General features: G+C 35.8%; 6 protein-coding genes across 13 annotated transcripts in view; 4 read left to right on the top strand and 2 right to left on the bottom strand.

Moving 5' to 3' along the window:
- LOC121371479 (E3 ubiquitin-protein ligase FANCL-like) overlaps positions 1–36,409 on the bottom strand; it is a 55,935-nt gene extending 19,526 nt beyond the window's left edge. The window contains exons 1-7 of one of the 5 annotated variants that reach the window (XM_041497404.1): positions 36,376–36,409; positions 30,449–30,524; positions 22,678–22,779; positions 20,799–20,918; positions 19,693–19,749; positions 15,942–16,036; positions 13,874–13,970 (exon numbers count right to left, since the gene is read on the bottom strand). In XM_041497404.1, coding sequence (XP_041353338.1) covers positions 13,874–13,970; positions 15,942–16,036; positions 19,693–19,749; positions 20,799–20,918; positions 22,678–22,776 — 468 coding nt within the window. In that variant the 5' untranslated portion in view covers positions 22,777–22,779; positions 30,449–30,524; positions 36,376–36,409. Of the gene's footprint in view, positions 1–13,873; positions 13,971–15,941; positions 16,037–19,692; positions 19,750–20,798; positions 20,919–22,677; positions 22,780–28,127; positions 29,277–30,448; positions 30,525–36,375 lie in introns of those variants that run through there. The other 4 variants (XM_041497401.1, XM_041497403.1, XM_041497402.1 and 1 more) reach the window with 4 other exon arrangements.
- Positions 36,410–41,762: 5,353 nt separating this feature from the next.
- LOC121371478 (GTP cyclohydrolase 1-like) lies at positions 41,763–80,746 on the top strand. 2 transcript variants are annotated; one of them, XM_041497400.1, is made up of 6 exons: positions 41,763–42,547; positions 58,980–59,089; positions 59,810–59,865; positions 64,791–64,822; positions 65,761–65,845; positions 79,286–80,746. In XM_041497400.1, the coding sequence occupies exons 1-6, from the start codon at positions 42,184–42,186 to the stop codon at positions 79,416–79,418; spliced, it is 780 nt and encodes a 259-aa protein (XP_041353334.1). In that variant the 5' UTR covers positions 41,763–42,183; the 3' UTR covers positions 79,419–80,746. The 2 variants fall into 2 exon arrangements, with proteins under 2 accessions (XP_041353334.1, XP_041353332.1); XM_041497398.1 differs by having other exon boundaries at positions 65,749–65,845.
- Positions 80,747–96,120: 15,374 nt separating this feature from the next.
- LOC121371477 (protein Smaug homolog 1-like) lies at positions 96,121–173,073 on the top strand. Of its 2 annotated transcripts, none has more exons than XM_041497397.1 (13): positions 96,121–96,215; positions 108,540–108,928; positions 125,108–125,722; positions 144,594–144,863; positions 152,327–152,436; positions 158,809–158,895; positions 159,880–160,072; positions 160,728–160,813; positions 162,810–162,913; positions 163,382–163,574; positions 167,321–167,390; positions 168,082–168,165; positions 169,249–173,073. In XM_041497397.1, the coding sequence occupies exons 2-13, from the start codon at positions 108,721–108,723 to the stop codon at positions 169,251–169,253; spliced, it is 2,025 nt and encodes a 674-aa protein (XP_041353331.1). In that variant the 5' UTR covers positions 96,121–96,215; positions 108,540–108,720; the 3' UTR covers positions 169,254–173,073. The 2 variants fall into 2 exon arrangements, with proteins under 2 accessions (XP_041353331.1, XP_041353330.1); XM_041497396.1 differs by having other exon boundaries at positions 167,318–167,390.
- Positions 173,074–184,948: 11,875 nt separating this feature from the next.
- LOC121372390 (28S ribosomal protein S12, mitochondrial-like) lies at positions 184,949–190,266 on the bottom strand. The gene is made up of 3 exons (XM_041498693.1): positions 190,149–190,266; positions 187,186–187,288; positions 184,949–185,822 (listed from the first exon to the last, which is right to left on the bottom strand). Exons 2-3 carry the CDS (start codon positions 187,268–187,270, stop codon positions 185,440–185,442), a joined length of 468 nt encoding a protein of 155 aa, XP_041354627.1. The 5' UTR covers positions 187,271–187,288; positions 190,149–190,266; the 3' UTR covers positions 184,949–185,439.
- A 170-nt stretch (positions 190,267–190,436) lies between these two features.
- LOC121371474 (mitochondrial 2-oxodicarboxylate carrier-like) lies at positions 190,437–207,849 on the top strand. 2 transcript variants are annotated; one of them, XM_041497394.1, is made up of 8 exons: positions 190,437–190,561; positions 196,588–196,720; positions 197,118–197,247; positions 198,557–198,664; positions 201,096–201,260; positions 204,201–204,382; positions 205,100–205,152; positions 205,455–207,849. In XM_041497394.1, exons 1-8 carry the CDS (start codon positions 190,486–190,488, stop codon positions 205,514–205,516), a joined length of 909 nt encoding a protein of 302 aa, XP_041353328.1. In that variant the 5' UTR covers positions 190,437–190,485; the 3' UTR covers positions 205,517–207,849. The 2 variants fall into 2 exon arrangements, with proteins under 2 accessions (XP_041353328.1, XP_041353327.1); XM_041497393.1 differs by lacking the exons at positions 205,100–205,152; positions 205,455–207,849 and adding an exon at positions 204,840–205,020.
- LOC121371476 lies at positions 193,384–194,516 on the top strand. The gene is made up of 2 exons (XM_041497395.1): positions 193,384–193,917; positions 194,027–194,516. Exons 1-2 carry the CDS (start codon positions 193,728–193,730, stop codon positions 194,206–194,208), a joined length of 372 nt encoding a protein of 123 aa, XP_041353329.1. The 5' UTR covers positions 193,384–193,727; the 3' UTR covers positions 194,209–194,516.
- Positions 207,850–266,139: the final 58,290 nt, after the last annotated feature.

Below are 266,139 nucleotides of genomic sequence, written 5' to 3'. Positions count from 1 at the left end.
CCATCGTTTGTGCTATCCTGTCTGTGGGAAGCGCAAATAAAAGATCCCTTATTGCCTATCGTAAAAAAGAGAGTAGCCTATGTGGCGCCAGCAAGTTTCCTCTAAAAAAATAAAATAGTGTCAGAATGGCCATATGTTTGACGTCCAATAGCCGATAAGATAAAACAATCAATGTGCTCTAGTGGCGTCGTTAAATAAAACAAACAAACTTTATAAATATTATGTTGTAACACGAAAATAACTGCGATTTGGCTTAGATGATAAAATGTTCTCAATTTCATGTCGGCTTTTTCTTTGACCTACAAGCCCAAATCAAAACTAAAACAATGTCTATTTCTCAAGCAGCTCGTGCGTCTTGTATCAGGGACAATAGATTGTCTGGGTCACCATAATGGATTAAGTACTAGCCAGTGAGCTGTTTGGCGATTAGTCTTCGCAATAATTATTATCTTTTGGATATAAATTAATAAATTAATACTAACTACATTTTTAGGGGTGATTTTAAAAAGTCAATGCAATAATTTGAATAAACAAAATCATGGGCTCCGTTTGTTTTGATGTTTGATCTTCTCGAGCAGTATGGTCTAATTGTGTGTGTGTGTGTGTTTGTGATCAGATGACGTCACACTGTTGCAGCATGCCACCTTCATTGTATGTGACAATCGGTTGAATCGACCGTTCCCAAGTATGCAAATCGGGCCAGTTGTTCAAAAATTAATCACTGTGTAACCATTAATTAAGAGAAATGATTAAAACCAAATATTAAATGACTTCAAAGAACAATTGAAAAATATATTAAAATTTGACTTAGAACAGCATAATAACAAATATATTAGGTAGGCCCCTGCAAAGCTTCATATATTCGATTCGATTTGAAATCATCGCGAAGCTTCGATTCGATTCAATTCGATTTTTGTGTATTCGGAATTTCGAATATTGCAGTGTACGGACAACAGACCTCTTTCACATTCCCATTGCGCATGTGCGCGAAGAGTACCATCCCTTGCCGAATTGGACGGTATCAAGGCTATATACAAATTGGGGGGCATGATCGACAGTTGTCATGAGCGTCATGAGTAGCTTCGTAGGAGCTGTGAATCTCTAGCCACTAACGTACATATTTCGTATAAGATGTTAAAATGGCTGCGAAAAACGGTCTACTTAAAGTTTACATCGGAATGGTTTAAGACCAAAAGCAGTGAAACATTAACTTAGACGAAGTCTCTGGAGCCGTCTGTCAAGGGTATTTTAACAGCACAAAATAAAAAGATTCATACAATAAAATTAACTTTAGTGGAATGTGTTTGCTACTTTTGACAATTAGAATTATAGTTAAATATTCACGCGGATTTACCACAATCTGATTAAAATTAGCTCTACTGGTCTCACCAGTAGACCTAACAGCACTGTAATACTGAACTACCGGTTGTAATGTTTGCCCAATTAATTCACTATTATCACATAACCATTCCACACAGCTAATATACCGTACAATTTTGGCAATTGTAAATTCTTATTAGAGTTCCCCTACTTTGTTTTTAAGAGTATATATGGAACTTAGCACATGTTGATAACAATGTTTACAATGTAATTAGAGAAAGGATAACTGCCACATTCAAGCAACAATGTTACAGTAGAATAATGATAATTCCAAAGGGAAGTCTATACAAACAGTTGTTAAATAATTTACAAGATTATTTTAGAAAATCATTGGACGTTCGTCATTTAAAAGAAATAACTACAATCAAAATATGTGCACATACATTAAATATAGAATTTGGCAGGTATAGAAATATTGAAATATCACAGAGAAAATGTACACTGTGACAAAAATGAAATAGAAGACAAGTATCATTTTATCCTCCAGTGCCCACGATGTAATGATTTAAGAATGAAATTTATTAAAACATATTACCACAGACGTCCAAGCGTTTTCAAACTTACCCAGCTATTAGCGTCTGACAATGCTAAAGACTTTTGTTTTGATGTTTTTACAATCTGATTAAAATTAGCTCTACTGGTCTCACCAGTAGATCTAACAGCATTGCATGGACTCCCATGTCCAGGTGACATTTCATCTATAAATAACAATTTAAATATCGACCAATTACACTTCGCCTTTTATAACATTATTCGGGAGCATACAAATTCTAAAAATATCGGTCGAGACTATTTATGCAATAGGCAAACTTGTTGGTCTATTTCAACCTTAAAAAAACAGGGGGAAAAGTGCAGTAATAAACTCTGGATTGTATACTAGCATAAACAGATTTTATGTCTATACCATCACGTTTTGTGTTTGTTTTTTCGTCTTCAAACGAATTTTATATAAAATTTTACATTGAAATTAGTTTCCGGCATACTTCGTAATTCACCCGAATCATTTCGTATACCCTCGGCATAATCTCGAATGTTTTCAAATTCTTTTCAAGTCAATGGCATGATTTTGCAAGTAAGGTTTTGATTGGTCGAATGAAAAGTCAACTGGACATGAGCTCCAACACGCTGCTGTTAGATCCACATGTAATAGTGGAGCTAATTTTAATTAGATTGGTTTTACCAGTGATGTTTAATTCTCCACATGTATCAGTATTTAAAATTTAATAAAATATGCCTCTCCTTCCTCCTAAAAAAACCCCAACAAAATCCCTAACTCACATAGACCTTGATCACAGCTCCATTTTCCCCTTATTGTTTCATTAAAGGGACATTCTTGAGGTTGCTGCAAGTTTTAACATAGACTTTTTAACGAGTGTAATTACATATCGAATATATTTTTCTGCATATAAAATATTAGTGGCTGTATATTAAATGTGTTTCTGATCGTTCTAATATTTGTACTAGGTTAAATTTCACTTTATTTCCTAAAACGTATTTTTTCGTACGTACGAAATTATTTAAAGACGAAATTCAGTTTGGGCTTTTTACAAATATTAAGACGATCAGAAACACATTGAATATACAGACACTGATATTCTAAACAAGAAAATATATTTAATATGAAAGTTTAATCGTAGAAATATTTTGTTAGAAACATCTTACAATGCAGCAAACTCGGGAATTCCCTTTAAAAAAAAGACAGTCGTACAACTACTAATCAATGTTACATGTCTGTCCACGAATTATTTATTTATGTATTTATTTATTTACTGATTTATTTATCTTATTTTATTTATTATTTTATTTTCACTATCATTTATATCAGATACATACAACTTCACTTGAAATAATAGCTGATATTTACGAAGTTTTAAAACATATATGAGCTGTCAAACCTACAACTTAGCATGACGTTAGAAACCGAGTAAATGCGGCTGTTTGCGTTGTTTGTTTTGGAGAATTTAGAAGATGACATCTTCTTCTTTACATGAAGATCAGCTTGAAGTAAACATATATCTGTATGTACAGTAGTGTTTGGTTACTACTTTGTATTTTGTACCTGAGAACATTGGTCGAGATCGTTAGCGATACCATCAGTACTTTGATACACATTTACAAGCATAGGGAGAAGTCCTATATATATCGATATGGTATGCAAGTATCACACGATTTTATAACGTGCATGATTATACATAACAAAGTTCAGCAACTTTTACAAAGTGGTAGACCCATGCAACCCGATACGATCCTAATTTGATCTTTGGTCTAACTTATGAATATTGTATATAACTTCAGGCCCATAGCCAGCATGATTAATGATTAGTGGGGTGGGGGGATCGAAATTTCATGTAAACGGAACTCATCAAACGCGAGCCGTAGGGGGGGGGGGGGGGGGGATGTATATATATGTGCATGTATATATAACCCCTTGCCAAACAATGAGATGACGCCGGTTATACACGAATACACAAACTTTTGTTGCGAAATATACGTTAACAAGTTACATTAAGTTGTGGTATGCATGTAAAATGGACTGGTCACAGAGCCACGACAAGAAACCGTTTGTTTTCAGTCGTACCAATGTATTTATAATAAAAGATACATGGCATACTTCTGACATCCCACAAACAGGATAGCATACACGACGTCCTTTGATGGAATCCTTGGTTGGGACGAGAAATAATCAAACGGGCCCACTGAGGAGGATCGAACCTTCAGCAAATGGAACCTCAGACAGACGTTCTTGCTACGTTATCCCGGTCATTTGGGGACAAGGACTTTTATATGTAAAATCCGAAGAAAAAAAAATCATTTGAGCGGAACTCTCAATCCTGCGTGGGGGGATTGTCCGATACCCCAATCCCCCCCTGGCTACGGGCCTGACATGGAACTTAATATGTTTGCTTCAAACATTCAAACGAAGTATCTTATGACTGGTACCTTATGACTGCGCATAATAAACCCTCATGAGTTTATAATAAAGAGACCATCCTGAGTTTGTAGCTATATTATCAAGCTGTCGGCTAGTCTAATATGTTATAGGCTAAATAAAACTTACATCTTTCTTAGGTTAAATAATCTTGCTTCGAATTTAAATAGCTGTATATGCAATACAGTTACATTTCTGACCATTCTTAGGTCAGTAGCAACCGAGACGTCGGAGGGGGGACTATAGCCCCACTTTTATAAACCCGGTTTAAAATATGGCTTTTGCCCCCCCCCCCCCCCCCTTACAGATTGTGCTCACTCCCCTTCCCCAACTCCAGATATCGTTCCTATGGGCCTGATTCTAATGTTTTATATACCATAGCTCAAATTTCATATGTATCGTTTAATTTTATTCCAAATACCGAACAAAATTTTAAATAACTTGGTAACAAGAAATCCCGACAAGAATCCTGAATGTAATCTGTATAATGCTTTATAAATATTTAAATCATGTTAAATGCAATAAATATCTGCATACATACACGCGCGCACAGATTAATATTATTTCAGCCTATATCCGATATTTATTGCGTATGAATCCGAACCGATGGTTTGTCAGGTGTTAACAACCAAATATTTTTTATTTCGTGATAAGCAATAATTCACAAATGTCTCCAATAAGTCTTGTTGGATGTCGACAGAATGTTCGGGTTCCCTACTGATAGAATAATTAATCATGGAGATATTCACATTCCTATTGTGTGGCCTTCCCATTGTCTATGCCCCCCACACCCCAACTTTTTGCGAGTACTCGCGGTTTGCGTCCTCAAGTTACCCCGCAACGGGCACATGCGCAGTGGAATGTGAAAGAGGTCTATTGGAAAATGAGGGACAAACTATATGGCCAACTGTTAACATTAATAAACAATAAACAAAGTGGAAGACAAAGCAGGGTCACGTGAAGTCTTTCCCACTCCTGGCTACAGTCGCGAGAGACACACTCGGCATTCAAGCTACTAACTTCTCTTCAGAAAGGGTGAATTCCACAGGCACAAACGTTATAACCGACAAACGACACTCTCTGTCTTGCCAAAATGCAGAGCACTTATATGGGATATAAAAACGCTGACCGTATCCTATCCACACTGAATCGATAATTAAGTCGGTCAATAAACATTGCTTGACTTAACGAGTATATTTCTTTTTTAATTTTTAGGATTCAGTTTTTGTATGTGCGAAGAATATCCACTGGTATTTAGTTTTGATCTCTGATTGGTGATGAGAGTTAATTTTCACTTGAATTATTTTGTGATCTAATTAAAAGCCAATAAATGATCACTTCCAAGATATTATCTTGTGTTGGTTCAACTGTTCAACCTATGTACACATTAGTACTGGTTTTCTATTTAGGGCGCTTTATTATTTAAACTTCAACCTTGTGTATTCATGTTAATCACCGTATGTACCCCCAGTGCAGTGGATATTTATATTGTCTTTCTAATTTCCTTCACTGAGCTGAATATTCCTTCATGAACTGCATCTGATACACTTGATTATTCTCCAAGGTATTCGAGATTCGAAATTCGATTCGATTCTAACATTTTTGAATATTCGATTCGAACGGAAAATTGAGATTCGCAGGGCCCTAATATTAGGCTAACCCAGCAGTAGCATAGGAAGCTGCCAAAAGGGCGGGGGGAGCACACACACCTATATATATATATTTAGAGAATAACTAAAGAGCTACGACTGTAGCCAGGAGTAGGTTATTCTCCTTAATGCCCATTGTCAATTTTAAATGATTTTTAATGTAAAAATATTCCTCTGCAGTCTATAACAAAGCCATCAGCCATTACGTCATATAATCTTACGCGCATTACATGACGTAATGTAAGTGACGTTATAGCATAACGGCGTTCTTGTTACAGCCAAATGTTTACAGTACAAAATAATAAAAATGTATTTGCATTTGAAAATAATTACTTTTATTTATTACTAAAGCCGCTGCTTATTAAACTATACCATTTCATGTTTACGAAACAAATGAGTCTATTTGTTTTTGTAAATCTTTGTAGATCGTATAACGTATGTGTAATCTGACTCATGAATGGAAACATTATATGAATGAAAGTGAAGTTCCGGCCATGCCAAGCAACCAACCAAACGTCGTGATTTTTAAGCCAGCCAATCAGTGGCTGTAGAAGCAATCTGCACACTGTGCAGAGATCGAAAAAATATTACCCTGTATATTTGACCCCATATAGGTAATAAATAATATATATATATATATATATATATATATATATATATATATATATATATATATATATATATATATATATATATCATATAATATCTTACATTTTCAGTGCAATCAAAGTATGTGATATTTTTCAGATCACATACTTTAAGAATTTCATAACTTTGCAAATTAGATGTAAATTAGTCGAGGTCTCGGCACTAGGTTTATAGACATTTAAGCAAACGTACTTGGGTGACACTCCATGATTGACGTATGCATTCATAGTCATCAAATTGAAACATTTCAATGGCAATTTGACACTGAAAGCTGTCCAGCGTTCAGAAAACAAAAAATGTTAGGCATAACTTTATTTTGATGTAAGGACATCCAAAATGACGTCATTCGGGTTTGACGTCATTTCCATTCAAAAATACACCACGCCACATATTCTTACGTCATTTTAATATCTAGTAATGGCGGAACGGAATTAAAGTTGCGTGTACAGTTTACAAAAACACGTTGTATTATGCTTGAGCTTATATGAGGCTCGCATAATACAATTTGTATTCCTAATATATGATATTGACGATACCGAAAAACACTGGTAATAACCTCTGCCTCTCTCCCTCTCCCTCCCTCCCTCGCTCTCTCCCTCCCTCCCTCTCTCTCTCTCTCTCTCTCTCTCTATATATATATATATATATATATATATATATATATATACACAGTGAAACCCCTCAACACCGGACCCCCTCTAAACCGGAATCCCCTCAAAACCGGACGTTTTCCGCGGTCCCGTGATTTACACATCTTTTAACACTATATTTTACCCCTCTAAACCGGAAACCCCTCTAAACTGAACACCGGACAAACAATTCGGTCCCAATGTGTCAACTTAGTGTAAATCCTACCCCTGAAAACCGGACGATCAAACCGATACCAATCAATATGGCGCCCATCTGTCTGTGAACACCGATGGCTAGTGCAATATGCGCATGCTCGAGATCGCTGCTATCAGTGTAATCACCGCTGCATATAGTACAGGTACCGCTCAGCAGGCAAGATTAGCAACTTGACAATAAACAATTAAAAGGACTGATCGCAAGCTTTGGTATGGAGTTAACTACTGTAAACACATTGATTGTGTTGTAATTATGGTTAACATTAGCGGAGTTCGGGTTTGGGTTAGATGTCTTTATTAAGTTACGAGTGTGTTTTAAGGTCTTAAATGTGATCCTTCACAAACATGTCTCATGATTTGCTTCAAAGATTGACAAAAATAACAGGGAATTTAATTTGCTGCCTTCCTATTGTGTGAATGTGTTGGGTTTTTTTTAAATGTTTCTTTAGCGAAATAAAGAGTAAGCAAAAGTATATGTTGGCTTTGAGTAGTCGAATAGATGTTAGTAGTGTTTCATTTTCATGTCGATTTTCAACATGACAGAACGTCCAGCTAAACGTCGCCGTGTTGAACTCTCGCTCGATGATAAACTCAAAATAATTAAAAGTTTCGAAAGTGTACCTAAACCAACGTTAAGATCTTTGAGTGAAAAGTTTAGTATTGGCAAATCAACAGTTGGAGATATCATCAAAAAACGAGAGGTTTATAAGGCAGAGTTTGAAAAGAATATTAGCGGGAATAAACGGCGGTTTAATAACGCATGTAAATTTGATAAGCTCAATGAACTGGTATGGCAGTGGTTCTGTCAAGCTCGCGCTAAAAACATCCCGATTTCTGGTCCCATCATCCAAGAGAAGGCCAGTGAATTTGCCAAGGAACTTGCAGTTGCAGATTTCAAGGGCTCGAATGGCTGGCTGGACAGGTGGAAGTGCAGGTATTCTGTGAAATGTTTCCAGGTCAGTGGTGAGAGTGCTGGAGTGGACGTGGCAGTGGTGGAAGACTACAAAGCCAGAATCCCGGATGTTGTTAGCGGCTACGCACCAAAAGACGTGTTTAACTGTGATGAAACAGGCCTGTATTTCCGCGCTCTACCCACCAAAACCCTCTCGGTGAAGGGCGAATCGTCTAAAGGATGCAAGTCGTCGAAAGAACGCGTGACTGTTATGTTTGCTTGTAGTGCAATGGGAGAGAAATTGAAGGCGCTGGTTATTGGAAAATCACAGAAACCTCGATGCTTCAAGAATGTAAATGTAGATACATTACCTGTTACCTATGTTGCCAACAAAAAGGCATGGATGACCATCGCATTATTCACGGCATGGATAACAAGTGTTAATAAAATCATGAGACAACAGAAACGGAAAATAATCATACTGTTAGACAATGCGACATCACATGGGCCAAACCTTTAACTTAGCAATGTTACTTTGAAATATCTACCCGCGAACACAACTTCACACCTTCAGCCTCTTGACCAGGGGATTATTCGCGCCTTTAAAGCCAGGTACCGCCGACACATGCTCCGCTATCTTGTGACGAGGATTGACGTTGTCGGGAATGCATCTGACCTGTGTAAACAGCTGACACTTCACGGGCTTGGAACGAAACGAAGCCGAGTACGATCAGCAAGTGTTTCTCCGTCGCTGGTTTCTCGCCGACCGACGAATCGGTGCTTGAAGACGATGACAACGACGACATTCCGTTATCACGACTAGCACGCGAACTCGTCACTGCCGATGTGGACACTGACAACTTGACCAGCTTCGACGATGACGTGCCGATTGAAGACTGCACAAACGAGTGGGAGAGAGAACTAGTGGCCAACTTCCGTGGGGATGAAATACCCAATGACGGAAGCGACAACGAATCCAAACAAGATGTATCTGTTCCGGTAAACGATCTCAGCTATCCTGACGTGTTGAACATGCTTCAGATTTTAAAGGACTTTGCAATACAGAAAGATGAACGTTTCCTATTGCATGTACAGGAATTAGAAAGTTTAACGCAGGCAACCATTGTTAAACACAGATGTGAAAGACAACAGACATCGATGGATACGTTTCTCAACGTAGGTTGATTTATGGATTGATTGACAATTTGTGGACTTTTTAATGTATTTTTTTATTCAATATTACTCCCATGGATGTTTTTATTTTTCTTTATGGAGAACGGAAGGTATTTCCGTCCAGGCAGACCCCTGAAAACTGGACACCTCTGAAAACCGGACATTTTACTTGGTCCCATGGATGTCCGGTATTGAGGGGTTTCACTGTATATATATATGCATATGCATATGCATGAATCATCAAAGGGGAGAAACAGTAACTTGGATTCTGTTCCAAGTTTCGTGCAGGTCCGTATTATCTACGCTGAAGCCTAGGAGCCCGTCAATTTTAATTTATTTCTTCTTTTTTTGTTTTTAATTAATTTAATTATTTACTTTTCTTCTTCTTCTTTTTTTTTTTTTGCTGAGGCACTATAATGGGGTGAAAGACTGAAGTACCCTAAAGTCCCCTCCTCCGATTACATGCCATATAAATGATGTTTAGACTTTGTTCTCTCTTTTTCTGTTAATTCAAGATGTCTGTGGGTGCATTCTGGGATATTTAATTTCATTATTGGGGTGTGGTTAAATTTTTTAACCATTAAATGCGTTTTTGGTTAATATATCTTGATAATTTTATTTTATTCTACAAATGCATAAAATATATCAGACACTACTATAACGGTCTTTCTTCTTTGTCTTCTTATTATTTGGCTTTGAACTTACTGTATTAAATACCTGAAAAAGATAAAGAAATCTAAAGACGGTCCAAATATCATAAATTAAAAACAAAGTAAATTAAGTGTGGATGAAACCAAACTTCGTCATTTCATTTATTTTTTACTTTATTGATTGATTGATTGATTGACTGACTGACTGATTTTTCTAGGAAGATAGGACAATTTACTGTCATCACTGCTGATAGATCGCAACAATAAATAACATCCAGGTGCGAATATAAGTATATATTTTTTTCTTTTCTTTTTATTAAGGGGATAGGGGCAATCTAAATCTGTGCCTAGACTTTATGAAAGCAGAGTATACATCTAAAATTTCAGGTGCTATATGTAGTACCGTAGCGTCATCTTCCATGTATATATTTACCTTCGGTTGATACCGTGCGCATATGGTGTCGATTTTTTTTTTTTTTTTTTTTAGATAACGTTATTCTTATCGAGTCTTATCCATTGTTGGTCCCAGCACGAGGAATTCACACCTCTAAACACCCCCCCCCCCCCCCCCCCGAGAAATATTTTGCATAGTTCGGATTGTGGTTAGGTTGTGGGGAGCATGATTGTATATAATAATTATTAATTTTGCTTTTCAAGCCTGTAACACATTTGGGTAAACAAGTTCCTTGTTCGATGATGGGGACCTAGGGACTATGCCTGCACAGTTTTAATTCAGTGTGTGAGTAGATGAATTCTAGGATATTTGATTTCATTATTCATAAATACAGTCTGATAAAATGGCCTTACAACGCGTCGTTTTAGACTGGGTTGAGGGTTATATTGCATGTTACCTAATATATCTTTTGATAATTATATTTTATTTGAACTTACTGTATTAAACACCTTGGAGGGGGAGGGGGGAGGTGAGGGTCCAGAAAGTGAAAATATAAAACAAATATAGCGTGGATGAATCCAGTCTTCAGACTGCTGTTGTTTCTCCACTCCCGCTGCACTGTGAATTTTGTGTGCTTAAAAACAAAATTTTAATAAAAATGTTGTGTGTTTTTGTTTTTGTTTGTTTTTGTGTGTTTTTTTAATCGTCACAATATTATAAATACTAAACAAAGTCAAAACTGATATATTTGAAGAAAATGACCCTAATAAAAATATAATAAAAGTAAATAACCCCAGACCCCCCCCCCCCCCCACGCATACACACAGATAGAGGGGGAGGGGGGACGACGCACACACCAGACAAACCTGCACCCAACTTCCTTTCGTAAATCGGGTTGGTAAACGCACAATTATGCATGTACGGTTATTGGAGAGAAATGGCATATTTTATGATTACACGTTTTTCCAAATTAAAATCAAATGAACATGTAAATGACAGCCCTATATAAAACCCGCACTCGATCCTTTTTTAATTGCTGACACGTTTTCAGTTATTAAAAAAAGCTCCTAGACAAAATAACATAGGACCGTTGGTAAAAAAGATAAACTAGTAAGCATACTGGTACAGGTATTGGAACACAGGTAAATGAGGCATATATATATATAATATACCCGCAACATTAACAGTTCCAGATAAATCAGGTACCCAAGTTTCATTTGGAAATCACGCCAGCTCACAATAACTATTAACAAAGGAGTTATGAAACGAAATAACAGGTGATCGTTGGTCAAATCAGCGGTAAACATATTTGTACAGCAAGTGGAGAAAGGGTAAATGGTGACTAGAGAGAATACACTAGTAACAACAACAACCCCAGATAAAACCTGTACCAAAGTTCCTTTTTGAAATTACGCCAGCTCATATATTAACAAAGCAGCACACAAACGATCGGCGATCGTTGATGAAATCGGCGGTAAACAAGTATACAATGTTACTGATACAGCTAGTAGAGAAAATGTAATTGGGGGCTAGATATAATATACCGGGCCCATAACAACAGCACCAGATAAAACCTGTATCCAAGATCCTTTAGGAAACTCACATTAATTAAACAAAACAGCTCGCAGACGAAACGATGGTTCGGATCGTTGGACAAATCGGCCTTAAAGATGATATTGGTACAGCTAGAGGACAAAGGGTAAATGGTGGCTAGAGAGAATATTCTTGCAACAACAACAACAGCCCCAGATACAACCTCTACCGAAGTTCCTTTTTGAAATCACGCCAACTCTCATATTGACAAATCAGCACACAAACAACCGGCGATTGTTGGGATCGTTGGTCAAATCGACGGTAAACAGAATGATATTGGTACAGCTAGTGAAAAGGTAAATAGGGTTAGATATAACGTATTTGCAGCAACAACATCCCAGTGTTCGAGATTAACAGTATCCCGGGGATACCAGAATTTAATTTTGGATACAAGACTTCAAGTGAAACGGTGAAAGTCATCATTTATTGGTGAAGTTAAGTAACAGTATTTTTTAGCTCTTACGCAGTCTAATGCTATGCCATAACAATATCTCCCCCAACTCGTACCCAGTCTAATGCTGGGAACCGCTAAGTAGCTGTTGGATGTTTCCTCCCTTCAAATTTTATTTGAGATATTTATTCCACATCTGCAGAAAATTTGATACAGGTAGGTTTATCATTAGTAATGTTAGAAACACTGAATTACTGCTAAGTATTAATTTATGTCAGTATTACGCAAAAATAGATGCAGCAAATCGTTTTGCCAATTTTGCCAAACTTATTTATGAATTTCATTTAAGTGGGATACTAAATTGTCAGGTGGGATACCAGATTTTGAATTATTAGTATCCAACTGGTATCCTGCTCAAATTTTTTAATCTCGAACACTGCATCCCCATATAAAACCTCTTCCAGGCACGTGTAGCACACACCCCTCCCACTTGTGGACGAATATGTACGGGTTTCCCCCCCCCCCCCATATTTAAATAAAGATTTTTTTTAATTGGCTTGTGTCCCCTCCCCCACTAGAGACTGAGCCCCCTCCATTAGAGATTGTGCTCCAAACCCCCACACCCGGATATTGTTACCACGTGCCTGCGTACCCAAGTTCCTATCGAAAATCACTCCCAACGCATTTTTATATTAACAAGGCAGTTCGCAGACAAAACGACTAACGATCATTTGTCAAATCGGCGGTAAACATAAATGTATAATGATATTGGTACAGATAGTGAAGAAAATGTAAATGGGGCCCAGAGGGAATATATCCACAATAAAAACAGCCTAAAATAAAACCGGTATTCAAGTTCCTTTTGGAAATCTATTAACAAAGCAACTTGTAGACCCGCGATCATTTGGGCCGTTGGTAAATTCAGCCACAAAAATAATGATATTGCAGGCGCGTGTGCACAGGGGTGTGCTTCAGGGCCTACCCTCCTCCCCCTTCCCGAATTTTCTTTTTAAAAAAATATTTTTTTTGCGAAGCATGACCCGACATTCCCTAAAAACATCTCTCACCAGTCTAGACACCCGTACTCAATTTTCTGCACATGTGCCTTTGTATGTTGTTTTGTAACCCCCACCCCCCATAAACTTTTTTTTTTAAACAATTGGTGTTTCACTTTTATGACTTGAAGCTGTTAATAATAATAATTTTTTTAAACATTTTTTTTTTTATGACCGCCGAAACCGCCGATATTGCCACTTTGGTTGGTTCGCGTACTGTAGGTTACATCCAGCCCCTCATGACCGATTGTCCTGCTCATAATGTTTATGTTACCTTGGAACTAAGACGGATCTTGATGATATGACTTCTCTCAGCTTTGTCTCGTAGCTGTAGAGATATATTCTGAAAAGTTGAATCCACTGATAACAATCTGCAATGAGAAAACAAAATACTTGAAATTGTTTCTATACACAGGTCTGGTTGGATTGTAGGACTTGATAGCAATGGGTATTTAATTAAGTGAGCTTGCTCGATGTGTGGTCGGTCTGGGATTGATCCCTGTGGTTGGCCCATTGGGCCATTTCTCGCTCCAGCCAGTGCACCATGACTGGTACATTAAAGGTTGTGTTATGTGCTCTCCTGTCTATGGGATGATGCATATAAAAGATCCCTTGCTGCTAATTGAAAAGAGTAGCCCATGAAGTGGCGACAGTGGGTTTCCTCCCTCAATATCTGTGTGAGCCTTAACCATATGTCTGATGCCATATAATCGTAAATACAATGTGTTGAGTGTGTCGTTAAATAAAACATTTCCTTCCTTCCTCAATTCAGTGAGTTAATACAACAAATTATTATCCATATGGTTAAAAATATCTTGGTACATATCAAAGTGTTATGTCCGACTAGAACGGGAAGTGGGACGTAACACCCCGACATCATACGATGATGTCATCAGCATTAAAGCTTGTGACAATTGAAAATTATTTCTCTTGGGACATAAACATGATATGAAATGGAAGCTCATTTTATATACTATAAATGTCAAAAAGGGTTATGATATGAACATTATGGGCAAGTTGTAGGATAAAAATAAAAATTCAGTGTGGCCCGTAGTCAGTGAGGATCGGGGGATCGTCCAATCCCCTGCAGGATTGAGAGTTCTGCTCAAATGAAAAAATAATAATCAGATTTTACACATAAAAGTGCTTGTCCCCAAATGACTGGGATAACATATCCGGGTTTGTTACCTGTCAGACTCCTCAATCACCAAATCAGTTAGAGCGGCATGGTTAAATATTAACAATGTAATATATACGGTTCAAAAAAAAAGAAATGCATAGTTAGATTAAAAGTGCATTTTATTACAAGATGTCTTCAGAAATTCAAGTCTAAACTGATAACATATCACATAGCAATATTAATGAGTTTACAAATTAGAGTGGAAGCATAGATTAACTGCAGTTATTTGTTCTTTTTTGGTCGGCCACTAATGCATGTTAAAGATTCAAACTATGCATTTCTTTCTTTGAGGAGTATATAAACAATGTAATTCAGCGAAGGTCACACGATGTGATGAGAACAATTTTGTGCAGTTGATTTCAATTTTGTCGAGTGCAAAACATTCGATTTTCCTCAGTGGGCCAGTTTTATCTTTTCACATCCTAACTAGTGATCCATAACTGGTCTATCAAAGGACGTCGTGTGTGCTATGCTGTTTGTGGGATATGGGAAGTGCACATAAAGATTCCTTGCTGTTATTTAGAAAGAGCAGCCATGTGGCGACAGCGTTTGACATCCAATAACTGCTGATTAGTAGTCAATGTGTTCCAGTAGGCTTAAATTTGTTACAATTTTTGCCATGTATCATTTATTATAAATACATTGATAAGACTGAAAACAAATGGTTTCTTGTCATGGCTTTGTCACCAGACCATTTTACATGCATACCACAACTTAATGCAACTTGTTAATGTATATTTCGCAACAAAAGTCAGTGTATTATTCTCGAGTTAAACCGGCGTCATCACATTTTTTAGCAAAGGGTGTTATATATATATATATATATACACTAAAAAATCTGGGGACATCGCGTTTGATGAGTTCCGTCTACATGAAATTTCGATTCCTCTCCCCCATCCCACTAAACTAGTTCACCACGGTAAAACATCTACGGTCCGTTTTTTAACATTTTGACATTTTTTGTTATAGCACAGCAATAAACATCACAATAATAAATATCGTGCCGGAGACGTTTATCTTGATGAACTACCGCTAAACATGCTGGCTCCGGGCCTGGGCAGGCACATGTACATGTAATATGTTGGAGTTTTATATAAATATTTACTGATGTTTAGTGGCTGTCGGTTATTACTTACTTTGTTTATATCATAAAAACACTCACTTGTCCCATCCAATATTTTCTATCTCTGAGATGAGCTGACTGCAAACAACTGAAGTCTCAGTTTGAAGTTGTGCATTCTGATGGGGCTGTTGATCCTAAAAAAAAAAAAGAAAAAAAAAAGAGAGAAACATTTCCACTGAAAATTCTCACAATTTTGGTTAAAATCATTTCAATAAAATCAAAATAATATTAACAACTGAACTTACTGGTATAGAGATCCAAAGTTTCTACATGCTAAAAAAAATAATTTGAAATTCATAATATGAAACAAAATAAACCACTAGCTCATTTTTATTTTTATGGACTTATCAAATAAGATTTTCTTCATTTCATTTCAACTACTACCAATACATGCACTAATTTATTAGTTTTTTGTTTAACACCACCACTAGAGTACACTCATTTATTAATCATCGGCTATTGGATGTCAAACATTTGCTAATTTTTGAAACATAGTTTCAGAGGAAACCCACTAATATTTTCCATTAGCAGCAAGAGATCTTTCATATGTACTTTCCACAGACAGGACAGCACATACCATGACCTTTGAGATAACAATTGTGGTTCATTGGTTGAGATGGGGGGTAAAATCCAATCAGGATCCACTGAGTTGATTCAACACTATGATATAAACATCTCACAGGCACATGTGCAGTAATTTATGCAGGGTGTGTGTGTTATAGACTGTAGGAAGCAAATTTTATAATTAGGGAAGGGGGTAGAGTCATTCTCACCCACCCTAAAAATATATTAAAAAACACAAAAAAACTGCTTGAGCAGGGAAATGGGAATTTGATTCCCGAAACCCACTGCACAAAGAAAGAAAGAACGTTTTATTTAACGACGCACTCAACACAATTTATTTACGGTTATATGGCGTCAGACATATGGTTAAGAACCACACAGATATTGAGAGAGGAAACCCGCTGTTGTCACTTCATGCAGTGTTCAAGATTAACGGTATCCCGATATCCCGGGGATACCAGAATTTAATTTTGGATACCAGACTTCAAGAACCCAGTATCCCACCGGGATACCATATAATACTAAATTCTCAGGTGGGATACCAGATTTTGAAATGTTAGTATCCAACTGGGATACTGCCCCAAAATTTTAATCTTCATGGGCTATTCTTTTTGATTAGCAGCAAGGGATCCTTTATATGCACCATCCCACAGACAGGGTAGTACATACCATGGCCTTTGATATACCAGTCGTGGTGCACTGGCTTGAATGAGAAATAGCCCAACACAAGTGCCTGATTTGAGGCCAGCGCTCTACCAACTAAGCTAGATTCCGCCCACTTCACAAACTGGAGACAGTGAATAAAGTGGAATACAATTACATTATGGAAAATATCAATTCTGACTTCAGTCATAGCAATATAATGAATATCACCAATGATGGTGTGACCATACCAAAACAATGTCTCAGAGTGCTAAATGAGTGGGCGGTTTCGGTCTCACCGTGACGACATCGTCATTATATCTCTATTAGTCAAGGTAAACACAGAAAATGGTGCAGCTAATGGACCTCAGATCAATATTAGGGATGGATTTCCAAAGTTTTGTTTGAAACACACACAATATTGATTCAGTAATTAGAATCAATCTGAGTGCTTTTCTTCTTCAAGGAGTGTGTGCAAATGAGTAATAAAATTCTAAATACAGTTAATAAATTTAATTAATGTGTACATATTATGATGTATGCATGGAACCATCAACATATGTAATACATTTCAGGGCTTTAGATTGCATCAAAGTCGAGGAGATGAACGTTGTGTCAAAATAATCACACCCAAAGTAAGTGTACAAATATGCTGACATCAAAATAATCACACCCAAAGTAAGTGTACAAATATGCTGACATCAAAATAATCACACCCAAAGTAAGTGTACAAATATGCTGACATCAAAATAATCACACCCAAAGTAAGTGTACAAATATGCTGACATCAAAATAATCACACCCAAAGTAAGTGTACAAATATGCTGACATCAAAATAATCACACCCAAAGTAAGTGTACAAATATGCTGACATCAAAATAATCACACCCAAAGTAAGTGTACAAATATGCTGACATCAAAATAATCACACCCAAAGTAAGTGTACAAATATGCTGACATCAAAATAATCACACCCAAAGTAAGTGTACAAATATGCTGACATCAAAATAATCACACCCAAAGTAAGTGTACAAATATGCTGACATCAAAATAATTCACGTCAAAACCACTGAAATGTTAAGTTTAATTACATTAAAATAAGTTGAAATGCATTTGTGAATACTGACAACTCTACATCAGCTGTTAATGACAGTACTGAACTAAAACAACCTTCCTGCGCTCAGAAAGACAAAAATTCCTGTTGTACCTAAATTAGTGACATCTACAGCCCTGAATTTTTTTTTTTTTTTTCATTAAGTCTTAGTTAAAAATCTGTTGACTTTTGGTGGTCGTTTTAATTAAGAATCATAAGCATATATTAACTTCAGAACCATATTTCCATTGCTACCTCCAACATGCTTTAATTACTATACCAAGGTGTCCATTATCAATATTGACTATTAAAAATCGAGAACCAAGTAACAGGAAATCATTGTTGTTAATGGATAGGAACACATTAGTAGAAAGGTGCATCTAGATTTGTTTTATGTGGGCTGACACATCTTTTGGGACTGTTTTCTTCAGACAAATATTTCAACATGATTGTATAAATGCAATTATATAAAAATAGAAAGTGCACACAGGAAAAACATGGTTAAAGCACAAAACAAGACAGAAAAGAATGTTTTGTTTAACTATGCACTCAACACATTTTTGTTACGGTTATGTCGCGACAGACATATGGTTAATGATCATGTAGATAATTATTAAAGTTTGTTTTAACAACACCACTAGAACACATTGATATATTAATCATCGGCTACACAGATAATGAGGGAGAAAACACATTGCTGCCATGCAATTGGCTACTCTTTTCAATTAGCAGCAAGGGATCTTTTATATGCAGTATCCCACAGACAGGATAGTACATACCACAGCCTTTGTTACACCAGTTGTGGGGCACTGGCTGTGTGTGAAACAGCCCAATGGGTGTTCAGGTCATAACTAGTCTAAATTAAGTGAGGTGGCAGTACAAAATAAGCTGGGAACAGTACTTAATAGAATACATTTTCCATGTGAACAAAAAGTGCACTTAGAAATAAAAGAGGCACTTTTTCAATTCTTTCTGGGGAAGGAAGGAAAGGAAAATGTTTTATTTAACAACGCACTCAACACATTTTATTGACGGTTATATGGCATCAGACATATGGTTAAGGACCACACAGATACTGAGAGAGGAAACCCGCTGTTGCCACTTCATGGGCTACTCTTTTCGATAAGCAGCAAGGGATCTTTTATATGCACCATCCCACAGGTAGGGTAGCACATACCACGGCCTTTGATATACCAGTCGTAGTGCACTGTCTGGAACGAGAAATAGCCCAATGGGCTCACCGACGGGGATCAATCCCACACCAACCATGCATCGAGCGAGCGCTTTACCACTGGGCTACATACCGCCCCCATCTTTCTGGGGATGCTAGTGTACTAATTTTAAATGAATATTTTAGTACCACATGTAATTAGAATCTAAAATGTTAGAGTATTTGCTTTCAAATTATGAGACATCCAATATACATTTCAGTAAAATAAAACCTTACAAAAATATCTGTTACATGGTTTTAAGTAAAATACCTGTACTTACCAGCAAATTTTTTAGATCTTGTAGAAATGAAGGCAAATCGGCAGCTTGTGATAATCTCTGAAATCAACAGCGGACAATATTTCAAAATCTTAGGTAATCAGAACTCAGTTCACCTAGGTAACTGATTGTTTGGTTACATGTAATGCATTTACATGAATAGCAAATAAAGTTCTGATGATCCTGAAATTTCTTTTAGAATGTCAAGGTTAATTACTATGTAACCAATTCATGTGAATTCAAAGCTACATGTGGACTAGGATTGGTGGGCCAATTGGGCTATTTCTCGTTCCAGCCAGTGCACCACGAGTGGTATATCAAAGGTTGTGTAATGTGTTATCCTGTCTGTGGGATGGTGTATATAATAGATCCCTTGCTACTAATGGAAAAATGTAGCAGGTTTCCTCTCTAAGACTATATGTCAAAATTACCAAAAATCTGACATCCAATAGACGATGATTAATAAATCAATGTGCTCTAGTGTTGTTATTAAACAAAACAAACTTTAACTCTAAAACTATATGTCAGAATTACCAAATATGTTTGACATCCAACAGACGATGATTAATAAATCAATGTGTTCTAGTGGTGTCGTTAAACAAAACAAACTTTAACTCTAAAACTATATGTCAGAATTACCAAATATGTTTGACATCCAACAGCCGATGATTAATAAATCAATGTGTTCTAGTGGTGTCGTTAAACAAAACAAACTTTAACTCTAAAACTATATGTCAGAATTACCAAATATGTTTGACATCCAACAGCCGATGATTAATAAATCAATGTGTTCTAGTGGTGTCGTTAAACAAAACAAACTTTAACTTTTCAAAGCTAAGTAACTGACATGTGAATAAAACAACAGTTCGCTTGAAATACTGTTCTAAAACAACATGCTTCAATCAACTACATTCAACTTTCTTAAACACATATCATATTATGTATACACATGTACAGGATACAAATAATGACAGGAATGTGATCAGGAGAAACCAATCCCTTTATCCTATCGCACCAAAATTCTGCAAAACTGTCCCAACACTGTCATGACAAGTTAATGGCAGTAACCAGCATTTTGTTACCAATCATAACAAATAGATAGGACCTACCTGTTTTAAGATGGCTGAATGTCGTGAAAGAATTTGAGCTAGTCTCCATTCACATTTCACTGTTGCATCTGACAGGTTTCCTGAAGACGGAAGACATATACATAGTCTCAAATCCTTACCCTGAAACAAAAATACGCATCTTTAGAACAAAGGTACATGTAACACAAACTAAACCAGGCACGGCTGAAGCAAGTAGACATTGGGGGAGCTGACTGAGATCGAGGGTGCAAAGCAAAGTTTTTAGGGGGTTCGGGGGTATGCATTTTGAAAACTAGACATCCTGAAATGCAATTCCCTGCATTCTATAAGTAAAATTAATCTCTGTCTTAAAATTTACTATCAATAGTATTTTTTATTCAGAATTATTGGAGAGGCCAGAGCTCTCCCCCCCCCCCCCCCCCCCCCAACCACAACCTCCTGCTCCGCAAATGTGCACATTAGTGGGCTTCTAGTTTAAAAGTATGACATCATCGCCTGTCAGGGCTAGCTTTGGAAGAAAATTTCACCAAATTATTTCTTAAGCTTAAAAAATTTAAAGTTATTTTCTAGAAATTACTACATGAAATTATTTCACCAAATTAAAATAAAATGCCAGAGCTAGCCCTGCCTGTGTATATTTCTCTGCTTGAAGCAAGAGTATGTTGTCTTGAACATTATATTTCAAAGTCTCAGAATGAATGAAAAATGGAGTGCCTAAATTTCCTTTGAATTTCCATGTCGGAGATCTGGCAAAGATTTCGACTACAATACCATTACATGGCAGCGAGCAGAATCTGAAAAATATTTTATAAAGTTAAAGACATGACCTTATTGTATGTTTCAGGTAATACCCCCTCCCCACCCTTGACTGTACCAATAAACAAACTATAAAGCAACATTAACAGAATTGCAGTATGTGGTTTATAATATGTACAGACTCTGGGGTAAAATCCAAACATTGACAGAAGATATAAACACTTAGTGTTTTTGTTTTGTTTTTAATATTCCTCCAGAATGTACATGTATATCCTTGATAGAAAGCTGTCCTATTAACAAGAAAAAGCTACTGTGCATGCTCATTGCAGTCATCTGATGCATTTGTCATTGTTAGTTACTTTTCTTACTTTAATTGTGGTTTCTGATGTCAAAATAATATGCTGTAACCTATGATTGTTAATTTGTAACCTACCTAAAAATCATCCCATATATGTTATCTCAAAATTTTTATTTTTTTAAAATAAATAGAAAGAAGTGATTGTAATTAGTTATATTTTAGAAAGTGTATATTTTCAGTTTTGCTTAACATAGCATCGTAGTGCAAAAAAAATCGAGTAAAAAACTAAATTCTGCCCCACCCCCACTTCCCCTGCACTTTGTTCATTACTTGTTGATTGAGGCTTGCTTTGTTTTGTTATGATGTAACTAAATATTGTTCTTACAGGGTTTTCAATGGGGAACTGTTTTCAATATAGGATAGTCTATGTTATATTTCTGGATTCTATCTCATTATCTTGTGAGGGGCAGGACGAAGCTCAGTGGTAAAGCGTTCGCTTGATGCACGGTCGGTCTAGGCATTGGGCTATTTCTCGTTCGAGCCAGTGCTCCGCAACTGGTGTAACAAAGGCCGTGGTATGTACTATCCTGTCTGTGGGATGGTGCATATAAAAGATTCCTTGCTGCTAATCGAAAAGAGTAGCCCATGAAGTGGTGACAGTGGGTTTCCTCTCTCCATATCTGTGTGGTCCTTAACCATATGTCTGATGCCATATAATCATAATTAAAATGTGTTCAGTGCATCGTTAAATAAAACATTTCTCTGCAATTAAGGAATACTGCTACATGTAACTTCACAGCCTGACATACAGGCATATAGAGACTGTAGTTAAAAGCAAACACTTACTCCAGTGTGAACGAAGCCATCATAAACCAGTCTCTCATTATCTTGAGGAATCAACAAGGGGAAGATTTCAAGACAGCTGAGCTCATCTTGCTTATTCATCTTCTGAAAAAGTATAATACATTACTTTCATTTGTGCCACGCTTAGGTGGTTTTTCCATTCATAAAGTGTGCAATAAATATGTATAACTGTACACGTTTCAAACCCCACCCCTTACTGAGCAAAAACGTCTTTATATCGCATCATGCAATGTCACTTTACCGCATAAACATAAGAGTGGTTATTTGCATTTTCGATCAGGACAATCAGCTGTCGATCAAAATACTGATGGTGTGCATGATAACCATACATACCATTTGTACATTTATGCAGCACCAGGATGAAACTCAAGTTCAATTTTATTAATATATTCCATAAACAGATCCCATAATCAGAGAATAATCACGAGTTCTGAGCCTTTAGCACAATGCTTATGGTTTGAAAATCGATGGTGAGCAAGAAACTGCTCTCCTAAAATTATGTTTAATTTCCAGTCATGATTATCCCATTGTGGAGTTGATACCAGCTATAAGTATGAAAATACATAGGCAGAAATGTTAATTAATTAAAATATAATAATAATAAAATTTTAAAAAGTAAAAATCATCACTGGTAATATATCCTTGCAGATAGAATGTGCTAAAAACTGAAGCATTTTGCATAACTGCAACATTTTACAGTTAAAGTTTGTTTTGTTTAACAACACCATTAGAGCACATTGATTTATTAATCAATTAATTTATTTATTTATTTTTCCTAATGCAGCAAGGGATCTTTTACCATGATGCACTTTCCCACAGACAGAAAACCATAAACCACATCCTTCGACCAGTTTTGTTGCACTGGGTGGAACGAGAAAAAACAGTCAGAGGAAACCCGCTACATTTTCCATTATTTTATTTCATTTCAACTTATTTTCGTACTTATATCCAATTAAGGTTCAAGCACGCTGTCCTGGACAAACCTGAGCTATCTGGACTGTCTGTCCAGGGCAGTGGGTTAGTTGTTAGTGGTTAGTGAGAGAAAAAGAGAGTTGTGGTCTTACTCCTACCCACTGAATTGTTAAAACTCACTCTGGGTGGGAGCCGATACTGGGCTGCGAACCCTTTATCTACCAGCCTTATGTCCGATGGCTTAAACACTCCCTGCCTGGCAAGATGTTCCAAATATCTGGCTTTAATCATCGATTCTGGTTCATGAGTTATCGGACTCGTAACAAAATCACCACCAGATGTCTGCCATGTAGGTTTATGTTGTCTTCTGGTTGATCTTCTCGGATTAACAGCAGGTTCATTAACAGATGCCACAGTGGGTTCATCGGCAGATGCCACAGTGGGTTCACTAGCAGCTGCCACAGTGGGTTCATCGGCAGCTGCCACAGTTGGTTCATCAGCAGCTGCCACAGTTGGTTCATCAGCAGATGCAGGGGACAATATTTCGAAATCTGAGGTAACCGGAAGTCAGTTCACGTGGTTTTTACCTAGGTAACCAATTGTTCGGTTACGTGAATTATATTTGCTTAACCCGTGGGTTACCTGATTGGTTACTCCAAATTTACGTTGAAATTATATTTTAAATACATTGTATTTAGCTCAAACATAAAGTAAAAACAAATACAAAATAAAACATTTTACCAAAACAAATTTCTTTAATGCTTGCTAAAGTTAACAATATTATAAAAGAACTGAATATCAGCCCCAGTATTGAAACAAAATACAGGGACGTAACCAGACATTTTTGTTTAGTATTACGCACACCAAAGACGTGCTCGAGCCGGGGGATTCAGGAGGCCTCCCCCTGTGAAAATTTTGAAACTCGCTGTAGATGCATTCTGAGCCTTTTCGGAGGCATTTTTTTCTAGCTTTTTTCGAGTCAATTTTAAGAGGATATTTTATAGAACAATTACACAGCCTCGACCTATTCCCAAATTATGTTTTTGCATTACGCACATGCGTACTCTGTGTAATGGGCACTACACATTTGAAATAGATACATAATCATTTGGAGGGATTCTATTTTTTTTTCATTTTGCAGTGGCTATGCTACTTTCACTTTATCGATGGTACTTCTATACTACAGTGACATTCTAAATGTTTGTTTTTTAAAGCTCATTATGCAATATTTGAAACTACATGAGAACAACATCTTGCATATGTACAGACAAATTTGGATTCCTGTTTACGTTAAAACTGTTTTTAACATATGCAAAATTATAGCCAATCCAATATTATGTCTACATATATTCCTTTAGCGATAAAATAGTAGCAGATAATTTAGCCGTCCCAAGCAGTCCGAGCACATTTCTTTAGAACTTTTTTAAAAGTTTAGACTGGTCGCAAGTTACAATTGTTGCAATATAACGTTGTTACTGGTTTGCTGCGCATCAAGTATTTAAAAATCAGTCTAAAACATTTGTCGGAATACTAGGAGTACGTCTGCGTGAATAAACGTCCTGTAATCGTGAAGTTTGCAAGTTTTAATTTATGAACGTTTACAGGTCATGACGTAACCAATTTTCGGTTCGCATAAATTTAATTTTGCGTAACCGACACGCGAACAGAACGGCGGTTCGTGTGAAATATTGTGCCCTGCAGATGCCACAGTTGGTTCAGCAGCAGCTGCCACAGCGGGTTCATCAGCAGATGCCACAGTGGGTTCACTAGCAGATGCCACAGCAGGTTTACTAGCAGATGCCACAGCAGGTTTACTAGCAGATGCCACAGCGGGTTTACTAGCAGTTTACTAGCAGATGCCACCACGGGTTTACTAGCAGATGCCACAGCGGGTTCATCAGCAGATGCCACAGCGGGTTCATTGGCAGATGCCACAGTGGGTTCATTGGCAGATACCACAGCAAGTTCATCAGCAGATGCCACAGCGGGTTCATTGGCAGATGCCACAGTGGGTTCATTGGCAGATACCACAGCAGGTTCATCAGCAGATGCCAGTGTGTTCACTAGCAGATGCTACAGCAGGTTCATCAACAGATGCCCACAGTGGGTTCATCAGCAGATGCCACAGCAAGTTCATTGGCAGATGCCACAGTGGGTTTATTGGCAGATGCCACAGTGGGTTCATCAGCAGATGCCCACAGCAGGTTCATCAGCAGATGCCACAGTAGGTTCATCAGCAGATGCCACAGCAGGTTCATTGGCAGATGCCACAGTGGGTTTATTGGCAGATGCCACAGTGGGTTCACTAGCAGATGCTACAGCAGGTTCATCAGCAGATGCCACAGTGGGTTCACTAGCAGATGCTACAGCAAGTTCATCAGCAGATGCCACAGCAGGTTCATTGGCAGATGCCACAGTGGGTTTATTAGCAGATGCCACAGTGGGTTCGTTGGCAGATGCCACAGTGGGTTCATTGGCAGATGCCACAGTGGGTTCATCAGCAGATGCCACAGCGGGTTCATTAGCAGACACTACAACAGATTCATCAGCAGATGCCACAGCGGGTTCATTAGCAGATACTACAACAGATTCATCAGCAGATGCCACAGCGGGTTCATTGGCAGATGCCACAGTGGGTTCATCAGCAGATGCCACAGTGTTTTCACTAGCAGATGCCACAGTGGGTTCACTAGCAGATGCCACAGCAGGTTCATCAGCAGATGCCACAATGGATTCACTGGCAGATGCCACAGTGGGTTCATTGGCAGATGCCACAGTGGGTTCATCAGCAGATGCCACAGTGGGTTCATTGGCAGATGCCACAGTGGGTTCATCAGCAGATGCCACAGCGGGTTCATTAGCAGATACTACAACAGATTCATCAGCAGATGCCACAGCGGGTTCATTGGCAGATGCCACAGTGGGTTCATCAGCAGATGCCACAGTGTTTTCACTAGCAGATGCCACAGTGGGTTCACTAGCAGATGCCACAGTGGGTTCATCGGCAGATGCCACAGCGGGTTCATTCGCAGATCCATCAGTAGATTCCTGAGTAGGTTCCTCAGCATAATCTCTGTTATCAGTGATATTGCCTTCATCATCAGTCTGATTTGAAGTACTGAACTGGCAAATCCACACCAACAGTTTTTACTGCAGAATCCACTCCAGCTACTTCTTTCCTAGAAGTGTGATCATCATCACCGGAGAAAGACTCATCTGCTACCACAGACTCATGATCGTCACCACTCAACTGGGTAGCAGTGTCATCATCACCTGCAAGTGATTACTGATGTTGTTATCAATAACAGAACTTGCATCAATCTGTGGATTATCTGCCTGAAAAAGAAAGATATCATCTTCTTCTTCCGACTTTTCTGTCCGAGATATGGTGATAGGATTTGGTACCTGCTGCTGTCTGTGTGGCTTTGTTCTTGGAACTGGATTTTCAATGTTATGAAAATTCAATGGCAAAACTTTGATCGGAAGAACATTTCTATGTAAAGTCCGCTTTCATCCCTCACCACTCTCCTTCTGCATCACAAAAACTGGTATCTGTGGATTTGATTGTTGCAGGACTACATAAGGTTCATTCTCCCATCCGTCAGCTAATTTATGTTTGCCCTCAAGTACTCTGTCTTCAGGCTCAATGATGGCACCCTTAACCCTGGAGTCATATCCTTACTTCTGCTTAGCTTGATTTTGTTTGAGGGCCAAGGTAGCAAGCTTGTATGCCTCCTTTGGATTATTGCATAGTCTAGTTCAAACAGTTACCCAATTCAGGGCTAGTTCTGTCACTCGTCAATTGCCAATTTTAGGAACAATTGACAAATTTTATTTTTATTTGGTGAAACCAATTCGTGTAACAATTGTTATTTTGTTGGAAAATTGCTGGTTTCGCATTTTTCAGATAATTTGGCAACATTTCATGATCAACCAGAGTTAGCGCTGCAATTTATGATGATGATGAATAATATTGATTTATTCTGATATGCATTTGAATGTATATTTTAAGTATATTGTCTCATTTACATAGTCCTGTGCGCGTGCTGTAACCTGACCGTGGTGCAGGGGTGTAACATTTTCTTTGAGAATGGCCAATACAGCACAAAATTGCAGTTTTGAGTAAAATTCAGTATCCGTAAAATTCTGTGATATTTGTGTTTTTGCAGTTCTTTACACTGTTTTTGTTTAAACCTTGAATTTTTATATTGATGTTGATCCTCACTTTATTTATTTGCATTACCATAGTTTGACACTCAATAGCCGATGTATTTTTCGTGCTGAGGTATTGTTAAACATTCATTCATTCATTCATTTACATAGTATTTATTATTGTTATGTTTTATATTTTAGGGTTTATAGCATTAGCTTCTTACTTTTAATATTGTTTGCTTGCTACTTAGTTCATCAAGATAAACGTCTTCAGCACAATATTTATTATTGTGATGTTTATTGCCGTATCGGAGGTCCAATAAATGTCAAAATGTAAAAAAAACCAGACCGTAGATGTTTAACTTTACCTTGGTGAACTACTTCAAGTACTTGCTACTGTGTTGCTGGAATAAATCAAGCATCATTTGAATGGTAACCAGTCAATTCGTACCATAGTCATTTCGTACCCAATTTTACCATTTTGTACCCAAGTTATTTTGTACCCTGGTCATTTCGTACCATAGTTATTTTGTCATTTTGTACCCAAGTCATTTCGTAACATGGTTATTTTGTACCATTTCCATTCAGTCATTTCGTACCTTGGTCATTTCATACCGTAATCATTTATTGTGCAGTTTAGTTGAATGATAGATAGTAAACTGTTGATTTCAAAAGTGTCTTAATTGTAGCTTGAGTATAGTGCTGTGTTTTATTATGAAATTGTGAAATAAAGTTATAATTATTTCAAGATCGTATATATTTTGTTATGCTTAATCATAGACTAGACCACACAGTGATATTCTACATCGATACTGATGTGACTGTTGATTATAACGATTGTTTATCAAAAAGCAATAAGGCAGGCATAGGCAGAGAATCTGTCGACAGTGGGCCAAGGACGTAGGCCTATATAAGATGCGTTACTAGTCAGTTCGTCTTAAAAATAGACTATCACCTTCATGTGGCAATATACATATGTTCAGAAAAGTGAATTCAATAGAGTTAATTGCCACTGAAACACATTTCATCGTTAATTTACTTCTCTTATTCATTTAAACCTTTGCTCACTTTACAAGGTATTTTTACATGTCAACGTTTATTTGTCAACAATAAAATTAAGAAGTGACATACCATGACAAAAATAAGATATCGAGTACGAAATCACTATGGACGTATGGTACGAAATGACCAAACATTATAGTACATGATGGTAAAAAGTAGATACGAAATGACTGTGGTACGAAATGACCAATGCACTATGGTACGAAATTAAAATAAACTAGTCCGACTCTATGGAGTACGGTTACGAAATGGATAGTACGAAATGACTGGTACGAATTGACTAGTAACCATTTAAACCGGCGTTTGTGTCTTCTTAAACAACACAAAAACCACCTGCTACACTAATAACTAAACAAAAAAAATCCACTGTCGAGATGTGACATATGTTCTTAAGTGTCATTTAATCACAGTAGTTGGGTTTTTTTTTTTTGGTGTATCACTTATTTTTGTCCCAATTGAAATTCCCTCCATTGTATTGGAGCACTCCGTCTTTGGAGTGTTCGTACCCCTGACCTAAAGGTCAAAACACCTGGGAAAGCGGAATGTTATGAGTTGTCAGGGTCACTACGTCTATAACTTTTTCTGAATATGGGTCATTATCAGATAAAATCCCATTTTGATGTCGCCAGCCATTAGGAGCTTTTTTTTTTTTTACAATAATACTCACAAGATTATCATGATTTGTAACTAAATAGTAACTCACAATATTAAGTCATTATTCTACACAATATATTGTTTCTCAAGTTCGCTGATTATGAACTCTTTTTTTCATGCTAATGCTATCATGTGTCAGCAAAATCAGCATGTCGCCAGAATATATTGTCAGGGCTATCATCAATATGGGTGAATAAATAACAAATAAATAGGTTTTTGATATTATTAAAAGTGTAGTTTTTTTTTAATATTACAGCATGTAAACATCAATTTCATTTACTAAATAGATTTTGGAGACAAATGTTACTCTCTCGCCAAGTTTCATGTCAGTACCGGAACGCGACGTTAACAGAAGCAACACATTAATATAACCTAATGTTGATTTAAATAAAGTTATTGTGTGATCATTTGAAAGTTGTTATTATCACTATTTTACGAGCACCGCAGACAAAATCGCTTGTGTGATTACAAAGTTTTTGTCAATTTTCTACTATTGGAATTGGTATGTTTATTCAACGTCAGTACCGTACCGCAGATTCGCAATGTATTCTGTGAGTTTGGCAGTTAAATGACCATACAACTATGTAAAAAGGAATGGCGTGTTGGCTATGGCACTATGAAACATTGCACACAGCTATGCATTTTAAGTAAATAGTGCCATTTCTGTAAAAGGTTGTCAGTACCGTAACATATCTATTCGTTACGGTACTGACAGTGATACTGTACTGACACATTATTACATAATGACTGACATAATAGGTACCATAAAGTGCAAAATAGATATTAATATTGGTAATTTTATATATATAATAGTATACTAAATTAGACAGAAATAACTTAAAACTACGAAATAAAGTACTAGTATGCGTACCGTTTTACATATTAAATCGAACTTCTCAAAATCTTAAATACAGTATATGTTTCTGAAAGGCAGGAAACTTTGTATAGTAAGTTTATAGCTACTTAACCATACCAGATTTGCTGGTGTGGATCCTGTCCTAGAGGAGGATGTTGGAAATCTTGAATCCGTCAAATGAAGATGATTTGTCCTTTATAAAAAAAAAAATAATAATAATAAAATAATAATAATAATAATAATAATAATAAAATGGCGTTTCATATTGTTTGTGTAAGCCTCATACCCAAATATAATTCTATCGCAAAAATATTGGGCACTCTGGGAAACAAAAATCTTGAGTTGTTCTGGGTCTTTGATTAGTACGTCTAAAGCATTGATGTTTACCGCACGTGACCTGTCATTACATCGTTTCTGTTCAGGTTACCGATATAACGTAGCCTACTATAGTGTATCAACTGATTGTGCTTAAGTAACTATGGTAATTGCCATCGTTTAAATTCATGGTTTTGAAATTAATTTGCCTGCGAGGGCCAATAAAATCTATGGCAGTAGTAAGGGGGCCTGTATAGCCTCATGACCTACTTTCCGTGACCTTGACCTTGATGACGTCACGTGACCTCGTCCTGTATAGCCCATGACCTACTTTCCGTGGCCCTGACCTACTTAGACTGGCCTTGACCTTGATGACGTCACGGACTACTGTACCGCGTGCAACGTCCTACTGACCCGGCCCTGACCTACTTAGACCGGCCCCTGACCTACTTAGACTGACACGAAAGAGTATAAAAAGGCTAGATACGGTTTCATTATCATTCGCTCGCCGAAAACGATCAGATCTACGTTCAATCCAGAGATGGCCTGTTCCACAAGTGATGAAGCGAGATGTCGTCTAGAACTTGGAACTAACGTCTACGTGGTGGCCAAGTTATGGAAAGGGGACACTGCTATTCACATAAGGAAATTTGACAGTGACAAGGGGAAAACTTTCCCCACCAAGCGAGGTATTGTCCTTAGTCTTAAACAGTGGATCGAACTGTGTGGATGTAAAAGCCAAATTGACGAAACGATTTCAGCATTAAACCAGGGGAAAGATGAAACATTGTTCAGACACCTTGGTGTCAACATCCATGTCAGTGTCGACAAGAACTTTGCTGGGGTGGACCTGCGTCAGTGGTGGTGGTGTGAAGAAACTAAATCCGTGAAACCTTCGAAGAAGGGAATATTCCTTTCTCTACAACAATGGGAGAAACTGAAAGGCTGTTTCACAGTCATGTGTGACTTTGTACCAGAGCTGAACTCGATTGTGCCCTGCGCCATGCAAGACGACCATCAAAACCAGATGGGATTTCTTCAGTGTAACTTCTGCAACCCTAACGAGTGTCACCAGTGGTGAACGAGTTTTGTTTTGGATGAAGGTATAAAAGAATGGATTTATGGTTTACACTTCATTTGCTTTGCGACTGTGCTAGAGAACAGACGTGTTTTATGATTCTGACATTCTTGTGTCTTGTTGCACTCTATCTGGAACGAAGAAGAAGATGGCATCGGGATATTCGAGCAGTCTTAGTAGCAGCAGTAGTAGCGACGAGGACGACGTCTTGGTCTGCAAATGTTCAGAAAGACATACAATCAAAAGAGTGGCTAGCAAACCTGAAGAACAGTTCACGGATCAAGCGGATGCTACACGTGACATTGGGGTTGGAACTGAAGATGGTGAACTCGTGGATGAACCCACAGATCAGACGGATGCTGCCTGTGACACAGACACTGCCTGGGATGATGAAGACTGCTATTCGAGACGTTACCTGTTCTGCCATCGTCCCGAAATGCGCCACATCTACACACGGATTCAGACATTTGGGTGGTGGCCCATACAGTTACGCCAGAAACCAAAAGAACTCGCCAAGGCCGGTTTCTTCTACACAGGGGATCACGATGCCGTCGTCTGTTACTGTTGTGGACTACGCGCCTACCGATGGCAGAGAATGGACGACCCAGTGATGGAGCATTACAGACTGTCCTCGAGATGTCCCTATGTGAACAATGTGTTCATACATTAAATGTTTTAGACACTTGTGTGCTATGTTTTCATGTTGCATGTTGTGAATAAAACCGTGAATAACAGGTTTTGCTTTCTTATTTATGTCCTGGGTCCATGAGTGTGTCTCTGGACGTATCCCTATGGTAGTAACACTGGTAAAGGGTAATATTTTGGTAACGATTATTTTTGGGAGCTCGCACGATGAGATTTGTGCTTGGGAGGAGGGACACTGGTCATACGTATCACACACACATTCAAACATTCCTGTACCATATCTTTATGCGTCATAAGGTATATAAGTAAAATAGTTTTGGAAAACTCGTCATTTGAGGTAGAACTTTCAGAGGAGCAACATGTCAGACCAGTACAAGTTATATGTACCCGACGTGGATAAGTGGACCCGTTTCTATAAACTGCAGGCACAAGGTAAACTTCAACCTCACTTCGAAATTCAACGTGGTGGGGAAAGTCAGATCATGTACAGTGTGGATCGATGTCTAGAACTCTACGATCCCACGTGGAAAAAAGAAAAAGAGGAACAAAACAAGTCCCCGACACCCAAAGTCGTCATGGTCTCCCCAACACAACAAGTGGTAGAGCAAGCCAAAGCCGATCTGAAACGGAAACAACAACAACAACAACAAAGTGGTACGGGTTGGAAAGCCCCGAAACGGCAGAAGCATTTCTGAGAAGGCTATAAAAGGGGGCATGGCAGTTTCAACATCGCCAGTTCACGTCGATCACTTCAACAGTCAACATCATGAATCAGTGTCACATTTGCGAAAAGAAATATGTTTGGACCCACGACCTAACTCGGCACGTACGAAATAAACATGGACTCTTGGAATTTGACAATAAGCCTTCCCAGCAGCAGCAGCAGCAGCAGCAGCAGCAGCAGCAGCAGCAGCAGCAGCAGCAGCAGCAGCAGCCCCTAAGATTGTTACATCCGTTCACCATGATCGTGTCGGGACCCACGTCGTGTGGAAAGACATTTTTGTTGTACAAACTGCTAAGGGATGGTAAAATCCACCCGCCTCCTCAACGCATCATTTGGCTCTACAAACGATGGCAACCCCTCTATGATATGATCAAAATGGTTGCTCGAGTGAAATTTGTTCAAGGTATACCCGTAAATTTGGAAAAGGATCGTTATTTGGATTCGAGAGTCAGAAATCTCATCGTGTTGGACGACCTGATGTCTACAGCTGGAAAAGACCCTCGCATCACCGACCTGTTCACGGAGGGAAGTCACCACAGAAACCTCTCTGTGACTGCCATCAACCAGAACTTGTATCACAGCAAGGACCCGACACAGAGAAGAAACTGTCATTACCTGGCACTGTTTAACAACCCCATCGACAAGCAGCAAGTCCTAACCTTGGCACAGCAGATGTATCCTGGAAATACTCGTCATTTCATGCAGCGGTTTGAGGAAGCTACCCACAGGCCTTACGGATATCTCTTGGTGGACTTGAAACCGACCACACCCGAACATTGGCGTCTTCGTCCTAATGGTTTAGAGACGGGGCCGTCCGAATGGTATAAAAGCACGAGCGTAACGGCGAATGTCTCAGAAGACGTGCAGCCACCGACGAAGAAAGAGCTCTACATGCAAATCATGCAAAGAAACGCATTCAAGAGAAAACTACCAGGCATACCCGCCTACGAAAGTGACGACGAAGAAGATGATGAGGTAGAACCCTATCTGAAAAAAGTCAAGAGAATGCAGTCTTGCGATACGTGTGGTCTGGTCTTTAAAGACGGAAGCGACTTGCAGCGACACGTGAAAACGTGCGAAGAGGGAAATGAAAAAGAAGAAGAGCCGTCGCCCGACCTGGAAAACGAAGGCATTCGTCTCATGGTGGAACGTGTATTCGACATCAATCGTGACTATCTCCAAAGCAAGAGGAAACGCTACGAAGAAAAAAACATGTCCCAAGATGCCATTGAAAGAAACGTTAAGACATTGCAATGGAAGTTATTTAAAGACACGTACTCTCGCTTCCTGTCCTATATACATTACTTTGACAAAGGTCCCAACACCAGAAAATTTTTACAGTTTGTGAATCCAGACAAAGATGTGAGACCACAGATTCGTTCTAAATTAAATCAGTATCGTTCATGGATCGGCGAATATTTGGATGAACAAGACGACGACGATACCGACGATGAGGAGGACGACGATGATGAAGAGAAATGAACACTCATATTATTCACATGTCGCCCTTAAGGCCTCTCGATGTAACCCAGTGTGTGTCCATTTTATATATGTGTCAGTGATTTGTAATTTAGAAATAAATGAAAAACCAAACCATTGCGTTTGTTTTTTGTGTTTTTTACTCTATGACTAGATTTGTGATTGGATATTACTACCGCTACTTTATAGTAGCAAGAGCTGTGTGTACAAGACAGAACATACCACGATCTTTGATATACCAGACATAATACACTAGTTGGCTATAGCTTAATGGGCCACCGACGGGGATCGATCCTAGATCGACCACTGTATTTACCTATTTGGTAATTAAAAAAGCCCTGTAAAAAGGCTTGTACTCTAGGGAAATACTTGTGTTTAAAATGTAGTTAAAAGATCATAGTTTAGGTCGAAGCGTCTTTTATTTCAATATCACAATCTACTGAATGTAAAACATTTTTTTTGTATATGAACACTATGAAAGGGGATTGTTTCAATGAACTGTTACAAAGTATAACATGTGACACGCTTAGCACTGATAGCAGCCAGAGACGGATCCCTGGGGTGTGCAACCTGAGGGGTGCTGTCGAAGTACTGAATGACGTTGACAGTCATTGCGCTCACTATCATTTTGTGTTCGATCATTATCCCATGTTTATATGTTAACTTTAAATTATTTTGTTGAAGTATTAAACTGACACGTAAACGGTGTTGTCTTATCAGTATCGAATACCATTTTAGCATGGGACCCTGGTAAGTCAAGGTACTTAATAATTGTATTAATATATTTTTAAACTGCTTTGTAAATTTATTATAATTATTAATCAAATTTAATTGTTACTTGAACCAACAATGCAGAAAAATATACATATTTGATGTAATCAAAAGTACACACGTGCTTACAATCGGTCTACCCCCGCCCACTAAACGAAAAAAACGAGTCGTGTTATTTACTATCTTCAAGAATAGAAGCGTAAAACGTTATAAAAACAAAGTATATATAGCTGCAATTTGCTTGGTTGAATTTATATCTTAAAGAAATCAATAAAAAAAAACTGTTTTTATGAAAAAAACATGATTGATTTAGCGGTCAGCAGATTGCTACATGGTGTTTAAAAAATATTGCTTGCAAGGTGGGACAAAATTCTTTTTTCTTTTTTTTAAATAGGTTTGATTATTTCTAATTGTATTGATCTACATCTTAGTTTACGTTTTCAAATTTTAGCGCCCTTATTTGCTTGCATGAAAAAACGATTGACGTGTGACCTTACATTTTTACTGACGTCACTCACTAATGCGTAAAAATAAACATGCAGACGACACTTCGATAGATATTTTGGGCATGATCGCCATAAATTACGAAAACTACAAATGTTTTAATTGTCATACGGGTCATGTGTTTTTGACCTATTTTGGTTCCTGTGTAGAAAAAAAGCTATTTTTTAAGGTAACAAATAATTGGATATACATAAAAATTTCTTAGCTATTTGACTGTCTACACATCTTACAGACTTAGAACGTAAACAAACGGTAGGTACTTTAAAAAGAGGTGAAATGACACGACTTAATAGAGACAACGACTCAACAGGGGTGAGAGTATAACACGTTTATAATGTTTGAATGACGTCAGTCTTTGAATGACGTTGCATACAAGAACAACTGCTTCCGTGTTTAGAACACTTTCAATGTCAATTTGTTATTTATTTGAAGAAAGAACGATTTTCAAAAAGTACCATTTGTTAAATTTGTCCACCACTACAAACACATAGATCTTCAAACTAAATCAGTATAAGAAAATTAACTTACTATTTTCAAGTCTTGATCCAGTCGATTTTTAACAGTGACAAAATCTCTCACAATGATCCAAATGAATCTTCTTCTAACAATGACGAAATATCTCAAACGAATAACAATGACGTAGTAGATGTGATCGTTTTCGGCGAGCGAATGACAATGAAACCGTATCTAGCCTTTTTATACTCTTTCGTGCCAGTCTAAGTAGGTCAGGGGCCGGTCTAAGTAGGTCATGGCACTGTACAGTAGGCCAGTCTAAGTAGGTCACGGTCAGTCTAAGTAGGTCATGGGGCTATACAGGACGAGGTCACGTGACGTCATCAAGGTCAAGGTCACGGAAAGTAGGTCATGAGGCTATACAGGCCCCCTTACTACTTATGGCAATGTTAGTCAGCAGGCTACTGACACAAGACACCATCTAGAGTATGTTCGCAAAACTTCATAACTTCAATTAGCATACACCCTCAAGCATACACTGTACCAAAATCTTTGATATTGTGTGATACCCCTCCATACTCGCCCAACTCCTCTTGTGGAATATCAATAGGAATATTTTGTTAGTTACGGGTCAGATTCTGAAGTGTGGGGTTTTCATCCTGGCCAAGACATTGAAAAAATTCATATATACAGTTCTGTAAAAGACTATTAGGGGTACAAAAAAGAACTTGTAATGATTTTGCTTATATGAATTAGGACGATTCCAAATCTAATTAAAATTAGCTCCACTATTACATGTGGATCTAACAGCAGCCCGTTGGAGCTCATGTCCAGTTGACCTCTCATTCGACCAATCAAAACCTTACTTGCAAAATCATGCCAGTGATTTGAAAAGAATTTGAAAACATTCGGGATTGTGCCGAGGGTATATGAAATGATTCGGGTGAATTACGAAGTATGCCGGAAACTAATTTCAATATAAAATTTTATATAAAATTCGTTTCAAGACGAAAAAAAACCCCGTGATGGTATAGAGTTTATTACTGCACTTTTCACCCTGTTTTTTTTTTTCAATGTTGAAATAGACCAACAAGTTCGCCTATTGCATAGTCTCGACCGATATTTTTAGAATTTGTATGCTTCCGAATAACGTTATAAAAGGCGAAGTGTAATTGGTCGATATTTAAATTGTTATTTATAGATGAAATGTCACCTGGACATGGGAGTCCACGCAATGCTGTTAGATCTACTGGTGAGACCAGTAGAGCTAATTTTAATCAGATTGTAAAAACATAAAAACAAAACAGTCTTTAGCATTGTCAGACGCTAATAGCTGGGTAAGTTTGAAAACGCTTGGACGTCTGTGGTAATATGTTTTAATAAATTTCATTCTTAAATCATTACATCGTGGGCACTGGAGGATAAAATGATACTGGTCTTCTATTTAATTTTTGTCACAGTGTACATTTTCTCTGTGATATTTCAATATTTCTATACCTGCCAAATTCTATATTTAATGTATGTGCACATATTTTGATTGTAGTTATTTCTTTTAAATGACGAACGTCCAATGATTTTCTAAAATAATCTTGTAAATTATTTAACAACTGTTTGTATAGACTTCCCTATGGAGTTATGATTATTCTACTGTAACATTGTTGCTTGAATGTGGCAGTTATCCTTTCTCTAATTACATTGTAAACATTGTTATCAACATGTGCTAAGTTCCATATATACTCTTAAAAAAAAAGTAGGGGAACTCTAATAAGAATTTACAATTGCCAAAATTGTACGGTATATTAGCTGTGTGGAATGGTTATGTGATAATAGTGAATTAATTGGGCAAACATTACAACCGGTAGTTCAGTATTACAGTAGGTTTTATGACCACCAAAGATCTTGAAGGACGATTGGGGTCAGAAGTGAAATTTGAAAGTTGACGTTTGTTTGTCAGTAGTGAGTGATACTGCCACGATGTGTCAGACATTCATTCAGTCGACGAGGCATACTGTGTATGAGTCTCCCAATGGCCGTTTGAGGGAGTCTGTTCCACTCCTCTTGCAGCGCCTGACCAAGTTCCGCTAACGTGGTCGGCGGTCTTTGACGTTGACGCACACATCTCCCTATCATGTCCCAGACGTGTTCATTGGGGGAAAGGTCTGGGCTCATTGCTGGCCATGACATTCGATAGATGTTGTGCTGCTGGAGGTGAGCATTGACGATTAGTGCACGGTGAGCACGGGCATTGTCCTTAAAAACAAAACGTCGACCCAAACAGGACGACAAAGGGTGTTAGTATGTTGTCCTGGTAGTACTGCCCAGTGACCTTCCTTGCACAATATGTGTGTGTGTGTGTGTGTGTGTGTGTGGTGTCATAGTGATACCACACCACACCATAACCGATCCACCGCCTAATATGTCATGAAATCGCATTGTGACGTTGGCGTGCCGTTCATTTCGTCGTCGCCAGATCCGACCACACCTGTCAAGGAAGTCCAAAGTGAATTGGGACTCATCTAAAAACACGACACGTGACCAGCGACGGATACCCCAGTTCTGACGCTCCCTACACCATTCACGTGTGTGGGCAATGTGACGATTTGTCAATGTAGGCACCAATCTAATTAAAATTAGCTCCACTATTACATGTGGATCTAACAGCAGCCAATTGGAGCTCATGTCCACCAATCAAAACGTTACTTGCAGAATCATGCCAGTGATTTAAAAATAATTTGAAAACATTCCGAATTATCCTGAGGGTATACATGTTTCGTGTGAATTACGAATGCCTTAAAACATGGTTTATTTTATAAAATAAATAATTTGTAATGTAAAACTGAAGACTGATCTAGTTTTTAGTTTTTTTAATAAATAAATAATTTGTAATGTAAAATTGAAGACTGATAACCCATCCCGTACGTATTGGTATGGTTCGCTGTACTGCGGCCACTAAAATAGACTCGCCCGATATTTTTAGAATTTGTATTCTCCCAAATAACGTTATAAAAGGCGAAGTGTGATTGGTCAATATTTAAATTATTATTTACAGACGAAATGTTACTTGGACATTGGAGACTACACAGTGTTGTTAGCAATCTGATTAAAATTAGTTCTACTGGTCTAAATAAGGCATTCGTAATTCATATGAAACATGTCGTATACCCTCAGGATAATTCGGAATGTTTTCAAATTATTTTCAAATCGCTGGCATGATTCTGCAAGTAACGTTTTGATTGGTGGACATGAGCTCCAACTGGCTGCTGTTAGATCCACATGTAATAGTGGAACTAATTTTAATTAGATTGTGTAGGCACAACCCGGGGCCGTCGAGCATGGAGATGGGCTGCATGAAGACGATTTCTAATCGTCTGACCCGTAACTCTGACATCAGTAGCCTAGCTGATGAAGGTTTGCAACAATTTGATTTCCCGCTTGAGCTCCATTTCTTAAAGCCTGCATAGTTACGGATAAATCGATCCTGTAGGGCCTACTCCTGTCGTTGCCCTGGGCCCCGTTCCACGAAGCGATCTTAGCCCTAAGATCACCTTAAGTGCATAGCTACCTTATGTACTTATGGTGATTGTAGCACTGAGATCGCTTCGTGGAACGGAGCCCTGCATGGGGTCGATCGTCAACATTTTGGGTTTGTTGGTACCTGTTCCATAGTCTGCTAATCACTGACTTCAAAACATTGAAGGTGTTGGCCACTTCACGCTGACTTCTGCCCGTTTGCTGCATGCCAATAACCCGTAGACGCTCATCGTATTGCATACGCCGCACCGCAAATTCAAATAATAAAAATGACTAAAAACAAAACAATAACAACTGTATGATCAACAGAATGAAAAAGATTGACAGAAATAATGTTCCACAGTGATTAATCGACCTTCCTGGAATTGTCAAAATCGTGAATGACACCCCACGCACGTGTACGGGGCAACTGCGTGATGCACGTGCAAACTATGGAATGTGTTTCGGTGTGTTGATACACAGACCTGAACGTTCTTTACTAGGATGTCTGTGGTCAGAACGTATGTTCGATCTAATCGGGTTTTTTTTTGAAGAGTATATAATTTAAACCTAGTTCGTTTAGTTCCTGTTTGACCTTCATACTGAACCATTTCCTTATATATAGCTCTTAAATGTTTTAAAAAGCAAGCCTTCTGAGATTATCTTACTGTTTGTAAAGAACAATGCACTGATAAAATAGGCCCGTTCGATTCAGTGTAGAATTCTGGTGCAATTAATGAGAGGTTGGTTGGGGAGTGGCACATAAAACCCCGGATATCATTACCTTAAACTGTTGCATAGAAAGACCCATTATGAACAGTGTGCTCCCAAATTTGCCCCCGGACACCCCTTGCACTCCCTCGCTTCGCTCGGGTCAACATTCGCTTCCTCAATATTAACTGGCGTACGACGCCTCTGATATAGACATATATCCTTATTAATGCAAATACTATGAAACAATTAGGCTCATGTATACTGATGGAAAGAAATATTAGGGGATCACACAAATAATAACAGCAAATATAGTAATTGCAGCAAAAACTTTCAATCCAGTGTTATATATGTCAGACCTTGACAGTGTTTTCGACAGTCATTACAACTTTGTATGGACGAGGGCCTAATAACTTGTGAATTAAATTTGATCGATGAAGTGAAGTACTATGATTTTTTTTCTTCCGTACCAACTAGTTCCTCGCGACTGGTATACCAAAGTCCATGGTATGTGCTGTCCCTTTTTTTTATATATAAAATACTATTAAATTCATTAAAACCACGTTTAAAAAAAAGAAAGAAAAAAGAGAGAGAAAAAACCCCTTTAAAACTGTATTAATTAGCATTATGACGATTTGTTACTAAATACAAATAACTGGGATAAAAGCATCATAAAGTTGCCTTTTATAGATGAACAATTATAAATGGCCTCCAAACATTTGTAAGTTTGAAACATACCTTATGAAATTGATTAATTGCTACCGAATGCATTAATAATAGACCTGGCAGTAGTGAACACACCTGTCAGGTGTCATAATATCAGGTGCACGGTGGTATAGGCTGTAGTTTGTTTCAAATTGTACGAGTGTGGATATAATAATTTCCCACGATGTGTTTTGTTTGTTTTGTTTGCTTGTTTGTTTGTTTTCCTCAAGTTGAGTTTCATATCACCATTCGTGTAGTATTAGTTAGGTAATTAAAAATTTATAAACATGGGCACGTTTTGACCAAAATATGGTTACGTTTTCACATGGGTATGCTTTGATAAAAAGGAGAGAGAGAGAGAGAGAGAGAGAGAGAGAGAGAGAGAGAGAGAGAGAGAGAGAGAGAGAGAGAGAGAGAGAGAGAGAGAGAGACAGACAGACAGACATACAGAGACAGAGAGAGAGAGAGAGAGAGAGAGAGAGAGAGAGAGAGAGAGAGAGAGAGAGAGAGAGAGAGAGATTGATTGATTTGATCCGAAGACATGTATCTCAACAGTGGGCGTCAATAGGCCTAGACACAAAGTACATTTCGTGGGAGTTATTAAGTCAGCAAATAAACAAATAATATAATGTAGTCGTACAAATCCATTGTTAGCACAAATAGTGGTTCCAGCCTTCACTCATCTAAGAATTTCTCAAGCGCATGATTTTTTCAATGAATAAAGATGACAGTTTATCGATTTTATTCGAGCCAATAGATTGCTGTTCTTAATCGGGATGAAGGATAGGAAACTAGTAACACCACTGGTCTCGATATCCATGACGTAGTAGAAACAATCAGCCAATGAAATTAGTATTGACAAAATGTAATACACCTTTGCTTCAGCTCAGTTACATATTGTATTCTTGAAATGTGCCAATCGCGGCAATATCAAACTCTGTAGATAGTACAGGCGACATGTCCGACCACACTGGAACATACGTACCTGACCCGGACTTGGAATTAGAAGAAAAACTGAAACGGCTGACCACGGTAAAACATCACAGTCTGTCACAAAACGGTGGCGATTTGGCTTCGACTGACCTGTCTCATGGGCATGATGATGATGGGGTCAATAATATTAATACCTTGATACCCAAAACGAAAGTAAAAACCAAGCCTCACGATGAATGTGAACAGACGTTGCACATCTCTGAGCATTATAAGTCGATTTTAATTGGACTTGGTGAAGACCCATCTAGGCCAGGTCTTGTAAAAACACCAGAGAGGGCAGCGAAGGCAATGCTGTTTTTCACCAAAGGCTACAAAGAAAACATACCAGGTGAGAAATAATTTAAAGAGTCATTGTCTCATTTTAGTGTGTTTTATATTTTAAAAAAACATTGTGTTCAACAATGTAAATATTACAATTGTTGATTTGAAAATCTTTTTTAACAAAACATTTTTTGTTGCTGTGGGTGGGGTGAGTTTAAAAGAGGGAGGGGATAGGATTTTTTGTTTAATGATAAGTAAACATATTTTAAATTATTGTTGTTTGGTTATTTAATATATGGTTATTTTAAAACTTTGTAAAAAGATAGGAAACTCATTGCCATCACTTGAGCTTATTCTGACCCAAAAAACAGCAACGGTCAGGATAATTTGTATGCACTTTTAATTTAATTTTATTGTGTATACCCAGTCATTCTCCCTATTTTAGGACAAGTTGGTGAGCAATTTAAAAAAACCACCAAAATACGGTACCCAACTTGTTTGATGACTTCATTTCATGTTTTCCAACAAAGTGGATATATATACTGCAAAAACAAGCAGAATAAAAAATGTCATCGCCACTCGTTGGATCTGGAGCTGAAATGTCATTGAAAATTGTCCCGTATTTAATAAACATTTTTACATTCCATGTCCTTTGTTTTTAGCACATGGGTCTGCTTTTGCTGTATTTTCCTCTTCTTTATTTTTTTTGCGTGGGAAGCTAATGTCTGACAACTGTGTGATACGGCTCAATAGATTGAAGGGATGGATCATTCTGAGAAAACCAGATAACATAATAAACATTCTTAAAGGAATGCTTGTACAAGGCTTTTGGACTGGTATGCATATTCAACGATATATAATGCACATTATTGCTTAATATCAACAAGTATAATCTTATAGTTAATTACTAAAACGGTTAAATGTGATGGCTGTTATATATATATCGGGCGCTGCTATTTTGTACCATCCCAGTAAATACGTACGCCCTCTGGCGAGCCGGTGGTTATGTAATACTTAACGTGTCATATATACGTGCCAAACAAAAATTGCAAGCTTAATAAATAGCTGATAACTACCTTGCGACAAGGTTGTACAAGCATATTTTACACGGTAGTAACTACCGCGTTTCGAGCTAGTATTTGGAACCTTTTTACAACCATGCGACCAGCTTGTTGCATGCTTGCAGCAAGCTCCCCACCAGTTTCATGCATGCTTGCAACTAACATTTTGCACGCTTACGACGAGCTTCCCGCATGCTTGTTCAGTTTAAGCTAGTATTTGGAACCTTTTTACAACCTTGCAGCAAGCTTCCCACCAGTTTCTTGCATGTTTGCAACTAGCATCTCGCATGCTTGCGACAAGCTTTCCGCAAGCTTGTGATGATCTACCTACAAGCTTGTGCCATCATCAGCGGTAGCCATCTTGCATCTTGTATTTAATTCTTTAAAAAACCCACAATGGTTTTAAAGTGAAAAACATGAACAGTTAAAACAAAAAAATAGGTGCTACATGTTATCAGATACTTAGGCTACAAAATTAGTTTACCTGTATGATAGATATGTTCCATGTATGTGGGATAGTTTTGACTAAACTGATCAATCTAATTAAAATTAGCTCCACTATTACACTATCTAACAGCAGCCCGTTGGAGCTCATGTCCAGTTGACCTTTCATTCGACCAATCAAAACCTTACTTGCAAAATCATGCCAGTGATTTGAAAAAAAAGAGAGAACATTCGGGATTATGCCGAGGGTATACGAAATGATTCGGGTGAATTCCGAAGTATGCTGGAAACTAATTTCAATATAAATTTTTATATAAAATTCGTTTCAAGATGGGGAAAAAACCCTGTGATGGTATAGCCATAAAATCTGTTTATACCAGTATACAATCCAGTTTATTACTGCACTTTCCCCCGTTTTTTCAATGTTGAAATAGACCAACAAGTTCGCCTATTGCATAAATAGTCTCGCCCGATATTTTTAGAATTTGTATGCTCCCAAATAACGCTATAAAAGGCGAAGTGTAATTGGTCGATATTTAAATTGTTATTTTTAGATGAAATGTCACCTGGACACGCAATGCTGTTAGATCTACTGGTATATACTGATATGCTAAAAAGCTCCTGGTCCTACATTCTTCTTATTCTTGTTTTAGGTTCTATTCCTCCACTATCTGGAGATCCACACTGTGGTATAAAGTTGTTTGTTTGTTTCTTCTTGTTTTCTTTTTTCTCCTGTTCCACCAAGCAGGATTCAACCAAACTTGGTCCAAATGATCCTCTTATAGACCTGACCAAGTGTTATTTTTCAGGCCAATAACAATCCCAAGATGGCCACCCTGGCCTCTGAATAACTGAGACATTTTTTACTTTTTCTCAAGTTCCACCATGCATATTTCAACGATGTGTATTCCTAATGATCCTCTCATGGCCCTGACCAAGTTTGTTATTTTTTGGGCAGATTTAAAATCAAGATAGCTGCCCTGGCCTCTGATTGACAGAGACTTTTTTTTGCTTCTTCTCAAGGTCCACCAGGCAGGTTTCAATCAAACTTAGTCCAAATGATTCTTTCATGACTTACTAAGTGTTGTTATTTTTGTGGCTGATTCAAAATCCAAGGTGGCCTCCCAGGCCTCTGATTAACTGAGACCTTTTAGTTCTTAAGTTCCACCAGCCATGCAAATTTGGTCCAAGTGATCCTCTCATGGCACTTCCCAGTTTCAAAATCCAAGATGGCCGATCTGGCCTTTGAATTTGATTGACTGAGTTGTTTTTGACTTCTCATGGTCCACGTTTAAGCAGATTTCAACCAAATTTATTCCAAATTATCCTCCAATGGCCTTGACAGAGTATTGTTATTTTTTAGGCCGATTCAAAATCCAACATGACCGGCCTGGCCTCCAATTGACCGAGACATTTTTAAAACTTCTTTTCAAGGTCCACCATCCAGGTTTCAACCAAACTTGGTCATGGACATGACAAAGTATTGCTATTTTTGGGGATGATTAAAAATCCAAGATGGCCACCCTAGCCTCTGATTGGCTCAGACATTTTCAACATCTTCTCAAATTCCACCAGGCTAATTGCAACCAAACATGGCCCAAGTCATCCTCTCAAGGCCATGCATATGTTGTTATTTTGGGGACCAATTGAAAATCCAGTCATTACAAGATGATCCTGTTTAACCATATTGCATTATCATTTGTATGTATTAGTATTAATTTTGTTTTAATTATTAATGTAAATACTATCTAAATCTGTTACATGTATGTTTGGTTGTTATCCACTGTTCCCACTGAATTTGATAATTCATATGAGAAGTTATGAATTAAAAAAACAATGAAAATGATTTGGACTTAGCTTTTTCTGTTCAAATTCAACTACACAAACTAAGCCTTTCTTGTGTGGAACCTTGCGCAAGCTTCCACAAGTGTAGACATGCTTTCACAGTTGAAGATATTCATGCAGCATGCTTGCAAAAATGAAAACATGCTTGTAGGAAGCTTGCACAGTTGAAGATATGCATGCAGCAAGCTGGCAAAATTAAAACATGCTTGCGGGAAGCTTGCACATTTGAAGATATGCATGCAGCAAACTTGCAAAAATGAAAACATGCTTGCGGGAACCTTGCACAGTTGAAGATATGCATGCAGCAAGCTTGCGCATGCTTTCACAAATGAAAACATGCATGCAGCAAGCTTGCAGAATTACTGACTACCTTACGCGAGCTAAATGTTAGCTTGCAAATAGTTTGCATTGCTTGTACTACCTTGTAACTACCTTGCAACAACCTTGCAACAACCTAGCCGCAAGCTTGCATTTTTGTTTGGTCAGGAATTAGTCTTAGAATTGAAGAAGCAAAACGTACCTGATTTTTGCGGATGCATTGTAGTGTTCTGTAAAAATATCCATCCCAGTAAGCCAGCAATAAGTATATATTATTTTTCAATATAAAATAAACCACCATTGTCAAAGTGTCAAAATAACTGTATTATGTTTTGTCCATATACATGTCCATTTGCCCATATACTGAAATGATAATTGGAGTGTTTTCTTAGTTAATTGGTCTTTACTTTCAATGGCCTGTACCTGTGGTTTCTGATTGGCAGGTGTATATTTGGACAGACACCAGCTAGTTACGGTGTCTAGACACACAAAAGTATGTGCCTGTTTTATTAAGATCACACACATACACAGAAAAGTATAGTCCACATTATGCAATAATATAAAAATGTTAACAATAAATATAAAGTTGAAAATATTAATTGGTTGAAATACTTTTAAAACAATGATACAACATGAAATGGCAACAGAATTCTGAAAAGCATGAGTTTTGATGTGAATTGTTGTAAAACATGAATTATGACGTCAGGGTGCTAGACAGATTTATCTAACACTGTGCAAAAGCTAGCTAATTCAGTCCAGTGGGCAAGAAAAAACTATATACATCATCCTTTCTCACCAATGTTGCCCAAATTGACAGCGCAAAATAATCAAAATGGAAAACATTTGAATGTTTTCAAAAACAATTATTATTAAAAGATCAATATTGAGAGTCAGTATCTCAAATTTCAGAACTCGGACAGAAAATGTCAAAGTTGCGAATATTCTAACATAACGCTATAAAATATTAAAAGTAAGCTACGTGACCATAGCCAATGGTATTACATGATGGTTGCGCTATTTCAAATAATTTGCAAAGTAATTAAACACATTTCAATCGATTGTTTTATTCAATAGATTTTTATTAGTTAAACAAAATAGGCCATATTATCAAGTAACAACATGTTAAACATAATATGAAAATATGCTCACAACTAAATATTATAATACCTCTTTATGAAAGCAGGTGCAAGTGAATGTGATTAAATGTATACTGTAGTCGATGTGTCATTGTATTTGCTGGGTAAAATACTCCATCACAGCCAAAAACCAAAACAAATCATGATTCAACTGTATAACTGAGCCCGATTGCTAGCTATATAACGTAAATTACAAAAGCAGAAAAAATGTAGATTACAAGATGCATAATTGGCAGAATAAACAATCAACATGAACTTATTTCATGAATTCAAACATTTATGTTAATTGTGTGACTATAGTGTCAAATAGTCACATGTGTAGTGTTTAAATACCTTAGTTTTTTATAATTGCATAGAAAAAAGTTATAAAATAGGATACTTTTACCACAAATAAGGGCTGTTACCAAATCTGCACAGTAATGCATCATTGGTTTCCTATATAAAAAAAAATAGCTCACAATGTGTCTAACAAAACAGCGTAAAATAACTAGGAAAGTAAAGTTTATTGAATGGTAATGCTTGTGAAAAAGCAACAGTAACGTAGATTTAATTTATTTTCACCATGTACTTGAAGAGGTTTCATTGTCCTGAATAATATCCATACCCATATGTGGATTAGAACCAACATGAGAAATATTCTTCTCAGCTTATTTCATTCGCTCCCTGTGATTTTTGTTACCCATATAACCATCTCTCTCTCTCTCTCTCTCTCTCTCTCTCTCTCTCTCTCTCTCTCTCTCTCTCTCTCTCTCTCTCTCTCTCTCTCTCTCTCATTTTTACCCTTAAAATCCTGGAAATGAAAAGGTAATCTTTGTTACTATTGAAACAAGTGCTATAGACAAGACAAATTTTATATGAAAGACACAATGTTGACTAACACTTACATTTAATTGCAACACTATTGAATTTTACTATAATTAAAAAATATGTGTAATGTACGTTACATTTAGATTGTTACCTATGTTACCTATAGATTATGAAAGCATTTAGTAATATTCAAAGAACGTGTTTTGGCAAGGAAGACTACTACCTTTAGTGTGAATCAATAATAAACATCAAGCAATCATTTTAATAGCAATTTAGCATTTACATGTAACGTTGATTACATCACGTAAATTACTTCAAAATGGTTTTCTACCCACAGTAATAAAATAAAATAATGCCACATGTATATCAATGCATTTATGAGACTAATTGGTATTATCGCATAACGTTCACAAATCTATGGGTGATTGGCACTACTCACGTGTGTGATAGGGGTCGTCTCGTAGATTACATGCTTAACACAAGGCAACAAAATGCCCTACTATTTTGGAACATGGAGACAGTAGTTTGTATTAAATACTTGTCATCAATTCGGTGATGTTAGGGCTCTGAAATATGCATTTAATATTTTATTTTGCTTGGTTCTATTAACATAACTTGTATTTATAAATGAACTGTATGGTAGATTACTCTAATTTGGGCGACAATGTTCAAAGTACCAGAACATTTTTGCATCAAGAATAATTTATTTCAAATTTTCACATAAACACAATGGAATATTATAGCATTGTTGCAACACATATTTATCACAATACCTATTGCAAATAGTATGTTATCATCGTATTAGTTTTGCATACTTTCCAAACGACAACGTAAAATTTGCGAAATTGCTTCTTCAGGCAGATAAATTTAGTAAAACATCTTACGACTCCCAGTCTGTTTCTGATTGACGACATTAGTACTGGTTGATAGCTTTTAGAAAGCGATAATTTTTTATCCTATCACATTATTTGGAATGACAAATCTTGGAATTTTTATTGGCCTGAAAAATAAAAACACTTGGTCAGGTCTATAAGAGGATCATTTGGACCAAGTTTGGTTGAATCCTGCTTGATAGAACAGGAGAAAAAAGAAAACAAGAAGAAACAAACAAATGACTTTACACCACAGTGTGGTTCTCCAGATAGTGGAGGAATATAACCTAAAACAAGAAGAAGAAGAAGAATATAGGACCAGGAGCTTTTTAGCATATTAGTTTAGTCAAGACTATCCCACATTTTGTAGCCTAAGTATCTGACATGATGTAGCACCTATTTTTTTTGTATAACTGTTTTTCACTTTAAAACCATTGGGTTTTTTTTAAAGAATTATACAAGATGCAAGATGGCTGCCACTGATGATGGTGCAAGCTTGCAGAAAGCTTGCAGAAAGCTTGTTGCAAGGTTGCGGGGGAAGCTCGTCGCAAGCGTGCGGGTAGCTCGTCGCAAGCTTGTGGGAAGCTCGTCACAAGCTTGCAGCAAGGTTGTAAAAAGGTTCCAAATACTAGCTTAACCTGAACAAGCTTGCAGGAAGCTCGTTGCAACCTTGCGGGAAGCCCGTCGCAAGCATGCGGGTAGCTCATCGCAAGCTTGCAGGAAGCTTGTCGCTAGGTTGTAAAAAGGTTCCAAATACTAGCTTAAACCGAACAAGCTTGCGGGAAGCTCGTCGCAAGCGCAAGGGAAGCTCGTTGCAAGCTTGCGGGTATCTCATCGCAAGCTTGCAGGAAGCTTGTTGCAAGGTTGTAAAAAGGTTCCAAATACTAGCTCGAAACGCGGTAGTTACTACCGTGTAAAATATGCTTGTACAACCTAGTCGCAAGGTAGTTACCAGCTATTTATTAAGCTTGCAATTTTTGTTTGGGATGTATGTTCATGTTCGTCGTGGTAACATCTTTAAAATTAAAAATGTCATGTAACAGATGAAATCCAGATAAAGAAGTGATAACACCTCAAATATACAACTGTTTGCTGATGATACTTCGCTGTATATAACTGTTGAAAATCCTAATGTATGTTGTAGAACCTTAAACACAGATTTAGAGTGTATTAATAGATAGGCAAAAAAAATGGTTAGTAAAATTTGGTCCTAATAAAACTGAAACAGTGACTTTCAGGTTATCTGAGGTTGAGGTTCATAAACACTTGGGTCTATATTATAATGGTTAAAAAATCTGGAGAATGGGACTGTCATATAAAAGATATTGTGGATACGGCCAGTAAAATGATAAATTGTCTTCGTTCGTTCAAATTTAGATTATCCAGAACGGCATTATAAAAAATATACAGATCATTTATTCTTCCCATATTTGACTATGCAGACATTATCTGGGACAACTGTACCTTCTACCAGGCAAACACCCTTGAAAATCTCCAATTAGATGCTCTCCGTACAATTTGTGATGTTCATCTCACCAATTGTTATATTGAGAAACCGGTTTCATACCTGTACTAGAAAGGAGGAAAAGTCACAAACTCTGTATGATGTATAAACTTTCAAATAACATGTTACCAACTTTTTTAACCTTACAACTACCTCGCTCTGCATAATGCGAAGTAGCCCAAGTACTCTGACTGTAAGAGAGCTAGACGGACATTTCGACATAAATACGCTCTCATTAAAGTTGGAGACCAATCTATGTAATTTTTTGGCAATCACTGACCACCAAAAAGTAGTCAAAGATTTCCGCTCTAATACCACAACAATCCTGTTTGACGTCAAATACATTTACATTGACCCTTTTCGAGTTACTTTATTAAAAAAAAAGAAGATATTAATCACTAATACACCTGACAGCACCCACATTCAGCTAAGCTTCGGCAAACTCCGGACAGCAGAATTCTAAGTTCGCTGACCTATATTGTGATGTTGCGTCACATGATCGCCCACTTAGCCATTCCGTCTTCCAGGGGCCGTCTCAAACCGACAATCACAAAAAAGAGGTTTGTTTTGTGTAACGACACCACTAGAGCACATTAATTCATTAATCATCGGCTATTGGATGTAAAATATTTGGTAATTTTAGCACTAAGATCACCTTAAGTGTATATGGTAGACTACTACTACTAGTTGTGTATTTAAGTTAATCTTAGTTACCACTAAGATTGCTTAGTGTCTGCTCCAGCCATCTCATCAGATCAGAGATCTCCTTTTCGTACTCCTCCAGCATCTGCATCTTGTTCTCCGTCTGGTTCTTGATGGTGGCCAGACGTCTGCTCATTGTGTCCAGTCATTTGTTCAACGTGTCCAGTCATTGCTCATTGTGTCCAGTCATTTGTTCAACGTGTCCAGTCATTGGTCATTGAAAGAAAGAAATGTTTTATTTAACGACGCACTCAACACATTTTATTTACGGTTATATGGTGTCAGACATATGGTTACGGACCACACAGATTTTGAGAGGAAACCCGCTGTCGCCACTACATGGGCTACTCTTTCCGATTAGCAGCAAGGGATCTTTTATTTGCGCTTCCCACAGGCAGGATAGCACAAACCATGGCCTTTGTTGAACCAGTTATGGATCACTGGTCTGTGCAAGTGGTTTACACCTACCCATTGAGCCTTGCGGAGCACTCGCTCAGGGTTTGGAGCCAGTATCTGGATTAAAAATTCCATGCCTCGACTGGGATCTGAACCCAGTACCTACCAGCCTGTAGACCAATGGGTTAACCACGACGCAACCGAGGCCGATCATCATTGGTCATTGTGTCCATTCAGTGTTCGAAATAAGCATTTGTTTGTTTGTCCTAACAAGTGATAATATGTTGGGACAAGCAACATAAACATCAGTGCTTGTCCAGTGGACTATTAAAAACTTATAATGCTTTTTTATTTTGAGAAATCAAAAACATTGTCCTTGAATAAAACTAGCAACTTATTTGGAAAAGTAAAAATATTGGTGGACGTGTGAGTATATTGGGATTAATCGAGCATTGGGCTATTTCTCACTCCAACCAGTGCAGGCTGTGGTATGTGGTATCCTGTTTGGGATGGTGCATATAAAAGATCCCTTGCTACTAATGGAAAAATGTAGCAGGGTTTCTCTCTAAGACTAAATTTGTCATAATTAACAAATGTTTGGTATCCAATAGCTAATGATTAATAAATCAATGTGCTCTAGTGGTATCGTTAATCAAAACTTCTTTTTTTCTAGATGTACATGTCTGGTTGACTAGTAAAAAAGACTACTTTTATTTTTATCTCTGCGACTGATTTGGTCATCTGTGGACTAAAAACATTTCAGTTATCTATATAAAAATAGAAGTATGCGCCATGTGGCTCCTAGATGGAAAAGTTAACATAGAGGGCTGGCCAGTCTGTCACTGACATCTGATGCTTCACACAGCTGACTCAGTTGCTTCACACTCACAGAAATGATAATTAAATCATGAATTCATGTTTATAATGACACCCTGGCTCAGCAATTTATAGGCCAATTGGCTGTTGGTGTCAAACAAAGTTATTATTTGCATTAAAATTAAAATACATAATGACCGATAATTCGTAATTCCTCATATAGCGAGTTGATTATTCTCTTTATTTCCCATTGTCAATTTTAATTGGTTTTTAATATAAAAATTCCTCTGTTGTCTACAGCAAAGCCATCAGCCATTACAGCATATAACCGTAAGCATGATGTACTGTGATGTTATGGCATAACATTCTGTTTTTACTGCTAATATGACTGCTTACATTAGAAAATAATTAGTTTTCCATGCTATTAAAACTACTGCTTTATACCATTTTATGTTTATGAATGAAAGTAGTCAAAATATTCCTGTAAATCTTTGTAGATTGTATACATGTGTAATATGACTCATGAATGGAAATATTAAATGAATTAACCAGACGTCATAAGTTTTAAGCCAGCATACTGCAATTATAGAAAAATATTACTCCGTATATTTCAGCTCATATGGGTAATAAATATATTATAAGCGTGATCATGTATGTTTAGAGCTGGCTGAAATGTGTATAATCTGATGTTTTCATTGTTGTTTTTTTGTCAGTCTTTGATCAGCTATATAGGTTTATGGTTACAGTAGTTTCCTTTGATCTTATGCAAGGAACAGATTCTTTTATTTACTACATGACTAATAATAATAATGCTGTCACGCTGTCCAAGCTCAGTCGGTACAGCTCTTGTCTGTGTCCAATTGAAAATCATGTGACTATTAAATTAGAACATGTCAAATTGTGAACAAAGTTTTTACATATATAAAATGTATGAATTCATGTTAGATTAAAATATTTCAAACTTCAAACTTCAAATTGCCGGGAGTGGAAGGAGGATTCTTGCATGATGTGCCCTTTATTTAAGAATTGACTGCAATTATTTTTTAGTTCATGCAAGTATTAACCGAAAAAACACTGTATGACTCTACGTAGCATGATCTGAATAGTGTAGAAAAATGATGTTCCTATAATAAAATGTTCATAAACACAAAAAAGACCAAATATTTGACTATAGGAACAAAACAAAAAGTTACAATACAAAATGATATTTCTCTTATAATAAATTCAGAATGTCTGCAACACACCGATTCTGATTGTGAAAAATGTTTAGGAATCAAAGTTGATAATAATTTAAAATGGACAAATCAGGTTAAACATGTGTGTTCCTTGATTTAGATTTAGATGCAAGAAAACCTTTCTACAATGGGTATATTTTACCACTCATCGATTACTGCTGTGTAATTTGGGGAAACTGTAATCAGGATGGATTAGAACTTTTACTAAAACTGAAAAAGAGAGCTGCAAGGATGATATTAGATGTAGATCCTATTACATCATCTGCCCCACTATTTAAAGAGTTAAAATGGATGACAATGGAAACACGAATCCACTATCACAAATGTTTACAAATTTATAAATGTCTATGCAATGAAGCCCCAAACTATCTTTCAAATTTATTAATGTATGTTGGAGAAAACAATCCCTAGAACCTTCGAAATGTAGAGGATAGAAATCTATTAATACCAAAACCTAAAATGTCTTTATTTAAACATGCTTTCAGTTGCTCTGGACCAGTACTGTAGAATCAATTACCTAAAGCTATCCGATCATCGCCAAATTAATACTGCTGTTTTTAAATATAGACTCTAGAAATATTTTCTAAAATAATGTCATTTGTACATATGGTTATTGCCATATATGTATTTTCTATTTGTTCATAAATGTATGTATTGTAATTCTGTATTGTTTGTACCCGAGGGCCTCAGGGAAGATTAGCTTTTGCTGTTTTACCCTCACTAAATAAAGAATTTATTATTATTATTATTATTATATTGACACACAATGAAAATGCAAAACAGATATTTTTCAATATTTTGTTGTGATTAATGAAAAATATATTTATTGGACTTAAAATAACAGTTGATGAGAGGAAGCAATTGATTGGTACTTTAGTCTGGGTTTTAATCCTGGTTTTGTTCTCGTTACACATACAATAGCAGAAACACACAAAATGGTGTGAAATGTGTTTACTACATGCTCAATCATGCTGCATGCAATGTCAGTATGTGGACACATAAAAGTCACGTAACGGTGTCATATTCATCGTCACATTAAGAATGCCACTACTCGGAGAAGAACAAAAGGAGCGAGCGTTGGGCATGGTTCAAGGGGGGACTTCGCAAAGCCAAGTTGCTAGGACCTTCAGAGTCCATCCATCAACTGTTGGTTGACTTGTTGAACGTCATCAACAGACCGGGAGTGTCCGTGATCGACCTCGACCTGTTCAACGTCCCGTTGTGACCCCACGCCAAGATCGGCAGATTCGACGACACCACCTCCGTGACCAGTTCAGAACTGCAACGATGACATCAAGCAACACGATAGGACATCATGGAAGGCCTATCTGTCAACTCAGAATGGTTGGACTCGGATGCAGATGTCCGTACAACGGTATCATCATGACACCGCGACATTGTGCTGCGAGACTACAGTTTGCTCTCCAGAATGGTAATCATCCACCAGTCTTTTACCGGAGCATTGTTTTTTCAGATGAGTCCCGATTTCAGGAGTGATCTCATCATTGTTCATGATGCCCTTACAGTCCAGCGTTATGTTGACGTTTTTCTAAGACCAGATCTCCAGCCACTTTTGCCCTGTCAACAAAGACCAGGGGGTCCTCTTCTGTTTCAACAAGACAATGCCCGTCCACATACTGCAAGAATTACCCAGTCGCTGAGCTTGCACAGGCATTGCAGGAGGAGTGGAGGAACGTTCCTGTGGCTTATTTTAGATGTTCGTGCCAATTCTTTCCCCGTCGTCTTCACGCATGCTCACGGGCCAGCCAATGGTGGACACACCAGATACTGACCTTGATATGGGGGGGTTTGAACTTTACGATTACGAATGCAACTCGATTACTGATGATAACTGGCCATCTTTCCATGTGAATGTATCTCATGAATACCAGTCATTAATGTCATATTACATTATCCATCAGTTCATTAATAGTTTGTCGTTATTTGCAATGAAAAGTTGTTTTTGCGTTTTCATTGTGTTTCAGTATATTAGCAACAAAGGATTTTTATATGCAGCATCCCACACACAGGATGATACATATCACAGCCATTGTTACACCAGTCGTGGAACACTGCATGTGAGCAAGTTATGTTTGGAACAACCTGTTGCTGTTCATGTATTGTATTTATGATCATACATACGTAAACCCTGTCTGATTTCTATGTAATTTTTCCACATGGTTTGATTCTAACTGTGGCATAGCGTGGGTTGCCAGCACTCGGGGCAAGATACCCAGGGCAAGGCAAGTATTGCGCCGCCTAACCAGTGGACCGTTAGCACTACCCAAGTTCCTTCCACCAGTCCAGAATTTTGCGCCCGGGGCAATCGCCCTGGTGTCCCCGCCCATGCTACACCACTGGATTCATATCCATGTGTGTGAACATAGATTTACATACAAATACCAGGACACAAGTACAGTGTCACTACCAAGCTTGAAAAGACTTGTGCTTTTGAAAATAAAGAGTGTGCATTATAGCATCTTCTTTTCTTCCAGTTCTGTCAATTATTCTTCTGCAAAATAAGCTAATTTAAAGTTAAATAAATAAAGTTTGTTTTGTTTAACGACACCACTAGAGCACATTGTTTTATTAATAATCAGTTATTGGATGTCAAACATTTGCTAATTTTGACATATAGTCTTGGAGACCAAACTGGGTTTATAAAGCATAGATATATAGGAGAAAATACAATATTAATATACAATATCATGTTGTACACTGTCATTTCAGAATTACTACTATTAATTGAATTTGAAAAAGCTTTTGATTCAATATCTTGGCTTTTTATACATATTTTTAACTTTATGATGTCTATTAAAAAGTGGGTTTAAAGCATTATAGAAAGGATAACTGTTTTAAAAAGTTTAATAATTTCCAAAATAACACATTTATATATGGCTTTACCTAAGCCAATGAAACACTACTGAAATATTTAAATATGTTATTATTTAAATTTATATGGCACAATGGTACTGAAAAGTTAGCATGCAGTTTAATAACTCAAAGCTACATGTATAAAGATGGCAGAATTAAAATGATAAATGTAAAGATTTACATACCGGTAATAGCTCTTAAAAATGCATGGATTCGACAAATATTTATGAATAACCAAAGTGGACTAAGCTGTTTAAATCTATTACAAGTACATGTATATTTACAGTCGATTTAATTATATATTATATATGGTGACTATTTTATTACCATACTGGACCAAATACTGAATAAATATTTGAGAGATATGTTATACAACTGGGTACAACTACAACGAACACAACACCCACAAAAATGTGTATAGATAAATAAATAAAAATTATATTGAAAAAAATTCTTATTGCTAGTATCATTTATATAAGTGAATGAACAAGGAGACTTTCTAAAATATTAAGAGTTCATAGCAAAATATCTTCTAACTACAAATGTTTTTCAATATGCCTCATTAAAGGCTACTAAATTTGTTATACACAACGTAAATAACTTAAAGGATGATATTTTTATGTTATTAAAAATCCCATTTTTCCATTTAAACTACCGTAAGCATGTTGTTAAAAGATAAAAGTGGCTGCAACAGTGTTCGAGATAAAAAAAATTGGCCAGTATCCCAGTTGGATATTAACATTTCAAAATCAGGTATCCCACCTGAGAATTTAGTATTATATGGCATCCGGGTGGGATACTGGGTTCTTGAAGTCTGGTATCCAAAATTAAATTCTGGTATCCCCGGGATATCAGGATACTGTTAATCTCGAACACTGCTGCAATATACTAAATTCTCAAATAATTACAACAAAAGCACAGTTAAAATATGCAAATGAAGGATTTGTACAGGAATGAAAAATCTCCCTTTCCATAACAAAAATAGTAGCTTTGTAAATTGGTCAACTATAAACATTAAATATTAAATTGTAGTGTGTAAATAGAGAATATATATATATATACATGTATATATATATATATATATAAATACTGTTTAAACAGTCCAAGTTATTTTTTATAAAAAAAACATTTGACCCTGTCTTCTTTGAAGTTTTTGGGTTTTTTAGTGTTCGAGGTTCGTTAATTGCTTTCTACTATATAATATAAAGCTAATAATCTGACGAGTTAGTGATAGTATAAGGTTTGTAACAGATGATTATTGGTTTTTCCAACTTTAGTGTTATATTTATTCTACACACTGTGCTTATAAGGAAAAATCAAGGCATCCCCAACCCCCAGTGATGTGTAATCCCAAGCGCGTCGATTCTCCATAAAAGCTAATTTATAAACATAGGCTTGGCTGGCCTTATTTGATCTCTGTCTCTGATAATCCTCGGCGACATGAAATCTCTATCAGTATTCACTGTCTGTGGTCAGCGTGATCAATTGCTATTGATTGATGATGGATAACAAGCTATTTGAGAATGGGCCACAGTTCGGGATCACTACCTTGTCTTCTAATTGTTGTAATCGTTTGTAAACAGAAGAAAACCATCAATTTAATGAGTTTTCACTTTAAAACAAACAAGCAATTTATTATAGATCAAACACTATTTATTATGAATCAGTCCACATTAAATGAATACTTAATGAATTGGCTGCTTATTATGACGCATGCAATATATTTAATAATTAACTTAGAATATATATCGAAGTATGTTTTGGGGATACTTTCATTAACTTGTGAATGGACACCTACAGATGAAGTTACATTGCAGATTCAAATGAAACTGCTTGTTTGTACAATACTTTAATTGAATTTAATTTGCAGATGTTTAGTTTATTTTCAAACCTTATTTAAAAAACATATTCTTGGAAGTCTGAGACCATTGGTCAGAATTATGAAATGTTTGACATTCAATAATAAATCATTGTTCTCTAGTGGTGTCATTAAACAAAACAAATTTTAAACTGTGGACATACATAGAGATTATTATACAAAAGTTGTGTGTCGTACTGATTTTACAAAACAAGTATCAGGATTCTTGTATTGCGGGGGTAATACATGAATCCTGAAGTGAGTTTCGTAAAATCAGTACACACACACACACAAGTGAAATAATTTCTTTATTATCCACATTATCCATAATATTATTTTTATGAATAACAACGTTTCAAACGTAAGTAGAAGATGACAAAATAATGTCAGTTTAGTAAGTGATTACACAGAGCTAAGACTGGGGAAGCCGGATTATGTTATGATGTCATTTCCCAAAATTACATCATTGGTTCTGCACATGAAATCATTATGACACACATGTGTCATACTGGTTATATTTCCTTGTATATCTTGAACTATGTGGATAATAAATGTATATATCCATGTAGCTAATGGCCACACATATAAGAAAATATATTAAAATTAATCTTAATATTTTCTTTTGTTCCAGATATTCTAAATGATGCAATATTTGATGAAGACCATGACGAGATGGTCATTGTGAAGAATATTGAGATGTTCTCTTTATGTGAACACCACCTGGTGCCTTTTATGGGAAAGGTACGTAATGAATTACTACTGTAATTGTACATTAATCATTGTACAGGTGTGCAAATCATTGGCAGACCCAGAGGGGTGTCACAGAAGTCTGATTTTTCAGTTATAGTTTTGTTTTTCTTAAAGTGCAGTTGATGTGGGATCAGTCTCCATCGGTAGGCCCATTGGGCTATTTCTTATTCCAGCCAGTGCAATCATGACTGGTATATAAAAGCCTGTGGTATGTGCTATCCTGTCTGTGGGATAGTGCATATAAAAGATACCTTGCTACTAATGGCAAAATGAAGCAGGTTTCCTCTCTAAGACTATGTCAGAATTACCAAATGTTTAACATACAATAGCTGATAATTAATGTGCTCTAGTTGTGTCATTAAACAAAACAAACTTTAACTTTCTTAAAGCAGAAAACATGTTTTTAATTATTTATATCAGGTGTTGTATTGAATACAGCACATTCCTGAAAAAATTGTTAGATATTTCATGACATCATTCTGAGATATTTTAATTATTGTAAAGGTGTAGCATTATATACCCAGTGTTAAATTGCCACAAATGTTATTTAGGGATTGTCTGTTATTTCTTTTATATTCATTGGGATATGAACAAAACAAAAATCACCCACAAACTGTGTAAAGCAATACATAGGATTTTGGCCACTTTCAATTTAATTAATCCATTTATTTTCAAATATCAGGGAGCATGAATCCTTTTTTAATATTTCAGGTATCTATTGGTTACCTTCCTAACAAAAGAATACTTGGATTAAGTAAATTAGCAAGGTGAGAAGTACATGTATCTGTATGTGTCTGTGTGATTACACAATTTATAATTATTTTCCAATATAATATATAATACATTTTTTAAAATAAATTGCAAATTTCACAGATCACTACACAATTTTAAAATGTTACATAGTTGTTGCTAATCAAGTTTCAGTTGATTGGTGACTGTTGCTAATAAGTTTAGAAAACAAAATAAATCCTGTAATAGTGGGTAAAGTGATCGAGAGTCAGGCAGACTTGATGTTTTAGATCACCGCTAATTATCCATTTATTATATTTGATGTATTGAACGATTACTGTAATAGAGGGTGAAGTGAGGCAGACTTGATGTTTTTAGATCACAGCTAATTATCCATTTATTATATTTGATGTATTGAATGATTACTATACTATTTTTCTTAAGTCTTAATTTTATGGGGGGTTTTCGAGCCAGAGCACCACGATTGGTATATCAAAGGTCATGGTATGTGCTATCCTGTCTGTGGGATGACCTTATGTTTGACATCCAGTAGCCGATGATTAATAAATCAATGTGCTCTAGTGGTGTCGTTAAACAAAACAAACCTTTTTTTAATCTTTTTTGTTTTTAAAAAAAAACATTCATTTCAACTTATTTTTGTGCTTGTATCCAATTAAGTTTAAACACGCTGTCCTGGGCACACACCTCAGCTATCTGGGCTGTCTGTCCAGGACAGTAGGTTAGTGGTTAGTGAGCTTCAGAAAGAAGAGGGAGTAGTGGTCTTAAAACTTGCTCTAGGTGGGAGCCAGTAATGGGCTGCGAACCCTGTACCTACCAGTCTGTAGTCTGATGGTTTAACCACGACACCACTGAGGCCGGTTACAAAAAAACAAAAACAACCCCATTTCATTAGCAGAAATATGGTGTGAATTATGACATTTTCAAAATTCTACTGTGAGTTGGACACATATACATAACTTGTAAGTTATGTGGTGAGGTCTGAAGTTGGATATAACTATTTTCACATATCTTGTTTGCCCTTCAAGTAAAAAAACATCATTATTAATCAAATTCAGAAAAATACCTCATTAATCAAATTCGGATTAATTTAGCATAAATCAACCGCATAACGGTTGTAGGCAATGAGTGTTCATTTCACTTTAAGACCATTATATTCGCTGTCTTGGAAAAAGGCCTAAGACCATCATAGGCAATCATTCCTAGTGTCCTACCACAGACCTGCCATCAGTGGGCCCATTGAGCTATTTCTCGGTCTAGCTAGTGCACCACGACTGGTATATCAAAGGCCGTGGTATGTGCTATCCTGTTTGTGGGATGTGTATATAAAAGATCCCTTGCTACTAATGGAAAAATGTAGCAGGTTTCCTCTCTAAGACTATATATGTAAAAATTACCAAATGTTTGACATCCTACAGCTGGTGATTAATAAATCAATGTGCTCTAGTGGGGTTGTTAAACAAATAAACAAACAAACTTTTACAACTGAGCTATGTTCTACCCTGATTAAGATGGTAAAAGTTGCTGAGTGATCATACTGTTTTCTTCAAGGTTACTTTTAAGTTAAAACTGATGGTTTCTCGAGTGACGATACTGTTTTCTTTAAGGTTACTTTAAAGTTAAAACTGATGGTTTCTCGAGTGATGGTTTCTGGAGTGACAATACTGTTTTCTTTAAGGTTACTTTAAAGTTAAAACTGATGGTTTCTCGAGTGACGATACTGTTTTCTTTAAGGTTACTTTAAAGTTAAAACTGATGGTTTCTCGTGTGACGATACTGTTTTCTTTAAGGTTATTTTTAAGTTAAAACTGATGGTTTCTCGAGTGATGATACTCTTTTCTTTAAGGTTACTTTAAAGTTAAAACTGATGGTTTCTCGAGTGATGGTTTCTCGAGTGACAGTACTGTTTTCTTTAAGGTTACTTTAAAGTTAAAACTGATGGTTTCTCGAGTGACGATACTGTTTTCTTTAAGGTTACTTTTAAGTTAAAACTGATGGTTTCTCAAGTGACGATACTGTTTTCTTTAAGGTTTACTTCTAAGTTAAAACTGATGGTTTCTCGAGTGACGATACTCTTTTCTTTACGGTTACTTTAAAGTTAAAACTGATGGTTTCTCGAGTGATGGTTTCTCGAGTGACAATACTGTTTTCTTTAAGGTTACTTTAAAGTTAAAATTGATGGTTTCTTGAGTGACGATACTGTTTTCTTTAAGGTTACTTTAAAGTTAAAACTGATGGTTTCTCGAGTGACGATACTGTTTTCTTTAAGGTTACTTTAAGGTTAAAACTGATGGTTTCTCGAGTGACGATACTGTTTTCTTTAAGGTTACTTTAAAGTTAAAACTGATGGTTTCTCCAGTGACCATACTATTTTCTTTACGGTTATTTTAAAGTTAAAACTGATGGTTTCTCGAGTGAATGTATATTTGTTGAGACTCTAAGCAGACGTCAGCAATGTCGGCTCCAATTGACCTGCAGGAAGTGAGTCTCTTACTGAATGCAATCACTCATACAACCACAATGAAAAGCATTGATCAGGCTCACTTTATTGAAGCAATCAGGCAATTTGTGCTCCATATTCCGAGAGGCACCAACGCCAAAAATAGTGACAGTCGCGACTGTTGAATCTATCATTTCCTGCATGTATTGATGCTAATGGCTTGTGCACCAACGTCTCGGATTAATCAATGCAGTTTTACTTGGATTATTTTATTGGTGCTTTTTGCCATTAAGGAGGGACAATAAAAGCTGGACATAAATAGAATGTTTTAGTACGGTCTTTACTTAAAACTTGAGGCAATGCAAGAGCTATAGCCACATTAACAGCAGATTATTTACATATTATCCAATTAGCCATGCACGTTATCATCTTAAAGGGCTGTATCAAGAACTTTAGTATTCACTTGCATGTTTCAGACAAAACAAACACTTTTTCAATTCATATTATTAATTATAGATACATGTATTAAGTTCTGAATTTTGATGTTTCTTTTGGCATGTTTAATTGCATACTTAACAAGGGCCAGTAGACCGTTGAGTAATTCTTTGCTAGGAACATACCAGTATCAGTTTAGCAAGTTTTGATTACAGTTGACATTGTAAGCTTTGTTTCAGTAAAATTTTATCAACATGAAAAAAATCTTACGCACGGTGGATTCTTCGTGAATTTATAAAAACTACCAAAATGCTCATTTGGCTAAGCGTCATTACACAGGACTTGTAGAATTTTTATAAAATCCACTAGCCATGGGATCAGTGATTTTGAATATTTACTAGCTACGAATAAAAATTCACTAGCCCTACTTTACTTTAAGTTAATACAATTTTACTAATAGTAATAATGTCACCTAAAGAGGGAGATAGAACTTAAAAACACTAAGATTGGGGGATGGGGGTTGGGGAAGCATATTCATATTTACAAAATGTACTGACATTTGACAACTTTTTTTTCCACTAGCCATCGGGCATGGCAATGGTAGTTTATATTTACTAGCCCAACCTTAAATATCACTAGCCATGGGAGTGGGGCTACCATAATCTAGAAGCCCTGTCTGGCATGGCAATGGTAGTTATTTACTAGCCCACGACCGGCCTCGGTGGCGTCGTGGCAGGCCATCGGTCTACAGGCTGGTAGGTACTGGGTTCGGATCCCAGTCGAGGCATGGGATTTTTAATCCAGATACCGACTCCAAACCCTGAGTGAGTGCTCCGCAAGGCTCAATGGGTAGGTGTAAACCACTTGCACCGACCAGTGATCCATAACTGGTTCAACAAAGGCCATGGTTTGTGCTATCCTGCCTGTGGGAAGCGCAAATAAAAGATCCCTTGCTGCCTGTCGTAAAAAAGAGTAGCCTATGTGGCGACAGCGGGTTTCCTCTAAAAACAGTGTCAGAATGACCATATGTTTGACGTCCAATAGCCGATGATAAGATTAAAAATCAATGTGCTCTAGTGGCGTCGTTAAATAAAACAAACTTTACTTTACTTTTTTTACTAGCCCACGACTGAATATCACTAGCCATGGGAGTGGGGCTACCATAATCTAAAAGCCCTATCTGGCATGGTAATAGTAGTTATTTACTAGCCCAACACTGAATATCACTAGCCATGGGAGTGGGGCTACCATAATCTAGAAGCCCTGTCTGGCATGGCAATGGTAGTTATTTACTAGCCCAACACTGAATATCACTAGCCATGGGAGTGGGGCTACCATAATCTAAAAGCCCTGTCTGGCATGGCAATAGTAGTTATTTACTAGCCCAACACTAAATATCACTAGCCATGGGAGTGGGGCTACCATAATGCTGATTACATGGTCCAAGATTTAAGCTGTCACTCGCCAGATACATATTAACGTTGAATTTAGCAAATATATTTCATTGTTAATTCAAAAATTATCTGTTGTTTATAGATGTACCGCCATTTTTGCTGTTTGGCTAAATGAAACTTGAATTTGACGACAGATTTTCTCAGCAAAGTTTGCCAAACTGCTAATATTTTATGGGATTCAGCCTAATCCCTGCAGTGTCCCTAATGATTCTTGTCATTTTATAAACATGTAGCTAAAACAAATCAAGTTGATGAAATAATCCACCAGGGTTCACCCTTCATGGCCAAATTAGCCAACTGCTAAGTTTTAAACAAAGTGGCTGTAACAATTAGTTTTGGGCTACTAAAATATTCATGAATTTAACCACATTTTAATAATTTTCAAGAAAACTTTGCACATATGTCTGAAAATTGACTTTTAAAAAATGAATTCCAGTGTGAGCCCTGACTGGATTTCACGTATTGTCAAATATATTGAACATCTTTGAAATCAAACATATTGTTCCATATTTGTACAATAAAAATCTTCTCTCTCAATCTCTGTTTTCAGTTATACATGTTATAAATCTTTATGCACCAATTTGTTACTAAATTACCTTTTATGTTTTGTTTTCAGAATTGTTGAAGTATTTAGTCGTAGATTACAAGGTAAGACAAATATACTTAACTGCAACTTAATTAATATTTATATTTAGTCATATCAATATATTCACAATGTTATGTATCCATGGTTGTGGCTCCAAAACTTCAACAATTTAAGATACTGGAATAAGATTTATTTGTTGGATGTCCTGAATAATAAGTATTTTCCCCCCTTAATATTTATTACAAAGAAATGTATGGGTTGCAGTGTTGGATTTTGAGGAGAGTCCAGGAGCCTGAGGCTCACAATAATCGTGTAAAACTCTGACTTGCCTAGCATACAAGCCTGCATGGCTCGTAAAAAAGTATTTGTACAAATTAGATTGATTTTTCAAAATGACACAGTCTAAATACATATCAAAATCCTGGAAAATCAGTCTTGAATAGCGATCTTTTCCATGGATTTATGCAAAACATTTGGTGTATCTTCTGTTCTACTGGAGACACGTGATAGGGCTCGCTGTGTTGGTGGCGAGCTCTCAAGATTTACAAACAGGGAGTCCTTATAACACTTAATTTTTTTAAACTAAAATCACACATTGGGTTGTGATTACATGTTCCAAAAATTAACATATGGTTTGGATTGATAGAGAATGTGATGAAATTTATTTGAGACGGTGATGAGAGTTTTTGTTTTGGGGTTGTAGAAAAACATGCTTGTTTGTAGGTTAAGGGTTTTTGGGGGAGGGTGAATGAAGGAGAGTATGCATGATGGATATTTATTTAAATGAAACCTGATTGGGGGTGTGTGTGTAATTATTATTATTATTTTTTTTTTTTTTTTTTTGAGGGGGTGTAGGTGTTTTTGGGTGTTTTTTTTTAATGTGTGTCCCTCATTCATATAATAATTTTAGGAACAACACTTGCTGTTAGCATATTTATTTGCATTCTTTACATGTATGTGGGTTTATCTCATTAATTATTAGCTACAGTGTGTGTTACAGTTCAAGAAAGACTAACGAAGCAGATAGCTGTTGCCATAACTGAAGCGATACACCCAGAGGGTGTGGGAGTCGTTATAGAAGCCACGTGAGTATTATTTTTGTTGGTGTTTACACCTGTTCAATTATTAGGTAGAATTGTAACATTTCTTTGTCTAGTCATTATGCATTATGGTCAAACAAGCTGATCTGCTTTACAATATAAGGCTGGACCAAGGCAGGGCTCAAACTTAACGACAGCACCGACGGCAATTGCCATCATTGAAATATAAATTGCCATAGGCACTTTTGTGTCCCTTAACAAGGGTAAAATGTATACACCTGGTGTACATTATCTACCAATATTTAACATTTGCAGGTTCGAGCGCTGCCGGGTCTGTTGTTTTTATTGTAAAATGGACCTTTTCTAATAGAACTTTAGGTATGATATATTTCGATAAAGTCAGAACGAATTTAGTTAAAAGTGCATTTAACTATTCTGTACTGAAGCACATGCACACATCCACAATGTTTTTAAAATGCTAAAGTTACCCCAATTTTCAAGTCTGGTGACAAAAAACTGAAGCTACAAATTGTAGGCCAATATCTGTATTGCCAACGCTGTCCAAATTAATAGAAAAACATATCTCCAATCAATTTTATGATTACTTAACAAAATTTGATCTTTTACACTCATCCCAATCAGGGTAGGTGTAAACCACTTGCACCGACCAGTGATCCATAACTGGTTCAACAAAGGCCATGGTTTGTGCTATCCTGCCTGTGGGAAGCGCAAATAAAAGATCCCTTGCTGCCAATCGGAAGAGTAGCCCATGTAGTGGCGACAGCGGGTTTCCTCTCAAAATCTGTGTGGTCCTTAACCATATGTCTGACGCCATATAACCGTAAATAAAATGTGTTGAGTGCGTCGTTAAATAAAACACTTCTTTCTTCTTTCTTTCATCCCAATCAGGTTTTAGACCAAAACACTCATGCCAAACAGCACTTATTGATATAACTGATAAATGGTTACATAAAATGAATGAAGGAAATCTAAATGGAGTCATATTTCTTGATTTCAAAAAAGCTTTTGATGTTGTGGACCATTCAATTCTGATTCAAAAGTTAAACATATATGGCTGCAAAGGGAACTCTCTTAACTTGTTCCAATCTTATTTAAGTAACAGAACACAGCAAGTCACTGTAGGAGTGGCAACATCAGAATCTAAGTCCATTATTTATGGTGTTCCACAGGTTTCAATACTAGGACCTCTTCTCTTTATACTGTACATAAATGATCTTCCACTATATATTGAACATTGTACCACAAGTATGTATGCAGATGATTCAACAAGGTTCATGTCAGGAAAATGTGTTACTCAAATTCAAGATAAACTACAGCTAGCTCTGAATAGTTAGTGTAGAAAAATGGTGTTCCTATAATAAAATGTTCATAAACACAAAAAAGACCAAATATATGACTATAGGAACAAGACAAAAAGTTACAATCCAAAATGATATTTCTCTTATAATAAATTCAGAACGTCTGCAACACACTGATCGTGAAAAGCTTTTAGAAATCAAAGTTAATAATAATTTAAAATGGACAAATCAGGTTAAATATGTGTCTTCCTTGATCTCTAAACGTCTGTATCTTTTATCGAAAACCTTTAGGTATTTAAATTTAGATGCAAGAAAACCTTTCTACAATGGGTATATTTTACCACTCATCGATTACTGCTGTGTAATTTGGGGAAACTGTAATCAGGATGGATTAGAACTTTTACTAAAACTGCAAAAGAGAGCTGCAAGGATGATATTAGATCCTATTACTCCATCTGCCCCACTATTTAAACAGTTAAAATGGATAACAATGGAAACACGAATCCACTATCAAAAATGTTTACAAATTTATAAATGTCTATGCAATGAAGCCCCAAACTATCTTTCAAACTTATTAATATATGTTGGAGAAAACAATCCCCACAACCTTTGAAATGTAGAGGATAGAAATCTATTAATTCCAAAACCTAAAATGTCTTTATTTAAACATGCTTTCAGTTACTCTGGACCAGTACTTTGGAATCAATTACCTAATGCTATCCGATCATCGCCAAATACTGCTGTTTTTAAATATAGACTCAAGAAATATTTTCTAAAATAATATCATTTGTACATATGTTTATTGACATATATGTATTTTCTATTTGTTCATAAATGTATATATTGTAATTCTGTATTGTTTGTACCCAACGGCCTCAGGGAAGATTAGCTTTTGCTAACTGTGTTACCCTCACTAAATAAAGAATTTATTTATTATTATTATTATTATTATTATTATTATTATACTTTTATCATCTAAAAATAATGTTAGTGCAAGACATATTTCTATTCATGTAGAGTAAATGATATAGTAAAAAATCTTTAATGAGAACAAAATAATAACAACACAATAATAACGTAGACAATGATAATATTGATTGTTGGAATACTTTTTAATCAATATTGTAGCAGGTGTGACACCTGTTATGTTACATGCATGCATCGATCTCTTTAATTGTTTTATTAATATACTATATTTTGTTTTCATTACTGCTCTACTCCAGAATGATCAATACTAGATTACACCATGTTATTAACATCACAGGAAACAAGGATTATTCTCTTATGATTTTTATCTCACCTTTATGAAGTGAAAAGGCGAGATACAGTTTTTATTTTTCCCCAACAGCATGTCAACTTTTGCATTAAAAGTTTTGCATTTAGATCAGTTTCTCCCAAACTATAAGTCCTAGGTCAATCAAACTTGGTTTATAGTTGCACCTCTGTTCATCACAGTGCACAAAAAAGTTTATGATAGGCGAGATATTTAGTTCTGTGGAATTCTGTTTTAATGTGAAAATTTAAAATAATATTGTGAAGAAAAATGGTAGAGAAGTTTACGAGAAGCTCACCATGTAGATGACTAAAGCAGTCTTTTCAGATTGCCTAATCCTATATACTTGTTCACAATGGTTTGGTTATACTACATTTTGTATTTTATATCCTGTAACAATGGAATACTAATGTATTCAAGACAAAAAGTTGTAATATTCAGGGTTCGAACTTAATGATGGCATCGTAAGGTATAAATTGCCATTGGTCAGGAGCATGACTGTAAAGCTCCTCAATGATGGCAAAATGTATACACCTGGTATTTGTACATTGGAAATATGTCTGCATGCAGCAAAATAACCTTTCAGTTATGTTTATTTGCTGCAAAAGCCACTTTAAACAAATTTGTTATAGGTAGGATCAAAATTGTCGTTGGTGGGTGAAATTTTCACCCATGGCAATTAAAAAACCCCAATTCTTGTGGGAGACAAATTGTTAAGTTAGAGCCGTGAATATTTATATTTGAAACATAAAAGTCATTGTTTGAATATAGTTGATTGTGTTGTACTTTTTGTCAGTTCAAAACCACTCACATGTTAAGTTTTAATTAAAGTAAAATAACTTGAAATGCATTTCTGAATATCCACAATTTTTCGAAGTAGTAACATCTAAAGATTCATATCCGTTGCTTTGAAGACTTTTTCCCTACATATTTTTAAATCTTTATTTGCAGGGTTTCTGCCAGAAGGTATAACGGGTATGGTGCCATACCAAACCTTTTTGGTAGATTTAATTTTTTAAAGTTAACCTTTTGACTAAATTAATTACTGTTATGATTACTGTACAATTTTTAAAAACTAAACCCTAAACCTAAACCATTTTTTTTCTGGGGGAGGTCCCCCATACCCCATTGACTTTGGTTGCATTCATTTCCATAGCGCCATACCCAAACATTTCTTTCTGGCAGAAACACTGATTTGGTAGTGCTATGTTTGAGTGGGTAGAATTGAAGGTGTGTTTTATCAATAACCTACCAACATGTGTACAAACTCCAGCCTGCATGTAACATGCATGACAAATTGTGATACAAAACCGACAACCGATGCTGCACAGTGAACGGGTACTAACACTAGACTTCTATGTACAAACTTGGATTTGCTTTTAACTTTACATTCAGCCAACGGAACAGTTGTGACAAATGATGCTGCACGGTGAATGGGTACCAGCGTCGCTTCAGGGGCATCTGCTGGTTACAGTGACGGTTGTCAACAGGTTCTTGCTGCAGCGGCAGCATCGACACATTGATCCATAGACATGATACATTGATTTAGGCGTCACACCTCAGCCAATACAATGACTTGATCATTGCCAGTGTTATTTTGTGAACACACATTTGCAGTTAGCACTTAAATGAAGCTTATAGAGGGTGGTCAATACGGCGATTGTAAGCAGTAATTGATTGCTGCTGTCGTATATGCGATCGTTAATCAAAATTCTGCTTCTTCTTTATAGTATAGCAAATCATTTTCATGGGCGTTCCACCACAGGTTCGGTCTTGTCGGAATTACACCATTCAAAATTTAATAGCTCAAAAGAATCATGCAATATTTATTTTCCCCTTCTTTCACAGGTATGAAATTAATGGATCTTTACAGATCCATATAGGGTATTAACCACTAATTAATCATTTTCATCTAAGAATAGAACCCTATTTGGTTTTATTAATAAACCCAACTGCATTACTAATAGTATGTGTCTGTTTTTAATTAGTTGTTAGAATGCAGTAGTTAACTCAGTCAGTTGAGCAATTGCATGAGGTGCTCGGTTTATGAGATCAAACCCCTTGGCAGACTCGTTAGGTTTTTCACATCCCAGTATCGCATGACTGGGATGTGCTGTCCTCTCTGTGGGATGTGCTGTCCTCTCTGTGGGATGTGCTGTGCTGTCCTCTTTGTGGGATGTGCTGTGCGGTCCTATCTGTGGGATGTGCTGTGCTGTCCTCTCTGTGGGATGTGCTGTGTGGTCCTATCAGTGGGATGTGCTGTGCTGTGCAGTCCTATCTGTGGGATGTGCTGTGCCATCCTATATGTGGGATGTGCTGTGTGGTCCTCTGGGATGTGCTGTGTGGTCCTGTCTGTGGGATGTGCTGTGTGGTCCTATCTGTGGGATGTGCTGAGGGGTCCTATCTGTGGGATGTGCTGTGCGGTCCTATCTGTAAAAAACTGCTTGTAACAAATCCCTTGCAGCTAATGGAGAAATGTAGCACAGGCATAGTCAGGGTTTAGGGACGGGGGTAGATATTTTGCCCCACTACCGTTTATATATTTGGTTGTCAACCCATACCAAAACTGATAAAGACTGGGGACCACTCCCATCCCATAATATAACATCCTGGTTATGCCAATAAAATGTAGCAGGTTGACATCCAAAAGCCGGTTATTAATTAATCAATATGCTGTGGTGGTGTCTTTAAATACTGCAGTCATTAGGCCTGCTTCATCATAGACTACGGGTACTGTCCTTTGATAAATTGCTCATATAGCGTCTGTACATAACATGAAGAAGAAAAATATGAAAAATAGTTTTGCTCACAAAATCTAGTCAATTTCTACGAATAATAAAACCTGAGAAATATTAACTGAAGTATTTTGTTGTTCATTAGCCCCCAACTCATTATGATAGAGGTGTGAGACGTAGCCCAGTGGTAGAGCGCTTGCTTGATGCGTGATCGGTCTGGGATCGATCCCCATCAGTGGGCCCATTGGGCTATTTCTCATTCCAACCAGTGCACCACAACTAGTATGTCGAAGGCTGTGGTATATGCTATCCTGTCTATGGGATGGTGCATATAAAAGATCCCTTGCTACTAATGTAGCGGGTTTCCTGTCTAAGACTATATTATGTAAACATTACCAAATGTTTGACATCCAATAGCCGATGATTAATAAATCAATGTATTCTAGTGTTGTTAAACAAAACAAACTTTTCATTAAGATAGTGTTAATACAGTATATATACTAAAATCATGAAAAAATTCACGTTTTAATTACCAGCAATGCTTCAAAAACCGTTCGATGCACCTTTCCGCAGCCATTTGTATTCTTTCAGCTACATTGTACATGTGATTTTCCTCTATTTGAATAAAACAAAAATAAAGATGGATGGATTTGTTTTCTCATGAAATGAAATTACAAAAGGCTAGCACTTCACATTTATAAGCTAAATACTGTTTCTGTAAATCAGCTTCTGATAAAAAAAGGTGACCTTTTATTTTATTATATTTTATTGGGCACATTTATGGATGCAATAACGGGAGTTTGGTGACCCATTATTATTATTATTGCTAAAGCAGGAAATATTTCTTATCAGAATATTTTATAGCCTATATTGGAAATTTTTGCGAGAAAAAATAGGCAGAGTTACGTCCCCTAACAGCGCGTTCCGGTTACAGCTAATATGGCTGATGACCACAGTTGTTTGTGAATTTTCAGCTGAAATTTATGCATGCCAGTCCCTGGCATTATAAATGTCCCCACCTATGCTTTAAAAATAAAGAATGATACAGGTACAAAATAAGTTGATGAAATTGTGTTTTGTTATGACTGACCTAGTGTTAAATATAGGAGATGAATCTAGCAAGCTGTCACCCACCATGATTGTTTTGGGCATTTGCTTGGAATTTATTTTTTTCCAAAGCTGCAATCTCACTTTACATTAATTATCATAATTTCATTTAAACATACAAACACACCTGCAGTTTTAATTAATTGTGTGTGACAGTAACACTGTTGTAATAGATAATAGAAATGCTTTAAAAATTAAGAATGATACAGGTAACAATTAAGTTGATGAAATTGCGTTTTGTTATAACTGACCATGTATGAAATATAGCAAGCTATTACCCACCATGATTGTTTTGGTCACTTGTTTGGAAATATTTTTAGCGGCCAGTCATCAATGAAATCAATGTTATTTGTCCTAAGAAAATTTACAGTGTCTCTAGCTGTATGAGAGGTGGCATTATCATGCTGAAAAATCGAGATGTTGGCGTTGTTATGCAACAGAGGAATGACGTGATGAGCGAGAATGTTATCGCGATAACGTTGAGCATTTAAATTGCCATCAATGACGACTAGTGGTGAACGATAACCATGGGCAATGGCTGCCCAGACCATGACAGAACCCCCACCCCCGAAACGATCTCGTTCAAGAACACAACAGTCAGCATAGCGTTCATTTCTCGTACGGTAGACGTGCACCCTGCCATCACCACGTTGTAAAGAAAATCTGGATTCGTCCGAAAAAAGAACGGTATTCCAGCGTCGCCGTATCCAACGAGTGTGCACACGTGCCCGATTTAGACGATGACGTTGCGTTAAAAACGCATCCAACGTAAGGACGTCGTGCATGTTAACCGTTATCCCGCAGACGATTACGAACACTTTGTCCACTGATTCGGTTATTATGAAGCCCAGTTGTGTTAGCAGCAGTAGCAGTGGCAGTTTCGAATCGATTGCGCAAATGCGTGTTCATGATATAGCGGTCTTAACCATGTGTTGTAACACGCGGATGTCCACGACGTGGCAAGTCGTTGGTGCTTCCTGTCATTCGAAATCTTACGCGAAGATTTCATATCGCTCGACTAGAACTCCCAACATGCCTTGCAACGTCTTCTGTCGGCATGCCAATTGCCTGTTCGTGTAAATTATTGGGTATTCTTGGCATACTAAAAATGCTACAATGTAAAAAAACTTTAATATTTTTACAAATTTTGAAGCGTTTTCGTTCACTTGACAACAGTGTCAGTAAGACAAGTAAAACAAATTGACCGAATACTACACGGGACATGTCGAACCATGCATGCACGTGCAAATTGAATTTCACGTTGTCGACGATTAACAGTGCAAAAATAATGGATAAAATTCATGAATCCTGATAATACAGCTCAATGCTAATACTACCTATATAATTTCATTACACAATGAATTCTTTAACACAACAAATACTATATGTACAAATCGGAAGTTTCTTTTTTTGTTCAGTATATATATACTATGGAATGCTTAATGGTGCATAATCAGACCTGTCAACCTTTAGTCAAGAGAAAGCAGGAGGTGTGTGTTGAAAAAGCAGGAGATTTTTTAAATTCACACAATTTAACCCAAAATTGCAAGATTTAAAAAAAACATTATTACAATAAGTTATATGAATACTATATAATGTCATATATACTTCTTAACCTTAGATCTTGGCATTAAAAAAAAAAAGAAAAAAAAAAGTTATTAAAAAAACAATATATATATTTTTTTTTAAGTTTAAATATTATTATGATTTAATACATATTTAAAAAAATATATATATTTTATCCAAAAATGTTAAGAACATAACAAGAAATAAAACATTTAATTAGTACATTTACAGTATTACACTTACAGCCTTACAGGTTGCGTTACATTATCATTTGTGGTTAGTGTACCTAAGTACCAAAGACAAATTTATATAAATCTTATAAATTAATATTCAGTTTTTACTATAATGAGGAACGGTGGCATGGTACTTATTTAAAATCATTATAATGATGCAATAAACATTGTATTTTCATTAATCATAAGTAAAACCTCGTTACGGACATCGTGTAAAATATACCGGAATTATACCCATTTCTGTGAGTAACTTTATGTCAATGTCAAACACAACATTTTTTAATTGTACAAATATAATTTCTTGAAGTGTACCCTTATAACCAACATTTTACTGCACAAACATACAAAATTAACTGACACAAATATGTTTATACAGCTAATTGGTCTTTTCGTTGTCTTGCTGTGACATGTGATTTTAACATGCATCGTGTGTATCGCTGTCAACTCGGAGTCTGGCAGTTCAGATTCGTCATAGTTGCATTATGTAATCCAGTGGGAAGACATTTTACAATTCAGAGGTGTTATTAGAACTAAATTGGATAGTTTTTTTTGTGGTTTTTTTGCAACACTGAATGTCAATACACAGCCTGTTGAATTAGCGGCAACACGCTTCGTAGCCATTACGATGACAACAAACATTATAATAACACGTCATTACATAAACTCCATGTGCTTTTTTAACAATATAAATAGGCTATCCCACAATTCTCACTTCGGCAAAGGTTAAACAGTCTAGATAATTCGGCCTGTTACATTCTCAAGTAGTCGACATTTTCCGAATGAGAAAAAAAAATAGAGTTACTTCCCTTATGTTATTTTGAAAAAAGAGGATTGATTTTTTTTTATGCTTACAAAAATGTCATTTAACAGGAGAAATTGTCTCCCGCACAGGCGAAAGGAGATTTGATCAAATACCGGGAGACTCCCATGGAGGGTTGACAGGTCTGTGCATAATATTAATAATGGCAGGTAGATAGTCGATCGTAACTATTAAATTACATATGAAATTGTGTCCGTTACACTATGTCATTACACCTTATCTGACAATGACACTGGACTCGCTGTTCCGATTTGTTTGCATATTTTCACCAATAACGTATTTATTTGCATTGTCAGTATTCAATTCAATTTAGTATACGTCATGATGTACTATTTGTTACCTGTGTTTATTCCACTAAAAAATATGTGCATGTTTGCTCCCGAAAACTGTCTTTATTACCATTCAGACAGTAGAAACATTATCGTTAGGCGAGGAAGTGAATTTCTGTATCGTTAGTTTCATTATTAACTAGCCTACTGCATAGGTCGTAGTTAATAATGCAACTAGCGATACAAAAAATCGCAGCTAGTCATTTAATCAAATTAATGTACATTTCCATTCGTACACAATGATATATACACAAACACATCAATATTAATTTCAAATATCAAAACTTTATTATAATGCCATTTTAACGAGTCGGTCATTCTGTAAAAGAAGGAGACTGCACACAATCTGACAAACAATAATAGTAATATAAAACTTTATTAACGTCAAAAAATAAATGAACAAGTCGATGACTACTCCACAATTCAGTAGGAACAAAGAGCTTTTGTTGCAAGCGACTGGGGCGTGAACACGCTGGAAATAATTTAGTGGCAATTGGGGCCGCTTGGCGCTATGCAAATCAAGGGCAGATAAGTACGTTTCTAATAGAGGCTATAGTAAATCCTTCAAGGGAAGTGTATTAAAGGAATAGTCTTGTTTCTAAGGAGAAATCTACTATGGTCGATGACAGTCACGTTTTGCACCCATGTTTTGGCATCGTACACAATAAACATAGCATATCTCATTGTAATTTCACTTGAAATCCATATTTCGTAAATGGTACAATATTTTAATTACAAAATATTCTTCAAACACATCCAGGTGCATTAGTAATGTTAAAAAAAATTAAAAAATCAATAGCAATTTTGCATTGGAATTTTCCCAGCGTTCTAAAAAAAAAAACGTCATGTACCCAGTTTATTGTTAAATGTAAAGTGACATCATTGAAATACTGTCAAAATTCTATAACAAGCAGACAACGCTATTTACAGGTCGGTATGTTTTTATTTTTCATAATTGAGAACAAAATATCAAGTTTAAATTTTTAAAAATGAAAGAAAGAAAAATTACCTTTTGTCAAATATATGATATCAAAAAATTACGGTTGGATATGTTATATTTATTGTGTATGAAGGCAAAACAAGGGTGCGAAAAGTGACTATTGTCGACCTTAGTTTAAATTGAAATATGTGTTGTAAACATGTAGCACACTACTCATTTGTGTTAAAAGTAGTTAGCTTGGTAATGTGGCCTCAATAACTGAATAAATGTCTTGTCTTAAATTATTGTGAGAAAATAAAGAGAAGAATTAAAGTAATAAATCACTGCAAGAACAAATTGGATTACCCCATGAGAAAATGTGATCAAATAATGTATTATGCATGTTATCAGCCAGCATGTCTTGGGTAGTCATTGTTCAAGACTTGCATTAATAAGTATTTTATTGACCGAGTAAGTCATAGATGGGTTAATGTGTTTAGTGACTTTATCTGATTTATCATTCATTGTTGATGGCTTTGATAAATGTGTGTATTACCTTCAGTGTATGTGAACAAGTGTGTTTGTTCAGGCCTGTCGAAGAGAATGTTGAAAGGTGGTAATGGTGTTGGTGGCTCAAATGAAAAATGAATGATATTAGCAATTGAAGGCCACCATCTATATAGGGTTTTTGTAGAATTTTGAGTCACAGATGCATTCTTGATGGGGAACCATTGGGCTATTTCTTGTTCAAGCCAGTCCTCCACAACTGGTGTAACCAGACCTGTCAACCTTTAGTCAAGAGAAAGCAGGAGGTGTGTGTTGAAAAAGCAGGAGATTTGGTCAAAAAGCAGGAGATTTTTTAAATTCACACAATTTAACCCAAAATCGCAAGATTTTAAAAAAACATTATTACAATAAGTTATATGAATACTTTATAATGTCATATATACTTCTTAACTTTAGATCTTGGCATTAAAAAAAAAAATAAAAAAAATATTATTATTATTATTTTATTTTTTTTAAGTTAAAATATTATTATGATTTAATACATATTTAAAAAAAAAAAAATATTTTATCCAAAAATGTTAAGAACATGAACAAGAAATAAAAAATTTAATTAGTACATTTACGGTATTACACTTACAGCCTTACAGGTTGCGTTACATTATCATTTGTGGTTAGTGTACCTAAGTACCAAAGACAAATTTATATAAATCTTATAAATTAATATTCAGTTTTTACTATAATGAGGAACGGTGGCGTGGTACTGATTTAATCATTATAATGATGCAATAAACATTGTATTTTCATTAATCATAAGTAAAACCTCATTACGGACATCGTGTGAAATATACCGGAATTATACCCATTTCCGTGAGTAACTTTATGTCAATGTCAAACACAACATTTTTTAATTGTACAAAAATAATTTCTTGAAGTGTACCCTTATAACCAACATTTTACCGCACAAACATACAAAATTAACTGACACAAGTATGTTTATACAGCTAATTGGTCTTTTCGTTGTCTTGCTGTGACATGTGATTTTAACATGCATCGTGTGTATCGCTGTCAACTCGGGAGTCTGGCAGTTCAGATTTGTCATAGTTGCATTATGTAATCCAGTGGGAAGACATTTTACAATTCAGAGGTGTTATTAGAACTAAATTGGATAGTTTTTTTTTTTTATATGGCAACACTGAATGTCAATACACAGCCTGTTTAATTAGCGGCAACACGCTTCATAGCCATTACGATGACAACAAACATTATAATAACACATCATTTTATAAACTCCATGTGCTTTTTTAACAATATAAATAGGCTATCCCACAATTCTCACTTCGGCAAAGGTTAAGCAGTCGGGACAATTCGGCCTGTTACATTCTCGGAAACCGAAAGTAGTCGACATTTTCCGAATGAGAAAAAAAGGCAGAGTTACTTCCCTTCTGTTATTTTGACAAAAGAGGATCGATTTTTTTTATGCTTACAAAAATGTCATATAACAGGAGAAACTGTCTCCCGCACAGGGGAAAGGAGATTTGATCTAATACCGGGAGACTCCCGTGGAATCCGGGAGGGTTGACAGGTCTGGGTGTAACAACGGTCATGGTATGTACTGTCCTGTCTGTAGGATGGTGCATATAAAAGATCCCTTGCTGCTAATCGAAAAGAGTAGCCCATGAAGTGGCGACAGCGGGTTTCCTCTCTCAATATCTGTGTGATCCGTAACCGTATGTTCGACGCCATATAACCGTAAATAAAATGTGTTGAGTGTGTCATTAAAAAACCCATTTCCTTCCTTCTTGATGAGGAAATAATGGGTTTGGATTTGAGGGTGTTATTTCTATATGTGCATAAAGCAGTGGTCATAGTGCGATGTGGGACAATGGAAGAGCACAAAACTGAGGTTGTAATGGTTTACATGATGCTTTAAAACAATATTTTCAGGAGTGACAGCCCTTGTTGAACTCTGGTTTTCCCCAGTGCTGCATGACTGATACATTAACTGTTTTGGTATGTACTGCCCTGCTTATGGGAAGTGCATATAAAAATACCCCTTGCTGTTTCATTGGTAGGAATTGTCTATATGTACAGTGGATTTTCTCTAACTCTTTCAGTGTCAGATCATAAGTGTCCTTACTGGGTGGTTATTGATTTGAAATCTTGTGAAATCGGACATTGATTTTATGACTTTTGACAAATTTTGAACAAACATCTTTCTAAAAATATTTAAGATTGTAGGGCACATAATTTGACCCTTCGTACCCTCTGGCAGAAACCCTGAAGCAGTTGTAATAAATCAAATCCTTCCTAAGATCCTGTGTATTCCAACCAACTATATAATCAATATTTGATAAATTGGTGCAAATCAATTAAAACTAATGATTGATGATGAAATCCTAACTGATTCCCGGGGAGCATTTTATTCAGTATCGCGTTGTTGTTTCGCTACACAAGTTTCAGAGATCGCTACACAAGTTTCAGAGATCAGCACACAATTTTAAATCATTTAACAGTAGTTGCTAATCAATTTACAGTTATATATATATGGTTAGAAATATGGCTAATCAAGATTTTGAAAACAACATGTTCCATGATTCCAAACAACTAGCATCAACTGAAAACACCACAACATCAACATGAATTACTGAGAGATGTTCTGTTTATTTGTTTTTTTCAGTCACATGTGCATGGTGATGCGAGGCGTCCAGAAGCTGAACAGCAAGACCGTGACAAGCACAATGCTGGGCGTGTTCCGACAAGACCCCAAGACGAGGGAGGAGTTTCTGTCCCTTATTCACAACTCCATGTGACGAGGTCAACCATCAATAATCACACTCTTGTTAATGGTTCCTTATTGATCTACGGGGGACACCTGTTAAAGCATAATCCTGCTTCCTCCAGTAGGAGTTAATAGCTGTATTGTTGTATACTTAGTTAACATTCAGTAGCTTTGTCTGCATGGCTGCAAATAGACCATGGAGCTGATTTCTTACTTCATTTTGACACTCGCTAAATTAACAGATTATTGTTGCTTGTTGGTAATGGAAATGGTGTTAATTAAAGCAGACCTGTGTTATTAGCAGTAGCTCTGTCATTTTGATTTTTTATTTGTCTTTTAATTTGTCCAGTGGGTCGAGAATAATATTGGCAGATGTACTTTTGTTTGACCTAGTTGACGTCATTGATGTTCTTTAGCTTGGTGCAATGCTTTCTGTTGACTGATTTGAAAAATATATCACTTCACTTATGGCATACCGGTAGATGCAATACGTTTTAATGAACTTGCATAATTGATAATTTACTACTAGGATTCACAGGTTTGAATGATCATGTTTTATCTGTCCATTAATAATGCTAGACTTGATTAAAAAAAAAATTGTGGTTTGGTCATTCTTATACTGTGAATTCTATCTGCTGGTGAATTTCTTAACATTGTTTAGTTACTTTATTTCCTATGATTTAAAAAAAAGAAATAAAAAAAAACATTTTCAAGAGGAATTGTGCATAATAAAAAAATGTATTTATTGACCAGGGAGCTGATTTCAAACGGGAGAAAGAATGTTGTAAATATGAACAAAAAAAAGTGAGTTTATCTTATTGTGAATAAAGTTACAAATATATCAATTTGAAGAAGTACCGGTATGCAAGTAATCATGTTATTTGTGGATGCATTTTGCAACTATTGTTTTTTTATATATATATTTTAACATGATGGGTATTTATTCCTTGTTGAAATTATAATAATTTTTATTGTTTTATCAATGTACAGTTTTGTTGGATGTTTAACAACTCCTTTTGTAGTTCAAATATTTTAAGCAGGAAAATAAAATAAAAGATATTCAAAGCAGAAGAATGTCTACTAAATAAACTAAAATAAAATTAATATATACATGAAGTGGCAAAATTAATCAAACTGTTAATATAAAAAGTCTCTACAGGCTGAGTGGCCACTAAACATGGTGGTGTTCTAAATAAATAGGTGAATTTGTAGGACTATAATTATTCTTGTTAACGGTAAAGTAAACTCAAACAAGAGATTTATGTGTTGGAAAGATGCATACCCAGACCACCAACACATACTGACACTTTAACAAATGAAAAACGTGTAATTTTAGAGTTAATAAAAAAACATGATTATTCCTGCTAATTGGGGGCAGCCATTTTGTTTCGTTTTTGTGACGTCTGGTGGTATAGCTTGGGACGAAGTGACGTCAGCTCCGTCCATCTGCTCTATGCACAGTGTAAACAAATGCTCTAATTTACGACAAGGTGCTTCGCTTTCATCAACCTGACTTGTAAAACAACGTAAATGACTTGATAGTATAATAAACTATTTAACTAAATATATTTCAATTTGCATTAATAGAACAAAATGGAGTTGTAGTATTTTTCATTTTTAAAAAATCCAAAGAAAAAAAAAGCATATTATTAGGTCTATTGGTATGCTACGTTCAAGCAAAAACGACCACTCACGATACCCAAGTGATATATTTTTTTCTTTGGGACTACGTAATTGCTAAGTTTTGTGATTTTAGATTGGAAAGTCTACTTAATCAAGGGTTTTACAGAATTACTTATAGTAATAAAGCAGGACGGCTGATCGATTATGATTAGAGGGGTGTCCATGTGGTTAACACACAATACCCTGTGATCTTAATAAAAGAGGCACTTCTTTTTAGTGTGTCTAGACACAGTGTCTGGAGACCATCTAAATATACACCTGCCAATCAGGAACCACAGGTACAGGCTACAGAAAGAAAAGACCAATTAACTAAGAAAACACTCCGATTATTATTTCAGTACGTGTGTTAATTTATGGACAAACTATAATACTGTTATTTCAACACTGACAATGGTGGTTTATTTTGTATTAAAAATAATATATAATTGTTGCTGGCTTACTGGGATGACTATTATTACAGAATATTGCGATGCATCCTCAAAAATCAGGTATGTTTTGTTTTTTCAGTTCGAAGACTAATTCCTGACATGACACATTAGGTATTACGTAACCACAAGCTCACCAGAGGGCGTATTCACTGGGATGATACAAAATGGCTGCGCCCGTTATATATAATAGCTGTCACATTTAACCGTTTTATTTAACTATACGATTATACTTATTGATATTAAGCAATAATGTGCATTATATATCATTGAATATCGATACCAGTTCAAATGCCTTGATTGTCCCCTCCTTTAACACAACAGAACATTGTCCCAGACAGGCGTGTGCTACAACAGCTTGCTCTGAATGTGCACGTTAAACACTCTGACTTGACCTAATACAACATGTTTTGAAGTGGGTATCCCTCTAAAAGATGAGCCCTTCTGGGGCGTAGCCAGAGAGGAAAAAATGCCGAGGCAAACCCAAACCTGTAAAATAAATATTGGTGTCAAGGAAAAAATAAAATAAATCTGGGAAAATTCCAGACGAGGCAAACACCTTGTCTGCCTCATGTGGGCTATGCCATTGTGGCCTTTTAAATTTTAAATAAGCTGTTTTGTTTTGTGTATGGGACAGAGTATTTAGGAGGCCAATCCACTTATCATTTTATGTAACATGCACCAAAACCGGCAGTTCTTGTTGATTTGTTTTCTTATTCATTCCATTGTTTTACATATCTAAAGTTTATTTGTAAATATATTTAGTTCTTGATTTAGTTAATACTATACAAAATATGTTGTTTGTAAAATTGAATGTTATGTTTACCGATTAGTATCAGGATTCTGTAATGCTGTCAAAGAGACGTGTTAATTCAGTTTATATATAATAGAAGTATAACGATACAGATAGGTTGTGATACGATAGGTATCCCTATAATTAGGTTACAATAAAATATATATCATGATTGATTCGAGTTATTGGGCAGTGTAAAATATTTCCAGGAATTACAGCTTTTTTTACCATTATTTATTACATCATGTGTGGTACATTTAAATTCTGACTGGTCAGTGTTATGTCATGTGGATTTTTATTTCAGATCATATTGCACTGCTCTGTTATTACCTCATGCGTATTCTACATAACTTAAAATTGGTTTCTCTTACGTCAGGTGTGATACGTATCGTATCGTGGGCTATGTATCTTGATAGGTATCATATCGTCAGGTAGGTGTATCGTAACACCCCTAATACAAATAAACTGAATAACCTGAGATGAAAATGATATTATTAATTTTTATTTTTGTTTATGCCATTTGATTTTTAACATTTAAACACCCACCCACTGATCGATCATAGTTGTCAGTTTGATCATATTATGTTCTTCCAAAACGGCACAGGCATAAGGTTTCATTATATCACAGTCTGAAGCATCTCTAGTATATAAAGTGAAATTTTATTGGCAAATCAAATTTATTTGTGATATATTATAAACCCAAAACTAAGGGACTCAAAATTTCAACACTTCTCCCTAAACGAATAAGCCTCATACTTTTCACACATCCCCACCCCCACCCCCACCCCCATCCAAATGGATTTAATCAGGGGAAAAGGTGTTGAAATTTTTGGTTCAATCAAGTTCAGAGTGCGTCAGTTGAGAGTGACGGCATGTGTGAAATGTGTCACTGTCTTATACTGTATTCAGATGTGCTCGGAAACAGGAAATTTCTGACTTGTCAAACCGTAATTGCCGAGATTAATAATTATACTGTTCATGTGTAGTTCATGAAATTCTTCGTTAACTTTGGTTTCGAATTTCACTTTATAAATAAATAAATTTTAAAAAAGCAAAAAAAAAAAAAAAAAAAAAAAAACACAAACGTTTCGGCATTTCCATTTTTGACTTTTTATTCCCCCCCCCCCCTTCTACGGGTTATTGACTGAGGGAGAAGTGATGACATTTTGAGATTGTCCCTAACATGGTGGAATTTATGGGGAATCCTCAAGCACTTGTTTACATATTTGTTTTGTCTTTAAAATTAATATCAGTCTCGGGATTTTCTCAGTTGGTTGAATGCTTGCTTGAGATGCATGCATATCAGGATCGAACCACCTCGGTGGATCCATTCTGCTGATTGTTTTTTTTTCTCGTTCCAACCAGTGCATCACAACTGGACAGAGGCTGTGGTATGTGCTTTCCTGTCTGTGGGAAAGTGCATATAAAAAAATCCCTTGCTGCATTCGAAAAAATGTAGTGAGTTTCCTCTGATGACTACGAGTCAGAATTACCAAATGTTTGACATCCAATAGCTGATGATTAATTAATCGATGTGCTCCAGTGGTTTCATTAAACAATACTAACTTCTATTAAAAGATTCTGTTTGCAAATGTTTTTCAATGGTGTTAAATTGTGTTATGTCACATTTGTTGCTAACGGGAATGCGGTAAATATTCATTAAATTAGAATGGAGATAATTATACTGTTTTTTCGACCATTTGTGGATGTTAAAGCCAGTTATACAGTGGCAGATATGTTTTACCATCTATGTTTTGTTGTTGGTAAAACTCATTTTGCAACAATTAAACCAGTATTGATGTCTACATATGGTTAGATACAACAAAGTTATGCTCTAAATATATTTAACTTATAATATTAATATTGTAATAATTATAATATACTGGTATATACATTTATTTTGTTTTAATATTGTAATTGTCTTCTACGTAATAGTTACATCATCATTTTACAAGAGATTCGTCTAGTTAGACCACAGTTATTGCGACCAATGAGTGATGGGTGTAATGATCGAGGGTGCACAGGCACCCCCTCCCTTCATGTACACCTTTTGCATGTTCCATCACTACTTCCCATCCGCTCGCACATGGACATATCAACACACCACATATTTAAAGTCCATTGGATAAAATTAGGAGGTGGAATTGTGTATAATTTACAAGCAATTTAAAACATACAAAAATTAACAGATCTATAGTTTACTGATATTTAAAATGTTTTACAAAAAATTTGAAATAGTCATTTTAAATATAATTCATTAGGTCTTTTTGTTTAAATAACACTGGTATATTTTTTATATGTTCTTAGTACATGACCTGTGAACCTCCCCTCCCCACCCCCACCCCCCAGTTTTTATCTCTAAGAGTATCATTATATGTAGTTCAAAAGATAACAATGTATAAACTGAAAGTTTGTTCTACCTTGCTATTTTCCTTTTTTTTTAAATATGCTAATAAATAACAGTTAAACAAATAACAGGAAAACAAATAACAACAAAACATGAACACAAAAAACTACAGTTTTAAAAAGTTAAAGCATGTTTAAGATTGTGATCCAGGCTAAATAGCCATCCAAGTTGAACCTGATAATCTGTAAAACTATGATAGGTTTGTGTTATACATAATCATACTTTTCCAGTCATCAGGAAAGTCAGAGTGTTACAATGTAGTAACTTAAACGCTTGACAGTTGAAAATGTTGCTGCTTCCAATGTTTTGTTTATGTGAGACAGTCTCAAAGTGGTTGGCTTACTAAAGGTAGAATTGCATGGAAGGTTGACTTGAAATGTGCATTGTGTGCATCAGTGTTCAGATTAAAATGTTCACATTTTATCCATTGACATTTTGACCATTAACATTCTGCCCATTGAAATTTTGTCTGCACCCTGAGAAAAATAGGTATTGCACCAGGAATAAAATAATAATTATAGTGCCTTCTACCTCCCTTATGGGTACAGATGCAGGTGTTGTAAAAGGGGGGAGCTGGGAATGGTAAGAGGTGCTTGATTGTTTGGGTTTTTTTGTGTTTGATGTAAGAGAAAAAATAGGGGCACATACCCCTCAGTGCCCCACCCCCCTGGATTTGCACCTGCTTCACATGACCAAGCCCTTACTTATTGAAGCAGATGAATATTTTTAGTTAAAAATACTCGTTTACAGTTATAGTTCAATCTTCAGTAGGCTTTGGAAGGACCAGTTATATTAATTCCAATGGGGGGGAGGATGGGCGAGGGGTGGCAATGGATATTCTTCAGAGATGGGGGCCAGTCCTCCCTATACCTATCTCCTTCCCACTTCTGACACCTATGAATTTGAGTCTCACTCATATTAATCTAGTCACATGATTGTCTTGGTGCGAAATCAGATCTCAGTACCACCCATACACCCCCATGTATTGTAATGTGAATATTATAGTCTATACAATGTATGTTGTGTATAACCGGTGATATATTTGAACGTACAGGTGAGGAAACACAGTGTACTTACATAAATGTAGTTTGTCTTTTCTTAGTGTGCTTTAAAAACAATTTATATTCATGGGCATAACTGCCATTTATTCAGATACACTCCATTGTATGTCGGTTTTTAAAAAAAAAGCAAAAAAAAAAGCATAACAACTACAACAAAACGTTTTTAAAAAACCTAAAATGTGAAATGAAAATGTCAAAAAATTACTAAATGCACCATATGGCATATATGCATTCTGTAAAATCAATATTTGGTGGGTGTGTAAATGGTTTTACCTAGTGCCACTGTATCCCACGGACTAGCTCAGCTCTCTAGTGACTCTTGCCCAGTATTCGATACTGTTCACTAAAGACTAAAACACCAGGTGAGGTAGACTCCTACTGTGGGGTTTGACAATGGAAATATGTTCATGAACACATTCTTGTCTCTTTGAAATGTTTAGGAACTTGTTTCCTGTACTAGAATAGAGTTTTGAATCCACGTTATTATATAGTCAATGTTTCTGCCAGAAAGAAATTTTGGGGTATGGCACTATGGAATTGAATGAAACCATAGTCAGCAGTGGGTATGTGTAGCCTCCCCCAGAAAGAAAATGGGTTATGTTAGGATTAGGGTTAAGAAAATCATACAGTAATGATAAGAGTTATTAATTTTGTCAAAAGGTTAACTTAAAAAAATAAAATCTGCAAAACATTTGGGTATGGCGCCATACCTGCTTTATCCTCCTGCAGAAACTCTGATAGTCTTTTATTGTTTTGATATTATTTATCGTTGCTGATTAAACAATATGCTAAGATATCCAGGCACATCACCAAGGGATGATTGGAAAGTCCGTTTGAAACAAAGACAACTAAATGTAAACATTTCATATGATGCCCCTAGTGTCCTTTAAAAAACCCAATATGGACTTAGTATAAGTGATTTGTTACCACTTTTCAAAATTGTGAATCAAATTACATGAATGTAAGAAGTTATATTCTACATGTTATTTCATATTAATTGTTATGTATTATGGGACTGCATTCCAAAATATTATAATTGTAGATAAAAATTATCTGAAATTATTTTGTTATGAATGAAATTATACATTTGTTTTAACCAAACATGGTTGTGCTTGTATGTGATATATATACAGTGGACTCTGTTTAAACCAGATTGAGGTGGGACTAAAGAAATATGCCGGTTTACACAGAGTGCTGGGTTAGACAGATTTTACACAAGTTATTGTGAGATAAAATCACCTTGCAAAAAATGTACCAGTTCTACATTTTACTTAGGGGCCGTCCATAATTTTCAACATTTTCACGAGCGTACAAACCGTATGCGAGGGGGGTGGGGGAGGGGGTTACAGGGCCAGCATACACTTTTTTTTGAAAATGAAAAATGTTGATCAACATTTTTCATTTGGGGATGTACCGTTTTAGGGGGGAGGGGCGGGGTCAAAAGTGTACAGTTTGTATGCTCGTAAAAATGTTGAAAATTATGTTCTTGCAGAACAGTTAATAAATAATTACTTTTAAGAAAATAAATATGAAGTACATTGTACTATTAACACAAGCATAGGAAGGTGCCATAAAGTGTGTGTGTGTGGGGGGGGGGGGGAGCACTTTTATATTTACACACTTTTACACTATTATAAAGCAAATATAATGCAAAATATCTGAAAGTGCCCCCCCCCCCCCCCCCCCGTTTCCTACGCCAGTGATTAAAATGACTCCTTTGTATATTAATTTTGTTCTTCAACTTACATCTGGAGGAGCCAGAGTTTAACATGTCATTGGACAAGACTGAGAATGTGCAGGTTCACACACAAATCTACATAGATGCTGGTTTGAACAGACACCACTGCATTATGATTTTTGTGTTTTATAATTAATCAGAATATAAATGTAGCTGTCGTTCTGCAAGTGATTTTCAAAATACATGTAGGCCTATTATATATTTTTATTTGACAGTATTTTAGGTGAAATTTTTAGTCAAGATTAATGATTTTATTTCATGATTTATCATTATCATGTTATCTTTTAGTAAGTGCCAGGCCTTGATGATCTGATAAGAACTTTGTAATCCTTTTGAATGAAATAAACACTGGGCCTCCAATAAGTGCCAGGTCTCTAATATTTAATGCTGGGTAAATTAGCCGATAACTGATTACTCCTTGGCATTGAGAAATGAAATGACAATAGGTCTGTGACTATGGACAAACTCAACAGTGACTTTCATTTTAAGTTGTTTTTTGTTTACTGTTTTGTAAATTATTATTATTTTTTTTTTTCTTTCTAAAATTTGCATCAAAATTAAAAAAAATAAAGTACCAGACGTTTTGAAAGGAATAAGCACTTGGGCACTTATTATTAGAAATATTGTAGCTTGTAAACACAATTTTATAGGTAATTTGTTAACTATGTATTTATTCTAGATTAATTTTACTGTATATATGTATGCATTTATAAATAAATAAATAATTAAATATATATACCTGTATATGAAGGATCAAGGGGAATAACCTGTGATGTCACATTTTGGTTATTTTCATAATTACATTCTGTGGTTAGTGTCCTATTCAGCACCAGTAGTTTACTTTCTCTAAATACTGAATGAAGAAGATAAAATGACCTAGTCCAATGGTATAGCCCATCAAAAAATAGGCCTCAAGGGAAATAAAGTTATAAAGTCGGTGAAATGTTTTGTCCTTAGCCTTAAGAAATTTAACATCACAGATTGTTCCCATTGACCCTTCATATGTATACAAAATTATACCATTGGAGAAATTAGCAAATAAAACAGAAATGTATATATGTCTGGGGTTTTTTTTTTTTTTATCCATAAATATGAATATTTTCATAACCTTGCTAATATTTCAATTGAGTTTAACCCTCTTTTCTACCTCCAATCCAAATCTCTCTGTTTCTCTACCTCTCTTGCTGCCACACACACACATATACATATTATATATATATATATATATATATATATATATATATATATATATATATATATATATATATATATATATACAGAAGTAAGGAAGGGAACTGTTTTGTTTAACGACGCACTCAACACATTTTATTTACGGTTATATGGCGTCATACATATGGTTAAGGACCACACAGGTATTGAGAGAGGAAACCCGTTGTTGCCACTTCATGAGCTACACTTTTCGATTAGCAGCAAGGGATCTTTTATATGCACCATCCCACAGACAAGATAGTCCATACCACGGCCTTTGTTACACCAGTTGTGGAGCAGTGGCTGGAACGAGAAATAGCCCAATCGGTCCACCGACGGGGATCGATCCCAGACCGATTGCGCATCAAGCGAACGCTTTACCACTAGGCTCCCGCCCCATATATACAGAACTTCACCTACATTGTTTTCGCTTCCTGTTTATTGCACACGTTTATTTAGCACAAGAATATATACCTCGAGACTGCATAGCGTCGAGTGGTATGATCTTGTGCAAAATAAACAAGTGCAATAAATAGGAAGCGAAAACAACGTATGTGAAGTTCTGTATTTATTACATACCTTCTTTTATGTTTTACAAAAATGGTTTTTAATTTAACGTCTCTTTCTTAAATCTATGATTAATACTCCTTTCATGGATTTCTTACACACCAGTTGGTGAGAACACCATGTGTTATTTATGATTACACAACTGGCTGCTCCTAGGTGATGACCAATGCTGTGAATAACTTTTAGTCGAAAAAGATGTTAAAATTTGCTTAAAACCTGGTTTTTGCGGATATGTAAGAAATAGAATAATACATTCGTGCCCGTTAGATACCGTTTATCTCGTTGTTTAAACATGTATCAAACTCGCTTTTGCTCATTAGATACATTTTAAACAACTTGTGAGACAAATGGTATCTAACGGCCACTCATGTATTATTCTCTATTTACTTAACATTAAGAATCATACTCTGCAGCAGCCTTGTGTAATGTTTCAAATACGATGTGACATACTGTGTAAATCATATATGACATCAGTAATAAAAGGTGCTAACTACAGTAAAAATAAAAAGGGAATTCACCATTTAAGAGTTCAGGTCCAGATCGCACAAAATTAGGTTCGATACAAAATAAATGTATCACTCGGTTTCAAAATATCTTTATCACTATAGTAAGGTTGAATAGGTATGTAATAAACATAATACTACACATGCATACACACAAGCACATATACACATGCATACACACACACACACACACAGGCACATATACATACACATACATACACACGCATACACACACAGGCACATACACACACGCATACACACACAGGCACACATACACACATGCATACACACACAGGCACACATATATACACACACAAACATATAGACACACAGATAAAGGGATATAACTCAGTTGAATCCCAATAGTATGAGTAGGATTCAGATTCAACTCTAAAGCTGTATCTAGGTGTTTTTTTTAAAGGGGTGGGGGCAGGATATATTGTTTATATTGGTGGAAAGAATATAAAGTTGAGATGCATGGCCTGGGGTATAATGCATCTGAGATGCACATGCATGTAAATAATGATGGCATAGGCAGTGAAAATACGGTTTACTTCTTTTTGTCTTTTTTATTGCATATACTCTTACATGTATATGTATTTTGCAACATTATAAAATGTTTAAATCATTTTAAGTTGGGTGGGGTAAGAATAATGTGGATGTAGAAAAGTTTTATTTAACAATGCACTTGACACATTTTAATTACAGTTATGTGGTGATGGACATATAGACAGGATAGTACATACCACAGCCTGTGTTACACCAGTTTGATTGAAAACATTTTATTGTACAAAGAACAAAAGAAATGGGCACACATAACTTTGACAACTTACGAGGCCCTCTTCTACATGTATATACATACAATATACATCGCGACCATATTACATGAGTGTATATTTAAAATACTTTTCAGTAGTAGTTATGGAGCTCTGGCTGGAATGAGAAATAGTCCAATATGGTGAACCCTGTACCACTGGGCTACATCCCACCCACCCCACAAAGGAAAGGAAGAGTATTTCAGAGGAAATCTGCTGCATTTTTTCATTAGCAGTTTTTATTAGCAGCATGAGATCTGTCATATGTACTTTCTCAGACAGGATAGCTCATACCATGGCCTTTGATATACCAGTCGTGTGACACTGGTTATGACTAGAAAATCCACAACTCAGAGAAAAAGAGGTCAATTGAGGGGATGTGATCTTTTGACCCAAGCACCTCAGGTGAATGCTCTATGAAATGAGCTAAATTTTGCTGAGTTCAAAAGAGTATATACATAATATTTTATCTAGACCCATGGTCAAATACAAAAACAATTTTTTTTTTAATTTAAAAACAAACCTACCCTTCCTAATTTGTTTAGGCACATTTTGTTTAGGTTTTAGGACACCAAAAATTAATAGCAATTTGGCAGAAAATCTAGCCAAATTCAAGTAACGTTTAGCTAAACAGAATTATTTTTTTAAATGGCTATATACATACAAATGACACATGGTTTTCAAATTAGCTTTTTATATGCCTGTCTGTGATGGGGCGTATTATGGATAACCTTTCCTTGTCCAGACCATATCTTGCATACAGGACCATGCATCAAACCTCACATGTAGGAACAACTTTGGATAGTGGTCTGTCGCATACAATTACTAGGTCACTGTGATACAAATAAATCAAATAATTAATCTTGTTTAGCTTTAGTATTTCAAATTTTCAATTATATTTCTTCAACTTCATTGCTAATACTAATACGAATGAAATCACAATTTGTCCAGAATTTGTTACTCACTTGTCCTGTCCATAAAATATAATTACTCTTCCAGTATGCAATTTAGCACTGACAATACATATGCTAATTTTGTGGTGATTCTGTATTGTTAACATTACATACATAAACTGTTTCTCTGCCAATATAAATGTGTCACCAGAGTACCCATGCTAAAAAAAATTTCCCTTTCTAATATAGAACAATAACTTCATTAATCAGACGGCACCTTCTCCAATGGATACAGTATCATCAGTAGTTGGTCCAAAACAAACTGTTCATCCATCTCATTGCAAAAATTTCACATAATTAGAATTGAATCATACCCGCAACATATTCATTAATATCTGTGGTTTTCCATCAAACTCCTGATGGGCATATCATGTACCTCATTGGTACTCTTGTTGGCATATTAGTATTATGACATAACTTCGACAAATTTAACTTTAAATCACATTTAGTGATTTGGTAAAAACAGCTTAAACGCTCTTAGCCACACATAGCTACTCTTCCCAATATTAAGAATTAAAGAATTACTGTTAGATTTGAAAATCATGTGACTGTCAAATTATGAACAAAGGTTTTACATATATAAAATGTATGATTTCATATTAGATTTAAATATTTCAAAATTCAAATTGCCGGGAGTGGAAGGAGGATTCTTGCATGATGTGCCCTTGAAAGCAGTAAATACCCAAAATATAAGATATTGCACATCAGTAGAGATTGGTATCGCCAAAGTTTTAGTATTGCGATAAATGAATCAATGTACTATAGTGATGTCGTTAAACAAAACAAACTCTACTTTCTGATTAGCAAAAAAGGATTTTTATATGCAGCATCCCGCAGACAGAATGATACATATCACAGCCATTGCTACACCAGTTGTGGAACACTGCATCTGAGCAAGTTATTATGTTTGGAACAACCTGTATCGTGTATTGTATTTATGATCATACGTACGTAAACACTGTCTGATTTCTATGTGATTTTACCACATGGTTTGATTCATACAGTGGCATAGCGTGGGTTGCCAGTGCCCTGGGCAAGGCAAGTATTGACCCCCTAACCAGTGGACCATTGGCACTCCCTGAGTCCCTTCCACCAGTCCAGAATTTTGTGCCCAGGGAAACCTCCCTGATGGCCCCACCCACGCTACACCACTGGATTCATATTCATGTGTGTGAACATAGCTTTACATACAAGTACATTGTACTAGTACACCAGTACTTTGATATACTAGACATGGTGCACTGCCTGGGATGAGAAGTAGCCCAATGGGCTCACCTATGGCGATTGATCGCAGACCGACAGCGCATCAAGCAAGTGCTTTAGCATTGGGCCACGCTAATTTAAAGTTAACATAGCTTAACACAACTTAAATCTAAAGTATAAAAAGGAAAAGAATATTTGTTTAACGATGCTATTATACTTTATAGTTCGGAATCAGATGAAAATTTATCATTGATCATCAAGTTAAAATTGGTTTGCACTAACCGATCAACTTTCTATTACACAGTCAATTAGGATTAATTGAACTTAAGAAATATTTGAATTATTAGGATTATGCAGATATCTTTAAAGAGACAGATCCTAGTAATTGCTAATTTTACCTTTAATACACATTATGCAAGGATGGTACAGTGTAAAAAATAGTGGTACGGCTCGTGGTTGCCAGACTCTCCTTTCAAATTATGTGTAAGGACATTTTCACAGATATAACAAATATAACCCACACACATACACAACGGCCATGCCGTACTGGCTGTGCTGCCCCTGTTATGTATCAGAGGTTTTTTTTTTACTTACACATTAAAACAAACTTAAACCCCATAATATACCAATTTCATCATCTAAATTGTAGGTCCCATTACAGTAAACATTTTCCACAACAATCAATTGTATAAAATTGTATGATTCATCATTGATTCAGTAGAGCCCAACCATTTTTCATTTGATCATTGGAACATGGCTATTTTGTGTCTAACATGATTATTTTTGCACTTGGGAAGGAAATGTTTTATTTAACAACGCACTCAACACATTTTATTTACGGTTATATGGTGTCATACATATGGTTAAGAACCACACATATATTGAAAGAGGAAACCCGCTGTTGCCACTTCATGGGCTACTCTTTTCGATTAGCAGCAAGGATCTTTTATATGCACCATCCCAAAGACAGAATAGTACATACCACGGCCTGTGTTACACCATTTGTGGAGCACTGGCTGGAACAAGAAATAGCCCAATGGGTCCACTGACGGGGATCAACCCCAGACCGACCGCGCATCAAGCGAATGCTTTACCACTGGGCTATGTTCCGCCCCCTTTTACACTTGGGAGACAGAGACAAAAAAAAACTGCTACCACGACAGGATACTCCTACCAAAAAACCCTGCTACCACGACAGGATACTCCTACCAAAAAAGCAGAAATGACTTTTTATATGCACTTTCCTAAAATCTGTTTAGAATGTTAAAGTTTGTTTTGTTTAAACAACACCACTAGAGGACGTCGGCTATTGGATGTAAAAAATTTGGTAATTCTAATACGTAGTCATCAGACTAAACCCACTATATTTTTTTCAATAGCATCAAAGGATCTTTCATATGCATTTTCCCACAAACAGGAAAGCATATACCATAGCCTTCGACCAGTTGTGGTGATCAATCCTAAACCGACCATGCATCAAGTGAACGCTTTGCCACTGGGCTACATCCCACCCCTAAAAATGAGGACTATACATTAATACCAGTATGAAAAATAGAAGATAGGCTGCTGCCCTCTTATAGGTCACTAACCAATGGATAGATGGATGGATGGATGGATGGATGGATGGATGGATGGATGGATGGATGGATGGATGGATGGATGGATGGATGGATGGATGGATGGATGGTGGGTGGGTTGATGGATGAGCGGATTGATGGATGGATGGGTGAGTGGATGGGTGTGTAGGTAGGTGGGTGGGTAGATCAATAGATGGATGGGTGAGTGGATGGATGGGTGGGTATGGATAGGTGGGTATGGATGGATGGGTATGGATAGATGGATGGATGGATGGATGAACGAATAGGTGGGTGGATATATTATGATGGATGGATGGATGGATGGATGGATGGATGGATGGATGGATGGATGGATGGGTGGGTGGAAGCATGCAAAGATTGCTAGATAGATACATATGTGTAAACAAGGATTCCTAATGAAATGATACATGATCAGTTTAAAGTATTTGTTATCTAGAGTGGTTATTTCAACAGTTTGTTAATAGAGAAAGAGAGAAAACCTCCTCAAAGTGAATTTTTTTATTTTTTTTATTTTTTGTTTTTGTTGGGAGCATGACTGGACCCCCTAAAAGCTTCCAATGCCACAGTCTACCCCCCCCCCCACCTGCATAAATCCCTGCACAAACGTTTGCATGTACCACCATATGGGCCACTCATACACTCCAACAGATAAAACACCATGAGAACTTTTATATGCACTTTCCCAGGACAGTACATACCTTATTTGATGTACCGGGCACTGGAACTAGCTCAATTGGTAGAGTGCTAACCTGAGGTGTTTTTGTACCAACCAGTGTCCTATAACTGGTACAGTGAAGCATGGCTACTGGATCATGTCAGGACCTAATCCAGTGGTGGCACAATGAAAAAATAGTGGTACCGGTATGGTTTGAGGTTGTCAGACACTCCTTTCAAATTCAAATTTGAAGGACATTTTCACAGATATAAGGAATATATTCCACAAAAAAAAAAAAAAAAAAAATTGTATGGCCATGGTGTACCTCTTTGAAAAGTGGTAGGGCTATAGCCATATCAGCCGTACCGTCTGCACTGTCCCTGTAATTTTTGTCCAATTTAGACAGGATCCGGTGTTTACAGGGTCACATTTTAGAATTAAAACAAATTCGGCACCATAAAAATTGGTTGGTTTTGATAGGATTCCGGTTTATTGTATATCATAGGCAGTGATATGTGCTATCCTGCATATAAAAAATTCCAGGTTGCTGCTAATGAAAAAATGTGGCGGATTTTCTCTAAATCTAAGACTATGTCAGAAGTACCAAATGTACAATAGCTGACGATGATTAAATCAATGTGCTCTAGTGGTGTCGTTAAAAAGTTTTAAAACAATTATGACATAAAGAATCCAAATCATAAATGTTTTAATAATGTTATTTTTATGGGGGGAGGGAGACATAACAAGAACACAAGAAAAAACAAAATAAAAAACAAGGACATCCCCATCCACCCTCCCCCCCCAATAAAAAGCAAAAAAGCCCAAAACATTAGACCTAGGCCTACATGTATTTCAATGGGGGGTAGGGGGGAGAGTAATTATATATATTTTTTCAAAATAATGTATGCAAGATTAAAAACAATAACAATAATAATAATAATAATAAAAAAAGAAAGAAAAAAGATAATATAATAAAATGCCGAAATGTCTGTCGAAATATCTAAAAAGTAAACCTAAAGGTCTGACTATATATATATATATTTATTTTTTACATGGACATTTTACAACTAGTGACTTGAAATCAATGACACCGGCAAGTGCCCGCCATTCAGGTGTGACGTCACTCATTAACATTCAACTGTTCAACATGTGGAAAGAGAGCAAGCTGGGCTTCTCCTTCGAAAGGAATAATGAATTAGCAGTAACTATGAGTGACACGTGAGTATTTTATGTTTCTGTTAAGCGTCAAACAGTGCCACCTTATTAAGGATTGTTTGTGTTTATGTCTTCTTATTTAGTTTTTATCACAAAGCTGGGAAATATTATCCTTCAGCGACCCCTAGTCTGACTACAGTGCTGAAATGGACGTTTCATGTTTTTTTGGGACAAACATCTTAAAATTATTTAATAGCATGCTTATTTATTTATTGTTTAGTCACCCCTTCTATTATTTGTGTCTGAAGGAAGGTAATAAATGATTTTAGTTTTGTAACTTGCGTTCTGTTTGTTCAAAGTTTAAAATAATAATTGTCAACATAATAACGACTCGTTGTGAGGGAACCCTACATCCCGTTACTAAAAATAGAATCGGCCTAAATTTGTAAATTGTTGATGTGTAAATTGTTCCTGTTGATGTGTAAATTGTAACTTGGTTAGGCCTATTAAGTTTAATGTCTAGCTAGTCCATACTTTTAACTAAGATTGACGAGAGTATTGGATATATAACAAGCAAGATTTTTTTTTTTACAATAATTGGATAATATACTAGGCCTAGTCCTACACATTCACATAGCCTACTCTGAGTCATTCATGGGTGATTTCATGTTTATGTGTATTTTATAAGACCAAAACACTATAGGCCCTACATTATTAGACATAAAAAAAAACTGCCTCATGAATAAGGAAAAAGTATTAGGCTATATATGTTACGTGTACATTTTCCTTTATCACAACAATGTTTGGAAAAATATCCGCCCGGTCCCCCCTCCCCTAAACCTAACCCTAACCAAAAATAATAAAGGTGGGGTTACCGGGGGGATATTATACCCAATGTTTACACCCCTTGGCATAATATAACGACAATAAGCAATTTAATGTCTACAGCAGTGTTGTAGCTAGCGGGGGAGGAGGGGTGGTGGGGGGGCAAGAACAAAATCCTGAAAAAATTATAGTAACTTAAAAAAAAATCATTCCTTAACCGTTTTAGACTATTAACTACTCAGTTGCCCCCCCCCCCCCCCCCCCCCAAAAAAAAAATCCTAGCTACGGCCCTGGTAGCATGGGACCCTGGTGATTCGAGGTACTTAATAATTGTAATTTGTATTAAATTTTTTTAAAACTTAAAGTGCTTTGTAATTTTATTATAATTATTAGTTGAAGAAACTGTTTAATTGTTAGTTGAACCAACAATACAGAAAAATCTATATATTTGATGCAATCAGAAGTACACACATGCTTACAATCGGCCTACCCCTGCTCACTGAATGAAAACATGTAATGCTATTGAGTCATATACTATTTTCAAGTACAGAAGCACATAACGTCATGAGAACAAAGTATGTAGCTGCAACTTGCTTGATTGAATTTATATCTTGAAGAAATAAATAAAAAAGGAAATGTTTTTATTTAGAAAAATTATTGATTTAGCAGTCAGCATACTACTGGTGTTTAAAATATTGCTTGCAAGATAAGTTGGGACAAACTTCTTTTTTTTTCTTTTTTTTTTAAAAATAGCTTTGGTTATTTCTAATTGTACTTTTTATCTAAATAATTTTAAAATATTTATTCAAATATATAATAATTCAGTGATTTTAAAATCTGGTATCCCACCTGAAAATTTAGTATCCCACTTATGGATATGGTTACCTAATATTCAAATATCAAGCATGCCAATTTTAATTTTAGTAAGTAGAAAAAGGCTGTATTGGTTGAAAACATTTTATAATGGCAATTTGCCTTTTCAGTGTATTTTAGTGAGGAAATGTTGTTATGGTGTAGCATTAGGTATGAGCTTGTAACTACTGTTACTTAACTTTGATGTTAAATGACAATTTTATTGTTTCAACAAAAAGTAAAAATTACAAAACAAAATTAGATGGTATCCTGGTGGGATACTGGGTTCTTGAAGTCTGGTAACCAACATTAAAATCTGCTATCCCCAGGATATCGGAATACTGTTGATCTCGAACACTGTAATACTCACTATACATATTGTAGTAATAGTCATATTTTAAATGTAACATTGTATTGATCTAAAATTTTAACGCCCTTATTTGCTTGCATGGAAAAACTATTGATGTGTGACCTCACATTTTTACTGATGTCACTCACTAATAGGTAAAAATCACCTGAAACCATACAACACCTATTATTTGAATGTAGTTTAATACATTCTCTGTGGGAAACAATAGAAGAATGGATAAGAAATGAAACTAGAATTAATATTACTGTAAGCAGAGACATAGTTAAGTTAGGCATGATCAACAACGAAAAAGGTAATTTTGTAAATTGGCTGACTATATCAACATAAAATATTATATTTACAGTATGAAAATACAAAAAAGAAATTTACATGTCAATGCTGCGAAAAATATTCTACAAATAATTTTGAAATAGAAAAATATATTTATTACAAAAATTGCAACTATGAAGCATTTCATAAGCAATGGACACCCTATAAACACTCTTTGAAAGAAGGTTTTAATTAAAAATAATACTTTGGAAATAAAGTACTAATTAAAATGTCATTCTCTAATGCTCTCTCAATATCCCCACAACTTTGTTACACTTATCTACTGCTGTTGCACCCTCCCTACCCCCCCCAGTCTCTCTCTCTCCCTCTCTCTCTCTCTCTCTCTCTCTCTCTCTCTCTCTCTCTCTCTCTCTCTCTCTCTCTCTCTTTCTTTCTCTTTCTCTCTCCCTCTCTCCCTCTCCCTCTCTATCTCTCTCCCTTTCCATCTTATAAATATAGAAAGCATTAACATATTTAAATAGCATATTTTGTTTAGATACTATTACTATTGTTTAAATATGTACTTTGTAAGGCAGTGACCACGGCTCCCCAACGTGTTCACTGCCTATGTTCTGGGAGCACACCCTAGTTCCATCCAGCGAAAATAAATTATAATTTGGTTAATCTACAAACCTGTAACACACTTAGATCATGTTTTTATCAAATGGAGTGAAAAAGCAGGTTTTATATAGATAAATACCATGGGAATCCCCATGTCCCAATTGCTTGAAATAATTTTGAAAGTTTGTATTCTGATGTCACCGGTAGATGTCGCTCGAAGCACAACAATGCCTACATCACGACACATTTCACAGACTTGGGGTGCGTTCTTTTCACCTCTCCTGGACATGTTCCAACTGTTCTGTCCTGGTTGTATCCCCTCTCCAGATATCGTAGGACTTGGCAAAATTATTGGTTTTAAGGGTTTGTAACCTTTTGTATTGAGATACTTACTTGTCTGAACTTTATTGTTACTGAAAATGTTCACGAACTGTGAAGAAAAATCTTACAAATGAACAACAACAAATTGGATGTTGATTGTGCGAACCGTGCACGAAAAAACAAACTGAACCAAAATGATAACGGTCACGTGGTATACCAATGTCTGTGACATTGAAATGGAAATATTCTGTCTAAAAATAGATTAGACCTTGTCTGCCCAACGTTTTTTTCTCAAACGTGCGTCCGTTTTTCAGAAATATGAAAAATGCATTTTGTGGTATTACAAACACCAGGATTACCAAAAAACACTTCAGGTGAATGGAAATGTATATTCTAAATAATAAACGGTAAGTAAAGTGCAATTTTATTTGTGAAAAAATGGGTTTAATAGCGAAAAACAACGCCGTAATGGTTAACAACTAACCGTAACTAGGGTGTGTCCCTTTAATAAACATGCACATGCAGACGATACTTCGATAAATATTTTGGGCATGATCGCCATAAATTAAGAAAACTACAATAGTTTTAATTGGCATACCGATAATGTGTTTTTGATCTATTTTGGTTCACGTGTATAAAAAACAATTTTAAAGATATAATGTAACAAATAATTGAATATACTTGAATGTAATGTTGGTTGAACGTGCCGGGTTGTAATTTATAGTGGTGAATATATTATATGTATGCATGCAGCTCCACCCGGCATGTACACATCACAGTAACTGTATTGTTATGTATGGAATGCTTCTCGGCCCACATACATTTTATTCAGTTATGTGATTCACTATGCAAGTTTCCGCTTTAAATGGTTACACAATTCTAAAATGATAAATACTACAGGGCTCGAACTTAAGAATATGTTTCCCACGGCAATTTTTTTTAAAGAATTGCCATGGCTGAAACAGCCCACCGATGGCAATTTTGAGCAATTATTTTCTTAAACTAAGTTAAAGTGACATTTGCAGAAAATACATATGATTGAAAGGTTATTTTTCTGTATGACCTTGAATGGTAACTGACAATAACTTAAATACATTGAACGCAATGGCGCGTAGTGCATCATAAAGTTCAGTCACTTTCGGTTTCCGATAATAACAGTATTAACCGAAATGTAACCTTAAATCGTTAACCGATATTTAACCCATTATTGTGTATCTATATTAAATTAAATGTTATTTTTATTTTTAAATACTTCCAAAATAAAACATTCTGATTCACTGCAGTATCAAAGATTATTTTTTTAACAACATTTTCATTCAATAATCGTATCTTACATTTACTAACATTTAAATTGTTGTTGAAACAGACTTAACCCAGACTGGCATCGTTGATGAACAGGTGCCAGTATGTATTACAGTATATACTGTATAGACTGTTATTTAGTATAGTAAATGTCCACACTTGAATATTATATGTTACAGAAATTGCCGTTTTAACGACGGTTTGTATGCAGATGATGGGTTCATTGGGGAATTACCGGTTTGTATGCAGATTATGGGTTCATTGGGGAATTACCGGTTTCTTACCGCACGAAAAATCTTGGAAATTGCTATTACCGCATGGAAAATAACAAATTACCATTAGTCTTATTCAACTTACTGTACTAGCACAACAACGATGCTATACAACCTGAGTTATCTCCTCCACTGCAGAATTGTCTTCCCTTGCCAGATGTATATCCATATCCGCGCGTGGGCAGACCATTGTTCTCAATTCTGCTGTCCTTCATTGTGGATGTTCTGTTAATGAGCTCTTTTGTTAATTGTCTCACGTGAAACGTTTCATTGAAGTGTTTTTTTGTTTATTTATTTTCCTTAGCCCTTACCAAGACATACGTTGTTTTTGGAATAATATTTTTCGTAATGTCTGACACGGCCTCGTCGGGCTCAACCGTAAGGTTGACCATGTATGCCAAAGCCGGCTGTGGCAAGCGGCTTCCCCGGTTCGACTCACACTTGTTGTGTTGGTCCTGTAGGGCCTGTTCATTTGACCAACAGTGCGAGGTTTGCACGACATGGCCTTGTCCATTTGGACGAAATTTCGTTGCCAGGTCCGGGAGGTGGACAGGAAGAGGGATGTACGTAAAGGAAAGGGAGAGAAGAGCGAGGAGGCAACCTCGGGGGTTGTCCTCCAATCGGAGGTGCCGCCGGCTTCCGTGAAATCCGGGGGCACTGTTCGTGCGAGGAAGGGTGGTAGGCGTAAGAACGCCTCGTCTTCACACCGCCATTCGGATGGCGTTGCTAGTGGTTCAGTGATGCCGGCCGGCGCCACTGGTTCACTAAAGTTCTTTGTTTCGGCTGAAGCAGAGAATCGGTTACCTGTCAGGGAGGCTGCTCCGACGGAGGCACCTATATCTCCGACGGTGGAGGTGGTGTCAACACGGGTTGTGCGCAAGGAGGCTGTGGTGGCTTCTGCCGCCGCGGTTCCCCTTTTTCCCCATCCTGGGGATGGAAGCCGACTGGAGCGGCTCCAGTTTGGTGAGTCGAGTGGCTTGAGGGGCCGTCCCTCCCATCTGTTTCGGACGGGGGTGTTCGGTTGACGGGGCCGGCGTTGGCTAGCGCCGTGTCAGCCTCGGTCAGTTAGTATTTTTTTTACGAAATCCGACGTTCCACCCGTTGCAGGGTGAAGCCGTGGGGATGCTGTCAGGGGGCACACGTTGCACACTGGGTGCAGGACTCGTTGAGTCCTCCCTATGTGTATGTTTACCCGGAGGGGCCGGCTCCGGAGGTTCCGCCATCGGCTACGCCAGGTGTGCAGGAGACGGCAGCTTTTTTAGGCGCTGCTTTGCTTACCTCGTCGGACCGAGGTAGATGTTCACGGCGGTACCCTTCGCAGAGGTGGCAGGAGCCTTTGGTTCCTGTAGATTCTCAGGGTCGGCCCGGAGGTTTTCAAGAAAGTTTGTTTGAAAACTTCTTCGCAGGTGGGACTTCGACTCCATCCGTGTCGGCTGTTCCGCTGGTCGGTGCCTGTTTCCACCCATGATCGCTTTGGCGATGCGGGGGTGACGCATGGACGGAGGTTTGTTCCCGTCCCTTTCCTTCAGGGTCAGCCGCGGTCTTCGGTGCCGCCGGTTTTGAGGGAGGTCTCTTCCGAGGAAGATTTGCCTTCCGGTTCCGGTTTGGAGTCGGAAGAGGTTTTGGACGATCCGGATTGCCGAGCGGTGGGAGTCGATGCCTCTGTCCCGCCTGCAGAAGATTTCGATTATGCAACGGTTCTGCAGTTCATAAGTAATGAAGTCCGACTTGTATGCGCTGACGCTTTCCCAGCGGAGGTGGCTGTTCCCACTATTCAGGGCGTTTCTTTTGGAAATTGATCGCTGGTGGTGAAGGCTCCGCGGCCGGAGCTTGGTTTTCCGCTTGCCCAGGAGGCACATGAATCCTTACTGGAGATTGAAGGCGTTGCATCACATTGCCCAGATGTCTGGGCGTTTGTGGGCAGACAATCTCTTGTTGCAACGCGATCATTACTTGTCTGGGCTACGGGCTACCCGTGTTTTGCAGCCGGTCAGTGAGAGAGACCTTACTGTTTGGGTCGGACTTCAGCCTTGTCATGGATAAGGAGTCTGTCAAGTTCGTTCCCCTGCCCCAGCCTGGTAACGCTCGGAAGGGGTTCAGAATCCTAAGGTTTCTGCTCCTATTTGGCAATCTGGGACGGCGCCACCCCCCGTTAAACAGAATCGTGCTCGTCTGAGGGCAGCACGTTTTCGGGCTACCGCTAAGGGCACGGCACCTAAGAGTGGTAAGCCGCCGGGGTGAGGGTGTTGCGATGACCGGCAACTGTTAATGGAGGTGCCGTTAGCAGACGTTCCCGTGGGCGGCAGGTTACATCATTTTCTGCCACAATGGCGTCTCTTGCCAGACCTGGACCCATGGGTTCTGTCGGTCGTCAAGGAGGGATATCGGATTCCCCTTTTCTTCGGCTCCCCCTCTCACTTCTTCTCCCCAGATGCCTCTGATGTCGTCGTCCGACAGGCGGGTTCTGGTAGAAACGATACTTGCCGAGTTTCTCTGCAAGGGTGCCATCCACCAGGTGGATTTGGACTCCCAGGGTTTTTACTCCCATTTGTTCTTTGCCCAAAAGAAAAATGGCGAGTGGAGACCTATTCTCAACCTAAAGCCGCTGAAAGCATTCGTGGTTGTTCCTTCCATGAAAATGGAGACGGTGCAGTCTGTCCGGGCTTTACTCCAGGTTGGGGAGTGGGCGGCGTCAATCGACCTGAAAGACGCCTACCTGCATGTTCCGATTCATCTGCATTTTTGGAAGTTCCTGCGCTTCCTATTCGATGGCAAAGCTTACGAGTTTCAGGGATTTACCTTGTTTTTCTGAAATGGGGGTCCCTTGGACTCACCTCTTTCTTTTCTGGGGGTCCCAACCTGAAAACAAAGGGTCCCAAAACCACACAAACGACAGAGAGCTGCAGACAACAAATCACGTGTATACTATATGTTTCATTAAAGTAAATTTAACAAGCTGTGTTGTTTTTCCTTTCGGGAAATCAATGTCGGTATTCATTGGTTATTCTTTCAAATCAACATTTCACTTTGATCTGTATAATTATTTGAACCATTTCCTGCAAGCTAAATGACACTCACAATACCATGCATTGTTTATGAATCATGCTACTTGTTTGTTAATGCAAATCAGAACATTTAACCAATTTGTTTTATTCGCCTGGGAATTTCCGATTGTGTTCGGCCTGTTGACGAGAAATTCCGAATGATCGCAAATCCGCGATCTCTTTCCGGAAATTACCAACTTTACCCGATTAAGCGCAGCAAAGGATAAAGACGCAGTGTTCCCAGAGAATAAAACTTTTTGTTTTTGATATGGGGAATCCCCATTTGAATACGCAGTTTATAGGTAGAAAAGAAATAGTGTATTACACAGAATGATTGATCTTTGATAGTGGACAGGGTTACTGAAAATGTCAGATATTTTATGCGTCCCACGGGATGCAGTATCTCTATTTTTGCGGGTCCAGTTAAGTTTTAGTGCGTCCTATACGCAAGTTTTATGCGTCCGGTAAATCCCTGGAGTTTCGAGTGCTGCCGTTCGGATTGGCCACGAGTCCTCATGCCTTTACTCGTGTAGTCACGGCTGTGGTAGGCCATGTACATTTGTTGGGCATTCACATGCACAACTACCTAGACGATTGGTTGATTCCAGCTTTGTCTCAGCAGGCATGTCTGACGGGCGTGAGTCTGGTCATTGACATGATACTTCGCTTGGGATTTATTCCCAATTGGGTGAAGTCGGAGCTGGTGCCAGCTCAGGTTTTCACGTATCTCGGAGTTGTCTTCAACCTTGTGGAGGCATCCGTTCGACCGACGGATGCACGCCTCCACAAATTCACGGCGCTGGCTCAGCGTCTTGCTCGGGAGCAGCGCATTTCGGTGCGCACGCTGCATGGGTTGTTGGGACATCTCGAGTCAATGGCTGCATTGAATGTGCAGTTCAGACGATTCAAGAGACCTCTCCAGTGGCATCTCTCACGTGTGTGGGATGGCCGCTGTTGGGATACGTTGATTCCGGTGGGGCCTTGGTTCGTGCAGACGATCCAAGAGTGTCTGGTCGACAAGTGCTTGTCCCAGGTCATTCCCTTACATCCTCTTGCTCCGGAGTTGGTCCTGTTCACCGATGCTTCCCTAGAGGGGTATGGTGCGCATCTGGATCAACATCTGTCAGGTGTGTGGAGTGCCTTCGAAAGGAGCCTCCATATCAATCTGCTGGAGATGGAAGCCGTTCGCCGGGCTTGCCTCCAGTTTCGGAGCATTATTCGACATCTTCGAATTTTGTTGAGGTGCGACAACACGGCAGTCGTCGCATACCTCAATCCTTGGGGTGGCACCAAGTCCGAGTCACTGAGTCGCAGGGCCTTGGAGATCCAGGAATTGTGCGATCAGTGGGGGATTGTGTTGACGGCAAAACACATTCCCTCTTCAGTCAACGTCTTGGCGGACGCCTTGAGTCGTCGTTCACCTGTCCAAACAGAGTGGATGTTGCACAAGGTGGTTGCGGGCAGGATTCTGCATTTGTGGGGGAGTCCACAAATGGATATGTTCGCGACCAGGCTGAACCACCAGTTACCGGTGTTTGTGTCACCGGTTCCCGATACTCTGGCTCTGGAGTACGATGCGTTGAGCATGGACTGGACGGGGTTGGATCTGTATGCCTTCCCGCCCCCAGTCTTACTCAGCAAGGTTCTGGCCAAGGTCGGAATGCAACCGTGTCGAGTGGCGCTGGGTTGCCCAACCATGGTTTCCTCAGCTTCTGTCACTATTAGTGCAGGAGCCGGTGCGCTTGCCACCCCTTCCGGATCTGCTCAGCCAGTGGCTGCAGCAGCCGGTGTGGCACCCGAGGCCGGAGGTCTTCCGGCTTCACGCTTGGAGGTTGTCGAGTTTTCCCTGCGAGGCAGAGGCTTTTCGGAACGAATTGCTGAACTCGTCTCCTCTTCGAAGCGCCGGTCAACTGAGCGAGTTTACCAATGCCACTGGAGCGCTTGGGTTCGTTGGGCAGGTGAACGGGATTTTGATCCCTTATCACCTACTGTCAGTGACTTAGCTGAATACTTTCTGGCCTTGGTCCAGGAAAGGAAGCTTAAAGTTCAGACAGTCAAAAGTCATCGTTCTTCCATCTTCACTACTCTCAGGCAGTGTGGTCGGACAGACTTTTCCACGAATCTCATATTGCATGATTTGCTCAAATCTTTGCAGTCCACGGTTGAGAGGCCTTCCATTTTGCCAAAATGGGACGTCTTTCTGGTTCTTCATGCGCTCAAGGGTCCGCCTTATGAGCCATTGCGATTTGCCACTCTTCGACTTTTGACTTGGAAGACACTTTTCCTGGTCTCTCTTGCGGTTTGTCGCCGTATTAGTGAGATTCATGCTTTCAGGTCAATATCTTGAGGCATTGCAAAAAAAAAGAGTATATATCTTTTTCATGTACTGTTACAGATCAAGTTTTGACTTTTATGGTTATTTACTTATTTTTCACAGAGGTATGACCCATGAACTTGAATGTTGTTGGGCCTGGTAGGGGACATACACATGTGTTGCTTAGTTATTTTGATCTTTATTAAAGCCTAAAATTTCAGTGGTTTCAAGGTGAAATGTTTAACTTTAAGATAAGCATTTTTGTATTTAATTGGGCTTGCTTATTTTGGTTTCATACTTATTTTGGGCACAGCGTTTATTGCCTGGTCTATGGTGCTAACGGCTATCTAACCACCTGAGAGTTCTTGTTTCTTAGGCTTGATCCTGTTCAGTGGACCGACCCATTGTTCATGTTTTTCAAAGTTTTTTCTTGTCTTCCTCCCCCCCTCCCCACCTGAGGGTTTCTGCAAGAGGGTAAAACGGGTATGGTACCATACTCAAATTTCTTCGCAGTTAACCTTTTGACAAAATTAATTATACCCAGTAACCCATACCCGCTGTTGACTGTGGTTGCATTCAATTCCATAGCGCTATACCCAAACATTTCAAAAACACTATTAGCATACTTGCCAACTATTATGATTTGGGCGGAATAATTATGATTTGTTTATTCCCATTCCGCCCTATGAATTATAAAGATAGTATTCCACTTTTTTAAAAACAAATTAAAACAAACGTTCAGTGTGTCCTTAAATTGGTCCTTTTAAGTGTGACCCGTTTGTAGTATGCTGGTATTACACCGATCCCATTACATTACACTGGTCCTATTAGTGAATTACACGCATATCCATTGGTCCAATTGTGCTTTACGTCATACATACAATAAATTTTGACCAATCGTTGCTCGAGTTTCATCGCGGATCAATTATCCAAGCCGGCAAAAAACAAATGGCTGACGAATCCAAGGCTGTGAACTTCTACAGAAGTGCAAGTCTGCAACTTATAATGCAGTGTGACATCAGTTACATACTAGCTGAGTGTATAAAAGTTACTAAAATTTCTGTTAGCGCTATATAGGTCTCCAAAATCGCCATTTGGCTACTATTTTTAAATTATTTGAAAACATATATTTTAGTTATTTTTTAAGAAATAGTGTATTTCACCTTTTGCACCTTAGCGCCAACCTAGAAATTTGTAGTTTGAAAAGACACTCAAGGATTATATGCACATTGTACATGTTTATCTAGTTTGATAGTGTTACACACTCACTGTAAATATGTTTTATATAAAGTACTTATGATGAAAGCTGATACAAATCACTTCAAGAATGTACCTAAAATGTCTCAGAAAATGCTCCAGAATGCACCATTTTCAATGTAGTTTTTCAAAAATTTTGTTTGTGTGTGTGTTTGGGGCTCGGCTATAAATCAGTTATTAGGACTTTCATTTCATTAGAGTTGGCAGGTATGTATTAGTAAATGCTGTCCTGTCGGGGAGAGTGCATGTAAAAGACGCTTATTTTGATAAAACTTAGTGGCATAATGGGTCGGGATGTGATACAGTGTTAAAGCGTTCGCTTGATATGCAGTCGGTCTAGGATCGATCCCCGTCGGTGGTCCCATTGGGCTATTTCTCGTTCCAGCCAATGCTCCACAACTGGTGTAACAAAGGTCATGGTATATGCTATTCTGCATATAAAAGATCCCTTGCTGCTAATAAAAAAAAGTAGTCCATGAAGTGATAACAGCGGGTTTCCTCTCTCAATGTCTGTGTGGTCCTTGACCATATGTCTGATGCCATATTTAACCGTAAATAAAATGTGTTGAGTGCGTCGTTTAATAAAACATTTCTTTTTTTTTGGTGGCATAATGTATAATGGTTGTGTTAACAGACATTAGGATGGTACAATGTACGTGTAAATAGAGATCACATCTTGGTACCTGTTGCCTCCCAGGGTTTATTACTAATGAACTCATCATAAACTTTTCCCATGGTTTTCAGAACCATCTCTTTAATCTTTAATTAATTTAATTGATTTTGTTTCCTATTTTTCTTTACGAAACAACACTGTAATTACCTGTAGAGATGAAATGAGGAAATGTGACATCATCAAAGTAGAATGACTGACAGTTTAGCAAAGGGATTAATTATATTTTTCCTGATTTCATTTTATTTCCTTATTTTTTAATATAGATTTTAATTTTGTTTTTCTTTCAGGTAATATCTGTGCTTTGGCCCAGCAGTGTGTGTTGTGTGTGTGTGTGTTTGCTTTCAATGAAGTACGGAATCCATTTTAGTAAAGTTATTTTTCTGCTTGATCAAAAATACTTTCACTATTTATCAAATTAGGCCTACACCAAAAACGAAAAATCACTAATTTTGAGAAAACCAATCAAGCATGAAAGCTAACAATAACTTTCGCGAGCAGGTAACCTTGGTTACGAACTGGTTCAAGACCTGGAGTGAGTGTGAGCAGACTGTGGCGTTATACTCCCTGTTGAAGAAGTTGACCCCTTCCCAGGCCAAGTTCCTGGTGCAGGTTCTACAGCAGTCCCTGTCCGAGTGCGCAGAGGCCAAGATCCTGGAGGAACGAGCCAATGACCCGGGTGAGTTCGACATTTTACGATTTGTTCCAGATGGTATGGGTTTCTTCCGGAGGGTGCAATTTCTTCTGGAGGGTACGGTTTCTTTCGGAGGGTACGTTTTCTTCGAGAGGGTATGGAGGGTAGAATTACTTAATGTAAAATCTTACTAATTAATGCCTGTCTGTCAGCCCTTTAGCTATTTCTCGTCCCGGCCAGTGCAACACAACTGGTATGTATCAGCGGCTGTGGTATGTGCTACTTTAGTGGTGTCGTTTAAAAAAGAAACCCGACTTTTTACAACCATTTCTCCAGTGAGCAGGATGTAGATCAGTGGTATAGCGCTTGCCTAGTGCGCTGTCAGTCTACGGTCGATCCCTGTTGGTCAGCAAGTGCACCCTGACTGGTTTATGTGTATATACTAGCGGAAAAAAGTAACTGTGTATGGTTATCATGTTGATAAAAACATAATTTCAAGACATAAAACGATGAAACGATCAGATAGCATGGTTAATAGGCAAATCTGCAAAACTTCAATTCATTTAAAATGTCACAGCATCCGTCATTTCATTGGTATTGGGGATGAAAGACACGGGGGGTAAAAAACCAGTTCACAAAGTTAATAGCGCGTATGGCCACGGTTTGCGTCGATGCAGGCCTGGTACCGTCGCCTCATAGAGCCTACCAAATTGTTGAAGAATGCCTGGGGAATGCCGTTCCAGATCTGGACTAACGTCTGACCCAGCGCTGCCAACGTCACCGGCTGGTTAGGCAGCGCACGTACACGACGTTGCATCTCATCCCAGACGTGCTCGATTGGTGCAAGATCGGGTGAGACTGCAGGCCACTGCAACACATCGGTATTCTGCTGAGCTAGAAATCCCTTACCACCCGGGCGACGTGAGGTCTAGCGTTGTCTTGCTGAAGCGTGATGTGGCGTTGCTGTCCTTGCACAAATGGGATGACGTGAGCCTGGATAATGTCGTCACGGTAGCCTACGGCGTTCAAATTGCCATCGGTGACCACAATAGGTGTTCGTCCAGTTGACGTGATACCACCCCAAACCATGACACTGCCTCCGCCAAAAGCATGTCGCTCCACAATACAGGCATCACTAAAACGTTCTCCAACACGACGATAGACTCTTTGAAAGGCCGTCGCTGCCGTCTAAGTGAAACCTGGACTCGTCCGTAAACAGAATACCCGCCCAGTCTCGGTGATTAAAGCGCAAGTGTCTTCTACACCAAGCCAGACGCGCTACACGATGGCGTCTTAGCAAAACTGAACGGACAGCCGGACGTCGCGGACAAATACGCCGTTCACGTAATCGATTCCGTACAGTTCTGGGGCTGATGGCACGCAATCCAGGAAGTGATTCCTGAGGTGCACGAGTCGGATATGATTGTCCTGCTGTCGTGACGTCACGCGTGGACGACCTGCACGTGGTCGGTCTCTGACATTACCAAATTGTTGAAAACGTCTCGACAAAGCCTGAATAGTGTTTATGTTGACACCAAATTGCGTAGCAACAGCGCAATGGAGATTTCAGCCTGGATCATACCAATTGCGCGAAGGCGGTCATTTACATTTAGCTTGGGCATTGCTCTACGACCACTTTCAACCGAAAAAACCTGCTTTTCTGTTCCACCGTTTGCCAAACAATGACCCGACAGTAGCAAAGTCGACAAAAGCTGGAGCAGTAAAATGTTGGGCGGAAAAAGCTTGAAAAACAGACCCATGTCCAAGAAGCGAAACGGCACGTGCCAATACGGAATTGACCCCGCGATTGTGTGGCGGTGCGTTCACTGGTCAACTGTGCAAAACATCAGGCTAAAATATTGAGCCGTGTTAATTTTATATGATGTTTCAAGTTACACTGTTACTTTTTTCCGCTAGTATATAAAAGTTCTACCAATGGAAAAATGCAGAAGGTTTCTATTCTAGGACTATATGTCAAAATTATCAAGTGTTTGACATCCAATAGCTGATGATTTAATAAATCAATGTGTTCTAGTGGTGTCGTTAAAGAAATCAAACTTTCAACTTTTTTAACTTGGAAATTAATGGAAATAGTTGTATAATTTTTAGACAGATGGTAGTAAGAGAAATGCTGTTTAAAATTTGTCAAAACACATGAAATGGAGGCCTCAATTTCATAACATTTATGTTACTGTTTACAGACATTCTGCCAAAAACTAAATGGACCATAAGTGCCCTTAAGTGGCTATGGATTTGAGATTGTACACGACAAAACAGGAGTTCTCTTACTTTCATCCGACTAAAAATTATATCCATTTATTTGAATGTTTTAGGGTCCATACTGTTACCCTACGTACCCTCTGACAAACACCAGGTTTAAGCGGTTTATACTGTTTGTCTTCGTTTTGTGTGTGATTTATTGATGTGTCATAGACACAAACTGTATTTCATACTAAGGTGCAGAATTGGTGGGGATTTCGGCATAGATCATTGGTTATTAACTTTGATTATATAATTCCTGCAATGAAGCACGAGTTCCTTTTTTCGCATTATGCTATGAATCAGAATTTTTTAGGTAACCCTGTTATTTACAAATTAAGATATCATAGATGCACCTTTATTGGTGAAATTATCATCACAGCTGTGTTTCAGGAAATATATATTTTTCTCTAAATTTTGATTAGCAGCTACTGTTTAATGTTTTGAAATTGTGTAGCAGTCTCTGAAAGTTGCATAGCGAATTGCGGCACAATACTAACAAAATGTTCCCTGTCTTCATGAAAGGTGAAAGTGACAAGATTTTAAGTTGTGTAGGCTTTTGATGATAACCCATTTAAGATGAAAAGACACATTTATTAAAAGTGTAGTTGTGTTTGTGTTTTCCAGTGATAAGTTGGTGTAAACAATATTTATTGCCGTTGGTGTTTTCTTATAACATTAGTATTTCTGCGAGAAAGAAATTTTTGGGTATGACGCTATGGAATTGAATGGAACCACAGTCATCTGGAGGTATGGGGGCCGCCCCCAGAAAGAAAATGGGTTAGTTTTAGGCTTAGGGTTATGAAAATCATATAGTAATGATACAGCTATTAAGAGTAATTAATTTTGTCAAAGGTTAATTTTAAAAAAAATTGTTGAGTATGGTGCCATACCAATTTTACCAGAAAAGTGGTACCCAATTTTTTTAAATCTTATGCCCTGTATAAATACTTAAATATATTTCCTTCTGATAATTGCACAGGGAACATTTTATTTTTAATATTTTGACTATCGCAGGCCTTCTAGAATACGGTGGCCCGGTGCCCGAGGCCAGTATTTTTTGGATTCGGGCCAGTAAAAGTTACTTTGTGCAATCCCGATGGCAAGTGGTAAAAAAAAATAAAAAATCTACAACACTATGTCCTACGATCTTACAAAAACAAAAGAAACATCTACAAGTCACTTCTTTTGATTTACTATCACATGCAATATTTCACTAACAAATAGTTAGCCACCAGTAATCTCTGACCCATCCATGACATCAATATACCTACTGATATAACTTTATTAAAGTTATAAAGTGTAAACATTGGAAAAACTAAAGTTCATTGTTTTGCCGCCATTTTGCTTTTTACACTGAAATCCAAAGATTTGTTACTCTAATACTAATAATATGCAAAACGGTAACCAGTCTTTTATTATTATTATTATTTTTTTTAAATAGATATATTTAACAAAGTACCCAAATTGCTAAATTACTAATATGGTGTGTGTGTTGGAGGGGTGGGGGGTGGGGGTGGCTTAAACTGCAATACATGTACACTTTATGCTAATAAAGGTTCTTAATTGTTTCTTTTCTCTTTTTGTTTTTTGAGGGGGTGGGTAAGTTCCCTTTCATAAGTAAATGAATAATGCTGTTAATTGTTGTAATATCTCAGTAACATGGATTATTTTTTATAACTTAGGTGGTTTTAGTGGACCAATTATTTTAAAATTTTAATAGGTACGGTAACTTTATTCTGAACTGATGAAAATTATTTGCATATTTTTCTAAACAAACCATAAAGCATACCCAATGAGCCTATCTGTTGTGTAAATTGACAAATTGATTAAACATGATCTCAGTATGAAAAATGGACATTAAAAAGTTAATTATTTCAATTTACTGTTTTTTTGTTTTATAATTTTTTATTAAAATTGGGCAAGTGAATTTTTCACCATGGTCAGTAAATTTTCAAATCTTCCAGAACCCCTGCTATCGCCATTTTTTCTCAATTCAAAATTGATTAGCAACTACTGTTGAATATTTTAAAATTGTGTAACGATCTATGAAACTTGCGTAGTGAATTGTAATGTGATACTGAACAAAACGTTCCCTGTTGCGAGAATCTTAGTTTGTGTGCTTATGTTGCTTATGAATGCAAGTCGTCTTTGCGTAATCCATTTTTGTTCGCACATTATATTCAGAACATCATTTACGTGGTCATAAAAGGTTATGCAAAAACTAAATGGGTTGCATCAGTTTGTTTTGTATATTAATTAATTAAACCTATAAATGGTTTACACACATTTTTTGTTCCCAGTGGCTTGTTAACGGTACATGTAATTATTTCACTTGCTACTACAGTTAATCGGCAAACTTGTGTCTGCTCGTGTTTCCATTATGGCTATATTACTAATAGCGTAATCATTAGTTTTCTTCAAGCAACAGGTGACGTAAATTTCACTATGGGAATAAAGGAAAAGTGCCTTCATTTAAACGATTCTTTTAAATTGTTGCACATTAAAACTTAAATATATTTGGTTCTTTGGGTGCCGAATAACAAAATGAATAGAGTATAACTTTGATGTATCAAATAAATGAGTAAATTAGTATTTTTTACAACGACATGGCAGCAGTCATCAATACACTACATGTATCAACAGCCAGTAGGCCACTAAAAAGTAAATCTTACATTTTCATCCCTGCCTGTCCACAGGACAAAGACCCACCCACATTAACCTTTAGACTACTGGATTAATTTTTAACAAAAGCCACGTTGAGTGGGTACAAGTTTATAATTTTTACTCACATATATTCACTTAAATGTTTTATAAAAACATGAAATAAAGTGCATATACTAATTGGTAAGTATTATTTTCGTGTCTTTTTTTGTAATTTTTATTATTTTAGATCGGCTAATGGTGATTAAAATTAGGCAAAAAATTAAAAAAGTTGCGTTTACTTACGGGCATTTGTGGCCAGCTGTCCAGTATTTATGTCCATTATTCCCGATAACAGTGGTTTTCTAACACAGAATTTTTTTTAAAACCCTAACTAAGATTCATATTGCAATATTTGGTAATTTTCGTTGTTGGTAAAACGATCAAATTTATTATCAAATTAGCTGTCACAATCAGCTATCGATCCCTGAAAATGACCGCGACGTGCCGCCATTGTTGTCAAGCGAAAATACTTGCCGAAAACCACTTTTGGAACTCAAAATTTCAAGATATTTTCAATTGAAAAAATCAAAACAAAAGCCACCATTTTGAAAAAAATATCTTTTTTCTTTAATTATATTTCTGTTTCCGGTGAGTGTCGTGTGCAAAACGGTGGGAAATATGAATTGGGGAATGCACTGTATACAGTGTACAGTATATCGACTGATGTGACGTCAGGCGAGATATCTCGCCTGCAGTAGTCAGAAGGTTAAAAAAAAATTGTCCTAAAAATTTTAAATAAATTAAATGAAAATCAAGCATTTAGTTTATAATGGCCTTAGTTTTTCTTGAATACACACATATACTGAACAAAAAAAGAAACTTCCGATTTGTACACATAGTATTTGTTGTGTTAAAGAATTCATTGTGTAATGAAATTATATAGGTAGTATTAGCCTTGAGCTGTATTATCAGGATTCATGAATTTTATCGATTATTTTTGCACTGTTAATCGTCGACAACGTGAAATTCAATTTGCACGTGCATGCATGGTTCGACATGTCCCGTGTAGTATTTGGTCAATTTGTTTTACTTGTCTTACTGACATTGTTGTCAAGTGAATGAAAACGCTTCGAAATTTGTAAAAAAAACCCACGTTTTTTACATTGTAGCATTTTTAGTATGCCAAGAATACCCAATAATTTACGCGAACGGGTGATTGGCATGCTTGATGCTGGCATGTCAACAGAAGATGTTGCAAGGCATGTTGGGAGTTCTAGTCGAGCGATACGAAATCTTCGCGTAAGATTTCGAACGACAGGAAGCACCAACGACTTGCCATGTCGTGGACGTCCGCGTGTTACAACGCATGGTCAAGACCGCTATATCATGAACACGCATTTGCGCAATCGATTCGAAACTGCCACTGCTACTGCTGCTAACACACCTGGGCTTCATAATAACGGAATCAGTGGGCAAACTGTTCGTAATCATCTGCGGGAGAACGGTTTACATGCATGGCATCTTTACGTCGGATGCGATTTAACGCAACGTCATCGTCTTAATTGGGCACGTGTACACACTCGTTGGATACGGCGACGCTGGAATACCGTTCTTTTTTCGGATGAATCCAGATTTTCTTTACAATGTGGTGATTGGCATGGGTGATTGGCATGCGTGATGGCAGGGTGCGCGTCTACCATAGGAGAAATGAACGCTATGCTGACTGTTATGTTTTTGAACGAGATCGTTTCGTTGGGTGGGGGTTGTGTCATGGTCTGGGCATCCATTGCCCATGGTTATCGTTCACCACTAGTCGTCATTGATGGCAATTTAAATGCTCAACGTTACCGCGATGACATTCTCGCTCATCACGTCATTCCTCTGTTCCATAACAACGCCAACTTCTCGATTTTTCAGCATTATAATGCCACCTCTCATACAGCTAGACACACTGTAAATTTTCTTAGGACAAATAACATTGATTTCATTGATGACTGGCCCGCTAAAAGTCCTGATCTCAACCCCATCGAGCATGTCTGGGATAGTCTGGACAGACGATTGAGGCGTCATCCCAACCCACCCGCTAACGTCAATGAACTTCGTCAAGTGCTCATTCAGGAATGGAACAATATTCCACAGACAGAAATCAACACTTTAGTCAATTCTATGCACCTGCGATGCACTGCAGTGGTCAATTCAAGAGGTGGTCATACCCGTTATTAAGTGGGTTTTTTTTTTTTTTTTTAACCCCTACCACACTTGGTCAAAATTTCTCCCAGTTTCTATTAACCTATGGCCATGATTTTTGCACCAAACAATGCATCATGGAACACTCTTTAAACGCATATATAAATTATTCCACACGGTTTGTTTTCATCAAGTTATGTTCAAGCAAAGTTAGCAGAAGTTTCTTATTTTGTTCAGTATATATACATGTACCTCTATAGTCCGTCCCACAGTGAACACCTTTTTTCTTATTATGAAATTTACTACAAGTTATTTATTTCTGAGCCGATTGTTTTCAAAATTGCATACAAAAATAGTATTATTTTTGTTATTTGCAAAATACTTTTACTTTTCTTCTTACGTCAAACCAAATTGAAATTATTTACAAAAAACATTTTTGTGGATTGACTATAGCTGGCATTTGTTGACATTGATAATTCACGTGTTGTTGCCATGACCTGGCTTATGCATTATTTTTTATGTCATCTACGATACGGCCAACATATTTACATACATGTACAGGTCTGTGTGTTTGTATATATATATATATATGTACATGTGGGTCATTAATTGTTTCATTCTAATTTGTTTTGTTTATCAAGATATCTCCAGATATGTAATGATTTTATTTGGTAATAGTTTGCCAAGGTCTGTAACTGTTACAAACCACCAGGTAGACAGAGACGGTCTCTCAGCAGAATATGCAACAGGTGGGCGACGGGAGCCAGCTGTTTCCCTGTCAGCTTGGCTAACTCTCTCCGCTGGCTTACAATGTCGTTTGACTCACAGTGCTAGTACCACTGTGTGCAGGAAGACCTGCAGTGCGTGGAAAACCAGAAACTGAAAATACCTGTAGCACGATTCACTGTCTGAGCTGGTAATTCGTTTGTCTGGTGTGCGGTATCACACTGATATTATAGCTGTGCACAGGAAGACAGTTGTGATTACAAACCATGAAAATTTATATATATATATATATATATATATATATATATATATAGATAGATAGATAGATAGCAAGGAGTCACAATCCTCAAATTCGCATTAATTAATTAATAAAATTATTGTAAGAATAATTTCATGCTGATACGGTTCAAGCAAATTGACCACAACACATTCGTTAACTAGGCTGTGTGTGAATATATATATATATAGCTCCTAACGACTTCTATCTCACTATATATATATATATATATATATATATATATATATAGTGAGACAGAAGTCATTAAGAGCTAGTATTGAGATATTTTGAAAAGTCACTAGCCACAGGGCTAGTGGGTTTGTCAAAACCACTAGCCCACCAAGATAAAGCACTAGCCCAAATTCCTGATAAATTATAACTGGATTTTTATATAATTTTTGTAACATTACACATTTATGAGTATAACAGTAAAATAATACAAACTCTTAAATCATGTTGTAACTTTCAGTTTTTTGTCGTGTTGTACATTTGGTCTTTTGTCAAGTGTGATCCATCGTCATTGTCCCGTTTTTGCTTTTGCCCTCTCCCCGGGGAAAAATAATTGAGCAAACTCATGGTTGGTATCTAAACCCACTATCGAAATAATTAAATTTAAATGAAGGTATGACAGTGTGACACACGGTAATAGATGGTTCAGTGTATTTGGTAGTTGGTTATATATTTAGGGCCTACTATTTATGTCGCTCAAATACAGGGCATTATCCTGTGTCAGACCGATATCAAAAGAATATAACGGCGACATCTAATCCGATGAACAAAAAAGGTATTGCCGATAACCACATGTCAGCGAAGTGTTAAATTAGAAAACAATAGGTAAATAAAACAAACACTGAAATTCAAAGCATGGCTGGGGTTTACTTGATTGAGATTAACCTGTCTTCGCCAAGTTCTTAGCCTAAAACATATGTGACGTGTCCAACCAATCAAAACACGCATGTCATTAGACTTATTTCCTGTGCCAGAAACTTCAACGGGAAAAGTAAACAATTCATGCTGTAACTGTGACGATGTAGAGATAGCATGTTACTGCAGTTTGCAGACCTAGCTCAAGTAGATTATTATTATATACTGATAGCGTTGTTGATATTATTCGATGACAAACGTCACAATCAAATTTATTAAATGAAATTTCAGCCGAGAGAAAAAGAAGAAAAGAAAAAACCCACGATCGAGCGATAACGAGAGGAGGGGGGAAACCACTAGCCCTGCGGGCTAGTGGTTTTGCATTTTTCACTAACCCGAACTTAAAAACCACTAGCCACGGGCGTCGGGCTAGCGGATTTGTCGAACTCTGATATAAGGACAGGTTAGTGAGAGAGAAGTTGTGAGATGCATACATTGTGTAAGCCGTAAGCTGGGAAACGTGATTATTTGCTCCACTAACTTAGATTATGGGGAGCCATTGAAGATTACCATATTGACCTTTTCATGCCAAGGGGAGCTAAACAAATATTCTCCCTGAACTCAAGGGAGTGGGGGGGGGGGGGGGGGGGAGGATAGTGATAGCTCCTCTAAAACAGTAAGGTCTGACCTGGTTTAACGACTTCTTCACCACAAACACCAGTCTGTTTCTCATCGTTTAAAAATGTCATTTACTTGGCTAGCTCTGGGTTAGCCAAATTATAGTCTCTATTTAACTTTAAAAATTACACAATTAAAGCTATTTTCGATCAAAATGTAAATTACAGGCTGGTAGGTACTGGGTTCAGATCCCAGTCGAGGCATGGGATTTTTAATCCAGATACCGACTCCAAACCCTGAGTGAGTGCTCCGCAAGGCTCAATGGGTAGGTGTAAACCACTTGCACCGACCAGTGATCCATAACTGGTTCAACAAAGGCCATGGTTTGTGCTATCTTGCTTGTGGGAAGCGCAAATAAAAGATCCCTTGCTGCTAATCGGAAAGAGTAGCCCATGTAGTGGCGACAGCGGGTTTCCTAACAAAATCTGTGTGGTCCTTAACCATACATGTATGTCTGACGCCATATAACCGTAAATAAAATGTGTTGAGGGCATTGTTAAATAAAACATTTCTTTCTTTCTTTCTTTCAAAATGTAAATTATTACATGAAATTATTTATCCAAATTAAATAAAATTGTCCAGTGTTTTTAAAATTCACAAATGGCAAATTTGGCGAGTGCCAGAGCTAGCCCTGCATTTACATTTTAATTGCTACTAGTATGTGTTGCTGATAAGGCTTCACCAGTTTTAACCCCGTGAAACACTGATTGGTTGATTTACATTTTAATTGCTACTAGTATGTGTTGTGGATAAGGCTTCACCAGTTTTAACCCCGTGAAACACTGATTGGTTGATTTACATTTTAATTGCTACTAGTATGTGTTGTGGATAAGGCTTCACCAGTTTTAATCCCGTGAAACACTGATTGGTTGATTTACATTTTAATTGCTACTAGTATGTGTTGTGGATAAGGCTTCACCAGTTTTAATCCCGTGAAACACTGATTGGTTGATTTACATTTTAATTGCTACTAGTATGTGTTGTGGATAAGGATTCACCAGTTTTAATCCCGTGAAACACTGATTAGTTGATTTACATTTTTATACACTTGTTTATTACCTGTCTTTCCTATATGACTCGCCTGGCAAACAGTCACATTTATTTCTATATCAAGACAAGGAAGTAGATACAATTCTTTTAGCTTGTTGTTCTGATAGATGTTTTTGCTTTGTCATTGTTAAGAATACCCTGTACATGTTCCTTGTCTATTTTTGGTAATTTCCTTTGTTCATATGTACATGTATAGCTGTACATGCTCTTTCATGTACCCGTGGGTGTACAGGTATAAATAAACAGGTTTATTTTTGTTTGTTAACCCATTTATATACATGTTCAGGCATTGAATTTGATGATTTTTAATGATTTTGCCGGAAGCATAAAAATAATGTAATCTAAAGATTTTCTTGGGATTTGTGGAAACTGGGAATCTTTGCAAAATCTGCAGCCTGTTTAATTCTGTATGTACATACCTACTAGTATACCTGTTGGAATTTGTATTTGTACCTCTATACACGTTTCCGTTTATAAGTCTTATTGTATCTGTGTAACCTCTATATGTACTGTATGTATCTCTATACCTGTTTATAAATTGTTTACTTGTTATAGTACATGTACCTATAAGCAGCCGTACACTAATTTAATGGTGATGTCTGTAAAACTACATTGCAGAAAAATGCCTGTCATTAGTATTTGCTTTCCAGATGTCAACTTAATGTAGTCACCTTCTTGATAATTTACTCAGCTGAGGCCTTACAAAGGATCTAGGTTTTATTAAAGTTTAAATGTACTTTTAATTGAGAGACAAACTTACTTGAGTGTTTTTATTACTGTAAATTTCATTGAGAATCAGATTATATTTTTGTAATCGGCCATTAGTTTTCACCAACTGATTGATACCCTGTTTTAATAATACTGATAAACTTACTAATGGTGAATTTTATCAGCTCTTATAACTTCAACACTGATTACATTTTACAGATTGCATTGTTAAGGAAGATGTTTAACATAGTCGCCTACTTTTTAAATAAACATCCTTAAAAAATTAACACCCTTGAATTTGCATCTCTGTCTATTTTACCATGCATACATATAAATCTCCTATTTGGTCAACGATTGAGCTATTTTTGGTTCCACCCAGAATTCCAAAACTGGTGTAATGAAGGCCGTGTTATGTCCTATCCTGTCTTTAAAATTCTGCATATATAAGATCCCTTGCTGTAAATTGAAACGAGCAGCAGGTTGTGTAGTCGCAGCGGCTTTCCTCTCTCATTATCTGTGTGGTCTTTAGCCATATTATGTCCGATGACATATTATTATTACTGTAATTAAAATGTGTTGAGTGAGTTGAGTAAAACATTCCTTTCCAGGGTTTCTGCCAGAGGGTAAAACTGGTATGGCGCCATACCCAAATTATTTAGATTTTATTTTTTTAAGTTAACATTTTGACAACATTAATGACTTATTATTACTGTATCAGGCTTCGAAATTCACGATGGCTCCACAGCATTTGCCGTACTGCCTTGTGCCTTTGTCGTGATGCCTAAAAAATACCAGTTACTTTACGGCTATGAATAACCGTGCCCTTTTAATTACCTCTTGTGGTGCCCCTTTTGTGTTTGGTTTCTTTTTTTAAACTTGTATAACCCTAACTTTTATTTTAAAACATTAAACATGCACAAATTCGATGTTCCTCGGTAGTGTTTGTATGTACAGTTTCTTGGTCATGTATTATAATTGCACATCGAACGTAACAAATGATAAATTACGGTTGAAACGTACAGCGTTATGGGAAAAACCCCCACCGTAAATTGCCGAAAGTTTTAACGTCGTACATTTACGGAAAAAAAACCCGGGGCAATTTTTTTTTTCTTCAAAAATAGGCTAAACCATGCCTAGAAGAAAAAGAAGACTAAAGAAGACAAAAATTGTCAAAACGTTTTCATTATTTCAGGTAAAAATTATTATTATTATTAGCTATTTAAATGTCAGCTGCATTCAACCAGCTTTGTGCGCTTCACAATAAACCAAATGGCCACGTTGAGAACCAATCAAATAGTTCACGAACGTCAGACAAACGTTTGCTGGCTGAACTTGGGGCTGTTGTTATCGATATTCTTCATGACAAATTTTGAAAAGTAAAAAAGTAAACGTGTATTGGAAATAACAAAACAATACTAATTTTGTGTGCAATTTACAAATCAATCGGCTTAGAAATGAATAACTTGTAGTAAATTTCATAGTAATAAAAAAGGCGTTATAGTTTTAATGTTTATTAGCCTATTGAACGGACCCATGCTAAAATCACACAAATTAATTTATTCCCAATTAACTGAAACACTGAAATAAATGTGAACTGTTTAATGTTTGTGGTTATTCTTGAATATTCCGTTTATTTAATTATTATCCATGCTATACATCACTGGTCACCAATTACCGTGGTACCTAATAAGAGCACGTGTTAATGATTCCAGTTTCAAACAAATTAGTTATGCTCATATCCATTCAACGTCCAGGCATGTCTAGTCTGGGTCCAGTCTCTAACAACGCCAGTGATTGGGTCCAGGGCATGGCGTAAGAAGGTGCCAATACGTGGGGTGGGGGTGTATAAAAACCATCGCTGCTGCCCCCCCACCCCCACCCCACACACACACACCCCTCAACCTCCATTTAAAACACACACACACACACACACACACACACACACATTAAAAATAATCCATAAATGCTGAAAACATACTTAAGAAAATAGGCCATGGTGTCCTCCGACAATATTTACGTTTTTGTGGATATGGTCACATGACAGAATGGGATTTCCCTCCACATTTTTTATTCTATAATTAAATGGGTCATTTGGTTAATCTTGTTATTACAATTATGTTTGTTGGAGAAAAAGTTGAAATTAGGGTGGATTTTTTTTATTATTGTTAAATATAGAATTTACAACAAAAATAATACAAAGATTAAATTTTTAAAAACCTACTAGTAAATGATTTGGTTTGAACATTTATTTATTTAATTATTTGTATTTCAAATAATTTAACACTGAACATTTCATCCCTTTTCCTAAAGCTTTGATTGTATTGTTCTGAAACGTAATACACATATTCTCTTTTTAGTCTCCACAAAATAATAAAGATGTCTAAACTTGTAAAAACTTGAGGGTTTTGGGGTGGGTTTTTTAATTAATGAGATTGTAAAATTGAAATAGAAATCTTGATTAGTTAATTCTGAAACTTAGTACCTGTATTCTACAGTGATTCTCTGGAGATACCTTCACAAACTAATAGATAAAATTAACATATCTACTTTTATTATAGATTATTTTATTTTATTTCTTTAATGTTAAGACTTTAACATAATTGTCCAGCCATTCAAATATAATGTTCTTTCAGTCATACTCCATCTGCTCAGATGGTCTGAAACCAGTGGACTTTGATCCATTACCTGCTGTAATGAGATGGAACAGCATCAGTGTTTGTTCAAGGAGACCAGATATGTCATAATCTCTCTCCACCAAAGTTGTCTTTAAGGACACCACAGAAAAAATAAATTACTGTTTTGTTTAATGACACCAGTACAATACTTTGATTTATTGATGAATGACCAAGTTTTTTTCTGGTTAAATTGACTTCCTAAAAAAGACTGCCTTGGTGCCCTTTGAAAATGTATGAACGTAGCCTTTGTGCCTTTTAGGTTAGCCTTGGTGCCCTTCATTTCCTAGATTTTTAAAGGCTATTATATTTCGAGGCCTGCTGTATGATTTTCTTTCTGGTGGAGGCCCCCCATATATCCTTGTGACTGCGGTTGCATTTAGCACACTCATTGTAAATATCCAATTCCATAGCGCCGTACCCATAAATGTTTTTCCTTCCAAGTATCAGTCTGTACATAAAATCTTGAGGAATCTTGTATTTGGAATACAAATTCCACCTTTCTGTTTTTGTCAAATCTCAAATTCAAGCCAGCTTTTACTTGTTGTAAATATTTAGAAGCCCTCTTGTATTTCCAATATAAAACTCTTAATTTCCATGTTCAGGTACATGTATTTAATTTTGAAGAAGTTTACTGTCTGGTGTGTTGCTTTCTGATGGTAAAGAAGGTCTTTTGAAAACCAAAACAAGTGGTTCTGCGGTATTAAAGATATGAGGACAAGGCTAATGGTACAAATAGAAATGAAAGAAATATATGTTAAAATGTGTTAAAATATGCAGTTACGTGTAGTTGCAGAAATCAGTTTGCGTTCACAAATTGATAATATTCCCCTGAAGGAAAAGAGTGAGAATTAGATTCCCATAACATCAGTGTTTAAAAAAAAAATAGTCCGACATTCAGTATTCAGAACTGGAATCTATTAGAAAGTAATTGGATTCTGGTGCATTCCCATGATATAAAGTTGTGAGAATCTAAAAATCGATTTCAGTAGAATTTAATGAAAATTGATTCCTATTAGCTGAAATTACTGGTTACCGACTGAAAGGGAAAGGGAACCGTATACTACAGCCATACTGTTTTCTTATGTGGTAAAAAGCAGGAAACATTTTGTTCAGTATTGTGTCGCGATTCATTATGTAAGTTTTAGGAGTGCTTCACAATTCTGTAATGTTAAATACAAGAGGTTTGTTTTTTTGTTTTTATTTGCCATGCATATATTATTTACCTGTTAAAACTACAGTGGTCCAGTGTGGTCTTCTGAACCTGAAGTATGATCTGTACCATGCTTGTTTCATTGTCGGTGATGTAACAGGATAATGTATTGCCGAACAGTTGTCATAATTTAAAAAAAAAAAAAAAAAAAAATTATTGACCAAAACAAATATGGTAGTGCCATGGTTAAATATGAAGTTGTTAATCACTTTTCAAATCGATAACAAATGTTGCTAAATCAACATTTTAATTATTTTTTTTGAGAATTGAAAAGTTGCGTAAACCATTTATGGGATACCGGGTACTAAAAAAACAAATTCAGGTAACCCTTTTTGTTTTTACGTAACCCATCATGAATTTGAACGGAAAATGGATTATGCAAGCTATACTTACGCGATTGATGTGCAAATGAAACTATCTCTCTTGGTATTTCAAAATGGATTATGCAAGCTATACTTATGCGATTGATGTGCAAATGAAACTATCTCTCTTGGTATTTCAAAATGGATTATGCAAGCTATACTTACACGATTGACGTGCAAATGAAACTATCTCTCTTGGTATTTCAAAATGGATTATGCAAGCTATACTTATGCGATTGATGTGCAAATGAAACTATCTCTCTTGGTATTTCAAAATGGATTATGCAAGCTATACTTATGCGATTGATGTGCAAATGAAACTATCTCTCTTGGTATTTCAAAATGGATTATGCAAGCTATACTTACGCGATTGACGTGCAAATGAAACTATCTCTCTTGGTATTTTCAGAAACCTGAATAATCTTTGTTATCCATCTTTTTGTTAGTGCACATCTGTGAATTCAATGTGTGAAGAAAAAAATGGGTTACACAAACTATACTATAGATGCGCTAACAAAACTATCGCTCTTGCCATTTTCAGATTTAAGCCTGAATAATCTTGGTTTTCCATCTTTTCTTCAGTGCACATCAGCCAGCTCTGTGGTGAGTACAAAGACAAGGCCATCCTGCATCTGCTCAACTACCTGCCTCTGTTGCAGTCGGGGAACACGCTGGCCAAGAAGGAGTACCTGACCGTCATCCCCAAGGTGCTGTCCCACGCCATCGAGAGTGGAGTCAACATCGAGGAGAGCCGGCAGCTCCTCTCGTACTCTCTCATCCACCCGGCGATCACCACCGAGGAGCGGTCGCAGTTTCGGATGTGGCTGGGCTACCTGGAGGAGCGATTCACGTACAGCATCAACCACTCACGCCAGACCCAGTCCTCGCAGGACTCCGGCTATTCTCAGGACAGTGTGGTGTCCAACCTTAGCTGCCAGACTTCCGGTATAAACAATGTTCAGCTCAACGGATGGAATTTGATACCGTCCGAGCTGATCGGCCCTGCCACTGGGAACGATCGTGTGGATAATTCCAGTAGCACTGGCGGGCTGATGCCAAACAGTTTCGGACACCTCCCGCTACAAGTGAGTAACAGTCACGCCGGGGCTGTGTCCTCGCCCAACAGTGGACACATCCCGCTTCACGCCACTTCATCAGCTCCACCCATCTTCAACACAACAGTGCCTACATCACAGGGTAAGTTTATTATTATTTTTTTTTTAAATTGTCATGGCCGGGGTCTAGCTCAGTAGTAGAATGCTCACATTAGGTGCAGTTGGTTTTAGGATAGATTGCTCTGAATGGACTCCAACCAGTGCCCCATGACTGATACATCAAAGGCCATGATATGTATTTCCTCTCTTCTGTCGTGCATGTGCTACAACAGCTGGCTAAAACCTCTTAAGTTTCTTGTCTGTGAGAGTGCATATAAAAGGTCATTTGCTGCTTTTCGGCTAGGAGTATTATTAAAAGTGTGTTTTTTAGACCTGGTTTCGAAATATATAATTTAAGACAACAAATAACCATGATTTAAAAAGGGGCGAGACGTAGCTCAGTGGTACAGCGCTCGCTCGATGCACGGTCGGTGTGGGATCGATTCCCGTTGGTGGGCCCATTGGGCTATTTCTCGTTCCTGCCAGTGCACCATGACTAGTATATCAAAGGCCATGCTATGTACTACCCTGTCTATGGGATGGCGCATATAAAAGATCCCTTGCTGCTAATCGAAAAGAGTAGCCCATAAAACAGTTCTTTTTTTCCATGATTTAAAATGTGCTACAGGATGATTAAATTAATATTCCTTTTCTTTTCAACATCAAACATTTTCAGTTAAAACATTTCAGATGTAGTAGAGCATAATAATCAGTGTTGGATAGGTAGGGAATATCTGTTTAATATTACCCCCAGCACATTATATAACCAGCTAAATAAAATCAGGTAAGGTTGGGGATTCTATTAAAGCCTGCCTTTTGTTCCATGTCTGTCTGTATGTGGCATATAAAATCAGTCTAGTTGGAAGCATTTATTCAGGCATTCCGAACATAGGCCCCTTCCCAAAAGAAAGTGGCACCGACAAGTACCAATTTCTATGCTAAAAATTCCTAATATATATATTTAATTATTTAATATATATAATAAATTAATGTAACATCAATAACCTAAAAAATATCCCAAGTGCTTAATATAACCAGGTGTTTAACTCCCACCAAAGCTGATGTAATAGAGGGCATGCCCAAATTAAGTACAAATATGCTGACCTATAGAATGTTAACCTACTGAATGTTAACCTACTGAATGTTAACCTACTGTATGTTAACCTATTGTATGTTAACCTACTGAATGTTAACCTACTGAATGTTAACCTATTGAATGTTAACCTACTGAATGATAAGCTGTAATTTGTGTCAAATGACTTGAAATGCATTTCTGAATATGTACAACTCTTTACAATTCTTTTACCAGTTATTATTAACATTACTGCACTAAAAGGACTTCGGTGTGCTCAGAACAGACAAAAAACCTGTTGTGTCCACATTTGTGAGATCTAAAGCCCTACTTGCGCTAATTTTCCCAATCCCTTCAAACATGGAACCCTGGCTAAAAATCCTTGATAAATCCCCGAGTTGTATGGCTATTTGTTAGGCTGAAAAAAACATGAGTATAATACCAAATATCTTGCATGTTCTTTTAAAATGTATCGAACAAGAGAAACAAGTTGAATACATTTAAAAAAAATGGATACGAATATAGTATTCTATTTCTGATATATATCCTCAACATAAATGTCACAGAGCAATTGGTTTTTCATTGGATGGTATGTCATCACCTAGAAACAGCCAATGTGTGTAAAAAGATCCGATTATAATAATGAAGACCTGCTACAGATTTCGGCTCTTTCATCTGGAAAGTTTTAGGAGACCAGGTAAATGATTGCCTTGCAATAAAATTGAAAAGAAAGTTTTTTTTATTTGAACCTGTATGATTGCTCACTTAACACTATTTCAAGAGACTGTGATCTTCAGATGAGTTTACAGGGAATGTGTTGTTCAGTATCATGTCATGATTCGCTACTCAAATTTTAGAGATCGCTACACAATTTTAAAACATTAAATAGTAGTTGCTAATCAAATTTTAATTGACTTGAAATATCACTAATCAAGATTTTGAAAACAGTATGTTCCCAGGCATCGAAATAAGTTGAGAACGGTCGTTCAGGTTACCGGGAGGTTACCACATGTTAGAAAAGTCGAACGGTGTTTCGTTCTCGATAAAAATTTCACGGTAGTTTCGTTTCTGAACGTAAACCAGGCAATGCATTTAGAACTTCTGCGTTTCATTATCGATGTTCGCGCACAAGTCACTCCGCGTTTAAGCAGCGTCCACTAGAGGAATTTAAATCCGCGTTTTGTTTTCTCAAACAAAATTGCACCGATGTTCGTGTGCACTTGTGCAATTGCAAAGCAATTTTGGCAATCCGCGTTTAAGCAGCGCCCACTAGATAAATTTACTTCCGGATTTCGTTTCTCGTACCGATGTTCGCACGCACCGTTACAATTTCAGAACGACCGCGTAGTAGTAACAGGAGTTCAATTCTAACTTTCATATAGTTGTGGAAACCTATAGGTTACCAGACTATATTTTGTGGTAACCTGTAAATGGGTTACTAGACACAATGCTTATTTCGATGCCTGTGTTCCCTGGCATGTCTATATACTGGGGTAAGTTCAGTCAACTGTTGGTTGCTAACATTCACTAAACTGTGTTTTACGCTACATGGTATACCAAATTATGACTTTGGGAACCAGTCAAAATAGTTTGCTAATGTTAGTGAAAAACGGCTGGCTGAACATGGGGCTGGACATGTAAACTCGGGTACTGCTAAAAGGACTCGCTGCCTACAGCAAACAAATTTGTTCAAAATTTGGCCTTAATCATTGAATGATATTTGAAAAAAAGCTACCTACAGTTTATGCTTGTATTTGTGAATGTTAAATTTAACAGCAGTAGGTAATGAATCAATATTGACCTCTTCAACATTTTATGTGTATTTTTTATAGTTTGTGATGTTTTGTTTGTTGCCTAGGTTGTTAAGAATTTAAAAGGCTTTGAAATTGGACACTGTATTTGAAGCACTTTGACCAATTTTAAACAGCAATTCTCTTATTATCTTTAAAATTTACGAAAATATATCCATTAATTTCCATGATTTCAGGGTATATAATTTTACACTCCAAACCCTCTGACAGAAATCCTGACTAATAAGCTGGATGTCCACTATTAAAATGTTGGTTGCGATCATGGCTAGAAATTAAGAATGTGTGAAATGGTTTTGCCAAAGGCAAAACGCTCCCATTCAGCTTTTTATTTAGCATGCATGACTACAACAATTTTAAACTAGTAACTTTTGCAAGAAATAAACAAAATTAAAAACCAAACATAATCCCTTTAACTGATGGCAATAATTTTTATCCAGTGGAGAAAAAACTGCCGTTACTGTTACTGTATTAATATGTTTATATCCAAATAATATAGCTCAGTCAGTTGAGTGCTCGCTTGAGGTGCTTGCGTTGCAGGATCAAACCACCTCGCTGGATCCATTCAACTGATTGGGTTTTTCTCGTTCCAACCAGTGCACCACAACTGGTCAGAGGCTGTGGTATGTGCTTTCCTGTCGGTAAAAAAGTGCATATATAAAAGATCCTTTGCTGCATTAAGAAAAATGTAGCGGGTTTCCTCTGAGTCAGAAATACCAAATGTTTGACATCCAATAGCCGATGATTAATGAATCAATGTGCTCTAGTGGTGTCGTTAAACAAAACAAATTTTAATATCCAAAAGAGGTTCATGCATTGATGATGCTCCTGACCCATGACAATTCATACTGCAACTACAGGAGTTGCCATCAGTTCAAGCCCTGCATCAAATTTTATCAATGGTTTGATTGGCAGATATTTTATTCTTTGTAATTAAATGTTAAAAAAATTTAGATGGAAAAAAAAAATCATGGCCTTGGCTTAATCCCTTCCCTTCCAAAAACCCTAGACAAGATGAAACTTAACACCCCATCCAACCATTCATTCAAAACTGATTTTTAGTTTCAAGATCAGATTTTGGCAAAATACTTGGTGCTTTAAAATGTTTGTTTTTTGTGTTTGTGGTATTTTAATTTTTTAATTTATTTTAATTTTGGTGTTATTTACCTTAAATCAAAACAGCGTACCGTACATTGTAGATGTGTATGAAGATTGCCAAAAGCTGGTTTAGATACTACCTGTATTACTAAACACATGATGATTTAGGTCAGTTTATAGAACATTAACAAGAGGCAACTGTTTATTGTAGCCACACCCAGGTCCACCCTTTGAGTGTAATAACCTGAATAAAGGATCGCCTTGCGCACCTTTGTCAAATGTTTTTATGCTGTTTGTTACTGCCAGTGTTGAAAACAGTGGCAGCACACATCTATTAAGTCGCAGCAGTGTAGCATGACAGATATAGGGCGGCACCCAATGTAGTAATAATATTTAATAGTCACTGCATCTTGAATAAGTCTAGATAATACTCTTTGTTAATAAAGTTGAAATACATGTATAGAGTGATTCAAGCAGATGACTTTTGAATAGGTTTCATTTGTGATGTGGCATGTGGATGTAATACATTTATTATCAGATTCATGATGAATATTGGCTGGTCTTCTCAAACATGCTGAACAATAGGGGGTGTGGTTGAGGAAGATATTCTCCCAAAAGAATACATGTATATTTATTTTAATGATAATACTTGTGCAGCATGTACATAATATCTATATATTTATGACAATACATGTACATCTGTTACATGTTCTGACAGATATTGCTAAAACACAGGCATCAATGACATTTACATGTGGGAGTTGCATTGTACATGTATTCAGGTCAAGGTGTATTATTACATAAACTTGTATTGTAATGAAATGGCATATGTAAATCATAATACATCTACACATGAATTGATGTTCAGAGGGATAATTTCAAACAAAGATGTCAGTAATAATAACAAAATGTAAAATTACATCACCATTTTGCTTTTAAAACTGTGGTTCCAAATGAGTGTACATTCTGGTAACTCAGAAGAAAGATTACACCTGTCCCTATAATCCAGCAATTGGCAAATTTTATTTACTATTATAGCTTATAAACCTGCCAAGTTTCATGGATTACATTAATTACAGATTAATTATTGATTGATTACATTGATAATAACGGACATTGAAATAAGTCGAGAATGGTCATTCGGGCTACCAGGAGGTTAAGTACTACATGTCAAGAAAGTCGCGAACGGTCGTTCAAGCTACCAGGAGGTTAAGTACTACATGTCAAGAAAATCGCGAACGGTCGTTCAAGCTACCAGGAGGTTAAGTACTTCATGTCAAGAAAGTCGCGAACGGTTGTTCAAGCTACCAGGAGGTTAAGTACTACATGTCAAGAAAGTCGCAAACAGTCGTTCAAGCTACCAGGAAGTTTAGTAGTACATGTCAAGAAAGTCTAGAACAGTCGTTCAAGCCTTTTAGGAGGTTAAGTACTACATGTCAAGAAAGTCAAGAACGGTCGTTCAGGCTACCAGGAGGTTAAAGTGCTGTGCCAGATGTATGATGTATTGAGCTATATCAATCAAGATATTATTTAATATGATTAGAAAATAAATTAAAAAAATATATAAAAAAATATATACCGGTATATATTCCATTTAAAAATATTCCCCTGAAAAACAGAACTAGCTGAATTCGTTTTGGGAATTTCCGTAATATTTGATCCGTGACGTCACGAAGGGAACTCCTTTCGATAGTCAGTGGCATTGTTCATTGCTTCTTTTGTGTTTATTATGGTTAAACGGCGTGTTGTTGGCGGCTGTAGCAATACAAAAGCCGATAAATTTAGTCTTAACTCATTTCCTAGTAATGTTGCTGCGAGAAAGCTGTGTGTGAATTTGATTAAAACAACGTGGAAACACTGGACAGGAAGAAAATGCCGGAGACCGTTGCGATAGCAGACATTTTAGTTTCGATTCGTCCGAACTGGCTTGTCGGCTTAAGCGAGATATGGGAATACCATGTGTTATGGCTTTTAAAAAAAGATGCAGTACCAACAATTTTTCTGCAACACAAAACAAATGACAACAAGCCGACGCCATCCACACCGAAACGACCTTGGGGTGCATATCGTCAATGTCCCAAATTGCGTTATGCTTTCAACTCTGGTCAGTTTGTTTTCTCATGCACGGTTCGTGCAATCATCGAGATCCGATTTGTTGTCGTTTGCATCTCGTTCATTTGTGAGATTTTTCTTTACAGTTCGAGAACATTAAAATAATAAAGTACAGACAAGTAAGTATCTATAGCCTAGTCCATCCCATCCTACAAAAATGTAGGGTTTTTTTGTAAAAAGAAAAAAAAAAAAAAAGCTAATTTTGTATGCATCTTAGAAAACAATCGGCTCAGAAATAAATGACTTGTAAATTCCATAGTATGAAAAAAGGCGTTCCCTGTAAAAGACTATAAATACATTAAATTAATTTTACTATACCTCCCACAGAGAAAACCTTTTTTCATACTATGGAATGTGCTATAAGTTATTTATTTCTGAGAAGACTGTTTTCTCAACTGCACACAAAAAATAGTATTGTTTTGTTATTTCCAAAACACTTACTTTTTTTTTTTTACGTCAACCTAAACTGAAATTATTCACACAAAAAAACATCTTCATAGAGGGAGGGGACGGACTAAAAGTCGTTTTTGTTTATGTCTTAAAATTACCGATATCGAGTTATTTATCGTCTTTTCTAGTACATCACAAGTATTAGAACATACAGTGTAGCAAAATAATTCGCACGAAAAGCTAAAGAACAAAACAAGAATAAAAGTTGTAAATTAGTGGTACGCTGTCTCGACGACCATTTTCATTGTCATCTGTCAGGCCGGTGGTTCGTCGGAAGATGTTCCAGGTTCAAACTGATAAGGCATTATTTGTTGTGTTGCACAAATATTAGTCCAGTCGTCATTACTACACTATTCATCATCGAAAGAAGAATCGCATGATCAAGCTTGGCAGTTGCTGTCGGTCCCACTTTCACTTGCGCTGGAAGTCATCTCGTGGTAGGTTTCTGTGAAGCGCGTTCCCTTCGTGACGTCACGGCTATTTACAGGCAAATGTTTTTACCAAGAATTTTACTCAGTCGTTTCCGGCAGTGTTCTACGGGAGTGATGTTTTAATACTTTTATGGGGCATTTTCGTAATTATTGATTTACATATCGGTGTAAAATATTATTGCAATGAATTAAGAAAGCATTTAATTGTGGAATTTGAAATTTTAGTGTATGGTCTGGCACAGCACTTTAAGTACTACATGTCAAGAAAGTCACAAATGGTCGTTCAGGTTTTCAGGAGGTTAAGTATTACATGTCAAGAAAGTCGAGTACTACATGTCAAGAAAGTCGTTCTCCACAAAATCTTATTAAACTGAAACTACACAACCTTAAAAGTTTTGTCAAATTGATTTTTATTTAACACAGTATCAGTACAGTGAGGTACTTGATATGAATGAATGACAAAGTGTCAGTGTGTCTGTGAAGGGAGTTTATATAGTAATAATAATGAAAAATGTATAAAAAAATATATGTAACCTAGATACATGCATGTGGGTTGTCAGGTTTGAATTTTGTGGTAACCTGTTCATGGGTTAACAGACATTACTTAACCAACTACATGTGCTTTAAAGAAGAAGCATCATGCTTTGAAACATACAAGTAATGATTACCCGTGCTTTACAGTTTAACATTCAATATTAGTATCATTTTTTAATATCAGTATCAATTTATGTAGTTTCAGTTGCTCTTTCTCGCACAAAACAACTTTTGTGTGGGCGAAAAACTGGTCCCCTCGTCGTATGCCTATATATATTGCTGATTTATTTACTCAAAATTACTGACACGTCTCATACTTATTTAAATGTAAAATGGCAGTTACAAATTAAACTTCTTTGTTTTAATTTGTTATTATAAGCCACATGTTTTCAGAACTTGAACATAATTTTTGAGAAAGATAAATTTAACACCTTTCATTTAGACACTGAAAACAATTAGCTCTCCTACATCATTTTAAGATAGCATGTTATTACTCACCATCGATTTTAACTACACCTGTAAGCACTGTTCAAAGTTAATTAGACATTCATTACAGAGACATGAAAATCCTCTAAATTTTTGCAGAATATTATTATTACATTTATAAGGCAATTAATACCAGAAAACTGTTCTTTAAGGAAAAGCTTGTTCACAGTACTTAATGCTTTTCAAGAGCCTGCAAGATTTTTCAGGATTTTTTTATATCCCTGATTATGTTGGTACGGTTATAAGCTGGACGTCAAGAATTAATTTAGCAATTTGGCAAATTTGTTCAGAAAATCTGTAGCCATATTGAACTAACATTTAGCTAAACAGAATTATTTTTAAATATAGATATATACAAACAACACACACTTTTCAAATTAGCTTTTTGGCAGAATTGGTAATGACATACATTATATATATATATATATATATATACTCTTCAAAAAAAGAAACGCAAAAGGGTACAAATGGGTTATAACTCCGATTTTATGTTTCCTACCGGTTCATGCTTTGTGAATATAAGGTCATTGCATGTCCCAATCACATTCCCACGGTTACATTCGATAAAACGCAGCTACTGTACAATAAAGTTCCAAAATGTGAATATTCGCAAAAACGCAGCCACGTGCAAACCATGTCACCACTGCACGTGCGTTGTCTGCACATGCAACATGAACACCGACAGTATAAAAGTGCAGGGTGTTGCCTTGCCTGGCCTCTGTATCTGGCCGACAGTTGACAATCCAGGACATGCCACGTCTCAGTGAACCGCAGAGAAACAATGCCATCGGCCGACTACACGCAGGCGAATCCAGAACGGCCGTTGCCAGGGCATTCCATGTGTCCCCAAACACCATCTCCAGACTGGGGGACCGTTACCAGCAACATGGATCAACACGTGACCTCCCTAGATCCGGTCGACCACGGGTCACTACCCCCGGGCAGGACCGCTACATCCGGGTACGCCACCTTCGGGAACAATTGACTACTGCCACCTCCACAGCCGCAGCAATACCAGGTTTGCGCAGGATATCCGACCAGACCGTACGGAACCGCCTACGTGAGGTAGGAATTCGTGCCAGACGTCGACTCCGACTGCAGTGGTGCCAGATTCATCGACAATGGCCTCAACTGCGATGGAGACAGGTGTGGTTCAGTGACGAGTCCCGATTTCTGCTCCGACGTCATGATGGAAGATGTCGCGTGTATAGGCGTCGTGGTGAACGTTATGCGGCAAACTGCGTGCAGGAAGTGGACAGATTCGGCGGGGGTAGTGTCATGGTGTGGGCAGCCATCTCACACACTGGCAGAACTGACCTGGTCCACGTGCAGGGCAGCCTGAATGCACAGGGCTACATTGACCAGATCCTCCGGCCACACATCGTTCCAGTTATGGCCAACGCCAACGCAGTGTTCCAACATGACAACGCCAGGCCTCACACAGCACGTCTCACAACGGCTTTCCTACAGAACAACAACATTAATGTCCTTCCTTGGCCATCGACATCACCGGATTTGAACCCAATTGAGCATCTATGGGACGAGTTGGACCGACGCCTCCGACAGCGACAACCACAGCCCCAGACCCTGCCCGAGCTGGCAGCAGCCTTGCAGGCCGAGTGGGCCACCATCCCCCGGGACGTCATCCGTACTCTGGATGCTTCAATGGGCAGGCGGTGCCAGGCAGTTGTCAACACACGCGGAGGCCACACCCGGTATTGACTCCAGATGACCTTGACCTTGGTGGTGTGTCCTATCACTTACTCACAATGGACTAGAGTGAATTGTGAACAATCCTGCAACATTTGGTAATTATCGGACTCACCATTCAATAATTAAATCAATTCTCCAAATGTTACGACAATGTGGTTTTGCGTTTCTTCTTTTGAAGAGTATATATACACACACACACACACATTTATATCAGCTAAATTCATCTTTAAATCACACTTCGTAATTTGTCAAATGACAGCTTAAAACCTGGCTTAGAAAAATGTGTATTACACATTAATATCTATATGTGTACATTTTGATCTAAAAGTTAAAAGTTGGTTTTGTTTAACAACACCACTAGAGCACATTAATTTATTAATCATCGGCTAACTGGGTTATTGGATGTCAAATTTTTTGTAATTCTGATATATAGTCTTAGAGAAAACATGCTACCTTTTTCTATTAGTAGCAAGGAATCTTTTATATAAACCATCCCTTAAACAAGACAGCACATACCACAGCCTTTGATATACCAGTCATAGTGCACTGGCTGGAATGAGAAATAGCCCACTTGGGATCGATCCCAGACCGACTGTACATCAAGGGAGAGCTTTACCACTGGGCTACATCCCAACCCTTGTGTTATATATGTACACTACGTGAACAATGTTTTTTCATCATCTTGCATGTTTTGTTAACAACTACACAGCACATGTGCATTGTACTTTCTGTATATAAACAGTGAACCTGAATTTATATTTGTTATGGCTAAACCACACCAACAGAATTGAAATCTTGCCACACGAATTACTTGCAGGTGCGTAAGAACTACAGAAATGCATGAGGTGACATACATTTGTCATGTAGCTGGTGTGTACCTTGTTTGTCTACATGCTGAAACTGGGACAAGCACTGAGAGTAGAACAGTAGTAGTAGTGGGAGAACATGTACAAGGCAGATGCCACCGTTTAGAGAGAGTGTAGTGTAGTGTGTATACATACAAGTACATGTTAAATTACCTGCATCTACCGTAGATACATGTTTTGTGTATAGGACCATTTTTCGGTCAATTTGAAAACATAAACTATATATGTACATCATGTTTATGATAAATCTTGTAATGCCAACAAATGTCATTGAGTCTGTTCTTATTAACATACATGCATGCCTAAAGTATTTGTATATGTACATTAATATGTCAGTGTTTCTGCCAGAAAGAAATTTTTGTGTATGGCGCTATGGAATTGAATGCAACCATGGTCAACAGGGGGTATGGTCTCCCCCCCCCCCCCCCCACACACACACACAAAGAAAATGGGTTAAGGTTAAGAAAAATTATACAGTAATGATAAAGAGTAATTAATTTTGTCAAAAGATTAACTTTTAAAAAAAAAATAAAAAAAACTACTGGTAGAATTTTACCCTCTGGTAGAAACCCTGTATGTATACCCCAAAATTAAAAGCTTTAAAAAACAAAAAGAAAAACCTCCCACATTTATATGCTGCCAACAAGAAAATGTGGAGTGGAGTGGAAGTTGTTTTTGTAAAATAACCCAATGTATTCCCCACATTAAAAAAGAAAGAAAAAACCATAAAAAACCCTTAACACCCCCACCCACTTCCAACAAACAAACAAAACAAAACAAAACCCCAACCCAATAACAACCAACAGACCCTTTTCTACTATACCTTAATATCAGGCAGCTAATTTAACATACTTTCTCGAATCCCAGATTTTGAGTCAGAAGTGTAAGATTACATGTACTATACGAGACTATATCTATGTGACGGTACATGCTCTTAATTTGTTTTCGCCTGTGGCGATATTGTTTTAGAGGACCATGTGCAATTCCAAATGCACTTAGCCCAGTTGGGCAACTTGTTACGTGATACCTTTGCGCGACAGCCATCGAGCTGTACTTCTAATACACACCCAGCGCAGGTGTGGAGGTCATGTGGCCAGTAGTTACGTAATAACTCCGGTAGTGCTGTTTATGGCCAGGGGATTGCTCGCGGAATGGCGACGGCAAGTCTGACGATCAGAGAAAGATATGCCGGCATGGTGGTTGTGGAAATTTCAGATGATACGTGAGGTACCGCCTTGTGCCCCCAGGCGATATTCGCTGTCTCTGAGAGTTTTGAATAAATAGCTATAATTTTAGATATATCGGGGAGAAACATTTGGAAGGCTCCAGGGGATCGCTGTCCGTCCACTGAACGATCTATATTAGTTCAGACGGGACTTTGGCAAATATATATTTTCTGCTCTGTGTATAACCTTGATGTGATTGATGTGACTTTAAATATTTTAATACTGTATTATACCAATATTATTTAGACGGTGCTGCCGGTCTTCTGACGCAGTATTCTGTAGGCTCACCATTCTGATATATATATATATATAAAGCTTAGCCAGTCATCCTAGAGGACCTAGGTAAACTGTAGGTTAGTGTCTTTATTGTGATAGGTACCAGTATTAATTCTGTATTACAAGGTTATTGAATGAGTAGTTAGGGTTAATTAAAAATTAACCAGTTAGGAATAGTGCTGTAATTCCTTAATTAATTAAGTTCCCTTGGAAGCGTTTCTCAATTATCACACGTGTGGGTGTTGTGTCACGGTGAAGTGATTAGCATATTGTGTAAACTAGACACCTAGAGATTAACTAATTAAGTGATCAGTTCTGGGTTGTTATTATTGTTGTTATTAATTAACTACTGCGGCAGTACATTTGTCAGCGTAGGTTAATACAGATTCCAAAGTGTATTGTGTTTTTGTTGTGTTTTCTAGTGAACTAAACGTGCTATAATAATATATACTTTATATAAGATCGTATCTCTGATCATACCTAGAGACGAGCCACAGCGGGTATAACTGCCTGTTACAGAGAGATCTAATAGATATACAGTTAGTAGAGATATTTGGACAATCGTGTTTTATTCAGTTACGGGTATTATAGAATCCCCGTGACAATCTATATAAAATAATGTTTATGATTCTAGCACAATCCTTAAAAGCAACAACAAAAAAACAAATTCCCCAATGTCCGTGCCTGTATGTGTGTGTAAATTTAAGTTCTTTCACATTAAAAAAAACCCCTTTCTTCTTTTTTGTTCCCGACCTACGGTATAAAACATTCTATAGCTCCTATCTCTGCTCCCACTACCAGTTCTGATTTTTAGAAAAACCCTACATAGACATAATACATACATGTCAGTAGGTGATTTTACAACCTGCCAGTTACTGTTTACACTGTTGAATGTCATACATGTAGAGTCTGTAATGTCAGACTGGGAATTAGTTCCCACAGTACACTGTACATGTACATGCTTGTACCTTTATATTACGTGGTCAGGGTTTTTGTCATAGGTATGGTGCCATACCCAAATTTTGTGCAAATGTTTACAAAATTAATGATTCTTTATCATTAATGTATGATTTTTTTTTTTAACCCTAACACTAAACCTAACCCATTTTCTTTCTAGGGGAGGTCTCCAAACCACCTGTTGACTGTTATTGCATTCAGCACACACATTGTAAATATTCATTTCTATAGTGCCATACCAAAAAATCTTTCTGGGAGGTAACCCTGGTGGTCTATAATTATATAGTAAAGAAAAGGTTAACACTTGCTGACAATTTCAGTTTACATAATAGCATGAAAGACATGTTTTATGATGTACAGTGCAGGCAATATAAATTTGCTAAGTTGTTTTCAAGTTCATGTCTTTAGATTACACCGAAGTCAAGGAGATAAGTGTTGTGCCCAAAGTAAGAGCATGCCCAAATTAAGTAAAACATGTTGACCTCAGAACATTTGACCTCAAAACATTTCACCTCAAAATAACTGAAATGTTGAATTTTTTAATTGTATCAAAATTATTTGCAGTGTATTTCTAAATTTTTGCAACTTTCATCAGTTTAAAAAAAAAAAAAATTGTACTACAAAAGGTGTGTCTGTATCTGTGCTTAGATAAAAAACCCTCATTGCACCCAAATTAATGAAATCTAAAGGCCTGAGATTGTAATATAGTAATAGCAAATAAAATCCCATAGGCAACAACGAACCATAAATGTGAACACAATCTCTTTCCCCAAAGTATCTTTCATATAATGAAATGTTTTTCAATACAACACATAGTTTCACGCAAACTTGTAATATAGTAAGTGTTTTATAGGGTACTGGATCGACTGGAATTAAATACATTTATTATGCAGATAAAACTTGTTTTTGAAAACAAACACTGTCACATGTCCACATGTACAAATGGCAAAACTAGTAGTATTAATTAACAGCACTATCAGAAGTTGGGTGCACTTCTTCGAACTGACCTAACTAGATGTTATTTGGTTTAGTGCTACCTAAAGGTAATGATAGAAACTGACAGAGCTGTGCCACATGGTCTAAATATAAATGTGTGTGTGTGTGTGTGCATGCTATTTTTAGACGCCTAGCATGGGGGAAAGTCATGAACACATGGTTTGCTGTCACGATGTTGCACAAATTGATCATGTATGTTTGGGAAGCTGTATTGATTTATGTTAAGGAAGTGTTGGTGTTCAGATACACTCTGCTGTATATACATGTGTGTGTGTGTGTGTGTGTGTGTGTGTACATGTATCTATAGGAGAAGATGTTAAACTGCCAGAGCTAGATACAGGTTAATGGGTTTAACCAAGTGTATAAAGTATCTGCATCTAGGCATATGCTGTCTAGATTTGTTCTGTTTATTAATTTCCAATGTAAAAATAAAATGCATTAGTATCTTTATCCTTGGCATCTCTTTAAATAACGACATGGCAAAATAGATTGCCAATCTGAATGAATCGTACTAAGATTTTCAGTTAATAAATTTCAGTGCATTTGGTGGTTTAAATTAAGAACACATTTCATTAATGCAATTTTGGTGTCGGTAAGAGTTTGCACAGCACACCACTGGTATGTGCAAGGCTGTGGGATAAACCCTGCAATTAAGAACATGTCCATGGCAAAAAACATGCCATTGAAAAACCCCTGAATATTAGTAGAATTTAGTCGAAGGCAAAAAAGTGCTGTGGAGAAAGAAAGAAATGTTTTATTTAACAACACACTCAACACATTTTATTTACAGTTATATGGCATCAGACATATGGTTATGGACTACACAGATAGTGAGAGAAGAAACCTGCTGTTGCCAATTTCATGGGCTACTCTTTTCGATTAGCAGCAAGCAGGGCTAGCAGAAAATTTAGCCAAATTATCTGTTAAAACTTTAAAAGTAACAGAAACCCAGTTATTTTGTAATAAAATATCAATTATTACATGAAATTATTTTGCCAAATTAAAATAAAATTTGCCAATTGTTTTTGAAATTCGCAGTTGACGAATTTGGCGAGTGCCAGAGCTAGCTCTGAGCAAGGGATCTTTTATATGTACCATCCCACAGACAGGGTTGTACATACCATGGCCTTTGATATACCAGTCGTGGTGCACTGTTTGGAATGAGAAATAGCCCTATGGGCCTACCGACGCGGATCAATGCTGTGGAGAATTAAAACTTCCACAGTATTGCCGATTGCCGTGGGCAGTTGCAGGGGTTGGTGGGATGGTGCATACATTCATGTAGCGGGTTTCCTCTATAAGACTATATGTCAAAATTATCAAATGTTTGACATCCAAAAGCTGATGATTAATAAATCAATGTGCTCTAGTGGTCTCATTAAACAAAACAAACTATAACTTTCTGGATAATGAACTAAAAAAATTCAGAGCTTGTGACTTCTCAGACAATACCGAAAAGACATACAACACCCACCCGTGTTTTTGCCAGAAAGACATTTTTGGGTATGGCACTATGGAATTGAATGCAACCACAATCAACAGGAGGTACATGTATGGGGGCCTCCCCCAGAAAGAAAATCTTTTAGGTTTAAGGTTAGGGATAAGAAAGTCATACAGTAATAATTTTGTCAAAAGATTAACTTAAATAATAAAACCTGCAAAGAAATTTGTGTATGACGCCATACCCATTTTACCCTCTGGTAGAAACCCTGTGGCACCGACTACAAGTCTTGCTGTCAGCTGGGTTAGGAACCGTTTGTTGCATCACCAGTACTTGTACTGTAGCTAAAACACTGATGTTTTCGTGATCAAACAGTATCTTACCGGGTAATATTATTCAACACATTCACAAAGAATAATGTGGGTTTCCTAGCCCACTACAGGATATGTTTTGAAAATGGCCTGACAAGGCATCAAATGACAGACGGGTGATACAGTGCGTAGAAACCTACCTGTCACCCCAGCTATTTTGTGTCAAATTCTTGAAAGGCTAGATAGGCAATGATTGGATGATGTCACCGGCTCTACTATGGAAATCTAACTTACTGCCAGACATGGCTGAGGGATTTGATCAGTTATCTTGCTGTTTATCTATACTGAGTTGCCAAGATACCTCGATGCTTGGGCCTTTTCTTTGACCAATGAACAGTTCTATCACACCCCAGCTTTCTTAAGCCATACCTCCATTGGACTCCCTTGCTATATAATTCATTCTTGGGAAATCTAAGGAGCAATTGCACGAGTCTCCTCTGGGTTGTCATGCCACGACCAGAAGAGGTCAGGTCCTTATAAGGACCCTACGGACAACCTAGGGAGACAACCAGCATCACGTAGGTCTATAATTAACGAGCTACTCTCGACCCACTAACGAGCTATTCTCAATTCAAAACCTATACTAGCTCGCACATTTACCTTTCGACCAACCGTTCAAAATTGTGCCAAATTTCCTCAACAAAATGCGCACTGTTTCTCTTTGGCATTAACAGCTCCATTCAAATTCCATAGCACCACCACCACCCCTCCCGCCTGCTACCGATTCAATCGGGCTGCTGGTGCTCCCTTGCACCTGCCAGCATAGGCGGTCCCTCCTTGCCCACCCCCCCACACCTTTCCTGTCATGGACAGAGGAGCCGGCCTTGGCGCTACAACAGCTTGTTCTGAATGTGCACGTAAAACCCTATGACATGACATGACATCAATCTAAGGAAGATGCTCATGGATACTGTATACCCAAGGTATCGGCACACTGGACATACATTTTTTTCGTAGGGGTGGGGCAACTTTGGCCCTACAAACTAGACTTCCTAATGAATGGATTAAAATGTTAGGTGATTGGAAAAGCAATGGCTAACTGACCTGTGTGGAGTCTAACTGACCTGTGTGGAGTTGCCATTCCAGTCAGAACTTGCCGCTATGTCTCTTTATTTAAATCTCTACCTATACTGCCATAGAATACTGGGTAACTGTTTGAAAGTACACTACTAAATGAAGGACTTCAACATAATTATTATTGTAACACGTATCATACACTACTGGCTAATTGTTTGTGGGTTGATCGAGAGCTTATATTCCTACGACATCTATTCATGTGTAAATAACACACACAGTCTTTTATGTGAGGAACCCAGTTTACCTATGAACACCTTGTTGTTATCATTGCATTAGTCCATTAGACAAACATAGTTTAATGTCTTTTTATTCCATCCATTTTACACCTGAGCTCCAGTGCACTCTCATTTCAAGGTTCACTTGCATGTTAGAAAACCTGGAATGGGTTCATAATAAAGACCTTCATGAGAGTGCGTCAATGTCCTGGATATTCATGGAATTTAATTTATTATGATAAATAAATTTTATGTCACCTGAGATGGACAGCCACTGTCATGATAAAAATAAATAAATAAATCAGTTTTCTAAATTGAGAAAAAAGAGCTGATGTTTTTAATAAATAATATAATGTCTGTATTGTCAAACACATTGTTGTCATGCCTCTGATTGCTGAAATATTTCAACCGAGATACTTTTGACAGTACGTGTTCATGATTATGTCATCAGCAGCATGATGAAAGATCACTAACGGTAAAACACTAATTCTTTTGTTCTAATCTTCCGGCTCAGCTACACTTCATTCACATAAAACCACCAACAGTAGTGCAAGTGTTTGACAATGATGTATGTTGTATAAAATGTATGTTCAGATTTGTATATCAGTTGTTAACTACATTTAAATGATTAGGCAGGTCTCTGAAAATTTAAAATCTGCATAAACCATTTATTGGTTATGCAAACATAAATTCAAATAATGCACAAACTAAAAATGGGTTACACAAACTTGTATGAACGACATGAGAATGAAACCATTGTTCTTGCAATTTTCAAAGGCCAGAAATGTATAAATCTCAAAACATTTTTTTTCACGGGAACATGTACATGTATGATACTCAGAGCATGTTTTTTGTTTTGTTTAATTGATAAATAGTAGAATAAATCTATAAAGGATCAACAGCAGGTTTTGCAAACACTGCCCATACATGTAACTGTCTGCAATCAATAGACATAAGAAACCTGAAATTGATGCACTGTTAAAAGACGGGAAGGCTAAAAGCCACCAGAGATTCAGCATCGGATGTTTCCTTGATTACGACTATTTTTACATGTACCTAATCAGGGTTTCTGCCAGAGGGTAAAGTTAACCTTTTGACAAAATTAATATACAAATACTGTTATCATTACTGTATGATTTTCTTAACCCATTTTCTTTCTGGGGAAGGCCTCCTATACCCCCTGTTGACTATAGTTGCATTCAATTCCATGGCGCTATACCCAAAAATTTCTTTCTGGCAGAAACACTGCTAATGATTCTTGGGGAAAGCACTGTTAATACCCAGTGGCAGCACATTACAACTTTACTATTTTTGCATTAATCATTATTATGACTTTAGTCTGGGCACAGGAGTTAAAAAAATATATTTTTTCTTTTTCATTTTTACTTCTTACATGTAATTGTAGTGCTCATGGTAAACCCATACTTTTCTTCAAAACTCCCATTATGTTTAAGGTGAGATCGATCCCCATCAGTTGGACCATTGGGCTATATTTCTCGTTCCAGCCAGTGCCCCACATATCAAAGGCTGTGGTATATACTACCCTGTCTGTGGGGTGATGCATATAAAAGATCCCTTGCTGCTAATCGAAAAGAGTAGTCCATGAAGTGGTGACAGCGGGTTTCCTCTCCGTAACCATATTTCTTATGCCATATAACCATATTTCTTATGCCATATAACCATAAATAAAATGTGTTGAGTGTGTCGTCAAATGAAACATTTCCTTCCTTCCCATTATGTTTTTGGATATAATGTACATCAGTTAAATTCAACTGTTTATTTCAGGCAACAACAGTCCAGGTAATCTTCATTCACCATTACGTAGAACTTACTCCATTGCTCCGCCAGTGGCCATCCAGAATCCCGAGAAGTTTGTGTCTGACTGGCTGCGCACCAATGACGACCACCTCTCCCAGGTGCAGTCAGCCGCGTCGGACCATGCCCCTCTCTCACCTCAAAGCAGCGTTACGTCATCGGGCAGTGGAGAGTCGCACCATGACGACGGACCACAGCCAATCAGGGACAGCTTCTTGGAGGAGGGAAGCGGGATGAGAGGTGAGTTAAGCATATGTATTAATTTTAAAATGTGTTTCAGGTTCCATCCTTTAAAAAAAAAAAAAAAATGGAATGTAGGTAGGAACTTTTTTTATTTTTTAAATCTAATCAAACCGAGAAACTAATCGGCTGCTATAGGTGTTCTGAATCTAGTTTGCTGACTGCAAATGATTGGGGATCATGATTTAAAATTTTTTTTTTTTTTTTTTTATTATTTGAAAAGCTAGGGTAAACTGGAGAAACTGGAAACACAGTTTTTATTTTTTAGAGCTTATTACCCACATGGGCTTAAATATGTGTGGTAATATTTAAAAAAAAATCTTTTATGCTTTTACAGCCAGTGATTGGTTGGCTTGAAAATAATGACATTTGTTTGGTTGTTTGTTACAGCCGGAACTTCACTTTCATTCATAAAATGTTTCCATTCATGAGTCGTATTACATATACATTACAGGATCTACAAAAATTAACAAAACTGACACATTTGTATCATAAACATGAAATTGTATATTTTCATAGCCAGCGGCTCTAGTAAAATCAGTCATCTGATAATGTTCACAGTCATATTATTTTGTAGTGTTAACATTTAACAGTGAAAAGTATGCTGTAATGCCATTACGTCATGTAATCTGGTTAAGATTATATGAAGTAATGGCAGATGGCTTTAACCTTTAGACTACTGGATTAATTTTTAACAAAAACCACGTTGAGTGGGTAAAAGTTTATAATTTTTACTCACATATATTCACTTAAATGTTTCATAAATACATGAAATAAAGTTCATATATGAATCGGTAAGTATTATTTTCGTGTTTTTATTTTTATTTTTATTATTTTAGATCGGCTAATGGTGATTAAAATTAGGCAAAAAATCGAAAAAGTTGCGTTTACTTACGGGCATTTGTGGCCAGCTGTCCAGTATTTATGTCCATTATTCCCGATAACAGTGGTTTTTTGACCAGAATTTTTTTTTAAACCCGAACTACGATTCATATTGCAATATTTGGTAATTTTCGTTGTTGGTAAAACGATCAAATTTATTATCAAATTAGCTGTTACAATCAGCTATCGATCCCTGAAAATTACCGCGACGTGCCGCCATTGTTGTCAAGCGAAAATACTTGCCGAAAACCAAGGCAATTTGAAGGTATTTTCAATTGAAAAAATCAAAACAAAAACCACTATTTTGAAAAAAAATCTTTTTTCTTTAATTATATTTCCGTTTCCGGTGAGTGTCGTGTGCAAAACGGCGGGAAATATGAATTGGGGAATGCTCTGTATACAGTGTACAGTATATCGACTGACGTGACGTCGGGCGAGATATCTCGCCTGCAGTAGTCAGAAGGTTAAGTAGACCACAGAAGAATGTTTATATTAAAAACTAGTTAAAACTGACAATGGGTTATGTGACGGTACATGCTCTTAATTTCTTTTCGCCTGTGGCGATATTAATTGTTTTAGAGGACTGTGTGCAGTTCCAAATGCACTTAGCCCAGGTGAGCATCTTGTTACGTAATACCTTTGCGCGACGGTCGTCGAGCTGTACGCCTAATACACACCCAGAGCAGGTGTGGAGGCCATGTGGCTAGTAGTTACGTAATATCTCCGGTAGTGCTGTTTATGGCCAGGGGATTGCTCGCGGATGGCGATAGCCAGTCTGACGATCAGAGAAAAATATGCCGGCGTGGTGGTTGTGGAAAATCCACATGATACGTGAGGTACCGCCTTGTACACCCAGGCGATATTCGCTGTCTCTGAGAGTTTTGAATAAATAGCTAGGATTTTAGATATATCGGGGAGAAACGATCTATATTAGTTCAGACGGGACTTTGGTAAATATATATTTTCTGCTCTGTGTATAACCTTGATGTGACTGATGTGACTTTAAATATTTTAATACTGTATTATACCAATATTATTTAGACGGTGCTGCCGGTCATCTGACGCAGTATTCTGTAGGCTCACCGTTCTGATATATATATATATAAAGCTTAGCCAGTCATCCTAGAGGACCTAGGTAAACTGTAGGTTATTGTCTTTATTGTGATAGGTACCAGTATTAATTCTGTATTACAAGGTTATTGAATGAGTAGTTAGGGTTAATTAAAAATTAACCAGTTAGGAATAGTGTTGTAATTCCTTTATTAATTAAGTTCTCCTGGAAGCGTTTCTCCATTATCACACGTGTGTGTGTTAGCGTTTCTCAATTATCACACGTGTGGGTGTTGTGTCACGGTGAAGTGATTAGCATATTGTGTAAACTAGACACCTAGAGATTAACTAATTAAGTGATCAGTTCTGGGTTGTTATTATTGTTGTTATTAATTAACTACTGCGGCAGTACATTTGTCAGCGTAGGATAATACAGATTCCAAAGTGTATTGTGTTTTGTTGTGTTTTCTAGTGAACTAAACGTGCTATAATAATATATACTTTATATAAGATCGTATCTCTGATCATACCTAGAGACGAGCCACAGCGGGTATAACTGCCTGTTACAGAGAGATCTAATAGATACACAGTTAGGAGAGATATTTGGACAATCATATTTTATTCAGTTACGGGTATTATAGAATCCCAGTGACAGGTTACAATAAAGAGAATAACCAACTTGCTACAAATTATCTATCCCTCGTGAATGAATGTTGCAAAACCTTCGCCAAAGGCTTGAGTTTACAACGTTCATTCACTCGGGACAGATAATATGTAATATCTCATAGCTTGTTAGTTATTCTCTAATTCGCAGACCTTAATTTTGCTGACCACGATGTTAACTTCCCCTGACAGCATGACTTAGATTTGATACTATGGACTGGGCACGAAATAAGTTATAAAAATTGTATAGCAATTTTGGCAACGCAAAATGAGTTTTGCATAGCAAACAACAAATTTGTATAGCATTTTTTAAGAAGTTTGGTTTTTGTCTGACAGTGATTTGATGGTTTACAAATGCACCAATTTGCGATTTTCCACCTTTATCTAGTATACAGGCCTTGACCTTAAGTTTTTTCAGTGGTAGCCCAGGGCTACCAGGTTATAAGATCTAGTAGCCCTCATATGTATAATTGTTTAAACATCAAACATAACTTTTGTGCAAGTCAATATGTGCACTAGAGCTGTAACAAATCCAAGACAAAAGCACGATATGTATGGCAAATATGGTTCCAGAATAAAATATGTATTGCATGTTTATGCTTTAAAGAAAAAATTAATAATGCAGATATTTTTTTAAGTTCCTAATGAATTGATTACTTGTAGCTTGGCGAGGTATGGTTTATGAAGTGGTGCAAGAAGGTCTATTTTTTATATTAATATGACACTGAACCATATTTGAGAAACAACAAGGAATAAATGTTAATTAATAACCTCTTTACTTCTTAAATGATATTCCCCCCCCCCCCCCACACACACACACACTGAAAAAATTCAATAATAAAGGAGAAAGTATTTACATTTAATATTTCAACAATATTAAATTTGTCCAGTAAGTGAACCATGTCCATGAGACTCATCGTTAGCTAAGCATTCCACCCCTACCCTCCCCCACCCCACCCCCAACATTCAAGTAATATTGTAGTATAGGATACAATGGAGGCCATTGGCAAGTTAAACCGAAAGACCACTTTAGGAACCAGTCAAATTAGATTGCAAATGTTTAGCGAAAAAAACGGCCGACTGAACATAAGCAAGTCAGATAGTTCACGAACGTATTTCCCACAAAACACATCACTGGTTTTCCACTTTCACTTTCTGAGTCGAGTTCAGCCAGACCAAGCAAAAAAATGCCTGCTAGACTGGTTTATGCGCTTCATGGTAAACCAAATTGCTAAGTCTGGAACCAATTAAATAGTTTATGAACGTACTGCTATCATCCTCAAGCAAACAGGAAATCACGTGACTGGCCTTTTCTCGCATTTTCACCTCAATTTTGATCATCCAGATACCGACTCCAAACCCTGAGTGAGTGCTCCGCAAGGCTCAATGGGTAGGTGTAAACCACTTGCACCGACCAGTGATCCATAACTGGTTCAACAAAGGCCATGGTTTGTGCTATCCTGCCTGTGGGAAGCGCAAATAAAAGATCCCTTGCTGCTAATCGGAAGAGTAGCCCATGTAGTGGCGACAGCGGGTTTCCTCTCAAAATCTGTGTGGTCCTTAACCATATGTCTGACGCCATATAACCGTAAATAAAATGTGTTGAGTGCGTCGTTAAATAAAACATTTCTTTCTTTTTCTTTCTGAGTGAGTGCTCTGCAAGGCTCAATGGGTAGGTGTAAACCACTTGCACCGACCAGTCATCCATAACTGGTTCAACAAAGGCCATGGTTTGTGCTATCCTGCCTGTGGGAAGTGCAAATAAAAGATCCCTTGCTGCTAATCGGAAAGAGTAGCCCATGTACTGGCGACAGCAGGTTTCCTCTCAAAATCTGTGTGGTCCTTAACCATATGTCTGACGCCATATAACCGTAAATAAAATGTGTTGAGTGCGTCGTTAAATAAAACACTTTCGAAACTCCTCGGTATGCCGAATATTTATGAGATATGGGACCTCTTTCAAAATTTTGACAATTTGATTGCATTCTACGCTGGTACTGAATTTAGTCCATGCTTGAATGCCATGGACATTTTTATAATATATATTTTTAATTACAATTACAAAAATCCTTTTTGTGATGCGATACCACTTATTTCATGCCCTGATGTATGATATTAAAAAATCAGTTGTCTGATAGCATTCATTCAGTGTGTGAACATTTGTGATGTACATGTAATTACAACTTCACATTCAGCAACATTGTGATGTACATGCAATTACAACTTCACATTCAGCAACATTGTGATGTACATGTAATTACAACTTCACATTCAGCAACATTTCTTGCTTTTCCCTGATTGACTTGAATGAAATTTTTGCCAAATGATTAAATATTTGGCTGAACCAAAAAACAAAAAAATCTATTTAGTACTTCAGACGTGTAGTGTTATTTTGTCTACCAATATACATCCGATTTAGTCCATATCTGAATTGTAATTTGTATGCTTGTATCCATATGTGACGAAATATATGCTCATCATTAAATTTGTCATTTAAAAAACCCAAAATGAAATTAAATTGGTGCCCACCACTCCTCACATGTTATCACTTCAATGACAGGCTTAAACAAGTAACAATAGACCATAACAATAATAGGTCATAATCAATTGTTGTATTGATGTGTTTTGTTGACAACAAGTAACAGTTGTGTAGCGTGTTTTGATTGATCATTGATTCCGTTTAAAGGCCACAAAACAAGGATTGTACAATACACTGTAGCCAGGCTTCCTAATACTGGCATGTTAGTAACAGCCTTTCCTGATAGGTCACAGAGTTTCATCACTCTATCATGGATTATAATGACTAAGGTGGGTAGATTGTATTGATCAACCATTGTGGTGCCCATTGATCGACATCGTCTGTTGACGACATGTATATGCTATAAAAGAATGTAGCATTATGTACTTTTAAGATGGTGAATGACTAGCCTTGGACGTCCCGATGAAAAGATGTTTATAAAAACACTTCCAGATCTAAGAAAACATGTTTATAGAAACACTTACAAATCTAAGAAAACATGTTTATAGAAACACTTCCAGAGCTAAGAAAGCATATTTATAAAAACACTTCACAACTAAAAAAAGATGTTTATAGAAAAGTAAAGTTTGTTTTATTTAACGACGTCACTAGAGCACATTGATTTTTTTTAATCTTATCATCGGCTATTGGACGTCAAACATATGGTCATTCTGACACTGTTTTTTAGAGGAAACACTTAGACCTAATAAAGCATGTTTATAGAAATACTTACATACATACCTAAGAAAGCATCTTTATAGAAACACTTCCAGACCTAAGAAAACATGTTTATAGAAACACTTCTTGACCTAAGAAACCTTGTTAATACAAAACACTTCACACCTAAGAAAGCATGTTTATAGAAACACTTCCAGACCTAACAAAGCATGTTTATAGAAACACTTACACTCTAAGAAAAGATGTTTATAGAAGCACTACCAGAAGAAAGCATGTTTATAGAAGCACTTCCAGAAGAAAGCATGTTTATAGAAACACTTACAGACCTAAGAAAGAATGTTTATAGAAACACTTCAAAACCTAAGAAAACATGTTTATAGAAAACACTTCACACCTAAGAAAGCATGTTTATAGAAACACTTCACACCTAAGAAAGTATATTTATAGAAGTACTTTCAGACCTGTACATCTAGGCTGTAGTGTCGAATGCCATTTAAAGTTTAATTTGGTGAAGATGTCATTACCAATTTTCTAAATAGCTACCGTATATCTTCGCCTATAAGTCGAATTTTTTTCACCCAAAAATTATTTTATAACTTGGGGGGTCGACTTATAAGAGGGTAAAAAAATTTCACCCCAAAATATTACCGTTTTGGGGATTATTTTACAAGGTTTATTGTTGAAGTATGCCATGTATTTATACTCAAATATGTTAATTTAACACATTTATTTTTTATAACCTTTTTTTTTTTTGCATTACAACGGTTTTGGTAATGCAAAAAGGCGTGCGATCTCACTCACATGCCAAAAAAACAGTCCACTTAGTTAAAATAACAGTCATCACTAATAGCAAAAATGTAAACAATACTAACTACCTGTTGCCTGAGTTTATTTTGAAATCTGGTCACTGGCATTAATAGTTGTTCAAACAATGTTTTGTCGGTGATTAACTTCATGAATATTACTGAGCTTTCCCTTAAAACAGCTTAGACTGATCTCTACAGTTCACTAGAGCAATAGGGACATACATCATTTGGTACAAAACCAGTGTATTTTCCAGAGTTATCCTCCTTACATGTATTAATATGGCGGAAAAACATGTGATTAACTGATACTTTCAGTTTTATCGTAGTGATCTGTTGTCAGTGTTTATAAATAAAGTTGTTGTCTGTGCACAAAACCATGCTGTACAGTGCCATACGGTAACAGCCAAACAGCTTTCACTATCTACTAAGGGAATGTTTCGTTTTGATGCAATGTAGTTTGATTGCAATGTACAAAACGTGAAAACCGAAGTTTGTAAAATAATTTTCTTTTGTTCAAATATTGTACATTATTGTTCTCATGTGCTGAAAATAAGAAATACGTCAATATTTATAAGTAGTTTTTCATGGGTCGACTTATAAACGGGTCAATAAAAAAATATGTTTTCAGGGCTTGAAATTAGGGGCTCGACTTATAGCCGAGATCGACTTACAGGCGAAGATATACGGTATTCGAAAACTGTTAGTTTGTGTATTGCTATTTTAAAAAATAATTCTGTTTAGCTAAATGTTACCGGTACCTTAATTTGGCTACAGGTTTTCCGATCAAATTCGCCAAATTGCTATTAATTTTTGGTATCCAGCTTAAACCCTGTACATATTATTTTCTGATTTGGATCTGTTTTTAGATGTTCCGGTATGGCTAAAAAGTCTGCGGTTACATAAGTATGCCTATTTGTTTCGACAAATGATCTACGAGGACATGCTCAACCTTTCTGAAGAGTGGCTAGAAACGCAAGTATGTACCCACTCAAGTATTGTCAACATCCTTTTGTTTTTGGAAAATTCTGAAAAATGACTTGTCTTGTAGTAGATTGATTTACATTCATTACCCATATAGACGGAAATATACAGGGTAATATTTTTCCAATAATTGCACAGTGCACATTGCGTCTACAGCCAGTGATAAATGACGAAGTTTGGTTAGTTGGTTCACCATTGTCAGAACTTCTCTTTTTTTCATATATTGTTTCCATTCATGAGTCGAATTACACATACGTTATATGATCTACAAAGATTTACATGAAAAGTTTGACTCATTTGTTTCATAAACATATATAAGATTCCTTGCTGCTAATGGGAAAAATGTAATAGGTTTCCTATGAAGACTTGAGTCAAACAAATGTTTGACATTCCAATAGCCAATGATTAATTAATCAATGTGCTCCTGAGCTGTCTTTAAACAAAACTTTCTGATTGTTTTAAGACAGAAATAACGTGGAATAACAAAATACCAGGTTTCCACATAATATTCTTTTGATAAGCGTTTAGGAACAGTGATATTTTTGTGTTCCAACAATTGTTTGTCATATATACAATTTCTCTGAACTCTTCTTCTAAAAAGGATAAAAGATTTAACTACGAATGAAGTGTATTTATTATTGATACGTTTTTGTAGTTGTTCTCATATATCCTTGCTATTTTGGTTGGAAACAACAAAGATATAAAGGGCATTACCATTGATTGTGAAGAATACCTGATATCACAATACGCTGATGATACTAGGTTTATTTTAGACGGATCATCCCGGTCTCTGAATAATACTATGGTTTTACTTGACTATTACTCAGCTATTTCTGGTTTAAGAATTAATTACACTAAGTCGAAAGCCATTTGGATAGGTAGCAAAATGCATTCCAAAGAAGTCTGTCACTACACACGATGGAAACTAGAATGGGGTGCAGAAAATTTTAATCTACTTGGTATAAACTTTACAGTCAATTTAGATTGTATAATAGAATATAATTATAACTCAAAGATTATAGAAATGCAGCATTTAATTAAAACTTGGTCAATTAGAAAACTGTCTGTCCTTGGAAGAGTTACAGTCCTTAAAACTTTAATAATACCAAAAATGATCCATTTACTATTAACACTACCAAATCCACCAAAACATATGATAGAAACTCCTAAAACATGTTTTTCAAATTTATTTGGCAAGATAACCCAAAAAAGTCAAGCGAGAAATATTAACATTAGATTATAAACATGGTGGCATAAAGGTTCCAGATATACAACACCTTGTTTCATCTCTAAAATCTATATGGATACAAAGACTTTTTCGGCAAACCATAAAATGGATTACACTATTTGAATCCACTACTGGTTTAAACACTAAAGATCTCACTATATATGGAGATTATTTTATTGCAATGAAAAAAGAATATATAACAAATGTGTTTTGGAGAGATGCCTTGTACAGCTGGGTACTAGTTGAACAAACCAAATGTTACAAAACATAGAAGATATCCAGGGACTTAATATTTGGTATAATATGAAGATATTAAAAAATAATAAACCATTTTTATATAGGAGTTTTAGTAATAAAGGAATTATTTTCATTAACAACTTGCTTGATGAATAAGTAAATCTTTTTGAATTTGAAACTTTTACCCCAAAATATAACATAAAAACTAATTTTTTATATTATGCATTGCTAATGAATGCTGTAAAATCTTTTTTAAATTAAAACTCTTGGTAAATACAAACATGGTAAGTAAGGTTATATACAACATTCTGAATAATAAAATTACACTTCCAAAGGCACAAACAAAATATGCAAATAAGGGTCTAACATTTGACTGCTTTACATGGGAAAAATATTATGTTTTACCTTTTAAATGTTTAAAAGACACCACTTTGATATGGTTTCAGTATAGACTGTTACACAGAATTATTAAAATATTATGTTTTACCTTTTAAATGTTTAAAAGACCACTTTGATATGGTTTCAGTATAGACTGTTACACAGAATTATTAAAATATTATGTTTTACCTTTAAACGTTTAAAAGACCACTTTGATATGGTTTCAGTATAGACTGTTACACAGAATTATTAAAATATTATGTTTTACCTTTTAAATGTTTAAAAGACCACTTTGATATGGTTTCAGTATAGACTGTTACACAGAATTATTAAAATATTATCTTTTAACTTTTAAATGTTTAAAAGACCACTTTGATATGGTTTCAGTATAGACTGTTACACAGAATTATTGGTACAAATACTTTTTTACATATGACAAACTATGTAGATTCAGATAAATGTACATTTTGTAATAACTTGTCTGAAACTGCAACATTTGTTTTATGATTGTGCCAAAGTACGACAGCTATAAACTGGTTAACAATTAATATTAAATATTATATTTACACAATGAAAATATGCTTAAAAGAAATTTATGTGTTAATGCTATAAAAGTTATTTTAAAAAGGAAATTTGAAATTGAACAATGTAATGGCTGCTGGGGCAAGTGGCTTGACCTTTATATTTGAAAAAAAAAAAGGAAAACAAGATAAATAAATTGAGAAAAATGTCTGTCTGCTAACTGTACTCATTTTTCTTATCAGTATTTCTACTCAATCCAAAAAACAAAAACAAAAACATAAAACAAAGAAAACAACAAATTTCATTTTGTCATATATTCATTCATTTCTTTCTTTCTTTTGTTCTTTTCTCCTCAGATCAAAACTTACTCTGTTATTCCCATATACATGTAAATCATGTCCATGTGATAAATTGGGTGATTTAAATCAACTTTTTAGTTTCAGTGGGGAAAGTATACAATACAGAAAACTGCGCTCAAAACAACAGTTTTGATTTTGATTTTAAGAGGGTGCATGGTAGAAAAATTGATATTAAAAATGCTATGCCATTGAGAAGCTACTTAACATTTAATGGGTACACTAAACATGATGGTCAATTCTTCTACCACACGTGGAAGTTGTTTGCTTCTAGGATTTAATGTACTTCCTTATTTCTTCCACAGTTTTTATTTTTCTCCATTACTTTGAGAATTCCTTTGTATATCCACCAATGGACCATTGAATAAACACTGTCACCAATAAAAGACTTTAGAAAGGAAATCTTTAAGTGTTGAGGCCAAAAAAAAAAACTTTAAGAAATTAAGAAGTGCATAAATTTCATTCTGGAATAAATAAAAGGACTATGGACTCTTGTGAAAAGAAAATAGTGGGCCAATTGCCCAGCTTTTAAGTATATACAGTGTATGTTGAGTAAGGTTCTCATTGGTATAATAGTTTTAAAAATTAAGTTTTGCATCACATGCCACTTACAAAGTAAGCCATAAACGTTTTACTATCAATATGATATATAACATAATAACAGGTTTTGTGCAACATGTCTACGTCCTGCAGTGCATAATTTTTCTGCCATTCAACTTTAAAATGTAGTTCTAACCTTTTACTTTTAATCACTCGATGTACATAATTTTACAAAAAACCTAGGCTGTTGAGGTATACACACAGGTATATAATACATGATTTTACAAAAACCTAGGCTATTAAGGTATACATATAGGTATATGATATCTTCCTTCTACGTGTGAATAAAAACCAGTGTTGCATGACACATTCTGATTCATGCTTTTACAGGTATTTATCATTTCAATGTGAACAACAAGTATCTTTGTTGTGAATGGAATGTTTCTGAACTATTAATCATATAATGTTCAATTATAGGAAAAGGTATTAATGGTGGGCCCACGAAGACCTTTGGTTTTCAACAACATGATGATACAAAATGTTTAAGTGTTTATTCTCATATAATGCAAGAAACATACACTTATGTTAAAAGATAATGGTAAACAAGATTAAGGTTGGGTTTTCAGTGTAGAATAATAAATGTAGGTGTTAACACTGTATTTTAAGCCTTACAGTCATACAGCGATGTTCTTAAATATCGGATTTCAGTTTGGTTTTTCAGTGGGGTTTTTTCATTTATAAAGCAATTTTCAGCAGTGTAGTCTGGATATGATTTGAAACGATAACAATTGTCCTTTAGTATATTTTCAGCTTATCTTTATCCTTTAGTTATGTTTTCAGCTTATTAAAGATGTTTTCAGTTTTCATTAGTCCCCAACCGGTCTAACCGGAGGAGACTATATAGGTTTTATATCCTTCCGTCTGTCTGTCTGTCTGTCACACACATAGTTTTATTGCATGTTTTTTTTTTTTTTTTTCAATGCCTCAATATATTCTGGACTTTTTTGTTGTTGCAATGCCTCAATATAATCAGCTGAAATTTTTTGTATAACTTTATCATGGGTCATTCCGTGCCAACTCAACCAGAGGTTCCCGGGTCATCATCTCCAAATTTTATAAAATTTCACCCATTTATACTTCCATATAAATAATGGACGCATTTTAGGTTATTTTTCACAATTTATGTTTTCTTCTCAACTTTGGACCCTAACTACACATTAATATTTCATTTGATTCTTATAAGCTTTCTCATAAAAAAAAAAAACATCAATAGGTATATACTTCAAATCAAATAACAGTTTGTATCTGTTATAAATAATCAGGGAGTAATAGTCCCCCAAATTATAAAAAATATCATTTCCGAATGATAAAAAACTAAACTTTAGGGGTCTCCAGGTCAGAAACTATGACGGATATGTACAAAATGAGTGCAGTTATAGATTCTCCAAGTATGAATTAGCTAATATAGCAAATTGCAACTTGATATCTTTATAATTAAAACAGTTACTAGCATTCAAAATCATCCGAAATCACTTGACACAGTCGCGAGTGCAAAAAATGGGTCAATGGACCAGTCATAATTTCAAAACTACTTAGTATTTGGACTTAAAAGTTTGCATGCATCCATCATTTATATAGATGCACAAATTGGTGAAATTTCATCAAAATCGGAGATGGTCACCCGGGAAGATTTCTGGAATTTGGTTGTTTTAGAGTGGAATGACCCTCATATGCTGTTACAGATCATTTGATTTTCATGGCAATATACTAATTTTTTACAAAGTTATGGCCCTTGAATTTAGGAGATAAAAAAACAACAATTGGGCCCAGTAGGAAGCATTTTTTGCTTTAGTAGTACTCTCAGAATGCTTTTCTGAGTGATTTTTTTTAAAGGCAATTTTAGAATTAATTTTTGGAAAAGGCTTATTTAATCTCATGGCTGTGTGGTGCTAAATACGGCAAGATGAGGCTAGACTAATAGTCTATTGAGGCTTGGTGCTGCACCATGTTAAAACAAGCTAAGAAAACTATGGGTAATAATTAACAACTGGGTCAAATGTTTATTGTCCACTGAGGAGAATTCATCCTATGACCTATAGCACCCTAGGCTTGTTCTTTCCTACTGAGCTTCATATATACTGCTGACATCAGTCATTCAGCACTAAATCGTACAAAGAGCATCCAAACATTTCATGTTAGCCGACAGTTTCTAGAGTACATACACACACACAAATAGAAAATAAATGGCTTTTAAATTAAGAAAATACAGACGGCCTAAGCTTGAGTTTTATTTGTAGCCTAGCAACACTGGGTTTTCACCAAATTGAATAAGGAGAACATAGCAACAGTATGTACATGTATTTTGTAAGTGGTGTATCATATTAGGAAAGGGTAACAAGTCGAATATACTATATACATGTATGTATATTTGTTATGTCAAATGGATTCAGTGTATATTATGTCATGTCTTGTGAAAACATGGTTATGACTTACATACATGTATGAAGCTGGTGTGCTATGGTTTCACTGCTAATTACCGCAAGATAATGGTGGCTATAGATGGGTTACGGTTAAATAGTTGTTTTATTTGTATATGCATATATATATATATATGCATATATATATATATATGCATATATATATATATATATATATTCACACACACACACACACACACACACACACACACACACACACACACACACACACACACACACACATGTAGTTTTCCAGATTTTGTTTGTTTTGTTTTTTGCAGTGCCTCAAGATACTCATCATACTGAGCTGAAATTTTTTGTATAGTTTTATCATGTCCTGTTACAGATTAAGTTTGACTTTCATGGCGATTTAACTCTTTCACAGAGTTATTGCTCTTGAACTTAGGAAATAAAAAAAATTGTTGGACATTTGTAGGGCTAAACTCTCAGAATGCTTTGGTTTTTCTTTCAAAGATTAGTTGTCAAATTCATACTTTTCAATAAAATAATTTAATTTTTTTTATGTTTGTCTGTATTGTATATAGTAGTAAGTACTGTATATACTACATATTACATACCAACATTATTAGTAAATGACAAGAGAAATAATTGTCCTAATTTCTTTTCAGAATGTGACAAAAGGTGCTCGCCATAAAATTATTCTGAGTATTGCCAAACTGAGAGAAAGACAGGGCTTGCTCATTTCGTTAGAAAAGGTACGTTCATGGTTCTTGTGAACAGTCAGTTTGTTGTTAATTATTATAGTGACATTATAACAATTAGTATTACAGAAATGTAGCATTTCATCATTCGTGTCACACGGTTAATGCACATTCTCTTACATTTCATCATTCGTGTCACACGGTTAATGCACATTCTCTTACATTTCATCATTCGTGTCACACGGTTAATGCACATTCTCTTACATTTCATCATTCGTGTCACACGGTTAATGCACATTCTCTTACATTTCATCATTCGTGTCACACGGTTAATCCACATTCTCTTACATTTCATCATTCGTGTCACACGGTTAATGCACATTCTCTTACATTTCATCATTCGTGTCACACGGTTAATGCACATTCTCTTACATTTCATCATTCGTGTCACACGGTTAATGCACATTCTCTTACATTTCGTACAGGAAACCCATATATTTTACAAGCTTACTGGGATATGTTACGATATATCTTATGAACTAAATCCTGATTGAAATTAAAATATGTGGATTTTATTTATTTTATTTGGTTGATTGCAACAGCGATTTGTATTTATATAACCTACTATTTGTTCACACAAAATGTCGAGCACCATTTACTTAGATATAACGGGTTATGCAAAAAACTAAATGGGTTACCTGGATTTATTTCTGTGTAACCGATAAATGGGTCACACAGATTTTCAATTTTCAGAGGCCTGTTGATGAGCAATTGGGTTAGGTTGGATATTTTGTTGGTTTTATATAATCAATTATTTTAATTGTATTAGGGGTGGGAATTATCCTCGGATCAGCTGTTTTCCTTATGGAACATTGCGTTTCCTAGCATTTTATTGTCTTTTCCTCCAAAATATGTCAGATGGCACAGATTTTAACCTAGGATTTCAAGAATTTCTGGGACCCCTCTTGATTTCCTCTTTTTTTACAATGCACCAATTCTCATCCCTGTTGTATTATTTGTATTCATTTGATTATTCAGGAAATCATGAATGGTGGGTCGATAAAGCAAGCAATCGGTGAAATGCGCAGCATGCTGAACACTCCAATCAAATACGTATCATCGTCAACTGTTCCCTCGACACCTCCGCCGTCCCCGTCCACGCCTGATGTGGACGGACACAAGATTGCTGAAGGAGATCTTCCCAGTCAGTTCATCAGGCTCATGGGCAAAGGTAGACAGGTCTTCTGTGTGATGCTTCATAATACTGCTTATAAACAAATACCATTGAGTAGATCACTTACAATTAGTGATGTTCCAATTAACGATTGTAATAGAACGTTGGTTGGTTTGACTCTACCGAAGTTATGATTCAGATTGATTATGAAAATCCCAAATCGATTGTGTGGAAAAATGTTAACTTTCATCATTCTTCCAGTTTAATCATTCTTAGTTTAATAATTCCAGTTTATATATACATTTTTATATTGAATCAGGTTCAGTTCTTTATTCTAAAAAGATAGTTTAAAATCTGATCTCTGATCAATCTCACTGTTGGCAAGCATGGTTGTTACATTTTTCAGTGCTCTTAAGACAGTTGGTGACATTCTGAACTGACCTGGTGAGATATAATACAACTTCGTTTATTTCTGACCTTTAATACTCCAGGTTGTGATCTCTCCCTCCCTCCCTCCCACTAGTTTTATAACTTGATATCTTGGATTTTTTACATAAAATATTTTTGCAAAAATAAATTTGATTTGATTTGAACTGTTGGAAAATGACCTTTATTTTAGTAAGTTAGTTTTCAGCTTTTTAAGGATCGTATTAACAGTTGATTATGAATTTTTATAATCAATCATAACATGTTATCCTGTGTTGTATTTCAGTGTGTACACAACTCTTGTGTAGTCGCCCGGACGATGACTGCTTTACAATCTTCCTTCAACTCATCGACAAGTGTCTCAACCACGAGGTGAGATCATTCGGTCCTTTAGACTGTTTTAATTTTATTTTTAGCAATATTAGACACCTGTTAGCTGATATATTTTTGTGCTGGGGTGTCATTCATTCATGGGGCGGGACGTAGCTCAGTGGTACAGCGCTCGCTTGATGTGCGTTCGGTCTGGGATCGATCCCCGTCAGTGGGCCCATTGGGCATCTCTCGTTCAAGCCAGTGCACCACGACTGGTATATCCAATGCTATGGTATGTGGTATCTTGTCTGTGAGATGGTGCATATAAAAATCCCTTGCTGCTAATTGAAAATAGTAGCTTATGAAGTGACAACAGTGGGTTTCCTCTCTCAATATCTGTGTGGTCTTTAACCATATGTCCGGTGCCATATAACCGTAAATAAAATGTGTTGAGTGCGTCGTTAAATAAAACATTTCCTTCTTCCTTCATTCATTCATGCTCGGTGAGATCAGTCACAGCCCTTAAAACGTGGATCAGCTTTTGACGGCAATTTTTTATCAATATTAATAACGTAAAAGCCCAAAGCCATTGTAAATCAATTTGGCAACAACGTTTTTACTGCAGCACTGCTGATTGCCATCACAAATTACGAGGGCTGCAACCATTCCTATGTGATGTAAACGCTTCATATTCCCTTCAGAGTATATCAATATCTTCATTTTATTTTATTTTCATTCAGTACCATGTTTTGTTAATGTTACAAAATAAAAAGGTTACCGTATAATGCCGTGTATTAGCCGACTCCTTGGATAAGCCAACCTCTTAGTTTGACCCTAAATATCTAGTACAAAATCATCGGCCTTCTGTATAAGTTGAAGTCATCATTTGACCAGCTGTATATTGTCAATAATACTGTCAACAAATAGACTTGTGCTTTTCTTGTTCGTTATATTTGTTTTGCCTTTAATTATTACAAACACGGTAATCGCGATCGCAATCTATGTAGCAATGCTAACATCTACCAAGCCGTGAAAAATAATTTAGAACTGATAAAGCATAACAGAAAAATAAATAATTTAAGCTGTAACAACATATCACTGTACACACGTAACTAATTTATTCACTGGACAGCAAAAAGTAAAATCATTGAGGCATGTTTAATCCCCCACCACACACACACAAACAAAAGATCATGCGGTCCGTGACTGTATATGGTATTGTCATGTGACAATAGTGGGAGTAATTATTGTCCTGAAATTCATGTTATGTGTTTTTTAGTCGGTAATGTTAATAATGAACTTAATTTATTTATGACATTACTTTACAGTTTAATGCACCCTCCCAACAAAACAATAATATTAGAAATATAATACTTGTTTGAAGAAAAAACACTGTTTTATATCTTAAATTTGCTATATGAAAGACTGGTCCAAGCACAGGTCAAACAAAGATGGCGGACTGTGCACAAATTATTGTTACATAATCTGAAAGGCTAAGGGTATGATAAAAATTTATAAGTCACGGTCGGTAGTATTTTCGATCGGAATTTTATACTCCAATTTGTTGCCTCCGTGTATAAGCCGACTCTTCTTTTGGAAAGTGTTTCTAGACTTCAAAAGTCGGCTAATGCACGGCAATATACGGTAGATATATAAGTATTGCTATCGTGATTTTTGCATTAATGTTTTGCGTTAAGTGTCGCATTTAGATCAGGTTGTCAAAAGCTGTAAATCCTAGATGAATGGAACCTTTTTAGGTTTATAGTTGTGCCTATGGATGTTCGTTACAAAGCACGAAAAGGTTTATGGTCGGTGAGACATTTAATTCTGTGAAATTTTTATGGACAACAAACATATTAATGTCTTTTATGTCAGCTGTTTTATTTATCAGGTCAGGAAAGTTTGATGTAATTATGCACTGTAGGTTCTCTCTTTGTCTGGCTAAAATATCTTGTTTCAAGGATTAATATATCTCCCCATCTCAACTGACAGTATTTGTTAAATTGAGTAGACGGGATGTGATATAATTTTCATACGAAGGAAATTGATTTTGTAGGCTTTCACACATAAACAAAAAAATCTTCTCTCAACCTGGAAGCTACAAGCACAGAAAATCTGGCAACCCCCGCCACACAAATACAGTGACAAGCCGAGGAAAGGGTAAGTACAATACATTTTTTATGTTGTTAAATTTGCTTATGTTTTTAAGAGTGAAAATACATTCAGATTGCACTGAAGCTAAAGCAATAACTGCTGTGTGCAAAATACTTACATGTCCAGATTAAGTTCAAACATGCCGACCTCAATTAAGATTTTCCCTCAAAACCACTGAAATATTATGTTTGAATTGGATCAAAATAACTTCAAATGCATTTCTGAATATTTATAACTCTTCAGCAGTTTTTAATAATATCATTGTGCTAAAAGAGACCTTACTGTACTTAGAACAGAAAAAAAAAACCCTTGTTACACACATATGGCTAAGACTAAGGCCCTGACATTTTATGTGTAGTGTGTACGACTGTTTCAAATAAATGTTAAGTAAACTTTTTGTGTTTTTTAATAACATTGATTAAAATACTAGATGATATTTCTTTGTTATGATTTGTATGATTTTGTGGTTTTCAGATGGGGCAACACATTTCCACTGATAGGCACCTCATTTGCTAAGCAGAATCGAAACCCTCAGAAAACCAGTCCACAGCAATGGAGCTTTGGAACGAAACGATCTGTTGTTGGTGCCTCCCCCGTGGGGCATCTTCCCCTCCAGCGCAACAATTCCCTCAACACGTCATTGGCTAACAAGCCTGGACTTCTGGAGGTTTGTTGAAACAAACTAACTGAACAACCAAAGAAATGCAAATGTGTATTTTTTGTTTTCATTGACTGTCAAAATAGGACTAAACTGTTCACAAGACATTGATAATTTAATAAACACAAAGACTAATGCGATTTAAAGTGAATAGTTTTAAAGGGACATACCCTACTTTTTAAATACTAAGACATATTTTTTACTATTATAGCCAGTTTTTTGTCACTGAAATCATACTTTACTTAAATTTTATGGTTTAGTGGATCAATTTCTGTATATTCGAAGTGGTTTTGGTCATCCTGGTGTTTCTATTATCACAAAATACATTGCTCATACAGTTATTAAATCGAGTTTTAATCTATTTTTAGAGGGTATTACACCATTTCAAAGTCACAGACTCATGTTTCATTCAATTGTAACTTTATCCAAATGTGTTAAAGGTTTGTAGATTAACTAAACTTAGTGTTCATTTTCATGGGTTGAAACTAGGGTCTGTCCTGTTAAAGAAATTAAAGAAAACAATTAATATTTGCCTTTGTTTGGTTTTCTATCGGTAAAACATAAAACAAAGTATACAGTATCACACCTTTAATCGTTCTATGATCATTATTACATATATTCAATAATTAATGAAAGGTATAGTAAAATTACATACCCTTAATTGAAAATTAATGAATATATATATATATATATTTTATTTTTAGATAGATTATGGTATGAGAATTGCTGTTCAAAAGTTAACAGTGCATGAAATACAGTATTCAATTTCAAAACATATCAAACCCATAACCACCTATAGGGGCACTTATGGTCTGGGTTTTTTTTTTATGCACACGAAAATTATTTTCTGGCAGAAAGCCTATATAAGACAAAGAAAATGATCTTACTGTTACGTCTCTAGTATTTTATCCTTTTGTTTTAAACTTCTGAATGTTCTGTTTTTTAAAGTGCTTTTCCAGACCATACACTAAAATTTCAAATTCCACAATTAAATGTCTAATTAATTCATTGCAATAATATTTTACACCGATATGTAAATCAATGATTATGAAAATGCCCCATAAAAGTATTAAAAATCACTCCCGTAGAACACTGCCGGAACCAACAGAGTAAAATTCTCGGTAAAAACATTTGCCTGTAAATAGCTATGACGTCATGAAGGGAACACCAGGGCATAAAATTTGGCACGAACGATTCTGTCGTTCGTCTGTCAGTTATGCAAAACCAATATCAACATAAACGACGGATCGGTCGTGCAAAAGCTGTAATCGCTCGTCAGAAGAAAAAAAACAAAACGCGTGTTAGCTAATATCATCAATGTTTTGGAAAACTGCATGCAGTGAAAAATCCCTGACAGATGCACATCATACCGATATGTGCATGATGGTAATGTTCTAACCAGCTTTCCCTCCGTCGTTCAACGTGTTGTTATAAAACGCTACCTACGTTGGCACGCCACCGACATATTTACAATTTACGAACATTTGCATGCGTCATTATATTCGGTGTTTGAAGCGTAACAGAACTTTTATGAGTAGTTTCTTAGAATATTATATTATATACCGATGCAATTTGATGACACTGATGGAAACAAAATATGTTTTAAAAATAAAAATAGACATGTGTCATCATAAGCATACGAGCAAAACCTCAAATTCGGGCAAAAATGGAAGAGATATTCGGGAAAAATGTGCTAACCTGATACCTTTTCACCATATATTTCCATAATTCTGCCATCAAAATTAGTTGTAATCCGTGTAAAAATGCGTAGTGATTCGTTTGCAACCCTATATAGCTGTTTGGTAGCAATACTAATATGAATAAATTATGTTATATCGAGATTCGGGCATTTTCGTTTAATTCTGGCAAAAACCAGCCTGCCCCTTACACAAACGGGAGCCCGTATGCTTATGGGTGTCAGGAAAAATATCTCTCACCACTACTCCAAGCCAATCGGAATAAATCGGCTGATTACGGATTTTCCGCGGAGTTTGACACTTGTAGCTTCTTTCAGACTGATTCGAGTCTATTAATAACAAACACGATGACATTCTAGCAACTGTACCTAGTGTCGGACAAAATGATCGCTATAAACTGCAGCTACCGTTAAATTGATTAGTTTAAAATCCATTTTGCCTGTCACTAGTATTTTACATGTAGTATTATTAACATGCACCGCGGTGCGCAAGATCTTGTGACAATCATGTTCTCGTTACTATGAATAGCATTTTACAGAATTCATAATTTCCAATGAATCAAAACTAGCTTAATTTTTATTTTCGCCTGGCAGCTTTCAAGTTAGTCCTAACACACAAAAAGTATATTTTCGTATTTATGATAAGATGATTTAATAGAGAAAAGCTACAAAAATCACTCATCTTAGATTCTTGTTTGATTATCGTTGCTCATTAACCTTTTCATTTTGATCTAACTATTGGAGAAAATCGTTCGTGTGATTTTACTGATTACACGAACATATTGGTTATCTGAAAAATTCAAATTTTATGCCCTGGAACACACTTCACAGAAACCTACCACGAGATGACTTCCAGCGCAAGCGAAAGTGGGACCGACATCGACTGCCAAGCTCAATTATCATGCCATTCTTCTTTCGATGATGAATAGTGTAGTAATGACAATTGGACTAATATTTGTGCAACACAACAAATAATGCCGTATCAGTTTGAATCTGGAACATCTGTTGAAGAACCACCGGCCTGACAGATGATGAAAATGGTCATGGAAGACAGCTTGCCACTAACTTAAACTTTTATTCTTGTTTTGTTGTTTAGGTTTTTGTGCGAATTATTTTGCTACACTGTATGTTCTAATACTTGTGATGTAGTAGAAAAGACGATAAATAACTCTTGAATTCTACGAGTCAAGTGGACCCGATATCGGTAATTTTAAGAAATAAACAAAAACGACTTTTAGTCCATTCCAACCCTCTATAAAGATGTTTTTTGTGTGAATAATTTCAAAAAAGTAAAAGTGTTTTGGAAATAACAAAAATAAACCGAGGTCGTTTCGATGTGGATGGCGTCGGCTTGTCATTTGTTTTGTTTCGCAAAACAATTGTTGGTACGGCATCTTTTTTTAAAGGCCATAACACATGGTATTCCCATATCTCGCTTAAGCTGACAAGCCACTTCGGACAAATCGAAACTAAATTGTGTGCTGTTGCAACGGTCTCCAACATTTTCTTCCTGTCCAGACTTTCTACGTTATTTTAATCAAATTCACACCCAGCTTTCTCACAGCAACATAACTAGGAAATGCGTGAAGACTAAATTTATCGGCTCTTGTATTGCTACAGCCTCCAACAACACGCCGTTTAACCATAATATAAACACAAGAAGCAATGAACAATGACGCTGACTATCGAAAAGAGTTCCCTTTGTGACGCCATGGATCATATCTTACGGAAATTCCTGAAACGAATTCAGCTGGTTCTGTTTTTCATGGGAATATTTTTAAATGGAAAATATACCGGTATATAATTTTTTAATAATTAAAAAAAAATTTTTTAATCATATTAAATAATATGTTGATTGATATAGTCCAATACACCATACATCTGGAACAGCACTTTAAAGATTTGTTGCTAGTGTCAGTTTCACACACATCTGCAAATTGTGTTGTGTTTTGAAAAGTTTAGTTATGTCCCTCTGTAACTGTGTTACTTACTTTACTTCACACATACAATGCCTTTCAACCAGTCTATGATAACAATTTGCATGTTTTATTTTAAGCAGGGTAAACAACAAGTTACAAGAACCCACTCACTGCCAATACGATCTGGACCACTATCTGTTTCTGTACCAGGTGAGACAAACCAATGTTGAGGAATTTTATCTATTTTCTTTTCCTTTAGTTAGGAACTTTGGCTTTGTATGCAGTCTGCAAATATTTGATGAGATATTGAAAAAAATATGGAAGAAATTCAGCCATTTTTAGGTTTTTTCCTATTAAATCACTTTTGAGCCATGTTTGTTTTTTTAATATGAAAAAAGTATGTATATTTGATTTAATATTATGAAAAAAGAGTGTGTTGATTTATTTTGTAAATATAATTTTCAAGCATTTGAAAATAGTTTGAATGTGTTTGGGGAAAATATGGAAATTTGTAAATTGGAAAATAGTTTAATGTGTTAAGAGTAAAATATAGAAATTTGTGAACTTCGAAGTCGTTGGTGTTACTGCAGCTCTTTTTAATGTTTTGGGTAAATTCAAAATGAATGCCACTTTAATTTTGCTTGCCACTGTAATTTGACTTAATACAAATTTTGAATTATGTGAAAGATTAAGAAAATTTAAAGACTAACTTCAAAGATAAGCATTCAAGAATTTAAAGTTTTTTTGTGAACCACATGACATCTTGTAAAAGGTAAATATTTCAGTTTAATAAACACAGAACTATTCAAGTCATATATTATATTAAAACGTTTTCCATGAAATTGTCTGCTCTTATTTTCCAAAATGAATTTGTTTATGATATATTTTGTTTACTAAATAGCTGACCAAGGCTCAACGGATGAAATAAATGCAAGACTGGATTCGCTGTGTATAAGCATGACAGAACATGCATTAGGCAGTTTAGGTAAGTTTCTGCTTATATTCATGACATATATATAGATTTTTCTTTTACTTATATAAATACCTAGACTTAATAACTCTGAGTTATTAATCTCATTCTATCAAAGGAGTTTTACAATTTCAGTATTCACAAAAGAGGAAAAGCTGCACATGAATTAAAATGGTAGATTTGGTAGTGGGAGATAACTCTTCACATTCCTATGTCCTACGTTAGGATGACTTGGAAACTAGTCTTGAAAACCTTTAATTCAAGTTATTAATCCTCTACCGGTCCATCCTGTGTGGCTATAGGTTTGTCTATGTGTGTCTGTAGGTTTGTCTATGTGTGTCTGTCCATCTGTCAGTCTGGTTGTCCTGCACAGAATCCTCTACCGCTCCATCCTGTATGGCTATAGGTTTGTCTATATGTCTGTCCATCTGTCAGTCTGGTTGTCCCGCACAGAATCCTCTACCGCTCCATCCTGTATGGCTATAGGTTTGTCTATATGTCTGTCCATCTGTCAGTCTGGTTGTCCCGCACAGAATCCTCTACCGCTCCATCCTGTGTGGCTATAGGTTTGTCTATATGTCTGTCCATCTGTCAGTCTGGTTGTCCCGCACAGAATCCTCTACCGGTCCATCCTGTATGGCTATAGGTTTGTCTATATGTCTGTCCATCTGTCAGTCTGGTTGTCCCGCACAGAATCCTCTACCGGTCCATCCTGTGTGGCTATAGGTTTGTCTATATGTCTGTCCATCTGTCAGTCTGGTTGTCCCGCACAGAATCCTCTACCGGTCCATCCTGTGTGGCTATAGGTTTGTCTATATGTCTGTCCATCTGTCAGTCTGGGTGTCCCGCATAGTTTTCCAAAAATTTTTCGTGCAATACCTCAAGATATTAAGCTGAAATTTTGTGTATAGCTGTATAGAGTAACAAACTTTCATATAGGTTTGCCCATTTTTAACAGGTGTATTGCTTTTGAATTTGGCTTGATGACTCAGTTTAGGACATGTATTGAGTTTAGGACATGTACTGCTTTGGTAGTAGTCTCTGAATGCTTGATGAATTTCTGTAATGATTAAGAAATCAATGTGCTTTCTTTTTCAGGGTAAATGTTTTAAGAGACTACAAAATGATGGACGTACTTGTGGCAATATTGTGAATTCTAACCCAGTGCTAGAGATTGGACCAACAGCTTTTGCTTTCAACAGACCTCTGGTTGAAATGACAGCACCTGCAAGGTGTCTGAGACTAGTGTGTGTTATGTTAGAGGTTGCGTACACGTGTGTTTGCACTGTTCCCTGTCATTGTTTCGTATCTTTCACATTGTTGACGATTAACCACTGACATGTGCTAATGTCTACAGTCAGAATGTATGGTGCTGTTTGTGGTACGCATTTAGTATCTATCTCCCTGCTGCTGTTACAGCACAGTTTTAAAATTCTGTTAGCTAAAATCGTGTCCAGACATTTTCAAAAGAACCGAGAAAGTGTTACCTGGTACATCATTTAATAAAAGAAAAAATTACAAAATATAATTTTAATCTGTAAGCTGACTTTTAATTATTTAGTTTGAGTAAAAATATTAAGTATGGATATTGTGTTGCATTAAGAAAATAAGGGGGTGATTCCTGAGGTAAACCTGTATAGGATGACAGTTACATGTAGTTACATGAAAGAATCTGAACCTTCGTTTCAGGGTGGTCTGTATGGTGCTTGTAAAATGTCCCTTGTGCCATTACTAAAAGAGTAAATGTAATTTTACTTTGTACTATACTATACCGAAAAAACCCCCATGTCATTTTGGTATGAAAGGAATCTTATTTTTATTATCAAAGATGTATGCATGAAAAGATGGCGGATTGCCACTGCACATTGTAGTGGAAACATGTTGCATATTTATTAGTAGACATTGAGAATGTTTATCGAAAAAGTAAACCTGCTGATATTTATTTGCTCGTAAATGTTGTAGAGAATAATGCTGATGAGTTTGCTAAGGTGGATGATTTGTTTTTATGTTATTCTCAAATTCAGTTATCTCCCTTACTCTGCTATGACATATCCATTTCGAAGGCATTTGGTCATCTCAAGTTTGAGAACAAAATTGATTTGGCCGATCAGAATAACCACAACAGTGCCTTGGAATTTTGATGTTTTGGCATGCCAAAATGTTATATATTTAGAATTTTACATTCATAAAAACTCATTGGTAATATTTTCATACAAAAAGCTAATATTTTATTAGAATATAGCATCAAAAATTGTACAAGGTCATTTGTATCTAGTTGTTGAGAGATGTACAGATTTATATTTTGGATCCTGTTTGTTGCATCAAGGGTCAAGTAAAGGTATTACTTGGAAAACCCTGCTTTTTTTTCTTTAGTATGTGACTGTTTTCATGTGACAAATACCCAACATATTTTGTGTTTGGTTTTATTTAAACAATGTCTACTTGTATGGCATTTCCAATTAAAAGTGCTAATTACAACACATTATAATTATAAATTAGTACAATTCAGTATTGCATGTTTTCCCCCATATTTATTTCATTGTATGTTCAAAACCTGTAGCTAAAACATCTTTTAGGGCTTTGTTGGTTGTTACAACCACATTTGTAAGTACTTGTACTGGAAATTTCACTCTGTATAACCAAGACACATGGAAATTAAAATAAAGATTTAGGTTGGTGTATATATCGTTTTGTGGATATACAAATAACAAAATTTACTTCAAAATATTACTAAGCCTTTTACAGAGGACAATATTTACAAATGTTATGTAAATGGTAAAGGTGGGTGACATGAACCAATTGTTTATCCTCAGACATTTTTACTGCAGCTCTGGGCTCTGTTCCATGAAATGATCATAACACTACAGCCGTCGTAGGTAGCTACTATCATGATTACAACAATAGATACTTAAATTTGTAGCATGATGATTGTTTTTTTGAACCAGGGTCCTGTTTTACAATGACTCTTCAAATGCTAAAAAAACCCTCCAAAACCTAGAACATTTTTGGAATACATGGATTTTTGGAATAGTTTGCATATTTTAATTTTAAAACATGATTCACCACATAACTGATACGGCAGTTTGTTTAAATTGGAAGTTGCATAGCCATCTTGTAAGCAGAAGCACAGTCCTCGTGAATTATTGTGCCGTGTTTTAGTGCTCTGTATTTTACCCTAGAGGTCTGATATGTGCTTTTCCCCCTTTTTCAATTGTAGATTATTCACATTTTGTATTCATTAGTCATGGGTTGTGACCTATAAATAACTCCACATAATGCACCTGCATATAAAGTCAACTAAGACACACATCTGTATAGCTCACAGAATGTAATCGTAATCTGAGAAAGATTTATGTGGGAATAACATTACATCCTCAATTGTACAAGTTGTGATCGTTTTCATCAGAATGTTTATGTTTGACAAGATGTCAAGTTATTTCTGTTATGTCCTGTCGTTTTGTAATAGTTAGGCTCTTCTGCATTCCATGTTGGTTTTGTCGTGTTTTTAGTGTTTTACCGAAACTAACACACTGTGCGTGGTGATGAATGAATGTACAATGTTCGTATGTGTGAACACTGCAGGTACAGTGGTCATGTCAAACACAGCTCTTTATTTTTTATGTTTTTGTCACAAATGTTAATACTTTACTACCATTTTCTGGGGATAAAGCAGGCTAGACATAAGAGGGCCATATTCTTTCTATCAACTGAGGAAATAATGTTACTGTTATTTCAGTATTGGGTTTTGTCTTTCGTTTCGTGTCAAGATCTAATGATATGGAAATTAAAAAACAAATTGTTTTGTGAAATGATATAAATCAATATTGTTACATCCAGTTACTTGTCCAAATTAACCTGGTTCTAAACAAATATTCGTCTTTTAATGGATACCAAGTAATTTTGCTCCATGAACTATTCAAATCCATACCATACTGCCAAATAATGGGGTGGGTTTTTTTTTTTAGTCCTGTACCTTTTTTTTTTTGGACAAAATAATACATAATAATAATTTTAATTGTTTTTAATTATTTTAATAAATTTTATTATGGCTGCCAAGATAAAACAATAGCAATTTGATTACATGTTTGAAATTTCAATTTATACATTCTGTGAAAGAAATTTTTAATAAAAGGTTACTGGATACTTTGTTAATATAAATGTTGTTTATGCATGTCAGCATATGCTGTAATGAACTCAAAACAAAGAATAGAGTTCATGGTGTGAAATACATTTAAAAATAAAATAAAAAATCGTAGCTATGTAAAACGTAAAATGGTTTTTACATAGCAGATATAAATTTTTGTATTGCATTTTTCTGGACCTTTGCTGCATAGCTAACAATTACTTCCATAGTTAAAAACAAGACCAGTTTATGCCGACAGCATTTTGAATTGGTAAAATTGTTATACTGTTGGACTTTCATATGTCTTGACCTAGAAAGTTGGTTGTTAACAGCCTTTCCATTCCAGAAATCAGCCGAGGAGTTTCAAAATGGAGCATCTGGAAGCCAATCAGAATGTTTTTGATTTCATGCCATGGTTTATATTGGCTCAGCATTTTGGTTATAATGACATGCCTGACATTTATGCATGGTGACTATTTTGTTAAAATAAATCTTACACCTCCTTCAAATAGTATGATGGCAAATTACATTTTGAATTTCGGTAAGAAGAGGCCATTTTAGATATTTTAGGATTTTTTTTTTTTTTTTTTACATTTTGGAACATAAAGTTTAAACACCAGATACATTAATACATTTTATCTATCTAGTGACTTCTGCTCCATTGTTACCAGTAAAGTTTGCTTATGATGATGTGGAAATGTTTTCATTGTTTTAATAGCTAGTCATAGTATATATTGCTCAATTTATATTAAATAGTAATGTCTGTATTCCCGATCTCAAATAAATGCTGCATGTACAGAGTAATTTTATTATTGGTTATTTAATGGTGTATAATTATTTTAAAACCAGTGTATTGAAAAAAAATCCACTGATATTAATATTATATTAATCATATTTACTAGTACACATGTATAAAATCCCTATAGCAAAACAGAACTTTTATGCTTAGGAATGTTATTTTCTCAGAAATTCTGTATTATAGTATATTGTAATCAAAGTGCCTTTAAATTATTATTTTTTATTAACCTGATAACACCAACAGTAGAATACGACATGTAGATGACTAGTTCAGAACATACACCTTAATATTAAATCTGGTGACTCTACAATTGGTTGAATTCAATGGGGTAGGTTGACCAAGATGTTTAGCACTAGATTTTATGAAACCTATTTATCAACACTGTCACAGTTGCCAAGTGTAAATTTGTTTATATTTATATACGAGTGCATATTAAGTGGGTTAGACTGTAGTCCTATTAGAAGGGTTGATTTGTGTTAATGAAATTAGATGTTGAACATTTGTGACTGCTTTATACCAAGTGTTTAGTCATTTGGTCTGATAGTTTGTTGTTCCATATTTCACGATTAATTTTGTTTTTATTTAGTTTAGCCCATGAAATTAACATTCAGGTTTTGAAGTAACAACTTCACTTGGTCATAGGCCGGCCTTTGAGAATTGAAACAAAAACAAATTGAGATAACTGGTTTTTGCATAACCAATGAAGACCATGTAAATGAATACCTAAATTTACTGCATGAACAAAATTTTGAGTTGACAAACTAGGATTTTGCTAAATTTGGTATTATTACTACAGGTACATAAGTAAAAGGCTCAGATTAAAATAAAAAAATGTTCCTGCTTTTAAAAAAAAAAAAGATTTGCCTATAAAAATAATAGCATTTATTTAGCTCATTGGTGAAAATACTTGTGATGTGATTGTAATCGGACATCAGTAGTATATCCCCTCATGACGAGTCGTCGAGGGGATATAGCATCTTACTCATTAGTATGTACATGGCATATCTTGAAAGAGTGCATTTCACCTATCTGCATCAAAGGTCGAGGTCAAGATACTGAGCTGAAATGTGTGTATGTACTGTTACAAATCAAGTTTGACTTTCATGACGAACAAATGATTCGGTGGAACATGAAAGTATCATGAAGTTCAACATCTAAATGTCACAATGCACTTTGTGATATATGCAAAGTGTTTGTAAGGTGGTTTCTAAATTGGTTCTTTTCGATTAGTAACAATATTTATCAAATTATTCAATTTAATGTATGTAAAGTTTCATTTGGATATCGGTATATGTTGTTTTTAATTTTATTAAACTAAAGTGTTCATTTTATGGGCTACACTAAAATATTCTGTGATATAGAATGTCCCCAGCCAAGAGAAGTTGATTTGAGTCACTGACATGAACATGTTCTGTATGATTTAAGATTTGTATCAAAAAGGGGAATCCTCCATTTTTTTTCAGTTATTACCAGGTAAGATAAAATGAAGTTAAGAGATTAAGAAATTTTGTAGCATTTGTTTCTTAGTAAAGTAAGGTCAGAATAGGCTAGAGCTATATATTTTTTGTTGATACAGAATTAATACATCGTGGTTTCTGAAAAAATAAAATAAAAGTAAAACTGTTTATTTCAATATTAAAAATTAAACTTCTTTGGTGGACAAAACAAGGGTTTACATTTTTCTGTTTTCAATTAAAGCTACTTTATATATAGATAAAAAAGTTTAGCAATTTGCTAAATGTGCTTAATTAAAAGAAAACCCATGGCTTTCAAATTGAAACCAAGAAACGTTTAACTGATCATACATGTACAGGGGTCAAATTTTGCGCTATTCCGCTATTCCGAAAATAGTAAATTTCGAAATGGAATAGTAAAACAATTCTTCCAATATTCCATCATGAAAGTGAAAATAAAGCACGGAATACCGAAAATCGCCTGCAACTATTCCGCTTACGCTTTTTCTTCAGCTACATTTTTCGCGCTACTAAGACCTTTCTCATGCACTTACCGGTACAAAATAAACGTATTTTTGATTGAGACTAATGTTTGGAGTGAGTATGTTTGTAATTCCAGCTAGTACGCAGTAATGCATAGACTGGTATATAAACAATTGTTCATTACACAGTGTTGTACAGGGTGACGTAGCAGTCAGGAAAACTAGTGGTACATTAATATTTGAAGGGATAGTACATATTTAGACGGAATAGTGTTATTTGAAATTCACTATTCCTTTGGGATAGTGGTAAAAAAATTAAATTTCAACCCCTGATGTAAGTAACTTGAGATGTTCAGTACGAAATGAAACGTTTAACGGTCACATCATTGAATGCTACTTAAAGGACATTTTAGTACAGTGAAACTCCTCTAAACCGGACACCCTCAGGACCAAGTACAAATTCCAGTTTTAAGAGGTATCCGGTTTAAAGAGGTTCTCTTCTGCAGAGATAATTAAAAAAGGACTATCAAAAACGGTTTTGAAAGGTTTCACTGTAGTACCAAATTGTGAAACTTTTTTATCAGTATGTTAGTGGCATTCATCTAAAGGGTTTTTGCTGGACAAAACTGAAGGTCTTAAAGGAAACATGACACGAGACCATATTATAGCTCATTTTAAAAGAAAAATGATATAAAAATAATATACAAATAACTTTATAACAATAAAATACGTGTAGTTAACTTAAAATGAAGAAATTACGCTAATCAGTATCAAAGTACGATTTATGCATATTTCTTCGTGAGCGTTCGGAAAAAAAGGGAAGTGACGTCAGAGCCGCTGTACTCTTCCATTGTTGTTAACTGTTTATATATGGAGTAAGGGGCTTACGATCTTTTCAGTCCAACAGTGCCGTACTGCGTGGCCTTTGGGTGTAAAAATAAACAGTTTAAAAGATCGGGATTGTCTTTTTATGGTTTTCCAAAGGATTGTATCCGAAGAAAGACGCGTGTATTTTATCGCAAAAGAAAAGATTGGACACCAACACCGCATAGTACTTTGGTGTCAGCCTATTTACAGCCCGGAGCCCGAACGTTACCCGGAGACAAAAACAGTACTCGGTTGCGAATGCCGAGGTGTACATTGTACATATTTGGCACAAAGATACACCTCAGCATGATGTATTTATATATGTTAAAACAAAAATGTAGAATGTTTTATTTATTTATTTTTTTGGGAAAAAAAGAAGATTTTTCATGTTAGGGCTGTAGGCCTACATAACAAAATCTGTATTCACCGTCCGAAGAAGGAAACGTCAACAAGTAATTAAATATGGCATATACAAACATGGGATTTGGCATGAGGATACATCTCAGTACGATGTATTTAAATATGTTTTTAAAAAACGTGTAGAAAACAATAATAATTTTAAATAATGTTTTTAATCTTCGGGCGGAATACGTCACAAAAACGTTCCTCATCGCCCGAAGCCCCAAAGCAACACGAAGTTCAATACAAAATAAACCACTACTGTCGGTGTCGAAATAACTATTATGTTTCATCCACGGGCTGACTTGAGAATCGGAGTGTTGTTTTAGTTAATTGGTCCTTTCTTTCCGTGGCCTGCACATGTGATTCCTGATTGGCAGGTGTATATTGCAGGGTATCGACCAGGTAAGTGATTACCACGGTCTAGACATACGTACAAAATACGTGCCAGTTTTTTTAAGATCACAGGGTATTGTGGCGTAACCTATCGCGACTATAGTACAATGTTAATTGACATTATCAGCCGCCCTGCTTCATTACTGTAAATAATGCTGTAAAACCCTTGATTAAGTAGACTTTCCCATCTAAAATTACAAAACTGACCAATTACGTAGTACCAAAGAAAAGAAAATTATCACTTGGGTATCGTGAGTGGTCGTTTTTACTCTAACGCACCCTACCAATAGGCCTAATAATATGCTACTTTTTTATGAGAGAAAAATACTATAACCCCATTTCGTTCTATTGATGCAAATAGAAATATATTTAGTTTAAAAGTTGATTATACTCTCAAGTCATTTATGTTGTTTTACAAGCCAGGTTAATGAAAGTGAAGCGCCTTGTAAATTAGAGCGTTTGTTTACACCTGTGCATACAGATTTCATTATGTACAGCCCGAACATAAAAAATGCGATATTTTCTAAAAAAAAAACCCACCAAAAAATGTTTGTCCTACATTTATATTTTTTACATATTTAAATACATCATATCGAGGTGTATCTTTATGCTAAATATGAACAGTATACACCTCGGCATTAGCATCCGAGTTTTGGTTTTGTCTCCGGGTTACTTTCGGGCTCCGGGCTGTAAATTGGTCGACCGGTCTGGTCTGGCACCATCAGTTTCTCCACCCTCCGACTCGCTATCCGTTTTTTCATCAGTATCACTGTTGTAAGTAAATGTGTGTCTTTCTTCATTTACTAACAGCTCATATTGATACGGCAAAACGTTTTGCGAACGAACACTCATTGTTTTGGTAAGCTGTGGTATGAGTGGTACGGACTAATGCTTTTAAGTGTAAGGCTTCAGATCAAGCGACGCGTCTCTGACGTCACGGACCTCGTGATTGCCCTGCTCATTAAAGATCGGCAATTTCCGCTAAGAGCTCGTATCTGGGGTTCTTTTATGGAGATATTTTAAGTAATTAATTTTTTATAATTTTATTTTTTAGGTGATTCAATTTATAATTAATTGTACATGGTTGGTGCCAAATATGGTTTACGTGACATGTTTCCTTTAAGTGGATTTTTTTTTTTTTTTTTTTTTTTATTAAAGCTGCTTTATATTCGTAGTATTCTTCTGAAGGTATTTTTAAAAACATACTTGAAATGTTTATGTTGGTGACTCAAAGTCTGAATTATAAATAAAATTTGTTTTGTTTGAGATATGGAAACAGTTGTTTATATTGTTTTGATTTTTATTGTAACGGTGGAAAATGCTGTTGGTTGCTTTGATGTCATTTGTTTTTGTTTCATTTTTGTTTTGGTACACAAAATGAGTAATGTGCTTAGCATAACTGAAGGTCATATTCTTGAATAAGCTAAATATGCATATATTTTGTAGTCCATAACAATAGGTCAGTATATTTGTTAAATGGTTGTGAACTGTGCGTAAAACTGAAATGTTTTTTTTTTTTTTTTGCAAAATGTTTTTATTTTCTTTTAAATGTGTTTTTCTTAAATATATATACATGTATATATATTTACCAGCTGTTACTTGCTTAGCTATGAACATCACTTGATTGATTACTGTAATTCAGGAAATAAGGTGTCATGATATTGCGTTGGGACAGGTACACGCTAAAATGTATTTTTTATTAACGGGTCTGGCAAATGCAACTTTTAAAGATTACATTGCAAACAAAACATGCCAAATTGTTTTCACAGAATTTACTTCAGTATTGGCTCATATCAAATAAACAAAGCTATTTGCATTTGTTTTGATAGTATTTTTTCTCGTTCCAATCAGTGCACAACTGGTCAAAGGCCGTGGAGTGTGCTTTCCTGTCTGTGGGAATGTGCATATAAAAGATCCCTTACTGCATTAAAAAAATGTCACGGGTTTCGTCTATTGACTACGAGTCGGAATTACCAAATGTTTGACATCCAATAGCTGATGATTAATATATCAATGTGCTCTAGTGGTGTCGTTAAACAAAACAAACTCTCTTTCATTTCTTTTTTGATAATCAAACCATTTGTGTTAGTTGATAGTAATTTCCTCCATCTCTTATGTAGAGCACCACAGAAGTGATATACACCGCCTTGTATGAACAACAACAATTCATGGAGTGTTCGTATTGCTTGTTCACAACACATTTCTTTTACATTTATGTTATCTTGTTCATTACATGATTACTTTCTAATGGCATACCTTAACTTAGCTTTTTTGTTCTAACTACTAAAGTAATAGAGGCACATGTTTGTTTTGTTTTTTCTTCATGATGAGATCGGTAATATTGTGCCTATATATCGGATTAATTTTCCGCAATATCTTGCTCGCATTAATTTCATGATTTACAGTAATTACTATGGTACACAATGCCGTGTATATTTTGAGAAAATATCTTCCCACCCCTGCAATACTGCTATAAGACTGCATTTTGTCACTGAACAATTTAAAAAGTACTAAAAATATAACAAGGTATATTAGTACACATTACCAGAAATCTAAATACATGTACTAAGTTTTATGTAATTTGATAAATTAATGGGTTTTTTTTGTAATAGCTAAATTAAAACTACGTAATATTCACAATAAGAAAATAAGTTTAACATAAAGAGAATGAATCGATATACTACTAAAATAACAGTGTACCAGTTTATCCATTATGTTTATTTGTCAGCCGTTAGTACATGTATTAGTTTGCATATAGTTGTCTGTTTATTTATTACATATTTTGTATATGATTATTTTCCACATGAATATTATTTTCAGAGGTAGTTTGTTATTTATTTTCGCATTTAGTTTGCACCCAAGTTGTGCTGGTCCACACATTGACATTGTGCGTTAAGTAATGTGTTGTAACATCCACTATTACACCCATCTCTGGTTCCCACGGCAACTGGTAAACCTTCCTACAAACCACATTTCTTCAGGAGTTTTTATTGTATAGTGTTGTGGTTTTTGTACCCTAAAAAAGAAAAAATCTCAAAATTGCCTTTGATACTAGTTATCATTTCACATGATCTTTTTCATGACTTGAAAACAGATTGTTTACCCAATGTTAAAATGTAAATAAAGATTTATTGTTAATTAATTACAGTACACAATCTCTCTGCATTTGCACTACAGTCTCATTTACAGGATAGCTGAACAAGAACATTTAGTTTTCATTATTTAACAACTGCTACGATAAGTAAAAGTGATGTCATTCAGTACTAATCACACATTCAGAACTCTTGTGAAGTATTTTAAGTCTGCCGTTTGGAATTACATGTAGTTTCCATAGACATTTACATTGAAATTAGATGGCATATATTTGGACATGCAGATGTAACGTGAACTTGGCATTAAAGACTATTCTACATAGACACGCATTTATTAGACCATTTTGTCTTTGTATTTGGCAAAAATCATGAAAGTTGAGTTATGGGTATTTCTTTCTGTGTCTAGCTTTTTGTCTTCAGAAAGTATTAATTGCTAGCTCAACTAAAATTGCTACACATACAACATGAAAACAACATCCAGGGCTTTATAGATCTCACTAATTAAAAATAGTAATTTGGGTGCATCAAGTTTTGTTTTGTGTTTTTATTGTGAGCACATCAAGGTCTCTTTGGTGTAGAAAAGAGTAGTAAATATTCACAAATGCATTTCAGATTATTTTAATCAATTAAAGCATAACATTTTATTGGATTTGAGGTTTTAAAGTCTGTATGTTTGTACTTTATTTGGGCATACATATTTTGGGCACAACATAACTTTAATCTAACACACTGTCATCACCGTTTCCTTTTTGCATACATACATCATCATTCGAATTTGTGTGACATATTTCTTTGGTGTACTTATTTTTCTCTGTAGATAACCGGTACATGGTATCTGCATCTGTAAATGGTTCACTTTACCAGTTGCCGTATGGAGCTTATTGGAGAAAAGAATGACTATGCTTGTTGGTTTCCCTGTAAGTTAATTTGTTTGGCTAGACTTGTTGTAGACTAAGAGATTGGTCTAGTTGTAGTGTTTGTCTTGAAGCAGTCCTCTGGGAGGACACATTGTTATATGTTATTGTTTACGACTTTCCCCATAGCTTGTCCAAATAAAACAAAACCACCATTTATTCTTATAGATGGTAAAATACACATCACCAGTTTATGCAGATATTGAAATATCCAAATATAAATATTTCCAGAAGGAATTAAAATTGGTGTACTAAACTGGATCTTTTAATATGTACAACTAAATTTGCATTTAGAATTCACAAAATGTTCGAGAAAGTTTGAACAGAATTGATTTGTAATATGATTTACTTGCTTGTGTATGTATTTCAGCTTATCACTATTTGTTATTACATAAACAAGGGTAGATGCTTAACATCAAATAGTCTGTAAGTGTGGGGTATACATATATATATGAGTATTATATGTTTGTTTGTATGCTAGATATCAATCATGTTATTTTGTGTGATTGACATAGCCTAATATTCAGCCAATTACTGGCTACAGTAGTTTTGAAATGCCTGCAATTTCTATTCCACTTGATGGAACTGCCTGGACAGTGATTAGAACAATAATTCACACATTTCAAAGTGTGACTTTTGTAAGGTTTTCTACTTAAACAGAACTTTTTACATGCTATTCTTTGAATACATGTAATTTTCTAAATCCTTAAAATTTCATAATGACTGGAGTCAAAGTATAGTTGAACTGTCCACAATATTTTGTAGTAGCACAAGAATCAAACATTTTTTTATCCAAAAACTTTTGACTTGGTATGAATCTTTTGGGTTCATCAGCATTGGGGAGAAGAGGGAATTTGTTTTTGAAAAAACCCCAAGTATTATGTATTATGGCATACATTTCTTCTGGAAAATGTTGTTACAAGAATATACTTATGATCAAGCATCAGGACCAATACAGATTGAAATACAATGCAAATTGTTGTTATAATAATCTTAATTCAGTTTTGTGTTAATGCTATATTATGTAGTTTTACAGTCGATCTATTGAACTGGACCTGTCGAACCTGAATTGTATATCATTCAAGATCTATTGATAATTTTTTCTTTTTAAAGTTAAAACTGAACATTGTATGATGGAGAAAGTCTAAGAGACTTTGAGTTACTGATGGCTTGTGCGTTGTCGCTCGAGGAGAGCAATCTCGTGAATTGAGTTTGAATTGTTGGTTGAGGAGAGTTCCATTCTGCTTACCCATACACAATGAAACCGAATCACACCGGGGACCCAATTTTATTCCATTTAGACCGGATCCGGTGTTTAGAGGGTCGTGTTTTAGAATTTAGAAAATTTGTGACTATTAAACATGGCCATTTTTGATGGGATTTTGTTTTTTAAAGTCATTTTTAGAGATGTAGGTATTTTGTTGCAACAGTCTTAAACAACCTGTAATCTTCAGCCCATGAAATTGGCGAAGGCAATCAGCAGTGCAGATGCAAACTGCTATTGCAATTTTTTTTTTAGTATGATCAGATATTTACATTATTATTTGTACACAACTGCAGTGACAAGATTATATGAATTTGAATGAATCGTGTCTTGTTTTTACTGGGTTTGTTTGAGTAAAAGTAAATTCATAATAATTTTTCATATTACCTTACATACATATCTGGCATTTTGCCACCACAGATTTATGAAACATATCTTCAGAATATTGAGAAAACCAGTTATAAATGGCCACCACATAACAATAGACATTGACATGTCTGCTTAGCAGATATTTTCACTTGTGTATAAAACCACCTGTTGATAGGCTTTTTTGTATGCTTCTTGGTTGATCTTTATGAATATATTGAAAGAGTATAGGGTTAAAACATTTTTTTTTGTTGAAAACTCATACTCATGTCGTGTTTGTTCTACATCAAAGTTTTTTGTTAATTTTATTTTGAGGCGAGGGGGAAAAAACAAACACCCACCATATTTAGTAAACCAGGCTAGGAATTTTGGAAACTATCCTAACACTAAGAAATAGTAAAACCATCGTAGTCCATGGCATCACTACAGCACACGCCATAGTGACATCATAGTCTATAAAGGTTTTACGATATTGTAGTGCTAAGATAGTTTTAAAAAATATGGGCCCAGTAGAATAAATAAATAAATAAATTTTTTGTGATTGTAAGGTCCTTTATATACCGATAATGGAGATTGGTACATTAGGTTGTGGGTACGCAGAATCAAACATCTCCTTTGTGTTCATGAAGTTCCAAATTTTATTGAATTGTTCAAAAGTTTGTTGAATGTTTGAAAACATTTTACTGTTAACGTTGTGTTAAAATTTAAGTGTTTCTAGCAGAATCATCTTAAAGTGCAAGTGACTGAAAAATCGTTTTAAAAACGGACATATTTCTTTGGAATTACACGTAAGATCCATTAATTGACCAAAAAGAGTAAAAATATTCATTATAGTTACATGTAGAAGCTTGTATTGAGATGGAAAGAAATATTTTAACTAGGGCTGTGTTACCAGTTTACCAGCATTGCTGTTTCTTCTTAGATACCATTATGGCAGTACTTAATGAAACACCATATCATGGTGATTTTTCTTGGGTTAATATGCCATTTTATATGATTGTTTTATGTATTATGCGATTACCATACAGATGTCATTTAATCACAAGTAATCATACGAGTTGTAGTTTTTGCTGTTGTGCAGTAGTTTGCACTTGCTTAAAACCTGCAAATTATACTGCAGTGTCTTGCGATACATATACATATACTAACATAACTGTGATACACAGCCCGAGTTTTAACAGACATTAAATCGTTTGTCATGGTCCAATTGTAACTGCTGTAAACTATGTAACTGCTGTAAACTATGCTAAGTTAATGTAAAATTACAATAAAGTTTAACAATCTTATTGTACATCTTTAGGTAAGTGTTTAATATGGATCATGCTATTACACCTGACCATGCCTATGTGAAATAACACCTGTGTTATGTAATCATGAATGAAAGTAGTAGTCTGCGAACTGTTAATCTTCATATATAATGTTCATGTTCAAAGTTTCTGTGACAATGTTTATGGTTGTATACTTCAGCATGATGACATTTTGGGGATATTTGGAGAATAAAATATTTTAATCTCAATATGTACTTTTATGTTATACATTTTGTAACCTTTTCTGAGTTTTCATTCTTCTAAATGAGGCTGGAATGGCATTGCAATTAAAGAGTACGATTATAAATCCCCTATCAGTACAACCAGAGGGGACTATAGGTGTCATCTTCGTCCTTCTGGCCATCTCACCTAGCTTTTCGAAAAAAAATTCCCCCACAATGCCTCAAGATATTGAGATGAAATTTTATGTATCACATTTGACTTTCATGGCGATTTACCAATTATATGATCATCTATGATGGATTGTATTATGGTATAGCATTGTCCGGACCACATCTTGCATACAGGACCATCAAACCTCACATGTAGGAACAACTTAGGATGGCAATTTGTCGGTACTATTATTTTGTCACTGTAACCTACTTTTCAGTCTACTGCACATAACAGTAAATTCTTGTCGGGACCATACCTTGCATACAGGACCATCAAACCACATGTAGGAACAACTTTGGATGGTAGTTGGTCCAAAACAAACTCTTAATCCATCCCATTGCAAACATTTCACATAATTAGACTTGAATCATACACGTAACATATTCATTAATATAGATATGGTTTTCCATCAAACTCCTGATGGGCGTATCATGTACCTCACCAGTACTGTTGTTTTTTAACAAGTTATGGCCTTTGAACAATTTTTTTGGAATGCCTAAAGATACCGAACTGAAAATATGTGTACAACTTCAGTACTTACTGTTACAGTTTGAATTTATGGTGATATCCACATTTTTGGCAGAGTTATGGCCCTTGAACTTAGGAGATAAGAAACATTTGTTGGGCTGGATAGGGAACATGTATTGCTTTAGCAGTACTCTCATAATGCTTGTTCTTATGTTTTTACCCTGCTCAACTGCACATAAGGACTGGGTAGGGTTTGACCTGTCTATAGCAATAACTTGAGTGCATATAGGGCGTATCAGAATTAACAAATGTTTGACATATATACAGAACTATATGCCAGTTATTTCCCCATATTGTTTATTGCACAACTTTATGCCCTAAAATGATAAAAGCTAAAACATTTCCTCAAATCCAAATTCATTCGTCTACATATTTGGGATTACAAAAAACAAACAAAAACAAATGACCACAGCATATATATAATTTTTTTTAATGAATTTTATGTTAATTTATAATATACCATCAAAATATTGTGTGAACTTTTTACAAAGTAAATTTGTAATCCACTTGGTTCTCATTTTTCCAGTGATTTGATGCTGCATTAACATAATCTGTAAACATCAAAGCGGCGTTCTCAGTATGTGATTTGTCGCATGCAATTTGTCATGAAACGGGACATGTTCTGATTGTTACGACTCCGACATAACTTGTCGTTTAAGATTAATATCATAACAATTCCGGTGTTCTCACAGTACGATTCAATTGTATGTGACAAGTTGGTGCAACAAACTGCATAATAAGAACGCCCCTTAATGCAAGATGTATTAATGTTACAGTATTGTTTATAATAAACCAGTTAAATTGCATACATACATGCATGTCGTACATATACATATGAGAGTCAAAACACTCGCAAACAATTTAGTACTATATGAAGGCTACGCTCCTATGAAAATGTATCTAAATCACTTTTTATCCTTTTTCACATGAGCCAAATCATACTTCCCACGCACACACTTCAACTTGACTCCTGGCAAATCTTTTACATTGCCACCTCGTACTAACACGATGCTGTGTTCCTGAAGGTTATGACCTTCGCCGGGAATATAGGCTGTCACTTCTTTGCCTGTGCTCAGTCGTACACGCACACACTTCCGATTTGCCGAGTTCGGTTTCTTGGGTTTCTTTATAAGAGTTTTTAGGACGACCCCTCGAAGGGTCGGCCTCCCATCCAGGGGACCGGGCTTCTTTGGTGGATATTTGGGCCGACCTGCTCGATGCATCTGATTCAGTGTGGCCATACCTTGTACAGAACAGCTGTTTGTTGGAAAGAAGTTGCTACATAGTCCTGGAAATAAAAATAAAAAGACTGAAAGAGAAAAGTATGTTTTACCCCAGTAAAGATGCTTAATCAGCAACAAATTTAAGAACAGTAAATGGTTCCTTACGTATGTGTAAGACAAAAACAGGCTTGGTAAATTCAGCTCAATTTGTTTTGTTTAACACCACCACTAGAACATTGATTTATTAATCATTGGCTATTGGATGTCAAACATTTGGTACTTTTTAATGTATAGTCTTAAAAAGGAAACCGGCTACATTTTTCTATTAGTAGCAAAAGATCTTTTATATACCACTGCCTTTAATATACCGGTTGACTCGTCGTGCAATGGCTGGAATGAGAAATAGCCCAATGGGCTCACCAACGGGGATCAATCCTAGACCGACCGCGCACCAGGCGTGCGCTTTACCACTTGGCTATGTACCCCCCCCTGCTTTAAGAGTACACAATCTCTGGACAACAAGGCCTAGTGATATCGATAGCTGACTGCTCACACTCATCGTGTGTACTGCAAGGCAACTGGCCAACAACCATGTGTGCAGATTCTATTTAAGTAGCAACATTGCACTTGTTTCATAGTTTCAACATTAATAAAGCTGTAAATTATTAATCCTAATATATACATTTTATTTCTGTCACCTTCATAGATTTAAAGATACAATTAGGAAAAATATGTGCAATTTTCATTTGCAAAATCTACCTCAAAAATTAAAAAATGTAAAGAGTAGATTATAACACTGATTTTCGCATTTTAAAAATGAAAAAAAACTACTACCTGAAATGGGTTGAACATAACATTAGAAATCCAAATCCCCCCCCCCCCCCCAACAAGCAGCAGATTAGTTCAATATTTTGACACTTTGATGTAAATAGGCATCGCGATAGAGGCCAATACACATAACCTATACACACTATTTGTTAATATAATCAATCCCCCTGGTGGGCCTAACTAACTACCAAATTTCACTTATATGGACCCAAAACATTTCTTACAAAATAACAAAACAGACGGCACAAAAATATTTTTAATACAAAAAACCAACAAAATTTGTGATTGAGGCCAATACACATAACCTATACATATAATATTTTAATACAATCAATCCCCCCAAAGTACCCAACTACCTACCACATTTCAGCAAAATCGGTCCTGAACCATTCTTACAAGATGACACAACAGAGGTGAATTTTTTTTTTTTAATAATAATCTCACCAAAAACAGTAGGTTCCCAGCCTTGGCTTGGGAACCTATTAAACAAACCATAACCAAATTTTAACTGAATCTTAATAAAGTCAAAAACAGCACTAACCTTGCCCTAGGCAAATATTTCACAATATTAAAATAGAAAACAGTAGCACTAAAGGTTACCTGACAAGCGTATTGGAAAGTTTCTAGTAATTTGACTGTACGTCGAACAGCATATAGATCTGAACATTCCTGTTATATGCAGCATCTTTAGTTGTGGAGGAACCTAAAACCATTAAGACATTATCAATTTCTGGAGTCGTCACCTCATCCAAGTCAAGTCAATAAATATTGTGTGCCCAAAATAGATACATACTCAAATTAAGTCTAAACATGCTGACATCAAAACATTTCACCTCAAAACCACTGAAATATTAAGCTTTAATTACATTAAAGCCACTTAAATACATTTCTGACATCTACAAATCTTCAGCAGCTATCAATAACATTACAATACTAAAAATACTGTGTTGTGCTTAGAACAGACAAACAAACGCAAAAAAAAAAAAAAAAAAGTTGTGGCCAAATTAATGAGATCTGAAGCCCAGGGCACTGTATGTGAAAAGTTTTGAAATTATTAATCAAAATCTGAAAGAGTCTGGATAAAGTGGTAGGAGATAAGAGTAGGGCTTTAGACTGTATCAAAGTCAAGGTGATAAACATGCCCAAAATAATGAAACCCAAATTAAGTACAAACATGTGGACTCGGCGTTATTGTAATATTTATTTTTTCGATTTTTGTCTGGACAAAATGTGGGGAGGGAATCTAATGGTAAATAAAGGTAAGAGAATAATTTATCATAGTTGTCAATAGCCAGAGTACTCTGCTGTTCGAGATCTAGATGGACATTTGGACGGTATGATTGCTCTCTGCTGTCAGAGATCACTCTATAGCAAAAACGCGGGATGGCTGACTACCACTAAATACCTTTACTTTAATCATTTTTAAGTTCGCCGATAACAAATATTTTACATAGTAACCACTAATACACACACTACAGGAAGAAACCTGACAGCACCCCTTTCAATAATGTCCCGATTAAATATGTAGGTGCTGATGGGTTTCTTCCTGTAATGTGTATATTAGTGTGATAAGTGAAATATGTTATTGGCGAAATCAAAATTTTATTAATGTAAAGGTTATTGGCGAAATCAAAAATTATTAATGTAAAAGTATTCAGTGTCAAACTTAAGACTTTTAATGTATTACAGCGGGAATTTTTGTCTACTGTGTTAGTCAGCCATTCCACGTTTTCACTATAGAGTGATATCCGACAGCAAGAGTGATCATATCCATATAAAAGTCAGTCTAGCTCTAGAACGGCAGAGTACTCTGGCTAAGTTGTCAACAATGTGGTTCAGACTTTAGGCTACATGTCAAATTTCTGTAAATGCTTCTTAATTTGTTTACATCCTAAAATTTAAGAAGCAAATATTGCTTCCCACTCCACAAAATTCATTTCGAGCCATGGTATCGTTTATGACGTCGACACAGTATACGGCATTGCAAACGCCAAAGAAAAAAGAAACTCTGCCAGTCTCTGTGAGACATGAAATGATCATGATAATCATTGATGATGATATATCTGTATACAAGTTTGTCGACAAATAAGGCCATGAGAATGAAAGTTATAGATTTGTGTCCACCGCCCGCATGCCGTGAAAGGTACTGCTGAAAATTTTCATTATTTACAAAATGTTCATTATTTGCAGAAAAAAGGCACTTAATGATCATCACACAAATTCAAGTTCCAAATCGTCAATATTGGTAATGTCTACAAGGCCCCAGTAGAGCATTGAATCCTCAAGCAGGAAGCAGTATATTCCAAACATTGACGAAAATTGCTGAGCTCTTGATGTGTCGACCTCATTTGGACTTGAATCTACTATGGAAATAATAGATCAATAAAAATAATGAATAATGAAAAAAAGCCTCATGTGTTTTTAAAATTGTTCGGACGCAAATCTATAGCCCGAGTACTCTGACTGTAAGAGAGCTAGACGGACATTTGGACATAAATACACTCTCATTACAGTCAGAGACCAACCTATGTATATTTTTGGCAATTCCTGACAACCAAACGGTAGGCAAAGATTCCCGCTCTAATACCACAACAATCCTATGTTTGACGTCAAATACCTTTACATCGATAATTTTCGAGTTAACTGATACAAAAAAATCCACATATTAATCACTAATACACATAATACAGAAAAAAACCCGACAGCACCCACATTCAGCTACGTTTCGTGACACTCCGTCGCAACAGTTACAAAGCTCGGCGATCTATTTCGAGACTGGGCGATTCCGTCTTGTGCAGCAGTTACAGGGGCTGTCTCATAAGAGGAGGCAGTACGTAGCACATACGTTTGCCGTATCCTGTCGATAACACCCCAAATGTATCCTTCAAATTCAAAATGGAATCAATAATGTGTAATTGTTTTGGTTTAATGACGTAATTAAATCCAAATTCATCCAAAACGGCATTAGCCAACTCTTCCATGTTGTAACGTCGCTTGGTATGAGACGGCCCCTGTAACTGCTGCACAAGGTGGAATCGCCCAGTGGCGATCACGTGATCTACGTCTCGAAATAGATCGCCGAGCTTTGTAATTGTTGCGACGGAGTGTCACGAAGCGTAGCTGAATGTGGGTGCTGTCGGGTTTCTTCTGTAGTATGTGTATTAGTGATTAATATGTGGATTTTTTTGTATCAGTTAACTCGAAAATGATCGATGTAAAGGTATTTGACGTCAAACATAGGATTGTTATGGTATTAGAGCGGGAATCTTTGCCTACCGTTTGGTAGTCAGGAATTGCCAAAAATATACATAGGTTGGTCTCTGACTGTAATGAGAGCGTATTTATGTCCAAATGTCCGTCTAGCTCTCTTACAGTCAGAGTACTCGGGCTAGCAAATCTATAACTTTCATTCTCTTGGCCTAAAGGACACAATCACATTTGATAGATCTATTTTACAAAAGAAAATGTCGATAATATATATATATATATATTAAATAAAGGATAATGGCGAATATTGTTACGACTCAATAAACAATAATAACACCACCTATATGGACTATTACCTATAAATGTCCGATGTAGTTTCTGCAAACACGTTTACATTTTTCTGTAGAGTTCTCTTTCCTGATTAAGGTGTTTTCCGGGGAGCATCCCAGAGCAAAATATTTCTTTCTCTTTCTTTCTTTTTAAAAAATTTAGTATATAAAAAAGGTATCATGTTATTAAAGTCATATATATTAAATACAATAAAACAATTTTAATAATTGAATAATCATTGTTTTCACTTTGGTTGTAATGATTAATTTATTTGGGTAAACTACCAGATCCCATCAATGACGTCATGAATAGGAGATTCCCAAAAGGTGTTTCCTCAATAGGCGACACGTGAAAATTGGAAACATGACAGCAGCAGACACTAAACAGCATGGCAGTGTTAAACTGATGATAATGCAGTTTGCAGCCGGTGGATGTGCAGGTAATTTAGTAAGACCTGTTCTGTTCATATATGTAAATACTTTGCAAGTTGCATATTTTTTGTTTTAAAACGCAGCAAAAAAGCCACACCCCTCAATGGCTTCATGATTCCACCGGGTATCAGGTCGTTTCGCCCTTATTCCCGATCGCCCCGTGTCGTTTCGCCCCCATACCGGGTCGTTTCGCCCTCATGTTTATGTTTGTGAATGATGAATAAATTTGTTTACGTGATTCTAGTTGCAAATCAGATATAGATTATCATTTTGTAACCCTTTATCAACCATAAACACCATTTATATGTATATGTCATTATGTGCAATATTTTAAAGAACCCCTCCCCTCACACCATCCCAGTTCCTACGGGCCTGATATATTTTATATTAATAAGTACAAAGACTAGCCTACACAATGATATTGTCGATAGGACATATTAGTTATAAAGTGCTTTGGGTGTGTGTGTGTGTGTGTGGGGGGGGGGGGGGCGCTTTAAACAGGTTTTAACTAAGAGTTCCCGTTAGAAAATCACATACAGATGTAATCATAGAGCGAGTCTGAAATATTACATTTTGTGTGTTTTTCTTCTAATTAGGTCCATTTGCTTCAGTTTACATTAAAAAGGTCATTAAAAAGATATGTTTAAAAAAAAAATTGTTGTATGCTATATATGGCATTTTTGTTAAAATAATGCCTATTTTGTTATTAAAATGTTTTAAAATAAAGCGTGTTTTGTGGGGGTTTTAAAAAGATTTTGTGAGAATATACTCGTTTTGGGTACAAACTAAGAGTTCCCCTTAGAAAATCACATACAGATGTAATCAATTAGCGAGTTTATTGTTTGTTTATTTAGCAGCTCGGAGAAACTGAGAGTACAAGAGAATCTTGCAGGGTATTACCTGCTTAATTAGCAGTTAAAAGAATCTGAAGGGATATTTACTCCTGTTACAATATAGCCTTGCAGGGGATTGTCTGCTTAATTAGCAGGTCATCCTTAGCATGAGTAGCCTATGTGATTACTTGAATTTGGGCCTCTTTGGGCCTTTTCTTGATCTCGAATAGAATCGGTATTAAACAAATATATCTTTGTAGTATAATGAGTAATTACTGTTAAAACAAGAAACTTATAAATACTATGGATCTTGGGCAAATATATCACTCTGAATTCTTCTGCACTGACTCTCGAGAGATGAAGTTGTGTTTGGAGAACGTGGAGATTACTCTCCCCCCCACCCTAGGGGCTGTGTTGCGATCGCTTGGGCCTTTGTTCAAGTACAGGATCGAACACAACGGCGACTCGGTGACTGTCACGCTCATGTACGGCAGTGACCGGAAGAACCGCGCACCCAGCAGAAGACGGAGGAGGCGACCCAAGACTTCACAGGGGGGACCAAACTTGGCGGCTCAACCGCCAGAGGCGGTCCCACCTGTTCCGAAGAGGAGGACTGGACTTGGAGTGACGCGGGGTGATCCAAACCCGGTGGCTAAACCACCGGGGGCGGTTCAGTCTGCGCAGCACCAAGTAACCAAACTGAAGCACCCGCCAGGAACCATCCAGGGGGGACTAAAGCTGTCAGCTCCACTGACAGTGGCGGTCTCTTCTGTTGAGGAACCGACAACTATGGATACGGGCCACGTGGTCACTCATGACCCACCGGCGAGCCCACCATCACCTCCGGCAGTTGTTGTAGCTGACACCGCGGCAGACCAGCGAGAGTTCAAGAAGAGGAAGATGTCATCGACCACCGTACCGATGTCGTCTGATGATTCCGATTGGATTCTCGTCTGTGACAAACTGCCACACAAGTACACGGGGGCGGTTATCGGTGACTTCACCGATAACAAATACTGTAAGGGACCTTGGGACGACAAGTACTGGCGCCAACTTCCAACCGGACAAGGGAAGTACCAGCTGCAAGGTGCCCTAAACTCCGACAAGCTTTACGTGACAGCCCAGCAGGAAGGACTGTACAGGCAGGGGCTCCTGATGCCAACGATGTCAAATGGGACCATCCACCGCATCTTAAAGATGGTCCTACGAGACATCTACCCAGGAGCCATCGACCGCAACATCAAGGTCTTGACCGAAGAACTCCCCAACTTCAAGCCTGAACAGTCCATCAACTCGCCATGAATCCTGCTGCGCCAACCTTAACTAGGACAGGTAACCTCCTTTTTGGGCTTAGTTGGACTTTAAACACGTTTCGATCAAGCTTCCAAATTCTTATGTTTATTTTTTTATAAATAGTCCAACGCACTTTACTTTGGCGCCCGTTCAATTGCTCAAATCACCTTAAAACCTTTTCGGCCGAGCAATCAAACTTATTTTTGGGTTTAAATTCTTAGTCCGGACATGATGTTAGGTGCAGGTATTCTCCGTAGACTTAGGTTTTTCTAGTTAGACCCGAAGGAATCGAAATTCAGCCAGTCAGAACACGGCCCATTTTCGGTGTCTACTAGTCGGTCCGCGCAGTCGCTGGACACTACTAAATACTTATTCAAAATTCTGCCCACTTCAAACTCATCCCCCCCCCCCCCCCCCTTGTCCTGGACTCAGTCACTGGCAAAGGCCAGAGATTGAGCCCAGGACAGGCGTGCGTGAAACCTTCGTGGTATATATGCACGAAAAAGCTTTAAACAACAACAACTCTGAATTCTGCGAACGACTCTACATGATATGGAAGCTCAATGTGTATCCTGCTCGAGCCTTGTTCAACCAAGACAAGAAGCGATACAATGCGATGCTTGTGACAGGTGGCAACACCGAATATGTGGAACCGGTAAGTAACTTTATGTTGTGTCTATAGTAACTACATATTGAATGTTTAATGTATTAAGATTTTTCCATTACATATGAAGATATATTTAATAATCGAAGTTTTTAGTTTAAAAAATCCATGTCTCCATGCTAGAAAAATTGAATTTCAAGAAAACGACTATATCCATGTGGTTAACTATTTGTTGTAAATTTACTGGCTGCCAAGGATAACTGATAATTTGTTCTTTTTAAAAAGCAATAAAATATGTTTCAATCAACATTTACGTTTTCAATTTTTCTTTTATGTTAGGTAGTTTGTCAGTAACAGAACCGTCTTTAGTTAGAATTTATTTTATTAGGTATCAACAGAAACGTCTACCGGCAATTAGTACAGGGCCTCGTTGAGTTGGATTTCATGTGTCAGGTGTGCACCGCCTCTCCTGTGGCCGAAAGTACTCGGACTTCTTTGAAAGGACGGTCAAACACAGCACAACTGACAGAATTGACAACCTACATGGAGAGGCAGTGGGTGAGGAACACGGTGTTTGATGTGCCATCCTGGTGTGTTTTCAGACACACCATCCGGACAAACAATGATGTAGAAGGTGAATATATTAATAGACATTCAAACGAAAATATTTTTTTTTTTAGTTACATATTATTTATAAAAAATTTTTTTTAATTGTAATGATTTTTTACTTCATTTATTTGTAGGATGGCACAACAGACTGAACAAAAAAGCTGTTCATGCTGGCCTAGGGTTTTATCAACTGGTGATGTTGCTCGTAAAGGAGGCAAGAGTTGTGGAACTGAACGTGAGTGCAGATGACCTGGAGAGAGACAGAAGTAGCCGATTTTCCCGCGTTGAACTGGGACTTCATGAGGCCTGGGAGTAATATATGAATAAAGAAATGTCGATGTCCACATTCCTGAAGAGGTGTGCCGGTCTTTACGGGCCACCAGATAGAGAACAGAACAGAAGAGAAGACAGTGCATAAATATGTGAAGGATTTATTCAGATACATGATGCACTGGATTAAAAAAAGAAAATAAGGTTTCAGTAATACTAGTAACACATTGTGGCGGTGAAACAAATATTTTAATATATAACACAAATGCTTAGGTGACACCAGAAATGTAAAATGTATGTATATATCAAATAAACAGATGTTTTTAATTCTATTATTTAAAATCTTGTTTTTAATGCAACAATACTTTTATATTGTCCTTATTAATTCATTTAAATGTGTGTGTGTGTGAGAGAGAGAGAGAGAGAGAGCGCGAGAGAGCGAGAGGGACAGAGAGACTGAGAGAGAGGTGGGGGGAAGCCGTGCGTGCGCGTAAGAGAGAGAGAGAGAGAGAGAGATACTGTACAAACATTTTTATGAACAGTAAAAAAAAATTAAGAACACATTTGTTTCTTGTTTTATATTTTACACATTATATATATATTTTTTTACTGTTCATAAAAATGTTTGTACAGTATCTCTCTCTCTCTCTCTCTCTCTCTCTCTCTCTCTCTCTCTCTCTCTCTCTCTCTCTCTCTCTCTCTCTCTCTCTCTCTCTCTCTCTCTCTTACGCGCACGCACAGCTTCCCCCCACCTCTCTCTCAGTCTCTCTGTCCCTCTCGCTCTCTCGCGCTCTCTCTCTCTCACACACACACACATTTAAATGAATTAATAAGGTTTGTTATTAAATATTCTACATACCCAGCTGAAGTTCAAAGGCTTCGTCCAGTTTTAGCTGAGAGAAAGTAAACCGCTGATAAGGCATTAATATCCAAAGACAGCAAATTAACTAATATTTGGTAATGAATAAACAGAAGAAAAAACCCCTTTAAAACTATAATAAATAGATCTATTTTGGGGGTGAAACGACTTGGTACGAATGAGATTTAGGGGGAACCAACCTTGGGTGAATAGGACTAAGGGCGAAACAACGCAGGGTTCGAAATGGTTTTAGGGCGAAACGAGCTGGAATCCTGTTCACCCCCTCCCTCGTCCCAACCAGTGCCTCAGAAAGACAACCACTGCAATTGCCCACTGCGTTTGTAATTTGCTACGGCACTTGTTTTGCTGTGGACTATATTCTATTTATTTGCCATGGACATTTTCTTGCAACTGGTATATTAAAGGTGGGGATGCCAGCTGTCCTGTCAATAGGATATAGTTCATCAAGATTAACGTCTTGGTACGCTTGCACTCAACGTTTATCATGATGAACTAAATGGGACAGTTCATATAAAAGACCCCTTGCTGCTAATGAAAAAAATATACTTAATAAGGAGCTGGGCAAAAGAACACTGGCTTCAAGTACACACTTGCAAAGCACCCAGAGGGAGTTGGACAAAAAAAAATACTGACTCCCTCTACCCAGCCCCCAAAACTGCTAAAAAAAATTTCCATGAGTTGCCCTTGCCAACCAGCCATGTCCTTTTAAGGACAACCAGAAAAAAGCGCATGATCACTTTTAAGGGCTGAAAGCCAGGTAAGGCCAAGAGCGACGGCCACCAATAGGCTAGGTTCCAATACAAGCTACTCTTGGCAAACTTAAGTTCAAATTAACGTTTAGCTCCTTTTTAAAAAATACTTTCAATGAACCGTCAAAAATGTGCCAAAATTCCTTCAAGAAATTGCACACTACTTTCCTTTGTAACTTAATCCTACAGGATATTCAAAATTCAATAGTGCTCACCAAAATTTCCCCTGATTCCGATTGGCTGCTGGTGCTCCTTTGCACTTGCCAGCGAGGTTGGTCCCCTCTTCCACCCACCCCAACCCTTTGTCTGTCCTGGACAGACGAGCCAGCCCAGGACAGACATGTGCTGCAACATCTTGTTCTGAATGTGCACCTAAAACCCTATGACATAACAATGAAAATATGTAGCCTGTTTCCCCAGAAAACTATACTGTGTTAACATTATATCAAATGTTTGACATTCATGATCTGCGATAGACAATGATTAATAAATTAATTTGTTCTAGTAGTTTTGTTAAACAAAACAACTTTTAAAATTTTAAAACTTTTACTCGCCCCATCCTCTATGAATTTAATGTTTGCATTTATTTGTTTTCTTTACTAATATGTTAATGTTACTTCTATTCTTTAGGATATAGTTTAAAATGGAATAATATTTTATAGCAATACTATTGTTGAAATATAGACATAATATGATTAAACAAATTGTTTTAATTATAATTTGCTTGTTCAATCAGTTTTCTTTAAAAATGTTCTCCTAACCATTAATATTTATTTGTTCAAAATAATTTGTACAGGATTCGTGGAAGTGTCCATCATGCATCCACTGGACTTGATTAAAACTCGATTCCAGATACAGGGAGGACCCGAAGACCCTCACCGTTATACGTCCATTGTTGACTGTTTTCGCAGGATGTACAAAAGTGAAGGGTATTCATAACACATAATGTTTTGTTCAGTGCTGTTTATGCAAGTATGCCAAACTTTAGGAAGAAATGGCGAATTGTATTTTAATTTGGCGAAATTCATGAAATAATTGATATTTTGTTAGAAAATAAATGGGTTTCTGAATTTTTTAAGTTTGATAGATAATTTGATGAAATAAACTGCTGACCCAGAGTTAGCCCTGCAGGTTATAATAACTATTTAAAATAATTGACCAATTTAATTTTTCAATGTTGCAAAACAATTACTTTTAGTTAGTTACGAGTATTTTATTGACAGAACAATTTCGAATGTTTTATGGGTAATTTGTATAACCAAATTCTTAAATAACATTTTAGTCACGTATAGTGTATTGCTATTAATTTATTTTTAATATTTACAGGCCTTTATCATTCTACAAAGGAATCCTGCCTCCACTGCTAGCTGAAACTCCAAAGAGAGCTGTCAAGTTCTTCACATTCGAAAGATACAAGACATTATTTGCATATGGTGACTACCTTGCACAACCACTGGTAAACCATTTGTTTTATATCAGATCACAGGCCTATCTAACTCTATTATTCATGATCATGTGGGTATATTTGAATTATTGTGCACTGGCATTTGTCGAATATATTTCAATATATTGTTACAGCACCAAGTCCTTTTTTTGTTGTCTTACCCAAAATGTTCAGGCTACATTAACATTGTTAAAGTATAGTTCTTTTTATTTCAAATACTAAATGCTAAATCAACTAAACTTGATAAATAAAACCACAGATATATTCATAGATATATAGAGGTTATTACCAGAGTGATTTTTGGTATTGTCATTATTATGTATTAGGAATACAAATTGTATTATGTGAGCTTCTGGTGAGCATAATACATTATTTTTATTCCTAATATATGATATTGATGATACTGAAGCACACAAGGGTAATAATCTGTTTATCATATAACCTCAAGCTTAATACAACATGTTTTTGTAAACTGTATACGCAACTTTAATTCCAGCCAGCCATTACCTGATATTCAACTGATGTAAGCATATGTGACACAGTGTCTTTTTGAATGGAAATAACGTCAAATTCGAATGACGCCATTTTCGATATCCTTACATAATATCCTTACATAAAAATAAACTAGTGCTTAACATTTTTTGTTTTCTAAATGCTGGACAACGTTCAATGTAAAGTTGCTATTGAAATTACGTCAGTTATGGAATTTCACCCTAGTACGTTTGCTTAAATGTCAATAAACCTAGTGCCATAACCTCAGTTAATTTACATCTATTTTGCAAAGTTATCAAATTCTTAAAGTATGTGATCTGAAAAATATCACATACATGTACTTTGATCGCACTGGAAATGTAAGATATTATATGATAAATACTGTTATCTTTCAGTACTATATCATTAAAGAACTCTGGATGAAAAACCCCAAAATGCAAATGAATCTACTCATGGGAATGGATCTTATGAAAGAAAATGAGTGTGTGTTTAATGACACTTTAGCACATTTAAAACTGAATATTTGCAACTCTTGATCTAGAGTGTGAGAGAGGACACCTATTACATAAGATACTTCTACTGATTAGCATCAAATAGTCATATACACATATCATAGCCTTTGATGTACCCAACCTGTAGTAACTTAATGAATCCACTAAAGGGATCGACCCCATAACTCTTTGCAACTCAGACAAGTGCTCTACCACTAGCTACATCCCACACTGTGATATTTTGAGTTAGCTCCCCTTATTCAACTGAGCTAAATTTCACGTGTGTATGTTAATGCAATCATTCTACTGAATATGAATTTTGTAAGGGTTTTTTTCAGGTTCTTACTGCAGCTGGTTTGTTTGCAGGGATGACAGAAGCTTTAGTCATTAATCCATTTGAAGTGGTAAAAGTCCGACTTCAGGCAGAGCGAAGTGCATTCAAGAAAGTAAGCCAATGATATAGCAACATTCTCAAAATTAACCCTAGGTAAAACAGAACATTTTGAAAATTAAATATATATGTCCCAAGGCTCATGTTTATAAACTATTTAAAGTCTGGATTGAGGCTCAAATTTATGTCTTGATTCTAATGTCACAACAGCACCATTCAGTTTTTATTGGATGACAAAAGGGTAAAAAAGGTATGTATGTTTAACAATACCTCAGCTCATTATACACTATGGCTATTCAGTGCTCAATATATGGTTAATGAATTCAACACTTAGTCTAGATGGTACTGTGGCTGATTTCCGCCAAAACAAATAAATCACTGCTTTTAGTATGGCGTTTTAATGCATAATAGGGCATTATAACGCCGTATTACAGCGTTATAATGCCCTCTTAGGGCATTATAACGCACTAATTACTGCATTATAATGCCCTATTTTACAGCATATTAACGCCATAAATTACGGCATTCATTCGCTATAATGTGGTTAATTTGACCAAACATGATATAACATCTAGTAGTTATATTTCACACCCACCCCCACCCCCCTTTAATAAAACAAATATTTACTGATGTTTTAATGTAGTTTACATGGTTTCCTTTTTTCAAATTTCTATATCTGCCCCTAACAACAATAAAACAAACATTTACTGATGTTTTAATGTAGTTTACATGGTTTCCTTTCTTTTAACATACTACATGCCAGCATTTTAAAGACAATATACGGTGACACATTATTTCAATTAGCGCCTTGAACAGATTTATAGTGATGACTTTTAGTGACCTCAGAATGACCTTCATATTCGTTAGAAAAAATTGCACCATATTTTTTTCTGAATCTCTATTCAATAATGATTATTAATATCATTGGTTCCAAAAATTAACATGAAATTCCCACGGGACCTATTTTAACTACATATGCCCCTACACTATTATAGCGAATTAACGCCGTAAATTATGGCGTTAATATGCCATAAAATAGGGCGTTATAATGCAGTAATAGTGCATTATAACGCTGCAAGAGGGCATTATAACGCTGTAATACGGCGTTGTAATGCCCTATTACGGCATTAAAATGCCGTACTAAAAGTATTTGTTTTGGTAGGAAGGTGTGGGTAAACATAATATAAGATTGCAACTTTTTAGTACGGCGTTATAACGCCATATACAGCATTATAATGCCCTATACAGCGTTATAATGCCTTATTTTACGGCATTACAAAGCCCTAAATTAGAGCGTTGTAATGCCGTAAAATAAAGCGTTATAACGCTGTATAGGGCATTATAATGCTGTGTATGGCGTTATAACGCCGTACTGAAAAGTAGTAAGTTTGTTTGGCGGAAATCAGCCACCATAAGATGGAGAGAGAGAACCTGCTGTCTCCATGTAGGTTTATCCTAATGAATAGCAACAAGAGGTTTTATAATGCTGTTCTCATGGACAGGACAGCATATTACAGGTCAGGTCAGGTCATAAGGCTTTACGTGCACATTCAGAGCAAGCTGTTGTAGCACACGCCTGTCCTGGGCACAAAAGCCAGCTTTGGCCAGCTCCTCCATCCAGGATATATTACAGCTTTAAAAACCCCATTTATATACATGTAGCACAGGGTGGGACAGGGATAATGCATAGGTTAAATCTTATTGGTTTATACACATATGAAGACAACTGATGTAACGGCCAATGTAAAGCACACACAGTCTACCTTTAGTCTCTGTGTACTGCATTACCAATTACTTAGGTAAAGTGGCAGCTGAAGTGGCTTACCTTGGCTGTTCTAGCAGTTTAGCTTCACCTCTGTATTAGAAATGAGATTTGATTGTAATTTGTTAAGAAACGTTTTTATTTACATAAATATTAATAGTAAAAGATGTTGGTTGAGTTGGTTTGGGTTAAGAATCAATAATATGTTTTAATGTAAGTTTTAACATTATTCATCTGTTCCTTTTTGACACAAACAACCTATAAAATAGAATGAATGAATGAATGTTTAACGACACCCCAGCACGAACCTATAAAATAGAGCGACAGCTATAGTTTGTGGCTGTGTCAATAATGTTTTTTCCATTGTACTGTAATAACCAAAATTTAATACCATTTTTTGGGCAGGACGTAGCCCAATGGTAAAACACTCGATTGATGCACAGTAATTTTTGGGATCGATCCCCGCTGGTGGGCCCATTGGGCTATTTCTCGTTTCAGCCAGTGCACCACAACTGTTATATCAAAGGCCATGTCAAGTGCTATCCTGTGTGTGGAATGATGCATATGAAAGATCCCTTGTTACTGATGAAAAAAATGTAGTAGGTTTCCTCTATAAGACTATATTTATCACATTTTCACTTCTGTATTATTTCATACAAAGCTAAAAAAAACAAAAAACTAATTTTTGTGACAAGCTAATTATTGGAATATTGTATATTTACAGCAACCAAGTACATTTCATTTAGCCAGAGAAATTGTTGCTAAAGATGGATTTGGTCTGAAGGGTCTCAACAAAGGGTTAACCTCTACACTGGGGAGGCATGGTGTGTTTAACATGGTGTACTTCAGCTTCTACCACAACATAAAGGCAATAGTGCCGGAAGTAAAGGTATGTTGTCTAATTACATTTATTTGTAGTTATTGGGATATTATGTAGATCTGACAAAATGTTGAAAATTTGCAAATTATCAGCAGAGGCCAGTTGTTCATTTTCCAGCTGAACCAGTGGTTAATAAAATGGATGTTCAGGTGTTGTCTATCATATGTTTGTCATATGAGTGAATGTGCGTTGAGCTGTGGTTAGGTGCCTCCCTACAAGTAGTTTGGCCCAGCTCATCCGTCTTCAACAGTGATTCATATTAGTTTACTTTAGCCTCTATCTTTCCACCAATCCAGCTTTCTGGGTCTCAAGCTACCTCACCACACCAAGGAATGGACCATGATATAGAGAGTAGGAATGAGTATTATGAGGATTTTTGTATCGCAACATATCCAGTATGAGTTTGATGTTTCATAATCATATATTAGTTACAGCAGTGTCGACTGATTCTGAAGAAGGCTTGTAACAAAATAAAGAAAATTCATGATTCAACTTCAGTTGACTAAAGCTTATTTGTCCCCTGCAGGTCCAACAAGAGCGGATTATAGGTTTCATGTCTGTTTGTCTGTTCATCCATCCATTCACAGTGATTTACACTGTTTGACAGAGTTATGGCCTTGAACTTAGGAGATACTAAATCTGTTTTCTGCACATTTTTGAAAATTTGTTGGGGCTGACAAGTGACATGTATTGCTTTAGTAGTACTCCCAGAATGCTTGTTTAATAATGTCAGGCATTTCCTTTTACACATTAATTTTATGAAGAAAACAAATAGAATCAAAGATATCAGGGTTTCTGAATGACAATTAATTAATAGAAATTTTAAAAACATAATATCAAATCTGAACAAACAATAATTGAATTAATTAGTTGTAATAGATCTAGAGAAATATTAGGTAATCGCATGTAGTCAGTTCAAACTGTATTTTGTACTATGCCATAATACTTTAAAAAACAAACATTATACTGAAACTTTATTGGCTTAACCATGCCTTGAATATCTGGACCCTAATAATAAAATATAAAACACAGTTTCTTTCCATTAAAATACGTCTTTATCAGGATATGTGTACTCAGTTATTGTCTATTATTAGCAAGTGACTTGTGTCCAGAACAAAATGTGTGTATCAGACTTTAATAGCTTGGCTTACATAAACAGTTTTAACTAAATGTTAACTCTTGCTTTTGAGTTTTATACAGTGATGCCAGAGTTATTTCCCTTTTACCAGATATTTATATATTTGCATTGGTGCGCTTTTGATTCTCCCATATAGCCAGCTTAAACGCTACTCTGGTAGAGAGGATGACAATAAGGTTTAATTATATTCAACAAAATACATGGGATATTCATTATTGTTTTAGTCATAGCAAGTGGAAGATGGTCCATTAGATAAGGTGGTACATCCGTGTTAATAAAGCAGTTTCTTCTGTTCCATATTTTTATGACCGTCATATCAGTAATCCGGATGCAGCAATGAATTTGCCATCTTCTAGGGTTGTCAGACAGGTTTCCTGAACTTCCTGTTGTTGTGATGTGTGTATGTGCAGGGTTTTATCAGCTATGTTTCTAGACTGATAATTGGCACCATACCCCACCATTCCACAAAGGCTATGGCATATTTTATTCCTAATTATGGAGAAAAAATTTCCCAATCTGAATGTAAATAATTCCCATTTTGTATAATCATATAAAGATATATTTTGAAAACAATACGTAGCATTTGACAAACACCCCTTTCCTCCCCTATAATGTTTCATAATGCAAAATATTTGAATAAATTAAGTTGAATAAATACAAGTGCATCTTACTGTTTTAAATTCTAACTTAGCTAAATGAGATATTTTTTAAATGAAACCAAATATTCCCAATGTTTTGTAAAATGACACTAGAATTCCCAAAATCAGAAGTCATGGGTGTCCAGTCAATTTTTTTTTTTTTTTTAACCCTGGTGTTTTTAATCCATGTTTTTTGTCAAATGACTTCTAGGTGCAGACTGAATTTCAATTTCACAAAACGTATGTACATGTCTGCGACTAGCTGTTATACTGTGCATACATTTACAAGTGTTTGTCATCTATTTCATGAAGAAAATTACATCATTACGGAAAATGGAGCATTTTAAAGACAAAAGAAAATGAAATATGTGTATTTCTAACTATATTTGTTGTACTATAATAGTAATAAGAATTGTGGTTTGGTCGTAGATTTACGTTTAAGTGTAAAACTAGGCTTACAATGTGTTGTGAAATTGGGCCCTGCACTTCATTAAAACTTGTTCATTTTATTTGTTTTGAGTGTTTGACAGTACACAGTCTACCAGTTAAAGTGCTTATATTTTTGTAGTGGAAAGGTGCTGAATTTACTGTGTTTTTAAGTATTATACTTATTTTTATGCAAATATACAATTAAGGTTCAAACATGCTGTCCTGGACACATATCTCAGCTATCTGGGCTGTCTATCTAAGACAGTGAGTTAGTCACATTATAACAAATGGAAATGTTATTATACTGTAATCTCTCTCACTGCAGTGTAATAAATATATATTTCATAGTGTTTCCCTAGCTTTTTTCAGCATGATGCGACACCATGCTTCAATAGTCTAGCAACATCTTGCCTTAAACAGCACCATGCTACCATGAGATTAAACAAGCCTTTCTCAATGATTAATTCTAAAATTGTCTCAATGATTAATTCTAAAATTGTCTTTATAATACACTCAGAATATGTATTATTAATTAATAAAATATCCCTGGTATATACTTTTATCATTCATTTATTTTTAAAAAGCACATTAATTACATTTATTTTAATTTCAATAATTTTTTTGTCTTTAATGAAACAAAGCAGTGCCCTAAAAATGTTGAAAATGTCCCACAAATATTTAGTCTACTATGCCTTGTCAAATTTGTAGAGAAAGCACTGTTTTATGTATCACTATATTATTCAGGATCCCAGATATGACCTTCCAAGAAGGTTTGTCATTGGTCTTGGAGCTGGTGTTTTAGCTTCTTGTATCAACATTCCTTGGGATGTAGCTAAGAGTAGGATCCAGGGACCACAGCCAGTGCCTGGCCAGATCAAATACAGAACCTGTTTCCAGACCATGAAGCTTGTCTACAGAGAGGAAGGGTGAGTCTCTAAGACTATGTCAGAATTACCAGATGTTTGACATTCAGTAACCCACAATTATTAAATCAATGTGCTCTGATGGTGTAGTTAAACAAAGCCAACTTTAACTGTTGTATTTATTTGTTGCTACTAGTCTGAGGTCTTCACAATTTAATATGTATGTACACCAGGCTGGTTATTAAAACACATATCTATAAAATGCATTTGAAATACATTCTGCCTACAATTTTTCATAACTATTATTTTGATTGGTTTTTAGAATGGACATTGTAAGTAAGTTCCAAATAAAACTCATGATACATGCATTGTACTCACAACTGCTTGTATATTAAACTAACAAATGAAAAGATGTATATGAAAAAGATTGGAATAAGTTACGGTAAATTGTGAATAGAACAGATCAAAGATGTGTTTCATTAGCTTTCGTCTTTCATAATTGTGTTATGTTTTTGTACAGGTATTTTGCGTTATACAAAGGATTGCTGCCTAAAGTTCTCAGACTTGTTTTATGTTTTTGTACAGGTATTTTGCGTTATACAAAGGATTGCTGCCTAAAGTTCTCAGACTTGTTTTATGTTTTTGTACAGGTATTTTGCGTTATACAAAGGATTGCTGCCTAAAGTTCTCAGACTTGTTTTATGTTTTTGTACAGGTATTTTGCGTTATACAAAGGATTGCTGCCTAAAGTTCTCAGACTTGTGTTATGTTTTTGTACAGGTATTTTGCGTTATACAAAGGATTGCTGCCTAAAGTTCTCAGACTTGGTCCAGGTATTAAAATAATATTTTTCTTCCATTATTTTTATTCTTCTACAGGTTTGTTTATCTTTTTGAAAATAAAACAGTTATTAACAATTTAGAGTACGGTACACATTTCTTTTCAACAATATATTTAAAGTAATTCTAACTTATTTTCTGTAAAGAATAGAAGATAATTCAGTGTGAAAATACATTCCCAGTACATTTTGTAGATTGTAATATTTTTTGACATGCATGTAAATACTGTTAAAATGTGGTTAAATCTGTGGGATGTTATTATGCTGTTTAAACATAGCTGATATCATTTGTTACAGGTGGTGCGATAATGCTGTTAGTCTATGAGATGGCCTTTGATTGGATGAAGATGAATTTATAAAGCACGACTTGTATCATTTCGGTTGATTTTGGTGTATATTATTTCGTATACTTTGGAAATGTCTGGGCTCTGTGCGCATGTTTCCCTTTTCACTAGAGATTCGCGGTATAACCAGTATACTGGCATCCCGCAATATAAATTTTGAACAATAATTATCATGATATTGCAGTCATATATTTTGTACGTGTTTTAGTGCACACATATTATATATTCAAACAGAAGTTACCAGTTTAAGAAGAGAAACAATATCTTTCCATGTTCGGAACAAATCTCGATTGACTGGTGTATAATTTTATTGAGTTGTACAAAATGTACATGAAATTTAAGCACTTTATAAATAACCAATTGAGAAATGGTCTTTGCAATTCAGGTTCCTCTATTGCAATACAGTTTATTAAGTTATACAAAATATACATGAAATTAGAGCACTTTATAAATTTTAACAATTGAAAAATGGCTTTGCAATTCAGGTTCCTGTAAATTTTATTTTATTTCTGTTTTATGCCCTATTATGGCAGCTAGTTCCTTTTTTAAATAATGGAATGGATTGTTTAACATGCACATTCAGAGCAGGCTGTTGTAGCGTATGCCTGTCCTGGGCACAGGTGCCGGCCTCGGCTGGCTCATCCGTCCAGGACAGGAAAGGTGTGGGGTGGGTAGGAGGGGGGACCGCCTGCACTGGCATGTGCAAGGGATCACCAGCAGTCTGACTGTAGCCAGTAACAGGTTGAGGGTGTTTTAAATAATGATTTTAGCCCTCTTTTTATAATTAATGTTTTCTTTATAGACCACTAACTTTTAAAAAATATTTGTTATCAAGGTTGCATTTTAAACACTGGCATAGGAAGTGGGGGTGAAAAGAGGGGCATGTACCCCCCACGCAGCAGCAGCGATGGTTTTTATATATTTATACATGTATTTATATATGTGTGTGCCCCCCACTTATTGGCACCTTCGTACACCTGTGTTAACATGGCATGTTTCATTATAGATTTGATCTCAAGGGATGTGCCTTTGTGAAAATCAAAGTAAACTTTCAAATATTTTACTAAATTTTAAATATGTGTCATTAAGCATGCATTTTAGATAATTGTGTGCATTTTTACAATGTCTACATTGCATGTTTTATTATAGATTTAATCTCAGAGGCCTTTGTGCGAATCAAAGTAGACTTTCGAATATTTTACCAAATGAGAGTTTTGAAAAAGTTGAGATGTTAATAGTTTTATGTCTAACGATAAACCAGCCGTAAAGATATATTTGCTGTAACTAGACTAGCTGATGATTCCCCACAATCCCAGGACTAATGTGTGAGACAGAGACCGCTCACTAGAGTTTGTATTAAGTGGGAGAATTGGTGCACAGTGTTTATACATTTTCTAGCTTTTTGTAAACAGAAAATGGCTTGGCAGTGTTAAGCAAAGTAACATTATATATATTTAAAGGATATTTTGCAAGATAAATATGTATCTTGAGTTTATTTTGTCTGGAGCAACAATATACATACCACTATGTGAAGTTGTATTTAGTTCAAAATAACAGTTAATCTGAAGTTATTTTAGTTCAAAATAACAGTTAATCTGAAGTTATTTTAGTTCAAAATAACAGTTAATCTGAAGTTATTTTAGTTCAAAATAACAGTTAATCTGAAGTTATTTTAGTTCAAAATAACAGTGTATCTGAAGTTATTTTCGTTCAAAATAACAGTGTATCTGAAGTTATTTTAGTTCAAAATAACAGTGTATCTGGAGTTATTTGTACATTTAGTTCTGAATCACAGCCTATTATGAAGTTATTTGTAGTGCTAAATAATGTGTATCCAGAGTTATTTGTAGTGCAAAATTAGTGTATATGGAGTTATTTGTAGTTGAGAATAAAAAAGTATCTGGAGTTATTTCTATTGCATAATAATATCTTGATTTATTTGTAATCAAAATAAAAGTATCATGAATTATTTCTGTTGCAAAAAAAAAAAGTGTATCTAAAGTTATTTGTAGTCAGAATAAAAGTGAATGCAGAGTTGTTTGTATTGCATAATAAAAGAGTATCTTGAGTTTTTTGTAATAAAAATAAAAGTATCTTGTGTTATTTCCATTGCAAAATAAAAGTGTATCTAGAGCTAGTTGTAGTCAAAATGTATGTAGACTTATTTGTAGTGCAAAATAAAAGTGTATCTGAAGTTATTTGTAGTACAATCCTACTCGTTGAGCTCATTGGGCTAATTCTCGCTCCAGCCAGTGCACCACGACTGGTATATCAAAGGCCATGGTATGTGTTATCTTGTCTGTGGGATTGTGATATAAAAGATTTGTTGCTGCTAATCAAAAAGAGTAGCCCATGAAGTGGCGACAGCAGGTTTTCTCTCTCAATATCTGTGTGGTCCTTAACCATATGTCTGACGTCATATAACCGTAAAATAAAACTGTATCTGTTATTTGTATTGCATAATAAGAGTTATTTTTAGGCAAATAAAAGTGTATCTAAGTTATTTGAAGTACAGAGTAAAAGTGATTTGGGAGTTATTTGTAATGCAAAATAAAAGTGTATCTCACAATATATGTACAGTCGAACCTGTCTATGGCGGTCACTCGTAGGACATGACAAAAGTGGCCGCCACAGATAGGTGGCCGCCGTATGCAGGTCATATATAAGTCCGAATATTTTAAAACAATTACACGTATGTTGCAATAGAACTATTAAGGAGGCATATACATGTGCAAAAACGTAATTAAAAACAAGACAAAAAATTATCATCAATCTGAGCTCTACCCACCCCGAAATGTTCAGCAATTTTTCTAGCACTCAATTTGTCTTTCTCTGATTTTTTAATGACCTCTACTCTCTGTTCCAAAGTTAACACGATCGGCTTACTGGGTTTAGGTGGCATTTTGAAAATAAATATCAGAAATGAACTGCAGCAGTATTTAATTCCTTCTAGAGTTGACACGTTTAACTCCAGTTGTTTTAGGCTAGATACCCTCTTATCAACTGCGTTTAATGACCACCGCCGATGACTAGTACATCGCACCGTTAATCCAGATTAAAAACACTTGTTAATTAACAAACACAGCTAAGCGACCGACGACCTTTAATGGACCGCTGTTTATCAAGCCAACATTTCTTTATAACTTGCACTAAAAAACAATTGTGGCCACGATAGCAGGTTCATTTTCTCTTTTTTATGACAAAAGTGTGGCCGCTGGCCGCGTTGAGCAGGTGGTTGCCATATAGAGGTAAAATATATAGTAAAATTCATTGGGGGGACCTCAGGGTAGCCGCCATGGACAGGTGGCCGCGAAGGCAGGTTTGACTGTACTTGTATTGTGCCCATCATCATTTTTAATGAAGTTACAAAGTGACTAGTGAATATTATGCATATTGATCATATACTATTCTCTTTATGCAGGCAACGATACTGTATTTAAAACTACAGAGTACAACTAATATTTGCTTTCTATATATAGATTGTTTAAAATGGTTTAAAACTATTTTTGTTACATTTGTTATATGATGAAGAATACCTTTATGTTTGAAAATATATATATGATTTACTCAATAGTTTAATATTATGTACATGTGTAGTTTCAAATGAATGTTAGAATACAAATTTGAAATGTTTAGATTGATTAATTTTATTGACAGGAAATTGAAAGGACTGTCATTATACAATGTTTCTGACTAATAGATTATTTTGAATGATGAAAATAACATATTAAGTATTTATTTCCAGAGGGTTGAATGTAGCCCAGTGGTAAAGCACTTGTTTGATGTGTGGTCAGTCTGCGATTGATCTCTGTTGGTGGGACCATTGGGCTATTTCTTGTTCCAGCCAGTGCACCACGACTGGTATATCAAAGGCTGTGGTATGTACTATCTTGTCTGTGTGATAGTTCATATAAAGGATCCCTTGAAAAAATGTAGCAGGTTTTCTTTCTAAGACTTAATGTTGAAATTAAAAACACTAACATTGGGGTTTCAGGTGGGGTCAGGATATTCATATTTACAAAATAGACTTAACTGCAACATTTGACCCTTTTTTCACTAGCCTTTGGGCATGGTAATAGTAGTCATTTACTAGCCCAACATTGAATATCACTAGCCATGGGAGTGGGGCTACCATAATATTGAAGCCCTTCAAAAGTACTTGGAGATAAAATCAAGTTAGGGCTAATGCAAACATTAGTTTGTACAAAAATCTTGTATATGCAGTATATAATTATATATGGTGGTATGACAAAATCCATCAGATTTTGTACAGCATATATTACAGACACTGATATTCTAAACAAGAACATATATTTAATATGTAATTTTAGTCGTTGGTCATAAACATTTTACAATAGCAGTAAATGTAGAATCTAATCTCTTTAATACATTTTACATATATTCCTGATCCTACAGCAATTCGATGAAGAATCTGTATTTTACTGAATATATTTAATGAGTTTGTATAAATCTTTAAAGAGAATATCCCGAGTTTGCTACCATTGTAATGGAAACATCTTATAAAAGCCATGGTCTGTATTGTTCTGTCTTTGGGTAAATGCATATAAAAGACTAATGCCGCTATTATAAAGCAGAAACGTCCAGGGCCCCGTTCCACAAAGCGATCTCAGCACTAAGATCATCGTAAGTTCATAACTACCGTACACATTTAAGGTGATCTTAGTGCTACGATTGCTTTGTGGAACGCGGCCCTGGTATTTAATAAGTGGAATAAGTACAGACTTACCTTGTACATGAATAGGGCCAGTCACTTTGAGTAATATGTACATGGTTGAGATTATCATAAACTATAGTTCACGATTTGTATCATATTTCTTAGCCACATGTGATTATATTTGTTTTAGTCCATTATTATTATCTAATGGGTAAATAGTATTTTGCATGTTAGGCCTTTTTTATTACTTGATGAAATTGATTTTTCTTTCTCTAAAACCTTGGTAGTTGGGGTGGCGGTTTGAATAGTCATTTAATGTTGAGTTTTGTTGGTGGGAGGATTGTGTGTTTTTATGCTTTCGAATTTATGTTTGGAAAGAGAGAAGAAAGAAAAATTATCCATTGTTTTATATATAGATTTTTGCTCCACATAGGCTTTTATTAATTGGTTATACAGTGTGGATGAAAAACCTTCAGTTATATGATTGTTACGGTTGGCAGGTTCATAAACCAAGTCATAAAAAAGGCCTCATATATGTTGAGTATTACATTTTTGATCAAATAACATGTATGTTATTACTTTTATTTATCTATCTTTTTACACCTAACCCGGTGTACAGATCATAAAAACTATCATTCTCTACATTATATGGGCCGAATTTACAAAGCCTGTTTATGTCTTTCACACGTGCAACTACATTCATTTACAATGCTGCTTAAACACCTGCATTTAAGAAAAACAGGCTTCATAAATTCGACCCCGATATCTTTATCTATATCTCTGTGTGTGTGTGTGTGTGTATTTGTGTATGTGTATGTATATGTGTGTGTGTATTTGTGTGTGTGTATGTGGCTGTGTGTGTGTGTGTGTGTGTTTGCGTGTGGCTGTGTGTGTGTGTGGCTGTGTGTGTTTGTGTGTGGCTGTGTGTGTATGTGTATTTGTGTATGTGTGTGTGTATGTATTTGTTTGTGCGTACGTGTGCGTGCGTGTGTGTGTATGTGCGTGTGTATGTGCGTGTATCATACATCGTATTTGTGTAAATATTGTTAGTGAGACTTCACTGCATTTTCTACATTCCAAAACAATGTTTTTCTAAATACTTTTTTTTCTGATAAAATTGTGTGATGAATTTAGATAAATTTGGTAATGTTTATTTTGAACATCAAGGAAACAGTTAACTGAAAATTAGCTAACGTTACCTAAAACAATTTAGGAGAGACCATATGGCTCTTATTTGAAGGAATTAGAGCAAAAAGGACGTGGCAACTTTTGGAGTGTTTCAAAGATATTAATACTAGTATTCGGTCTGAAAATGCTATTCGAATAATTTGATGGAAAGGACGAGCGAATATTTGAATACTAATTAAACAAACTAATGTTTTTTTGTTTCTTTTTTAAAAATAAGATTGAATAGTTTACTGAACTTTTAATAAACCCCAAATTTTCCAAAAAGCAAGTTACGACAGAAAACAAATGAAAATCGTAATCTAGTAGTGGCTGGTAGCCAACCAAACAATGTGTTTGACTTCCTATCTAGTCTTACTGAATTATCAATATCAAATTGTGAAAAACACTAAAACAGAATGACCGAAATCAAATATGTGGCGAGAACTCACATAGGAAGCTATCAGATCGGTTCACATGTTGTGTTGTTTGTTTAGTTTTTTTCGTGTTTGTTTGTTTTTTTGCGGAGAAATGCAGCATTCTTACAGTGCCCCGCTTTAAACGATTTCGAGACACACTTTGACTGAACGGATTCGGGTGGATTTATTTAACAACATTCAGACACATTACAATATTTAACAAGAGGACATTAACATACATGATAAAAACACGCATCAACATACAATATCTAGAGTTAACAATGAGCATCGGGTACGTAATCAAAATAGGTAAAATGTGCAAAGAAGAAACATCAGTTCACAAATTCACACGACTGGATTTTAAAAAATAAATACAGCTAGGTTTTTCAATAATGGCGCAGTACACAAAGTCAGCATACTTTTAATTTAAAAACGCTAGGATTAGTTCTATAATATTTATATATATATATTTTTCTAAAGTTTTCAATATTTTGATTTTTACAATTGACTAAATAATGGTATTCATCTCCAGTGCCAATAGTACGCAGTTTACATAGTCTTTTTTTTAGTTCAGAAATGTTAAACCATCTGCCTGTCACAATTTAGTTGTCCACTATCTATTTTGATACGATAATCAAGTCAAATACGTTTCGATATAAAATTTCGTTTTGAATAATGTATACAATTAATCCGTAGAAGAGAAACCACTGTTGTATTAACGGATCGTAGAGTTTTTGTTTTAATTTTTGTTTATATGATTTTTACATCGACATATGGATTATATGATGTAGATGAACCCTATTCCCGTGCCCTCGAAAATACTTTTCATGAATTGCAGTCACCCACACTACTAACGTACCATTATGAAACTCCAGACATTTTTTATATTCCCGACTGAAAGCAGCATGCAGGACTGATCTTACAATTCAACGAAACCGCATGTCATGTCATGTCATAGGGTTTTACGTGCACATTCAGAACAAGCTGTTGTAGCGCACGCCTGTCGTGGGCCACAAGAGCCGGACTTGGCCGGCTCCTCCGTCCATGACAGGAAAGGTGGGGGGAGGGGAGAGGAGGGACCGCCTGCACTGGCAGGTGCAAGGGAGCACCAGCAGCCCGATCAAATCGGTAGCAGGCGGGTGGGGGTGGTGGTGGTGCTATGGAATTTGAATGGAGCAGTTAAATGCCAAAGAGAAAAGGGTGCGCAATTTTGATCGAGGGAATTTGGCGCAATTTTGAAAGGTAAATGGCCGAGCTAATATAGTTTTTTGATATTAGTGAATCGAGAGTAGCTCGTTGAAACCGCATGATAATAACGCATTATTTATATCATTTAGAATCATTTCCGTCCCGCCCCCCCCCCCCCCCCCCCACCCCCACGACCTATACAAGTAAGATATTCGAATACTTGAAAATACGGTGTACTATTCGAATAATATTTCAAATAGCAAATTAGCGAGCAAATATTCGGATCGAACACTAATATATACTTAGCCAATATAACAGGAAATGTTCAATCGTTTCAATAATTCTAGAACAGGGTTTGTCATCAAGTTTCACTGGACACATTATTATCGAAATACAGTTTTAAACGGTTATAGAAAAAGGCTAAAATCAAATGGTATCCTAATAGTTCGGGCACTTCTTGAGTTTATTTTTATATATAGTTTTTAGTATATAATCCTATGTTTTAACAAATTGCGATTTCTATCATTATCATAGTATTTTGTTTGTTCGTGTATTAATGCACCACAATACGTGGCATAACTCTTTTATACTGTTCATGCATTTATGAATAAACTGAGTTGATTTGAGGTGGGAAGGGAGGGCTCAATAATGTGGGTATTTCTAGTTTGCAAGGTAGGGATGGCGCATAACACATAGGTTGAAATCCATTTGTTTCCTCAGGCACCAATATGTGTATTATATCTAATGAAAATCACTATGACATACTGCCACCGACAGTTTGACCAAAAATTAAACTGTGTGCTGATTGACCTCATGCATGGACTTTTTGTTTTTTAGAGTAATACATGTAATAGGCACCCTACGTTATTCCTGTGATTCTTATTAACTTGTTTTAGTGCACTGTGTTTAAATAAAATGTGCATTTATAGTATAGCATCAATTTATGTTTTACTTTTAATTCAAAATCTGAGTTTGGTAACTGTATTTCTTACATTTGTTAGTTCTGTACTTGTAATACTGTATTTAATTAAATTTAGTAGTTCATATATAATTTTTATATGTTTCGTTTAACCTGGTTAATATATAACTTGTTCCATCATATTTCATTATGGCAGTATTTTATGTTATTTTTAAATAAAAATTATTTTTAAGATTATAGAATACCTGTGATGTTAAAAATGTTTAACTATGCAAAAGAGAACAACGCAAATAAACAGATCATTACATAATCGTTTGTTGTGAAGATGATTTGAACAGGTGTGAAAGATGGTGCTAGAAAGCTGACAGACATCTAGGGCCTTCAGTTTTGTGGTTTTATATGAAATATATTTGCACTCGTATACTAGTACATGTATATATTCAGTACATTCAGGTACAGTATATAGTTTACATCCCCGTACCTAGTTAAGGAGTGGGGCTAGGGCAGTTTCAAGTCGAGTAAAGTAAGATTAAATGTCCGTTTTAGTTAAAAGTGCTCTTTCTGTGTACCTGGAGAAGAGAGCAGGTGCGGATTCGTGTGTGTGTGTGTGTGTGTGTGTGTGTGTGTGTGTGTGTGTGTGTGTGTGTGTGTCATATGGGTCCCGTAACCCCTCCTTTAGAGAAAGTTATAGATCACATGCCTGCTGTGACTCCTAAATATTTTTCACTGATTTTGCATTGTAGCAACATAATAATGATTAAATATTGTATTAAAACAAATGCTGTACACTATTAAAGCTCCACAAATTGGGCAAACGCCTAAATTAGGAATCCCCTTAAAATTATGCTAAATCTACTCTCTCTTTTTTTTGGTATATTTTATAGCAAAGCATAGACTCTCGCCGATGTAGAAAAAAAGCTTAGTCTATTCTAAATGGATAAAAAGACAAAAATAGGCTATAAACCCCAATATTGCAGCTTTTAAAAGATACATTCACTTTAATAGAGCTGCATAATGACTTCTTCTTTTTTTTCTTGTGAAATGTAACGAGTTTACCTTAAATTAAATACCTCTATCCCACCTAAAAATAAAAATATGTCCCAATAATTTTATTTACTACTATTTTTAATTTTTATTTTATTAAAACATCCAACAAGGATGGCCGATATGTTGAGATGTGACGTTTGAATTTGACAAAGAACTGGCTGTTATTTTAGTGCACGAATATTTTATGTTCTTGAATAAAAAAAATTGCACCATCAATCCTGCCGGTGACGGATAATGCATTATTACTGTACATAGTTCTGCGCTACTTTTATTCCCTGTCAGGCCCGGTTCCAGTGAGAGGGTGCTGGAGGTGCGCATTCCAATAGTATTTCGACATTTTCCGTCAAGTTACGAAAATGGCCGAAGTCGTTACCGCAATAACGTCAACATTCCTTTGACGTGACGTCAACAATGCGATGACATTTTAATATGCCTATTGATGTTAAAGCGATATTACGCACATTCGTCTGAATATAATTTAACTTCAGAAATGTGCCTAAAGATCGCTGTTTGACATTTATAATCATATTTATTTTAAATGTGTATAAATTATATAAAAATAACTGTTAATACTACCTAAAATTGACATCTAAATACTGTGCTGGTCAATTCCAATATTCCCTGCAAATGTGGAGTGGATATATCAATAGCCTTGAGGTAAGTGATTGTAACGTTTGTTTCTTTAATTTTAATTTTTGATATATATATATATTTTATTTTATCATGATCGATGAAGTAGGAGGTGGTGTGCGTATTCCGAGTACTCTGCCATTCAAGAGCTAGACCGACATTTGAAAGTTTTGATCGCTATCTCAGCCAGAGAAACGGAATTGCTGTCTATCTATAACAATAATCCTATTTTTGACGCTAAATACCATTACATTGATAATTTTCGAGTTCGCCGACGGATTTCTTCATGTAGTGTGTGTATTAGTGATATATGAAAATTAATATTTTTTATCGGCGAACTCGAAAATGATCAATGTAAAGGTATTTATTGCATTTCATTTCAACTTATTTTCGTGCTTATATCCAATTAAGGTTCAAGCACGCTCTCCTGGGCATACACCTCAGCTATCTGTCCAGGACAGGGGTTAGTTGTTAGTTGGTTATTGGTTAGTGAGAAAGCAGATGGTGTAGTGGCCTTACACCTACCCATTGAACCTATAAGAACTCGCACTGGGTTGGAGCCGGTACCGGGCTGCGAACCCTGCACCTACCAGCCTATAGTCCGATGCGCCACTGAGGCCGGTAAAGGTATTTGGCGTCAAACATAGGAGTATTATTGTATTAACTAGAGCGATAATCTTTGCCGTATGGTAGGCAGCAATTCCGTGTTTTCACTACAGAGTTATCTCTGTCTGAGATAGCGATCATAACCATCCAAATGTCTGTCTTGCTCTCGATCTCTGACTAGCGAAGTCATTATTTTATATTGTGCGGGGTAGGTGGGGGAGTAGAAACCCACACTGTCATTGAGTCGTGTTATGGGGCGACGGGTATGTATAAAAGATGATGTGGTGGGAAAAGGTGGTGATCGGCGGGCATTGCCCCATCCACCATCACCCGGCTACGCCAATACATATTGATAAAGAATACAAAAATTGTCCGCTAGGTTAAATTAGTTCAGTTCAGTTAAGTAATAATGTAGATGATCACAACAGTCATAATACTACAAAGGCCAATTAAAAAAAGGTTTGTTTCCTGCTACATGCCCCCCCCCCCAAAAAAAAAAAAACCCACAACAAAAAACAACAACAACAAACCCCCCAAAAAACAACAAAACAAAAACAACAACAACAACAACAACAAAAAAAACCCCATAAAACAACAAAAAACACCCCAAAACAAAAAACACCCCAAAACAACCCAATTAGGAAAAGTTAAAAGAAAAAACTTTTTATTTTAAAAATTCTTTTCCCTCCATTTTCAAGCTAATACGATATTTGCTGAATAATATTCCAGATTATTATTTTAAAAGCTGTTTCTTTATGTTAGAATGCATACTCTAAGCAAAATGCTTAATAGTTTTTCTAGGCTAAAAGAGTTAAGATTTCGTTCAACTGAACTGAACTGAACTGAACTGAACATTTATTTCTCTCAAGCCGTAATCCACGGCATATGAGGAACAATATATAATACAACAATTCACACTTTTTAACAAGATTACAGAGTAAAACTATTCACATAAGTATATCTACATAAAACGAACATGGGAATATAATTATAAATAATTGGTTTGGGTTTGCATACACAATAATAATACAATAAAGCTATGAGCCGGAGGGCTTGAAAGTATTCATAATATGTTTACAAAATATTGCAAGTTTTCGGAGGACACCAGTTTTTTTACAATTAAATAATTCGTGAAATTTATATGTGTTTGGTTTGGATCGATAATATTTCGGTATATATTGAAGTCTGAATTGGTTAAAATATGGGCATGTAAAAATATAATGGAATTCATCTCCGATGTCGTTAGTGTTGCATAAAAAACACAATCTATCATGTAATGGTTTACGTATCCATCTACCTGTCTCTATTGGAAGATTGTGGTTTGATACTCTAAAACGTAACAATGGGCACCAATGTTTTTTTTCTAATAAATTTAAATAATTTTCGAATGCTATACTGCTTTTAAATATTTTGTAACAAGATGCTTTCGATGAAGTGTCAGTATGACTGTACCATGTTTGCAAAAATTGATCTATGAGTTTTGTTGAAATAAACATTTTCAACAATGAAGCACTATTAATACGCTCACAATGTGACCACCATATGTATGTGCAACCAATATTATCTAAAACTGATTTTATAAAAGCTATCCATTTGTGATCATAAAAATGTGTATTATAATCATTCAATAACATTCTGTACACTAATAATGATAGCTTGGACTGCTTCCCAGTAATCATCCTAAACCAAAATCCTATCATTCTTATTTTTACTGTTATATCTACCGGGAAGCATCCAAGTTCTCCATACAACATATATAATGGGGTGGATTTTCTAACAGGCAATAATAACTTTAAATATTTGCTATACAATTTTTCTATGCAGGACAGACTTTCAAAACCCCAAATTTCACATCCGTATAAAGCAATAGGTAAAACCATACAATCGAATAATTTAAGTTGGCATTGAATGGAAAGATGGCAACGTTTTCCTTGTCTAAGTGTAAAATACATAGCTTTTTGAGCTTGATCATATTGATGTTTTCGAGCATTAGTGAATTTATTGGATTTATGAAATATAATTCCAAGATATTTGTATATTTCTACATTATCTAGATTTGTGTTTCCTAAATGGAACCTTTTGGAATAATCTTTTTTATTACCACTGAAAATTAGCACTTTAGTTTTTTTACAATTTACATTTAGTTTCCATTTTGTACAATAAGAGTCGAAAATATTTAATAAATTCTGCATGTCGTCATAATTTTCGGCAAAGAGCGCTGTGTCATCAGCATATAGTAACACAAAAAGAACAATATTTGTATACAAAGTGGAATCTGTGAATAAGTTATCTATGCGGATGCCATTACACCTGTAATTTAAACACCACCCAAATCTAATACTATACTGTAATGTTATTAACTATGATGACACTAAAAGAATATAATTTGTTCATTGAAAAACTCAAAAGAGTTTAATATCAAATCTGACAAAGGCAGAGCTTGAAATAAGGAAGTAAAATATGACTTTTTAAAAAATAGCAAGGAAAAGAAGTATATCTTGCTAAACAATAAAATGTGGCCTACTAGAAATAGGAATGTTGGTTTATGAAACGTTAGGACCTCTAAGATGCCAGCATGTTTTTTGTTTTTAATGTTTATCATTAACCACGTATGATCAACGTGCAGAAATATTAAAGAAATATTGGCTTTGGGTGCGCTGTCCAATTGTCTTGGTGCCCTCAAACATTTCCTCAAACCCAAGGCCAGAATTCACCTTACCCTGATTTGTTTTTTTAATTCCACATCTGTTTATCAGGTTAGGGTTGCAAAACATTTCTTCTTCTTGTTTATAACTGCAAATATGACCACACCGTCCCCAATCTCACCCTTGGCAATTAAAGTGAGTTTTCTAACTTATTGCTTTCAACTTCCCATTAAATCATATTATATATAATTGGTATAATTCACAAATTATCACACAAACTGTTCAAACAGAAAAGTAGCTAAATAATACTACATTGCCTCGAAAACGCGTCTCTAGGCATCCAAATTTCAAAGTGGTCAGTGAGTTCTGTTTTTCGTAGTCATATGGTCAGTAAGTTCTGTATTTCATAATCCCATTGCCAGTAAGTCCTGTATTTCATAGTCCTATGGTCAATAAGTTCTGTATTTCAACCATATGGTCGGTAAGTTCTGTATTTCGTAGTCATATGGTCAGTAAATTCTGTATTTCGTAGTTCTATGGTCAGTAAGTTCTGTATTTCATAGCCCTCTAGTCAGTAAGTTCTGTATTTTTATATTTTGAATATCTCTATTGTATGTATGTCGGGTTTTGACTTAAACATACATATATTCAATGACGCACTGGCACAGGGGATATTAAAATCCTTTATTGCCTTCACAAATTTCCTTATGCCGTTACCGAGACCCGAACCTGTGGCACCCAATCGCCCGCAATTGTTGGGCCGGAACGCTACCAATCAGACCAACTACGTTCCACAAAAATAGAACGATCGTTAGTCGACCATATTCGTAGCGGTCCAACAACCACGCGGTTCTAAGGCCCATAGTCCTATGATCAGTAAGTTCTGTATTTTATAGTCCTATGGTCAGTAAGTTCTGTATTTCATAGCCCTCTAGTCAGTAAGTTCTGTATTTCATAGTCCTATGGTCAGTAAGTTCTGTATTTCAACCATATGATCAGTAAGTTCTGTATTTCGTAGTCATATGGTCAGCAAATTCTGTATTTCGTAGTTCTATGGTCAGTAAGTTCTGTAATCCATAGTCCTATAGACAGTAAATTCTCTATTTCATAGTCATATTGTCAGTAAATTCTGTATTTCGTAGTTCTATGGTCAGTAACTTCTGTATTCCATAGTCCTATAGACAGTAAGTTTTCTATTTCATAGTCATATTGTCAGTAAATTCTGTATTTCGTAGTTCTATGGTCAGTAAGTTCTGTATTCCATAGTCCTATAGACAGTAAGTTCTCTATTTCATAGTCATATTATCAGTAAGTTCTGTATTTCGTAGTTCTATGGTCAGTAAGTTCTGTATTCCATAGTCCTATAGAGAGTAAGTTCTCTATTTCATAGTCAGTAAATTCTGTATTTCGTAGTTCTATGGTCAGTAAGTTCTGTATTCCATAGTCCTATAGACAGTAAGTTCTCTATTTCATAGTTCTATAGCCAGTAAGTTATGTATTTCAGTCTTGTGATCAGTGCATTCTATATTTTGTAGTCATATTGTCAGTACGTTTTGTATTTCATAATCCTATTGTGAGTAAGTTGTGTATTTCATAGTTCAAGATCCTTTGTTTAACCACCAGTTGTCAATATACATTTCAGAACAGCGAATGGTATTTGGGATACACATTGTCTTTACATTAAACGCATGTTCCGTCTTTAATATTTAAAAAAAGCGAGTAAATCCATCACAGAGTTTGGTCGACCTGAAGATGTCCTAATAACTCTCATATACAATTGTCCGAAACTGCACGATCGCCTCTTCTGAACAGTATAAAGTCCAAAACTCTGTTCCTTCATTCTTTACTTTGTTTTCTAAACGGTCATTATTCAACTGTATTAGTCAACGAACCTATTTCCCGGAGGTATGTACTTTTTCAGATTAACTTAAATTCGTTTTGAGTACTACAATTTGTAGAACAACCAAATACAACATAGGATGTGCCAAAATTAATAATTTGAGCAAGTAAAGTAACATATTTTAACTTAGCTAATAACTAGTGTCAGTGTCTAAGTAATGGCGTGTAATGAATATTTTGAAAATGTTAAAACTTTATTAATACACCCTAAGGGCGAGACGTAGCCCAGTGGTAAAGCGCTCGCTTGATGCGCGGTCGGTTTGAGATCGATCCCCGTCGGTGGGCCCATTGGGCTATTTTTTGCTCCAGCCAGTGAACCACGACTGGTACATCAAAGGCTATCCTATCTATGGGATGGTGCATATAAAAGATCCCTTGCTACTAATCGAAAAGAGTAGCCCATGAAGTGGCGACAGCGGGTTTCCTCCCTCAATATCTGTGTGGTCCTTAACCATATGTCCGACGCTATATAACCGTAAATAAAATGTGTTGAGTGCGTCGTTAAATAAAACATTTCCTTCCTTCTTATTATTAATACACCCTACCCAATATTTCGGGGTGTTTTTTTTGTCTTCATACTGATAGAAATTTAGAATTAATTTTATTTCAACGGTCAGCAAAATGAATACTTTTAATAAAGGTTCTGATTTAGTTTTGCCAGATTCTGGAATAGTAGAACCCATTGCCTTACCCCATGACAAGATGATCGCAAAGTTTACGAATTATCTGGATTTCTAGCGAAAAGTCCACTTAGGAATAGGTGTGAAGCACTCTTAGCGGAGGAGCTACTTGACCTCCTATCATTTCACACCCTCAAGGACAATCTTATAACAGAAGACGGTAATCCCAGTGTTAGTGACACTATTAGAGACAGGGCTAAGACCTGAAGGTCTAGGAATGTGAGTGTTTTGGCAACGTTTTAAGTCGTCTTGGGGAGAAAAGCACACGAGTCTCCGATTTGTTGGTCACCAGCATGTTGACATTATCCAACAAAATAACTATAAAATATCCCTTACTGGGTAGAAAACACCTATGCGACACCTGGAAATTGTACTTACATCGTCTGGACGAAATACACTAGCATTTCTCTCCGTTTAATATTCCTTTGATTTTTGCTTTCTTTCTTTTTTCTTTCTTTTTAAATTTTTTTTCTTTCATTTGCTTTTTGTTTGTTTTTTCGTTTTTTTTTTTTTTGTTTTTTTTTCTACGCAGATAAATTTGTGCTTTTAGATGTTAACCGGCCTCAGTGGCGCAGTGGTTAAGTTATCGGACTACAGGTTGGTAGGTACAGGGTTCCCAGCCCGTGCCGGCTCAAACCCGGAGCGAGTTCTTAAGGGCTCAATGGGTAGATGTAAGGCCACTACACCCTCTTCTCTTACTAACCACTGACTAACTAACAACTAACCCACTGTCCTGGACAGACAGCCCAGATAGCTGAGGTGTGTACCTAGGCCAGCGTGCTTGAACCTTAATTGGATATAAGCACGAAAATAAGTTGAAATGAAATTTAGATATTAAATCTTGACAGATGAAATAACATTGTAGACGACATGCTAAAGAAATACTATGTCGAACGTGTCATTCAGCTGCCATTTCCATGGCTACAACTTTTGGTTTGTGTACCGTTCCAACCAGTGTCAATGTATATCACGTGACAATGTCATTAAGTAAAAGAAAGAAAGAAAATGTCCTTTTTGTTTTCTTTTAGTTATTTATTTAAAGTTTAAAAATCGGAATTAAGAACAGCATATAATTCTAAATATGAACTTGCAGCTACTTTATTCTAATAGCTTTAAAAAAACCCAACAAACCCAACCCCCCTCCCCCACATAAAAACCTCAACTTACTTTAAATGTTATTATTAAACTCTATGCATTAACTTTTATTCTACATATCCAATCAAGTTTCTTAGATTACGTTGGAAAATGTTAACTTTGCATTATTCAACTTGTACCCCCACGTACACATGCACGCTCGCTCGCGCGCACACACGCACATAGCAACATATAAATTAGTTTTATCTTTAAATCTTTAAATATAATATTAAGAAATCTCACCTGTCTATACGAATAAAATTCCCGATGAAAGAGATTTAGAGACTACAAAATTCTCTAGAAAAAGAAAATAAATTTAATTTTCTGAAATATTAAAAGTAAACCCAACTTTATCACCAAGTTTCTCCTGCATCTTAATCCCCACACCCTGTTCGTGATAATTTTGTATTCGCCAAAGAATAATGATTAGTTGTTGTAATGGTTTAAACTGACCTGTACTGAAAATGTCCAGACTCTCGAGTCGTTATCACGGATTGCACGGTCATATAGTTTTGCATGTAGCAATCCCATGACAAAATGTCTTGATATTTTACTGCATGTTTGTTCAAGCATTTCAGTTTTATGTTCTTGCACTCTGGTATGCTTATAAAATGGTCATGGATGACCTCTGCTAGAGCAAGCAAGTCTGTATGAAAATTGCACTGCATGCACATGACGTAACAAAACCCGAGTTTCCGTTGCACCGTGCAGTCAACATACAGAAAATGGTAAGTTGTGATGATGACATATTTAACAAGCTTGCTTTTTTAAAATGACATTGTACAATTTATATTTTATATGAACTGTTCTACACATTACTGTAAATCATAAAATATTAGCGACCTTAAAATTTAGCGAAATCAAAATAAATGGCATATACATGACAGTATTATATGTGAAGAAAGGGGTTTAATTTTTGTATCGCCCACAAATTAAAATTAAATAATTAGCGTTATTTTCAATACTAATATTTCACCAGAACCACCACACACACAAAGTAATGTCAGGACCTCCCACGCAGTGGTGGAAATAGGGTTTAAGGATTGGGCACTGCTCTCACATCATCATGTCAAAAACAGTTCTAAGGATATATTAAATATTTATGATGTTTAATTTCCATTTCGAAGAGTTTCATTCAATATTCGAAAAGATGGTATGAAATAAGTGGTACTGGGTTTGAGGAGTGTCAAATTAACTGCCAGTTGGATACAAGATCATATTTCAAGTTAGACAGAGTGATTGTGAAATACGGTGAGATATGGGGTGGGGGGGGGGGGGGGCGAGGGCGGAGGGGCGTTATGCCATATAAAAACTTTCTTAACAGTGGATGTGTGCTTTGTCGAACTTACATAGAAAACTCGTAAGTCGTGAAATGCATTTCTTATGGTGTTCCATTTGAATATTATTTATCATATTCTATATTATTGTGATAGCTCTGTGATAAATTAAAAATATATTCCCGATCACGTTTCTATTTGAGTGTCCATAAGATAGATATGATATATTATGACATACCAGTAAATATTAAAAGGCGATTATAAATACATCTTGAAAAAGAGAAAAAAAAAGTATAGTAAAATAATTATATGCAAAATGAAAGAAGCCAGATGCAAAGGCATATAAAGCATATATATACTATGTCAAAGTTAATACATTTGTGGTGTGATATTTATATTTTCACTTGCCACAAAGTTTAAAGTGAATTATATATTTTTTCTATAAAAGCAACGATTTGTTTTATGAAATATTTTATGCAAAATAAAAGTTTCAAAACCTTTTGTCTTTGAAATCTGAATATAAGCGAATAATTTTGATGTATTTTAATGACTTAAAAATCTAAATATTTGTGTTACATGTACATGTAAATAATTAAAATGCTAGAGACACATTCTTAGAAGCTTTACAATACTAGTATTTGTTTTAATCTCTATATGATGAACTTCACTGTCATATTAAGGACATATCGACAAATAATGCATGTATATATAATTATATATATATTACGTTCATCTCACAGGTTTGTGAAACGTCGATTCCCTTGTAGTAAATTGTTACTGTCACTTAAGTTAAAATGTTAATGTAAATATATTAATTACAAAATAAACAATTGTGGTTTATAAATATTTTTTTATTAATGCATAAAACCGTAAAAACAACATTTTTAATGGTCTATTTTCAAAACTTCAATAGGAATAAACCACAAACAAACGTTGCTAGTGAAATAAAAGAGATTAGAAGATATTAAAACAAAATATTTCCATGAACTATTCATTTATTTTAATAACATTAACGTTAATGAAAATGTCACAAACACCATAATATGGAACGTACAACAATACAGAAACAGTTTCCCGAAAAGCACGATCATGCAATATAGCAAAAATAATTTAGTTATACTTAGACAAAAATAGCACAATCTAATTAAAATGTCTTAATAATATACCTTTTGTTAATTTCCAGAATTTAATAGAAAACGAAGCATGAATAATTGTAATATTCAGATACAGCAATGTTTATTTTTAAAACATTATTAAAATTATTAAAACAAAATATCTGTAATTTCGTACATATCAAAACCAGACATATCCAAATAGTTTATAAATAAGTATATTCATATATCGAATTGCATACAGGTGACAATATAAAATTAATATACCAATATTATTAATTAATATAATTAATAGATGCTAGATTATGCTCTCTTTCCATTAATAATCTAATTAAGTGTAATAAATAAATAAATAAATTCAGTTTATTTTGAATGATATTCATATAAATTGTATTTTGTTAGGAATCCTTAAATCATAAATAATTTGTATTCAATATATATATATATATATATATATATATATATATATATATATATATATATATATATATATATAGTGCTATTATGTAAATGATAGATAGGAATATTAATGCAAATTTTATATCCCTATATATGACAAATGATGGATCGTAACTCGTTACAAACGTATAAGTTTAAAATCAACAACATTACCGTAACATACAGCGTTGTGCTACGAACATAAATTATTGTATTTGTTATTAATGTATTATGTCGTATAATACTGATTTTATTAGGTTACTTTTTTTCTTATCAGTGTGAATATTTATTACACTATTAATAAAATTATAATTAAAAATAATTTTGATTCTGCCTCTTAGATCTGCTTCATAAAAATATAATAAAATAGTTTTTTGGTGGTTTTTTAAAAGAGCAACAAAAACGAAAGAAAAAATTAGATTTAAAACTACACCGTCATTATCTAGGGATACGCTATTATAGATACTGAATAAATAAGCGACAACAATTCGTGAACAAATTTATTCTACGTAAAAATAATAATATATTTGTCCATGGAAAATTAAATAAATAAATAAATTAATTAATTAATTTTTAAAAATGCAAAAAAAACCCACCCTAAAATTAAAATCGCTAAATTCTAGTAACAGAAAGGAGACATAAATGTATTCTTTAATTTTTACAGTTTATATAATAATAGTTTGTTTTGTTTTTTATTAATCTTTTATCATCCATAATTTTCTGATATTCGATTTCATTTTAACGTAATTGTGTGCAAATATTAATCATACATAACAAACATGCTAGTAACCCGCTTGGTCTGTACAATAGCAATACCTACAACTACACACTCACAACATCGTACTTGAACCGTAGCGCTTCGTCTTTACGACACCGAAGACAATCGGCATATGTGGTGTATTATTATAATTTCATAACTTTCTTCTTGAAACGGTTCGAGTCGCACGTGGTGCTCCTATTAAAAATCAATCCGTCATTGTTTTGCCGTCACACGGTACAAAGAAAGTAAACCAGACATGACTGTCAAAGCATATCTGTCTTGATTAGCCCGGCGTGACATAAACAATATATCTTACGTGTTTGTGTGCTAATTTGGCATGCTATGTACGTCCTTGATTTCAGGCGGAATGTCAGCCATCTTGGAATCCAGTTTTCTAGTACCTTCGTCACCCGATAGGCTTGAAGGGAAGGCTTACTTCGAGATACAGAGGTCAGATTAGCCCTTGCACTTACTACGTTCATTGGACAAATGGAAGGAATGTTTGCTTTAACGACACCCCAGCACATTGTTGAATTAGCGACTATGATATATGTCAAACATATGTACAGACTCTCCGACCGAAACCAAGTCGATTTTAAAGCATGTTGTTGTTTGTTTTTTAAAAAACAACAACAAAAAAACATATTCAAAGACACGCATTTGAAGTCTTTCTTTCCTGTACTGATCCCGTAATTGTTACATGTACATTTCCTATACAACTTCAAAGAAGAAACCCGCACCCGTTGCTCTGGGTAGGTGCGTTTTTTTATGTGCGCGTTATTTAGTGCGGTGCGGGCGCACACCGCCGAAATCGAACATATTAAAAAAAAAAAAACTCAGAAGCGTTTCCATTATTTTCTATTGTTCAATTTCATTTTAGTTTGATTTGTGCAAATATTAATCATACATAATAAATGTACGTCAAAAATTTAGGACATTGTTCTTGTTGATAAACGGATGGTTGCTATACCCCCTCCCACGGCCGCTGATAAACCAAAATAGGATCACAAGCCGAGTAAGACTAATGGGTATGGTATCGATCCTATACTTTACTATATCACATGTAACGCCGAAGAACACCACCATGTCACATTCTAGACATCCCTTGCTGATTTATCGGTAGCAGTAGCCTATTTGGCGACAGCAGGTTTCTACTCTTTCTCTTTATCGACTAACAACTGGGGTAACAAAGGTCGTGGTATGTACTATCCTGAGATGGTGTATATAAAAGATCCCTTATAATTGAAGAGAGTAGCCCAACGCGTGGCGGCAGCAGGTTTCCTTAACCATATGTCCGACGCCATATAACCGTAATTAAAATGTTTTGAGTGTGTCGTTAAATATATCACTTCTTCCTTCCTTTATGGAATATATGTCAAAATAACCACGTTAGACACTCAAATAACCGTAGTTTAAAAATGTGCTCAGGTGTTGTTAAACACATATTCTTTTCCTATATACAAGACAGAATCCAAAGGATGTTTTAACAATGTCTTCGCGGTATGACCTATAAATCACTGCCAGGTGTTTAGTCTACAGGAAGACATCCATTACACAGGATCATAAATCCTCCCTACTTTGACTTTAGGAGAACTGCCACTCCCAGGAATGGTTTTACAAATTTCAACCTGTATAATGACGACAGTGCTTAATGGCTATGTGTTACAGTTGTTGATGGCAAGCACTCACGAATCACTGTCAAAACTGACAATTCTAAATGTTCTGAAAAGATGAGCATATCCTCTACCACTGGTGGAACCCGTCATGAGCATATCGTCTACCACTGGTGACACCCGTCATGAGCACATCGTCTACCACTGGTGACACCCGTCATGAGCACATCCTCTACCACTGGTGGCACCCGTCGTGAACACATCGTCTACCACTGGTGGCACCCGTCGTGAACACATCGTCTACCACTGGTGGCACACGTCGTGAGCACATCGTCTACCACTGGTGGCACACGTCGTGAGCACATCCTCTACCACTGGTGGCACACGTCGTGAGCACATCCTCTACCACTGGTGGCACCCGTCGTGAGCACATCCTCTACACGTCGTGAGCACATCGTCTACCACTGGTGGCACACGTCGTGAGCACATCCTCTACCACTGGTGGCACCCGTCGTGAGCACATCGTCTACCACTGGTGGCACCCGTCGTGAGCACATCATCTACCACTGGTGGCACCCGTCGTGAGCACATCCTCTACCACTGGTGGCACCCGTCGTGAGCACATCGTCTACCACTGGTGGCACACGTCGTGAGCACATCCTCTACCACTGGTGGCACCCGTCGTGAGCACATCCTCTACACGTCATGAGCACATCGTCTACCACTGGTGGCACACGTCGTGAGCACATCCTCTACCACTGGTGGCACCCGTCGTGAGCACATCGTCTACCACTGGTGGCACCCGTCGTGAGCACATCATCTACCACTGGTGGCACCCGTCGTGAGCACATCCTCTACCACTGGTGGCACCCGTCGTGAGCACATCCTCTACACGTCGTGAGCACATCGTCTACCACTGGTGACACCCGTCGTGAGCACATCCTCTACCACTGGTGGCACCCGTCGTGAACACATCCTCTACCACTGGTGACACCCGTCGTGAGCACATCGTCTGCCACTGGTGGCACCCGTCGTGAGCACATCGTCTACCACTGGTGGCACCCGTCGTGAGCACATCGTCTACCACTGGTGGCACCCGTCGTGAGCACATCGTCTACCACTGGTGACACCCGTCGTGAGCACATCGTCTACCACTGGTGGCACACGTCATGAGCACATCGTCTACCACTGGTGACACCCGTCGTGAACACATCCTCTACCACTGGTGACACCCGTCGTGAGCACATCGTCTACCACTAGTGGCACCCGTCGTGAGCACATCGTCTACCACTGGTGACACCCGTCATGAGCACATCGTCTACCACTAGTGGCACACGTCATGAGCACATCGTCTACCACTAGTGGCACACGTCATGAGCACATCGTCTACCACTAGTGGCACACGTCATGAGCACATCGTCTACCACTGGTGACACCCGTCATGAACACATCCTCTACCACTGGTGACACCCGTCATGAACACATCGTCTACCACTGGTGACACCCGTCATGAACACATCCTCTACCACTGGTGACACCCGTCGTGAGCACATCGTCTACCACTGGTGACACCCGTCGTGAGCACATCCTCTACCACTGGTGACACCCGTCGTGAGCACATCCTCTACCACTGGTGACACCCGTCGTGAGCACATCCTCTACCACTGGTGGCACACGTCATGAGCACATCGTCTACCACTGGTGACACCCGTCATGAACACGTCGTCTACCACTGGTGGCACCCGTCATGAGCACATCGTCTACCACTTGTGGCACCCGTCATGAGCACATCGTCTACCACTGGTGGCACCCGTCATGAGTACATCGTCTACCACTAGTGACACCCGTCTTGAGCACATACTCTACCACTAGTGGCACACGTCATGAGCACATCGTCTACCACTGGTGGCACACGTCATGAGCACATCGTCTACCACTAGTGACACCCGTCATGAGCACATCGTCTACCACTGGTGGCACACGTCATGAGCACATCCTCTACCACTGGTGACACACGGCATGAGCACATCGTCTACCACTGGTGACACACGACATGAGCACATACTCTACCACTAGTGGCACACGTCATGAGCACATCGTCTACCACTAGTGACACCCGTCATGAGCACATCGTCTACCACTGGTGACACCCGTCATGAGCACATCGTCTACCACTAGTGACACCCGTCATGAGCACATCGTCTACCACTAGTGACACCCGTCATGAGCACATCGTCTACCACTGGTGGCACACGGCATGAGTACATCGTCTACCACTGGTGACACACGACATGAGCACATCCTCTACCACTGGTGACACACGGCATGAGTACATCGTCTACAACTGGTGGCACCCGTCATTAGCACATCGTCTACCACTGGTGGCATCCGTCGTGAGCAGATCCTCCACCACTGGTGGCATCCGTCGTGAGCACATCCTCTACCACTGGTGGCATCCGTCGTGAGCACATCCTCTACCACTGGTGGCACACGTCATGAGCACATCGTCTACCACTGGTGACACCCGTCATGAGCACATCCTCTACCACTGGTGACACCCGTCATGAGAACATCCTCTACCACTGGTGGCACACGTCATGAGCACATCGTCTACCACTAGTGGCACACGTCATGAGCACATCGTCTTCCACTAGTGGCACACGTCATGAGCACATCGTCTACCACTAGTGACACCCGTCATGAGCACATCGTCTACCACTAGTGGCACACGTCATGAGCACATCGTCTACCACTAGTGGCACACGTCATGAGCACATCGTCTACCACTAGTGGCACACGTCATGAGCACATCGTCTACCACTAGTGGCACACGTCATGAGCACATCGTCTACCACTAGTGACACCCGTCATGAGCACATCGTCTACCACTAGTGACACCCGTCATGAGCACATCGTCTACCACTAGTGGCACACGTCATGAGCACATCGTCTACCACTAGTGGCACACGTCATGAGCACATCGTCTACCACTAGTGACACCCGTCATGAGCACATACTCTACCACTGGTGACACCCGTCGTGAGTACATCCTCTACCACTGGTGACACCCCATTGAGCATAACTTATAATTATTAAATGCGTTGTTTCCGTCTTAACAATGAAATGCTAAACAGGATTTTTTTTTTAAGACGCAAGCGCATGTATTAACATAAAATGCAACCGTTAAATTTAAATGCTTAGAGATCCTTAAGGGTCCTTGAATTGTGCAAGGGTGATATGGCGTTGTTTAATACTCTCACTGAATACTAGCTATATTATAGAATGCAGGGCGGGACGTAGCTCAATGGTAAAGTGCTCGTCTGATGCGCTATCGGTCTAGGATCGATCCCCATCGGTGGGACCATTGGGTTATTTCTCGTTCTAACCAGTGCAGCACGACTGGTATTTCAAAGGCCGTTTTATGTGCTATCCTGTTAGTGGGATGGTGCTTACTAGTATGAACGATACCTTGCTGCCAATGAAATTGTTTTTAGCGGGTTCCTCTCTAAGACTATATGCCAAAATTATCAAATGTTTGACATCCAATAACCGATTAATAAATCGATGTGCTGTGTTCTTAAATATAACCAGTTCGGTAAATATGGAAACATTATGCATTCATGTCGTAAAAACAGTATGACTCGACCACTTGTGTAATATTCTCGAGTATATGATAAAGGCGTCAACTCGTTTTGTGATTACTGGACAGTCTTATTTACTGTCCTCGTTATGATGATATTAGAGTAAATCTTTTTAAACAGGCAGAATCTACTGTAGTAAGCTTTAATAACCTTTTAGATAAAGAAAAATGTCTTTACTTTTAAGCCACCTGGATAGTTTAAATTACAGCCAAAAGTTACCATCTTATATATATATATATATATATATATATATATATATATATATATATATATATATATATATACACACACACATACACACACGTACATAATTTACGGTTTTTAAATATATTTCTTATAAATACAAAACTCCATAGAAATGGCTTGTGTATTTTTATTGCTGTATTATAATATGTTTTTGAACTATATGGATTTAATCTGTACGTACACAAGTTGAGTTGTAAATAAAGACTCTGTCTGTTATGTGTCTGCCTTACGGATGTTGGATAGCATAAATACAAACTGATAACGGGAGGCTGCGAGCTGCTTAGTGTGTCGGGGGCGGTTGTGGGAGAGATGTTATGCTTGAAAAGAAATTCGGATCGTAGATTTTCTTAGATGCACGCAGTGACATTTTTAACTGATCAGCTGTTGTCTCATAGTAACAGTGGAGTGGAGTACAAATGGTTCCAACATCCGTTAGCATGGGCGTAACCAGTATTTTATATTGGGGGCTTCCACATTGGGGGTGGGGTGCGGTGGAGGTGGGGGTGGGGTGGGGGGGGGGGGGGGGGGGGGAATGAGTGATTTGGGAGAGCATAACCCCATATGCACCCCCATCCCACTGATTTACGCCAGTGCCTATTAGATCATATCCTAGGCCTATATGTCTACTCAATATACATAAATATGCCCCACGTGTCCCGAATCAAGATGTCAAATCTAAATAACAGTGGCGTCACTCACCCGTTTAGTTCGCTCTTAAGACGCCACGAGAGTCGGTCGAATTCCTGTGGTGACCAGTCGAATCTCAGGTAGTAAGACGGATACGCCAGTTGTTGTCAGCTTGTCAAGTTTTGGTCTTAAAGAAACACTCGAAAACACTCGAAAGGCTTTTTAGCTTTTATTTTCAAACTGTCACAGAAATCAATTAAATTTGGATTTCTCTTTTTTTTCTTTTTTTTTACTTGCCCGACAGTTCAACAGTACAATAAACCAGGACATTTCGGACAATTGCTTAAAGGTACATTCTTTAAGTTGCAACTGTCATATTTTGCTATATTTAACACTTATTTCTAATACATAACTACAAATTAATAATAATACATAATATTATACATTTAACTCAAGAATATAAAAATCGTAATGAGCTACTACGTGGCTTAATTTTTTTTTTTTTTTTAATTCCTGACGAAAAATATAAAGTACATAGACAATATTCATCGCCAGTTGTATTTAAAAACTCAAACTGTGACCTGACATATTAATCCTTATTAAACTTTGCAATCATATTTATAAAATTGTAATAAAGGGGCGGGACGTAGCCCAGTGGTAAAACCTCAAATGTTTGTGGAATAATCTATACTAGATATATAGAGAATAACTGGTTACTGTCTTTATCATGACAAGGTTAGAATGGCGAATGATACGAGGCTCGCAATGCGACCTAGTCAGGATAAAGCCGATATCTTAAGACAGTAACCGGTTATTTTATTTGTGATAAAATCCTATATAATACGAAACATAAATGAAATGAACGGTTTTCTTTCACAACTTTAGCGATTTACAGAGTAGGTCCACGCCTATTGATCGTCGCCTTTATAACCTAAGCGCTAAAATATATTATATACATCTAAATAAAACAGTTTTTAATCAAATAATATATTTTACAATACCAAATATTTAAAATTAATAGTTATTTATTATTATTATTTTAATTTATTATCGCATAATTTTCCCGAAACGCAATTTATCCATAGTCAGTCCCATCCTCCTATAAACATGTGTTTTGTAAATAATGTCAGTTTGGCTCGACGAAAGAAAAACAGTAAAAGTGTTTTGGAAATTAAAAAAATACTATTTTGTGTGCTATTTTGAAACAATCGTCCACAAAATAAATAATTTGTAGTATGTTCCATAGTACGAAAAAGACATTAATTGTGGGAAGGATATCTTACCACTATATATACAGTACACACACACACACACACACACACACACACACACACACACACACGTATGTATGTAATGTATTTTTATGTGTATATGCATATATATATATATATATATATATATATATATGTGTGTGTGTGTGTGTGTGTGTATGTGTGTGTGTGTGTGTGTGTGTATCTTATAGTGATTGTAGTATTAAGTACACTATTTTTCTCCATTTGTGATGGGGGTGTGGGTAGGTATTTGGATAGGTAATGGAATGAATGAATGATGATTTGCCCAACTGATAATGAATATGACCGAAGACACACACTTTTAATGACATCAGCTTTTGAATGTCAATCTAATGTTACGGAGGGAATATATGAGGTTGATAAATGACATCCCAGAGTTCAAATATGCATAACTTACTTATGAACAATGTCTTACATCGAAGCGAATACTTAACTAGGCGGTGAACAAGTTTAGGCATACTCTGACGAAAGAAAAATAGAATCCATTGCCTGTAGGATCACCTTTTTTTTCAAAATAATAAATTTCGCAGAAAATACACATTTAAAAATATATTCCTTTCACGTAATTGTATATGATCCTTGGTTGAGATATATTATAAGTATCACCCACACAAGGCCTCTATCAACGTCATATGACTATAAGAGTAAACAGCAAATGTGTTCATGATTATGTCAATACTCAAGTACGCGTGTTCGTACCGTGAATGTTGTTTGCAATATGAATGTGTACACTGGTGTTTAATATGTCATGGACTGTTGACAGTATTCTACTAAAGCTGGTAACTCTTATATTAACATGGAATTCAATGCACTAGGTGTCATATGGCTTGCTGAAAACTGGAGTATGCATACTAGTTTTAACTCCATGAAAACAGCAACTATTAAAGCTTGTCATTGATATACAATGCATTTTTGTTTTTGCTGTTTTTGGAAGCTGATCTCTTTTATTAAACGCATGTTGTTCAGCTTCGATGTGCAAAGCTAAAAGTATAAAACTATCAACCATTCGGTTATTTATTTTATTTCTAACCATATGGCTATGCGTATGATGGAGGGGTGAAGAAATTTGCTCTAAAATAGTTTAGTGTTCTGATTTTGTGTATGCAGTACATGTTTCTAAAAAAGTACTACTACATACTGGCATACTCATAATAATTAGCTACATAATATAATAGTGGCAAGCAATTAACATAGATGTCGGAAGCGAGGGTGTGTGTGTGTGTGTGTGTGTGTGTGTGTGTGTGTGTGTCAGGAGCGGCACTGACCACACACCACTGAAGAGTATACACACACATCCTACCCAGTTGAAAGGCGAATTAATATAAAGCTGCGTTCCCACCTCACGTTAACGGTCCAGGGCTCACACCGAACACATTTAGGTTTAGCCAATTTTCAGATATAAGGAATATTTCCTTAAATATTACTAAAATATTGTTAATTTAAGGAACATTTTATTAGCCAAAGACTAAATGTTGTAGACATTTTGCATAAAAATTAGCAACTGGCTAATTGGGCAATTAATAGAGTGAACACACACACACACACACACACACACACACACACACACACACACACACACACACACACACACACGGATGTAGCATGTCAGAAGATTCTGCCTTTAACAAAATGAGGAACCAGTGGTAAAGCGCTCGGGTGATTCGCAATCGGTCTGAAATCGATCCCTGTCGGTGGGTGCATAGGGCTATTTCTCGTTCTAGCCAGTGCTCAATAACTAGTGTAAAAATGCCATGGTATGTACTATCCTGTCTGGGCGATTGATATATGAAAGACTCGTGCTGCTAATTGAAAAGAGTGACCCATGGAGTTGTGGTAGGGGTTTCCTCTGTCTCATTTTTTGTGTGTCTTAACTAATATATATATCTATCTATCTATCTATCTATCTATATCTATATCTATATCTATATCTATCTATATATATCAGACGCCATATAACCGTAAATGAAGTGACTGTCGAGTGCGACGTTAAATAAAACATTAAAAAACCCAATCTATACTCAACGGTCGGAGGTGGGTAGGTGGGTAGGGGTGGGACAGGCAAACAGACCACCGTGTCATACGCCTATGTTTCTAACTCTGGTGATATTATCTAGATTATCTCATTTACTTTATTAATATATAGCCTTTCAAATAATATCTGTTCTAGAAAGAGAATGTTAGAAACCAGTATTCCCATGGCTGTATTTACACGTGGTTTCCCATGGCTGTATTTACACGTGGTTTCCCATGGCTGTGTTTACATGTGGTTTCCCATGGCTGTGTTTACATGTGGTTTCCCATGGCTGTATTTACACGTGGTTTTCCATAAGTTTACTACAGCCGATTTTGAAATATTAATGAAATACTTAATCGCTTAAAGGGACATTCCTGAGTTTGCTGCAATTTTTAAGATGTTGTCGACTAACAGAGAATTTATGACGACTGTAATTGCATATCAAATATATTTTTCTGCATAAAATATTAGTGGCTGTATTTTAAACGCGTTTCTGATCGTTCTAATATTTTTTACTAGGTTACATTTCATTTTATTTCCTAAAATATGAGTTTTTTGTACGTACGAAATTATTTGAAGACAGAATCCAGTTTGGGCTTAATACAAATATTAAGAACATTTATTCTATGAATGTCCTAAAGTTGCTGTCTTATGGAATGCAGTGGAATAGTGGACACTGAACAAAGGTGAACATACGAAGTTTGATAAATATGTGGTACTGTTTGGAATTATAAAAAAAGCCCAAATCTTTTAACTGGTTAATTGTCAATATAAAATATTGCATTTATATTATGAAAATAAGAAAAGCCAAATTGAACAAAGATGCCATTAAAAATATTATATAAGAAAAGTTGAATGTTGAAAAATTTAGATTTTATAAAAGTTGTAACTATAAAGAAGTTGATGAGTATTGGTCACCTTGGTTCAGTGTTTTAGAAACAAGTAACAATGAATAGGAACATATTGTGATAATAGCAGAGAAATGTAAGGTTGATAATATAGTTTGTTACGTATGATATACATATATAACTCGGGACTTGTCTAAAACCTGTTCTTTTTCTACATCAATCTTCTGTATGTATGTATGTGTGTGTGTGTGTGTGTGTGTGTGTGTGTGTGTGTGTGTGTGTGTGTGTGTGTGTGTATGTGTAAGAGAGAATGTGTGTGTGTGTATCTATGTACATGAGAGAGAGAGAGAGAGAGAGAGAGAGAGAGAGAGAGAGAGAGAGAGAGAGAGAGAGAGTGTGTGTTTATGTGGGTGTGTTGTTGCCTTGGTATAACTTTTTTTCTTTGTGCAGTTATGTCTATACATGTGTGTAAGGTAATGATTCAGGGCCCCATCCCTGACATTGCCAAATTCTTTTTGCTGGGACAATAAAAAAATAATAATTAAATTTTAATAATATATATATATATATATATATATATATATATATATATATATATATATATATATATATATATATATATATATATATATAAAGACGACCAGAAACACATTGAATATACAGACACTGATATTCTAAACAAGAAAATATATTTAATATGTAACTTTAATCGTAAAAATATTTTATTAGTCGGAAACATCTTACAATGTAACAAACTCAGGAATGTTCCTTAAAACAATGACAACTAACATTGTAATCGTCTTAATGACTTGGTTATAAAATTACACGAAATGAAATATTCTAATATTACTGTTTAACATGATGTATGTACAAACAGTTTTTCCCACACAAATCCAGTGATATCGTCTGCAGTTTACCGCCGTTGTCTTGTACCATTTCAGTAGCTGAGTATCTGCAATTAAAGAAAATCATTCTAAAGGTATATGCAATCTTTATCTCATCTAGAAATGCGTACGGTTAAGATTATAAGTGAAACATTAGCAGTTAAAAGATAGGAGGAGCTGCCAGATCGGGAAGGAATATAATGGAATATAATATATATAATATATAATAATATGTTAAAATATAATGGACTGATTCAGTTTAAAGGAGAACAAGGAAAGGGGGCAGTGAGATAAAATAATAATTATAATTGAGCTTACGTTAATTTCTATCTAAAAACGAAAGACATTAAATAGGCAGGCCTACGTTACTGAGGATAAAAGAGTCAAATTCAGAAATCACAGAACAAAACGAAAAGAAACCCCAACCCAACAAACAAAACAAAAACAAACCAAATCAAAGCAAATCATTCAGAAATTGTGGCTGTTGTATTTATCAAATATTGATTTAAACAGCCATGGTATATTAATGTTTTAATTCCTTTATATAATTGCAGTTTTTTTCTACTGAAATTTTTTATATAAATATATTATTTGTATTGGTAGCTCAATTATCAAAGATTTTTAGATTTAAAAAGTATGAAATACTTAACATGAGTTACATGGCTCTTTTATAAAGGCATATTTATATAAATACATTTAGATTTCATAATAACAACAACAAAAAACCCAAACCCACCCCAAAACCCACAAAAAGCAGCTAAACAAAACAAAGAAAAGAAAAACAAAAACAAAAGAAAAACAAATAAAGAAAACAAGAAAGGAGAAAACCCCACATACCTATCGAAAACTACGTATAGGACACTCAAAATGTTGTGTGATGCTAAACAAATTAATGTAAACAGTAACAACAAATAAGACCAATTAAAAGTAAACAATATTCAAACAATGAAAACAAGTAAAAACAAACAACTTTTTAAAACAGATTACCAAATGTTTGTAAACAGAGAATATAGATTTAAAATTAAATAATATTTATGATGTTTTCTGTGGCTGACATATGTATTGAATATAATCAAGCAAATAAAAACAAGAGTAAGGAAAAAGAAAATAATTCGAGCTAAATAAGAATTTATTTCTGTACATGACCTAATTTTAGAATATATTAACGAATAAAGGATACAACAAAAACATCATTGAGTAGATTAAAAAAAATTATCATTTGGTATATTATTACTATATGCATCTCTTGCTTTCAAATTATTTTATCCAGTATTAAATAATTAAAATAAAATGAAATAGAAATGTGTTTTTGTTTTAATGTAGTAATGCAAGACAAGACAGGTTATAATTGTTAATTAATAATATCTAAGTAATGTATTATAATTATTAGTATACCAATAAGAATAAAATTTCACATCACATTTTGACAGTTTACACGCACTCAAGCGAACAAGTGGAGTAAAACTGTTTGAAAAATGGCTATACTCAGTTAGAGGCTGAAGAAAAGCTATAACTTTTTGACGAGATTCAGATAAATATATCGCCTCACCAAAGGAAGGGAAAGATAAATTGAACGTGTTTTGACATTTCTTGCAGTAACTGCGCGTGAAAAGCGCCCCGGGCACGCGGTTGTCGGAACAGCGCGTCTGTCAGTCATAAGCACCTGTCAAAAAATTCACATTCATTATTTCATAGAGCCTCTTCAAATCTGGAATATCATTCTGGAACGGAATTAACGGAAAAAGCGTTATTTGCTTTTCGGCAGTACCGACAACATAAAATCAGAAGCATTTCTCATAATTAACCGACATATTTGCAATTTTATTTGTTCTCATAGATTTATTGACATTGTGTGAAGTGCAACGGATTTATAAACGAGGAAAGCTTTCATCCAAAATATTTTTATACATATTGTATAATAATATGTTTATGGTAATGCCATTATTGATGTTATTAATGCAAATATCATGTATTAAAACAATTGTGTCAGTTTTGTTATTGTTGTTTTTAGTCTCACGATTTTGTACTAAATTATTGTGGATTAAATAAAGTATGCTAAGTATCGACCTTTCCTATAATTTAAATTGTAAAATTAAAAACTTTAAGTTTCATTGAAACAGAACTGTTTAAAATGTTAAATCATATTAAGACAATAGTTAACAATTATCCCAAACTTTTAATAACCAAGAAACTACTATTAATATATTTTATCATCATCATCATCACTACTACTACTACTACTACTACTACTACTACTACAACTACTATGCATACAAATATTATAAATCTAGTTCAGATGTAATACAAAATACACACATTTACAAGATGTAATATGAATTATATAAACATTATCTGTTTTGAATGTTATACAAAGCTTATATCATTATACGGACTCACTCATGCAACTACACAAAGTATTTTTGAAAAGGTACAAATTTATAATATCGAATGTTTTAAAATTCAAACAACACCTCATTTAAATTATGATTATACTAGCAGCAACATACCACTCCACCATCGATGGTCGCATATGGTATAATAAAAATGGAGAAAATTGCAGACATTTATATCATATTCAAACAGAGAATGACATCAATTTATCCAGTCTATGTTTGCTGTATTCAACAATTCTCTAAAGTATCTGTAATACAAATTCGTTGTTAATAATTATTGCCTACAACCTTACCTTTAGAAACCTATTCCCCTGAAATATAAACATATTTTGAGTAAATATAGAAAATTTCCCCATAACTCTCTATAAAAACGGGCAGATACCACCATATTGACAGGAATAATGGAATTTGTAGTCTTTGCAATATTAATGTAATAGAAGTTCTAGGGTGTCCCTTCTAGTGTACTTATAAGAGATAAATATATTAAATCATATTACAAAAACCATCAACATTTAAATTAACGCAACTACTGTTCAACGTAAATTTAATACAGCTAATTAAATTGTGTAAATGTTTGACCACTGCTACCATTGATAGAACAGGCAACATTGATACATGGCGTGTGTTATTATATTGTATATGTTTGACCACTGCTACCATTGGCAACATTGATACATGACGTGTGTTATTATATTGTATATGTTTGACCACTGCTACCATTGATAGAACAGGCAACATTGATACATGACGTGTGTTATTATATTGTATATGTTTGACCACTGCTACCATTGATAGAACAGGCAACATTGATACATGACGTGTGTTATTATATTGTATATGTTTGACCACTGCTACCATTGATAGAACAGGCAACATTGATACATGACGTGTGTTATTATATTGTATATGTTTGACCACTGCTACCATTGATAGAACAGGCAACATTGATATATGACGTGTGTTATTATATTGTATATTATTACTATGCATGTATTATCCATTTATTATTCTTTTATTAATTCTATTCCGTTGCAGCTTACTATTCCCCAACAATGAGCACATTGTATTATTTTATTTAATGTTTACAAAATGTATATTTCTTTGACAAAATAAAACTGTATTCATTAAATACAAAACCCCCAAAAACCCAACCATCTTTTGATTTTACGTTTCGCAATCCGATTATTAATTAGAACCATATGCGTGAGCTACTGCCCCCCTCGCCCCCCGCTCCCCCCCCCCCCTCCCCCGTGCTGGTGCAAAATGTCAAATTCGTGCAAAAATTATAGATATTTGGGCAAAATGTGCTAACCTGAGACCTTTTCAGCATGTATTTCCATCATTCTACCCTTAAACGTTGTTTTATTATATGTAAAAATGCGCAGTGATTCGTTTGCAGCCCTATATAGCTGTTTGGTAGTCATGCTAATATTAATAAATGTTGTTATCCAGATTCAGGAATATTCGTTTAATTCGGAAAAAAGCCAACCTGCTCCCCTACAAAAATGGGAGCCCGTACGCCTATGACCAGAATCTCTACCCCAACAGTTACCCTCATGCAAAGACAATCCTGGAAATATTCAATAATATTAAATGATGTTCTATTTTGTATGATACTTACATCCCGAATGAAAACTAAAATTTTCACACTTGATACGAAATGATAGCGAGTTTAAATCGTATAAAATGTTATTACTCATCAATCCCCTTAATCAATTTTGTTTTAGTGAACTTACTATAAGGGATGGAAACGATAACATTCATGTAAAATCCAATATAATATATTAACAGCTGCGGTGGTACATACCATTACCTAGAAGGACGTTCAGCATTCATACGAACAATGAATGTAAAACATTATCATGTTCAATTTTAAAAAATTCCAAATGAATGAATGAATGTTTAACGACACCCCAGCACGAAAAATATTGGGCTATTATTGGGTGTCAAACTATGGTAAATACCAAAAATGAAATGATGAACAACATCATAAGAATTCAACGGTTAGATTAAAACACAGTGTAAAGAACTGTACAAAAATGCAAATATCACAGATTGGAAAAAATAAAATTTAGAATAAAATTCAGTATCAAGAAGAAATTGCAACAAAAGTTCAGGATGGAATCAAAATGATTTTTATTCCAAGTGTATAACTATTTCATCAATGTAAAATACTATAAAATAATATTTTTCTTCAGACAATGAGTACATGGAATATAGAGAATTCCCATTCTGAGGTTAGGCTTTTTTTGTCAGTAGCAGAATGAGGGAATTCTCACATTCGTTCATACATCAATAGAAACAGTTTTAAATAAATAATAACATTTTCTGATTTAACATTCACAAATAACGTAAAGAGTTATTTTATTAATTTCAAATAAAGAAAATAGCCAAAACGATCTATCTTATTTTCCAGCATTGATGAATGTACTTGCAAAATCGAGGTTAGTCGTTCTTTTTTAATCACATGATATCACTTGGACAAAGCCAAGCATTTATATAAAAAAATTGACAAACTAGAATTATTCACCATTCAATTATTGATTTTAATCATATGACAAACTAGAATTATTCACCATTCAATTATTGATTTTAATCATATGACAATTTTCTAATTCCATCTTACATATTAGTACACTGAATAAATTAATGTTTCCATCCTTACATTTTCCAAATGTTTATGATTATACAATATTTTCGGAATCAAGGTACACTAAGAATATATATATGTGTATGTATGTATGTATGTATGTATGTATATGTATATGTATATGTATATGTATATATGTGTGTATATGTGTATATGTGTATGTATGTATGTATGTATGTATGTATGTATATGTATATGTATATGTATATGTATATGTATATGTATATGTATATATGTGTGTATATGTATATGTATATGTATGTATGTATGTATATGTATATAGGAAAAATGTAGCCGGTTTCCTTTGATGACTATGTGTCAGCATTACCAAATTTTTGACATCCAATAGTCGATGATTAGTCAATCAATGTACACTAGTGGTGTCGTTAAACAAAACAAACGTTCTGTTTCTGATTAAAACGACAAAAACCCCCCAAACAAGACAATCTTTAAGTCACATTTAAACGTGTAACATTCCTGGCGACATCTGTGTAATTGTACATGTCTTTTTAAAGTCTCTCTGTCCTTCTGTGTGTCTACATTATTACCCTCGTCCATCAACCTACCCACCAGTCCGTCCACCCCTGTATCCCAACATTCGTTTATCCGTTATTAAAGACAAAAAGGGAAAAAAGAAGAAGAAAAAAAGGAGTGTATATGAATTGTTAGTTAATTACTCATTATAATAAAATATAAAAACAAACACATTCCCCCATTGAAAAAACCCTATACAAAACCAAACAACCTCACCAAAATCCCCAAAGCAACCCCCCAAACCCCCCCCAACCCCCCCCAAAACAAAACAAAAACAAAACCAAAACAAACAACAACAACAAAATGGCAACAAAATAACAACAAACAAACAAACAAAACAAACACCAACAACCCCAAAACATTCAAGCAACACACACATATGAAAGAAAACTTGGAGTAAAAAGCCATACCACTAAACATACTGGTGAGTTAAGTCATCCTGACCGCCTTCAAAGTGGTGAAAACAATGAGTTGCGATGTGTAGGAGACAGCGGCCGGGTGCCCGTCATTCCGCCAGTCCCCGATAAGGCGCCTCATCACCTCCACATGCCGACTACACCGACATTTGTCATGCCTGCTTTCACCGCAGCGAGTCAGACAGTACGCACTGCCAGCACGTGCAATGATTTCTGACATATCGCTTTGTTTTCCCCAATTTTTGTGTCTCTTCGTAGGCGTGCAGGCAGTGCAAAGACAATGAAATGTAATCTCTTTGACAAGTTTTTTTTCTGGTTTACAGTGTTGTACTTGTTACTGCATGAGCAACAATTTACCGTCAGCTTTGATGTTTTGCCGATCAATTAGATATGGATATGTATAGCATATTCCAGTCAGTGTGTTTCCCTCAACTTACAGATGCCAAGTTGGAGGTAAATTGTGGCCGTACTTCATTATTCCATCATGTCTACAGGTGACAGGGGCACGTGCATGTAGTTATAATGTTCACGTTAATTATTCGTTATTAACACAGAGTACGATCACTGATAGTAAAAAACCCAAAAACAACGACAAGAAACAACAAAAACAATTATATAAAGAATCATTCCTGAAAGGAAAGAGGTCAGCTGACCCCAATGGTCGTCAATTTGCTAAAACAAAAAAACTAGCCAGTTCTTGTCATCCAATAACGAAAATTACTGCTACTGTTATATGAACGAAATGCCTCAAATGGTTCAAATAAATCATTATTTATTTCTTCAAATATTTATAGGTAAACTAATAATTTGGATTAAAAGAGCATAACTTGTTTTGAATCTGAACGACCAAACCGTAATACATTATCAGGGCCGTATCTCTGCACAATGCAAAGTCGAAAGAGCATTTCCATAAATCTCTATCCAGTGGCTCCTCTATAGGTGGACAGCCACTCCCGATGAGAGCCTTTACTGGAGATTCCATCATTCTTGCATCGCCTCAAAGAGGACTGTCACTCTCAAATATAGATTCATTTGAGTCTTATTTTACTGCATGTGTAATATCACTGGTTTCTCGTCTTGTATGACTATGTTCTGCTTCTTTTCGCAAATTAAAGTTTGCACTTCATAGCTACAAAACATGAAACGCCGAGCCTTTAAGTTTAACAGTGCCCATCTTATCTACAAGGAAAAGACCATATTTTACTGTACCTCAGTTCAAAACTTTGAAAAAGCTTTAAAGTACTGGAAATTAAAAACACACAAAAAAACCGGGTGCACTTTACAGTTTACGATTTGTTTTTCTGCTACGATCTACAGCATGTCTTTCACACTGTAACTTTACCAATTATACTTTCTGTTTTTCTGAATGTCTGTTGCTCGCTCACTCTCTCGTGTCGTTAGGTCAGGTCCGATCAGGTCAGAGTGTTTAACGTGCACATTCAGAGCAAGCTGTTGTAGCGCACGCCTGTCCTGGGCACAAGTGCCGGCTCCTCCGTCCAGGACAGGAGTCGTGTCGTTACTTGCAGCAGCTTAATATAATACGGTTTAGGAAATAGTTCCTCATTAAAAAAATACTACAAATTCTAATATGCTTTTTAAAATCTTTCTTTGATGACCTCTGTAGTATTTAAATAACCCATTGGTTTGACGTTACTTGCTATATGTAGTACTAACTGGTAACAACTGTGCAAGTGGTATAGTGCCACTTGCTATACGAGGTGGCGCTAAGGCATGGGACTGTTAACTGAAAAATTCCATGGTCGACATATGTTAATTTTTGACACGGTACTTGTCACTCTCTAAAATTAGTAGTCACATGACACTTTCGATAGTGTTGTATTTTTCACAGAATATATTCTGACATAGAAATTGTATTGAACTGCATAGCTTAATTAATGGTGTGTAACCGTAACCAATTCATTCATCCATTCATACATTCATTCATTCATTCATTCATTTATATTTATATTCTTGCTTATATCCAATTATGGTTCAAACACGCTGTCCTGGGTACACACCTCATCTATCATGACTGTCCAGGACAGCAGATTAGTGATTAGTTGTTAGTGAGAGAGAAGTCGGTGTAGTGGTCTTACACCTACCCAATTGTGGTTAAACTTGCTCTGGGTGGGAGCCGGTACTGGGATGCGAACCCAGTACCTACCAGCCTTATAACCGATGGCTTAACCACTACACTACCGAGGCCGGTTTAAGTACTTCGCTGTTGAAACATTTTTATTTTAAGGCCGCCTTGTACCATGGCATGAGAACGTGTATTACCAAAGATCTGAGGTCCATGCATGGGAAACCATCAAAAGTCAGGAAGTACACGAGTGTCCGAAATGATCATCATCAGTGGACACACAGCTCAAGTTGACCACTGTCCAAATGCCATGTGTCAAAAGATGACATTATTAATTTGTTGAAGTGTTTGAGGCTAGTGGTCAGAATGTCTTTCATGAACTTCACACACACACACACACACACACACACACACACACACACACACACACATACACACACACACGTTAATGTTTTAATAATTTAAATTGAAAATTTGAAAGTCTATTTAGAGTTTTGATCGGATAGTTCTAAAACTTGGTACTGTGATTTCCTGGAGCAGTTTTCACAAACTAGTAGAAATATATATTTTGAAAATTTTGAATTTGTGAACTTTGTATTGATTTTAAACATTTTAAATAGAAATGTAACATTGAACATTTAAAAATCTATCTTGTCCTAAAATTTGGATTAGATAGTTCTGAAACGTGGTATAGGTATTCTTAGGGGCAATCTTCACAAACTAATCGCTATTTTAGAAATTAATTAATGTTTATTAAATGTTTTTAAAATTTAAATAAAAAATATGAAAGTCTATGTTCTCCTAGAGGTTTGATCGAATAGTTCTGAAACGTTGTGGGAAGTCTTCACAAATTAATAGATATATTTTTTGAATTATTTAACTGTTATTAATTTTATTATTAAATAAAGGTTTAACAATAAAACTTTTTAAACTCTATTTTCTCCTAAAGTTTTAAATTTAAAAGGTTCAAACAGAAAAGTTACCTCTGCAATGACAGTGGAGCTTTCCAATACAAATTTGTCTGTGGTCAGTCTGCTCGTCGACTGTCCGTCTATCTTCATATAGAGTTTTAATTTGATTGTTCTGAAACTTGGCACAATGATCCTCTGGGCGATATTTGAATTTTTATTAAAGTTGTTAAAACATTAAATGGAAAATTCTAAATCTATCTTCTCCTAGAGTTTTGATGGCATAGTTCTGAAACTTGGTATGTACTAACACGAGTTTCCTTTCAATTAAATATAATAATTAAACCCTAACATTAGAAAAGAAAAATAAGTCTTTGTCTCCTGATGTTTTTTTGATTCGGTACTTCTTTTGGATAGCTTCCACCAACTAATGAATAGTAATATAAAGTGAATAAAACTAGATATAATTATGACGCAGTGTCTTTTTGAATGGGAATCTTTGCTGTAAGACTATGCATCTTATGTGTATCCCGTCTCTTTGGCAATAAAAGATAAGATATGCTTTCCTTTGCTATGCTATGCTATGCTATGCTATGCTATGCTATGCTATGCTATGCTATGCTATGCATGCTATGCTATGCTATGCATGCTATGTTATTCTTTGCTATGCTATATTCTTATGCCTACATAATAAGAAACTAAAGCATGGCGTATGTGCATGCATGCATGCATACATGCATACATATATATATATATATATATATATATATATATATATATATATATATATATATACATACATAGCATACATACATACATGCATACATGCACACGTAGCATACATAGCATACATACATATATATATATATATATATATATATATATATATATATATATATATATATATATATATATGTGTGTGTGTGTGTACACGTACATACGTAGACATATATACATATTTACATACAGTTCGTAAACATATTTAAGAACAATCGTTATATTTATATCTTTCTCATATGAGAGAAACAGTTCGACTTACAAATTGTCTTCACTATTCTTAATTCTTTGTGGAATAATTTTGGTTACTTTGTTAAAACCAATTTATAGAATCCGTGCTTGTACAGTGTATGGAGTTGTCATTATTGGTACATGTATTATGCTGCCATAGATTCCATAATGCATGGCAGAAATTTCACCCTTTTAACAATTATTCCCTCTTCCCATTTTTATAAATTAAGAATTCATCATGCATATTGTAGAAAAAATATTATTGTTATATTTTTAGTTAACCAAAATATTTACATATAATTTGGAAACAAAATAATAATTCTATATTTTCAGTTTACGTTAAAACATTTTTTTTAAATCTACTAAATCTGAACGACAAAACCGTATTTTGATATCAAAATCGTATCTCTGTACAAGGCGTACATTTAATTTTAGAAGTTCAGTTGGTATATTTGTTTTCATTTTGTTGCTTGCTGGCAACTCATGATACAAGTCAACACGATGTTTTCCGTCCAGACATCCGACTGCTGTCCACCAGGCCATACGGTCCTCTGGCCTTGTAATCGTGTAATAATTTAGTTTAATGCTGATTAAAGTTCCCAAAATCACATTTCCAGTTGCTGTTTGACCTCTATGTTTAAAGACATCCTTCTGCTATATGTTGGTTACAGTTACACTTAACCACAGGAATATAACCTCCATCCCTATAAATATCACCTCATGGCATGATCAAGTTCATGCCATTTAAAAGGAGCAATCAGAGGCGTTTGCTATACTGGTTTTTGCGCCTAAGTTAGATGAATGCGAGCGCTCGGTCTCCTGAACACGCCACTGAATCCTTTACTGGGTGGCATTCAAGTTTGATATCATTGTTCAGCACAGTGTTGAAATGACTTACCAATGACTGTCACCCAAGGACATGTCAAGGTTAGTTGAAACTGTATTAAAGCTTCTCTAATTGCTTTTAATTCTGACTCCTTTCAACGGATGACTTTCGTCTTTGACTTGTGTTACTAAATCTGTGAATCTTTCAGCTGCACATATTCATGAATATGACATACACCCAATACAAGATCAAGGTCATCGATAACTTGATTTTTATTTCATGATTCGTTTCATGGATGGCTTACAAATTATTAGGTATCATATCTACAGTAAATGACAATCTTCCAACTACATACCCCTCGGTCTACGCATTTGATCCGGGTCAGTTAAGATCATTTGAAACTAATTGTATCCAACTCCTGATTCTTTTAGCAAATGGCTTTCGTATTTGATATACGTTTTTTTTTAAAACCAGTTTTAATCTTTAAACTGCACTTCTCATAGCCATACATGAATGAATGAATGAATGAATGAATGTTTAACGACACCCCAGCACGAAAAATACATTTGCTATTAAGTGTCAAACTATGGTATACCCATAAATGAGACATCAGGGTAATGTATTGTTTTAAACAGTTTCAAGCCTCTAGAGAAAACGTTCAGTGGTTTAATTTTGCAATATATAGAAAGTGTGTGTATTTGTGGGTGTGCAGTTTTTAATGCTCCGGAGAGTGTACTCTTCTTTGAGATTAATACTCTAGTCCTAATTCAAACAACAACATTTATTATGTGTACGTATTTATCTTTTCATTATATAGTAACTAATATGTAAGTCATCATAGCTTTTTCGGGGCGGAATGTAGGCCATTGGTCAAGCGCTTGCTTGATGCGCGGTCTGTTTGGGATTGATCCCCGTCGGTGAAAAAACCCAAGACTGGTATATTAAAGGCCGTGGTATGTGCTATTCTGTCTGTGGGATAGTGCATATCAAAGATCCCTTGCTACTAATGGAACAATGTAATGAGTTTCCTCTCTGAGACGATATGTCACAATTACCAGTAATAAGTAATAGTGATTAATAAATCGATGTGTTCTAATGGCGTCGTTAAACAAAAGAAAGAAACAAACATAGCTTTGTCATTGCAGTTCTTTACTAGCTTAGACAGATTTTAGTGTCTTTTCCACAATTACAAAATTATGTAACAAGGCTCATTGGGTTAAGACAGGCCAGTTTAATTGCTTAGTATGTATTACAAATAATAAAAAGAGTTAACAGTATTTTTAAAAATTAGAAATTACATTTTTAACTTATTTAAATGATACCCCAGCACGAATTACACAATGGCAAGATATACCGTTGACCCGTCTATAATAAAACTGTGTTTAGCAACCACTTGTTTATGAAGAAAGCTCCAGGTATATCATTTCTGTTTATAGACGTTAACTTCTAAATAAAGTCAGCCTGAATAAAAGACCATTATCCGTAGGTCTCATGACAACTTTTATAAACAGGTTTAACTGTAGCAGTTGTTATTTACATAAGGAATTCCCAAAACAAAAACACCCCTAAATTGTAGATCGTAAAGTGGGACTGATACGAAACCCGACAAATTCCTTCCATTCCTGACGGAACCGCGTTGTGAACATTGTCAGTGTGACTACAATGACTACCGGGTGTCGATCATATAAACGGCTTCCTGTATTACGGGAAGCGCTGATCGCTTTAACGCATGCCCAGACACATGCTTTTGTAATAAAGCAGGCCATTAGGCGCAGTTCTAACAAAGTAATAAATATTGTAATTAGCAAACGACGATAATCACTGAGAATATTGCAGCTGAAAAACGCCTACAAGTTAAATATGCTGACGCCGGGGGTTATATTTAAATACAATTAACTCTCCACCCAGTGAGCAAATAGGAAATGTCAAAATTTACTTATTTATGTCAGGAGTATATCAGGGAAAATGGCGGGATTTGACGAACGCAATAAGCTGAGACGACACTTCAGTGTTATGAGCGTCTGTTATTTTAAAGGAAAGACGATATTTGCACCAGAAGAGCCGACACCGATATTCCAAGTGGGAGACGATAGGTCAACGTCAATCACTTGACGATTACGTATAGCTTATTACGCCACTGACATAACTTGACCTTGCCATTGAAGTCTACACCATCCCGCCAAAAAACAACGAAGCAGACGGCAGTGAAGTACTCACCTGCAAGACGTTTACTCCAGGGTCATTCCGGGTCAAATATCCAAAGAACGAACTTTGCATGTACTGATAAAAAAATGGTTTTCTGATTATTTTTAGAAAAACGTTAAAAGATAAAATTTTAAATATCAAACAAGAAAATACCAACGTTAATTTCTGTCCTCCTTCATTCCCTAAATGACATGTCTCCAATATCACTAGACGCCCAATAGCAATGAACTGGGGTGTATTTAAATCCACTCATTATTTTCAGAGATAGGATGTATGACAAGGTACTTAAAATAATTGTCATTAACACTTCTCTTTTTATCTTACTCTGTCCCAAAGAAAATAGATTAGTTCAGCCTTATAGGAATACTATGTTATTGTTGTTTTTCATTTTAAAATTGTTTAAAACACAAATTGTATCAAACTAATAATGAAAACAGCATAACATGAACATCTGTATATTTCTATATATAAATCGGTAAGTCGAATTTTTGTTTATATATCAATTATTTGTATAACACAAAAGCGCACTTGGAAAATACATTTATTTTCCTCGTGTAAAATGGTGAGAGAGACAAAAAAGAAGAAAAAAAGAAGAAAAAGGAGAGAAGAATGCTAGGTTGAAACAAGACCATTACAGAAGGAATATAAACAAACATGTATATACGCAGCACGTTTCCCTGGAACCGCATGTTTCAACCATCTACCAACACTGCTGCCTGAGCCTTCTTTAATTTCCCATACATCATTCCTGGTAATGGTTTTCGAATCTATTATTTCTTAACGCAGTGTTTTAACTCGTTGGCAAGCGGTCATGAATAATTTGAACTTAGTGAGATGTTGCCGAGATACCAGAAGCGTATTGTTGTAATTGTGCATGTTGATGACTTACATTGTTTATATACTTTGTTTGGTTTTCCATGCCCCATTTCCAGTGGGCTGTTCTTCAAGCGACTTTGTATACCAGACTCGTATCGTGTTCGCCATTATGACAAATGAAGACATCGTTGATAGTGCATTTCATATTTTTACTACATTTTTACCTCCAGTTTTTTCCCATAAAGATTTTTAGATGTTTGTCACCTTGGAAAAAGATAATATCTCAGTAGGCGCTTTGTTGTGGGATGCGATCCACGTTCAGGACGAAGATCAGAGCGACGTGTACATGCTCCAGCCTGGCCTTTGATCTCAGCGCAGCTTTTCCTTATTGTCTTCATGATAGCGGTACCCGGGCGTTGGACGCAAAGTTGATACTTCCATTGCAGCTATTCTGTTGTATTTTGTTTCTCTAAGCATTTTCTGTTAATGTAATTACTGTTGGTCTATACAGTATCTGTATATATTATACAGCTGAGAAATTTTAATGATAATAATATTGGAACACCGTTGTAAAAAAAATTATGGTAATCAAAGGGGATATTCGAGTTAGGTATACATTGACCCAAACATCCTTCACAACTGACCCTAAATGATACATGCGAAATACTATAACGTTATTGTAGATTATTACTTACTGCATGATTTTCATATTTTGCTGTTTATTTTAAAACCATTATTACACTGTAAAATGTAGAATAAGATGTTGTGTCATTAAGTTCAAAATATTTAGATAAATCCAAAACATTTAAGAATATATGGTTGAATTAATTAATCATATCCGTAGTAGAATATCACGATGCGTATCTGAAAAATATTTACTATCTAGTATGATGTGAAAAATCGTATCATTATAAATGACCATAGTGATAGGTGTTCGCGGAAGATAAGCGCCTCCTGCTATGCTAATTTGTAACAGATTTGTTTAATTCAATAAATACTATAATAAAGACAACTTTAAAAGTTCCAGGAGCCACTCAATATTGACTAAAATTAACTAATTGAAATATGACAAAGGCAAAATGGAGAGAGAAGAAAAGTTACAAATGTGGTTCAGAAAGTTGATACACGGAGATACATGATAGGCCTCAGATTACAGTTATCTTCCCATTTGGTTGTCCAAAATCCGGAAGTTTCACCGCGCAAGTAGTCTACTGTTTGACTGTGATTATTTCATGGCAGACAGCTATGAAGTGGCAACTGTTTGACTGAAGTGACAGGGGATAGCATGTAGTTTGTAAACATGTGTAACTTGTTGACATTGAGGACTTGTTTGTGGTAATTCCGGCCCATGCAAAAGTAGTGCTTTTTGTGTAAAATGGGTGTACTCCGGCCTGGTTTAGAGGGTGTGTCTGTTTAAACCAATATGCTGGGAGAAAGAGCTGGACAACAGGGGTTGTCCTTTTCAGGGTATGTGTCCCCCATGCAGGCAAAGGTACATACAAAACTTCACGGGCCTGCTGATATTAATAAAAATGTTATAGCCACTAAGGCTATATAGAAACATATAGCGAAATTAATTGTGGTCTGAGGCCTGATATAGTTCACACATTACACCGGTTAAATGCTTGATTCTGATGAAAGTATTATAACCAAAGAGGTGAAATTACACAGACTGATTGTGCATACCACAAGGAATATGAAAACTAATTTATTTATTTTCTAAATATTTTATTAAATAAATTTTTTTTTTTTTTGAATTTATTAAAAATTAAAATTAAAATTTTAAACTTTTAAATTTCAATATCCTCCAAAATAGCATAAAATGACCTCTGATGTTACTACAGGTTGTTGCAATATTTTTTTAACAGTTTTGAGCTAATAATTTGGTAAAAAAAGAGCAAACGTTGGATTTTGTTAGTCAATATTGAGATTTTAATTTTTTTTACATATTGAATTTTAATGAGTTTCTCAATTATTGCAATTGGACAGAAGATCTAAATATAATGAATATATCACTACCAAATGTAATTAAACACTTTAAATAAATAGTATACAGTTTTTAACAAGATTAAGTACTCTAATAATACATTTCACCTACATTTATGTAAATTACACACTTCAGTCATTTTTCAAAAATGGTCTTTTATCCTTAGAAAATCTAATAGGCTAATATTCTATGCTGTCTGAATGTATTTATTGTGTTCAGTAATCAGATGCTGGTATACTTGTCAAGTTTATTGCAGAAAATGTGCCAAAAAGGTTAACATTTGGCTTGTAATACATATGGCAGAATAATCCATAATGCATATTCAGTGGTCATTACTACAAACATCCTTCCAATCAAGAAATACTACACTGAGGTATCCCAGACACTGGCACATGACTACACTTGTTAACAGTTATCACTGGAAACTGAAAAATATGGTGCAAGTACCTCTTGGTAGGATTTATATCAGCATTTTGTGACAAAATCTTCATTTTCAAAGTTGTCGTCAACAAAAAACATATTATGGTGTATACCTAAGTAATATCTGTAGGGCATATTCATATTAATATGCATTTATATGGACTGTTTTGCCTTTTACAAAGTGGCTACATGTCTAATACAGTAAATGAAGTAGATTAAGTAAATACAGCAGTTCAAAATTGAATATGAGGCCTATCATGTCTAATTTTCCCTGAAATTAGTGTGTAAACATTTGTTGCAAATGGCCCCAATTTTGTGACTTTCACCATCCCTCTGACACATTTCTAATAATGTATCATGAATTCAGTCACCATATCTTTACTAAGCCTCCACTTATCATATCTAAAATGCAAAATTTTACAGTTTTAGATTTTTTTGTTTTTCAAACATTTTAATTTAAGTTTAATATTTCATTAAAAATGAAGTAAAATCTAATGAGTGATTTTTTTTCCTTTAAATATTTCAAAATCTTTCCAAGACAACACTGTGCAGATAGAACATATGTAGAAGAAAAAATAGCTGCTCATTGTATGAAGAAATTCCAAAATTTGATAAAGTTATTACATTTTGAAGTTGGTGTCCCTCAAGTTTCCATTGGTAAAATTGGCCATGGCAAGGCACTGTGGTAGGTGTTTTAACACAGCCTCTATATACTCTCAGTTTAAAGGTGACATACCGATACTTACTGAACATTGCTTTAATATGTATATCATTGGAATGCATTAGTGTGGGCCAGTTTTTAGGGGGAAAAATGGACTGATAGGCCTCAGATTACAGTTATCTTCCCATTTGGTTGTCCAAAATCCGGAAGTTTCACCGCGCAAGTAGTCTGCTGTTTGACTGTGATTATTTCATGGCAGACAGCTATGAAGTGGCAACTGTTTGACTGAAGTGACAGGGGATAGCATGCAGTTTGTAAACATGTGTAACTTGTTGACATTGAAGACTTGTTTGTGGTAATTCCGGCCCATGCAAAAGTAGTGCTTTTTGTGTAAAATGGGTGTACTCCGGCCTGGTTTAGAGGGTGTGTCTGTTTAAACCAATATGCTGGGAGAAAGAGCTGGACAACAGGGGTTGTCCTTTTCAGGGTATGTGTCCCCCATGCAGGCAAAGGTACATACAAAACTTCACGGGCCTGCTGATATTAATAAAAATGTTATAGCCACTAAGGCTATATAGAAACATATAGCGAAATTAATTGTGGTCTGAGGCCGTCTCTGTTTCCGCAATTTGCAGAATTTTACAAATATTAATCTAAAACAAAAGTAATTAAATTAACTAAGTCAGAAAACTTAGTAATTATTAACACAAATGATTTTATTTTCAAACTTGAAATTCATATTAGTTGATTTGAAATAAGTTTTCATAAGATCAGCATTAGTTCCTGACCTATATCAGCCGTAAATAAGACAAAATGTTACAAAATTATAATTCGTACGTGTTCTTTGAATTAAGTTCTCGTGACCACAGTGTTACTGTGTGACCGATATCAATCCTAATTTACTCTCCAAGTAGGTGAAAAAAGTGAAAGGACTCTTGTAGATAAGTACATCTCAAGATGTGCATCGCGAGTTTTTGACCGTGTGATTGACAGCTCGCACCTTAATCTTCCTTTAATGATATCCTCTCCAAGCACTTTGATATGCAGGGACAGGTTTCAACTTTCACAAACACTGATACATATTCTACTTTTGTCAGATGCATCCAGGGCGGTTCTAGGATCCATCGAGGGACACTAGAGAAAATATACAGAAAGAAAGGACGTTTTAATCTAAGAGTGATGGGGTATTATTAAATTTAACCAGAAACCTTTCTTATCAAAATGACAAAACTGTTATCGTGTTCCAAAATCATATGAAATCTCTTTTCAAGACAAAGTTGAAGGTTCGAAGAATATTTTGTTAGAGATATGACATATATGGTAATAGCATTACTGAAAACATGTACACAATTTTCTAATGACACTTAGACAAGGAGAAGACAAGAACTGAAGTGTATTTCTTTTTACAGAACTGATTAAGTCGAACATTTAGTAAAATTGAGATAATCACATAAATTCTTGTTTAATAAACTATGCAAGGTTAAATATTCAGTTGTTGTTAACATTCACCAGTAGTATTTGTATAAATAATCTCCTCGAGAGTGGCTGTCCTCCTGTTGACGAGACACTAGATAGATATTCATGGAATCAACCAGTATTTTGCCAAACGTTCATTGAAATGTCTGTTCGACTCTACATTGTGCAGAGATACGCTGTTGATCGCGAACAACCGGGGTATGTTTTCGTTCAGATTTATAAATGTTTTAAACATATCCTACTTTTTCTCAACTTGACATCCTGTGGACTTAACGGGTTTTGTTAAAACACATTTCTATTGTTTGGATTAAAAAAGAATAATAGTAAGTTTAGTTTACTACTCATTCTTGACTTTGTAGCAACTGTAACATGTTCCCGCTAAAATAATCCTTAAACGATTAATATTATATTAATTCAATACGGTACATGTATTTGCTTGGAATACCACTATCTGTATATCCAGTGTATTTTTCGTTGTCCTAATTTTATATTAACAGAAAGTGGATTTTACACCCTAATATATATTTTTAATACGTATGAATTTGAGATACAGAAATTGAAGAAACCAGAAACACATTGGACATACATACATTAAACAACTCTGTTAGCCAGAAAAAGGTTACAATGACTTGTTTTAATATACTGTATTTAAACACCATATTAACATGGTGAAATACTAATCACGTTATCCACTTAGAGGACTGATACCAGAAAGTGTATAGCAGGAGAATAATAATCTTCCCACGAGCTAGCAATATTATCCAATTCTGGGTTGCATGAAAAAAAACCCCCGAAAATGGAAACAGTATTTACTCCTTATAATTATTTTCATTTTTTATTATTTCAGTTTAATCAATCGTTTTCACAAACGATTACTTTTATTGAATGATTGATATATTGAAAATTGCAGTCGCCATTATTGTACAATTTAATGTTTGTAATTAGGGGAGGGCATCATAAGTTGAATAACTAGTGCCCAATTCTTGTATGTATGTGTGTGTGTGTGTGTGTGTGTGTATATATACATGTATACATATACACACACACACACACACACACACATACATGCATACATACATACATACATACATACATACATATATATATATATATATATATATATATATACACACACATACATATATATATATATATATATATATATATATATATATATATATACATGTATATATACACATACACACACACACACACACACACACACACACACACACACACACACATATATATATATATATATATATATATATATATATATATATATACATTACATTATATTATATTATATTATATGCAATAAAATATGTTTTCAATATAAAGACAGCTACAAAAAACCCTCCGCAAGCTAAAAACGTATGTTCAACTCTTGCCAAGTTCAACAGATATTCAATTCCTATCCAACAGAAAGTTTTTTTATTTAGCTTTTAAAAATCGTTTTTAAAAGGTATGTATCTTTCACTATGAAATAATATAGTAAAATCGACGACAAATAAAAGTCCTGACAAATGACCTATTAATCAATCACATATACTTTATATTTACAACAATGTTTTTTAAGTTTTAGTTTTTTCTGAAACATTTTAATTTATTGTGGGCAACATCGCACGAAACTAAATTTCTGATTAAACGAGTAATAGTGCGTCCTAGCCAGTGCACTACTACTGATATATCAACGGCCGTGGTATGTGCTATTCTGTTTGTGAGATGGTGCATATAAAATATCCCTTACTACTAATGGAAAAATATATCGGGTTTCTTCTCAAGGATTACATGTCAAAATTACCAAATGTTTGACATCCAATAGCCGATGATTAAAAATCAATGTGCTCTAGTGATATCGTTAAATAAAACATACTTTAACCTTTTAGTTCGGTTCTTCTCGACACCAGTTAGATATGTTCTGCAGTCTGCATATCAGTCACACTGTCCATGGTGTGAGTATACAGATATGATGATTTGCATCTCGGCGAATCAGAGATGAGAATTATTTTTATCCAATAGGCAAAACGCCATCATTGGTCAGACCGTGTTCAGATATGAGATTTAAATAATCAACATTTAAAACAATTGTAATCATAACTGAGGCAGAAAAATTGAAACTGTTAAGTGCGTTAACTCTATGTTGTCGCATGGATATTATGATATATAGGTTTTTTTTACACTGAAGCATATTTATATGAAAATGGAAAACTTTTATGATCTAGATTAACCGATAAAGTTATATTACTTAAAAAAAAACCCAGTTAAATTTAAAAAAAAAGTAATTCAACAATAAGAAACAAACCAAAAATAAAACCAAAACAAAATACCCCCATAAAAGAAAATCATTTTTTTTTTTTTACACATTTTTATTAAATGTCTAGATCAATACTTATTATCATATATATATATATATATATATATATATATATATATATATATATATATATATATATATATGTATATATATCAAACCTTCTTAAAAAGAAAATAATGGGCTAATTGGTTAGATTAAAGTCACAGACCCTAGTTTCAACCTGTAAAATTGGAGACCAAATTTGGTTAATCTTCAAACCAGTAACATATTTGGATAAAGTTACAACAGAGTGAAATATGAGTTGGTGACGTTGAAAGAGGGAAAGAAATGTTTTATTTATTTAACGACGCACTCAACACATTTTATTTACGGTTATATGGCGTCAGACATATGGTTAAGGACCACACAGATTTTGAGAGGAAACCCGCTGTCGCCACTACATGGGCTACTCTTCCGATTAGCAGCAAGGGATCTTTTATTTGCGCTTCCCACAGGCAGGATAGCACAAACCATGGCCTTTGTTGAACCAGTTATGGATCACTGGCCGGTGCAAGTGGTTTACACCTACCCATTGAGCCTTGCGGAGCAATCACTCAGGGTTTGGAGTCGGTATCTAGATTAAAAATCCCATGCCTCGACTGGGATCCGAACCCAGTACCTACCAGCCTGTAGACCGATGGCCTACCACGACGCCACCGAGGCCGGTTTGAAAGAGGGGAAAATCCTTTAAAATAGCCTAGAACTCGTCTCCTTAACCGTTACTTCTCAGACGCACGTGCGTTTTTAAAAACATGAAAAATGCATTTTTGTGGTATTAAAAAATACAGGATGACCAGAAACAATTCTTATGTACGAAAATGGATAATCTAAACAATAAAAGCTAAGTAAGGTTTGATTTCAGTGATCATAAACGGTTTTAATAGTGGAACATACGCCTTAGTCTTTAAAAGCTAGAGTCTGCCACCGTAATTTAATATATAACCCTAATAACCGGGACTGTACCTAGCCTAGAATAACATAGGGGCGGGGGTTGGACAGTGGGAATAGAATCAGAGCCCTGTAAGAAGGTGTCTTCTTCAACTAAAACTGCACCTTTTAAAAAAATTTCAGGTGGTAACCGCCCCCAACCTCGCTATATTCGGCCCTAGTAACCACCCCTTTTCTAAGCACCTTGTTGGCCAGGGAGGAGGACAAAGTATGTGGGTATACCAGGGAGCCATTCTGACCTCCCAAAACCTGCTAAACACACCTCTAGTAACCACGCATTACCCACCCTTTGTACACACCTTGTTGGCGAGGGAGGAGGGAAAATGTATGTGAGTACACTAGGTGGCTGTTCTGACCTCGCTAAATGCCCCTCTGGTAACGACGCATTACCCACCCCTTCTCTACGCACCTTGTTGGCGAGGGAGGAGGTGAAGGTACGTCGGTACACCAGGGAGCCGTTCTGACAAATCGACCAGCCCCACCAGTCTGTTGGCTTTCTCATTAAGTCCGACCCTGAGATTCATTCACGTTTTGCACGCGCCGCTGACTTCGTCTACGTTTAATGCCCAAAACGACGGAGTCGCTGCTCACATCTGTGGGTGAGAAATATTAATGTTTCCTGTTCAAAATAAACATTTCACAGAAATAAAGGTCATCCAGTAATTGCTTGGAATATTCTTTATGGAAAAACTGTTCTAGTGCGATCCAGGCGATATAGATGTCGTGCCTTGCAAGATAATTATGTTATACAATCGCTTGGGAACTAAGAGGCAGAATATTTTGCATAGATTTTAGAAATATACAGATTTTGTTTATGTATCATATTAAGTCAAAACAAATATTTTTGTCAATTTGTTATGTGAAATAAATATGTTATTTTTTATACGGTTTTCTGGTCTAGCGTATAATTAGATAACCAATAAATAAAAATGTATAATATTTAATTGTTTTATTTATATATATCCATAATATTAATAAAATGAAAAGTACTGGAAGGTGGATTTATTCTTAATTTTAAAGTATGTTTTCTACATAATTTACATATTTTTTATTATGATATTTAGTCGTTTCAAATGGATATAATACATTTATACACATTTACATGTTTATTATTTGAAATATATAAAATAACTATGGCATAGACTTGATTTTTTTTCTACATAATTACAATACAACTACAATTTCATATTGAAAAAAAGATATTTAAATGATTTGTTTAACAAATCGGTGCTTACCGGATTTATTTTTTAGAAATTTATATTTGCTACACTGGGATAAATAAATTTTAACTGATTCAAATATATGAATATTGAAAATAAATGTTATTATGTAAGTAATATGCAAACGTGTAGAATCTCTTGACAAACATTTACGTCATCAGTGAAATTCTCCACAAAGATAAGATTTTTATTTTTGTAAAATAGTTCAAGAGACAAATTCAATAATTAAATTAATCGATATAATAAAATAAAATATTATCGTAGACAGATGCTGAATTGTGTCATAATATCTGTTACAATATAGATATTTAAATGTTAAGATCCATTTAAAATTGTATAATAATGTTTTAATGAATTAGAACTAGTAATTTCTAGCTACCCATGACTATAATATTTGTATAATGCTATTTCCACAATACATGTATGACGTCACAGTGCCCTGATTGCTGAAATATATCTTCATTAAACATAGGCGTAAAAACATTATGTTTTCGGGAACAGGCTGGTATGGTAGGTCGGCTTTTATAATTTTATTTGTTTTGCCACATTCACCTCGACGGGTCTAGATAAAATGTTATGTATAGTACACTTTTCACCTACAAATAAATAATAATATTTTAAAAATAATAATTAAAAAAACAAAAAACGAAAACGAAACACAAATACACTAAAGAAAAATGACAGTCGGCCCAATTTCTCTAGGTAGGGTCGGGTTCCTGGAAGTACACAGTTTGTTTTAGGCCTCAATAGAAAATACAAACATGCCTTTTCAGATTGTTCATTCATAACTACAAGTACGGTGATCTTTGAAATATTTAAATTACTCATCCTTTAAACATTATATTTTAAAATTTCGTTAGAATATAATAATAACTGAGTATGTAAAATAGAGGGCTCTAGCTGAGGGATGGGTAACTCAGAATTTTGGCAATAAACTTATATATATATTTTTTTTTTTTGCATGTCAGTTACCTAATAATTCTACTTAAAAACTATATGTTTTGTTTTGTTTTTACATAATTTATTCAAATATAATAATTGTTTTGAAATTTATACGAAAGTGGATAGAGGTAATAATAATAATAATAATAATAATAATAATAATGATAATAATAATAGAAGTACAAATGATTAATTTATTACCTTACTATTTTTATGTTATTTTCTTCTCAGTAGATGCGAATATCATTCCACAATTCAAAAATATTTTGGTAATTTTTAAAACCAAACAAAAACAAGAAAATAGGTATAAAAATTAATTACTCCTCCTCCATTATAACCCCCCTCCAAAAAAATAAAATAACAACCACCAAACGAGATACTGTTGGGGTTTTTTTGGGTGAAAATAACAATTTAAAATTCATTTTAGAAATTAAAAATAATATACAAAAACGTATTTTCTGTTGAAAGTAATACATATTTGTCCTATCTCTGTATTTGTAAACTAGGGTTAATAGGCCTAATATTTTGAACACACCTACACTTTGCGTATGTTAATATCTCATGTTTTTTCCATAACGTGTTTCGTTGGGAATTTGTCAACATACTGCTATAATATTATTTCCAGTCCACTGCTAAGATAATCTTTACAGAAAACTATATTAAAAATTACACAAATAATTTTAAGATATTTTAAATCCGCCTCTCTTTTTGCCGAAACTCTAAGGAAAAGAAAAAATAAGCAAAGCAAAATACAACACTAATAATATTAAGGCAACAAGGGAAAAAAACCTACTCGAGAAAAAACAATATTATGCTACAATTTTAAAAAAGGTTTTTGCAAGAAAAACAACAAAACAAAAAACAAAGATAACGAAAGAAAATAAAACTGAAAAAAGGAAAACTCAATTAGCCACACACGACAGCGTACCTTTTGATGTAAGTACATAAATAAAATGTAGAAATGAAGAAGAAGATGATGATACTACTAAATATATAAATAAACAAATAAATAGATAAATAAATAAACAGCATTTCTGTTATATAATTTCTGTTTCCTACATGTTTCAGTAGAGATAAAAGTAGAAGCATAATTGCATTTGTAATCTTGTAATTCACTGACGGAATGCCGCTTTAGTTATTAAATTAAAATACATAAAAAAAAATCAGAATTATGTTTATGAATTATGTTTTCTTTTTCAATTAATGAATTTACTTGTCCATACTAATAACCATTCACTGCTTGCTCATATAACAAATAAAGGAAGGAATGACTAAATGAATGAATGAATGAATGAATGAATGAATGAATGAACTATTTCTAAACGTTTGACTAATTATAACCATTAGAGGAAATGAAAACAATAAGGAAAGAAGAAGGATAGGGCTATTTATTAGGGTGCACGTTCAAAGAGTATTTATTTTATTTCTTTTGTCCATGTGGAAAATATATTAAAAAGAATGTAACAGTTGAATGCACAAACATGGAAAGGATATTGATAAGGGCGTGAGTGTATAATTTCTCTGTATTTTCTTATTGGGTGTGGGGCAATACATTTGCCAGCAAAACAGCAAACAAAGATATTTTTTTTTATACTTATATGCAAATACTTGTATAACGAAACACACATTACATCAAAATATTTAGCGCCACTGCTTTTTAAGTGGCTAACCTTAGTTTCCGAGGAACGTACCTGTTTTGGTTTTGTAAAAACATATTTTGAGTTATTACAAATACCAGAATGACCAAACATTTTAAGATAAATGTTCAAGCTACTAGAAATGCTGAATTTGACGGTAAAAGAGCTGTACTAGCCGAAACCATTTTACACTGCTTAATAACACGGGTCAAAAGCTTAGAAAGGTAATTAAAAATATTCGGCCTTGAAATAAAAGAATTATTTTTAGTTGGACCACATCAGTATTACTATTAGAACAGATCTGAATATATTAAAGTTTATCATCCATAATAGGTTTTTCTTTGGACGAAGAAATGTGATAGTATCCTTTCGATTCCATCCAGAACTGTTATTGCAATTTCTTCGAGATACTGACTTTTATTCTAAATTTTGATTTGATCAATCTGTGGTATTTGTATTTTCTGCAGTTCTTTACACTGTGTTTTAACTTAATAGTTGCATTTTTATATTGATGTTGATCATCACTTAATGTTTGCATATACCATAGTTTGATACTCAATGACCGATGTATTTTTCGTGCTGGGGTGTCGTTAAACATTCCTTCATTCCATAATAGGTTTTTAATAGATCCGACGTTGGAGAGAATTGTGGTCGGGAAACTAGTAGTAGTAGGGTGCGTGCATACACACAGAAGTCCTCTAACTATACTAAACAACAAAAGAAGTGTAAAAATGTCATCATACAATTAAGTCGATAAATAAACAGTCAAAATGGACACAAAACGTAATGGGATTCAAAGTGAAATTTTAATATAAATTTTAAAAAAACCCCATACACAACGAAATTAATATTAGCGTTTTTTTGTTGTTCATTTTACTGACAGGGTCATGGGCACTCTGCTACGTCAAGCCTTTGAATTTAGGATGCTCTGAAATCCATTTAAAATTAGCTTTCCTCTATTTTAATACTAAACTTGACAACAGCAGGGTGATCATACCGCCTCCCACAACCAACTGCACCGACAACCTAATATGCAATACATATTGAAGCTTAAATAGCGAGTGTTATACATTCATATATATATATATATATATATATATATATATATATATATATATATATATATATATATATATATATATATATATATACCATAATTCTAACTCCACCCCACGCCCCCAGATCATAAAACTGCTATCTTGTTCAATCAATATTTCTGCGACCTGTATCAAGATTAGCTACACCTCTCATATATACAATCAACAACATTAATTAAGGATCAGTAGATGTTTTAAAATAAATGTTTGCTAGTTACATACTATTGTAGTAAGTTTTCATCACGGATGACAGTTGACTTCTAAACATTGTTCAGTAACATTTGATCTGTGATACACGCAAAAATCATACACACGTCAGTTTTTCCTACATCTTTTTTGTTAACTACTGAAATATTCGTTCAGCTAAGATTAGTTACCCGTCTGTTTTGGGTTTATTTCGCTTTAAGAACATGCCACACTGTCGATACCTTACAACGGTAGAAGCTGTATTTCATTTTTTTTATTATATTAAAAGAAAAATGCCGAAAATATCTACTGACTCTTAATTACGTAACTGAGTATTTGAAAATATCATTACAAGTATACATACTGTATGATAAAGATAACACAGACAAAAAATAAGAAAACAGAAATAAAATTTCAGTACAGTAAAAAAACACCAAAAACGTAGACGAATAATAATGACTCTAAATTGCAAAAATAAAAACCAACAAAAAGCACCTACCACAGCCATGTTTCTCTGTTTTTATTTTATTTTATTTTGTTTATTTTCGTTTTCGTTTTAACCAAAAGCCTTCGTACAAAGTTAAATCAATATGAAACGTTTGTGTTAGAGAAATAAAACTTCTGAGAGCATTCTTTTATTCCAAGATGACCAAGGAAGCTGCCTCACTCTAGTTACACGACTGCACCTGCACTCATCTCCAAGATGATGGTAATGCTGCTTTTACGGCAGCCGAGCCTTTGAAGACGAAATAAGTTGTTTTATTTTCGAGATACAATATTCGAGATAAACGGCTTTTAATTTATTGCAGCAACTGCCGATCATCAAATGAGAATAACAGCCCGGTTACGAACAGCGCCGCTGGTGGCGGATCGGTAAGCCGAGGAACTGGACACCTCTGTGGTCAGCAGTGACCACTGTCCAGTCTTATAGAGATCAAAACGTAACGAACGTCAGTAAGCGATACGTCATAGTCAGTCTTTGATACCAGGAACAGAAATGTGCAGAAATAACTATTTAAAAAAAGTTAAAACTGCTCAGTATAAAATGTTTCCATGATTCCATGGCATGATTGACCATAATTATTGTAATTAATTATTAATTTTTTTCGATATTGATAAATCATAATTCACTTGTGACTTTTTAAGTGGGATGCTGTATATAATTATGCAAGTTGATTCTGTAGTCACCTCACAACAGTTTTGTTTTGGTATATATTGGCTTTTATATAAATGCATAGCAGAAATGTGATATAAATAAACGAAATAATAATAATCACATACTCAAGTATTCAAAGTATATCTTATCACAGGGACGGGGTCTAACTCGGTCAGAAGCGCTAGCCTGATGAGCTTGAGGCTATGAGTCTAATTCCCTTCGTGTATCTATTTTTGACACCCCCCCCCCCCCCCCGACCCACTAGTAACTCACGACTAGTATATCAAAGGCGATGGTATGTAATGTCCTGTATGGGAAAGTTCGCAAGAAAGAAAGAAATGTTTTATTTAACGACGCACTCAACACATTTTATTTACGGTTATATGGCGTCAGACATATGGTTAAGGACCACACAGATTTTGAGAGGAAACCCGCTGTCGCCACTACATGGGCTACTCTTCCGATTAGCAGCAAGGGATCTTTTATTTGCGCTTCCCACAGGCAGGATAACCATGGCCTTTGTTGAACCAGTTATGGATCACTGGTCGGTGCAAGTTGTTTACCCCTACCCAATGAGCCTTGCGGAGCACTCACTCAGGGTTTGGAGTCGGTATCTGGATTAAAAATCCTATGCCTCGACTGGGATCCGAACCCATTACCTACCAGCCTGTAGACCGATGGCCTGCCACGACGCCACCGAGGCCGGTAAGTTCGCAAGAAAGACCGCTTGCTACTAATGGGAAAATGTAGCGAGTTTCCTTTAATTACGTGTCGCAAAGACCAAATGTTTGAGATTCAAGAGCTGATGATTAATAAATCAATGTGTTCTTGTGGTATCGTTAATATTAATCAAAGTTTATTAATACACATACCCATAACTGGATCCAAGGTGAACTTTGGTGTGACCATAGCATGATCCCGAATTGCCAGGAAGCCCCTGCCACATGGTAGTAGA

The sequence above is a fragment of the Gigantopelta aegis genome, chromosome 4, assembly GCF_016097555.1.
Source record: "Gigantopelta aegis isolate Gae_Host chromosome 4, Gae_host_genome, whole genome shotgun sequence".
Taxonomy (NCBI): domain Eukaryota; kingdom Metazoa; phylum Mollusca; class Gastropoda; order Neomphalida; family Peltospiridae; genus Gigantopelta; species Gigantopelta aegis.
Note: the sequence above shows the minus strand (reverse complement) of the source record. Positions and strands in the feature narration are given on the sequence as shown.

Excerpts from the sequence above, each read along its gene's own strand:
- LOC121371478 (XM_041497398.1), top strand. The coding sequence starts at position 42,184 with ATGTCCGACCACACTGGAACATACGTACCTGACCCGGACTTGGAATTA. Across the intron at positions 59,866-64,790 it reads GGATTAAGTAAATTAGCAAG|AATTGTTGAAGTATTTAGTC; the intron begins GTGAGAAGTACA and ends TTTTGTTTTCAG. Across the intron at positions 64,823-65,748 it reads ATTTAGTCGTAGATTACAAG|TGTGTGTTACAGTTCAAGAA; the intron begins GTAAGACAAATA and ends TATTAGCTACAG.
- LOC121371477 (XM_041497396.1), top strand. The coding sequence starts at position 108,721 with ATGAAAGCTAACAATAACTTTCGCGAGCAGGTAACCTTGGTTACGAAC. Across the intron at positions 152,437-158,808 it reads AAGAGTGGCTAGAAACGCAA|AATGTGACAAAAGGTGCTCG; the intron begins GTATGTACCCAC and ends ATTTCTTTTCAG. Across the intron at positions 160,073-160,727 it reads CATCAGGCTCATGGGCAAAG|TGTGTACACAACTCTTGTGT; the intron begins GTAGACAGGTCT and ends GTTGTATTTCAG.
- LOC121372390 (XM_041498693.1), bottom strand. The coding sequence starts at position 187,270 with ATGCTGCATATAACAGGAATGTTCAGATCTATATGCTGTTCGACGTAC. Across the intron at positions 185,823-187,185 it reads CTTTCCAATACGCTTGTCAG|GACTATGTAGCAACTTCTTT; the intron begins GTAACCTTTAGT and ends TTTTATTTCCAG.
- LOC121371474 (XM_041497393.1), top strand. The coding sequence starts at position 190,486 with ATGACAGCAGCAGACACTAAACAGCATGGCAGTGTTAAACTGATGATA. Across the intron at positions 201,261-204,200 it reads CAATAGTGCCGGAAGTAAAG|GATCCCAGATATGACCTTCC; the intron begins GTATGTTGTCTA and ends TATATTATTCAG. Across the intron at positions 204,383-204,839 it reads CTTGTCTACAGAGAGGAAGG|GTATTTTGCGTTATACAAAG; the intron begins GTGAGTCTCTAA and ends GTTTTTGTACAG.
- LOC121371476 (XM_041497395.1), top strand. The coding sequence starts at position 193,728 with ATGTGTCAGGTGTGCACCGCCTCTCCTGTGGCCGAAAGTACTCGGACT. Across the intron at positions 193,918-194,026 it reads GACAAACAATGATGTAGAAG|GATGGCACAACAGACTGAAC; the intron begins GTGAATATATTA and ends ATTTATTTGTAG.